We start from the raw sequence: 288358 nt of genomic DNA on the forward strand, positions 1-288358 counted from the left end.
CAACTTAAGCACAGTTTAGAAAATAGGGGCCAGGATCCAAAAGAAGCAGCAAATATGGGAAGTAATGGGTGATGGAGGGCAACTGGGAGGCCAGGGCATAAAAGGATGTTTAAATGATCATGTATCCTGGAAGCAGAAGGGCAGTTCATACTTCTCTGGTTATTATTAAACTCTGATCCTTTTGTTTCAAGAGCAAATGGCCATTACATTCCTTAACCTGAAATGCAATGGGTTGCATAACTGACCAGCCTTTGTCATTTACTTAAGTCAATCTCTTTTTGTGCTACCCTCCTATTTTAACTTCCTTTCAGACCTTTGATGATAATACCAAATTGCATTGGGCAAAAAATAGATCCTTTCAGGACACTGCTAAAAATAGGTTAGTTAGATGGCGAGCGCCGATTTGAACTTATTTATACACAATTTAATATTTTCTCCATTAACATGGTATGTTGCTAATACTTCATTATCTCTCTCTCATATGCTACTCAACATGATTGCATTTTTGTAGCACCAGTAGTTCTTACTGCTTTAACTGAGCCACATATCAGTAGCAATGAAGAGGCTATGGTATATGCTTCAACATCAGTTCACCAGTACATGTATGCTGGGTATTGGGAAGTGTTGTCTTGTGTTGTTTTGCCTTACCTACTGTCCAGTGCCTGATAAAAGTCCAGCCACACGTGTACACACAATACAATCATCAAACCTTATCAGACAGACCTGAATTTTTCTAAAGAATCCTTATCGGATTTGTTTGAAAAATCCTATTTTTCATAAAATGAATTCTCTGCAACTTCCTGGTAACTTCAAAATATATCAGTTTGTAAGCATCTCTCCACCTCAAGTTTTACAGTTTTTTTTTGACTGAGAGTTTCTTTTTGCATGTGAAAGTTGATGGAAGTTGAACCGGTGGTACTCCTTGTCCCTTGCATTTGTCAGATGAGAGTCCTGAGCTCAAGATTACAAAGGAAGGTGCATTCCTAGGGAGGGAGCTGGGAAGCCAGTTGCAGACAATTGCTTCTTATCACTTCAGATCAGCCAGATGTGGACTAGCTCCAGCAGGAAGATGTGCAATCACATTATCACAGCGCTGTGCCTGAAGGAATGATCCCTGCTGGATTCAAGTACCTGCTCTGTCTGAAGATATTTGGCTCTTTTGCCTTGCAGCTCCCCCAACCTCTCTGGGGTAGAAAGCATGCGGGAGAGAAGAGAGTGAAATGGTCATGACTAGCTGATGCATCCTTTTCCCCTTATCAGCGAGATGCCTAGGATTGTGCTTATTGCTCCATGTATTTTGGATGCAATAGTCATTGACCAAAATGCATGGGCAGCTTTAAACTTTGAAGCAAGAGCTTCCTCACTTTTTCTACCCCATAAATCTCAGGCAAGTTACCTAATCTCTATACTTTGATTTCTGAAATCTCTGATAAATCTTGCTGTTAATGTTTGTAATGTTGATCCTAAAGTAATAATACTCCCTTATAACACTGATCTTAAAGGAAAGATTAACATAAACTGCTTACATTATTCATAGTATGTTGGTTTTGTTAAGCTTGGGAAGATGAAAAGGGTATGATCACAAATATGTTAATTTGAATGTAACTGTAGTATCTTAGGATCTATTTGCTCTCTGTAAGGAGACAAAAATATATAAAAATATCGTCTTGCTCCTATCATCCAGTAAAATTAAAAAATAATAAAATAAATTTTTCATTAGAGAAGAAAAAAATACAGTAATAGTGGAAAATCACAATATACAAAGCAACACCTATGAGTGAAATTTGCAATTAGAATTTTTAATGTTTTCCTTTCCATTAATGAAACCTGCACTGATTTGTTCATATACTGGTGGGCTAAAGACTTTTTATGATATCCAAACAGAAAAGGCTTTTTAAGATGGGCATACTGCATTGTCTACAGCAACTGCCTCCTATCCCTGACCATATACAACTAAGGCCCACTGTTTAATGCTCAATAACTGCAGAAAGAACCCATTTAAAAGAACCCATTCCTTGATTTCCTTAGCTTTTTTTCCATCTAAGAAAATGATTTCCTAAGGATGTAGTTATTTAAAGGCACTTAAAAGCAGTGAAAGATTTTTATTCATTAGCAAAAGAACTGTGTATCCCTTCTATAATTTCCATAGTAATTTATAATAGTATCAGTAAAAGATGGTATCTAAATATTCATCAATTCATTTATTTTCCAGTCTCTTTGCTTTGTAGTGGAAGTGATTTCCACAGAATTACCAATGTCCTGGCAGCAAGTGGCATGACATTTTTTTTTTACCTCTGTATGTGAATATTGCACTAGTTTTACTTAATCTAATAACATTTTAAGAATACTTGTTGACTTTCTATTGTTCTTAATAAACAGAAGTATTAAATACTTAAGGTGAGACAGCGATTATTGCTTACAACTTTTTACCATGATTTAAAAGTTGTTCATAACTCTAAAGAAACATTTATCATCACCAGTCAACTGATAAAAAGGATTTTATTGTAAGCTGTTAAAAATTTTGAGAGGACTGTTTCTCTGTAAGTATTAAGTGTCAAATACTGGCCCTTTGCTGAAACAGGACACCACACCGCCTTCTGCTTTCATCTGGTGGCAAGTTGTTTTTCATTGTACATTTCTTCTTATAGAGGTAAGTACTTTGGGATTTAACAATGCAAAGGACAAGCAGCTGTTTTATAACCACTTCAAACTGTTCCAGTCACAGATGAGAACAGTGTTACCCTGATTCCTGGACAGTGTTTCTTAGCATTGAGTACCACATGGCTAGATCCAAATATTCCCATTTCAGAATCTGTGCACCTGTTTGGACCTGCCCTTTCCCAAAGAAACTTTGTCTTAAAACGCTAGGGGCTCTTCAAGGTGAGAGTAACTGTTTATAGGAGGAATTTTATGGCTTTTCACCCACACCCACACCGACCTCCTTTCAGCTACTGCTCTGCCAGATGCATTTAATTATTGCCATAAACTGTAAACACTACTGCATGACCATTTCCCCTTTAGCAAGATTGTGTGTGTGAAAAAAGTAAACAGATTGTATAACAAAGTGTTCTCTAGCTGTCAGCAAGGGCTTTGAAAATAAAACACTTCCCTCCCGACTCACAATTGGCTGACAGTCGGCACATAATGAATAATAGCTCCTGGGGACCAGCAGAAAGATGTGTGGGAAAACTTTAATTAAAAGCTTGTCAGTACAATTTTACCTGGGTGACATCACCTGACTGAAATCCTGCTGCCGGGCTTTGTTGTCTATAGGATTGCAGGTAGCGCACTTGTTTTGCTGACAGCAAACAATTCAAAAAGTACTTTAAAACACTGGGGGGAAGATGCTATGCTGCCAGTAAAATATAATCCATTTGTGGTGTTCTAATTTTCTAATTAGCAGCTGTAGAAGGCTCTTCGCCATTGTGGGAGGAGAGTGACAAACAGGTTTTTGTAGCTCGTTATCTATGATGCCCTCTTGATTATGTATTTTCTTGACATTCCATTCCAGAAAAGTGTGTTCCAAAATCAAATATATTTCCAAATGTAGACAGCTGGGCTTGAGCCAGGAGTACAGACCTAACATCAAATTCCCAGCTTGAAGCTCTCTTATATATATTAAATCAGAGCACTGAATCCAAACAGCCTAAAAGTTCACAGCAGAGGACTTTCAGGCTGTGCAAAATTCCTAAGGAATAGGATCCTTGTGATGGTCCAACACAATAAAGCACACAGTCCAGGAGAAGAGTAACGATCGATTTGATTCTGCCCAACTCAAGCTGGTGGTAACTAACGTAATGAGGTGGCACCCATGTTTTTGTATGCCTGTCACTGTAAAATGGCAATGGGAATCTGAACGCCTGAACTTGGTCCTAAAGTTGTAATTAGTAATATTCATGGAAAGAAACTCTCATCTAACACTGCTGAAATCATTAATACTAGTAAAGCTTGGCTATTTTACAAGTAATTTGTAGTAATGGAGAGTAGTTTCTCATAATTTAATGCTAATTAACTCAGTTACATCATGATCTAGTTCAAGTCCTGAGCTGACTTTGATGGGAATAGGCTGGGTCTGATCCAGAAGCCACTGAGGCCAATGGGAGCCTTTCCATTGATTTTGAGAGAATTTGGTTTGGGTGTGTAGATGGATGGAATTTATTTACCTGACAGAGGAAAGACTCTCACTGAATTCTATGTTTGCCTTCCTTATGAGCATTCTCTCAATTTCCTTAATTTTATGTAATTATGATTTGCAAAATGTTGATGAGAGTATTATATCTAATTAGTGGTGAACAAAAGTAAACAGGAGGTTTATTTTCTTATTACATGCTAAAATTAAATGCTGTTCTTGGGCATGTATATGTGCGTAATAACACACAGAGCAACTCCCAGGCAAGACTAAAGACAAGGCTTCTAAACGCAAACATTTCTAGTACAACTTTTCTGTGCCAAACACTTTGTCTGAAGATTAATGAACAAGGTTTTATTGCTTATTTTGATAGAAGAGGCTGGAGTTAGGCAAGTGGTAACTAAAACAACTGGAGCAATTACTTAAGAATTTTCCTTTATCCTTTGCTGCTCTGACACACTGTGCAATAACACTTAATTCTTTAGTAAGAGATATGCCCATCTGAGGCTTTCAGTACATGGGTGTTAAAAGAGAAGCAGGTGCTTTCATACTCCAAAGGACAAAAAAGAGTTATGCTAAAACGTAAAATAGTTGTCATTTGCTAGTCAAAATGTTCATCACTTATTCGGTGATGAGCAATATTTGTGAATTTCAATTACTGATGCATGATAGAATCCTTATCCAGAGCTAGATTCACCAAGGTCCCTCAAGAAGGAGTTTTGCAGTAGCTGAGCATTAGGACTTTCAAGGGAGGCCTGGACTCCCAGTGCTGTTCATGAGTCAGGAATTTCTGATTAGGCTGAATGATATTTGGCATTTTGAGAAAAGTCCCCAAAGCCCCATTCTACGTGAGACTCAAATCTGTATGTGGCCAGAAAGTACCCTAACAGTCAGGCCACAGAAAATTCACTGACTTCATAGTTTTCCCCCTGCAATTCTTCCATTTTGTGTGAATGAACAGGTGAATGTGTATGGAATGGTGTTCAGGGAACAAGAGGAGGGAAAGATACATGGCATATCAGGCGTGGTGTTCAGAACATCCCTGTAAGGAGGGAGTTACTACAGCTTTAGCTTTATGTATTTGATGGAGCAGTAAATGGAACTCAGTGTTCAAATTGTGAACTGGGGAGTTTTTTCCATTTCAGTCACTATTTAATTGTGACATAAAAAGTGAACAAAAAGTGAAAAAGCTCCAAAAGCAGTGTAAAGAAAAGTGCATTACACCCAGCCACTGTGGAAAAGATTTGAACTAGTTATTTAGAACATTCTCTCAGGAAATCCTACTGGCAAAGGCAGAACCCAAACCTATATTTCTTATAAACTAAGTGAGGAGATAGAGACAAGTTCACTGTGCTTTTAGAGCAGCACAGGCAAATGAAAAGCACAGGAACAAAAAGCAGGATTTTCTCACACTGCTAGCTTCACGCAACATGGAGAGTTTCAGGTGGAGGTTCTTTCATTCCTTTGTGTTTATTCTGGCTGCTGAAACATTGTCATTGTGTCAGTCTTGCCAGCCACTTATTCTTACATTATTAGTCAAGATCTCAAGCTTCAAAAAAATTACTTTGCTGGCTAACAGTAATAAATTTGAAGATCCAGGATAGAGAAATCTGGCAGGTGTGGGGAGCAGGAAGAATATGCCAGTTGTCTCATGACACTAGCATGGTGACTTCATTCCAGTTTCTGTAGTCAGGAATTCTCATCACAAACTCCACAATAATTGTAATTCTTAGCAGGGTTCATGGGAAATTTAGTGGATATTCTTGTCCCTTCAAGAAGTCATCCTTCACTGCACATATATTAGTGATACAGTACAAGGATGATTGCAGTCTTCCTTGTATATATAAATTTAATGTGATAAACCACTGTTTTGAAAAGATGTATCGGTACAAGTGAACTCTCTGGTGTTGTTTTTAGTAAGTAAATTCAGTGTCAGGTAAAGCACTAGACCAAGCACGAGAAGACAGGGTTTCAGTTAGTGGCATAGGCTTCCTATGTGATCTTGAGCAAGTCATTTATGGACTAATTCATAGTATTAAGTGATAAGGATTAGATGCGTACATTTTAGGCTGTTAGTCTGCAGAATTTGGATACCTAAGTGAAAGGGTTTTTTTAGCTTTTGGGTTTTTTGCATGGCATGTAGGATTAATTAGGAGCTGAAACAACCACATGTCAACGAGAACATTTGGATTTCTAGGTTTGGCAACAAGAAAAGGCTGCAGTGAATGTGCAGTCAGCCTGTATGAAATTCCTACATCAGTGTAGAGGAAAGAACCTTTGTCCTTCAGAATTTTGAGCTCAGAAGGAAGGTGGGTTTAGTAGCTTAGAATTTACGGTCATCAATAAAACATTAAGCCTGCGTCCTGCCTGTTGATGTCTTAGTTGCTAATTCATATTCCTTCTTGTGTTGTCTAGGATTTTTCTTTCCTCAACCCTGTATCTTCCCTAAGGCAAGAGAAGAAGAACATGTCCCATTTTCCCTTCTCCAGCCTGACCGTCTGTAAGCTTAAGTGTTAGCATGCTTCTTTGGGATCTGAAAGATACAGGTTTGAATTCCTGTGAAGAGGAGTGGTGAAGCCTGCTTTGCATGTTGTAGGTGACCATAATCCTACGGAAAACAAAGCAGCAGTACCACTAGTTCATGTCTTTCTGTTTGCAGAGACAGCAACAGTGGCTTCTGTGTTTTGCTGGGAATATGATGTTTCAAGAACAAATGCTCCAAATAACCAACAAGATCAAGGGCAGCTGAGCCTCCTCAAGGGCCCTCAACAGTGGCTAACGTCATATTAGTGGCATCATACTTCTATACATGTATGGAGTAAACAGGTAACTAGCTAACTTAAGACCTTAAGATCATACATCACAATAAATACTGGTCTCAATGGCACCTGAGAAATCTTCAGGTGGTGACAAATTCATCCACAGATGAAGACATAACAGTCTCTTGCCTAAGTCCTGCTTTAGGTATCTAGACCTTTTAGACTTTTTTTTTTCCCTTGATCTATTCATAGAAATAGGCTGTGGAATTCTTGTTAATGAGAACAAATATACTCCAAGTATTGCTCCAGTCACAGCTTACAAGCCTACTTGTGTAGGTGGGAAATATGCCTCTCTGTTGACATTTAGTTATGCCTTGAAGCAGGGCTTCAGAGTTCTGAAAACCACGCCAGTTATACGAGTTAGCAGATGATAGCTGTTTTCATCACCACAGGGTTGTTACAGAAGTTAGTAAGAAAAGTATAAGCAGACACTTTTATTTATTATTTACATATTATCAAAGTGAAGGAAGCCTCTTTTAATTTAAGAAAGCTATGAAAAAACCTATAGAAAAACAGCTTTGCTCTTGGTATTTGATGAACTGTAATCTTTGATTGTACTTGATGATAAATTAGGTGACTGGTCTCAGTGTTCAGGCTGATTTACAAGAGATTCTTCTGAAGTGATAAACGCCTATCAGCCTGCAGTGTTACACTGTAAAACAGAAGGATCTGAACATACTTGACCAAACAACATTGTGTTTTGTTTCTAATAGATAATTCAAATGATGCAATATAGAGCAGTTAAGAGTATAATATATAAATATATAGTATATAAATCAGTTAAGAGTAGAGAAGCCACTGTGTTACATATAAGAAAAGGTACTTTATTTTAAGACTGACAAGTCTGAAAACAGAAGTTAACAGAAAGTCACAAGTCATTCTTGTGACAAGTGTGTGAAATCTAAAGAACAGATTCCATATGGTATCATATTTCAAGTTGTATGTCAATGACTTCATCAGAAAGTTATACCCTTCCAGTAGGAGAAATGATACCTTTGAAAACATGTGTGGCTGCATGTAAAAAGTAAGCTCTCCCTGTCTTTGCAGAGAGCCAAGACACTTTCTGCTGAACAGGCAGACAGAAGAGAAAGAACAGATGTAATTATCAATCATACACTGTCATTAGCCCAGCTTTTAGGATCTGCAGAAGAGTGGAGTATATACTGGTCGGTTACTGGTGCAGACAGTAGCTGCCTTCATTATAGATTTCTTGTCTGCCGTTTATACTTCGACATAGTGAAGGCAGGATTAATCTAAATGTCTGACAGTTTAGGTATGAGAATGGCTGCCAAGTCCATATACATTTGTTGCCCCTTGGACATCTCATGCCAATGGCACAAGTGAGATGGGCTGAACCACAGAAATTACACGCATCAGTGTAAACACTAATCAACTTCCTATCCAAATTCTTCTGGCTTCTTCTCTTTGGCATAGTGGATAGTGGATCTGCATAGATCAGATCTGCAGAGTTCAGATCCACTCTTTCTGCAAACACAGAAGAATGGTCACCTACAGTGTGGAAATGAGGCTTCGTAATACCCTTCAAAGGAATCCAAACCTACATCTCTAAGATCCCAAAGGAGTGTGCTAACATGAGACAGAGTTACACACAGCAAATATTTAGTTCATTGTTTCTCCCCTGCGCTATTTCTACTGTAGGAAAACATTTGCATCTATGCTCAGATACTACAATCTTGTGGGTAATTATATATTGCTGAAGATAAAGATGTACCTAAAAAGACAGAGGACAAAGTGCTTTTCTGCAGAAGTGGAAAAACCAATGCCAGTATTTTAAGAGGTGCTTAAATTCAGCATCTGTATTTATTTGAGGACATCTGTATTTGCTCGAGGACATGGTTTAGTGGTGGACTTGGCAATGATAGGTTAATGGTTGGACTCGATGATCTTAAGGGTCTTTTCCAACCTTAACGATTCTATGATTCTATTCTATGATTCTATGATTTCCATTCTGGATGGCAATGAGAGAAGCTGCTAATTAGAATTACTGAGTCTGATTAGATTACTGAGCTCTTTAAATGTGGATTAAAAAATATGGGGTTATTAATCTCTAAACATGGATTAATGAGACTGAATTTTCTCATCTGTATTTGAAAATATAGTCTTGAATCACTTGCTTGAAGTCACCTTGTCTCTCTGTCTTTTTAGCCCAGGTGATTTCCTGTAGACACTGTAGCTCCTTAATATATTAACAGGGCTATTCTTATATATTTTTTATTTTAATTAGGAGCAGTATTTACTGTGCCACTTATATGTGTAGCCTTTAGAACTTGCACCTCACAGAAAGAAGGAAAGCCACCCATCTAACTTCAGTTCCTTCAAGGAAGCTTCAAGGAAGCATGGGCAATCAGGTCCAAACAGCTGCACCTGCATCCCAAGTTTTAAGGAGCAGCAAACATAAAAGACTATTACCAAAGGCAATAGCCAGTTCTCCAAGGTTAAAAACTAATAGGGGAAACACTTGCTAGAAGTTCCTCAGCCTGAATGACCTGGTGATATCCTCAGAGAAAACCCTAAATAACAGTTGTGAACATCACTAAAATTTTAGTTGTCTACTGATGAAAAATTTTATTTCTGTAACTTTGCATTGACATTTCAGAACAAATTACTTCATCTTGGGCTTTGTTCTTGTCCAGTAGTAAATGTGAGAGCAAATTGTTTTAACAAGGACAGGGATACTGTTTCTTTAGAAATAGTGAATTGACCTATTGCTAGACACCTTGCTTCAAATATATGCTGCCTGCTTAGGTCTGTGGTGGGTAACGAGCATAAAACAATAGGGAGGTATGCAAGTGGTCAGTAAAAAAAATACACATTACTTATCAAAATGCCACTTTCTTCAGAGTACACTCATAGGTCAAATGGGCCTGGATGATTATAAAGAGCTCTGAATTCTACTTTCCAGAAAAAAAGAGAATCCTTTTGGCAGTTTTGAATTCAAAGCTTTTGGAATCAAAAAGTGGAAAAAGGGATTTCAAACATATTTCTATGAGATTGTGTCCTGCACAAGCAACTAACTGTCAGATCTGCACAGACGGTTAAAATACTTGCACAACAACAGCAAAAAAGCCATAATAGTTCTGCTTAACTAGAGAACAACTTCTATATCAGTAGTAAGTAGTAAGCTCAGCTACTTATATCATTTACTAACCAGAACAATCCTGACTGCCAAAGGCCTAAATCTTATCTTGAGGGCTCTGCTTGAAGGTTGTGAGGTTCTGACTTCTTTAATCACAGAGATATTTCCAAAGTTTAAATCCGGATAAAACTAAATGGTGAACACTGGTTCTCGTTAAAACATAATTCTTCCCGGAGACTCTTTATAACTGGAACCAACAAAGATATCTAATGCAAATGAAATAGACAAGGCTCTTCATTTTATTTTAAATTGGCCTGACTTGCTTCATGTCATTCATTTCAGTGGTTTCCAAACCACAGTCTGAGAAGCCTCTTAAACTTATCAGACAGGATTACTGTTCCAGTGAAGTTTTTAATTCTTCTGTATCAAATAGACAAACTCTCAATGCCAAAAGACATCACAAACTGGACATACGGTAAATCTGGGGACTAGTGAATCTATGTTTTATTGATGAATATTAATTTCTATATATAAAGCTATACATAAATATATGTATATGTGTTCATACACAATGCATAATTTTTATATACGCATAAATAAAGACATATGATATATATATATTTATATATAGTAAACATTGGGTTAATGTTGGTATGAATCATCATGTGTTTGTAACAAGAGCTGCCTACAAAGATCATGGAAAGTTTCAAGGCATGATCTTCAGTAAAACAAAACCAAAGAAAATCTGTAATCCTAACTCTTTTCTCTACACTGTTGGGAGATTTGTGCTTTCCAGGTGTGAGATGGCTGCTGTTGAGAAATGCTTCAATACTGCAGTGCTTTGTCCTTTTCCTCCTTTCCTTTGGAGCAAACGCAGCACAAGGCGTCCAGCGTCTCAAGTGGAGTTTTACAAGAACAGAAGACAATTACCTAGAAGTTAACTTTTTGAAAGTGCAAATGCAGCCTGTCAGGTGCAAAAGGAGGTCCTGCCCACAGTGTTCCTGTGCTGCAGGTCACATCCAGCAAAAACCTCTGGCTTCTTTGGTTGGGAAAACTCCAAATATTCCCTGGGGTCTGCTGGAAAGTCATCTACTTTCTGTCACTCCTGATGCTTGGCTCCTTGCACTCCTTACAGCATGTCTCTTATTCTGCACCCTTGCTGCAGGTTTGCTGCTTGCTCTGTTTCTCCCCCATTGCCAGTTTCTCCAGGTGCTCCAAAAGCAGCGCCCAGCTGTGTGTGTTTGATGTGACTCTGGAGAAGAGCAATCTCCCCTCCAGCCACAAGCTCCCCTCAGACTCAGATTGTGGAGCCAGGACAAATCACAGATGCAGCTATGCCCTGGCTGCTTAGCTACAGCTTTTCTGAAGAATCATCATATACAGCAAACTAAAAAGAATCAAACTGCTATAATCCCTCCCACCCCCCCACCTGTTAATGTATTTGGGGGTGAACTACAGTGTAAAAAGGAAATATCTCTTTTCTAGTTATAATGCTAACAAGTAATTTTTTCACCATTTAAAAATATGTGTTCTTTCTCATTTGCACTTTCATCATTACTTGGTCAGTACTGTCTGGTTTTACATGAAACCTTATTTTAAAAACTTTTGTTTCAAATCTTATCTCCTTTCTCCTGAGAAGAGAGAAGAGAAATGATTTGTTCAACTGATTTAATGAAAATTATCTTAGTCTCTCTCTTTCCCAGCAAAAAAAAACAAGGAAAAAAGTGGGGTTTTTTATTGTTTTGTTCAAGTTTCTTCTAGAAGTTCAACATTTTATCTCATGATCACTATTCCTTCTTTATTTTAGCTGAGATTTCTCTTAACTATTTATTTTTACCATTCCTTTCATGTTTCACTGGTAGTGCTTGTGTTCGTAGTTCCAAAGTACCTATATACATGTTTAGACTGTGGAGGTCCAGCAGTTTGAATACCTGGCTGTAATAGAAACCAACAACCAAATTAAGGATGGTGTAACAATTTCCAAAATTCTCCTACTATTTTGAAATATTTCCATGAACATATTTATCTCATATTTAAAAATCTTTATTTTTTAATTTGTGAGACTACTCATTAAGGGATGATTAAATCCAAGCTCATTAGTATGGAAACTTCTGAAACATCCTCCAGTTTTGTTTGTCTGACTGGATTTTAAAGTGATCTTTCCCAAGATAGTTCAGAGGTCTTATCTATGATTCCACATGAAGAAACGTCGTTCACTCTTCCGTGTTCTTCCGTCTCCAAGGCAGAGGTTTTTCATATCTGTCCAAGAAGATGGTTAACACATGTCAGAAAAGCACAATGTTTATGGTAGGTTTTAGTAAGTAGTAGTAAAGTCAGCTCAGAAAACAAATACTGGAGTTTTTTGAAGTTTATCTACTTGTTGGGGACTTAATCAAGTGGATCTCAAGAGCAAGATATGAGAGTATTTTAAGAGTGGAATTCATTTGCTCTGCACAAGATTTCTTCCAGGATTTTTCTGGGGTGGAAGGGATCCCTGTCCATCGATTGGGTTGTCAGTGGAGTCAAGTCAAGGAAAGCTGGCTCAGCCAGGCACTTCTTGAACCATGTACTGAAGGAGTTTTGAGCACTAGAATCCCTTTTTATGATTTTGTCATTTGACATAGTGGTAAGAGTGTAGTCTAATGTGTCTGTGGTTATTCAGGTGAACCCTCTCCTTTAACAAATTTTTGTAGAAAGTAAGGGAAAGAAAGTTGTATCCAGAATTAACTGACTAGCTCAGTCCCTTTCTCATTCATGTCAGAAGATGATCTATTTAATTAAAAAATGAAAAAAAAATTCCTCCAAATTTTTCTGGTAAGAAAATAAAGGAATAAAAATGCAAATACAGTAATTCCTGTTACAAATTTAACTTTTATCAGCCTACAAGCATTTTAAATGGACTATATGCATTTAATACTTCTTCACACTGCTGGTGTGGTGTTCATCGGCCATGCATAAATAACAATTAGGCCTTGATAAAACAAAGTATTTTGTAATTGCTAAAATAATATTTTCTAACTCTGTGGGACAAAGAAAATTCAATATCCACCTTTGTACATCTGAAAATGCATTTCAGTACTTTATCCAGACCAAGGAAATTTTCCCCACCAAGAAAGAGCTAAATAATTGCCAGTTAAACTGGGAATAAATCCAAGAATTCAGAAACATGTTTTAGTTGAATCATTTATTTTATCTATGGATTGATCTAGTATTTGAAAGGAAGTTCTTTTCTTCATTTAGTTGATTGCCTTTGTGAAGTCTCAAAAGCAGTGCCCAGTGATGAATATGGTAATACTTAGCAATATCTCCTTAGAACTTTATCATAGTGTAATACAGCCCTTCTGGGATATATTCTACATTGTGTAATTTCTTCTAGAAAAATGTCTTATGTTGGATTGAAGAATAGGAGAAAACACACATAGAGAGCACATCAACCCAGTAATATACAAATGTGAAAGACCAAGCTGGTTTTACTGTCTGTTGTATTTATTATTGTATCTCATTCCCCACTAACTGAGATCTGTAACATTCCCTTTTCAAAGGAAAAAAAAAAAAAGAAAAGAAAGAAAGATAGTTACAAATCATCATACTTCAATTCTGGTCTTGATTTAACCAGAAAGTGAAATATTCTCTAGTACTTTTCCATTTAAGTTTAGATTTTCTCCCTTTTTAATCTGTTATCCGTTACATATTGCCCTTCTCACTTCTACTTTTGTAGTGGTAAGTCTCCCATTCCAGAGAAGCCAAATGTTAATGTAGTGCAGTTTAGTTATACTGGCATTTAAGAAATTACTTCTCAGAAATTTGTACTGTGCCACAGAGCCTTTGAGTGGGGTCATGGGATGCTGAAGCAATTGTAAATCATTGCCCCCATTTAAAAAGCAAATAAAAATGCAACAAAAAATTAAAACCTCCAATAAACCTCTGTCACTTAACAGGAGCTATATGGGGCCTTTTCCCCCCTCTAAACTCCAAGCCAACCAAGAGTATAAAGAATTGCTACATTTGCCAAATATTAAAAATGATGGAAGGCTTTAATATTGCAAATGCGTAGGTGTATATGTCAGCGTAAACTTAACATATAACTTATCCATGACTATTCATCTTGAGGTTCTAAGTGCAAACCAGAGGTAACTCATTGAAGATTTTGATTAGCTGGGATCTTAATTTCTGGATTGCAAGAAGAAAGCGTAAGTGCAGATGGCAGTAGCTGAATAAGGAAGAGGAATAACTAAAAATCTACAACTGTATTGACTTTTTCTTGAAAACATACAATAGATATGCTCACTGTTTAGAGTTCCAGGATTCTGTCTCTTTCTGTAAGGATACCCACATTCTTCACGCATAGAATGCAGTTTAACACAGTGAATGGGTATACTGTCTCTTTCTCCATTTTGAAATGTGATCAAAGAGGAAAAAAACATTCTTGGGAGCCTGTTTCTTAGATAGCCAACAGTTAGATCACAACTTTACCTCTGCATGAGAAACAAACTTCACAGGTGTTCTGATTTTCTTTTTAATTTCTCTTTTTAATAGGATAGCTGTTCCAGTGAAAATCTAACTGCAAATCAGTGTCACAGATGAGTGGTTAGGTCGCTTAAAGAATCATTGTCAAAGAGGTGGGGGGGAGAATACACCACCACAATCAGATAGGTTTAATAGTGAAACTATTATGTTTTGAAAAGTAGAGGCTGCATGTATCAGTAAACTAAATGCATTTCTAAGGATTCATTATTTTATGTGTCATTTTTTGTTCTACTATCTCAGTATGTTCTGTGATGATCATAGCATACTGGATTGGTCACAGAGTTATACATTAAAACACTTCTATCCTTAAATGATATGAGTATCTATATTCTCAGTTAAGACCTCTGCATATTACTTTAGAAGTGTAAAATAGCCTTAAAATGAGTTAAGTATAAGCTTCCTTTAAGTTACTAACTTTTGCTAAAAAAAAAAGGCATTTATAGTTTGAAACAATACATTCTACATTTTTATTACAAAAATTTAAAAAACCAAAACAACACCCTTTTTTAATCTTAAAAAGAGAACAGAACAATTCTGAAGAGTATATTAAAAAATCTCACAGTCGATGTTGTGGCTACTGGTGAAGGCTGGAGAGTGGTAGCTCAGCCAGACTCTTGCTGTACTACAGCATAATAGAAATCAGAGCAGTAAAAATCAAAGGAAAGAAAAAGTAGATCGTGGATGCATTAAAGTGCAGAAATTAAGTCTTTTCCCAAGGCTGAGTGACTGCTTTTGCTTTGTGATTAAGATCATGCAAAATGGTGTAAATGGAAGGGAGAGCTCTATTTCACTAAATAGTTCACTACCTGGGTAGAGTAGTTAATTAACAGATTTTTCAGAGGTGGACTCTCAGCAAAATATCCTTGACAGATAACTGTTCCTAAGAAAGTTGGCTATAAATCATTTATTCAAAACAGTAACTGGAAGTTTTGCTTGTCAGATTTTTAAAAGCAGAGAAGTGTTTCCTTGACTTTTGCCTGACTTTGGCTGCCAATATATTACTAGCACCTGGGAGAAGCCTCAGGCTCAAACAGTCAGAAACACATGAAGTTCCACTTTGTTTTAATAAGGGTCCCCTTCCTGTATTAGACTTTGTTGTATTATTTAATTTATTCTACTATTAAAACCAAAAAAACAAAAATCTGGCTTACTGTCAGAAGACACTTGAACTTAGGTTTATAGTAAAAATCGCTCTCATTAGAAAAGTAGACCAGAATTTACTAGCTTTTCTAATGCTTGTTGAGCCATTCTCAGCTCTGCAAATACTGTGAGTAAAACAAAACCCCCTGCTTTTGTTAGGAAGAACTGTATGCGTGAATGTCACTATGAGGCAAGAACATGTATGTATTTCTGATTTGTAACGGACTCAACTATTTATACATGGCTACGCAAGTGATCTTGGAGGAGAATACTTATTTTCAGTGCAAAGGAGACAGGAAGACTGATGTACCATCTCTCTACTGTGCTATATACCTGACCTGAAGGAACAATGGGGAAAGGTAGTTCATTCTTGAGGCCAACCCAGGCCATGGCCTTTTTGCTGTCCAGGTCTGATGGTGTCATAATATTCTATGTACTGATGGTTTACAAAACTGCTTTTGGACTAACACAAAAAAGGAATAATACAGGATATCTGTGGCATGAATGCATAGAAGAGCTCAGCTAACTGAATGTCCCTGTATCTAAAAACCCAGAAGTTCACTAGAACATGTTTTTTATTTGCTTCCTTTGAGGACTTCAGGAAGGAACTGAAGCGGGAGGAAATAAAGCGAAAAATATGATCTCATTACTGCAGTGCTTCTGACTTAAGGTTTGATTTAATTTCCCATTTAATCCTCTTTGTGTAGTGTGTAGCTCCTATTTTACAGGAATAATTTAGTACATATCTTCAAATCTTATGAGTTCAAATTTGAAGGCAAAATTCTTGAAGATCTCCTTTTAGAAATCATTTGAACTTTTTGGAACCCTTCCACTAGTAAATGGCTCCTGTACAAACTTTTGGTTTCTCCAAAAATCTTATAGTTACTCTCTCACTAACTTTCAAATATATATCACAAGAAATGAAATTGTGGCTATAAAATTTACTGCCTTTTGTTTATTTTTTCCAATGTTATTTCAATAACCCTTTATAAAAATGGCCACGATTTCCAACAACTCACAATGGTATTTTAGCCAATGAAGAGAATGGAAATACCTATGTTCAGACAGTTGCAGCATCAGTAGTGGTCTGACTGGCCACTGACTCTCATTTTTCCAATGACATTCAAGTTACAGGCTGCCATAGGGAAATGGCAGACCTCTTTCTTAAAATTTGCAATTATATATTTGAACTTTCAAGCCTGCCAAAATATGACACAACCACAGTGTACTCTAAATTCTCAGAATATATAACAACTATGTTTTCTTTTGTGGCAGGCCATAGCTGAAAGATTGTAAAGGCTTTTCCATTATAAAGCTTGTAAGAGAATTTTGCATCATGTGAATGTCACAAGCCTTTAAAAGAAGGAAAAAACCAGCCTGTGATACTATTGTAGGCAGCCACAAGTACCACCACTGAGGTTGCTATTAGAATGTAAACTTTCTGTACCCTACTTCAGAATGCCAACAATTGAGTTACTCTTCACCTTCATGCAGATCCAGCTGCATAAAAGGATGTTAAACATTTCATTACCCTTAAGGATCAGCAATAAAATATCATCTGGGATGTATAAATTCTCTGGCCAGCAGATAGACAATATGTGATCCAGTGGCTAATATGGATTTTTGGAAGACAAGTATCTTATTTTCTTCCTAGTTAGTACTTTGTATTCTACTGCTTGGAGTAGGAGGCAGTTGGTTTCCAAGCATCTAGGACTGCAGATCTTGGTGGGAAGGAGAAATAGGCTAGGATATAAGATACAACTTGACAGGCTGCACAGTCAAATTCAAAGACGTGTATATACTGTATGCAGAATCAACCACCGGGCTAATACAAGTCCGACATACTGGTCCAGTCTTTGTTAAGTGTTAGTTACAAAATTAAGTTTGTTTATAAAATGAGAGAATAAGGGAGAAGGGAAGGATGCCTACATGACTGACACGTATGCTAACAGGAGAACATCTACTCTCTAATGAGCAGTTTTATTGGCTGTATCTTCACTGCTTGAAACAACAATTTCACTGTTTTCTTGAGATGGCTGCCACATGAGTATATCCAGATGCACAATTCTTCTGCTTACCCGGTCAAGTCTTCACAGACTGCTTGCCCATGAGAAAAGAACAGCATTAAGACTTATCAGTGAGTAGGGTTCTGGATGTTGGAAGAAATTGTACTGAAGTACGCTCACTTGAGATAAACCACTGAAGTGTTTTACCTTGTTTTTATTCATTAAAGTACCAATGCAATAACTTTGTGGAGTACTAGATTGGAAGTCTTTTAAGTCTTTAAATCATTTTATGTTTCCTTGGGAACTTGCCCAGCCTGACACTTTAAAGGAATTATTCAGTAACCTGCCATGGTTTATGCTGGATAAAGCAATTGCTTCCATATACTGAGTTAGTGCTACATCTGAATGCCACTAAAGGACAGTCATTCACATAGTTGTGGCTATGAAACTTTGTGTAAAAAGTGCACTGCAGTTTTTGACTACAGTTTATTGATGTAGGGGCATGATAAAGCAAACTCTACAGTCACAAAACCATCAGAATGTTTTTCTGTGTCCCAACACAGTTGCAGTCAAACTCAAGAGCTGCAAGCATAAAAGTTCCAGCAGGGATTTCATTTATTCATATGACCACCTAAGTAGGCCTATTCTGCAGCATGCTTACATGTAACCATCTTAGCAAGGATTGGTACACCTTTCTGTTACACCCTTTTTTCATAGTTTCAAGCCTAGGGCCTCAGGTGTGGGTGTATTGGATAGTAACTACTACTTTTGTTGTACTATTTCATTGCCAGCTAGTCTTTGCTTTCAGAAAAATGGGAAAAGATATGTGGCTTCCTCAAACTGAAGTGGTTTCTCAGTTGGATTACTGACTTCTCATTGTAGCAAATTTTTGTTCACAATAAGAAGCAATTTTTACTAACAGTTATCCTAGTACTAGAGTCAAGCAACATAATTGGTAACATAATTTTCAAAAATTATTCAGTTAAAAAACCCTGAAATATTGAAAGTTAAAGTAAGTTCTGTGAAGAAGCTTCAAGCTTTTCTCTTAATCATAACCTCACCCTCAAGCTGACTTGTGTGTCCCTGAGGCCTCTAACTCTGTGCCCTGTAGGCCATTGCAAATTATAGCTGTATCCAACCCAGGACTGACAGATAGATGAAAGAATATTTTATCCTTAGAATGGCATAAATGAAAAGAAAAGAATCAGAGATCTAAAGCAGCCTATCAATCCCACAGCACTAACAATTGTTCACAAAGCCCCCCAGAGGCCCTTGTCTTATTGGTCAAAATGGGAGCTCACTGCAAAGGTGATGGAAAGTTTAGCTGGTTCTTCTGGTAGCCAGTCCTCCCAAGTATGAGGAGGCTCAGCCTTGAGTGTTATGTGGAAGTTTCAAACTCTTTTGTTATAAGAGGGCTAAATATTGTGCCTCTTGGGTGCTGTTGGGAGCACCTCTGGAGGTAAATCCCCTCTGATTTTTGTAAGACCAATCTGTATAGTTTTCTCTTCACAGCTTGTTGACCATGGGTCATACATCCATGTGGTCCTAGTGATTGTATCTGTTTGTGGTCATTCATGAAAAAATAGATTTGGACCTTATAACTGTGGAGAATATTTAACAATAAAAGACATCAATAATCACTAAAGAAAGGCATTTGGTAGACAGTACAAGTTGAATATAACTCCTGAAGAGTGAACCTGGAACAGCAGATGGATATTCTGCATATTCGGTCTGAGTATTCTTGGGTGAAGGGGGAAAAAAAGAAAGGAGGGAGAAGAAACAGATTTCCCAACAAGCTGTTTTGCATTAGCCTGCAGGGGAGCCTTTGGAGACCCTGCAGAAGGAATGCTATGTTATCTGTAGGATTCTTGTCTGGTAACTCTGCCTCTTGCCTTGTTCATGTATCATGGGCATGTGAGTGCAGCTTGTGTATTAGGATAACCGCTATCATGTCCATGCGATTCTGACGGCAATCCCTGTGAATTTTGAGCAAATGGCTGAAGCACAGCCAAGCAGTTTCAGAATCTGCTTCTTCACTGTCTGAACAGGGAGAAGTTTTTCCCCTAAATCCATAGCGAGGAAGGGATTATATTAGTTATTCCTTGAAAAGGAGTATTCTTTTCTGTCTGTGTGCATTGGTGACCTTTGTCACTGCTCTAGTTTGACTTTACTGAAAAGTAGTGAGGTAGCACAATGGAAAAAATGGACATCTGAGTGGCTGTCTTCAGACCCTCATAGAAGTCCCTCCCTTTAGGAACATAAATCTCTTCTCTGCTCTCTGTCAGGCCTAATGAAGCCTAGGTGTGCTTTCTGCTTGGTTCTCCTTTGCCTCCACCATCCAGGTGAAGGGACAATACAGATATGTCTGAAGTCATCGTGAAGCGTTTCTCTTGCTTCTGCCACAGAAAAATAGTGCCATGACTACCGGCAGAGGAAATGACAGAGCCCTACCTACACAAGAACCTATGCCTGGCACAAATTTCAAGATGAAGTTTCCTTTTCTAAACATATGAGTGAAGAAATTAGTACGAACTATTATATCCAACACAAAAAAGATTCAGACATTTGTGAAAATAAATTATTATAATCTTAACTTTAGAAAACCATAAAAATTTGAAGATCTGGGAACCTAACCCACATATAGATGTTTAATATGTCAAAGCATTCAAACATGGGAAGGCCTTCTGGGAAGTTTTATGAGAGAGAGATTCAGAGATATGTTCAGAGATTACCAGAGGGGCAGCAATAAGAACTAAAAGATCTGAAATGCTTTTCTTGCAGGCCTACATTATGCTCTCTGCCTTCCCCTCATCATCACACATTTTGAAACTTGTTAAACCATCCCTGCCTTACAACATGCCCCTTGGGAGAGGCAGCTGGGGGCAGTAGACAGCCATCTTTGCCTTGGGGCAGCACCTCAGACTGCTACTTTCTCTGGAACGTAGCTTGGGGTTATCTCCCTGCTCTCCAGACCTCCACCAGCACTTCCCTCTTTCCACAGCTCTGGCACTGTGCAGCAGGTACACACAGCTGGGGTGAACTAAACCTGAGGTAGACCACATAACCATGAAGAGAGCTGGCTTCAGGCAGGCAAGGTAGGAATGCTGGAGGGAATGTGACCTGAATGGCTGGCTATGCCTAGACTAATTCAGAGCTGTCTGATGTGGGTGTGTTCCTAGGCTGTATCTGGGTAAGAGCAAATAGGGGTGAGATTTTCCCCTTCCGCCTGCTCCTGTCCTCCTGCTCCTCCCTGCCTCCCTAAAAAATCTTGGTAGGAAAGAGGCAGAAGCATGTCAGCCAGGAGAAAAGCTGTATTCATTCTGTATGGGCCCCACCCCTCAGTCTGGCTATGGGGGAGCTCTTTACATGGGTAGGGGAGATGGCTCTTCTGACCCTCCATCTTGGAAAACTTGTGTTACCCACCTCCACAGTGAAGATCCAAACTTCAGAACTCTGTTGTTGAGTCTATCAAGTTCTGTAAGCCTCTCTGCATCCCATGATATGGGATGCCAGCTGTTAAGATGCCAGTAACTTTTAAGCTGACGAGGCAAACATCACTTTGCCACTAATGGTAACAGCAAGACAAGAAAGTTTAGGTGCGTCCTCTCTGGTGTAGCCTCAATGCTCCTCTGATGAGTTATAGTACTTAACAGGAAACAAGGTTTTGGGGTTTTTAAATTTCACTTAGGTTCTTAGGAAAACAATTCATGAAGTCCAGCTACCACTTCCCCGAAGGACTTTTCATTAACACCTTGCACCAAACTCTTTCGTGATAGTTTCCCTTCCAAAACAATGATTTTGTTTTGCAGAACTAATTCATGCTTCAGATGCACCCATTCTAGACCTTTAGAAATTTCTGGGTATTTTCTGAGATTCTCTGGCCTCTTTTGCTTTTTCATTAATCTTACTGTTTTTTTTTTTCTCTGTAGAACACAAATATCTTCCTAGATGCAAAGTTATCATAGACTTTGTATGATATATACAAGACAGGCCAAATGACCAGTATTTTTTGTATTTGGAAAGGTTATTTTTTCTAGAAATGTTTGAATAATACTTATTCTCAGATTGGAAAGTCCAAAGCAAAAGTCTGCCCAAGCAAAAAAAAAAAAAAAATCTGTAAGTGGTAATGAGCAAGAAATGAATAAACATTTCAAGCCACAAATTTGGTTGGGCAGCCAAGAATCTAGAGAAATGCTAAGTGTGAAAATACAATGAAGTGAAAACTTTTTCTCTTTCCTCGTTAGTTCTCTTTGTTACTATTCCTTATACAGTGCTATTAAAAGATCCTACCACCACTCATAAACCAGCACTAAGTTGCAGGACAGCTAAATGTTACTCTCTTGAAATTTCTTTCAATTTAAGAAAGAAATAAAACAATGATATATAAATATACATTGTAAGGCTGTCACACTGAGGTCTCATGCATCAGCAGCTTTTACACAACTATGTACTCTAGTATGCACTGAAACTGAGTAGTTGTCATGGTAACTGTCACATCAAATATATCTTTTCAGGGCAGACACTTAAAAATCAAGCATTTGTGCTATCATTAATATTACTTACCTTGAGACTGTGACAATAGGTTGATTTTACATTCTTTTTAATCACGATTACATATTGTAGACAGGAACATTTTTCTTTGCAGTATCATTTTGATTTTAATTCCTTCAGTATATTACAACAGCAAAAATTAGTTTTGGGATTCAAAATTGTATCAGAGTTCACTGACACTGAACTGTAGTAGTTTAGGTTTATGTGATGGAACTACAGACACAGTGAACATGAGAGAACACCTTGCTTTTAAAATGCTACAGTAAAAGTCTATATTATTTATGCCATGTGATATTTTGGAAGGACAATGATATTTCCAGTTACATGTTTGAATAATATTGTCATCTAGTTCATTCTGATTGCAAATAAAATAAGTATCATAACTAGTTATTCACACTCCAGCTCAGGTAGGAAAACTTGCCAACATTCCTGGCATGTTTAAGTATAATTTTTCCAGTTTTCAAATAGCTGACGGCATTGCTTTATTAAATTTCCTTTTTAAAAATAAGCTATTAATTTGCAACGTGTACTATCTTTACATATTTTATGTTCAGTTTGTTTTTATTTAATTCCCCTAGCTTTTGTTGGAACAAATAAACCCTACAAAGGTTTCTTCTTTTCTCTAATAACTTTTCACGTGATCATAACAAGGCACTTACTGCAAACAGAAAAAACAAATAAACGTCAAACCAAATTGAAATGAACATTAAAGAGCTTTGCTTTTTTTCCTGAGAAATCTTGCTTTCAACTGCTCTCACGTTTCCCTCCTCTCTTAACTCTAAATAAAAGTTTCAAGATTGTTAATTGTCTGTACTTGTGCTAATGAATAGTAGAGTTTGGAATAGTGCAGTTTACTAAGTTACTGCCCCATCATAAATTAATGCAAATATACGTTGAAAATATATGTTTGAAAGAAACTGTGGAATCATATTAGTTAACTTAGCATGCCATTGAGCAAAATGGCATAATTCTATTTTAACAGTTTCATAAACTCCTCCATGTGCCTAGCTAGTCTTTATTGATTTATAATTACTCCTAAGTTTTGTTGGATGTTTTCTAAACTGAAAGAAAACAGTCATATATAGGCATTTCCATTATAAACAGTATAAGAAAGTAAGAAAACATGATTAAATGCCCTTGATGAATCCAGCCCCATATTCTTTGTGTAGCTGAAGTTCCAGCTGAAGCTGTAGCAATGAAGGGACTGGACTTCTACTCAGGCAGTAGATGGCTTTCTTACTTTGTGTGGCAGTATGCCTTAGTGACCATGTGGCTATGCTACTGGTTTGTTGGGTTAATCAGTTTCTCTTTCTTGGTCTTTCCGTTTGTGAGGTGGAATAATGGCATTGAATTTTGTACTGTCCCGACATCTGCAGATGCAAATATAGAGCTAAGGCTTGTGTTATGTTTTGATTGAGTTGGGATGAGTGTTCATAGCAGCCCAAAGCTGTTTCCATAATACATGATGTTAAAGCAAGAAAGCTCTTGGAACATGCTATCAATGTGGGAAAGTGTGAAGGTACAAGGTAGAACGGTGAGTGGAGATTCTCATGGTAACAGATGTTTATGTTTGGTGCCAGTCATAGTACTGTACAAAAAAGATGTGTGCTGAAAGCTACAGATAAGTCATAATTTTTCTAGTTGAGGTGCTGTGTTATAACACAAGATATTTCATTTTTCCCTTTCCCTCCTCCCAGGCTTTCAGAATTTTTTTTTGTATGTCTTACAGGGAAAAGGAAGAAACAGAAGTATGAAAGGAGGAAAGAAAGGTAGTGGAGTTATGAAGTTCATGAAAGAAGGAAAGTCAACTTGAGAGTTAAGGCACGGGTGCAGAAAAGAATGACTGATGGGCAGAATGGAGACAAATGAAGAATGGCACTTGATGGGACAGCTGAGGAAATGGACAAAGGCAGCCAAGTAGTGGGTACTCAGCAGTGCAGCAGCATCAATGTAACACTGATTCCCTACCCAGGTCAAAGCACTGATAGCGCTGGGGTAATGATGTCTGACAACCAATTGGCAGGAAAAAGAGCAGATCTGTAGAATCACCTGGCAACAAAAATAAGAGCTGAAGACTTCCGTGAGATTACAATTGTAGCAGTGGGATGGTTTTTGTACACTTTCCTAAAGCATTTTAAAACTAGTGAATACATAGACTTCATGCACAGCATGTAATACATTATCACTATTCTCTGCTTTCACTGGTGTAGCTTTTACATTTGTGAAAAGTTGATGACTGACTTTAATACACAGTGTCAATGCTTCCAAATTAATAAGTTTTCCCTCTTTGGTAACAAAACTATGCACAGTCAGTTCACATGTCCAGTTTATGATAATTCTGTGATTAAGATGCATGTCAGAAAAGATAAATGCATTTGACTAACTGGTTTCTGGTCAGAACTCAACTCTGTGGTGTTTACAAAGCACCTAGCTGAATAATTTCAAATACCAAATATGAGCCAGTAATACACTAGGACATACTGCTTGCTGTGACTTTCTTTGCATGACAGTTTTGAGAATTTATTAATTTTTAAGGGGAAAGAAGAGATAGAAAAAGCTGCATGTGTGCCCAATGACATATGCCTGTTTGTGCCTAATTCATCGGAAAAATTGCTCAAGAACTGTTCAGCCATGTTCGAATATGCTGCCAAGGTCAATGGGACCTTTCCAAAAGTGCTGGTTATGTGAGGTAAAAGTGCTTGAGGCAACTTCAACTTAAGCATTTTTGTATATTTGCTTGTTTTATTTGGAAAGCAGATAATCTGATGGTTTTGGCAGGCCCATTTCTGAGCATTATTGACGGCATACCTTGTAAGGCTCAGAAGAGGGGTTTGGTTTGACCTAGTGTCTAGAACCCAGCACTGTAGTACAGAGCTGCATAGTACGGATCAGCTGAGGGTGCCAAAAGTGTATTCAGACACCACAGACTTTCAAGTCAAATTCCATTTTTATGATAGTGGTAATCCAGAGACAGACAAGAGGTATGTAAGTGTATTAATTTCTTGTCTTATCATCATTATTTTGTATATTCTCAGAAGGCATCTAGAAAGTTTGGAAGAGTTGATTCCAATTCTGAAATGGTCACTATGCAATATTTGAAGGCATTTTGAAAGTAAGGTGAAGAGAACAATAGTACCATGTACCAAATGCTGCTGTTTTGTGCGCCTCTGGAAACAGTAGCTAGGTAAGAAAATCTACCTAGGTAAATATGGGTTTTGTGTGTATATATGTGAGGCTAACTGAGTTAGTTTAAAAGGCTGTAGTGAGTGGGAAATGTTGCTGGATAAAACCTGGCCACATTCACCTTAATTTTTTGCTCTTCCAGCCATTCTTTCTGCAGTGTGGTTTGGGTATGGCTTCTACCTATTGCAGACAAAGAGAGACTCCTTCAGCAGAGACTGAAAGAAGGTTAGAATTGAAAGAAATCCAGCATTTGGTTAAACTTTGAAGTTTAACATAGTCCAAGAAGAGAGAAGAATTTGATCCTGCTCCCATGAGAGTGAGTGTGAACAGAACTAGTCATAAAACCCACTTTGCTTCCCATATTTCTCTTAATCATTAAGTTTGGAATAAGAAAGTCTCATATATAAGCAAGGCTGGTCTGGGTGTGGTTTGGTTTCCAACCTGGTGGTTAAAAATCACCTCCAGCAAGCTTTGCTGCCCTGGTTTTTGGGAGTCGCAATGTCAGTGCTTGGCTTAGCAGGAGTTTCCTTTGCCCACGACTTCTGGCTCCCTGAGGCTCGGACCTGGAACGGCTGATGCGCAGCCCCACCTCCGTCCTTGGCTGTTCTTGGAACTGGATGATATTCCTTTGGCAGGAATATCCCTTAGGCAAAGCAGGGTGATGATACAAGTTCACCTCGTTTACTGGAATGTCACTTGTACCATCCAGTGCTTTTTACATTGTAATTATTTCCTGGGGGTAATTGCATGCTTTTTAGACTTTCTTTTGCGCTCCCATGCTCAGCTCAAAAACTGCCAGCGGGCATTGCTGAACTGTTCCCAAGGAGAACAGTAATGTCTACTAGTCACTTTGACATTATTGTTATTTATAAATCCTAAACAAAAGAAAATAAAAGGCTAGATATTGCTAACTCAAATCCATCTGTTTGGGGTACGGAGATGGTCTTATGGTTGACAGTCCTTTTCTTGATCATGTTAGATCTAAACTAATCATGTGCTCTGATGTGAAAACTTGGGCTACTTACCTGTTCTATTCCACAAGTGAACGTGTTGGGTGTGTATCAAAGTGGTAAAACCCCCTGAGCATTGTTATGGGTCCCTCTTTACATGTGTCAGTTAGGAAAGTTATGCAAAAGGAGAATTACATACTCTATACCCCCAAAGAAGTGAGGGCATGTTTGTTTGGTCCAGAACAGGACTGGGGTTCAATGGAGGGACTTTGAATCACAATTCTTAGATGGTGCTGCTCTCTGGTGCTGAAGCTCAGTACCACCATTTCCTCCCAGCTCTCTCTAGCTGTAAACTAAAGGTTTTGTGAAACTCTTAATTATTAATTTTTTTCATTATCTCTCAGGAGTAATGTACTATGACAAAATAACTTTGGTGTGCCCAAATAGTTCTCATCTTCAAAAAAAAAGACTTAAATGCCTGCCTAAAAGAAAGAAATGCAGTACAAATACAGAACACTCAAAACTCATCTGCCCTGAAGGGGTAAAAGAAATGTCCATTTTGCAAGTACTGCAAAGCATCTTACACACTCTGCAAGAGTACATAACAGAGCATAGCTAGTTATGGCATCTAAGTACTAAACTGAATAATTGTTTTTAGTTTCAAGAAATTACCAGTTCATTTATCTCAGTTCAATTCATACTAAATAACTCAGCTGCTTACTATTTAATAAGAACTACCACAAATTACTTGGAGAATGATTCTTTTACTGTTCCTAAAAAATTAAAAGTATTAATTTAGAGTAATTTACTTGCCTTGCTAAAAGACATCACATTTAAGGGTAATCGCTACATATTAAAACCCAACAGAGTTAAACACACAGAATCAGCCACAACATTGCAAAGCTTCACTGTTGTATGCATTGCAAAACTTGCATTGTAATCTTATGAGTAAGCAATGGAAACTTCAGCTTACTTGTGTATTAGCAGTAGAAGCTTACTTCCACATTGAGAAGCCTCAATACAGCTATGTAGTATAGCTATAGTCACTCATCTTTTTTTTGCTCCTTGAGGGAATTGGTATAAATCTTCCCTAGAGTTTCAAGATGTAACTAAAGATTTCATGGGGAAGAGCTTCTTTTCCTTTTAAAAAACAGTTTTTAACCATGTATGAGGAAAGTCAGTTTTCAGTTCTGTTCAATCTGCAGTTTTACCCTTTTCAAGTTTGATACATGAAAGTACCCTGAATTCGTATGTTAATTGTATCTGAAGAATTTGTAAGTTCACTTCTGCAATCTATAGAAGCTAAGCTTAGAGCAAGCTCTGTTTATGACTTTTCTGAAAATCAGTTAAACAGGAAAGTTTCAGGGCAGTTAACTTCTGCCACTGTATTTGTATGGGATCAGGGAGGGAAGGGACTAAAAATAAAGAACCATTAAAAAAATAATTTTGAAAGCTGGGGAAATCAGAGAGAGATTTCAGAGAGAAATTTTAACAGGAGAGAAATTTTGTTCCTTGTTGAGCGAGGCAGCCTCTCTTCATTTAAGGAGCCTGTGAAATATATGTATAGACATGTGGAAACCTATCCATAAGCCTTTACTACCTGCCTGCAGCATAATGCCACCCCAAATGCTGCCATACTTGATTTAGAAACCATGGAATCTGACAGAGACCAAGCAACGCATTCTGCAGATAGGGAAAAAACACTGAGTTGAATGGGACTCAAGAACGTACCCATGCACTTTGTTTAACCGGGGCCTGGATTTTCCTCCTGGTTTCAAAATGGCTGAGAACTATAGCCTTCCCTTTGATTTATGGTGGGCCAAAGCACACATTTCAGACCTCTTGGGCAAAACTTGTGCTATTTTTTTAGCTATACAGTTTAATAAATAATGGACAAGATAGCAGAATTAGAATTGTATAAGACTGACTGAAAACAGTGAAAGAGAAACTGTAGAGAAACCCAGCCACCCATCTGACATACTGCTGTTTTAGAACAGTCCATTCACTGTATCCAAAATGGTATTATAATTTAAAGGCTGTCACATATGGAAGATGTTAGCAGTTTCCATTACCTCGTTCCACTTGGTAGACGTACCCACTGAACCTATACAAGGTCCATTCCAAAGTAGGTGATTTGTGAAAAGTTTTCATGCTTCTGGTTCTTATAAAAACTAGTATATAACCAATGTTTGAGTTTCATTTTGGTTTTGTTTCTACAGCGTGAGCATTTTATTTTAGAGAAAATCTGATTATAGCACTACTCTTAAGAAGTCCTAATGTTAGTAGGTGGAGATCTCCTGATTAAAGTCTATTTAGTCATTAGTACTATCTGCATGACAAAATGAAAGCTTATTTCTAATACAGAGTATTTACATGATCTTTATCACTTGTAACTATTACTGAAAAACGATAAATTAGGCATGCACTTTCAAAATAACACCTGGAACAGAACTCCCTCTATAAACTTGTTTAACCTTTTATTTTTTAGTGACAGATTGGAATTTATTATTTTGAAAGTCTTGGAGCACCTGGTCTGTGATTTTATCAGAGTTATAAGAAATGCCTTGGAGGCGAGGGTGGGGGAATGGTTAGAACAAGAACTGTGATTCTTTAAAAAGTGCCTTTTATCTTAAGAACAAATTTAGTTTGAAAATTCAGAGCGCTCTGGACTGCAATTCATTCTGACAAATCAGTTCTTAAGGTGTTAGTTATATTGCAGTTAAATAATCCTAACATCTCTGCTGGGTTTCTGAGTTTAACATCTCACCCTGGGAAGTCTGATTAAGAGATAAACGTAGATAGAAAAATACACCAAGTATTTGTTGCATCTCTCTCCCCTCTGGAACAGTTGTTGGTATAGCACTTCCTACATCCAAAATGTGATGATGTGTAGTTAACAGTACATTCAAAATGATGTGGACAATTTAAAGCAGTCTAATAGCGACTTATCCAAAATCTCGTTTTTTAGGCAAATACACGATGAGCTTTGTAACTTTTCTGTTATCTCAGATTCAAACTGTGCCACTTACAGATGAAATGGAGAGATAATTTAACTCCTTCCAACTCTATCACAAACACTTAATGATGTAAGTATCAGAGACTTTTCGCCGTCAAGCATTTAAAATGTCTAAGCTGATTTTTCTCAGATGTGCCGCCCGAACCATGATTGGCCCCAATTCTGCATGACACTGGTTGCAGTGTCATTGTCAGTGGGATTGCTCATATCATCCCAGGACTGGGGCCTAGGAAGCCTGCCTGTCTGCTAAATGAAACTGTTACTCTTTGACTGGCTCATTAGTTGGACTTTGACAAAGCTAAGCTTGAGTGATCGTTTCCAGTTGAAACTTTTTTACTGTTAAGAACTGCCTGTCTTCAAGTCAGACTAAAGCTGTTATTAATGCAACTGGAGACACAGTATTTTTGTGCTAGCTTAGATATTAGGCTTGCTGCTCAGCATGTCTAAAATTAGGCTGGCATGAAAGTTCAAGAATGCAAATCAGCACTAAACCCAAGGTCAGCATAAAACATTCAGATCACTCCACAAAGGAAAAAAAAGGAAGAGTTGTATAATTTAAGAACACATTTCCGTGTCTGTAAAAAACCAAGTGCACAGTCTGGGTAGCAAAGGAAATATGGATTTTTGCTCTAGCGCAGATCAACTAATTTTGTTTTCTTTTCCATCTGTCCTCCATGTGAGTCTGTCCACATGAAAAATCCCGCCTGGTGAAGCCCCACAGGGATGGCATCCATATCACAGCAAATTCTGGGACCATTCATCACTTTGGTGCCTGGGATAATTTTACAATAACCTTGGCAGGCACACTTCTGTGAAAGATGATTTTCAGCTGTAGGCCTGAAACCAGATTAGATATTATTGTTTAATCACCAGCATAGTCATATTCCCAATGCTCTTTAATGAAGTTTCTTTGTGCTATGTATTTCTTCATTTCAGTGTTACACTTTGGATGCATAAAGTGACTGCTTATAAAGTCATCCAAGACATTCCAGTATTAATCTTGGACAAAAACAAAAGGCGTAAAATTCATGTGATGTAATTAGTCAAATTGTAATTGAGTTGAGATTAGAGTTTGTCAAACTTTTAAAGTTTCTGCCTTTCATAAAAGGGATAAAGGATGAGAAGTATGGGGTTGGGGTAATCCCAGATCGAATATATGAGTAACAATGAAGCTTTCAAAAGAAAGTTCACATATGTCTGTATGACGGTGAGATTTATGATTATTCTGGGTTGTTCACTTCAAAGTATCTTTAAGAATGGTTATTGTAAAATAGAGCAAGGCAGAGTGAATTTCACATTGGGAACAAAGTAAAATTATCACCAAAACTTATGCACAAAAGCAAAGTGGAAAAATGAGCTAAAGTAATTCAAATTTGCTCCTGGTTTAAGACTAGTGGCATACAGAGATTTCTAGAGAGGAAAGTAAAGGTAAAACAGTGGAAAGTTATTCCTTTACGTTATTTGTCTCTACGTGGTTTCATAATAACATATTGCTATGAATGCCCCACAGTCCAGTGCTCCCTGAGGTCATTGAAAGCCTCTGATCAGACTCTAGTGAGAAACAGATCAGGGCCCATGTGAGTGCACTAGAAGCCCATTTCAGGTTGGTTTGGTTTTTTTTTTTTAAAATCATAGGCTTGAAAAAAATCTCTGCTGTTTTCAAAAGACATTGAAACACAAGCACGAGAGATATGTGGACTAAAAACATATGTATTTCTCAAAGAATTATTTTGGTACCACTCTGTAAAGTTTTCACTATGAAATCTATAACCATTAAAACCATGCTAGAAGCTCACTCCCTCTTTCTAGAAGCATTGAGAAAACCATGGCCTGTTCTTGCTGAATGTAGGTTGATTTATGCAAGTGAAGACAAACGGTTCTCAGTAAGCAATCATCAAATTCAAAGTGAAACTCTAGAGCTTTGAACCCACATGACCTGAAGCAGAAACCAGTGTTCACACCAAACCTTGCAAGGCAAAATTGCTGAGTTTGGAAGAAATATCAGCCAGTCATCTGAATAGTCAGGAAAACAAATAGTTTCATGAGTATTAGCAAAACAAACCCATTATTTTTAATTTATGACATTTATTGCTGCGTTGTTTGGCACCCTCCCATCCCTTGAAATAATTACATATTGTAGAATGTTTTGTGAAAAATAGAGTAATAGACTGATACCCATTTACCTAGGCAACAGGAGCAAAATTTTGAAAAGTGCATGAATGTCTGCATTTGCTTACAGGACTAAAACAAGAAGTATGAAGGAATACAAATATTCCTTCTCCTGCACATATATGGTAACAAAATGATTCATTTCCATGCATGAATTCCATGAGAAACTTTTTTCAAAACTAAGCATGAAACCACATTTCCAGTTACTGGAAACTCAGTCATGAGCAGTCTGATCTGTGGGAAGTAGGCTGGTCAAATAAAATTGGTATTACTTTTCAGTGGATTTAGAAATTTGTTTATAGAGAAGCCTCTCTAGGTATATCTGGCACAGATGTATGTAGGGCTCACCATCCTGATAAGGGGTAGGATCAATTCTTGCTTCTCTAGGTCAGATGTGTTACACCACCAGGTCTTCTGTGGAAAGTCACTATGTGCCACTTTCCTGTCTCATTGTTCCTCAGATGCTCCCATTTGTTCACATTGCTCCTTCCTTCATTCCCGAAGGCCCTCACCATCCTTGAAGCTGCATAAATGGCAGCTTCCCATTTTCCTTCTTTCCACCATTCCCTAGTTCCCATTGTTGTTCCTTTTCTCTTATTCTGGGAAAGGGCATAATTGAGCATGTCAATGTAGTAACGTCTACTGAGATGAAGAGCTCTTTTGGGCTCATAGTTTTGGTGGGTTTTTTTACAGTTGGAAGGCTCTGACACTTGTCATTTCACATAGTCAAAAGTTAGTCCTGTGTGAAATCACTGCAGAAAAGTAAATGGATTAAAAACAGACTGACTGAGTTTAAAATAGAACAGCTAAGAGGAGTCACCACTGTGTGTAGTCATTTACAAAGGAACGCAGAGATTTCTGTTAGACTCTATCCTTTGCAATGGCTTGGAAGGACTATAGAAAACCTTTGCTAATAAAATTTGTACATGGTACAAAGACTGATGGAGCTATACATATGAAGTGCTCATACGGGGAACAATCTAGACATTTTGGTAAAATGCATGCCAGAAAAAACCCAAACATTTTAAGGTGGGAGCACAGGAATGACAGAATCTTCTTAGTGACTAAATTGAGTCACACACAAGTATCTCCTGCACTCCACACAATGATCTAACTCTAGGAGGAAGTTTTAAGGCTGTGAGCGATTTATGAATTGGTTTCCAATATTTGAGTTGTTGTTTCCAGTTGAGCTGCTACCATTCGTACTGGTTGGAGTGGCAGGTATAGTGAATTGTCATTCTAGCCTGTATGGACTCTTGAGGAGACCCTGGAGTCACTGCTTCCAAATGTTGCTGGTGTTTCTCCACCTTCTTTTTGGGAAACCAAAGCACTTTCAACATTGGACCAAGAGTTATGCTGTGGCCTGACACTTTAGTCATGTGAGGGCTCTGTAGACACATTTCCTAACCAGTCATCCTTTCATCCCTTCTGCCCCTCAACACCATTGTACCAAAGTGTTAACATCTTAGCACTGTGGTCAGCCTCAGCAGTCCAAAACCAGGATGGTGGCATAAAACTCACAAAACTGTAGAAAAATAAAATTTATCTCTTTAGAGCTTGAGTGTGTATGGCCAGGAACAAGGAGGAAAAAGGTGGTTCCTTCCAGCTCTGGCAACACATCAGTGTTACGCAGAAGGCTATGGGCTGCTGAGTGAATGAAAATGCCATTCAGTCTCCCAAGAACACTGTTTATTTTCTCAAGAGAGGAGAGAATGTAAAAAAGTTGGGAGAAACTGTTTCTGTTGACATCTGTGTTACAAGAAATTTGGAACCTCTTCCTCTGAAACAAGATTTAGAAAAATTAAATATTTGGAATTTGAAGCCAGATAAAATATAGTCTGAAATAAGATGCACATTTTTACTGGCGATGATAATTAATTATAGGAGTTGCTTATCAAAGGATGTGCTAGATTTTCCACCACCTGAAATCTTTCAGCAAAGATTGGATATGTTAGTGATTATCTCTTTTTCAGCCAGAGCTTATGGGCAGTGTTATGCAGAAAATCAGATTAGAAACTCATAATGGGCCCTTCTGGCCATAAAGGTACATGAAAGTCAATGGCACAAATTTGCAACAGTCAGTGATTTCGTTCAAGGCTGAAACTCTGAAACTTCTAAATGCAGATTTCTGTTTTCCATTCTGAATGGTGAAAGGTCTAATGCATCAGGAGCTGAATTCTTGTTGCAGTTAGACTGATGCAAATCCAGTAACTTAAGTGGAACTGCAGGATTTGACACAAGGACTTTTCAAACATGTCTGTTTTGACAGAAGCATTATTGTTGCTTAATCAAAAACTTTTACCTTGAGAAGCTTGTTACCAAAAGCATTTATTGTGAGGACTGGGCATCTTTTTTCTCTAGGGAAGAAAAAAAAAGTAAAGGAGCTTTTTAAAATTATAAATGCACCTGACTGGTTTTCCTATGTCTAACAGAGGAATCTGTTTTAAAAGCTTGTAAGTAACTGATTCAGTAATCAAAAATAAGTGTCTGATTCCTAATAATCAAGCCCAAATTCACTGGCTAAGGATCCTGATAACCCATGAGAAGTGCTTTGTTTAAGAAGGAGTTAGGATACCTCACTGTCATTCTTTCAAGTTGCGCTCCACCATACTGAGCAGAATCCCACAACTTTACAGGTGGAGCCACGTTGCAGCTAGTGACACAGACAGATGACATATTTATTAGCTTGTCAAAGCTTCCTCTGTTTATGGAAGACTCACCCAGCTAAACAAAACAGTCTGCTTCCCATTGGCTAATTGAGCTGGCCCCTGTTGAGAGTCTCAGCAAAGTGCTTGATGAGGCATAAAATGATGATTAATTAATTTACTGCTCAGTTGATCATCAAACTGAGAGGTTTATGATTCTCACAGCGGTCAACACTCTCTCTTCAATGTGCAACAGCATGAGCAGCCTTCACTCTGGCCTGCTGCTGCCTTTGCTATGACCTGAGATGTGGTGGCTTAACTGAGGGGAAATGGGGAAAAAATTAAGAGAAAAGTTTCAAAAGGGATGTACTCAGCAGCCTCTTTCAGAGAGGCTTGTGAGTGCCAGAACACTTCTCACAAAGGGGCTTTTCATATCTCAGCATTAATAAAAGCTACTTTGCTGGACATTATTTTGGTTCAGTGGATTACATAAGAACCTCCCTAAAAATAACAGTTTCTTCTCTGATTACATGGTTAAAAGTCAGAATTAGAACGAAGTTATATAAAGACAGGGCTTCACAGTTACAGGTATAGATGTGTTAGAACAGATCAAAATGCCAGTACCAATACTGAGTGGGGTTCTCTCGTTTTTATTCCTTGAGATGACTTTCAGTAATTAAAAAATCCTTAAAAAAAAAAATTATGAAGATTTGAAGACATAAAACGACACATTCTGTGTAGAGTGGGCACCACATTTAAAAACATTATTCAAAAAGCACACTTTTGCATTTGTATGCATTTGCAGCTTGTGTGCAGTCACCAAGTGTTTTAAATATGTTTTTGTGTGCAAACTTTTAAATATTTGCACTTATGATAATATTCTGACTAAATTTTCTCTGAAATTTTAATGCAATGTCCAGTGTTTATTCCCAACGTGAAGACAACTAAATTCTGCTTAGTTACAGTCATTTAGTTCCAGAATAGTGCCAGGTGAATGAATATACATATAAGAAAGCAATTGAACCCCGTTGTCAGGCCAGTATGTTTTATACCAGCCATTTGGTCCAATTTTTCACATGAGCTAGGTGGTGGGACATGTACATTGGCACAAGGACATTTAGAAGTTTCTTTTCTCTCTTTTTTGTAAGACTGTACCAGAGTTACCAGATGTACTGGGAGACACCAGGAAAGGTCTTCTGCATGTCTGCATACCTGAGCATCTGAGTAGGAAATAAATGGTTTGTCTGTATAATGGGAAGAGAGGGTCAGTTTGCAAACTAAGCTTTTCTCCAAGTATGTATAACCCATTCTTAGGTAGGGTTCTGGCTAGGAAGAACCCAGGCAGAAAATGAAGCTGTTTAATATAACTTCGGTCCTTTTATTTGGCTCAAAAGAGCAATGAGAACAATAAGCAAGTGCAAAAAGGAATTGAGTTAGAACAGTCAGTAGATCCTTTGTTTATGAACTATGTTTCTTCTTTGATTCAGCCTTCAGGAAACTTAATTTAGTTTAGATAAACCAGAGGAAGAAGTCTCTTTTTCTCAGCAAAGTAATGCATAGAAACCTAAGTTTGCATATTTACACAGAATATGCTATAGTGCGGGAAAAGAGCTCAGAAAGAAACAGAGCAGAAAACCAATAAATTCTGATAGATCAATTTAATGACAAGGAAAAAAGGGAAGGAAAACAGTGTGGAAGACAGGATGAAATATCAACGTGTTCCAAGAACTTGCATCTTGGTCAAAGAATTGAAAAAAATCTCACTAAGCAATGTAAATCACTAGATTACATGGACCTATTTCAATAACACACTTTTACAAATGCAACTCATCTGTCTTTGGGAAAAGGCATATCAAAAAAAGGCATAGATGAGAAATGACTGTCAAAATATTTAGGAGCAACAATGGACAAATATTTAGTGTGAACATCTGTGACATGATGTGACAGAGTGGGCTGATGTTGACTCTCGGGTGTATAAATGGAGAGTAGTCTTTAGGTGTTGGAGGTTTTTTACCTCTAAAAATGGGACTATTGATGTTGCACAGGTTGTATAAAAAGGAGCTCTGAAAACAAATTTCAAAATCATGTTCCAGTCAATGAGATATATCTACTGTTACCTGATGAAAGCTTTATGCTGATATTTTCAGATTTGTTAAAGTGCTTCTGAAGACGTCTTAGAAGAGTGATTATGGAATTTAGTAACTTGCCCAGACAAGAATATAGGAAGCAGAAAAGGTAGACTGAACTATGCCATGGCCAGATATTGATTGTTCAATAGCTATGTTTCTTTTGGGCATCTTTTACTCTACCTATATATTGCTACTCTCAGTAAAGAGTAACTGCATAATAGAAGCTCTGCAATTCTCTCTGCAGTGGACATTTTTGCATAAAAACTTGTCCATCTCTGATCTCTCTGATTTTTCCCCACTGTTCTACGTACTATCATGGTCTGAAATTCATCATTCTGTAACCATGTCTGCTTTCTCCCATACTTCTTTTTACGATCCCCTTCTGAGGGTCTGCATAAAGATACATAGTGCTTCATTTTTATAGCTTCATAAAATGTAATGGCAAAAAAACCATTAGCTAATCTGGTTGACTACCTTTGAAACATGGGCTGTAGAATTTCACCTGGTTATCCCTGCACTGAGCTGAATAATGTGTATTTGACTAAAGCGTATCTTCCAGATGGATATCTAGTTTTGATTTGAAGACATCAAAGGCCACTTCCCTGACAGTTTTGAAAACATCAAAGAGTACTGAGCTTGTGGAAGATAAAAGAAAAATGAGCTAATTGCCTGGATGCTAAAGGGAAATTTACAGCAAATATTTTGGTCCTATTCTGGCTCTTAAAAATCTGGCTTACTGGAAAGACTGCAAGCCGTTATTACACGTGTAAGTAAAATTGGCTTTCTTCTTTTAGATCCAGGCCTCACATGGTAGACAAACAGGTCCTCAGGAAAAAAAAAAAAAGAAAAAAAAGAAAAATAATGTAGGATATACCATAGTCTACCATTGGTAGTCTTTGTAAAGGACAGTCTGAAGCAGAAGAAAATCATCAGAGTGACTTTGAATGCAGAATATATTGAACTCTCTTAGTTAAGTTGTAAACTAGGAAAAAATGAAAGGTAAATTGAAGAAAATAGAAGGAGGGGAGGGGAGTGGAGGGGAGGGGAGGGGAGGGGAGGGGAGGGGAGGGGAGGGGAGGGAGGGAAGGGAAGGGAAGGGAAGGGAAGGGAAGGGAAGGGAAGGGAAGGGAAGGGAAGGGAAGGGAAGGGAAGGGAAGGGAAGAGAAGGGAAGGGAAGGGAAGGGAAGGGAAGGGAAGGGAAGGGAAGGGAAGGGAAGGGAAGGGAAGGGAAGGGAAGGGAAGGGAAGGGAAGGGAAGGGAAGGGAAGGGAAGGGAAGGGAAGGGGGGAGGTGCAGTTGTTGTTGTCGTCGTCGTCGTCGTCATCATCATCATCATCTCCTTCTGAGAAGTGTTTTTTTCTGTAACTTTACATCTTTTTCTTTTATTTTTTATATCATGTTCTACTTTCCTACTAGTAGAAATGAATAATGTTAATAACACTTTTTCTGATGTATTTAATTACTTAGTAGCAGTGTAGGACAGACATTCTACCATGTAGAAAGATTTAAATTACAGCTAAATGAAGCCTTTGTATCTTATTTTTGGCCTTTTTTGAGAGCATTCAGTTTTGTGCTTGGGTAATCAACTAACACCTTTTTTGTGTTCTAGGACTGAAGTGTCCCTAAGAACTAACCATCTGCAGTAGTAGCTTGAGCCATCACCTGTTAGCTGGCATGGACACAAGGACCACTTGATAGCCTGGAAACATTTGATAACAACACTTTTGAGAACAGATTGATTTACACTGTTGAAAGAATTCTCAAAATTGTTGAAAGCAGAATCAAGAATATTTAAAAAATGAAGTAATGTTTCACAGAATGAAAATACATGGCACTTCAAACAGAATGAGAAGACTTTCCTAACAGCATGGATGAGAAGAGTGTAAGATACTTTTCTTACAGTTATCTCATAGATTGACTCTGATGAACTATTACTCACTGTAGCAGTTATGAAATAAATTAAAATGAATGAAGACTTTACTTGGTTTTGCCCCGGCACTTATGAGATTTTATCTTCATGCAATGTGACTGTTGCTCAGCAAAGAAAAACTCATGACACTCTAATAGTTCACCATAATGGTCTGGGGAGAGTTCACATTAATTACAAACATCCTTCGGCTAATCACATTCTTCCGGCAGTAGGTTCAGCCATGCACCCTGGACAGCTCCTGGAAGAACAAACTCCCTCCTGACCTTGCCCAGGCTACGTTCCTACAACAGACCCATGTGGGAGCAGCAAAACCATGAAATTTTATCAGATGATAGCTTTAACAACTGATGGATTTGTCATTGAACATCTTCTTCGAACGTAACAGTGCGTTGAAAAAAATTTTCCTTATTCACTGAACTGAACTACGTTTTCTTTAAGAAAGTTAACCTCTTATTAATTGATCTGTTAAAGCTGGTACTGGAAGAAGTGGCAGAGAAGAAAAGGCAGAAAACACACAGCTCAATCTGGCTTGGGAAGCACTGTAGTTAAATCCACAAGGACAGAGCTTGCATATTGTCGGGAAGGAATGAGTAGGATGGACAGAATGAGGCTAGAAGGGAAATGTATTATTACTATTATAAATAACTGATCTTACGCAGATCTGGAAAAAACATTTGGAATAAAGGTGATCCTGCCTAGCACTTACCAAACAAAGATTATTTGTCATATATTCATGAACTGACCTGCTGGATCTGGCACATTCTTTTTTATTCCTGTAGTTGCATTGAATCCGTAAGGAATCATTAAATGAAACTAAAATCAAAGTATGCAGAGTGATGTAAAATCAACTAAAAGTGTAAAAATCTATTAATTGAAATAGATTTTAGGTCATCAGCTGATATGTTTACTTGCTCAAAGCATTTCTTTCTGCATGGAGTTTCCCAACCTTATTCACTTTCAGTAAGATTATCAGAATAAGGATGACATTTGAAGACTACTACAAGACTACTTCACCAATTTATTTCCCTATTTTTGTTAAACAATATCAGTCCTTGGACCAGGACCCCACTTAGAAAAACACAATGCAGTACAAAGTTTTCCTTCAGCAGCCATAAAAACCCGATATGTTCTACGTAAAATATAACAGTAGATCTTTCCAGCCATGAATACAGAGCTGGTTTAATATGGAAATGTTTGCTTTAACTGATGAGCACCTTGCAGTGACAGATCAAGACTGCTACCCTAACAGTTAAAGTGCTTGACAGCTTTTCATTATACTGTCCTGATGATCCACGTGCAATTTCAAGCAGTTTTGTTTGTTTGTTTCTCCTGTAGTCCCATGGCTACTTAGTTACTTGGCACCTATGCTTTTTTTTTTTTTTTCCTTTATTTTGCTTTTTTTTTTGTAGGATGACAGTCCAGTTTCCCAGGTAGAAAATCAGAAATCTTTGTTTCTTATACAAACATGTTGTTGTTTTTGTCGGTGTTTGAATACATTAAGATGCATTTATTGTCAGCAACAGAAGAAAGCATCCAAAATATATATCTAATTATGTTTAGTTTCAGGAAACCAGCAAATTTCCTCACACAACCAGAATAAGAATTAGATATGTGTAGCTCTGAAAAAAACCCCACCTTTATTTTCTAACATCAGATTAAAAACCTTTCACTTGGAAGATAAGTTAGTTTCTTGTACCTTAACATGTCCTCAAGCTTAAATTTTGCTGTGGATTTTTGTTTTTCTTTGTTTCACACTTTCTTAATTTGTTTTGCTACAATTAAAACTAAATTTCTATACGTGTCATATTGTAAATGACTATAAACTTTAAACCAAATTGCTGTGAATTCAGTTAGATACTGGTTTAGATTGCTGAGTTTTTTAAAAAAGAAGACACAGAAACTATGAATCAAAGTTAAAAGATCAAAATATTACATTTAACCTTAACACTTGCATGTAATACTTTTTTCCACCATAAATGCTTATATGCTGTCGTTTGGCTTTTCTGTGATCCACTGAAATAGAAAAAAAGCCTCAATGATCCTGGTTAAAATAAATCAGGTACCAACATTCTTCTCAGCTTCGAATTCATTTTTATCTGCATATACTTTGAGCAAACAATCACCATAAGTTTCAGGAGAGTGAGTAGGGACTGAGAGTCACAACTGCATGGAGCAGAGCTTGGCTATGCTCCACTATCAGAGGCACTGATACTTTTGTAAAAATAAGTCTTAAAAGGCCTATCAAAGCCAATGAAATAAGAAAACAAATAACACTGTAAATTGAAAAGAGTAAGTGTAGTGTTTAATGAACACTTATTGACCAATAACCTGCAACTAATGTAACTATAGATTTTTACTGTAGCTATTCATAGCTCTAAAAGGCAGTCATTTGAAGCTGTACAGACAATAGGGTGAAGCGATGGTTAACAGAAATGCATTTTATTAAAAGTAAAATTAAATAAAACTAAATTGGAAGTAGATGAAAAAGTCTACTTAGTTTAATATATGCTTGGCTGTTCATATTGTTCAGTCTTGATGGTCCTTTAGCATGTAACATGGGGAGGTCAAAATATGAGGGTTTTTTTTTGCTATTGCCAGCATTTCTACCAGAAACCACAATTTTAGCTTGATACTTCTTACAAGCTACCTGCAAGCTAGCAATGCCTTGTAATGAGTAAGCATCTGACCTTTTAAAGCCATCCAATAACAAGGACCATATATTGCAAAGTGTACCTTCTTTATGTGGGACTAAATTGGACAATCTGTATTTACACTGGGTACTATCTCACCGTGGATAGGACACTTTTTGTTTTAAATGAGGTATATAGAACTCATGGTTTCCTGTTATTTATACCTGCATATAAAGAAATCTCCAGTAGCTTAATTTCTGCCAGAATTAAGGGGAGCTTAGAATCTCAAGATGTAGCCATAGGAAAGATCTATTAGACCACATAGTCCAAGCATGGCTTTTCTAATATGATGTAAACCACTGATCACAAACACAAGACATACTTCACATTTTCCAGATCAAATTGCATTGGTTTTAACTGGTAAGGGAATAAACTTGATTCAGATGTTGTAGAGCTGAATAATTCTCCATTATACATTTGTAATCTCATTTAGATGTGCAAGCCATGAAGTAAAATCAGGCATCATATGTGTTACGAAGTAGCTCAATATCAGATGTGGTATAAGAAAATAAATACCTGGAGACAGTAATACAATAGTACTCTGGTGATGGAGTCACATGTTGAAACAACTGATATTTTTAATGCACTTTACATTTAACTTATTTCAGTGAACTTTAAGTAAAATTCTTATTTCTCAGCAATAAAAGACAAAAGCTGAAGAAAGACATTTCATACATCCAGCTATTTAAATTAGTAACAAACAAATATTGTTTGGGAGTGCATCCCAGATCCAGAAAAATAATTTTGTCCCCAAAGCAAGTCTGCCCAATGAATGGAATATGCAGCCTTGAGTAACATTTTTGGGATTTCACCCTACTGAAAGAGAGGACATTTTTTTCCTCTTCTTATTTACTTTCTGTGCATATTGTTGCTGTGTGGAGCGTCTGTGTGAGCCTCCAGGTGTGTGTGGCTGACACACCAACCATCCTTGGGCCTATAGGGCTCTGGCATACTTAGAAGGGCATGGTCTGGAGGGTGTTTTCCCCCTAAACTTGCAAAACTGCAATATGGAAAACAGCTTGGGTTTCTCAGATCATATAAAGTTTGTCTTTGCTGTGTGAAAGAGGAGTTAGGCATCTCTGATGAGTTCAACAAAGCAGGAATGCAAGCATGTGTTGAATATGTAGAGGCAGAGTGCCTCAGCCTGCCAACGGGAAAGTCAAGTTATAACTTATCAGCAGCAGAAGAATTGATTTGGGCACCTTACTGGGACTTGTGGTTTGGAACTCATGGTTTGGAACTCTCTCTCGATGAATAAAAAAATCTTTCTTACTCCTCACTAACACTCTGAAGCAAAAAAAATAGGTACAGGACAGGCAAAGCCCTGCTATGAATTCCCTTGTTATTGACATTACTCTAAGGATTCAAAGATAAGTGTTAATGGGTGTTCATGTAGCACATGAGGCTATAGCAAAGAGCACTTTTTCACATCTATCATCATGTCCTCTTGAGAATATTTAAAAATATTAGAAGACTTAGGATTTCGGTACACCATCTTTCTAACAGTGAGGTTTGTTATCAGGCAGTTGTGACATCACCTTGGAGTAGGCAATGAACACCTGAACCACACCTGCTCAGGGGGGGTGCTCAGAGAATCACAGCCCAAGCCAGAATTCCTGGGGCATGTCACCACTGCAGCTGTGTTAGAAGAGATGATCACCAGTGTATCTATCCCTAATGTAACTACAGTAGCTTGTTTGCATTTTCTGAGGATGAAGAATGAGGCAGGATTTCAGAGGTACTTAAAGAGGTTGAGTCCCAGTAGCCGCTTATACCATGAAGGAGGAAAGCAGGAGTAAGTGCTTCTGAAATTCCCATAAGGCACTTGTCTGCTTTTTGGAATTTTATCCATGGAAACCGTAAACATGTAAAGAAACTGTTTTCAAACTGCAGTAAATAATTCCATTTTTAAAATACATTGATGTTTTAATGAAATTATTATTTGTCTTTTTTTTCCCTCAGCCCATACAATAGAGCACAGCTTAGCTAACAAAACAATGCAGTAATACTATATTTGTGCACTTTTAATTCAGTGCTGGTTTTCATCTAAAAGTTGCTTCGTAAAAATCCTGGGGGGGAGGAAGAAGAAGAAACAATCATCTAATCACTAAAAAATGGGCCATTCTTCATCCTTAATACAATAATGCAAAAATTAAAAATCAAAATATATTTTAAGCTATATAACCACATGAACAAAAATTAATTGACATAGTTAACCAAAGAAATGTTACATTTTGTATGAAGGCTATATTTGGTGAAGAAGCAACATGTTTTGAAGGACAAATCATCAAATGAGAATGCATCTTTCTTTGGGAAGAAAAAGAAAAGAAACAAAATAGAGGAACACAGACCAAGAGGGAATTCAGTTTAAACAATGTTCTGTGCATTCTGATTCAAAGTATTATGAAAGTTGGCAATCTTTTTCATTAAGTCTATCTATTTTCACTACTTGCTGTTTTAGGTACAGTTCCCCTAAAAAGAGGGAAAGCAGAGCCCTACCCTGATTATTCCTCCTTGCCATGCAGTCTGCCACAGGGAACAGGGCATACAGCACAACTCTAAGGACTAGCATGGCAGGTACACGGCTCTTTGTTCAGAGGGAAATGCAGAAGATCTGCAGGACTTCGGAGCCTGAGTCCCATTTAAGTGCCCCTGGGCCTGGCTAACTTCAAACTCTAGGGCACAGTATAATTCAAGATTAATTGGATCAGGAGTGAGAACTCAGGTGTCCTCTTTCTGGATAAGTGTTTTGTCCAGTAGGTTAGAGTCATGCATTTTTTCCCTCCAGCCCAACTAATGTGGATTTATCTTTGCGAACATAGCTTCCACTAGCATGATGACAGAACATTTGCCAGAGCAAAACCTCTAAGTGAATAATTATGGCGTTCACTTAGGAAATCTGTAATGTGAGCTGAAAAGTGCTCGGGCAGAGACTGGCAATAAAAACACGCCAATGAGCTGACTGTTGTTGTTCTATTGCATAGCAGGAGATGACTACCACTTCTACACCTGTAAAACCTTGTGTGAATGAACTCTCTTATATGCCTAAGTGTATAAGAAGATCCTTCGCAGTGATCTCTGATATATCAAACCCTAGAGAAGGGCCGGTTATCCCTCAGTTATTTATAGTCTGATGTCCTGTATTACAGCTTCTCTGTTAGTATCTAGCATAAGCAACTTCTGATGCAGGGGAAGGTAGAAAGAAATTTCCATGAATAACTCTCCTTCTCAGAAACCAAATTCTATTAAGGAGAGAAATAGTTTCCTGGCCCCATAGGTAAAGCAGAGAAAAAAGCCATTATAAATCTACTCAGGCCCTGAGACTGATCTTGTCCCCAAAGCATATCCTGCATTCTTCTTTGCAAATGTGTTCAGCTGTAATTTGGCCTAGTACTCCAGACTCCTCTCTTGCCTTGATGTCTGTAAGTAGCTAGTTTTAGCAGCTCCTCAGATAACATATAGCACTTGGGATCTTGTTCTTAGACACCTATTTCTCCATCTTTAACCAGATCAGGAACTCAGGGAGCTGGATTTCACAAGCCTGCCAGGTAGCTAGATATTGGGCATCCCTGGTGTCATGATACATAGACTCCTTATCGTTCTAGCCCAATGTGCCTCTCAGAGCAACTCCCAAGGTGGTGAAGCTTGGAATAGCTCCCCTCAGAGCCACATCCAGTAGACACAACTAATTTCTAAAGCAGGAAGCTGGGAGAAATGTAATAGCCTTTTAATGAAATAGTCTTTTTTTTTGCACAGACTGCTTTCTTGGGGTATTTTCCTGTAGTGTAATCTTATTTTATAATAATCTTTACACTGACAAAGGGAGCTTTCAAGAAAAAGAAAGAACAAACAACTTTTAAAATTGAATACATGAAGATATAAAAGACACAGGGAAATTAAAACTCAAGGGGAGCTTCAAGGCACTAGGCGGTGGATGTGGAGGGAAAGGAAGCAGTGAGCAACAGCAGTGATTGAAGAAGGGAAACTGAAAAGAATCACACAGGCTTCTCCATGAGGCTCTGCAAGGCAGGCGTTGGCCTGCCCCCTCCCCAGCCGCCCTCCTCAGCAATATAAAGCCATGAATGCCTTTCTATGGCTTGTCCTTTAAATGTTCAAAAGAGTAAAAATCTGACGACAGTATTTCTATATGTGCAGATGATGGAACTGTATGAAATGTAGATTTTACTAGTATTTTAAACCTACTGTGAGGCAAACATTAAACCATGTTTTCTAAAGGTTTAACTTCATTTCAAAGTAAACAGTGGAGTTATGCATAGCTGTGAATATACACCTGTTCTGTTTTGTCCATATGGTCACAAAGGAGTCAGTCCAACACCATCATCACCTGGACAAAACTTCCACAAGAGATTTATTCACAATAATTCTTAGACAATTTTGCAATACTGTTACCCAAAGTGTGCACTTAATATTCAGAATAATAAAAAGAGCAATAAAATGTGTTCAAGATAAAGTTTATTCTAATTCTTAAAATGCTGAATGACTGTTTGGTTTCTAAACATGCATCTTCTGCCTTTATTGCTTAAAAACTGCAGTCAAAAATTGCTTTCTACCACAGACTGGTGTGGTGCCAAAGCACCATGGTACCATAAACCCTAAAACCCTTCTTACTACTAAGAGTATACCTCTCTTAGAAAAGCATATGAAAAAAAAAATAATATTAGCTTTGCTGTGTACTCCGGAGATCTATAAAGACCATAATACAGCAACAGAAAAGGAAGCAAACCTGAAGATCAGGAAGACTATCCATGGAGAACACCCTAGTAATGCTTCTTTCTCGTGTTTTCCAAAGAGAATTCTACCTCAAATGCCTTCAAAGAACAAATCCAATGTAATGTAACGTACAGAGAGAGGCACTTAGATAGCCCAAACCAAGCCACTTAGGACTTCACAAATCACGTCTGTCTTAAATTCCACCAGGGGATTAGGCAACAACCTGTACAGATTTTGACACTATACTCACTGTTTGCATCTTGTTTCCAGAAAGAGAGAACAGTAATTTCATCATGTTGAATATTATGAAGGTGCAACCTTATTAAAAAAGCAATCAAAACAGGGATACTGATCACAGTTTTCTCCAAAACAAGCTTTACTCTCGGTCCCAACTGGGGAAGATTAATTTATACACCAGTCTCTTCTGCACCTCTGATGTCATAGTCTGACAATCAATATTTTACTCTTCTGAAGGGCTAGGAACATTTCATTTTTAAAACAGATATGAAGTACCTTTCTAATGTGTATATATTTTTAGTGATTTTTAGGAATATTTTGACTTTTTGAAATTGTTTTAAAAAAAATCTTGTGTATATACATGTATGTGTAGGAATATATTTAAAAAGGACAGAAGCAGAATAAGATGTATTATATTTTATGAACGAAATCCACCTTTTGGTACAAGCTAAGCCAATATAATGCATTCTGTATTGTGTATTGTGTGTGTGTATTCTGCACATTTATTACTTGTTATTTATTATGCATTTTGAAATCTGTGTTTTTTCCTTACTCTCTTAAAAATGAAAGTGTTTTTTTAACTGAGGATGATATGGAAAAAAATCGGTCTTGCTTGTGATACCAGGATTATGCATAAGAACTGAACATAGCCTTTTTTCTGCACAAATAAGTGAGTTCTGCTTCAGTTAAAGATGTGGCACCTCCCTAACAAGGGAGGTTCAGACTCTGTTTTCTGTAGGCACCACCAGGGGGAAACAATGAGATTTACTGTAGGAACTGACTGACACAACTCATAGACAGCAAAAATGCAGAGCGAGTGAAGAATTTCTCAAACATTTAAATAGCTGTAGAAGAATTAATGTGCAAAGCACCCTACATCTATTGGAATTATTGTTTTTCTGTACAATTTAAAAACATCACAAAAGTTTTGTGTATCCTTTATGTACAAATATTTACACTTATGCCTGTGCACATCTATAGAGGTATATACATATAAAAGTATAGCTCTTCATATATATGTTTGCTTCCTGCAAACACTTCAGAAGGTAAACTAACTAGTAAGAATGTTTAGTAAATCAGAAAACCCATATGAGTACTGTTGAATATGGAGACTGCGTTCTTAATTGCAGTTATGCAGCTTGACAGTCTGATTCTAACTTTTACATATGCACAATTAACTAACAGCAGGATCATCCCATCCTTCAGCCAGTCTGGTCAGCTGCCCAGAGATGCTAAATCAGAGGGGTGGTGTGCCTGGAGCACTTTCCAACACAGTTTCTCCTTCATTGGTTGTTAGTTACTCACATATAAGGCAGAGGATTGACAGCATTGTTTTCTCCCAGTAACGACCAAAACAACTTGGGACAGGGCTGGGTAACCATCCTGGCACATTGGGGTGGTTACATGTCAGATATTCAATGTTGACAAAAAACAAACTTCATATCAATGAACAACAGGCCTAAGTAATAATCAGAAAAGACAAGGAAATTGATGGAATGGTAGAAAAGGATTATTATTGCTGGGGACTGGAAATCTAATGCAGAAAGCAGCCTCAGGACGCATCACAAAAGCTAATATAGACATTCTCAGAGGTTTTATGTGGCAAAACAAAAATCATGACACAATATTTGTAGCAAAACTGAGCAGAATTCAGTTTTTCTAATAACTAATCCTGGAAACTAGTCACAAGGTTATACTTGTCATTTTGTTTTAGAGGTCTGTTAAAATATGTTGAGCTGATTACTTGAGTAGACATTGGTGCTCGTTAAGTGACTGAAAACATCGAGTCAAAGAGAAGTAGACTGACCCATTTGTGAATTATGACGAGGCTGGCATCCAAAAGACTTAGGAGGGGAATAATTACGAAATGTCTGTCATTTCATCATAACAGTCTGTCTTCAATCAAAGCATGTTGTAAATAGAAGTGTTCAGAAATTATCAAAGGAAACAAAGTTTTGTCAAAAAATGCTACTTCATCCATTCCAAAGTCTTTCATTTAAAACATCTTGGGTTCAATGAGGTTTTAGCAAACTCAAGGCAGAGTTCAAAGAGAACCCTGCTTGGATTCCTGCAGAGTTTGCCTGGGCTACGGACATTGGAAACAGCCATTACAGGTCAGATCAAAACTAAATTAAAAAGAAACTTCCAGTGAACTTGGAATCCCAGTTTTGTGCCAGCTTTCCTTATGAGGTATTTTTACTGCTATTTAAAAAAGAAAACTTTGTATCTAGCAGCTACAGCTCAGGAGGGTGTTTTTTTATAGAATAGATTTTTATCTTCAAGAAGAGTCACATAAACAATTTAAAATTAGAAGTATGTGATTAAAAATGCACATTATTCTTCTGCTATAATCTCTAAAGAGGCTCTGAAATTGAAACAAATTAACCTACAACCAACTTCTTAGGAATATATGCATTATGTATATAAATATAAAAAATAAAATAAAGTTCCTAGTGATACAGATGCCTCACAGCACTTCATTTGTTGTATTTGGTGACTTTTGAAAACAAATAACAGACATAGTGTTCATTACCAAAGTGTAAAGTGAAAAATAAAGTCATGGACACATAAAATGTGAGTAAAGTAATTTTACTTAAATATGTTCAGGGCCAGTGTCTATTCAAGACATAAATGTCTAAAGTCTCAAAAGATAATTTTTCGTTTCTCATTTCCTTTAGAATGATTTCAGGTATCTCTTACTACCATTAATAAAGTGGTCTAAGGTTGTAATATACATGGACTATGTATATAACACACATAAATATGCATATTTAAGTATCCGAATTACTAGGTAGATTTTCAGAAATACAGAGCACTTGGTGTTGATAACAATATTAAAATATGCAGAGGATACCATTGCAAATATTGTGGGGTTTTGCACCAAAGTAACTAGCAAAGATATCAAGCAAAAAGTATTTACATATTTTGTTTGCATGTTTCCTGCCTCAGATCATGATGGCATAGCACATACATGCTAGCATATAAAGAGAGATAGCAGACCAACTGAAGGGTACACACCCAGGCAAATGTTTTAGCATTATCATCTTGTCCAAGATATTTAACACAACACTGTCTTTAAAGCTTATAAAAGTTTTCAAATAAATTTTGAAATCCAGAATTGTTTCTGAGCCCTTCTGTCTGTATTAAAAATAAGAAAACTGGTGTTTTTCTTATCAACTTATTTGAAAGAAGAATCCTATTGAAAACTAAACTCATTTCAGTTACATGCTGAAGTGATTGTGCTAAAGGGTCTTACTGTATAAATGGAGCACACAAGCCAAAAACAATACAAACGTTTAGCTGCTGGCTTTAGCCAGTCTCTTTCAGTGCAAATCATAATTGCTTTAGGACTTTCTGAATCCACTTTTGAATTCAAAGCTTCAGACAAATAATTGGATTTCCTGAAAACATGCTGAGCTATATGCTCTCCCTGTCTTACTTTATGTCCTCAGGGCTCCAGTCTCTGCTTTATATCAAGCTGCACCTAGTAGGCTAATTGGAGGGATGGGTAGATCACTGTACATTAACATGTCCATCTGTATTAAATAAAATCTCCTCAACAGTCTTTATCATCTTCAACAGAATTATCACTTCAGAGTTGAAGAAACAAGAAATCAAGTAAAAATGGCTGTGTAATTTACCAATGGCTCGGGTGCCTTAGCCCTGTAGACCTATGATCCAAGCCAATTATATCCTAGCTGACTTATTTTTACAGCACTTTGACATTGTATACTCACTTCATGTGTCTCACTGACTGCAGGGCAGCTCTAAACATGCTCTGGGCTATCTGCCTAGACATTTCTTGCTCTAGGTAAAGTACAGTTGAAACACCATTTGAGTTTGATATGAAAAGCTTGTAAATATGTAATATCAAAGATTAAGCCCTTCAGTTTCCCAGTATTGTGACAGGTGTACAAAAGATATCATATTAACAAATGAATTGTTGCTTTTGTATTGTTGTTATTTAACATTAATGTCAGGTAATAAGCTGGTGACCCTTTTTTCCTCCCACATGTGTAAAAAAGGAATCAAGCTAGAGTGGCTGCTGAGACAAAAAACTGTCCATTGCTTATGAAATCTCTAGGGTCAGGTTTGCACTGAGAGTTCTTCTGGCATAGCCGTGTTTGTTCAGAGTCTGAAAATTCACACCTTCTTGCTGACCTCACTGTGTCAGAAAACACTAAAACCCAGCACTGTGAGGACACAGTATTGCTCTAAGGCAGGTTTGGATGGTTTCACTTAAGACATTCAAGAAAATGGCATAACAACACTGACAGAAATTCTTTTCTTGTGTCTCAGCACCAATTTGATGGTACTTTTCACCTTTTATCATGCTACTTGCAACCTTCTTTGCTACTGCTGCCACCTCTACCTCTTTTCTCTCTTTGCTGTCCCAAGCATAGCAGAAGATGGAGACACCTGTCTAGTCTTCATAGTAAGCAACTCTCTTCTGCAGTCTCTGGCTGTTAGCCTGATGGGGTTTGACTTACAGTTCTGGTTCTTTGAGGATTTTTTTTAAATGAGTTTTTTTAAATGGTTGCTGTGTTCTTGGATTCTATTGTACTTACTGACAGCAGAAGCCATTTTGTGTAGATGAAGTGGAAAGGTTGCCAATACTGCGAAAGAAGTATGCATTAAAATATTACTGTGCAGAAGCATACCTACCTGACCATCTTTTCCATTTTATTGCCCTTCTGATCTGCGTCTGCACGAGTTTAAAATTGTTTTTGTCTTCTATGGTTTGTACCTTTACATGATACATCAAAAGAGCCTTTCTGGATAAGACCAGAGGATTAGTGCCAGAATCCTGTCTTCTGGCAGTGGCCGGGAGGGCGAGAAGGGCTAGTGCCACCTGCTTCCCATGAGACAGCAGGCATCAGCAAACCACCAGTCACTTCAGAGCTTACCCTCTGCTCTAGGCCAATTCTGAACAGATTTATCAGTATAGTCCCAGTACTAACCCTTTTGAACTTCACAAATTACTTCTCTCGCTGTTGGAAACTGACTATATATTCTTACTTTCTCTGTCATGTCTCTTAGCTAGTTTTTAACTGTGGAAAGACTTTCTTTACTCTGCTAAGGCTTTCTTCACATCCTGCCTGATTCACAGCTTCCTCCTCTAAGAGCAGAACCTCAGCAAGCTTGTTTTCTTTTGGCACTGTGGAGGATCCTCACTCTTGGTTTGGCACAGCTGGGGTATTGTTACAGTCTCTGCCAATTATGGATGGATCTTATTACTGAGGTTAAGTTCTAACCCACTCATCCCCACTACCATTTGAAGACGTGTAATAATTTTGGCAAACCTTAATGGCCATTCCAGATGCCCATTTATTGTCAAGTGACCCACAAACTATCGCATTACAAATGGTCACAAAAACATACCCACCATCTGTGGTGACGTTTGAGTTTTCTACGCAACTCTTGACATATAAACCAGGAATTCAGTTATGTCTGGTAATAGAAAAGTTGGTCAAAGCTGGGATTAAGTCTGAATATTAAATAGAGTATAACATCTTCCATCTTTAACAGCTGATACTTTTTTTTCAGAAACCAAATTTAATCTGATGAAGAAACCCTCTGTGAACAATGTAGCTGTAACCATTATGGATCAGACTACAGTTTCATGTGTAATTATTCAATTTACATCCAGATAACAGGTATTAAGATGAAGCTGTGAAAAGCTACATCTGAGTCACAACACAGGAGGATGGTAGGCTCATAGGATAATGCAGGAAAGGACCTCAGGAGTGCTCTAGTCCAATCTCCTGCTTAAAGCAGGGTCAGCTATGAGGTCAGACTGGGTTGCTCAGGGCTTTATCTGGTCTTAAAAACCTTGAAATGCTCAAGGATTAGGCTTGCACAGCCTTTGCTTGACTGAACCTCTCCTGTTTCAATGTATGCCTTTGGCTCTCATCCTCCCACCATGCACCACTGAGAAGAGTCTGGCTTTATCTCCTCAAAAAGCTCCTCCTAGGTGCTGGAGCTGGAGCTGGTATTGGGTCCCCTCAAAGCTGTCTCTTGCCCAAACTGAACAAACGCTATTGCCTCAGCCTCTTCTTAAAGGGCAAGTGCTCCAACCTCTCACCATCTTGGTGGTTCCTGTGCTGTACCTGCTTAATTTGGTCAACATTTTTGTTTTCTGAGCCCAAAACTGGACTCAGTATTCTAGATGGTGCAAATGATTGCGGAGTAAAGAGGAAAAATAACTTCCTTTGGCCTACTGGTTATAGTTCTGTTACAATAACCCAGGATACAGATGGATAGATATGTAGATAACAGTGCAGGATAGTGGAAATGTCTGAGCTATGGCTTCAGAGGCTTGGTCCTTCATGGCATGAGCACTTTAGGACAGGGAAATCACTGCTTGGCTTTTTTCAGAAACAACAGTATGACCAGACAGTGGCTGTAAGTTTCAATCAGTAGAACAACTTCAGTCTGTAGAGATCTCCAGGTCACTCACTTTCATGAAAACCTTGTGGGCTAAAAGAAGTTCCTTGCACAAATAGAAGTTAAAGGTTGATTGTGAATAGCATCCAAAGCCAGAAGCAGTCAAACACTACCTGACTTGGAAGGGTGTGTGCTTAACTTTGAATATTGCCAGCCTGGTTAATGTGGAATTCTATTCAGAAAAGTGAATCAGTAATAAAGTCTCTCTATGCCTGTTTTCTCCTGGATCAGATTTTCCTCCCCATGGGATTTCTTTTGAAAGAAAATAGGTAAGGGCACTGTGCTAAATTCCATCTACAAATTGAGGTCCACCTGCTTAAGAAGCTGAAGTGACCTGACATACAGAACAGGTTTTGTGGGTGAGACTATGTGGCTGCTTAAAATATGACCAGACATCCTTCACAAGATGCCACTTGCGTAACTTTTTGTAACTGCTTGATTGGTATCATTCTTTATGGAAGTATTTGGTTTTACTTTGGAGTTTGGCTAGGTTAAAGCAAAAACATACCCAAGACACTACCTCCAGAATCTTGGACGATGTTTAAGTTTTCATTTTCAAAATTACTTTTAAAGCTCATATTTTGATGTTAAGGATGGAAATGCAAACATTTTCTTGAGACTGCAAACACGTTAGCAAGGCTGCAGTCAGGAAGAAACCCGCAAACCTGATGCCTGTGTTGGAACAAGTCAAGCCTAAGTGACACTTAGGGAGGAGGCTGCTTGGTTTAGGGAAGAGACTGGATTGTCCTCATTGCTGTGACATGGAAGCCCACAGGGCTCTGTTCTTCTGCTTTCTCATGACCTTGTGTAAATTACCATTTTATGACCATTCTAGGCAGAGGGCAGTTAACTGCTTTGTCAGGAGAAAGATGAGTTTCTTTTCAGAAAAAAGTTGTTGGCTTTGCATCAGAATAAACATGTTGCAGAGTCCAGATCCCTGCAGCCAGTTATTATTTAAGCAATAAAATCCTTACAGCCTTTTGGCATCAAGCCTTATAGTTTTTGTGGGAAAGGAAGAAGTTGTATTGTTTTCCTTCTTGCTATTTCATTTATATCACAGAAATGGAATGTCTTTCACAGTTGATTGTATGTACTTTTGTAATTCATAGATGTAAAGCCAAAAGGCCCCTATGATTCCTAAATGTTCTGTAGTCAAGCCTCTCTCAAGACTCTTCCAAAACTTACTAGTACACCATTCAGGCCAGAAACCAGTACTTGGATAGCTCTGCTTAAATCCTTCTGCCAGTCACCTGATAGAAAACATGCCTGTACTGCTGAAGTAAGGAGGAGCCACCTTTGTTTTCCTAAGAGGAATGTATTTTATAAACCTTTCTTTAAAGTCTTTACAAAGATTTTTTGTTACTCCAATGCCCTTTGGGTGTTGAGACTAGCCATAGGTATGTCGGCCACCACTAACTTTTTGCTTTCAACAAGAGGATAGCAAGAGGAATGTTAGAAAATGTAGTTGCCTTGCAAGGGACAGCCCCTACACCTGGAGAATGACTTGAGACCTGGGAATATTGCTTTAAATGAAGGGAGTAGTAAAATCTCAATCTGTTGTGTTCTTCCAAAGATGGAGATGGGAGGTAACCTTGGGACATGCATGCACGAAAGATTTTCAATTCTTTAAGCTATGTGAAAAATTTGTAACAAGTCACAGTCATTAGAAGTTGAAACTAGAAAAACTGAAGTTAGAAGTCCATTTTTTTTTAAATAGTGAAGGTAATTAATTGCTTGAGGAACCCTCCTGAATCTGTAGTAGTACTCAAGTACTTAAAGTCTCTAAAGCATGCTCCCAGAATCCTGGCCATGATTCAGTAATTGCAGTAGTAGATCCAACTGCATAGAAGCTCATGATCTAATAAAAGGTGATGGAAATTAATTTGTTTGTTTTTTTTTTTTTTTTTAATGGCTAAGAGACAGAACACTAGCTTTAGGGAAGCAACAATGCAGTAGGCAATGCAATATCAGGAATGATAAAGAGAGGGAGGTGGAGGACTAAGGTGTAATCAATACAATTGGAGATACTGTACAGACAGGCAAAAGCAGTCAGAGCAAGCTCTGCAGAGCACTGGCAGAGCTGTCATCACACTACCTGGTGGTGTGGAGGGGGGCACAGGAAAAATGGCAGTCCTTAGACACTGGGAGACTAGTGCAGCACTGAGACAGGGTATCCTGAGCGACTGGCTCCCTCCTAAGAAGTTTGCAAGACTTAGTTGTACACAGCTATGGCTGATCTGCTCTGTTGTTGGTTGTTAGTCACGGTTCAAGCAGGAGGCAGTGCTAGGGACTCACAGAGGCCTCTCCCCGCTGAGGTTTCTGTAGCTCTGTTATTCTGTGATTCAAACTATATCAGCAGAAACAGAGGGGTGGTGAAGATTCTGAAAACATTGTGACATCTTAAGATCTTCAGAATAATATTCCTCGTTTACTAGGCTGTTAGATGTTTTTAGCAATATTTTCCTTGTCACAATGCTAACTGTTTCACTGTTAGCACAGAGTGCAAAAAAGTTTATTATTGAAAGCCTAGTTTGAGACCTTGTGCTCCTCAGGGAGGGGAAACACACACACACACACACACACAGTTTAGACAGGAAAATTTGTGATTTTTCATATATTAACTCTTCAGCAGAGATCATAGATGATCTGTAAGATTTACTTTGCTTAACGCATATATATTAAAGCTACAGTTTAACTGGTCATCACTGCCAGGTTTAAATATTCAGTTAACAACTCTTAACAGTATATTTTTTCCTTAGTGTAGACTCCTAGCAGTACAGAGCAGGAATAAGGTAAGGATTCAGCTGGTTGAATTTTCCTAACATCTGGTTATTTTTCAGGAGTAAATATATACATTTTTTTAAGCTTAGAATACGTAATGAAATGTCTTCAAATTAACTCAAATTTTCTTTCTGTTTAAGGAGCAAATATTTATTTGAAACCTACAAAGTACTTTTGAAGAACAAAGACGTTTCAGTAACAAATAGTTGATCATGTGATCATTACAAGTATTTGAATAATATATATTTTAGATGTATCTGTTTTTAAGTATATAAACAATGTTTTATTCTTGATTTCCTGAAAAAAATAGCTTACTTGCGATACAATGAGAAAAGTACACGCATCTTTTTATGAATAGGTGTTTTACACTCATCTCTGCTTTTCCTTAAGGCTTTTTATGACTTAAGTTATGTCAAACTCAAGTTTTACTGTGGATCTTAAGTGAATCTTGACATCATAATCACTTACCACACTTTGGCACATATCTCAAAGCACATGGACTAGATGTTGGATGAAACTAAACCAAAAGTTCCACTCCAGGAGTGTACCTCATGAGCTGCAACCACTAATAGTCAATGAGTCATTCAATGACTTATCTAAATGGCTTATCTAAAGAAATGACCCCAAAATGTCCATAGGGCACAGCATGTAGGTTGTGTCTTCAGCACAGGTTCTTTTGTTCAGCAGGTCTGCACCTATAGCGCTGCACTCTTTGTTAGTGTAGGCGAGGCTTAGATAATTAGGACATATAAGGCTCTAGCTGAGATGGAAACTAGAGAATAAGTTCTTTCCCAAGCTGAGGTGTTTCCTTTGCATGCAGCTTGAAAAATAATAGTAGTGAGGTGTAAAAAGTACACAGCATTCAGTGTTGCAACAGCATTTTTAACTTTGTGATTCATTAGACTGTACAAGATTTTACACATCTTTGCTATCTCTGTACAAAGTAGACTCCTAATATGTAATCAAAACATAATCTGTGAAAAAGGCCAAATACATCTTTTCTTTCTGTATTAATGTGGAAATCTGACTTGAAGAAGTTGAATTATTCCAGGTCAGATGTTTCACTGATTTGGTTTAATACAGTGTAACAACAAAACTGTTAGTAGGAGTATAGATAAATGTCTAGTCAGATATTGGCAAGGAAACAGTTGTAGTATCTCTTCTCTCACACCCAACAGGTAACAACTACAATATATGTGATTGCACTTGTAATGCAAATTTGGTAGAATTTTCTTAATCTGTATATAGTAATATGATAGTTCATGATAGACTGCAAATGTTTATGTATGTCTCTAAATTAATCACTTCCAGATCTCATTGTCATAAGAAATCTCTTGCAAAATATTATTGGTATTAGTCTTTTGTCAAGCTAAGCAATATTATTTAATTAGGTGTTAAGTGGGTTAAAAATGGCATCTTTAGAGAGAAAAGGATGATTGGGCTAGAAGTGGCTTACTATAAAATTTTACATCATAATAGATTATTTGCATTAAATATAAGAAAATTTCAGTTTATTTTGCCTGAAGAAATTGTATATATCGAAGTTCAGTTGACAGAAAATGCACTTTACCTAAAGGAAGATATATGTGGTACAGAAATTAGTAACTCTATATTTTGTACTCATGATGTCATAATCTCAATTTGGTCCACTGTGCTTTATACAGCTGTCATTCATTGACCAAATGGAATGGGAAAAACATACCTTCACAACTAAGTGGGATTTTATCAGCTGGTGCCAAATTTATCTACATGCACAATTTCTTAATCTTGATCTTTCATCCACAGTGAAATGCTGATGCAAAACATAACTCAGTGAGTTAGCTAAGTATGGGAGTACTTTACCTCATCTTTTTTTAATTTTAAAAAAACAAAAACATCAACAATAAAAAACCCAAAAGCAAGGAAGAGGGAAAAGTAAAGGTTTTTTTTGCTCAAAGCACAGTGTGTCTATCTCTCCTACAGGAAAAGCAGTTCTGACTCATAGTGCTATTCTGGGAGAGAAAGCCAAAGCTGTTCTCCAGGCCACACGCTTATGAGGGCTGGAGTCTGAGATGAGATGATGAAAGCAGTGGTACCATCCCAGCTTTTGCCCACAAACTAAATTCTAGCTGTTTGAGATGTCACCAGTTATGGATGTTAGAAATATGATGGTATGTACTTTGCTAGGCTCCTGAGGCTTGCTGCCACCCAGCAAGTATGGTTTGGGATATGGGTGTAAGCATCTGTGTATAATACACAGATGCTTAAAGTCTCTGGGCTCAGAGCCCTGTGAAATTTGCAAAGGAGACTATTTCCAAACTCACTGTAAAGAAAAGTGATAAAAAATGATTCAGTAATGACTGCTTTTTGAGTCTGAATGTCACTTGTAAAATGCTGATCTGGGGAAAAATCATAAATGCATATATACACCAGTGAGCTCTGCAAAGTATTCCCTGTGGCTTTTCCTTCCTCTAGCTTTTTCCTAGGAATCAGGAGATGGAACAGGTGCTGACATTCTTCTGAGCATCATCCACAAGAAGAACCAGGCTGAGCACCACACATAATATGAGCCCTTCATAACACAATCTGTTCTTTTCCTTCTTTGTACTTTCAGCAGAGGCAATTTTATGATTGTAACAATGTTGGCATTTTAATCATCATAGCAAGATACTTGAAATAGTACTTCTAGACTCAAAGGAGAAGGTAAGCCAAGGTCCTAAAGCTTTTGTTTCAAGATTTCAGACTCAGACAGATACCTCTTCATTCAGTTAATTTTTTCTTCACAACCATCAGGGCCAGAGGCTGATTCTTTTAACAAATTTAAATAGAAATTGGAGAGAGAACTATGGCACCCTTAAAAATATTATCAGGTCACTGACCTAACACAGGTGGGACAATTTTGAGCCCTGAAGTTAAAGGAGGCTTCCTGAAGGACTGGCAAGATAAAACCACTTATTTAAGGGACAAAAAGATGGCAAAATGAAAGGAGAGGCACCAGACCTTTATACTGACACTGAGAAGACTTGAGATGAATTGTCTCACCACAGTAGATCCAGAGAATAAAAAGAGAAGAACCTTTGAAGCTGGAGGGAGTTTCTTTAAGCACAGATCTTATTGAATGTTTTTATTATGAAACAAAATATGTTAAAATGATAAAATACGCTAATGACATGAGGTGACGTCAACATGATGAAGGGTTAAACTGGCATACAGGAAGAACTGAAATACCTTGAGACTGGAAGCAATGGAAATAGAAAGGAATAATATTACAGAAATATTACATAAGCTTACAGAAAGCAAAGTAATGCTTTCAGAGTAATAGTATGAAGAATTTCTATAACCTTTCTATTCACCAGTTGGAAATAACAGAGGAGAAGAAATACATGACTGCAATAGTTGCTCACATTAATAACTTACAAGCATGATATGCACTTGCAAAAGGTGCCCTGCAGTGTATCTTGAGAGTTTCCCTCCACCCCCTTTTTTCACAAAAAGGCAAATATAAAAGCCCAGATAGACCCTCCCCCTGAACTCTGTGTATACTTCTGGATGGCCATGTTCAAGGGACAAAATATTGACATTAAAAGATATATAAGGATGGTCAGGAAAATGTTGGATATACAGCATAACATGAGCCAAGATAAGCTTGATATGTGTAGTCTAGCAAAGTGAAAGCAGACATGGGTTATGATTGTTTTGCATAAAAATATCAAAGGATGGAGATAAACACTGGAAAAGTAGAAAGGCCAGGTACAGTAAAGGATGATGTTCACACAGGAGCAATGAGGATATAAACTGTGCATGAACAAATATGGCTACAAACAAGAGAGAAGTTTTGTGCCAGAGTTGTCAGAAACAATCACTCTGTAGCAGAATTGTGTAGCTAAACTTATAATAATATATATTTTTAAGATAAATCTTGATCAGTGTACACAAAGTATTATACGTCATAGTTTCAGTTATAGCAGCAGGCAGAACTTGATTATGTTTATTTGCTTCAGTTTTGGAGTATGTATTAATATACTATACTGGCCAGTTAATAACATCTTAATTTTATTTTTAATGTTCTTCTTAAATATATTAAAATTAAAATAATTAAGGGAACCTACTTACACCTCCCTCACAGGATATCTGCTATATACCATGCTCCTATTTAGTAAAAATGCAATTTTATGTATTATTGCATATATGGCATCATGATTCCTAATACTGGAAGCTAATAGCTCAAATTAATTGACATCATATTTTAAGAAGTATTTGTAGTGGGTATAACCAAAAGTTTAAGTAGCAAAAATGTGTGAAATTGCTAAGCAGATATTGAATCCCTTAGTACATGAATTATGTTGATTATAAACTCAGGAAGGAACATCTCAGATATATAGCAGGGATGAGCTAGGGTAGCAGCTCTCCTGGCAGAGCTATAACCCTCTCTCTAATGAGTTTCTTTCAGCTTTGAGTAGTGTTTGGACCTATGCACATAAGTCAGCAGGTCCCTCTTTCTGCCCCAGTGTAGGTAAAAAGCGAATGCAGCTGGTAACCAGCTTCTCTGCCAAGATGATGTGGAGAGGATGGTGGGAGCCTACAGGCCATGCCACTGTGCATCATCAGCCTTGAGTGGGCACATTCTGTTTCCTGGAGAAACTCAGGCACTCCGAGTTTGCTGAGGTGGCCTCGGGGTTTTGATCCCATGGTGATGTGCCAGCTACGGATGCAGACAAAACCTGGAAGTGCAGAAGCTTCTAGTCAGGAGAAATGTCCACTGGCTTGGGTTTTTATTTTCTTCTGTGTACATTTGTTTTGTTTTGTTTTGTTTTGTTTTATAATATTCCTTATTTCTTGTATGTATTCCAGTTTAGGTGCTTTTTGTTTGTTTGTTTGGGTTTTTGTTGTTGTTTTTAAATTATTATGGTTTTTTTAGTTTCTTTCTTTATCTGTATCTGAAAGCCATTCTCAGTGTCAGACCAGAGTCAGGCACAATTTATACCCGACAAGAACATGCTAATATGGAGGGCTAGAGTGGTATAACTACCCATTGTAAATAAGCAGGCCACAACCCACACTGTAATTGTTAAGACAAATAGGGGGAACAAGTGAACACACACTCATGTCAGCTGTACCTTTACTCTTTTTTAAAAAGTGACATGGAAATGCCCCATCTTGAACACCCAGAAAAGAGCAGGTGGTGGGAAAGTTTATAAATTATACTGCTCCCACAAAAAGTATTCATGTGTGTCTGCTTCAAGCACGAAGTCATCTTAAATTCTTATTTAAGGAAGGGAATAGCAATAACACTTATGGTTTAGATTTCCTGCCTTTTCTTCTTGAATTGATACCCTGGCCTTTCTTTTTCCTCAAGCAGTTTTCATCCCTCCATTATTTTCACAGGAGGACTGATACTGGTTTTAGCACAAAACCTCCAAGGGTTAAGAAAAACCTTTTCCCCATGAAATTTTACTTGCAGTTTTTGGCAGAGGTAGGTATTGAAATTTTTCTCACTTGTGCACCTCAGGAAAATGTTGGCAGTTTGGCACAATCACTCAACATACTGAGGCTAATGCTGATACCAAAAGAGCATCTGCAGCAGTGTGTTGTACTAGGAACAGCAGAAGCTGTTTAGAACAGCTGTGGCAGAAGAAAAAGAAGAGAACTGGGCCATCTTCCTTCACTGTAACCTCCGGATCTCGCACATAGCCTCAGAGGTTTGCTCGCCTTATACTCTCCTATGATTTTTAAAGTACTACATGGCCAGGAGCTCTCCCAGTGGTACAAGATATAGTTTGGATTCTTTCAGCTGTTCTCAAAAACTAGAAAACCTCCCTGAATGAGTGCAAGAACTGGACCTGGAATTGGATCTACCTTTGTGGGAACCAGAGAGAGAGCCAAGAAGGAATAGTCTCCAGAAAGTGCATTTAGCAGGATCTTTCCATCTCTTGAGTTTCCACAATGGAAGATTCATCGTTCCACTATGAATTTTTCTTGGCACATGCGTGTTTTCAAGCTTTACAAGTTTCTTAGGTGATTTGATGTGTGCCTGTCTGCCTATTTATCTCTCCTCTATCTCCCCAAATTTTTAATTCTTCTGCTGATTTTAACCAAATGTGACTAACTTCCTCTAAGCTTCATGAGATCAGAAGACAAAGATATTGTTAAATATCAAGACAGCGAGAGAAAGTCATGTGTTAATTCCCACTTATCCAGAGACACAGGAGAGATACTCTATGAATGCCCCAAAAGCTTCAACTGAAGGTAACAACCTTACAGATACTAATGTCAATCAACCAAACTCAATCTTAAGTAGACAGCTTTCATAAGTCATAGAATCATAGAATCATAGAATCGTTAAGGTTGGAAAAGACCCTTAAGATCATAGAGTCCAACCGTTAACCTATCACTACCAAGTCCACCACTAAACCGTGTTCTCGAGCACCACTTCTTTTAAATACCTCCAGGGATGGAGACTCAACCACTTCCCTGGGTAGCCTGTTCCAATGCCTGACTACCCTTTCAGTGAAGAAGTTTCTCCTAATATCCAACCTAAACCTCCCCTGGCACAGCTTGAGGCCATTTCCTCTCATCCTATCACTTCTTGGGTTGCTCCAAGCAAACTTACTGAGACTTGAGAATGTACCTTCACATGGGTTAGACAGAATGAGGAAATTCCATTCACAGCCACTGCAATAGGGGAGAGGGACATCAGGAATAGCTTCATCTGTGAAATGTAGTAGAGAGCGCTGTCCCCATTGCATGTGATCTAAGGATGGACGATTGAGAGTAAAAGAGAACTGCATAATGGAATAGCTTCAGAAGGCACTATAATCGTACAGTTATAACAGATTTTCATTTAAATTTGGGAAATGAGTCCATTTTAAAAACATTGACCTGTGCTAATGATACAGATAGATTGTAGAGATGGATTTTTCTTCTTTTAAAGAAAAAATGGTCAGAGTCAGCATATCCATAGCAACAGTTGCTTAGGTTTAAAAGGTAGTCATATGGTACATGATGTCTCTGTTACACTCTGTTGCATGTGGTTCAAGAAAGTTTTCGTTGTTTGCTAAAATAGTCTGTAGTAGGAGAAGCTGACAAATATAGCATGTGAACATCAGCTTCAGTGACTAAACTGGAGACCAAGAATGCAAGAGGATGAGAGGAAGAAAGCTTCTTTCCCTCCAAGTACAATTCTATCCAAATCAGTAACAACAATAAACACAGTAACTATGAGTTAAGAAGAATGACTTATAGTAATACTAATTACTTATAATATGAGGTAGGTAATGTAGTTGCTACTGTTAGCTTTGGACATTGCTGTGCAGTCCCTTTCAAGCACAGGAACTTTTTGTGCTGAGCAAATAAAAGCTCTCAGGGTTTCAGGGAGATTTCAATTTAAATATGCAGGACAAGTGCTTCCCTGACATCATGCATCACTTCTGTGGCAAAATCCTCACCTTGAAAGCAATGCCTCGTATGCCAGCACGTTTTGTCCCTTACCATTTTTCCTTGAATACATACAACTTTAAAATATTTTTCCTTTTCTGATTTCTCCTGCATCTCTAAATTTTTAAGACTTGACAACAAGTTCAGACCACTGTTGCAATAATTTGGTGCCAATGCGTGACACCTACTTTTTTTTGTGAAAATGCCTTTAAAAATGGAAGGCACTGTGCCATCTGAAGTGACTAAAATCACTGGTATTTTGCTCTGAATTTTATTGCTTCAGTGTCTTTTTCTGATGTTTGTGATACCAATTTCTTAATTACTTCAGTGGCCAGCCCAACTTTTAGAAAGCACTATGATGAATTTTTGAAGCAGAATATCTGAGAGCAAGAACCCCCTTACCCTACAACGTGATCTCTCTGGTTTATGTAAGTTTTTGTACTGATTGGTAAAGTTTCATTTTGATCTTGCAATCCCTCTCACCCACACTGCACTTGGCTGCTGCCCACCAGTGGTGCATTGTAGGGAATACATGAAAAAGAGAGAGCAAAACGTTATAGCTATTTTTATTACATTAATAGAAATAGTATATATGCCAAGACTAAGATATGGTTAGCTACTGTTCTGTGTCAGAGAAAAAGAATAAGGTGAATATTATCAAGTTATATACATCAGGGAATTCTTGCTACATTTTTCTATGTTGGTTGCTAGTTTCCTCTCAGCAAAGATAAATTAATTTAATATTATTAAGTATTTGCTCCTGAATGCAAAAAGCTTATTTGTTACTTTTTCATATGTTCACCTAGCAATGATACACGTATTTCAGTGGGTTACTGAGCTACTATATTGCTTGTATAGAAAGACTGAATACCCTACTTGCTGTTTAAATGCTGGAAGTCATCATACCTTTATATTTAGGCAAATGTTTTAATACTGAGGAGGCTAATAAACCTTCTTAAACCTTACTAAACAGCTGATTTAGTAGCTCTGTATATAATTGTGTTAATCAACCACTGACAAAATAATCTGGAAAGTAAAACATTAAGTAAAACATAAAGTAAACATTAACACATAAGCTTTTTACTATACAAATTTATTAAGTCATATAGAAATAAAATCAATATTTATGTATGCAGAGAAAGAAATACAAACTTCTCTGCTATTCTTACACCTTTTCGCAGTCTTGAGATACATACAGAAAATCCAAATACCTACTGTTTTAAGGAGTAGGGCTAAGGGCCTGATGCTTTACTGTATTGCAATATAAGTAATGATTTCCATCATTCCTTCTATTGAAGAATTGGACTGGAGGCAGAAAGAAGGTATTTTATTTACATGAAATCAAAAGTATTTTGCAGTTTGCAGTGTCTTTCGTCTGAATCTATTCAACTGCTATTGTTATACTGAGAACTTTCTAGCATATGACTAATATCTATTATGTCTGGTTGGTTCCTTCTGTGACATATGGTGTGTGACATTTTCTTTTGACTCTTTTTTTTTTTTTTTGTTTCAGTTTGCTTTGGAAAGATATCCATGCCTTGGTACTTGTCATCTCCAACATAATGTAAGGGAAATGCACCTTTCATCGGGGATGAAAGATGGTGGCATTTATGCTGGTCCATACTTCTATGGAAGCCATTCTGTTGACTACAAAAAATGTTACGTACAGGTACATAATGTTTTTTTAAAAACTACCAGTAAAGATATGGTAACATGAAACTCAGCATGGACAAAGTTACAGACTGAACTGAGAAAGCGTAAATGATATATATTCAGCCAAAGGAAACTGTGTGATAGATGCCAGTTCTCAAAGTGATTTTTCCCTGACCATCAACATTATCTGCATTTCATTTAGGTTCAGCTTCAATAAGATGTTCTTCATTCATGAGCTGATTTTCTCCAAACACTAGGCCATCCTAGGCATTGAAAGGGAAGGCAAAATCTGCATCAAGTAAATACTACCTGTCTGGGACCTGTGTTGTCTGAGCATTTCTTGCTGCTGCAAGCAGATACCAAATAGATGTGGAGAAAGAATGTGGGATTGATAAATGAGGAACTGAGTCATGGAGGAGTGTTTTTGCCATAACTATTTTGGGTATGTCCTGCCAGAAAGGATGTAAATCTTTCTAATTCATTCAACTTTCCTCAGCATCTCTGCAAGGAAAGCCCCCATTATCTCCTGCTGGTGAAGCTGATCACTCCAGATGATGAGAGTGGATATCCTGCACCTATGCACCGACAGGCGGCAATCATCTAACAAAACACTAAAGCTGCTTCTACTCAGCGAGATGACCTAAGTTTGTGTAGTCTCAAATATATAGTCTCTGCATCACCCAAGTGACCTTGCAGATGTTTTTTCCTAGCTCCTCTGTAAATTTAGTGAGGAATGGAAGGGTTGATGATAAACAGTGGGTACTTCTCTCATGTATTTCTGCAACATGTGTGAAGGACAAATCTTTTGTTCTCTGAATTAAGTGCTGGCTGTTTTGGATGTGAGTGTTTATGGTCGTTCAGGACTATGTTTCATGAGCCAGAGAGGGCAGAAGTTGGATTCACAGTCTAAAGTCAACTACAGATGTCACCTAAGGTGAGACCTTTAAACCTTGGAAATATTAGTACATTATTACTTGACTGGTACAAGTGAAAGAGATCTGCATTATCTGAGAAGGCACCTTAAATATGTGCAGTGTCTGTGAAGAAGGTTGACTCAGGATGACCCTTCACAGCATTTAGTGCTGTTATTTTTGGCAGGTGGTTAGCACCCCAGCACTAACAGTGTGGATTAGCATAGCTCTGGCAGGTTAACTGGAGGCTTTTGGCTTTTTATACAGCTTCAGATTAGGATTGAATAATTTCTGAAATTTCCACTGCATCAGACTTCATTTTTTTATTACTCATGTGGATACTTTCTCTTCATCTGGTTGGTGATATTGTAACTTTTTTTTCACAATTGTAGCATTGTTTTCCATAATATCATTTTTAACTTGTGGTAATTACATTGTGGTTCATTGTCAGCCACTGTCATGCTACAATGTCTAGTAAATATCATTTTTGCATATTTGATTACAGAATTTGCAGTCATAATTTCTAATAGTGCCTTTTCTGGATAATTCAGTAAACAATATATACATTTTCCCTGTACGAGAAAATAATCCATGCATATTTATACACGTCACTAGACTCCTGTGCATTCTTTTTTCATTACATATGTTGTAACATATTTCTTTCTGTTATCTCTGTTATCTATTTATTTTAAAACGCCCACATTATTAACATTATCTGTATTATTTCACTTATAATTTTCTTTATAGCATTTGGATGCTTATTATGATTTGGATGTTCCTTTGCCACTTCTACACATCTGTTTTCTTTTTGTATGTTTTTTCTTTCCATTTCCATTTTCATGTTTCATTGTTCTTCTACAATATCCATTCTTTCACTGGAACTTTCAATCTGTTATGTTTTCATTTCAATATAGATATCCTGTTTCTGACATAATTCCAATAATTAACCTGTCAGGATTTTTTCTTTTATCTTTATATGTGGTTCATGTATACTCCTATTAGGAATTATCTTCCCAGAATGAGAGATTTTCTGTCTATGTTCTATTTCACTAGATTTTTCTCTTCAAACCATTTGCTATAGTCTCAGATCTCAAATTCATTTGTGCACCCATGTCCAATTTATATTTAATACATGTTTCATTTCTGTTTAATGTAGTATTCTAGTCAATGGACATGGTTTCTCTTGAACAGTTCCCCTAAACAAATCCTCTTCATTGATATTGTTGCTTCTTTTATTACAATAGATGAAATCCTCTCTGCTGAAATCCTCTTAATTCTGGACAATTTAGTTTCTATGGGGAACATTAGTGGTGTCATGTCCTTTGTTAAGAACATGTATGCTTTATTTCTCAATAGGTACATTTTATCATTATTGGAATGCTTTTAAAAAAGAATTTATTTCTTGGAAGTACAGTGGCCGTGTCCAAAAGCTTGTGTTTGCGTGTTGTATTTTCATGGTTTTGTAATGTCATTCTGCTTGTATTTTGAAAATTCATTGTAACATGCGCACCCAGTGATTTGAGGTTCACCTGCGCCGCACTGCCTTCTTCCTTGCTCCCAGACACAGCATCATTTCTGGTGTAGCCATTCCTGACCTTCACTTGGAGTGACGGTCCCATCCATGTCCTTCCTCTGTTGTCCTACTCCACATGGGTTGGAGAGGGATGGCAGACAGCTGCACTAGCAATTCAAGTACACTGTGTGAGGACATGCAGGAGGAAGGGCCTTGTCTCTGCCAGATGCATGAAAAAAATCTTGTTACTTTTCCCCCTGAGCCAAGATGAGGACTGCTTCAAGACACTGGATTTCACTGGAGGTGGAGATTCTGTCTGAGTTCTAATTTGCCCCATTACTGCACTAGTTCATCAGTGCTGAACGAGTGTCTCTGGGTCTGCTGCCCACCTGAAAGGACTAGTAGCAATACTGGAGTTCAGATCAGCTTTGGTTATGACCTGCGCTTCTAGGTAAGGGGCAGCTGAGTTTTTCTAGTTACCTCCTGCCCTTTCCATGGGCAAAGTATTTCTTCACCCTTCCTCCTTCCCTGTCCTTTCCTTCCCTTGTCCTTTCTCCCCGTTCTTTTCTCACTTTACTATCCTCTTGCTATCTGTGTGGACCTAACTTCCACCTTGTGCTCACTATACATGTCTGTGTGCTGACTTAGTCCACTAAAATGTTTTGTTGAGTTTGTTTTCTGGAATTTGATGTGTTAAATTGGTTAACAGATAAATCTGGCAAGCACTGTCATAAGTTATAAGGCAGAAGCTTGTATTTGGGAGCAAGGGAGATGAGAAGGAGAAATGTGAATTACCGACTTCAGCAGTGCTGAGTTGTTAAATCAACTGAAACAGCAACCTTAGAAATAACAGGTTTGAAGAAGCCTGTGTAGGACAACTATCACAATACTGTGTCATGACTGCAGTGTGGGACGAGGAATAAATGGATGGTTTGCAAGGTCACCCTGTTCACGGCACCAACTGTATCGCAGATGAAAGTACCGAGAAGGAATGGCATACTGTTATTGATCACAGTCTGTGTCCTACTGCCAGGGGACCTGCTCCCTTTATTTCAGAGAAAAAAACACATGAGATTCAAGGAGTTTGCGGCTGTTCCAAGGTGAATGATGCTGATTTAGTTCCTCTTTGCCAAAAGGCAGTGCCAGAGCTGTTTGTTGCAGTGACCAAGGCACTGGGAGATAGCTGTGAAGGTGAAACGTACATCTGGTCTCAGACGTGTACAAACCTCTGATTAGGCCAGTTTGTCACTATACCCTTCATCAACAGCAAGAGTAGCCATACATTTTTCTCCTCTTTACTAAACTACTGCATAAATGTTTAGAAAACAACATCCAGCAGCAGAATGGAGAAACTTAAATCCACTTCTTCGAAGTGGTGGGGCTTCCATTTGAGGGCTTCTACCTTGGACTGGATATTGAAAAAGCAAGCACTTGTTAAAAAAGTCAGATGCTTTGATTGCCTTGTGGATTTTCTTGGTTTTTTAGCCAGAGAATTCCTCAAGAGTTAGGCTGCTTCCTGATATAACATGCAATAATTAAGTCTGCTTCAGAAAGTGTGTTCAGAGCAGGTATCACTCTTACATTGTATCAGGAGGTAACTATGACAGAACCAGGTCAAGGGCAGCCTTTCAGCCACTTGCTAGATTTTTGCAAGGCAACTCAGCAAACAAATTCTCAGAATCCTGAAGACAGTCCAGCCTCTCTCCTTGTACTGGACAAGTTTTAATTATTTTATTGCAAAGTACCAGCAAACAGATTCCCATAAGTATTGTCAAAAATTGGTCATGATAAAAAATGATGCAGTTCTATGAACAGCAGAGAGGGGGATATCAGCTCTTTGAAAACTGAACTCATGATTGCAGTGCTCCACGATTGAATCTGATATGCCAACACATGTCATGCAATAACTGATCAAGATCAGTATAAATGAAGCAATATCAAGGCAAAGTTTAACTGATGTTGACTTGGGAACACCTTGGGACAAACTTGAAGATTTGGGTTTGTCAGTGTTGACTTTTACCTGCCTAACAGTTGCTTTTCATATCTACTTTTCTAAAGATAGTTGGAGGGTCAGTTGTGGCTGGTTGACCTTCATCTATACTGCTCACCCGTTGAGAAGTTACTATAGGCAGTATTCTTATTTTCAGTGGTTTAGAACAGGGATGGTCTGTCAGTGACCTGTGGTCTGTACATTGCCTGCCAGAATTATTCTGTGAGGCTGTGGCCTGATCCCTCCTGCTTTCTTTCCTGACAACAACTCCCCTATCAAGTCTCAGCAGTATGGGCATGTGCCCCTAGATCTTGCAACTCAGGGAAGAGTAGCTGTACCTCCAGATGTAAGATCTGATTCACACACACAGTCTCTTGTCTCATAGGACATGGACCTGAGTCAATGCTGGACACGGGATAGATGCTTGGCCACTCAGATGGAAAAGTGGCAGATAGTTCTCAAGCTTTTTCTTAAGAGATATGGTCTCCACCTGGAAAGCTGGACTTTCTGACTCACACTCTCTTCTACTCATGATCTCTTTTGCTCTTTCCTCCTTGTTTTCAGATTGTGATCTCAATGATTGGCTTCAGAAGAAGCACCGTTTTTTCCTTTTATCTTGAATAAAGAACGTGGCACTAATGCTTTTTCATATATTTCTTTATTTACTATGTGTACCTTGCATGACTTAATTCTGTTTTGTGTTTTACATGAGTTTTGGATGGTCTGAATAGTGTGAAAAGACTAATTAAAAAAAATTAAATTTAATATTTTAAGTCAACATTTTGAAACAATTTTGAAACTCTTGAGCAAGAACAATATAAAAAAAATCAGTATAAAAAGCAACCTTCATCACTAAATCATCCATACATCCTTACAATGAGGCAAAAAGAAAAAGTGGTTTAAAGTTAAAAAAAGTTTTCCAAAGATCAGTTTATGGGTGGTCTCTTCAGGCCTTTACTTAATCAATTACACAGTGGGTCTATAAAAGTTAAAGTAAGTTTTCCCTTTTTACTATTAACACTGTATTACTGCATCTGTTCAAAATAATGTTATTTAAAATCTCAAAATAAAGACTAACCATAAGATCTGAACAGCAGCTGTCAAACATATTTGAAAAAACAGACCCATTTTTCCTTTGAGTATAGCAAGGTCACTAGTTACCTTGTTTTTGTTGTCTTTCAGACTCAACTACTTGTATACTTACCCTTGTTATACTATATAAAAAATACTTTGCAATCTGTTTTGAATACTGATTCATGATAAGAAGGCAGTATTTAAAATTTTTACCATTCCTACCGATTTAAAGGGTATGTATGGAGTTTCCGGCTTTGAGTAATTATCTGTTTCAAACCGAAAGATCGGTGGCCTTATATCTGTCAGTAATCATCACCCACACAACCGGTGCAGTGCATGGCTTTGCTTCCACTGGAAAAATTACAGTGTTCTCCCACTGTTCTTCTAAATGAATTCTTCTAAGAGATTTTAGTGTATAAAAAGCCTCTCTTAAAATTTTTTTTCTATAATTTTACATGTAGTTTTGGGTTTTTTTATGATACTTAATCACATTGATGTGTCAAGATTATACTTGGTAACCAATAGCTCTAACACATGGTACACTGTGCTCCATCTCCAGCATTACCTTGTTAAATCAATGTATGTCTATTAGTAAAGGATCATTTCTTTCTGTTATAATTAATGATGGTATCAAATATCCATCCTTGTATTTTATGCATGATTCCAAATATCTTTATCTCCCCTTGATTACAATTCTTCAGTATGACGTTTCTCATAATTTAAATTTTCAAACTTTTTTTTTTGCATTAAACAGTGCATTTCTTCAGTAATTACTTGCATCACAGAATCTGCATAACTTTGTTCCCTTAGCTGCATTATTTATTTTTATATTAGCCACATATGGAACATTAGTGTTTCATTTATCTCCTACTGTAAATAGTCTTGTGGAGAGATATAAATCATAAGACATCTCGTTATGGATAGACAAAATTTTAGAAAGATCATCATAACCTAAGAGCAATGGATTAATCTGACAAGGCAACTCTGTGTTGTGATATACCAAAGTGTCCAAACTTCCCTAAGTGGATTAACTGTTTAAAAATGCAGTTTGGCAGAAATTGAAATGTTCATGATTTGCAGTCAAAATACTGAGTAGTTCTGGTTAAGAAAATAAGAGAGAAGGCAAAATATCTGAGATACTCCATTTTGACTCTTTTTAATGGATTGTGGGGGGGTTTTTCTACTTCAAGACATTTTCATTTTTTAAGTTTTCATACCAAAGAAAAGTCACATCTAAAAAGGCAAAGAATTAAAAATTTTCTAATTTGTTTGGTAGAGCTCAGCTGACCTTAAAAACCCCTGAAGTATTAATTTCATCCTGATGTGAAATTATTTCTTTTTCATTCTTTCAGTTCTTCAAACTAAATATATGAAAACAAACATGCAAAATAAAAATCCACAGTTCTCCAACTGAGGTCTTCAGTTTCAGTTTTCATCTTTTAAAAGCTTAATTTCAATTGTCATTTCTGAGCATACTCTTTGCAACAATGGAAGTCTTATGCAGGAATATATTACTGTGGTACTGTTCATTTCCACACAGCTGGTGCAGCACTCATATTAGAAGAGAACAATTACAAGCTGCATGTCCTCTCTTATCTCCATTCCTATCACTTAGGCTGTTTTTGAAAATTTGATGCCAGTTGATCAAACAACCCAGATCTCTCCACTAGATTTTGCCCTCTTTGATATACTGATTGTAATCTTTCTTGGTTGCTCCATCCTCTGCCTGATTCACAGATAGAAAAGCTCTCTTGTGTTAGACAGTTCTCTTGAGTCTCTGGATTTGAAACACTTAATATGATTACTACTGCCACTATTAGAGAGCATTATTTGTGAACAAAATATTTGTCAGCCACTCCCTTATTTCTGAATTTCTCATCCCTAATGGAAAACAATTCCTGAGAGCTTCAAGGGAGTGTTATTAAAATTCAGGTCATGGATAGCACCACCCCCACATTCAAATTCTACCTTCCTTTTGAGTTTTAAAGTGAAATTAACAGCATTTACATAACATGCTTTTAAAGAGTGCACACTACTTTTAAGTAATTCAAATAGTCCTTTCTAATCTATTGTATCCAATTATTGAGAGAAATGTGATTCTTTCAGAGTGGGAAGAGCCTTTCCCCCCATTATAGTGGGAAAATAGTGCAGACTTTTTAATGGTCATCATCAGTACTGTTGCCATAAAATTCCTTCTACAACTTTTGCATACATGATTAGTAAGTCATTCCTCCAACAGCAGAGGTAGTAAAACCCCTCTTTCACTGATTTGTGTCCCATGCTGCCTATCATGATTCCCTGAGAGGTCTCCAATTCCCTCCCACCAAACCCTGCACTGAAACCCCAGGTCTCTCTCCCTGATGATAACCACCAGCTGCAAAAGGGGCAGCATATGCCCTGCCTGGTGCCAAACTGTGGGTGTGCTGGCTGCCCAGCCTGTATATGCAACCTGGCCGCTGGCTGGCCAAAGAAGAACAAGTAATGCTGAGCTCAGGATTTAGCCTTTCCTTCAGCAGGACCTTCCATTGAGACTTTCCCCTATGTTTAGTGACAGATTTTCATGAAACTTGTCTGAACATGTATCTCTGAGATGATACCTATTTTTTTCTCAGTGGGTAAAACAGGTAACAGGGGAAGGCAGGCAGATTATAACAATCAAACATAAGTTTTACCTTCTTAAGAAGGTAAAACCTCATGTTTTTAATCTTCACCCCCTTTTTTCTACATGAGTTTTTTCTGGTTTCTGGATTTTCAGAGACCTTGTGTTTGTTGCTTTTTAACAGAACCTCTCCAGAAAAAAATCTGTGTCATGCTGATGCTGCTTTTCTTGGTTTATCTTCTAGACTCTGACAAGCCCATGAAATGCTTCATTTAGGATCAGAATGAAATAAGAAATCCCAAAAGCAGTGTCATGAATCCAAGTACCACACTGGAAAGTGTCCTGAATTTCAGGCTCTATTCATCCCACTACATCCTGTAGTGCCCATCAGTAGTGGAGCTCTGGCTGTATCTGTTTCCACATGGCAGGTCTCTGAACCATGCTTCTGAAATTGTCCCCATGTAAAAAATGCAGAAGCAACATTCAAACAACATAGCCTCCACAATAGCACTGCGTTTCAAGGCCCCCAGTAGAGATGGTTACACTCGATTTTTGTTATAGAAACCTTCCAAAGACCATGTCCAACCAAAGCACCTATAGCACTAACCTAACTTTCCTTCAACTTGGTCTGAATAAGCTGTCCTGTTAGGTACTGCAGATCTACATCTTGTTCTTTTCACTAGATCAAGAACAGAGCACAGATCTCACTGGCAGTATCTTCTTGTGTGTACTGGATTTTATTTCCTTCCTAGCACAAAAGATTTCCCAGATTGATGTCTGCAGAACAGCTCTCCACTTTGAATGCAGTATACAGAGCATGATGAGTGAGATGGATCAACATGTGGAGAGATTTAGACTCTTCTTTGGTATCTCTTTCCATCTGTCAGACCTGGAAAATAGAAAATATTGTGAATCAGTTCACATTTAACTATAATCTGCACTGTAAGGACTGCCAGAGATGAGTTTGGCACAGTCTGCCTGGGCAGGTATCCAAGACTTCTCATTGTATATATCTTGACTTAAGGAAGCCTCTAGGCATGAGCACCCCAAATGTTCTTGCTCAGAAATGAGTTCCAAAACATTTACCATTGATGTGATCCTGAATTTTGTAAATGTGTTTGTTTTTTCCCTTTTCAACAAGGTTTCCTAATGCTTTAGCTGTCTGATGATATCAAGGAAATTTTACTTGATGTGCACTGAAAAATGCTTAGAAATCCTGCTCTATCTTCCCCTCCTTTAACTCCTGCACAAGAGAAGACACTAATGAAAAAATCAGTTCTAAGGCAGAAGATAGATTAAAAGATATGTTAAAGTGACCCTCAAATGAAAGCAACATCCCTTTTCTTCAGACTTGCTTATATTTCTAACACTTAATTCTATTGCCATTTAAAGGAGAAAGAAAAACACAGCAAGATAAAAAATAGACATGAATTAATTACAAAGCACTCCTCTTAAATTACATTTCTGCTTCACCTCTCCCTTCTGCAGCTAGTGAATGACTAATCAGGAGAAGATGCAGGTTTCTTCTAGAATGACAGGGTCAAATAGGATTGAAAAGTTTGTTCCATTTCATCTCTCATTATGTAGTCTGAGTGATTTGGTAGGATTTCTTATTTGTTTTTAATATAGACCTTGTAAATTAGTACATTGCTTCTATAGTGCAAATATTTCCTTAGAGCAAGCCACTGTCACTTTACTATTAACAGGACAGATAGAAAGACCTATGGCAAAGTTTAAATACACTTATAGTGATTGAGGGAGGAGCCTGCTATTTCATATACTTACCTACATAACCAGTGTGTGCTGAAATTGGAGCATACCTTGTGAAATCTCTGTGTTCCAGAGGAAATGACAATGCACTTTTACATAAATACCAGTATTTTCCTGTTAGGTATCTATTCTTGGCAAGACTGAATGAAGTGAAAACATAAATGGAAAAAAAACCACAGAAACTTACTAAAACTCTCTATTTTTCAAGTTCTAATTATCATTTTTGGTTTGGGAATACTTCAATTAGTAGCATTTACATCAATGTTAATGCTATCAACAAAGTTGCAGTAAGTATTTCAGCTAGTTAGAAGTTCTACTTACCATAGAAAATCTGGGGAAAAGCATCAAGTTATAGCTTCTCAACATTTAAGGTACCCAAAATTTTAATCTGCATTGGAAAATGTTTGCCTGTCTATGGTTTTGGAAAAAACAAACCTGATATTAACTTTGCAAATTGACGTCTAGATCTTTAGAGGCTCTAAATGAGTATGGATTCACTGATTTACATCATTTGAGAAAGTATCCCTCAATGTATAATGTCAGGTGCTACAGTCTGTTATTGTAGAAGTGACAACAAACCATACAGATAACATTCTAGCCCTATGACATTGCTTCTTTTTTTCACACCAGTAATGCAGTGCTGCTTTAAAGCTGGATAACTTGGGTTGAAAATGTCCTCAGGCAGTGTAAGGCTACTGTAGCAAAACCTGTATCATTCCACCTGATTACCAGAGCAATGAGTATAACCAAGAAAAAGGGGGCAAGTGAACAAAATTTCCAAATTCTGCCTTCTCCAGAAGAGACATTAGATAAAGGTCAGACAGTGCAGCTGCACTTGCCCTAACTCTTGCTCCAAATTAGTTCTGAAACTAACTCACCTGCAGATGCATGCTTTCATTTATACCTTCCCAGTAATCACACTATCTACCTAAGCCCAGCTCAAGGCAACAACTCATAAACAAGAGAATTTGCTTTAACATATTAATGTATACAATAAGCTAGCTCCCTATCATGGAGAAGAAATTATTTCTTTTTCTAGGTAGTGATTTAAAATTTTGTAAATGTTCGTTTTCTTTTTATTTTTGGTAAATAGGTGAGAAAAGGTCATCCACAGTTTTGAACCATTAATTCAAATTTTCATTTAATTTCACGACTTTGAGAAATGTTTGTTTCAGCTCTCAGAAGCAAAGCAATTTTTTCGTTTTCCATTTAGTGTCTTATTTTTCCTTGTAATTTTTCCCAATGTTTCTGAGCAGAAAACTCAATATTAAACAAATGGTTACACTACTTATCAGTACATACCTGTGTTTCCCCTGCTTTCCTATTAACACCACAAAGATGAATTTAAAGATAATGCTACAAAATCTTAACTCTGTCTGCAGTTAGGATGCTTACCTTGGGTAAATTCTCACTATTTTACCACTACCTCCTCTCAGCATTGTTTTCCTGTACATAACTCTAAAAAACCTTAGTCACTCAAGTTTGGAAAAGGTGTTTCCTACAAACCACAAAGAAGTAATTCTCATATTGAAGCAAATGTACTGATACATCACTGAAACAGATTTTTTTATACAGAGGTGCGTAAGATAAAATGGGGGGGTTAATGTGAATTAAGTCGGTTTTACAGTAGTCACAGCATAACCTTAGCTAAAATGTTTATCAAACCAAGAGAATTATTAGAATTTTCTTTCCCCCTTACAAATAATGCAAAATCAATACATGAAATTAATGCACAATTATCAATCTTACATTATGTATTCAAAGAGAATGATTTTCATATGAGTTTCCCTGCACATCTTGATGGAAGTGGGTTGCAGAGGTAGAACGTGTTCAGGAATATTTAATGAAGTATGGTTCAAATACTGGTGTCATTTAAAATTAGGAAGGCAGAAGTGATCTAATGTAACTTCCTCTTACACTCATTTCAGCTATGCTCCAACTGGAACAGATGTCTCTTCTTTGTAGGAGAGTAGGAAGGTTAGGTCTTACTCTTGGCATGATTTAGTTTAAGAATATTGTGCTTTGTCAGTGGAAAGAAAGTGGCTGGATTCACCCAGAGTATCTAAGATGCAGTTTTGTATAATAAAAATAACGATATAGTATTTCTTTTTACCTGAATTGTGTTTCTTCAAGATCTGTTTCAACATAAAGGTGTGTGTGCATGTGTGTATGAGCATATATGTATATGTATAAAAAAGACCAGTTCTGATTTTTTTTTTTTTGCAAACATAGAATGCTTATTTATACTTGTCATTCATTATTTTTTACATCCCAAAGCCACTAAAACAAATGTGACCCTCGGCTGAAAGCAACAAAATTGCATGTCCATCTATAAAACACTGTTTTGCTTGGGGCAATACATCTTGAGCAAGTGTATAGCAAATCTCAATGCATTTTAATATTAAAAATTTAAGCCTGGAGAATGGTCTTATCCGGCTCCCAGGCCCCCTTTTCAGCCCTTTGGGAAACATGTTTGCTAATGTATTGAAAATAAGTAATCAGGAGGGAAATACGTATATCTATAATAATATGCATTACTAAATGGATAAAATATCTCCAAATACAGCTACGTCATATTTGATACATATGCCTGACAACAAGCAGCCTGTCACTGAAATGGTATCATGTATATTTAATCCTGTCAGAGTTAGCCAAATCCTGCCTGACCAGTGCCTCTTTCACTAAACTGCAAAATTCATAAGGAGGGGTGACTCCAGGGTCAATGTTTCCTTCTCCTGGCTCTTCTCCAGACCTGGGATCCCATTCTCAAGGTACTGAGTCACCCTCTTCTCCCCTTACCTCTTTACTTTCGTTAAAGTCAGTTACAAGTGGTGCTATGTAGCTCAGCCAGCAACCGAGCATTCCTGTGTCTGAAGGCACAGAGAGGTTTGCTTGTTTGTTGTTTATTTTCCCCCCACAGAGGGGTTGTGAATCGGAGGTTTACTGTCAACATAACCTGTTGCAGCAGCGGGACTGTGCAATAGCAGTAGTTGTATTCAGAACTATAATCTCCAATTTCTAGAGGTCCCTAAGAACATTATTATGCACTAGAAGTTTCCAAGTCTCAGCTACTCAGAGCTATCAATCTTTTTTGACCTCCCTCTGTCCATGCTCTAAGCAGACGAGAGCTCGGCTTTTGTTCCCAAGCCTTGCCAAAGCTGTATAAATATGTTAATGTCATGCTGACCTAACCACAGCTACATGCCTTCTGGCCGGTTAGGAGATCATTTAATTTGCCTGAAAAAAACCCATGTACACATAGCTTCGTGCAACATCTGTAGTCACTGTTACATATAATTGGTGAATGACCATATCTCTTCTGTTGTCCTTTCCTGTCCCCCTCTCTTTTCAGATTTTTCTTCTATTCTAGGTGACAGCTTGAGTCGTTAGGTATTGCTTTTGCAGGGAACTGTTCAGCTTCTCTATGTATTCAGCTCCCTTATTTGTTCTGGATAACTTTACTGTATGCATAAGATCTTATTAAAACCACTTATCACTTCTTAAGACTCTTCCATTAAATAGTTCACTTTCTTTTTTTAATGTTATAGCTCTTCTTTTTGATTAACCAATATAAGAAGACCCAGATTTCTGCAACTTTCTCGTCGTATCTGGAAACTCATAAATTCTTGCATGGCACTGCATATCAACATCATTACTTTTCCAGATTCCTCCCTCCCTCCACCATGTGCACACATTTTATGTCGTTCTTTTTCATTATCTGATCCTTGGAATGGCCCTGGATGGATGTCACCTCCTTCTCTACTTTGTTCTTTTAATTCAAATTATAATGAACAAATAGTCCTGTCATCATATTTGATTTCACCACACAGGATCTTTTGAGACTTGGCCTGCCCAGACCATGTTGCTCTCCTTCCTAAAATTGACTTGTAATATGTGTACGTTAAGAGTTGATGTACCTGCTTGTCACTTTTTGTGTAAATGGAAGCCAGAAAGATGAATTTTTCTGGGTTTGTTTGTTTTTTTTTTTTTTAATGAAAAAAGAGAAACCAACTGTTAAATGTGGCATTGCACATATTGTGGACCAAACCCTGTTCACTTTATTTGCATTTGTATCTTCATTCATTTCTGACAGGTCCTTTCATGTTATTTGATGAGCGGTATTTGAACTCTGTCAGTCACTACCTGTATTATTAGGTTAAGAATAGAAACAAATAATTATATTGCCATAAAGGTGTCTCTGCAGGGTTTCTTTAAGAAGCAGATTTCCTGATTAAAGCAACTCCTGGCTTCTTTCATTTTTGAAAGGCTTTAAGCAATCTGAAATGTTGCTTTGATTCAGTCATGATAAGCAAGTACATGCAGAAACACTGCAGTACAGAGCTGCTTTTTATACTGTGGCTTTTTACAAAGGTTTAAATTACTAAGCCTAAATGAGCGTCTTAGAAAAGGAAGAATGCTTCTTGCTTGTTGCAGCAACAGTCTTTTCTGCCTGCAGTAGGCAGGACATTGACCTCTACCTGAACAGCCCTAGGTAAGAGGAGTAGCCATTGGAAATTATTTATAACCTGACCAGCTCATTTAGTTTCATCCTCTGAGGCCCTCAGAGTCGAACTGACACAGCAATAATGGCCGGCAAACTTTTGATCCAATTAATTGTTAATGAGAGGTTTGATTAGCAAATAAAGGGCCTATTAGGTTAGCTGATTGTCTTTCTTTCACGCTACCAGAGGTCAACATTTTTTTTTTCGACCAAAAGAAAAGTACACTGTGTACTCTGGTTAAATTAATCACATGCTCACGGGTGTTGAGTAAAGTTGATTCAGAAAACAGTCAGCTTAGACATCTGTCTGTAACCATGAGAATGCAATAGGTATTCCTCACTTTGTTTGTGATTAGGGTTTTTTTATTTCTTGGTTAATTCAACAGCCTCCACCTTTCTGTGCCTGCAAAATACTGTGTTAACCCATCCTTCTCCTTGTCCTGCTTTTCTTCAGGCTTCCTTCACAGTCGTCTTTTATTTTAATTATGCTGCCAGAATTCTCAGTCAGTTTCAAATTAATTAATTCTTCATATGCATTTAAAATCTCCCAGTGTATATGCAAACACCATTCCAGTGTATGATATTCTATTCCTGAAAATTTCCCTCTGAGTTATGACACACTTCTATAAATTACAATGACTAAAGAGAAATGCAAGATTAAGGACAAAACTGAACTAGAAATGACACCTATGTAAATTAAGAGTATTTTGATCTCAGTGCAGCCATGCTGGATTTATATTAGTATAAATCTGTAAATCTGACATTAACAAATTGATCCCCATAGAGTAGCTTTTGTTATCTGAACATTTAATCTTCTTTCATATTATCAATAGTGCTTGAAAACAGAATACTGCTTACTGTCTCTTCCCTCCAGCCTCCACAGTGTACAGAAAGCCACAATTAGAAGAACACTAAGTTTGTTGTCAAGCTTTCAGATACTAAAAATCTAGACATGTGGTTGTCTGTTTTGCAGGGTGTGATGTAGTCTTTAATTACATGATCACATTCTATTTTTCTGTGATTCAACTCATGGAATGGATGGATGTTACCAAAAGCAGCAGTTCCTCAGTGTTTCTTTCCACCCTTGTTACTTAAAGAAGGTTCATGACATGTTTACTGAGTGTTGTCTAACCTTGCCCACATGAGAGAAATGGAAATTTTGTGATGATGTATCCTGGTCATCACTGTAATACGAAGTGCAGAATAATGTAGTGTAGATATTTCTGTTGGGTTTTTGTTTGGTTTGGTTGTTGTTTTTTTTTCTTTAACAGGAAAACCTGGGATGTAGAAACAATCCTAGAAGTGTAGGCTGACTCTTGATTCTCAGAGTCATGTTGGAAGGCAACCCAAACATTGATGTAGGGGCATGAATTTGAGCTTTGCTCTGAACTCTGCAAAAGGCAGCAGCAGGGAGCTGTGACAAAATCATCTCTTTTTACTTTGATGGCAGCTTCAGCATCTTGGTAGTCCACCTAGGCTACACCCATGCTCTGATTTTTGTTTGTTTGTCTGTTTGTATGCATATGACCTGGTTTCTATGTATGTGCTTGCTGTTCTCTAGCTCGCTATTAACTCAGAGCACGGCTCTTACGAATCTAAATGCGAGTATCTGGCATTTTAGCAAATCAGAGACCCATAAAACGATCAGCGTATAATTAGTAACCACCTACAAAAAGTTTGGTTGAAAGGACTAGACCAGCCTCATTAAGGACTGGTATGACAAGAGGCAAGGTTTAATCCAGTTCTCCAAGGCTGCTTTAACCGCAAAACTTCCTGTAATCTTCTCTGATCCACTGACTACTCTGTATCACACAAAGTGGGGTTCAGGTAAGGTTGCTCACGCATGGAGATCTTAACTTTGCATAGGTTCTACTTTTGCCTGGCTTTTCCAGGTTTCACATATTTTGGACATAATTCCTAGATCTTTGTAATGAATTAAGACTTACATCTTATGTCTGTCATTAGCTGAACTAAAACCTTTTAGACCACTGCATAAATCTCTACCGTCTCTCACATGACCACTAACTGTGATAGCAGTAGCAAGGTTTTGTCCTTTGCATAGAGACATTCTCAGAGGTAAATGAGGCCCGCAGTTTGCCAAGGGCTTTCACAGAACTGTTTTTGACCTTCGAGACATGGCTGAGGCCCTGGGAGCCCTGATTCTTTGCCAGCGTCTGATGGGAATCTTCCTTCTCTACTCCGGACAGACAGAGTTCTTCTGTCTCTAACCTACTCAGACTTTAGCAAGCCTTATGCTTTACTTCCCTGTCCTTCACTGCAGTCCTAATCCTGATTTTAGTACTTCATTTTCATTCATCCTCAGTCTTTCTCTTTGATCAGGTTCCTAGTGCCGGTCCTTATTTTCAGTCACCCTGACGGCTCTCTTTAGCTATAGATAGAAAATGTTGTTTTTCTGACTTTATATGTTAAGCTTTACCCATGTGTGTGCATGCAAAAACACAGATGTCCATGTGCAGCTGTAGACATGTACCCAATGGTTCAAATTTCTTAAAGCCGTAAATAACTAAAAGCAGCCTTTTATAATGAAAAGTAGTGCAGCCTAGGATGATGCTATCAGCTTGATGTATAATAGACACACCTTTTCTCAGGGACATGATCTTCCATCTTTATGCATTCTGCATAATATCTGTTTTTGCACATACCTCCACTGAGTATAAAAGGCAAGCCAATGGGTATGAACAATATAGTGGCCTTGCAGTACGGACAGTAATTAAAAAGAAAATTGCAGAAACTAATTTTGTTTCCATTGAAGCTAATGGCAAAATCTCCACCTGATTTGACTGGGTTGGGAAATGCTCTGTAAAAATTAGTTACTGCATATGAAGATAGATAATGAAGATGTATGTATTAAATAGTATAATATGATTACAGAAATCCATTACTAGTTGTGCAATAACACAGGAAGAGATAATTGAAAATATCTAATTGGGTCTGAAAGATGCATTTCAAGATGAGCTGTCAGGTGAAATGGAGAATCCAAGAAATAGAGAGAGAAGTCTGTTCAAAACAACAAGCTCTGAATAATCGTAGATTCTCATCTCATGAGATGTGAGATGGCAAGCAGAGCTGATGAGGAGATCAGTGTGAGAAAAGGGAGTAAAACAAGCAAAGTCAGCACAGTTGTGCTGTGTGTAGACCACCTTCGGCTCAAACCGTATGAAAGCTGCTTTAAGGAACATTTGGTAAGTGTTTTTGGATGGGTAAAGACCAGCAGCCTGGAGGACGGTATGTGACTGTGGTGATTCGAGGGTGCCTTGGAATCCAAAACCCTTCTGAAGTCACATTACTGACACAGCCTTTACTGACAGTCTTCTGATGAAATCTCTGTCACAGACTTCCCACAATAATCTCTGTGCTTCAGACCTCATTTAATTTTACTTCACATTGAGTCTCTTCTGGGCACAATCCTCCCCCTGCCCCTTTTTTTCCCCACTGTTCTTTAAAGTACTGTATACACATCTGGTATTATAGAAAATTAATATGTAACAAGAATAGAACTAGTTCAAAAAAGAGAAGGGAATCACTGTTATAAAAAGGTTTTGCTAGCAGTATAAGCAAGAATCGAATGACATAAAAATGTATGTCTGCACTACTAAAAGAAGCGTAACTAACTCTCTAGCTTTTGATTGTCATAATTCCTGGAATCTGCTTGTGGCTGTATATTGTATGGATGTGAAACATTAGCACTGTTTTCCACAGCATGGTTTTATTCTTTTTCAAATCAAAGTGAGCAATATTTTAAACTTTCTATCTCAGGTTTCATGAAAATGTTGACTGTAAGCAAAAGGATCATTAAAGTTCATATTAATTTCATAAATCAGTGTAGTAGCTTCACTGCATGAGGTTGTATTATAATTTTTTAAACCTAGCAAAAATAACACAGAAGTAAGTGCGATATATTCTGTTTAATTATTGTTTTGTTATTAGCATTTGTTTTGGCTTTTCCCTAGCCATCCTATCAAAGTGATATAATCTCACAATTAAAATGTCTAATTTATTTCCTTGTGTTCCCAATGTTATTGAAATTGGCCGGTGCTACTCTAGCATAGATACCAAAGCTCTAATAGTCTCCAAAGTAACAAAATATTTTGTCCGATTTTATTTTTCAATTTTCATTAGACTAATAGAAGAAAACATTTAACCTAAGATCAGAGAATAATCCCATTACTAAACAAATCCAGTGGGTAAATGCAAAGGTGATTTATAGGAATTACTTTTTGGAATATAGACATTTAGGGAAAAAAGAGACAGTTTCATTTATATAATGAATAGAACCTGATAATGAGTGATTTATGCTTGGACCAGTTCCAGTAAATTCTCAATCCACTGGAGAGTTTCCAACCTACCAAGAGGATGGAATGAGAGGGTTTATGAAGGGAAATGAAAGATATACAGTGTTATTTATGAGAAGAGGGGATGGAAGGACCAGTACACTTTTCACCTAGGCATTATGGTGTACAGGGTGTACACATCACAGAATGTTTTTCCTCAGTCTTTCCAAAGCCACAGATGAGCAGATTCATAGACAATTGGAGATTTGATTACACAGATTACAGTGTGAAAATGATATGGTTTGGCTGTTATCACATATGTCTAAACACGAGCTATAAGAGAATAGACTCCAGGCTGATACACTACGGTGAATTTAGCCTCTCAGTAGCCTCTTGACACCTTCATAAAAGGCGGTTATTTGCACTTTCTATGGATGAAACTTCCTGATTTAACATAATAAAGCACTCTTGACTCATTACTGTCTGAGGTTGTTAGAAAGTTGTAAACTATATGGAGAAGTGATTATTCACAAAGGCTAATCCCTCTGTGCTAAGCAGAGAAGCATCCCCGAAGGAAGCGTCAGTTAGGTCCTAAGTTTAGATGTGCAGAAACACTTCCTTGAAAAACATCTGTGTCTGCATAGACTGGAAAGCTTCCCTATGAAGAATAACCCTACTAAGCTAATGCACATCCTTGTGGATGACCCCCAAATTCACTGCACAAAAATGCAACCTAACTGATGAAACAATTATTCCCAATGCTTTCAAGGTTTATTCTTCATATTCACAAAAAATGTTTCAGATATTAAAACTTCATGTTGAACTTTATCCAATCCTTTGATTCTTACAAAACATAGTTCTGTGGACATGCTGCCAGACCCAGAAATTTGTAAAATACAAAGATGCAACATGCCTGAGAAATGAATAAACATCTTTGCACCCTATTTTTTTATCTTTCGTTGTTACCACATGAAATTTTGCATCGCAAAAAATTCTATTCCTCTCCAATTTATTGAATCTGCATTTGATACTCCTCTCCTGATGTGAGACGAGATCCATATTCATATTTATTTTGCTCTAAATTAGCTACTCGCTTATTGACCCTAAATAGTTATCATCTCAGCTGGAAATATATTAGAGTTCTAGTTGCCAAACAAATATTCAGCAAAAGATGAATAAAAGCATATGGGGAGGAAAAACCCACAAAGTTTTCACTGCCAATATAATGGAAGGCATTCTGGCGGACAGCCATCTGCACCCGCTGAACAGAGGGATCCTGGGATGACATTGATCGATTTAACAGTAGGAAGGTATTAATGATATTCAGCACTGATGGCTGAGCCACTTCACACTCATTTGCATTTCCATTCATCATCTCAGCATTTATCATTATGAGGCGAATGCCAGAACTAATTAAAGTCTGGGCTAACAGGGTGACATGGGAGTCCAGCCGCTACTTATACTGAGGAAATATGGGAAACTTTCCAGCAGGAAGTACACCAACCTTACACCAAACCCAATTAACTTAATTCCTAACTAAACCATTTGAGGGTCCTTCATTTGAATAAACTAAAAAGCTGGAATTGAAGTAACACCATGTTTTTTTCTCCTTGTGTTCTAGTAGTTTCATGACTCATTAACATTGTCTTATGTGGACATTTGGGAGATTTCCTTAATGTGATCCCACTCTTCCTCAGCTATTCCCTCTCAATTTTGTCATAGCAAGCAGAGATAAAATTTCAAATTCTGCAATAAAAGTTAAATTTTAAATATAAATTCTAACACAATTTGATCTTGAAGTGACCTAAAAGGTATTGTGAATACCCTAGTGAAAAAAGACAGTCAAAAGCTGGAACACACTGAAATCTATTGTTTATGTTTATGTAAGAGGGCTAGTAAACTAACTCTTCAGATAGACATAAAAAGCATTTTTATTTGTTTTCTAGCACAGAAATATGAATTTTTTCTTCTCTGCAGGCCAAGACTTGCTTGGCATACTCTCACAAGCTGTCCCATTAGCTGCACTGAGACAATCTCTGTGAGCAAAGCGACCAGGATTCGATCCTGGATATGTCTTGGTAAGTCTTTTCATTTCAAGAATCCTCTTGCTGAGAGCTGGAATAGTCATAGGGGTATTGGCTGTCAAACTACACTTAGGTCAGGTCTCTAGCACCTTTAGGCTCCTATGAAATTTCCAGACAGAAAGAACAAATGTGATAGAAGAAAGGTGTAGTAGTACAGAAAACTATAGAAAAGCTTTGCAAGTAAATTATTACTTTCACATTTTCAAATTTTTGCAAGGTATGTCTATAAGTACAAAAGTAGTCTTTTCAAAAGCAGTTTTAATAAACATTATCCTTACCAATGGTTCCAAATCCTGTTTTATATTTTAAAGCAATATTTCATTTTTATTTCTACAAATATAAAGAGACATTAGATCTAGGCTCCGGGTAACATTGTATCATTTCATTGCCCAAGGAATTTCTCTCCCTTAGTAAAATAAATACATACCACCAGGTGAAATATCTAGTTCCCATGCCTACAATGAAACTTCTGCTGTTTTCTGTATGCCACACATTTAGGAGAAAATATGACCTTTATACTCTTTTACAAAGGCCTTAATGGTTTTAAAAGAGATGCAACATCTTTATCTGTCTAGTGACATCCCCCCACACATATCCACAGATATGAGACAAGGCAGTGCGTCTGTGGGAAATGCTGGATCTCTCCAACGTTGGGTCAAAACAGTTGAGAGATTCATAGACTAAAATCAAATCTTCATAAGCCCCTTTCAAACTTAGTGAGAGAAATAGTGAGCTTGTAGTATTGGTGTGAAGCTCCTTTTAAGACGAAACAGCCTTTATTCATTTGAAGTTTTCAGTGATTTCATTGCATAGCTCCAGCTGGAATGCATATAAATTAGAAAGGCATGGATGAACCGGTCAGGCTTTTTTTTACCAGGCATTGATAAAAATATAGGCATTTTATTAAAGCAGAATGAAGAGATGCAGCAGGTAATTTTAATTTTCCTTTCAGGCTGGCCAATTTTAATTTAGTCCTCCTTTGTGGTAACAGCTTTATCCTCTTCCTGATATATATTTCTGACCCATTCACATGGCCAGGCCGTGTGTAGCCTGTAAAAAAGATCAATGAACAACGAAGGGTTAGATTATATTGACTTAATGTTGATTAGTTTACACTGGGTTGTCTGCTGCAAAAGATGTCAGAGCTTTTGTAGTTCATTAGCTCTCATCAATTGAACACTGGCTTAAATTAGTACATGAGACTCTTCCTTTCTGTAATGCAATTTCAACTTGCATTTCATGCTTAGCTTTCCTATCTGTACTTCTATGTGATTGCTGTTACAACATTTTTCTCCATGAGAGAAAGGGAAAAGAAACAGACTAAAAAAAATCAGAACGCTTGTTAGGAGAGTTCCTGCTCATTTCACCTAGGGAAGTTATCCCACTTGTTATGATCAGTATGATCTCTGACACCGGTTATATCAGAAGTGTTATTTGACTGCAACATATCTTGTAATCACCCCAGGAAATGGCAGCTTATAATTAAAAAAAAGTATGTCTTTACTAGATGGTGCAGTTACTGTCAAAAAATCAATTGCATCTTTTGGAATTTATGATCACAGATCTGAACAAATCAGGATTTCATAAAAATGTTTGCTGTTATCAAAACACTGTCAGAAATTTAGTTCTGAAACAGCTCTAATAGATAGCAGAAATAATAGCATTTTATTATCTTTAAGGAGAGAGAAAGAGCACAGATTTAGAATCACGGCATGGCTGGGGTGGGAAGGGACCACTGGAGATCATCTAGTCCAACCTCCTTGCTTAAGCAGGGCCACCTACAGCCAGTTGCCCAGGACCATGTCCAGGCAGCTTTTGAATATCTCTAAAGATGGAGACTCCACAACATCCCTGGGCAACCTGTGCCAGTGCTCAGTCCCCCTCATTGTAAAAAACTTTTTCCTATTGTTAAGGAACAAACAGGACAGAACAAGAACAGATTTTTATACTTAATTCTGTCAAGCAGCAGTATCTTTGCCACATGCTGGCCAATATTGCAGCTGTGCTCTATGACAGTCCCATTCCACCACCAATACTAAAGACTCTAAAATACATTAGAAAAGGATAGAGGTTACTGCCAGAAATAAGAAATGGGTATTGCACAAGACTGATTTTGGCATGATTGATCCAAATAAAAGAGCTGGCAGAGGAACAACTGCTGAAAAGAGGGCCTGTAGGAGGTGAAATATGGCCAAGATTAAAGTTTGCACTTGAAAGTAGAGCTATTCATAAGAGATTTCAAACTTTACATGTATAAGGTCCGATTCATAACTTGAGTGTTATTAATTCTCCATTTTCAGAAAATAATTTTAGACTGCTTGGAACGTCTTTGTCAAAATATTGTTGACATCTTTGGATTTGGGTTTTCATTGAATATTTTGATTTCAACATAACTTAGTTTCACTGTGAAAAAAGACCTAACATTTTATTTCTTCTAAAATGTCAAAATCCTAATTGGCAAGGATAAAAAGAAGACTCCTTATGTTACTAGATCTCTGGTGATTTTGAGAATTATGTCAAAACTAGGATTATTTCCAAATTTCTATTATCTAAAGTAATTATTTGTACTTTAGAAAATCTTCATGTTGCTTTCAAATGAGATGGCATAGAATATTGTAACATTCAGATTTTCAGTTTCCATCAATTGGCTCTACACAACATATACCATCATGTGCTCTGTTCTTGGAAAGTATTTTTTTCTGGTGAAAATTCTAGGAAGAAAGCAATGAAAAAATGAATTGTAATTAGGAACAATTTATTTCTCATGTAGAAAAGGATAGAAAAAATACAGAAAAATCTGGAGTGATCATAACAAGATGTCTGTTAAACCTTCTTTTCCTCTCCAATAATATGATCTAATCAAGACACATGTTCACTTTCAAAGTTATTGGATTAGGAAAATTCTTATCCTATGCACCTGCATCACCTCATTATCATTCTTTTTGTTCTCTTCCCCTCCGTTCTTCTGACGGCTAAACTCATGTGCTCATTCATGGTAAAACTGCATATGTATACAATGTAGGGCAGAAATTCATTCCTACTATTTTTCAGACAGGCCAAAAGACACCAAACCCAGAAATAAAAACATATTGCCATCTAGAAGCCACTTCAATTTTAACTTCTTAACTCAGTGAGATGCATCAAGTAAGATGGTGCAACATGAATTCTGTACATCCTGAGTATGATATATAATAGTTATAGATAAGGCTGATCCTTATTCTGATCCTGTTTGTGTATGAAAAAACAGTGAAGAACTGTAACTTGGACATTTAAACCAAACTTGAAAAGAAAAACAAATTCCTAAACCAGGATATCAGGGATATTAGTCTCAAAAGCTGGCAACAAAATTTGAAATTAGGATTAAACTTTGAAGAAAGTAGGATTTTTATTTTCTTTTAACAGAAAGGGCTACTGCTAATGCTATTTTAATACAAGCTTTACTAGGCAGTAAAGGTGCAATTTTTTGATGATTGATGTTTCTTGTAAACCACCTTGCAAGGTACTGCCTTCAAATGTCCAGTAAGCATCTGACTCATTCAGAATAAAACTGGTGGACAGTCTGATGCTAACTATATCTGTGGCTGCTGTTCACAGTTATATTCTACCTAAAAGAACTGATGTAAGGAAGTACAAACTGTAGAAGTACATCAGTTAATCTCAAGCTAAGCATACACTGTCTTGTATCCTAGAAAAACATAATGATCATGTCAGTAGCTTTATTATGAGTTATAATTTTTTAAGCAAGTATTTAAACCCCCAAGTCTCGGGTTGGTGGGTTTTTTTTAGTTACTTAATTGTGGCACACAGCTATAGGAAATAGAGATATAGATAAATACATTATTATAGATAATGCAATACAACTTTTAAAAAAAATATCAGATGGCATTATCATACTGGTTTCATTTACATACTTGTATTTAACTTCTTAACCAATGAAACATAATAAAATAAAAAAGTTAATTTTGTTAAAGGAGGCTTTTATACAACACAGTCTAAATCTTTCTGTGTCTCTTCGAAAATTAAACTCATAGAACAAAGGACTAAAAAATGTTTGAGAATTGTAAGGCTTTTTTTAGGCTAGTCATGAAAATAGTCAAATATACTAGCACACCTGAACTTGTCTTTTCTTTAAGCCACAGAGATTATTCATGAAGTGAATTTTTGTAGGTGTTTTCAGGATCTGGCCATTAGAAAGGTTTCCATGGAGAAGTAATCAGAACTGTTCTGTATGATGATATTTATTATTCATGGTCCTACTCTAGCAGTAAAATAGCTAATAAAACAATCTTAGAGAAAGAAACACTGCAGCAAGCATTCTGTGGCTCTCTTGTAATGGTTAAGGACTTCAGATTCACTTGTGAAAGACTTGCTCATTGTGTTCATGTTTATGTATTTACAGGAACACATAATAAAGATTATTTTTTATCTCATTTTCATGATCTTTTACAGAGAATAAACAGCATAACATAAATATGAAAAATAAGACTTCTGGAAAAGGAAAGTATAGTCCAACCCCAGTAAAAGTAAGGATAGCAATCATTATCATTGCGAAACTGAACTACCCAGATTGGCTGATAATTGGCATGTCTTCTCAAGATACGAAGCTAAAAATAATCCTGGAAGCTACTGCATACAAGTGCTTGTGCAGTCATTAACTGTAGTAAGCCGAGGAAATAATAACAAAAAAAGTACAAAGTCAGACCCTTGGGGAAAAAAAAAAAAAAAAGAAAGAAAGAAACAACTTTAAACAACTTGTTTTCCCTGGCTCCTTTTTGTGATAAGGGAATAGTTTCGTGAACACTGTCAGCCTTATGCCATATGTTCCAGGAAACTAGGGACCCTTGAAGAAGAAGAGTCTTTTGAATTATTGATCAATGATTAGCAAATGCAATCGAAATTGTAGACTTGATGTTGTGCAGGGATTCATAATTTATGAGTGGACAAAATAGTAGGTAGCAGAGGTAGTGGTAGGTGATTTCAGCCCCCATATTGATTACTTAAAACAACAGGAGGTAAGTGTAGTGTGACAGACAGAACAAAAACTGACAGCTCACTGCCTGTCCATCACTACAGACTGAGCGCTGGGGGAATAAAGCTTACTGTAGAAGCAAATACATTTCTATTGTGTGCCTTTGATCATTATGCTGTTCCACTAGACTAAAGGACATATTTGTTTATAATTTATGTATTCTCTTACTATAAAAGATTGATAGCATCCTATTAGATACCGTAGTATCTAAATATCCAGATAGTTTGTACCTGTAACAGCTTGAGAAGCAATATTGTGAAATATTTGCACATCTATCAGCAAAGCTAAAAACCCAGGAATGGAAAGGAGACAAGGTGTGTCAGACACCAGCCTAAAAGTCAGCTCTGTTTTCCACCCTTTGCTGCCGTCTGCCAGCTCTTCTTGGGCTACTGGAATTCTTCTTTACAGAACAGCCCTTGAGAGCACTAGCTCAGAAACAGACTCCTCCTATCAAGAAAAAAGCAGCTTCCACTTGTAATTTTATTGGTTGATGAAAGAGGAGTAAGCAGGGTGGATAGACATCCAGTCTCGAGGTCACAACTGGATGATCATTTCTGTATCTGAATAAGCAATCTCTATGCATATCAACAGAGGTAGACTTCATCATCCTTGAACCCTTGAAAGCAGTCTGAGACTGCACTGAGTGATTTGATGACTTCAGTGACACTGGAGGGGGTTCTGGGACTTTTTGCTGGCAAGCGATAGCCTGTTCGGTTGGAATTGTGCTGCTACAGAACCAATGCAAAGGCAAATGGCCTGCTGGTGGTCCTTTGATGCATCACAACAGGGAGGTGTGTGTGCACGTGTGTGTCTGAACAAGTATTTTCTCTTTTCTGTCCTCACTATAAGTCAGCATGACCCCAAAAATTATACAACAGTCTTACTGAAGAAAAATTATATTTAAAAAAATAAAAAGAGAAAAACTAAGGACTGACACGAAGATATGGCCTTGTGACTTTGAGGTCAACTATATTCTGAGTTAAATTTGGAGCATGCAGTGCTGTAAGTGTCCTTAACAGCAGAAAAGTGATTTGAAAAACAAGAAGGCAAGCGACAGAACAGCAGAAGTTTCCAGCACTAAGACAGAAGCTGGAGAAAAAAGATGTCTTTGAAGAACAGGGATGTGGACACAAGACGAACATGACTGCCCACCAACAGAAACATATGTAGGAAACAGGACATTGTGAGTTGATTAGTCAAGTCATAGAAAACCGGAGGACAATTCAAAGAAGGTTGAGTGCTGAGTGTTGCCTGGGATCTGTATCTAAACACAGCATTCACCAACTGTTGGTCTTAAGATTTGCAGTAACCTGGCGACATTTAAAATTTATTTTGGCAAATGTGCTCTGTAGAAAGATTTTGAGAAAAATGAGCCCTATTTCTCAGCTGCAGCAAATTAAGACAGGGCACAAGGATTCATGTAAATAGATAATTTGCCTGATGAATTCCCTTCAGATACCATGGAAGTCTGATGCTTTTATTGCAAACAGCACCATATAGTGTAACCTCCTAGTCCGAATAATTGTCAGAGTAATGCCCTTAAAAAATGGACTCTATACAAGAGAAACCACCTAGTTCTGCTGGCAAATACTATTGCCTTTAGTGACAACAATGTTTTCAACCAGAGGAGGAGCTAGATAAGAGGGAAAGAATGAGCAGATTACTCGAGCAGCAAAAGTGACCCTAGAAAGACTTCGGGGAGAAAAGGCATAACTTTCTCTGCGTGCTCATAGAAGAAAGTGCTAGCAGGAAAGATACATTCTGTGAACGTAGCAGCTGTATTTTTTACAGCAGCTAGCAGAACAATATCCTCCTGTGTCACTGCATCTAGTAGGTCTTTGGAAGTTCCACTTCACTTTGACGATGCACAGCTGGTGACACTGCTAATGCCTTTTGGAAGACAGAGCTTTCACGTTTTTGTCTTCATCACACATCTTCCAAGGAAAAGCTAGCATAATTAGAGGAGTCTGGGACTACAGATTTAGATGAGTACAAATTCATATGGAATAAATTTTTAAGAAGAATTCATTTTTTTATAAAATAGAATAAATTTTATAAAAATAACATTTTTAAGATAACTGAGATTTCTTGCTTAAATTCTATGTTATGTTAATCTTACAGCATATGATTCAGGGGTGCAAGTGAACAAGAAAAGTAGCAGATAGTATTAAAATTAATATATCTGAAAATCTGTTGGAGTGGGCATGATTCACTTATAATAAGATTCTAGTACAAATTAGAATTTTACATTTAAAATATTCCTACTTTAAGTGTAAAGCTATATTTTGCATAGAATGGCCTTGTTTTTACTGGAGAAAGGGTCTGCATATGAGTTAAAGATGCATGAAATGTTGCTTTTTCTTTATTTATAAAGAAAAGCAAATAGGAAAGTTTGTCTTTCATAAGTCATGACACGATCTGCTTAACGCCTTCATAGCTTCATGTTTAATTAGTGGTGCATTCATCCCAAACTCATGTTATTTAAATCCTATAGAGCAACACAACATCATACATACCTACCTAGTGTGCACATACACACTAACAGTGATGCTGCACCAGGATTTCTATATCTTCATACAGGTAATTAACTTCCCTATAAGCTATATTGCATGAGTTTGGCAGTGGATTCAAAATAGTTATTATTTGTAGAGTAAATGAGTTTTCACGTTTTTGTTGGTTTTTGTTTTTCCATAGGAAACTGAGGACAAACAAAACAAAGTATTACAAGGATAATCTGAGATGATTTATAACTATTTCTGATAAACACTGAATACTGGATATGTGTGAAATTCCTTCTGCCTCTCCTCTCTTGGCTGATTATTGTCTGCCCACTGGCCTGTAGTGTCAAAGAGTATCACCTGGCCTCTTGCCTTTCATAGGTCTCCACCCTGTTTTACATGTTGGTGGCCATTTGCTCCCTTTATTGAGTCTGCAACAGTGATACTTCAGGCATCTGTCCAATTTCCCCCAAAGTGTGGGAAAAAGTGCCCTAAAGCATGAGAGCAGGTGTTTTACATTGTGCTAGTCACCAAAGAAAGTGCTACAGTCAAGCAGAAGTTTACAGTCATTTTGGTGAGATGTTTTTTTTCATGGGTCTTCTAACAGTAAATGAATAAAGAACAAAAAATTGACAATAAGTAAATGTAATAGTAACATCTTTCCAAAACTAATAGACAGGTAAAGCTCAATTAACATCTTAATATCATAATATTATTAGACTTGAATGGATAATTTACAGGAAATAATTTTTTAAAAAAAATCAGCCTTTTACTTTTTTTCTTTTTTTCCCTCTTCTTTGTGGAGTGTCTATGAGAAGATCAGTTTCCCTGAATGTTTATATGCTATTTAAAAATAGTAATGAAACTTCTAATTTATGGGATGGATACAGATAATTCTTTATGCCTGCTTAACATTCCATGTTCATTCTCTGGAAGTGATGAGGGGCTGTGATTGGTTAAATGGTATTTTTGCATGTCACATGATAGAGTCTCATAGATGAGGCACATGTTACTGTTTCTGCTTCCCGATTTACTGAGTGGAAAGTGCATTTAACAGAAATGCTAGTATGAGTGAGTTTGAGCCTAATGTTTTATGGCTATGAGAACACATAACTGTGACCTTCGCTTCTTGCAAACACTTATATGTGTATGTGTCAACCAGAAACCAAACAGAAGGGAGCACAGGAACTGGAAGACCAAATTCCTTTCTCCAGAAGTTGTGTCAGACTTACTGCTTTGCTCATTTTGCACTGGGGAGAGGGGATTGGGAGAGGAGAAAAAGTCGTAGAGGTGCAGCAAGGAGGGATGAAAGTAAAGAGAGACAAATGTAATTTTTTCTGCCAAAAGGTCATCTCATCCTGGATGCAGGAACAGCATAGACTGTGTGGTACAAAGGAATCTCAGAAGAAATTACTATCCTTGTTTAAAGGCATGGCTATATAATAGTTGTCTGGGGCTGCTTTTCATTGAAATATTTTAGCACAATATGACCTCCCACAGACCCTTTCCATCTCAGCTGTTCCATGATTCCAAGCTGTGAGAAGGATTTTAAGGTTAACTTTGTGCTTCAGCTTCTAGGTGTGGTTTGACAAAAGCAATAGGGCAGAAGCAGTTGTAGGAGATTCTCTTGCACTGGTTTATTCCTGTCTGGAGCACATATAAATGATATTGCAGACATATTTTAAACCACGTGTACATATAAGAATATGTTAATCTGGCAGTATCTGATGAGCTACACTGACATAATTTCTAGACTATAAAAAAAAAATCAAAGTATGGACCACATTTCTATCAATCCAATTGCATAAAGAGGTGAATTGCATTCCTTGTTGGTAATTTCCTTCAGGATCTCTTGAAATGAAAGTATTTTACTTGTCCTTTCCTCTTGTTTTGGTAAAACCACATTATTCCTGAAGTGCATGTAAAAAATGGGCGTGCTAAAGATAATGTGCATGTTCACAAACGTGAGCTTATATAACCTGTATAAACCCATTGTCTCTATAAAGTCCTAGGAGATGTTTTTGAAAAGAGTTCAGCTAATTTAGCCGGGGTAAAAAGAGTTAATCTTGGAAACGTGGCCATTGTGCCTGTGAAAATTCTAATGCTTGGAGTGAATGGTAAACAACCTAAAGGTATACAGATGAAGGAACTGACTAGTTGTCAAGAAATTGTCTCACTCACTAACTAAAAGGGGGAAAATTATTTTCAGATGTACAAATTGCTATAAGATTTCAAGTCTGGAGCAGACCTGACCATCACATCTTATACAGTGAAAAAAGGAGCAATCGCTTTCCTCCACAAGTGAAGAAAAGACCTTCAGTTTCTTTGGCGAGAAGCTAAATACACATATTCAGAAAAGCAGGACCAAGCATCTTGACAGAAGCATCAGCCTCAGGAAGAGAGACTGGCTTGTGATTTGCATAAAGTATTTTTAATGGGTTTGTAAGGGTTTTGATAGCAGGAAGATATCATCCGTATTTTGATGTTATCTAAAATTTCTGTTGAAGAATGTACTTAATGCATCTCAGTATATTAACATGAAATCCTGTGTTTGTACAAATTCACTTTTTTCCCAAGAATGAAGAAAAATTATCTTCAAGTTCTGCTTGATGTGTAGAAACCAATACAGTAACTTTATCAGAACTGATCAGAAAACAATTCTATTGTGGAAGTAGTCACAAAAATTTTACTTCATTTAATATTGTATTTCTTTATTTATAGAAATGTTCTGATATTCTAAAATAAGTTGAGTGAAAGTATTGATTTTGAAATTGTTTATTATTTAGGACAAAAACTGTAATGAACTTGTACACCAATATTTACTGTGTTCACAAGAGAAGGCTGATAGCCGATGCAGAACAAAATAACACCTATGGGAAATAAAAAGTATGGTAAAAGGAAGAAACATTAGTTGGGGATAAGACTCCCCTTATTTGGGGGAAGCTTTCCAGGGTAATTAACATTAGAAAAATTATACTTTTATTGAAGGAAGTTTCCCAGGGACCTTAAAGTGATTTCAACCCTTGTGAGATAGGACACTAGTCCAGGTGATGTGCTTAGATCCCACATGATGTAACCATGCTTTTTTTTTTTTAATTTTCCTGAAAGTAGCAAGACTTTCACACTGCCTTATTTTGACTCTTGAACATCCTTCCTGGCCAATACCCTTTAGATACCAATCTAGAATTGGACCTTTTCTTTGAAAGGCCTGTGCTGGGTTGCTCACTTGTATATTGGAGTGCAGGCAGTTTAGCCCCTAATAACACGAGGCAGAAACAAACGAAGAGCTTGCTAAGACGTATTACATCAATCCTACCATCCCAAACCCTTATAGTTTGAGAATGAGAACTAAATGACCCTGCTGGATCATGGCTTTAAGTAGTCTTTATTTCTTTTTATTAGGAGGGCTGAACCCTCATCTTTCTAATTCTATTCTGCACAGTACAAACTGCAAGCAAGAGTCTAAACCCAAACACTTGAGAAACATCCCATTATTGCAGTGGTTGTTTTGAGAGAGGGGCTTTATATAAAACACCCTCCGTTTCTGGGCAGAATTGAAGAAATAAACATTTTATATTTTTCTTAATCATGACAGTAAGAGTAATTGCAAAATTGAATACAAAGGAGGGATGCAGAGAAAAAAAAAAAGGAGGAATAAATACTGAAAGTAGTTTTTCAAAGACAGTTATCTGTGATTCATAAACTGAGCTTTAAGGAAAAAAAAGGAAAAAAATGAATAAATTATTAGCATACTCCAAAATCTCACATGGCAAACTTTCCTGGATAATATTGTTAACAGCGCTGATCTCTCTTTTCCACTGGGAATGAGAACAGGCATGACCCACCCTAGAGTAATTTTAACTAAAGGGCACCACTTGAGAATTCGCTTAATAATCTCAGTCTCAAGTCCTTCAGCCAGCGCCAGTCACCTTGTAATGAGTATTCGCTTCACAATAATCTCCCTTTTCCCGAAAAATGGTATAAATGGAATTACAACACAATTGCCTCCTTTTATCTGATGAATGTGAAGCAGCAATATTGTGTTAGCGGGCCTTTTTGGAAGATATATTGGACTTTAATAAAATTTGATCAATGCATTTAAGTCAAATTGAATTATATGTAAGTGGATAGGGTTGACATATGTTTCAATATCTGCGAGTGATACATTATTCTCCAGTGAGCATAAAATTTAATGAAATATAAATACCCATTAATCCTCATGTTTCAACCAATCAGTCACCGTTGCTCCTGCCTGCTGTTAGCAGAAGCAGGCCCAGAAAGTCATCTGTTTTATCTAAGCAGGAGCTCCAAACTGGAAAGACATCAGAAAGCTTGGGGAAGTGAGAAGGCACAGAATAGGGAAAAATGTGCCAGCATTTTTGTTGTTCCATGCTCCCTAAAATGAAACAATGTAGTGCTCAATTCTCTCTTTTAATTGAAATCTAAAGAAGAAAGTACTAATCATTACCTTTGAAACTGGAATTCTGTGAGGAAACATATTCAGAGGAGTTTAGGGTTTGGGATTTTGTTTTTTAATAAAAGCCCTCTGCATTCCTTCATTCCATTTTTGATAGGTGACTTGTTATGGCATATTTTGCATCTTTTGCAAAGCTAATGTGGGAGAAAAAGAAATGCAACAGACCAAGAACACCCCCCCTGGAATTATCTCTAGTACCGGCAATCCAATCAAGTTGAACTTTGAAAACTGTACTACAGAAAGCATTAGATAATATGCTGTAGTCTAATTTCTAAACAACAAACGGCTCTGACACTAAAATTCCACATTTTATAGAATATTTCCATTTATAAAGTTATAGTTCAGAATAGTTTATAACTGTAGAATTAAGACTTAAATAGAGCTGTACCAGTGAAGAATTGGAAAAAAAAAAAATCACGTAGGACATTACTGTAAGAAAAGAAATATCTTAAACAGTTTGAAGCCAGGTTAATTTCTCCTTTAGGAAAAACTAAGCCACACAGTTTGTCCAAATGTGCAGTGTATGGGGTTCTCTTATAACGAATAACATTCTCTGTAGTGTGTCATCTTCATTTTTGTTATCAAGCTGATAGTAATTTAGTTTTTACTATTGCATTATATATTTAATCTGAAAAGAACCTGTCTTATATAGAGACATATGGTGTGTTATTGCTTTGTATTACTTTTGTAATCAATGTACCGCTCTTTTAAGCTATCTGCTATTCAGAGATTTCTATCATCCAGAGATCAGCATGCTTAGGCCATTTCCCCTTCCTCCTACTTTGAAAGCCTGCATGCGACTAGAAAAAGTCTGTCATTTGTGCAGCTCTGCGTAGGAATGTTCCTGCCACAGGGAATTGTCAAAATGGCTTTGAGACTATGATGTTCTGCCAGAAAACCACAAAGCATTCAGAAGCTTGAAGAATCAATTTGCCATCTTGCTGTAATGTGTTGCCTGCATATGATCTATGGTAGGGATGCAAAAAGTGAAACAGGGCAACACTAAAAGGAGTCAAAGATTTAGGTAAATAACACCTTGGCATTTCTAGTTTGCTCTCTTATCTGAGGTAAATGTACCACATAATGCAGGAGTAAGAGTGTCTTTCATAGCATGGAGAGGAGGAATATGTTGCAAATACTGCTGATAAGATTTCGTTGTGTCATCGTGATAGTAGATCATTTTGAGAGACAGGTTGGGGGTGTTCAAATTTTTGTACTTCCAGTAGAACATCCTACTACGTCCTAGTACTTGAATGACTGATATTTTCAGTGACCCAATTGTTTCAGTACTTATTTACCATCCATAAACCAAAGTACAAGAAATGTATGACACCAGTTTGCATCAAATTGCACGAGTTAGTACTTAGGAAAACAAGTCAAAAGACTGTTTCTCTACTGCAGAGATCCAAAAGGAGTGATTAACTATACTTCTTGTCAAGTTTGGAGACCTTTCACTTCAGCATTTTGCATCCTACAGGATTCAGATATCAAATGTGAGACTGAGGGTATACTCGTAAGACAGTTTTTTCAGAAGTATATAGACAAAAAACAAAGATTGAGGTTGACATTTTTCAAATGAATATGTTTCAAAATACAGCTAATATAACTATAGAATAGCTATAAGGATAGCTAAGGACAAGTCAGCTGTTTTGGAAATCCCCTGTATCTTCCAGTACAAGATGGTTATAAGCTGAGGCCCACAGCTGGTAAGTTTTTCCAAACCCACTAATGGCTTTGCATGGCCTTGAGCACTGGGTGCTCAGTTCAGCACAGCACAGCTTCAAACACAGCTGTGCCACAAAGCAGCCACCTGGTCATATTTGTCATTGTCCTCCTTTTCCCTTGCCCATGAAGCTGCACCTGACTGTAAGGTGGCTGAGTTGTGACGGTCTTGAACACCTACTTTCTGATAAGCTTGTCTCTTTCAGGCTTCTGCAATTTTAGCTTTTTGACACATGTATCCGTTGTCTCTATCTTTTTCTGAGCACTTTATACCTTACATTTGATTAGGACCTTGATGAGCTGTCCTCAGAGCAAGCTAGGCAATTTGGGGGTACAATTGCAAAGGTTCTATGATTTTGGTAGGCCCTTGATGTGTGCATTTGTGTTGCAGTTTGTGTTGTTAATAAATCAAGGCCTTAGGGGGGAAAAGATATGGAGACTTATTATTATTCCTTTTAAACCTTCACCACCTTGAGGTACAAAATTGCAAAAGATAACCTGGATATAATCGTCACGGAGAGAATACTCCGGATAATACAAAACACATTGCTGGGATGAATGCTGACATTTGATTAATGTTATTCCTTTCATTTCCGTGCCAGAGATCACAAGAACCCTATACAAAGTGTTTGCTGCTGACTGTAGTGTAATTGTTAATATGTACTTTCTGATATGTCAGTGAAACAGTTCAACATATCTATGAAATTCTGTGTTTTAGAGATTTCATTTTAGTTCTCAGTCTGTTTTATATGAAAGTTATGCTGTCATTTGTGCAGTGAGAAATGCGTATGAACAGAAGTTAGTTTAATGGCAATTCTTTCTAGTAAAAAGGCATAAGCACAGGGATTAAAAAGCTGTCTTAAGATGTGGTCTGCTTAACTGCAAAGCATGTTATAGTTAAAACCAGTACCGCTTTAAGCTTTAATTCAGAAGCAGCCAAAGTTCTCTGATGAAGTATTAAAGACTATTATACAATGTTCTTTTTTCAAAAAGTTCTTTTGCATACTGCAAAAAAGGACTTGAAATGCCACTAGACTTCGCTCTAGAAAGGGCAAAAAACTGCACGTGAAAATATTTAGAGACATGTAATTATGAGGATAATTTTAATGAGCAACAAAACTTTCTAGGCACAGCAATGGTCAGCAAAGAGGTCTGAAAAATGAAGTTTTAACATACTGATGAAGTAAAATGCAATAAAGAAAAATTAAATTACCATGGTAGACCAGATCACCTCCCCGAAGACAATAAGTATTTTTCTACTGTTATGAAGCCCCTTTAAATCAGAGCCAGAGAAAGAAAATATACACAAAACAGAATCATTGTATGAATAATGTTGTTAATTACAGAAATTTTATGAAATTGAAATTAAGGGAACTTTTAAGACAAGGAGTGAGGTGGAAGATTGCTCTGTTAAACTTAGATTCCTCTGAGCTGGAAGTGGATTCAGAAAGTGTTTTCATTTGAACTTGTCTTTATCCATGAGCTAACTCTTCTACTATATTCTAGAAGATGCGGAGTCCATCTTTCATTATGTGTTTTTACATTTGCTTGAAATATGTCTCTGTAGACAGCATCCCAATGGTAGAACTCATAATAATGAATGATTACATTACAGTAGATGTGTGGCGTAGCTCACTCCACCAGTGACCACACTAGGTTATCAGGGTAAAAATAGCCAAGCTTTTGTAGGCTTACTGGCCCAGTGTATTCTCTCTTTCTACAGATTCACAGTTGCACACTACAGGTTGTAGTCTAAATTAAGTTACAAGATACTGTGTTCAGTTTTGGGCCCCTCAGTACAAGACAGACATTGAGGTACTGAGAATGACCAAAGAAGGGCAACAAAGCTGGTGAAGGGTCTAGAGCAGAAGTCTTATGAGGAGTGTCTGAGGGAACTGGGGTTGTTTAGCCTGGAGAAAAGGAGGCTGAGGGGAGGCCTTATCACTCTCTACAACTACCTGAAAGGAGGTTGTAGCGACGTGGGGGTTGGTCTCTTCTGCCAAGTAGCAAGTGATAGGACAAGAGGACAAGAGGAAATGGCCTCAAGCTGCTCCAGGGGAAGTTTACATTGGATATTAGGAAAAACTTCTTCACTGAAAGGGTAGTCAGGCACTGGAACAGGCTGCCCAGGGGAGTGGTTGAGTCCCCATCCCTGGAGGTATTTAAAAGATGGGTAGACGTGGTGCTTGAGGACATGGTTTAGTGGTGGACTTGGCAGTGATAGGTTAATGGTTGGACTTGATGATCTCAAAGGTCTTTTCCAACCTAAATGATTCTATGATTCTAAGATAAATAGGCATCACTGGATAAACTGTCAGCTGCAATAGGACACAAATGGAAGGTCAAGCAGAAACACATTACAAGCTCTTAACATGTACGCATTTGTCTGCGCAGTGTGACAGACTTCTAAAAGTGACTTGAGTTTTGGGCAGATGGTTAAAACATGACAAGTTACTGTCATTCCAAACATATAGAAAACATATTTCTCATGATCTCCTCACAGCTATAATCACTATTTTTTTATGAAAGCAAGAGCATCATCACTACTTCCACCAGTGTTGAAATAAACCCAGTTCTGCCAGCTTATGGATCCTTTTACCAACACCTTGCTCTACTTGACGTGCTCAGATCTTGGGGACTGCACCCCACAGGTGAGGTCACTGCCCTGCCTGCACTAGTGTCATCTCAGCTCCTGGCTCATTTACTCCTGGACAAATCCCACTCCTGTTACTCCCTGACAAATTCATCTAGACAATGGCTACCAAATAGATTTTGGTGGTAATCTCTTGCAAAACAGTGGGAAGCTCTCTGTGGGAACAGAATTGTTCTGTCAAAAAAGTTTCCTCATGCTGAGGTGAATTTTGGGGGTGGGGAGGGTTTGTATGTCAAAATCAGAGAGTAACTTCCATCACTGGCCTAAGCCACCCTGAGACCATGGTCCTTTGTGTGGTGGGTGTCACTGTTCTCAGAGGCAACTGGTATGGTAGGCATCCATAGATGCAGGTAAAAGAGATGACCGCATTTACTAAAGGCAGTGTTGATTTGTTTAAAAAAAATATGAATTGTCATGTACAGAGTAAACCTAACCCCAGAATGATGAACTCTCTAGTGTTTAGGGTACTTACCTGCTATGAAAGAAGATGAATTTCACAGCTCTAGACTCATTCAAGGAAAGCAGTGATTGAAGCTTTGGATATGGATGAGATGTTGGCTGTATGATTGGATGGAGATAAGACCTTGGGTTTCTTCTTTGTTTTTTTTTACACAAAAATGCAAAGGTCATGAGCTCAATTTGTTGAACTTAATTATGTTGTAATCCTGAAGACTTCAGTGGAGCATAAAAGCTTTCTTGCCCAACTTTAAGTCCTAAATTACCTTAGCCTTGAAGTGATGGGTGTGGCAACATCTAATTAGTCTTAAAAATCAGTGCCTGTATACTACCTCTATAGATACTAATCATACATTGCAAAATCATAAGCCTGCATTTTCTTCTACAATAGAAATAATTCAGGCTCAACTAATTGAACAGAGACTGAGGGTTTGTTTTTTTCTTATACATGCTGACAGTAAGCATCTCACAACAAACCTTACCCACTAAGAGCAGCAAATAATTTCTTTCCCCAGTAAAATATGAAGAGTGAGGTCACAATTAGGTTTAGGATACAAGAACTGTCTTTTCGATCACCCAGTATTGAGAACTTCTGTACTTATTTTCATTTATTATAAAAAAGACCTAGAATATAGCCATAGGGTATGCAAATACATCTTTCTTCAATCCCCAGTCCTGTTTTCCCATCCTTCCTTAGATCCCCATGCTAGTATCTTTCTGCATTTCTTCTGAAATTGATAAGGGTAGTTATGGCTGGAATAGTCTTTTTAAAAATGAAATAAGGGTTGGTTTAATTTGATATTCAGTATTAATGTTAAAGCAAAAAAAGTCAAAGTAATATGTAAAAAGAAAATGAAATAATAGAATGAAAAGTAAAGTGATTTTTTAAAGTAAATGTTTTAGTGCATTTCTGTCTCTCTCTCTTATACACACATGGTATTTCTTTCTGTATTGTTTACCCTGAAAACAATGTTAGTGATGTAAATCTTTACAGTAGCTGGCTTTCTCCACATATTTTCAACTGCCAGGGCAATAAATTTTAAGCAAAGAAATGTACTGATGAATTGGAAGATAAAGGGACTTTGATTTATACTGTCAAACGGTTTAGTGTTATGGCTTGGCAGTATTACCACATTGATAAATTTAAGAAAAATCTGGCTTTGTAATAAGAATGAGTTGGTTTAATAACACCTAGAATATACATCTATGTTAGTTCATACATTATTATTGAGAATGGACAAATAAAAAGAACTCCCATAGAAATACTATTTTAGGACACCAAACTCATCAATAAATTATAACATACTAATTATTTTTTATATTGCATCACAAGCACATATTAAAAGAACTGGAAATTTGTAGCAGAACTGTAGGAGAGAAACGGTATCAACAAAGGGGAAATGCCTGCTCAGTTCAGATGCAGGGGAATAGACTGCTTAAGAACTACCTCGTTCCATACAGATACTGCAGAGTGGTTAATGTTACCTTCCTCTGTTCTGTATTTCTACCTTTTATTGGGCACTGCCAAATGCTTTATACTGTTAAAATATAAGTTTACTGTAAAAATACAATTGAATTTATTTGATTTTTCATGCGAGTAATTAATTGGACAAATATGATCTTGTGAGAACTTGAGTGACCTTCTATAGCTTATGAATAGGACTTATGAATGTATGATTTCAGGTAGGTGTGTTGTAATTTTAACAGGAGTAACAATTTTGGTTGATAAAAGATGACCACTAAGATGGAATGTATGTGGAATTAGGAACAGTTTTTGAATTAGTACCACATGATATTCTGAAAAAAGTTAGCATGATATAACTCCAATAAAGCAAACATAAAATGGTGTAACATGATGGAATAAAGGATTCAAAAAATTACTTGTCATCAGGGAAGTCAAAGTGGGCTTTTTCAGCTGGGGCTTCTCAGGGAGTACTCCTCACCAATATTTTATTTTAGCATCTGCAATTAAATATTAATTAAAAATGTGGATAAACATTACATATGACATGAACTGGTGGAGTGTAGATCATAGGCAGTCATTCAAAGAGATTCAGCTTACTGGATGATAAATGGACATATTCAGCTTACTGGTCCATTCATACAAAAATGTGTTTTAATGCAGCCAAAAATAGGGTCAGACATCTATGACACTGAAAAAAGAATTTGCTGCCAGAACATGGGTTTTCATCCAGGAGAACAGGTTAAAAAAGATTTAGGGTCCATAACAGAAAAACAGCCCATTGTGAACACCATCAGTGTGTTGCTGTATCAAAAAAGGGTAAACTGATATTTAGATATCCAGGCAGAGTAGCAGTAATACAAAATAATAACTGCTCTGAGTAAGGTACTCATGATATTGATAGTGAATCACCAGAATATATAGATGGAATCCACATTTCTATAGGAGGCTGAAGGATTAGAGACCCTTGAAAATAAAAAAAACCACTGTTAAAGAAAACTTTATAAGATTTAAGATTTCAAACTGTTTATCATGTTAAAAGAAGGGTGACTAGATAGCAGTATAAAATCTGAATTCAGCCTACAAAGCAATGTAAGGCCACAAGCAAGACTTAAAATGAACAATATGAGAATAAAATGTAGTTTTTTTGTTTTAAACCCTTGTTAACTAGCAGTGAATTCTGCATGTCCTAAGCTCCACAACACGTAAAACTTTTAACCTGAAAATATCTCTAAATGCCTTCATGTATTCTCTTAGCAATCACACATTGCCCAGATTTGACACACTCATAGGTAGGTACCAACATTCCATTTCCTTTTCAAATTGAAACTGGATGTTTATTAGAAGGAATTGTTTACTGAAGCCCTGGTTCTTGGAAAATCAAATTATTGGGTAGTTCCTTCCCCTGTAAAATCTGTAATCTCTGCTGCTTTAAAGTATAAGAAAGCAAGTTATGATTAAGTTCTGCTCCTTCCAAACATGTTATTATTCCAAACGATTTACAGCTTAGCCAAAAAGAACAGAAACTGTGGAACTATCGTTGGAATAGTCTTGCCATGAGCAATTCTTCTGCATCTTTGCAATGAATAAAAAAACAATGATGAAGGCAAATGCTAAGATGAAAATCTTGAAAACAGAATGAAGATGTTTCTTGGAAAACTTCCTTCAGTTAAGTACTAATGTTTACTAATAAAATATTAATTAAATTGTCGTGGTTTAACCCCAACTAGCAACTAAGCACCACACAGCTGCTTGCTCACTCCCCCCTAGTAGGATGGGGGAGAGAATCGGAAGAGTAAAAGTGAGAAAACTCGTGGGTCGAGATAAAGACAGTTTAATAGGCAAAGCAAAAGCCGTGCACAAGCAAAGCAAAACAAGGAATTCATTCACTACTTCTCACTGGCAGGCAGGTGTTTAGCCATCTCCAGGAAAGCAGGACTCCATCACACCTAACGGTTACTTGGGAAGACAAACTCTTTCACTCCGAATGTCCCCCCCCTTCCTTCTTCTTCCCCCAGGTTTTTATGCTGAGCATGATGTTACATGGTGTGGAATAACCCTTTGGCCAGTCTGGGTCAGCTGTCCTGGCTGTGCTCCCTCCCAGCTTCTTGTGCACCTTGCAGAGCATGGGAAGCTGAAAAGCCCTTTACCAGTATGAACACGTCTTAGCAACAACTAGAACATCAATGTGTTATCAACATTATTCTCATGCTAGAACCAAAACACAGCACTATACCAGCTACTAAGAAGAAAATTTACTCTATCCTAGCTGAAACCAGGACATAAATATACATCTTAGTAAAATTAGGTACATCCAAGACATACCCTAAAAAAAAGATTCTGCCATTTCAATATTTTGTGTATCTCCCAGATGAAATTCTTTCCCTTGTGGAATGGATATTTTGCAAGTTTGAAGGATCTCACATGGCAGTTTTGACTTTTCTTTGAAACAAATGAAGGTATTTATTATCAGTTTAAATTTCCTTAAAAGGTCTTTTTTGAAGGCCCGGAACAAATTAAAACTGTTCTTTCACAGACCTCACATCAACATCAAAATTCACTTTTTGATTATGATGCCTTGTATCTTGAGATCTATGGCTTAAATATGAGATAATTATTGGATAAAGTAATTCATTATTAGAGAAATGTGCTTCCATTCAATAGGCTCTTATCCTCACAAAATAGGTCCTTGGTATCTTGTTATACACCAAGATATATACCTGGTATACATGGACCTTTGCATATATACCAATAGACCTTGGCAAGATACCTTCAAATTATTGATATGTTGCAAATGATTTTGAGAATTAGAGAGTTACCACGTTTTTCTGAAGACCATTTGTTTATCCCTCAGGCAGGAGATTTTTGCAGGTGGGTTTCATACTGTTGTCCTGACTGTGTCAGCTCATTTCATCTTCTCTCTGGAATCTCCAGAGTAGTTCAATATTCCTCATTTTTCATTTTTCACTTTGTTTTTGTTGGGTAGCCTGGCATGCTTTATGACTAGATTAAATCTTATCTTTGCATTAAGAAGGAAGTAGGAGACTGGCTGAGCAGTTACCTGAGGTGTCATACATCTGTATGTAATCTAGAGTGAGTGAATACTTGGGTTACATTTTCTGCTAAAAAGTTCTGCAAAACAGTCTGCCCTGACATTGCAAAACATGAATGTTCCCCCAGAAGTTCTCAAGAGAAACTTATATATTATAATGTGTAATTTAGCCTTCCATGTGGTGGCTTTTGACTTTTAATTACCCTTTAAACTGTAAGCCCAGTTAGAGCTCATTCTTTCCTGAATTAATCTCTTTATTCATAGACATTCTAGGGAAACTCTTCATTTCAAGATGCCCAGAGATCAGTTGGACACTAAAGTCCACATTCTACCCTCGCACCAGTTTAACAAACTGATTAAGGGGATTTTAATCTCTCCAATAGCCAAGGCTAACATGGCATGTGCTCTGCATCATCTTACAACCATGGCTGTATGGGCCATTAGATAAGAACTGCATGAGCCCTGCTATTACAGAGCCAGTTCTAGAAAGATCAGAGAGAGATAATATTACTTGTTCCACGTGCAATGAATAACTGATGACTTGCATTGAAGTCACAAAGTATTTTGCTTATGAACTGATTCTTATCTGGTCATTTCACTTATAAAATAGTTGGAAGAAATTCCAGTACTCTCATCCTACTTTTAAATTTTTTTTTAAGTATTTAATTAATTTAGATTAGGACTATGAATAATTTCTTATGTTACAGTCTTTTTGAAGGAATTGTTTAGTGACAACTCATACTGATTCTACACAATTTTTTCCACTTGGCCAAACTGCAAAAATAACTCTTGTGTGAAGATGTGTTTTCATACCTCAAAGCTAATCAGATCCTTTGCTATATTTCCTAACATGTTCAAAATTACAGAGAAGACACAAAACGAATCTGAGCACAGATGTAGATTTTACCTATTACATATTGTATAGTTTTCTTCAAATGTATTAATTTAAAATGGCTGACATAATGATTGTCTATTCTTAATTGCTGTCAGTACCCTCCTGCACATTAACTTGTGCTGTCAGCACAAACATTTGAAACATATCATCCTAGTGTTTCGCACCTGACCTGTTCCTTGAATACTAAAAGAATTCCCTGTATATAATAGCATTAGCTCAGTTGAGGTGTTCTTTACCTCAGTGATAAAAATGAATATCCCTTTTGAGTTTGGATTAATACTGAAACACAGGAAATCTCACTAGGTGTTTTTCAGTAGGAAAAAAAAAAGGGGAGAAATTTTGTTGAGACAAAGCAAGGTGCTTTTGCTTGCTGATGTAATATTAGCTTGCTGAGTTTTACAGAAAGCTTCAGTTATATGAAAAGAAACTTTATTTCATTAGAGGATATTAGGACCAAGGCTTGCAGTACTATGTTCCCATCTTCATGTAAGTGAGCATTTCAGTATTTAACGTTAAGGATCCATTAGCACAGGGGATTCTAGGCTTTGCAACTCCCAATACGCTAACTCTTGTAGAGTCATGCCTACTAGTAAGTCTGATGAGTACTGAGGTATCCCATGCAAAACAGAAGAGCATCAAAGGATGGAGAATGTTTAAACATCCTCTACTACCCACATATTTAAATGCTGACTCTTGGAATATAATGCCTTGAAGTGAGTAAAGGGGAGTGTGTGTAAATTTAGATTCATGTGCCCTCAGAAAAGTAATAATTGGATTTTTGCTCTTCTGGTTTTTTCAATGAGTTCATTAGGCTGTGAATGAAATGCAGAGAACTCCTACTTCATCTCTCTTTAATAGCAAACTTGACCTTGACCCAAGGAAGGTGTACTGAGAATGCAGACTGGATTTGTCTTGCTGGGTACAATACAAGCAATAAATTCAGGTTCGTGAAGCCAAGACTCAGGTCTTGTAATGACCTTGGGGCATTCATAGTAACAGACACCTGAGAATGTTGGTGGAAATAATTCTGGAGATGATGGCATCTCCACAAATTTTTGAAGATTTGAATTTTGGATTTGGGCAACAATGTAGGATCAATGCAGGACCTGCACATCCATCCCACTGAAACTGTTTTTCTTAAGTTGTATATCACTGGTCATTTACTTTGTGTGTCTTGACAGAAGGAAAGCCAAGTCTTCACCCAAACCAAAATGCTCCCATTTGACATTTGTATATGCCAAAAGACTTTATTAAACTATATAAACTAAACTGTTTAGATAAACACACTTCTGTCCTTGAATCAAACACTGACAACTTTTTTGCACTTTACTGGCTCTGAAGCAACAATTAGCTAGCAGATTCTGTGCCCACATGTGACTGCAAAGTACAATCATCTTAAAAGCTAACTAACTGAATGATTTGCATTTAGCTTTGAAGAAGATCATAAGCCACAGTCAAAAATTTAATTATAGCAAATTTAATGTTGTACTTTCAAGAGTTTTGTTTGAATTTTTTTTTCTAATATGCATTTTTCCATGGAATTTCAACAGATACATTATATGTCAATAATGTTATCTTTAAGCTTATATATCCTTTCTTTATATACATGATTTATATAGGACTTCATTCTTCCTCACTTAATGAAGTAGAGTAATAACTTTACAAATAGTCCCATTGTAACAGACCATTGTGCATTACAGCCCTTTTTAAATTGAGTAATGACTACACTTAGTATGTAATTAACAAAATATTATATTATCTTATATTTTAACATTTATCTTTTAATATCATCATTAATTAATTGTTTTAATGGGACACTTAAATTAATATTTTTATCTTCCTCATGTTTCTTTTGGCAGGGATTAGGCTGATAATTTTTATTTGGTGTGTGTTTACAAACTTCAGGCTAAATTTTGCAATCCTTTGTTCATGACCGTGAGCACTTACTCAAGTAGGCTCATCAGTGGTAATTTTCCTGCGACCAAGTGCCTTGATCACCCACTTATCCATTCTTGCTTCAAGCAAATTGGTGCTATGGGCTAACGCCCACAATTTTCTCCTCATTTAAATTCCTCCTTAAAAGCTACCGCTTTTGTAATGACTACAAATCACTCTAGTCTTGCCCTGGTTACTCAAGTGGCAAGTAGATTTCTGCCTTTCTGCTAAACTCTATTTGTTTGGTTGCTTCATTCTCCAACTTACCCAGCTTAGTATGCAGGGAAAGCCCAGAGATGCTATACATCTTGGACAGGGCATGCTCAGGGTGTTCCCTTGTTTGAAGAAAGGATATACATTGGCTTGCATACTTTTAATTTGACTGAACTAAAGTGAACTTCTGAGGATACAAAAAGGGATACACTACTTAATGGGTGCAGGTCTAAAACTAAGCTATAATATGCTGAAAGTCTCTCAGTGAAAGGAATGTTGGCATTTTCTTATATCAGTAGAACAGTGCTGTTAATCTTTTTTGTTGAAAGAGTTGAGCTTTTCTGAAAAGGTATCTGAAGTCAGGTACCTACCATAGAAAATGCAAACCAAACAGCTAAAGTTTGATGTCTTAAAAGCAACTGAAGAGCACTTTACAATGGAAAATGGTAGGCCACTCTAAACAGTAGGATTCACTACCAGAAAAACAACAGCCAGAAAAAAACAGGATTTTCATAACCATTTCAAGGTAGAAATACAATGTGAAACAAGTTGTATGTCAGCTAACCTTGGATTCTACTGCAAAAAATGTGCACAAGCTTATTTTTCACAAGTGCCTGCAGAAACTTTGATCAAACATTTAAGTGCATTCAGCTTTCATGGTATCAGGAGAAAGGAAGCAAAATAAAATCCAAGGAAGCTGGCTGATTTAAGCATCTGATTACTGCTGTGATGGCATAAATACAAGGTACATAATGGCATTTCAGAAATTTGCAAGTTCTCTATATTCAATGGGAAGCTAAGAGGAAACTGAGAAAATATGAAACACAAACCAAAGGTTTGTTATCTGATTCAGAATACAATATTATAACCATATCTCCCCTGTTAAAGCTGTCTGGAGAGTTTTGTGCAGTGGATCCATGGCTCTCTGGATATAAAAAAGGTCTATCAAAGGATCTGACAATATGAAGGTATTTTGTTGAACTTATTTTGTTTGAGAATACTTGGCTTGAAAATACAGAGTAAATTCTATAAGTGTTTACTTTTATCTTAAAAACATTTCTAAGATGTGAGGTTACATAAGCTAATGGGTAATTTTCCTCTTTTATGAATGGAAATTGGCTTTATCGTTATGACCTATATTGCTAGTTATTTTGAATTTGAGTGATGGAAGTAAAATGACCAATTTCTCTGTCATCTTTATTAGCAACATTATAGATTAATTAGGTCCACTGTGACCTGATTAATCCACAAAACCTATAACATAAAAGGCTTGTTCATTTTTCTTGAGACAGGCAGTATGATATTTACAATTCTGCTAAAATGTTGCATAAACTTTGCTTTCAAGTTTCTGATTAAATCTTAAATTAGTGGCAATTTTTGAAGGAAAGAAATACATTTACCTGTGCCATTGAAGATTCAGTTTGATTAATTACGACCAAACTAAAATGTGCTGTAAGAAAATTTTTTCTCCCTTTGGTGCAGCAGCACAGGATTTCAACTATATGTTTCATTCCATCAGTCAAGAGAAGCTGTTATTACAACAAGCTACATTTCAGAGACAAACTGGCAAATAGCATTAAACATATACAGTGTCGGATAAGTCATGGTGGAAAAGCAGATTAACTCAAGTATCTTGCATTAATAATGATGTTTTGGTTGTAGCTGAGATGAAATTTTGTCTATAGTCACAAGAATAGACATTTTCCCTTTTAAATGTTATAATTAGTTGTAAAATCAGAGCATGTAGCCTTCATCAGGGCTTATCTTGTTCCATATCTGTTCTAGGGTAATAATAACAGGTGAAGTATTTTGTAATCAATATGCCAGTGTTAATAACATATCGTTTTATAGGTGTTCCCAGAACTCAGAATAAGCTCTGCAAAGTGGAATGATAGCTATTCCACTCAGTAAACAAAATAATGCAAGATTACCCTGTTTTTAAAACCTACTTGTGTGGCTTTAGTTTGCTTATTCAGCAATGTCTTTATTAATACATGTAGTGGTCACTGTGTATCTATTTATATAATCAGCTTTAAGACTTCTGTAAAATGTCTCTAAACTTAAAATCTGGTGACACCTTCATTCAGGTCTTCTCCTTACAGAGCAACTTCTTGACAAACAGTGAACCACAGTTAAAAACACTGAAACATGCACTCTTCCCTTCCTGGTTCCTCTCACATGCAGCCATTTGTTTGTTAGGTTTAATAGTTAAATTTGTTAATTTTGGTATAACAAATTGGCTCAGAAGGTTAAAGGTATTAACATGATTGCTTTATACTAAAGAGTTAAATGAGTTACGAGGGCTTCAAAGTTCTACAACTAACCTAGCTCATTTTCATTGCAAATATCGACTCTTAAGTTTCTTGGGCCTTTCACTAAACATACAGAAGGGAAAAAAAGTAAATTAGTTAAAATGCTAACAAAATAAAATTACCGAGTCCTACATTTTCTTATCAATCTTTATTCCTGTTCCTATAAACTGCAGAGAGTGTTTATAAAGACATTTTTTTCTTCTAATAGATTTTTAGATTGTATTAAAAAATGGTACCTTTTGGAGGAGAGGAGCAAGAGCTGAAGAAGAAATTATTAGCTGAAATGGCTTAGAACGTCTTATTTCCGTTTCTTTTAAAACACAACAAGAAAATTCACAGAAAAGGTGAGTGAAAATGATAGCAAAGATTTTAAATTCTGACTCTGGTATTTTCTCACACCTTTGTGCCTGGAGAAAGGAAGAGAACAGGATCTTAGCAGCCACTCCAAAATCTGGTGAACTCTTTGAGGCATCTCTTTTTGCTTTTTTTCTCACTGAAAAAAAACCCAAACCAAAACCCTACACTAAAATGCTTTTCTTAAGACAAACAAACAGAAGAGCAACCTTCTGGAAAAGAAGTCAAAGACAAGAAATAAATCAAAAAAGACAAAAAGTTCACAACTGAAGGAAGGACAGGAACATCAGTTTTGTTTAGTAAAGGAACATCATTTTTGTTTAGTAAAGGTTTGACATCTGGTTAGATCAGATGATGATGTTTTCTAAGTCCCTCTCTCTTTCCCTGTTCTGCTCAGTACATTTTCAGGATTCAAGCCTCTGGTTCTTGTAAACTCCCTCCACCCCTTCTGTCAGCTCCAAGAGCCTGAAGGTACACCTTCTCTTCCTTCATTTTCAACAATATGTTCTGCAGTGCTGGGACTTGTTTTGGCTTCTCATTTTATAGCCCATCCTCCCTACTTTGCCATATTCAAACAAGGCTGTAGACCCCTTGCTTTGGAAAGGCTGAATGTTTTTGCCAATTTTTCTGAACCCTTGTATATAAGGAGATGACCTGCACTTTTGTTCCCTAGGATATCTTGAGAACATAATTGTCTGCTAACAAGGTAGGTTTCCATATGGATCATCTTCTGCTGGCTGTCCTGTCACTCTGTCCTCCATGCCTTGATATGTCTTTTGCTCCTGTAAGCCCCACTATCATGCTGTAGTATTTGACTACCTCAGTGTTTCTCATGCATGGGCTAGGACTCTGGTCCTTACTGCCAGGTCTCTTCTTCTGCCTAGGCTCTCAGCCTATGCAGATTTGGCTCCACTGCAGAGCTTGCATAGTCATCTACCCTTGTATCACTGAAGCAGCTAACTAAGCTTTCTAGTGTGGATAGTTGTGTAAGAACTGGGTCTGCACGCAATGCCTTGAAAACTTTACTATGGCTTCTTATTAAAACTACGGGCTTTTATTACTACCACAAACACATATGGAAGTAAGGAGTGGAAGTTTTCGCCAGGACAAATCTGTTTTTCCCTGTGGACTAACAATGTTCATTTCTTTCAGTCTTTGCAGGATCCAGTTCTAAGTAGTCTGTCAGGATAAAAGAAAAAATTTCCACCAGATTTATCACTGGCAAAGATTTAAAAAGAAAAAAAGAAGGGAAAAAAAAAAAAGAATTCTAATCTTACCCCTAATATTGCTTCTCACTACAGAAACTCCTTTTTCTTATTTTTTAAGTGGAAGGCGTAACAAAGTTACAGGAATGGTGGGACATAAAAATTGACAGTACTTTTAAATTTCTGTTTCAGTTCTATACTACAAGGCAAAGAAGTTAATTGCAAACAATTTCCTTTCTTTTCCTAATAACATTTGCATGTTCAGACAACTGGCATCTGTAGAGGACAACATACATGAAAAGTCTAATGAAGCCTACAGACACATCCTACAGACACATCTTTATCCTTGTCTTCTGCTCCCCACCATAACATTAGCTTCTCCTTCACTATGTTCTCTGTTGTATCCCGAATGGGGAGCACTATGTACTGGTGGTAGTCCAGAGCTATCAGTCTCAGCACTACTGCAAATATTATGCCCATCTTTATGAAAATCCAGATTGATGATTGAAGAGCCAATGACAGTCTCCATTTTAAAAGAAAGCTTTTGCTTAGTCTGTACAGTTATACAAATTATTTTCCAATCCAGATAATTGCCACTGATTAAAAAAATACACACAAATGATGAGGAAATAACCCATTTATCCTTAATATTTTTGTGTAGCTGCCTCAAACAAAAAAGCAAACTGCAGTGTGACAACAAGATACCTATATTTACATCAAGCATGTAACAGTTTGAAACCTATTTAAACTCCTTTTGTTAACCGTTTGTAGTAAAATGCTTGGGTCATTTTATTTATTTATTTATTAATGAAATAAAGTAGCCAAGAAAATTAATTTGGAGGAGCCAGATCCCAGAACTATTTTATATACAAATCCTGGATTAAGTTCTATTTGTGTACTCTGCAAAACATCATTCAGAAAGATTTGTAATGTGCATAAAACACATCGTATGAGCTTTTCAAAATCATTCAGATGATGTTGTGGGATTTCAAGCACCCAAAAAATAATGACGATCATAGGCTGAGGTTCAATAATTAGACATATTTCTTTTACTGCTTTAGAAAAGATGTTGTTACTTATGTCACTGCAACTTGACATAAAATTCATAAATTAATGGGTGATACTTTTTGCTGCCTTGTTCAGGTTCTCACAGTGCTGGGCTTTTGAAAATTCACCTGATTTTTTTTTTCAATAACACAAACTTGGCTAGTACCATGTCTCAAATCAGAGCAAAACTGATGCATTATTTATAAAAAATTACTGGGAATGTTTTAAAAGAAGCAGATGTATAACATACTTTTTTAATCTTGCAAAATGCAAGATTCCCTCCCTTTTGGCCTCTGCCAAAGCTTCTCCCTGCTATATTATGAGCAATGCCCCACGCTAGCTAACGCCAAAGTCAGGCATAGTCTTCACTGTGTTTTATCTTTACAAAAAGCTCAGTTTCACTTCTGAAATAGCCTTGCCCACATGCAGCTCATCAATATATCATCAGTCAAGGACATAACCTTACTTTCATGTCATTTTAAAAATAATAGCAAACCTAGGTTTTCCTCTTTTAATTACAGATGCCAGAAGGCATTGCTCATGTAAATTCAGCCTTCAGAAGACCATGAGCACTTGAGTGGTTTGGCCTGTGGCCCTAGTGCTAAGTGGGTGGATTACCAGGGTGAGGGAAAGTCTTACTTGGGCTTTAGCCTCCAGCACTGCATGAGTCAAGCAGCTCAAGCTGAAAATGCCCCTAATTGTGCTTTTCAATAGAAAGGGGGATAGCTACATTTAGGAGCCTGACCAAGGGGCTCCCTAAAGCTGTTGTGGCTTTAGAGGGTGGTGGGAAATCCCTGGCACCTTAGGTGTCTGCTGTATGAGGTATTAGTGACCTTGGGAGTCCTGCGAGCACCTTGGTACTCAGTAGTACCTGCTCTGGTGGGCTCCTGCCAGGCATCCTGCCTCCCTGAGAGCTGCTCTCCTGAGCCAGGTAGGGGTGTGGGAGTGGCAAAGGAGGAGGATGATCATGCACAAGAGACTGAGATTATGTTATGTGGAAGCTCTTGTAAGTGGATAGTCTTGTTTTGGGTTTGTTTGTTGATTGACTATCTAATGTGTTTGTTGAAAAAAATAAGGCATATTTTGTCACATATGAATGGAACTTACTGGAAAATGAAAGTCCTGTCTTCTAAAACTCTCAATGTTTTCTCATTCTTCTGCATTAGAAGGAAAATAAAACTTCCAAAAGGCTACAGTTCTCTGTGAAAATAACTCAGCTGTACTCCCCATAGAGGCCTGGGAGGAGCTGCTAAGGGTGTGATAGTGCCACTGCCGCCTGCTCCTTTGGCTATGTGACAGAACCTTTCCTGCAGGAGAGGGATCCAGGGGGTACAGAGTGACCTCTTGCAAGCCTGGGTAGGGATTCTTCCCTACTGACATGGTTGCTTACTGGTTAGGTCTATGCATGCTGTTTGGCAGATTTTGTCCCTTTTGGCAGGCAGTCTGCTGACTGCATAGGATGCCATGTGTAGGAACCCAGCAATCTGCAATAGCACTGTGGGATGGTCTTGGGTTTCTCTCAGCCCTACCTCCTTGAGGCTTCAGCCTTTTATTTTTGGCTTTGGATCTGCACCTGAATACCTGGCTTGATCAAAGCTTACACAATAAGTTTAATGATAAAATTAGAAATAGATTGATGTGCTCTGAGTTCAAGTGCATAGTGGTATGCTGACGTTCTCTGTCTCCTAACACTTGATAGTCTGCAAAATAGCAACAGACCTGATGCACTCTGTGTGCATATTATAAGGTAAAGAAGGAAGCTTAGTATATGAGGAAAATCCCATTGGGCATACTGAAGAAGTTTTCATTTTCTTGAGATGAAAAAGTTGTCCAAACAGTAAATGAAACCTCAGCTAACACTAGTTTTGGCTAAATATTCACAAACACATTAAAATTATTACAACAGCAAAACCAATAATGCCTAACTATTTTTTGTGTTATTTTACTGATTCCTTCAGTGATTACATTTCAAAATTAACTAAAGAATGACAAATAACAGCAGCATGATCACTTTTTGTCTTGTGTTTGTGTGTGGGTACATGGAAAATTAGGTTAAAAATCACCTAGATGAGAACTGAGTTCAGACTTTCTAACCTTCAGCATTGCAGAATTACTAGACCTTGACTGCTACCACAAATCTGAAATTACCACCTTGCAGGTATGCACGTTTGGTTAACACTTTAAATTAAGTGCCTCAAATAGGGATTTAATTTAGTTTTAAGAGGAGAGCTATTGTATGCTAATTAAACACCAAATCATTTCTAAAAAGGTATTTACTGAGGTTTAACAACTATGTAATAGAAATAGAACATCTATGTAGTTGCTCACCTTACATAAACAGGCTTTTAATAATCAATGGAAATTTAATTAACATAAAAGAGATCCTATGGAAGGTCAGTAATTATATATATAAATCATCATTTAAGGCCCTCTATTTAAAGTGCTACTAGCAGTTTAATATTTTGTTATATATATTCAGATTGTACAATATTACCATTTTTTCTCTCTCCTCCTTTCCTTCCCAGTTACATAACTTCTCATTCCCTCACATCTGCACAGCTTTCATTTTTCCTCTTATGTCTTGACAGATTGGTGAACAATATTCTTCTAAAACTACTCTGTTTCCTTTTTGATGACTTTGTTACTCTTTTATTTATACACCTTTAAATGACTATTTAACTTGAATCTAATGTTTTTTTTTTTCTGTTTACAAAGCAGGTTAGATAATGGCTGCATTATTATGCGTAACTCCAAAGCTCAAGTTCTAATTCCATGCATCCATCAGGATTTCAAAAACTGAACAATAAGACCACTGTCTGTGCATATATTTAACAACGTATCACATGTTGGCAATTAGAATCCATCAGTACATTGCAGATCAAGGTACTAGAAACATCAACTGTGGTCCGCAAGAAAGGAAATTTTCATTTTCTGTTTCAAGATTAAATATATATATGGAATCAAACACTGAAAAGTATAAAAATCTGGATTTTCATTTTGTTTTAAAACAGGAAGCAAAAATGAGGAAGTCAAGAGCAGAAGTCTGTTCCTTTGCGTTAGAAATGTATGCGACAGTGCTTGAGCATTTCTGAATTATTAGGTGGAATTTAACGTGAATGTGAGGTAGAATTAAGATTTTTAGTGAAATAAAATAACCATCACCACACTTTTGAAGAGCTTTCTTTCTTTATATCCTTAATAAACTACAGGAATTATTAATTCACTGCGCTGGGTTGGAATATGGAGGTTTTGTTCTGTAGGGAATTCCTGACATGTGGAACTTCGGTTTCATTCTGAAGTTAATGAAAATTCTGCAAATTTGAAATGTTGTTTTTGTTTTTGTTTTTTTTTTTATGCTACTCCTACAAATCGGAGGTGTTAGGGCTGTCCTAATAGGTCGGTCACTCTTAACTTCAAAGAGGTGAACAGGGACTGAAATGTTAAAGAAGCCTGACTGTCAGTTAGAGACCCCTCTTCAAAATGTACCTGAGAGTTGACTTGGGGATTGGGGAAAGGAAAAGCATGTCATAGCTCTGTGCTGTGCTCTGTTGTTACTATCACTTGTAGGGCATCCCTTGTCCTACTGCCAAACCTGCCATATCCCTTCATGTATCTGAATATCTTTTCAGACTGTATTTGTTGTTCCTCATTTCTGCCATCCCCTTTGCTTCCTCCTGCCTCATCCCCAGCACAACATAGGCTGCACTTCCTTCATATCACACGTGGTCTGTGCCTGCATCCTGTAGGGCGATGAAGAATGCCCATCTACCCTGTGGCTATCACCCTTTGGTCCAGGAGCTCCTGGGGAGGCCAACGTGGGCAATGTAGCGATTCCTGTATGCTGAGAGAGTATTGGCTCTGGTCCCACTCACCTGCTGTCATGCAGAGAGCCGCTCCAAAGGCGTTAGCATCCCCTTGACTCAGGGTCAGTATAAGCAGTATCGTTTGAGTTGTCCTTTCTAGTGTCAAGTATCTAACTGTAGCATGGAGTGAGGTTTCTCTTTTTCTGATCCTTGCAGAGAGGAGTGATCATTTCCAGTAAGGTACGTAAACAGCTCTTTCTCAGAAAGAAGACGACGTTCCTATTGTGCTATATTTTTGTGAAAGGAGTTGTAGGAGACCCAGACTCAGAATCCATTTTTCTCATGGGGGACTTGAGCCCCCATAAGCAGTATGCTAAGTTTATCTCTCATCACAAACAAAAATAAGGAAATAGAGAGGCTACCAGTCCTTCCCATCACCATCATTCTATGTTGATTGAAGCGTTTGTGCTGTATTTTAACAGCTTTGAAGAGGAAAACAAAAATATATTTCGTACGCTTTTCAGTAATGCATCCAACACTGGGGGCTACCTTCATGACTTGCACAGAGAATAGTTTTCATCATCATAGAAGACTATAGGAAAGAACAATGTTCTGCTCTGTACAGCTGGCTTTTAAGTGCTGTGTGATATTTAAATAAAAAATAATTGTTGAAATGTGAGCGTCAAAAGAGTGAGTAGGAAGACTAATTAATTGTTGCTAGTAGACAGCCTTTTATGTTGCATGCTGGATGGAAGTTTGTGTTGAACAAGTGAACAACTTTAGTGAAATGCAATGTCTTTGTAAACTTTTCATCCAGTTCAAGAATGGAGCCCTTATAATGGCAGAGCGTTTTCAAGGAGTTCATAGTCTATATTAAAATACTGAATGATTTCTCAGTGAGGTTGCTCTTTACTGATAAATCTGCAAACAAGAATTAAAGAAAAAAATGAACATTAAAAATTTAGTTAGAAAAGTAAACCAAAATATAATTTCAATTGGAATAGTGAGAATTTAAATGTGAGTTCTTTTTTTGACAATGTAGCAGCTACTTTGATGTAGATTAAGATTTCATGAAGCATTTCTCTGTAGAAATGAAGTCATGCAACCTCCTGAGCAATTTAACAAAAAAATCAATACAGAACAAACAGGCAGTATATAATTTAGTGAGGGCCCACACAACATACACAAACCCAAAAAAAGGAAATGAGCCAGCATTTAACTGTATATAACTGCCAATCCTCCAGCTGAGAAGAACTCAGCCAATGACTGTGCCCCAATAGTCTGGTCAGCCCTAAAATGCTGAAATCAGTTTCCTTTAGAACTTTCTGTGAAAGGACAAAAATTACTGCCTCTGTGTTAGCATTAAGGCCGGAAGACAGAATTAAACTAGAGTGAAAAAAATAATTTTGGAAAACATAACTCCTTTCTCTCTGGTAGCATTGATTTCTAGAACTGCCTCTGAATTATACGATTTTTAAAGCTCTAAAACATCTTCTCCACTTCTGGTTTGTGTCTGGAGGTGGAATTCAAAGAGTCAAATCCCACAAGAAAGACTCTATTTGAAGCACTTCCAAACCAATCTGGAAGAAAACATAACTTCAGAGGGTTCAGGATAGCTTTTCATAAACATCAAACATTTTTGTTCTGTTTACTGACAACGTACTGCAAGTGATTTGAGGTTAAGTCTTCAACAGTAGTATCTTAGGGAAATACCAGCATTAGACTGTGTGCAATATCTTGGGCGCCATGCATGAGGAAACAAGAATAAGCCCACAGAGGTATATTTCCATCTCATGCAATCTGTAACCTCAGTCTGTGGTCAATTAAAACAAATATGTATCTGTTGAATTAATTATTTGTAAGATTCATCTTATGTACGTATTTCTGGTTTATATTAAAATCGTTTGGTCCTAAGCTTAGTTGGGGGGTTAATATAAAATGCTAAAAATCAAATAATTACAAAAGTAAACACAGAAAATATATCTAGACTTAGGAAAAACACCCATTTGATTGTTCATCAGAATTTTGCAAATGGAGTGTGCATGACATTTTTTTTCCTAAAGACATGAAAGTTGAATACTGCTAGATTTACAAAGTATGTCTACATTATCCGTATATGAACATCTTAGCAACTTTTAAAACAAAATCATTCTAGAACCAACCTGTACACGTATAGTTTTGTACAAGAATTTCTTGCAATTTAAGCAGCTGTTAAGTCCTTTAAAACCTTTGTTTTAAGTTGTATAAGACCTTTTTTTCTGCTACTACCCTGTCTTGCTGTTATTTGTCTTCTAAACACAACACTGAATTTAAGGCTTTGTTGTTCTCTGTGCTGCCAATTTCCTGTTCCTCCTCTTCTCTGCATCACGTGGAACACATGTCTCTGGGTTAATCCTTAAACTCTTGACTTCATACTTATTTAAAATGAAGGGACATGAGTCTGCTCATACTTCTAATCCACCTTAGGATTGTGCAGACCTGAGGGCACATGAATTGCCCTTAAAACAAAGTTTGATTATCATTTATAGACTTTTTTTTTTCAGAGCCCTGAAAATTTAACATAGTTATTTCAAGTCTGCTGGAGTATGTAATCTCTTTCCTCCTTTCCCTTTTTTTGGATCATTGAATGTAAGTTTGTTGATAAATTTAGGTTCTGTCTTATTCATATGGATGGATAGATGTTTGTGTGTATATATATGTAAAATCAGGCAAAAGATCAGGTTTTAAACTGATGTAAATTGTTGTAACTCCCTTTCACTACAGATTCACCAAACAACGCAGGGTCGCAGCATCTAAACATATGATGTCCCACTCTTTTCAGTACCTGTTTCTATGGCTGTAGTACAAAGTCCTACTTAAAGTACAACTGAAAAAAATCATGAAAGCAAGAGATAATTACTGAAACAATTGTAGAAGGGCCATATCTTTGCTCCACTAAAATCAATAAAACATTTTTCATTATCATGCTTAAGCCTAAACTTTTAAAACTTCTGCATGAAGAAAAATTGTGTCAAACGTGGAAAAGACAAGTTGTTATGTTTAAGTACTTCAATATAACGTAAGTAGATATAGGAAATAGGACATTTTAATCCATTCCTCTTTTTAATCTATTGGACATAATTTTATAATCAAATCCTCAAATGCTTTCAGCATATCATCTCCTGAAGTGCATTTGTTTCTTCCCTTTGAAAGTTTTTGGAACATTATTACAAACCCAGAGTTTTGTGGTAATGAGTAGAAGTATTGCCGTCTCCTTTTTTTTTTTTTTTACTTTCTCAATGAATGTGCCACTCAGGTCAATAAAAATGAGGTAAGATGTGCCCTTACTGACTTACCAAGAAACAACTTCTCAATCTTAAGTGCCCACAGTTGCTCTCTAGAACCCTTATTTAAGCACCTGAATTATTGCTCTTTCAAAAGGATGAGGCACCTGTGTCCCTGAGACCTCAGCAACATTTGGCTTCTGCCAAGCCCTCTCTTTGGTTTTACCACTGGCAAGAGAATCTCTCTGTTGTGTCCGTCTTCACCATGTGCGCATGATAATTAGAAAAGGACCTTAAATACAATTTTTGGCCACACATTCAAATGTATCACTATACTTCTGTCAAAAGCCAAATTAAATGATAATGTCCATAACTTTCAGGTTCATATATCCAAGCTTCCAACTTTGCATTGAGGTAACTTAAGAAAAATAACATGACAGAAGTGTTATTTCAAAAACAGTGGGAGCTTCCGTTCTACATATACTTTGAAATCAAGCCAGTATTACATAGGTGCCTAAATGTGGATTTAGAACTCTACCTTTAGGCATCTGAAATCTGTGGCCACATCTCTTTTAAAATATCCGTTAACATCAGGAGGAGTAATTCATGCTTATTTGAGGTCTGAATTTAAATTTCTCAACTTTGGGTTTCCCCTTTTCTTCCCCATCTCCCACAACTGTGTTTAATATTTCAATCCACCTACCTCAGCCCATTTTTAAATAGCACATGAATTAACAAATAATAGGCAAATTAATGTTAATATCCACTTTTATCTAAATTCTGTTTCTGGGACTAAATATTGTTTCCTCTGACTTTTAAGGATTGAGGCTAGGTATAAATAATTACAAAAAAGATGGATGCTATATATTTTTTTCTTTTTTAGGAAGTAGCTGGAAAGGGGTATTCACTTCATCTTTTGTTCAACTTTTGTAACTGGAACTTTCCCTTGGTTGGTGGGGTATTCAGGTTCAAATCAATCTTATATTTTCCAATGAGTTAAACACTTATTTCCTCTCTTCTGGACAGCAGCCGAGAGGGGTGAGAGTGGGAAGAAAGACCAAAGTGTGGGTTAGTTTTTGTATGTGTATGTATATGAAGGCTGTAGTCCACTTCCAACATATTTAAGGCTTTCCACAGTAAAAAAAGGAATACATGGATTTTTTTTTTTCTCCTGAATGTGTGTGAAAGAAAAAGAATAAATCCAGTGGCATTAGACTCTGCATTTTAATGTTTAGAGCATTCACTGTGGGTTGGGAGGCTTCAATTCCAGTCATTGCTCCTGGTATGTTTTTTGTGTACTCTTTTTGTACACCCTTTTCAGTATAAAATGTGCCAGAACACAGTGAAGTACATGTTGAAAGAGAAAAAGATGAGCTTGGCTGCTTAGCTGAGAGAAAAGATTCTAGGATTTGGCTCACAAATGAGTTAAGGCATCTCCCTGAAGCCTTGAGTGAGATGAAGTGCTATCATTAAAATATTCTTGCTAGTAAGAGATTTTATTCCAGAATTTTAGTTAATGAAACTCGCTTTAAGAATCTGAAGTTCCCAAATTACTTTGTAATCAAAATCCCCATTTACCTTGTGAAAAAGACTCCCTTTTGTATGTGAATCTTGAGGCAGTCCACCTAAATGAACAATATTTCCTTCAAGAATGTCCAGAAAGTATCAGTTTATAGAATAGCACAGTAATTGCTACTTTTCTTTTGATGGCCCACATTTCTCCAAAATGTCTGTGATCTCAACATGATTAAGAATCACTGACATTTTTTTCAGCACTCCCCCTCCCTCAAAAACTATTCTACAGAGTTATTTCATCATATTCTAGGATCAACAATAAAATAGTGATCTGACAGCTAATTTTGCTGATAAAGTTATTATATCTTTAATTATTATGACATGTTCAAACAAGATGTCATTAAAATGAACATTTAAATACACTCTTCCTTTCACATGAGTACTGCCAAATAAAATTGTGTTGAATTGCATGGTTTCAGTCTTGGCAAAATTATACAAATGTAATCCAATGTATAGCTTTTTACATCATGTGTTAATTTTTTAAAATGACAGTTAAATAATTAAATTGGAATGTTAACAGCAGAGGTTCTTTCTTCTGAGAAAATTACATTGCCATTAATCTCGCTTCTTGCTGATGTTTTACCTACAGTGCTATCAGAGTCCTAAAATCCAAAGCTGAGTATGGAGTTTTAATTTGAACTTTGCAAATCTTAGAGCAATAAAAATTCAGGATGGTACTCCAAACTTCATCATAATTATGTCACATAACATTGAGATTTTAATAATGCAATTTATTTAACGGCTCAGTGAATTCTGTACCAGTGTGGAATAGAGTCATATATGCTGAAGAATACTCAGTACAAACTTTTGCATAGTTCTGTCTGATCTTAAGATATTTGCAACTCTGAGGACCTAGAAAGCTTTGTTTTGTTTTTAATTTTAGTTCACTGTAAAGGAAAATATTCTCCATCTGCCCAAATTTACACAATGATGATAAATTTTACCTAAGTGATGAATTAGTAAGGAGATGAAAACATAAGACAATCCTTTTAATTTTAATTTTTGTTCACAAAAAGAACTTGGCCTAGCTAAAACATATGACATATTCTGAGAAACAAGTTGTATAGCAGTAAAAATGCTCTGTATAAATATTTACTTGTACAAGATGCTTTTCACTGTGACTGTGTTTTATAGGCCATGCAGGAATTAGTTCAACCAGCAGTGAAATGTCATCACCTCTAGAGTAAAATGTGGCAGTTGTTTAACAATGTACATAAATGATACAAAACAGTATACAGCAAATTAAAAGTATTTAAATACTTTATTCGGTTGCAACTGTAGAGAATATTTAAGTTGGCATAATGTATTTACTCAGTTTGGACTTTGTCCAGGATGCTGCAGTTAACAATTTTAGCTCGTATGAAATGTGTCAGGGGATATCTAATTAGCCCACTTGGTCAGCATCTTAGATTTATGTATCATGCACAGATAATACCTCCAGCAGCATCCTAGTATGGCATTGATTCAGTACGGAGCCAGAATGAAGAATACCACCTACTGAGTGACCAACACCACTTCCTACAACAGCTGGGTTTTCCTTGGAGGTCTTCCATCCCAATTACACAGCAGGCCCAATCTTGCTTAGTTTATGAGATCTGACAAGATCAAAGCCCAAGGTGGTATAGCTACAGACTTACACTGTCTTGTGTATTTGGCTTGCTAGCAAATTTATGTCAAATATATGTATCAAATGATTTCTAGTCAGATGCATTGTTGTTGTGTGTGTGTGGATGTATGAAAGAAAGAGAAGAAAGAAGAATTATTCCAAAACTAAAGAAAAAAATTGCAACAGTCATAAAACTTCCCTTTGTCTTCACCCTACAAGACTGTTCAGCACTATTCTCTCCTCTGTCAGCAGTGAGGAAATTGGAAGAGAGACCATCTCTCTTAAATGTTAGTAGAATTATTTTAATACACATGTGAAGTTCCTTTTGACCAGTATGCTTTTCCACTCATTTTAAAATAACTGTTTAAAGAATCAAGACAGTCAGAAATACAAACCAGCTCGGCAACCTTAATGTATATCCTTTTATACATTTGTTTCCTGCTGGAATTAATACAGATTGTATTAGTCTTCTAATACACTGCCAAAAGAACAGAAGGAAACATTATTCATTTTCCCTTATAATATCCATCCGAAGGTTGTGCTGTAAGCAAAGCCCACCCATGCTCTTCCAGGGTGTTTTAGTTTAAAAGGACCAATGTGGTTGAGGACATTGTAACAAGTGCACTCACGATCTACTGCATTCACAGATGGTGAACATGCCCAAGCCCCACTGGTACGCCAACCAGCACTCCACACTAGTGCATTGTATTAGTCACTAGTAAGACAGTGTGAAGCCTAGTGTAAGAGCACCCCGAAATCTTACATCTTCTGGGAGTTGTAATCGGGAACAGAATAAGGGTTGTGCAATACCCGAATTTTACATGTCACCTTACCTATAGGAGAGGTATGCCCTAATGTCAGCCAGCTGCTCGAAATCACCCCTCTCAAAAGGCAAGCTCTGAGGTAAGAGGAAAGGAAGAGTTTATTTACTACAGTCCAAGTCCTAAAGACATGGTTACCAGATTCCTCTCAGTTTTAAGCCCTTGGCTCCACGTCCTCTCTTGGCCTCCAAGGAATCCAGCGATCCATTATTTATCAAAACATTATTTGTGGTGCTAGAGAATTATTTACCACCCCCTGACACCATCCCAATGTTTTTGCTAATAGCCTTGGTGGAGCAATCTTCTGTCCAGGTAAATAGAAGGAACTAAAAATCCCACCATAATTAAGTAATCATGTACCAATTATTAACCCATTTACTTTGATAAAATATTGCCCTGTGCCCAGGGAGGTAAACCTTGGCCTTCAGTGTGCAGCTACAGCATGTCGAACTCTTCTAACAAGAACGTATTGACGCAGGTACTCTGCAAATATATCTGTGAGAGCAACACATGCAACTCATAGAGTCTGGACACAATGGTAACCTATCATTTCAGGAGGACAGTAGATTTTTGTTAAACAGCCTTTCATGAGGTTGTGATGGTTACCAAAACAGACTGAAGCCAACTGCTGGATATAGGAACAATGATGATTTTAGAGGACTATTGGGTAAAGAGATTTTATTTCCATGACTGGTGTTTTCCTAATGATAATGAAATGAATATAAATCATGATTAGAACCTCACACCCCAGCCACAGTCAACGCATATGGAGCCTATATTTACAGCACTGATTTTTTTATTTTCCAATCTCCTCTTCCATGTACTTGAATCTTCTGTAAGAGTCAAAGTCAGAATTATTTCCATCTGACATCTCCCAGGCTGTCCTCATCAAAGAAAGCAATCAGCTAACAAAATGACTTGGTAATACACTTATCATTTCATGTTGGCTGCTTTCCTTATATATCAATATATGTTTTCACTTTCCCCTGTAGGATTTGCAGATGACAGTTTCAGTACCCTGATTTATATAATTTTTATCTTGGTAATTACCTGCCTACTCCCAAAGTCTGCTTATACTTCTAAATTGTTTACAAGTGACTATAATGAACTAGTGATGAAGTTTCTCTGTTCATTGTTTATTCCTTGTGGCAATGAAGACTGACTGAGAAACACTGCTTTGGTATTTCTTTTCAACCTTGGACAGCATACTAATAGGTAGGTGGATTGACAGGTAGACTGATATTGGCAGGGGTAGGGGAAGGGAAAGATTGCTTGACAGAGCCTGTCTTTATGGCATATGCACAGTGATCTCCAAAGTAAAGTATGTGTAAGTACCAATTCCTTTAGTTTAAGTCTCATTATCTTCTGACCTGTGCATCAGTACTTATAGCTGACAAAATATATATACAGTGCAGAATTTCAGTTTTCATTCCTAATGGGGAAAGTATCAGTCCACTTCCAAATCACCTGCTACTCTTATTAGCACCCGTCCTTGTGTTTCAGGGGCTTTTAAAAATGTGTATCAGCTATTATAACAGTTGGTTTGGTTTTAGATCCAAAACTCAGCTATGTTTAGAATGATAGCTTTACTTTTATTGTATACTAATAAGTCACTGTCACTTTTTGTTGCCACTGTGTGGCAGATATGCATTTGTTCATGTTATGGGATCTGTGGATAATATGTTTCAGATTAGCATTATATACCTAGTTTAAAAAGCTGCTCTTCAAAAGGTAATTTTTTTAGTTTTTAAGATGTTTATTCAGAAAACTCAAATATCACAATATTACTAAGCACTGGAAAATTATTCTTCAGCTCAGATTTCTGCTTCTCTCTCATTCTGTCTGCATATTCACTTTAAAAAGACATCTCTTTTTTCTGCTTCAGAAAGCTGAGATGTGAGAATAAGGGGTGATTGAGAATCTGAATGCTCAACAGCGTAGGCCATAAAGTATCTTTGTTGGCACTTGTGAACTGAACTGGGACAGCACAGCTGGATCTGAACATTAATTCCTCAATAATTGATGATTAATCTATTAAAGTTTAATGGAGAGTTGATAAGTAATGGTCTGGCTGCCATGTCACTTGATTGTAAATATAGCAAGTTGCCTGGAAATAAATTTTTTCTTTTGTCCATCAGAACTAAACATAGAGGAAGGAGAAAGAAGAAAAGAGAAAGCTTGATGAAGGGAGAAAATATGTCTGTGAGAAAAGTTTGGGTTAAGGAACCTCTCTGCATCATGGCAAGTACAAAGCACTGGTGGCAGTCTTAGGGAATTGCTCACACAGGTAGACTTCTCATGTGAACATGCCACATGTGCACCTGCTTCATTGCAATTCTGTGCGACACAAATCAGTCCTAGCGCATAGCAGCACTCCACAGGCTTCTGGAGAATATCAGGCTGAGCATGATAAGCCCTTTTTATGAGTATATTTTCAAGGCAGTAGATGGGATTTTAGACAGAAAAAAAAAAAAAAAACACAACCCCAAACCACTAACAAAAACAAACTACTTGCAATGAAGTTTGGTTCTGTATTTCTTTGAGAAGCTGTTGGAGGTGGAGGATTGCACATGTCATTGTGAAGTGGCAGTGTCTCAGCGAGCTATCCAAGAGCTGCACTTGATGATCAAAGCACAGTTTTAAGGAAATCTAGGGAACACATAGCATGGGCACCACTTTTTGCACGAATACCTAATCCTGTCTTCGTAGTTATCACAGTGGTGTTACATGTGCACTATGCTATGTTGTGGCCTTGAGTCTCTTTCCAGCCTGCAGAACTAGGCTTGCACATGGCTGAAATTCACCAGTGTGGACAAGATCAGTATCTTCCATCACTTTTGATTTTGTCTCCTACCAATCACATAACATTAGGAAATGGGAACTAGTGTACCTGTTTCCATGGCAAAGCACTGACAAATATATTTGTTGCATTTGAGTATTTGTCTCTTTGGTTGTTATAAGATGATTTACAATGTATTGATCTTTCTATCACAGTTTGAGTGGATAAGAGAATTTAAAATCAAGTTGTTTCATCCTGCTCACCTGATGTTTCTCTGTATTATGCTGCCAAGTAGGGCAGGATGCCTGGTATCCAAAACAGTTGGGGTAACCTACACTATGCTTAAGAGCTCACCACCTCTTAGAGTGTGTAACTAACTGAATGATTCATATTTGAGGTGGTGCATTATTTGAATATTTCTGTTTAGAACAGATAATTTCTAGTTGCATACTTTTTAACTACGAATCAAGTGTTTGTCATCCATCTTCTTCACTCTTCACTTTCATTCATCACTGTGAGGGAAAATGCCTTCTAGTCAAAGCACAGTACTGGTTTGAAGCTATATTCTGGATCCTGATGGAAAGCTGCTTGAACTCAAATAAGTTGTTTAACTTAACTGTGCTTCATTTTCCTCTTTTGTAAAATAATGGCAACCCTGATCCATTGCAAAGTTTAATTCGTTAATGCCTGCAAAAAAACTTAAGCTATAAAGATCATGGAGAGTTAAAACAGCATTCCCAACAGTGATAGAATGACCTAGAGTTGTTGGGCGGGTAGACGTGTTCACCTCATTACTTCCCAATATATTTAAAAACACACAGTGGTAAGTTTTAGACCAAGCAAATGAATAAGAAAACAATTGCATTCTCCTTCATTTCAAAATTAAGAATGGTTCAGCTGAGTTCTCAGACACTTGGATATAACAGTCAATAGAGACCACATAATCTTTGGCTTACTGAAGGAATTTTATAATCTGTATGACAATTATACGTAGAATTAATGTGTGATACTGCCACAAATATTTAAAATGAACACTTCAGCATGAAAAATATTATCAATGGTGCTTTATTTCAGTTTTTCTAAATGCTGGAAGGACAATGGAGAAGGCTGAATGACAAGCAAAACCAGCTGAAATATGACAGATTAGGTTATGATGAAAGCATGAGCCTAAGTAAACATCATAAGAACAGAAAAAAGAAATGTGATTTAAAAGATTATATTTTAATAAAAACAAATATTTTTAAAGATACTTATAATTCAAAAAGGAAGAAAGGATTATTAATGTATATTTATATCCAAATACATAGGAGAAGAATTTTTAAAGTAAATTTATTTTAAAGTCTAGACGACATGATTGCAATTTCTATATGGAAAGAGACTTGTGCTCATCTCAGTGTTGCTGCTGTAACTGATAGAAATCATGTGCCAAGGTCTGTTTTATGGATGCCTGGAGAGGTAAAGAATTTCTTTTTCTATTAATCATATACCTCGGAGAATCTTAAGGTAGAAAGAACAAAAGATGTCTGACTGTTGTACTTGTAAAAGTATAAGAACAATAAATGGAGTTACTAATACATGTTTAGGCAATGATTCAAAGAAATACTACTTCACTTAAACAAAAACAGAGCTCTAGAATAAAACCTCACCCTGGTAATGTAGAAAAATGTATGTACATTTACCCCGGCTTTAGATATATCAAAGCATTTACCTTGTAAAAAAACCCCACAAAAACAGCTCTGTGGTAGTAACTGTAAGCTGGTGAAAGCATTCCAGGCTCTCTTTAATAATGCACAGTTGGATGTAGCCATACCATTAATTAAATGCTGGACGTTTTGTGAGCCCTTCCTCCAGCACACGTTTAGGAAGCATAACACTTATAGTACCAGGCATATAGTTACTTGTTTTGATCAGCCTTTGTCACTCAGGCAGTGCCAGCAATGCTTCAAGCATCCTCTTTGGGCTAACCAGTAACATTCAGTCTCAGGGGGACCAATGGTCTATCCAGGAGACTGAATCCTAGCCATACTTAGGCTTACTTGGGAATTTCATGCAGTCGTATAAAATCTGTATTCAGGCCTTCCCTTCAAGTGTCTTTATTTCTCATATTGGCTCAAGTAGTCATAAAGGCTTTATTCATGAATTGGAGAGCTGGAGGAGTTTGTCTTCAGCTTGCAGAAATATTACATCAAGATGGTGGTTATGTGAGTGGAACAATGACATGAACAAAACTGACAGACTTATATAACACAGAGAGGAGGCAAAGGACTGATTCATGGAAGGAAAGCTCATTATTTCATTAATACACTTGGGTTTGGGGATATTTTTTTTACCTCAAATCTATTAAAGGAACACCAAAACCGATAGATTACATTGGATAGGCAGACGTTGGTATGATACAAGGCATCAAACATGTCTTATTTCCACCTGAGCAATAATCATCTATTCTTTTAATGATTGTATTTTATGTTACTTAGTTTGTATGCAATGGTTCCCATCTTCCACTTATCAACAAAGCAATAGCTACATGTTACATAACATTAATCATATTTAAAAAGTATATGAATTCTTCATAATTAGAAATGGCTCTGAAGGAACTTGTTCCAGAAGGACAAGGTACCCCTGTAACAAACCAGCTACATAGCAGCTTGACAAAGTCTGCAATAAAAATTGGTCAAAGGCCATCCAGACTCAGATGCCACTGCTGGAAAAGTAAAATCTTTAAACTGGCATCTGGGTTCTTCATCTGCCAAGCTTGTCCCCTGAGTGGTTAAATTGTCTGGCTCTTGTGCATGAACTGACAGGAAAAACAAACCAGAGGGGCCTATGTTTGACATCACCAGTAACACAGTATTGTCAGATGCATCTTCAGTGGAGTATGAAGACTTCTCAACTCTCACTGATCACCTGTGAGACTGAAAAAATTTTTGGACTCAACATATGTCTGATTTTTGACCTCCCATAGTCTAAAATTGTTCTTGTAATGAAACTGTTGAGCCTTTATACGGATTTCACTAACTTTTTTTTTTAAGAGTTGCTGTTGTTGTATTTTGTGTGCCAAAGGCAATGGAAAAGTATATTGTTCTTTATAAAACTCTGCGCTTCTGCAGAACTGTAATTTGAATGCCTGAAATCTCCACATTCGAATTTCAGCAGGGTCATCAAACTTTCAGTCTTCTCAAGTACTGAAGGTAGATAAAATTTCTGAGACCTACTGTCACAGAAGGTTTAGATGAGACAAGAAAAAATAGGTCTAATTTCTTTGTAATGGGATTGAATTTCTTGTAGCATCATATATGAGTAGTGACATGCTCCCATAACTTTGGCTGAAAGTTCCCCATGCCATGGTACAGCCATAGAGTTGGACTTCCCTGTGGGAAACATCTGTATTAGAAGCAGTTTTGCAAAAGCAGGACATTAATTTTTCATACAGGTAGTTTTAATAACTTTTGTCATACAAGTTAAAACTTTGAGACAGAAAAATATGCCTTTCAATTCCTAATGTCACAGAAGGTAGGAGAAAGCTTTCTTCTAACATGGTTAAAGCAGTAGTGTAAAAAGTTACAGTCTGCAGGGCTTACAGCTGGCCAGGGTTTGTTTATGCCTTCTTTATCATCGGAAGACTTTTTCAGAACCTCACTTCTCTGACTGCAAAGCACCATCTGACAATTTCAGCCCACACTTTTTTCCTGAAAAGTTCTTCCCTTTGGTAATTTTTTTTCCTGTCAGTCTTTCCCTGCCTAAATTTCTACTACTTGGTATTAGTCCTCTGAACTATGTCCTTGTCTGTTCAGCCCTTCCTTTGCTAGGACAATGGCCCCAGCTCTCTTGGTTTCCTTCATGAACAGATAACAGCATTTCAGATGAGTTCTCCACAGTGTCATGTACAAAGATGTTAATGTCCACCTGTTCCAGAATACACCTACTTTTTTTCCTTTTTTTCCCCCTACAGTACTGTGGTAGATCAGAGTCATGTTGTGATGCGTAAACAAGCACTGGTCGCCTTCTTCCTCACTTACTTAGAACTTGATAGTTCCTTTGTCTGTAGCACAATATTCTTATTAGGCCTTAAGGGTGAGGTTCATGCCCTAGGAGCATTTGAATTTCATCCTTTTTCCATTAGCCTTCAATCTTCTGCGTTTTCCAGGCAGGGTAACAAATCAGTGCAAGTGCTAGACTAACAGACAGATCATCCTCTATGTAGACAATGTTTTATCAATTTGTATCATCAGCTGTTTCAGCAACAAACCAATACTTTTACCAAAATCGTTTACAGGATATCCGAGCAGCACAACCAAAAGGCTAGCCTTTGCTTTGTCACCATTCAATCCAATAATTTCCCTGTCATCAAAATCTACTGCTGTCTGCCTTGCAGCTCTTACCCTATTTTACCATCTCTCAACTTCTCTAGATCCTTAGTAATTTCTGATATAACAGTAAATTACATATTTAACTAAATTCTTATTTAAATCCTATTATGAAGACCTGGGGTAAAGGGAAGTGGTTTAAAGTTATTTTCTTGACTGACTGCAAAGGCATGAGACAAATTCTTTTTCTTTCCAAGAGGAAAATGAGTACAGTAACAAAGATATGTTATTTAATTTGCTTGTCACATTTTACACTCTTTTCTGACTAGACGCTTAAGGTCTGTATTCTGGTGTCTGCATCAAGCACTGGTTTATTGCATTCATCTTTGCTGCAATTATTTTGTGAGGCTGCATGCAATAAGGGTCCTCTTCAGCATCCTGTGTTTTTCAATAGAGGGAGGGAGTACAAGTGTCTGTTATGTGTCAAGAGCCCTTCAGAAGATTTAAGATGGAAGTAACTTAAGAGTGGGAGTTACATGCTTTCCCTCATTTTAAGGAAAAATAGTGACATTTAGATATTTGAAAAGAAGTAAATGAGGTACGTAAATTAAATTTAAGTAAATTTCAGTAAACTGCATTCAATCAAAATTCTTCTTTTCCCCTTGGAAAAAAAAAGCTGGTTAAAGCAAGCAGTATAATTGTTTGCATTCGGAAAGAAATTTTCAGTGCCACTTACGACAGGTTTTGCAGTACAGGCTTTTGTAGGAAGTACAGCGCTGACTGGAATATGCTCTCAATTTTTTTCAGTTCAAATTTTCTTTTTAAAGTTTTAACAAAAATAGCAGATAGGGAAAGAAAAAACATGTATAAAATATATCTGAGAATTATCATGGATGTGATTTCAGTACTTCAGCACATTATATTAATTTCATGCTGGATATTCAATACCATTCGCGTAACCACTCTGTAGTGAACTGTGCAAGTTCTCCTAACACAATACATTGAACCGGCCTTAAAATGTGGTTCTTTAAAGTGGGCTGTTAGGAAGGAGGAGTGATACAGATGGAGTTATGTTATGGCAGGATGTGTTTCAGCATGTTTTCATGGATATGTAAACTCTTATCGTTAGCTGTGAACTCTCCGAGGCAAGGACCTATGCTCAACACTTTATGAAGGCCCAGGTACATTTATGGAACTATATAAATGCATCAGGATAAAATAGGGTTGGTTGGGGTTTTTTTTCTTCATGTTTCATCTTGGATTGATTAGCTTAAATTATTTTCTTGCTAAAGCATTTGAATTACTTTTCTCACTTATCAGAAAAAAAGGGTAAATTAACAGATTGAAATTGCAGAGGGGTTTGCCTGTGGCATTGCAGAGACAACTGTTTTTCCCTTTAAGATTTATTTCTCCTCCTGCTTACCTTATTTAAGAGTTCCAGTATTAGCATTTATATACTATTAAAATCAAGGGCTCTACTAATCTACCCTGTGAAATACCTAATTTGTTTAGCTTCAGTGCACAGAAGCACAGGAGAGTTAACACAGGGCTCTCATATAAGTCTTACATCTTGTGACAACACAAAGCACCTCTTGGATGTTAATACACTGTGGGGCTTTAAACCTCATGCATTTTGCAAATATGACCTGAAAACAAAATTCTGCTTCTTATAGGTTTAAACACTCCATTTCTTTGAAATTTGTAAGTTAAAAATGGCTAGAATTTTATTTCAAATGTTAATGAAAAACACTTGCCCAAAAGTTCTTGGAAATCACTTTTTTTCCCTGTAAAATGTTTAAACTACCTTCTAAAGTTAATGTTCACGTTTTATTTTATTTTGTTAAAAAAGTTAAGATGCCAGAATTTTCGTACTTTACACAGACAAAGCTTCCTCCCAATTTCAGGTTAAATATTTCTATTCTGAAGTCTTGTTTTTTATCAAGTTATTTTTGTCATAAATTGTAAAACTAGGGCCATAAGGAATAGATAAAGAGTCTAAATGAGCAAATTAATAGCTGCCTCAGATACCTTATTTTGAGTATCTTGTAAAAAAAAATAAGGGTTAAAAATATTAAAGGCTCTTTTAATCCAAACTATTAAAAAATAAAAAGGTAAAAAAAAATAATGAGGTTTAATTTTCAGATGGTTTAGTATGTGATTTAGGTAAAGACCAAAAAGCATTTATTTAATGCATTAGCTTATTTCATATAAGTAATGATGAGGCCATGAAATATTTCTCTGGGCTTATTCCAGGAAATTATTCAGCTGTATATAAAAAATGTGCAGCAGTTTCACCACCCATTTTCCCTATGGTTTCTATCTCCAAAGAAGGCAGAAAAATTTATTGTCTTAGATCTGAAAGTTGCCAAGCAGATCTTCCTTTGGGAATCATCTTCATTACTGTCATTCTTAGAAGCTCAAGTCATGGGCCAATACTCTGGTGCTAGTCACCATACAAACTGTGCTGTGTTTTTTCTATAATGCCAGCCGAGACCAAATTAATGAAAATAAACAACCGTAGCTTTATCTGCTGTAGACTAAAAGCTATAGTACTAACATCATTAGTCTTCTGCAGGAATTACTGCATGAAATAAGTAAAATGATACAGTGAATTGAGTAGTGTGGAAGTTCTAGTTTCTCAACAATAGAGCAAAGTGATGATTTCTACTTCTTAACCTTGGCATACGCTGCCTTGAATTTTATTGTTTCTATTAATGTTGCTCTTTCAGCTTTTTTTGAACGACTGTGACTTTCAGGGTAGTTTGATAGATGAATGCAGGCTAATTTTCTGTGACTGTCCTGGCAGCTTTAGGGAGGAACCACTTAAGTATCTGAAGCCACTATCCTGCCCTGCTCCCTGGTGGAGGGAGTAGAGAAGGTGTCCCCAGGAAGTCAGCTTTAGCTAGTCCATGCATAGTGGTTTATGGCTCATACATTTTGTGATGAAGCAGAAGATGACATCTGATGTCATCTTTAAAATACAGTTTAAGTTTATTTGAAAGAAAGTTGTACAGCACAATTTAAGAAACGCTCTGTGTTCTCCCTGAGTTTATAATGATGAAAAGAAATCAGAACAAAAGCATAAAAAGATTGAATTATAGCAGGTAATTCAAACAAAATGCTTACTATGCTAATTCGGTCTGCCACTCCTACTCAGTCTGAATGACAGTTTATTTAATAAGCAGCCTTATTGAAGTGAGTTGGTTAGCCATTCAGTAAGTGCTATTCTGTAGGAGGAAGAGTTGCAGAATCCAGCAGGTGATGAGTACAATGTAATATTTAATCCCTACAGCTTGCTAACAACTGAGCCTTTGGCTACATCCAAAGATGCTCAAATATATTTTGGAAGGAATATGTATTTTCTACTAATTTAATGGTCTTTTCCTCCTTCCTGCTAAAACAGTTGACTTACATAGTCTACAAAAGTTATTTACTCAGACTTTTGCACATAATGATTACATAGTTTCCTTTCTGCTTTTTCCATTTGGCAGATATGAGAAGCTACGAATCCAAAGGTAGATTTAACACACTCTTTGAAAGATTTGTAAGTATGAAATACTTGAAGTTGTCATCCCTCAACAGACATATAGGTAAGTACACAAGCAGTACTTTCAGGTATAGATACACATTTAGAAGCAAAGACCCTGCCCAATGGGTTCCTGCAGATAAATTCTTCAGGGCACAAAGATGTCTAATAGGTTCTTGTAGATAGATAAAAGCAAACACATTTATTGTGAACTAAGTGCTTACTCTCTTATCTAATGTTATCTCCGAGATGCTTGTGCTGTTTTACTTGTTTGTCTTCTCACCACCGATGTATTTGTTTAGTGTAAAAGCACACCTCCCATGATGATAATTGAGAAAATAAAGAAATTATGATGAATTTCATGCACAGACTCCATCATGTCTCCTGGTAACTATGTCAGAATCAACAATGTCATGTTCCGTAACAGCGGACAGAAAACATCTTTCCAAGTCATTAGTAAGCTAAATGCCATTGTGTTTCCTCTAAGACATAGCTGTACCAGCATGCCAAAGAAAAGGGAAGTTTTGATGGCTAAGGAATATTTTGAAAGTTTGCACAGAAAAATAGATTTTATTTCCAAATGAACCTCAAGAGCATTTAATGCAGGGGACAAGAGTTTTGAAAAATAGAAGCTCCTATTAGGTAAATTTATGACAAAACTGTGAAAAGTTATAACAATACTATGTACCCTTCAATACATTCTGCTCAGTGAATATGTAAGTGCCTTTAAATCATTTATGCCTACATGCAGGAAACTGATAAATTTTGAACAAATTTAATTGAAATCACCCCTGGAGTGCGTCTGAAGGAAGGATTAAATTTAATGGTCTTACAGAGTGTTGTACTGTAGCACTACACTTCTAGCTCTGAAGTCTATATTTTTTCCCAATAAAAGATTCTAAACCTCAATCAGCACATGAATGTGAATTTAATCACATCTCAGAAATGAAAATCACTTTACTTTGCCCTGTAATGAGACTTAAGGAAGATATTCAGGCAGACAAATCACAAAGTTTACTTTCATTTTAACGGTGTGATACAAAGATACAGGATTTTTGCCTGTATGATTTTAAGTGGGTTACTGTTTCGTATCTCAAGTAATATGCCACGGCATTAGTTAAAAAATGTGAATGAGACGAACAACATAGGCCTTTTTTGGCATTTCATTGAACTTGCATTACTGTCAGTGGAATGTCATGATTGTATTTGGGTGCAAATAGGTTTTAAAAAATGTTATTGATCCTTATCATTGTAGTCTTCAAGATCTAAAGATGCATGGTCTCATTCTATATTCCCCATTGTGTAGTCTTTTATTTCTGGCAGCAGGTTTTGATGGCTTGTAGCAGAATACTGTAATAGAGTATTGTGCCTCACTTCTATTGGAACATAGCAGAATCCAACACTGTATGAACACTTTAGTGTTAGAGGGAAATATGTTCTTTTATTTCATTATTATTTTTTCTAACTCTGTTGTGTTTCTGAAGTGGTTCCTGTGTGATGGTCCTTTAAAGTAAATTTTTCACAGCTAATAACTAACTGTATTCCTGTCTCTGGTGTCCAATACGAAACCCTGCAATCTTGTTCACAAAGGCACTATGGAAGCATAGGGGAAGCTGATGTCTCTGGGAAGCGTGCTTTGACCATTTAGCTAGTCTATACTCTGAGCTCTGTATTTTACGCAACAACTAACTACTTTATTAAATTAGTTTGCAGTTGTTGGGAGCCCCCAAAAGTGCAATTTTTGCTCTCTAATCTAACTATACCTTAACTTCTCTTGTGTGAAATCAAAATAGCAAATCCAGTTCTTTTACAAAAGTATTGTGAAGATAAATTAATTAATCTATGCCAAATTAAGATAAATTAATTTATGTGGTGAGGAATGCCATGGAAAATGCTCATGAGGAAAGTAATAATTCTATATTCAAGAAGGGCTTGAGTTAAAGCTGTGTGAAGAATTGATTTTTCACTTCATTGGCTGACCTGAAAAATTGTGGAAAAAATCAATTTTGGACCAACCTGAAATGATTTTCTCTCATTTTTCTCATGGGAACATAAAGATGGGAAGTAATCTATATGTTTTGGCTCAAACAAAACATGTAATTTGTCTAGAAATGAAATATTTCATTGTCATCTTAATTATTCCTATCTTTTTAACAAACTGCAGGTAGGTATTGTTAAGGAAATTATCCCTTCAAGTTTAATTATTGGGCAGTTTATTTTGAAAATAAAGTGGCAAGTGTTGGGGTTGTTTGTTTGCTTGTTTGCTTGTTTGTTTGCTTATTTGTTTGTTTTAAAGCCCCCTCCCCCACTTCATTGCTGAAATGCAATTGCAGGTGAAAAAAAATGGATAAACTGGATTCTGGATCATAATCGTGATGAATCAGGGTTGGTGAGCATGCAGATGGCTGTACTGGCTTAAGCACGAAAATCATCTTTTTTGCAGACACAACACCATCAGTACTTCAGCATCTTCTGCTTTAGCCTTCACCATTTTGAATATTCACACTTCACCTTTTCACAGTCTATTTCAATGTCTAAGTGTTGCTTACGTAGTTGTATATTCTCTTTCTGAACCACGTCTGATCAGTGCATCTGTCACTTCAGTATAAACATTTCAATGGTCATTAGTGACAGGTGCCAATGCTGTGATCAGTTCCCAGTGTGATGATAGTAAAGTGATTCTATATATTATAAAATAACACCAAAATTCTTAGTTGCTGGCACACAGCAATTGCACTATCCAACCATGCAAACAGTCTTGTGTACAACCTTGTGAGGTTGCTGGTCAACCAATGACTCTGTCAGGGAGAATTTGGTGTGCCACACACTTTTAGATGATGCATGCACTTTCTGTATGTCCTCTATATCACACCCATTTAGCAGTATGGATAAGCAAAAGAACTCAGGGTGACCTCAGTCTGGAAAAGTTCAACCCCAGGCTGATGTTACTCTCTCTCACTGGTAAAAGACTCTAGTTTCAATTAAATACTGTAAATATGATGAGAAGTATGCCTTAAACAATGGATGGGCAAAACAAAACACTGAATAGCTGCTATTAAACAAGCACTATTTTAAAATTTTAAAATTTTGCCAGTGACTATGTAAGATATACTATCAAAATACATACCAGGGAGATGAAACGAAGCAGCACAGGCAACAGGGTGCAAGAACTCAGAAAATACATGTTTCAAAAAATACCTCTATGTCTACTATGGCTATTTCTGTGGCTGGTTATTAGAACTTTTATTGGGTCTTGTTAGCGCTTGTTCAAATTATGTGCCAGCATCACAGACTTTCAGCTTCTCTGTTTTTTGGTATAAGAGAATTTTTTTCTAATACTTGGAAAAATAGTGGCCTCAGTATGAAGTTCTCCACCGGAGGAAAGGGGACATATTTTAAGGACTTCTATAAAAACTTTGTTGCACTGGTACTAGTGTTTATAGATATCATACATAAAATACATAAACATGAGCTGTTCTTACAAGTGTGTGTATATATGTTCATTTTTGGTCAGTACTGTCACCATTCATTGCAGTATTTTGCAACAGACAAATTAGTAGCTTGTTTGGATTTTCTCCTTCAGCCTTAGTTGTAAAAGGAGCGCCGGATTTAAATAATTACTTCAATACATGTATTTTTTCTTGAGAACTGCCTCTTACTTGATATTATTCTCTGCCTCATTGGTCAATTAGAGTGCTGGTATTTATAGATGTGGATTGGGTTTAACTCATCAACTGGAGATGAAGAACTGTGAAAAAGACTAAGTTAAGCACCTCCACTCTTGGGTTTTTGATACACAAGAATCCTCACAACAAGAAATTGCATTCACTTTGAGTAGCAGAATCGGTATGGCTGTGCTTTGATCTTTAAGTCTACCAAACTACCATACCTGTTATTCCTATAGCCAGGGCTACACAATGTCCACTCTCTGCCTTCACCAGCTCCCTCCCTCCCCCAATGCCAGAGACAGACTTCTAGTTAGTACCAGTGTGTTGTGTAATCTGTGTGGTCTTCACGTGTTGAAGAGCCACAGTTAAACTGCAAGTCTTAACTGTTATTTTCTTTGCAAGTGCTTGTCTGCAGAGAGCTCACTTGAGGTGAAACTAATTTCACAAATCTAAATATTTACATTTTAAACTGAATGTAGGCTGCATGGTATAGTCTGAATCAGATTCATGCTGTTTTTTACAGTTCTAGGATATGTACGAGAACAGATGATCCTCTGTGTAATGATATGGAAGAATTAATGCGAAAAATATGTTTCCACTGATCTGGAATCCAGTAATATAGGGAGGAATTGCAAGGATTATGCTTGTACCAGTATTCACTTGACTTTACTGCCCTTAAGGCCTGTTGAACTGAAGAGGCAGAAAATCACCTGGACTGAGCTCTAACTTTCTTTAGGACAATAAGACTACAGCATAAAAGTTAAGTAAGTCATCTTCATTGACATTCACTAAGATGGAGTTCAGGGAATTTCCTATATCCATGTCTTTTTTTTTTTTTTTCCAGGAGATGAACTGGAGAAATCTCAGAATGAAGAGCTGGTGAAAGCGTTTTTAGAGCAAACTGGTTATATGAATAATAAAATATTACTAGGATAAGTGGAATTAATAAGAGTTCAAAAGGAACTTGGATTTTAAACATAAAAGCTACTGATGTGAGCTGTCTATTTCTTAGATTGAACTGACTATTACAAGAAAAGAAGGTGTCAAGGTTGAAGCCAGTCCTTAAATATAACTCCAACAGAGAATTCAGGGATCTTCTGATCATTCTGCAGAAGGATAAGTATGGACATCTGATTTCCATATAGGCAAACTGGCAATCAGCAAAAATGTCCCTAAACCACAGATTATGGGATACTGGGTGGGTGAACCAAGTCAAGTATCTCTGTTGTGTGGTTTATCACTGTCAGAGACAGGATATGGGGCAAAACATGTAAAGGTCCATACCTCTGTTGGGAGGTCATTCCTCCGTATCTCTGGTATCAGAACTGATTTGTCTCTATAAAGCTTTAGACCAACTGAGATGAAAAGCTAAATTATTTCCTAGACTGAACTATAACTTGTTATTGGCATTCTCTCCAAATCAGTCAGCCGTCCTAATGAAGATGAATAACAAGCAATGTTTGATGTCTAATGAAGAAGAGGTGTGAATATATAGATGGGCTAAGGGAAAGTGTTCTCTGCTGATAATGCAAAACCTTTAAAAAGTCCAGAGGAACCTCCCATAGACCATGTAAATACAAAGGAGAAAACAAATGTCATGAAACTTAGAACTGTGAATCTATCCAGCTGATGCACAGAAGGAATTGTGATTACTAGGGAGAACACGAAGATGTGAAACGGATAAATATATTTTAGTGCTGAAACTGTAACAAAGCATCCCCAACTTTGCAGACCAATGCAATTATTTAATTTCAAAGACTGCAAATAAGTTTTCAGTATAATCAGATTTACCGCTAGCTCCAATCTCAAGCCACTAAAAATCACAAGCCAGACATGTTCTTTTCAAAACTAGCTAGTTGGGATTTTATGGTTTGCTGAATTGATTCAGAAAACCATACTGTTTAAAGTTCATTTATTCCTAAAGCCATTTAACTTTTATGCAAGCTTTTCTACAAAGCCAATCCAGTATTTCATGTGAGTTCCTACAGAGAACACTAATTGTCTATGAGCTAGCATTTACACAAATAATTATAATAAAAAAATTAGGTGGTGGTTTACTGAAAGTTATAATGGGATAAGTTGAAAGAACCTCAAAATTGTCTATAATTGAGTTCAGGAATAACCATCTTAGCAGACTCACTTCTCTTTATTTGACTCACTGGCTTAACAGTCGGAAAAACTGACTTGCACTGGCAAGCTGACCTTGACTGTCAATATAAATAGTTTTGGCCTTTTCTTTTGATTACCTGGACTTTCTTTCCTTTCCTAACACTTTCAAATGACAGATGCTAATCAGACTGAGGAACAGACTTAACACTTACCCTGGCATATGGTTTATTTCTAAACTGTTCAGGAAACAAATTCTATTTCTTGGATCTTTCAGTATCAACGTTCTATCAATTCCTACATTTTTTAAAGCATACAGTCATAAGCTCTTATTCACACTTAGTGTATATTAGACTGACTTGTTATGACTTTAGCTTCTTTTCCATTAGAATTTTTAAGAGTTTCGTTCTGGTGGCCTTCATATACTTAACACTAAGTTTTAATTAACATCATACCTTATGAAACCACAATTCTAGTAATTTCCATGCAAGACAACAATAATACATAAATTATGTCTTGGAGCATGGTAGCATTTTATGTGTATATTTTGAAGAGAAACAGCTGTAGGACTTTTAACTTAGTATTGTAACAAAATAGAATTATTACACTTCAATTTTTTTTCAAACTTCATAGGAAAAATCCTGAGAGAAGCTGACAAGTAAAAAAATATTGCATGATCTTGTATCCTTCCATCTAACAGAGATATAGAACTTTTGGAAAAAAATGGAATAACTCCATTCATCAAGAGCTATTAAAATTTTTGTTCGGGCCTCATAGTCTGTTTTCTTTGACAAGCTAATTTCAGCTTGAAAAGGACCTTAAGACCTCATCAAATAAATAAACAAACAAAGAGAACTATAGCTTTCTTGTTGTTTTTAAAGTCTAATCACAGTTATGGGATGCTTGAGCTTTTTTACTGAAAAAGGCATCTGTCATGAAGTGTGAGGGCAGAAGGATCTCTCATTGAAACAGGAAAGGAAATGTCTCAAGTCTACAGAGGAGAGATTTCTTTCAGGTAGAAGGTCATGGGATCAGTATTGCTCTTCTAAATCTGTACTCTGTCCAGTAGCATTCCTCCTTAATTTCTCTTCATCCTGTAACACTTTAAGAGACTGAAGGTCTAGGCTACTTTCAACATCTAGAGGACCACTGAAAAGTTATTTTGAAAACTGACACTACAACAAGTGGTACACTGGTATTCAAACCTAGATTAAGCTAAATAATTTTGTTCACAACTCTGTTTGCATATGTTTTATATAGGTGTGAATAACATTTTTTTATTCTTTTTCTAGTATCTAAACACCTTTTCTCTTGCATTGTGCTCTTTTACATTTCCTTCTCTGTGGTCCCAACCTTAATCAGTTTATAATAAAAAGCTGTTGTTTTTCTTCCTTCTTATGGGATCTTTTAAAGTTTGTTTATTCCCTTCTCGCTCTGCTTGGCATTATACTGGTTTGTGTGCACACTCGCCACATAATATGACTGTCCTCTTGCATAGTCCTCCCCACTCAACCAAATCAAAGCTAAGTCCCTCTTTAACCCTACAACGTCAATTCCCAGTACCTGCAGTGTAGTTGAAAGGAAATACACCAAGTTTACATCTTTCCTAGGAAAAGTCTAACTCTAGATTATACATTTTCTAAAAATGAAAGCCTTCAGTCTCTAGAAATTAAATTACTCCAAAATCGCAGTAGCAATTTTCCCCCCACCCATGCCCTTGCACAATTACCAACCATATCCAACATGAAAGGGTGGGTGGGGTTAGAACAGATTATTGCAAAATTCCCATGAAGAATAATTCATATGAAACTATCCAGTCCTGAAGCAGCAGACGAAAAGTATTCACTCTGGATAGGTCCTTTAGGTTTTTTTCTTGGTTTGTTTTTTTTTTGTTTTTTTTTGTTTTTCTCCTTAAATTGCCCTTTGTGGTCATGGCTTGGGGCTTGTGTTAAAAAACTGAGAACTTAACTTTTGCAGTTTCATTTTTACATTACAGTAGCAGATATTGTTATAAATGCAATCACCCTCTAACTGAGGGGTTAGTGAGCCCAGTAGAAAAAGTGCAGCTAGTACAGAAACACAATACATTCCAAACGCATTACTTCTTCCCTTCTCCTTTCCAAATACAAAACATTCAACTGCATCGGATTCTTTGATTTTTGATAACAGGGCTCAGTTTCTAAATGTAATGTGCCCCAGGTTACTTTGTAAGTTTTCTTGGCCTGTGATCAGGAGCACACCTGACAGATGCAGACTACCTCTCCTGTCACCTTTATGTAATCCTTCATGTTTTGTATCAAAGAATTCCTCCAGCAGTTGAAAGCAAATTTATCCTCAAAGGTATTTATGACAAATACAATAATTCCTTTTAATGCAAGGACTGTTTAATCCACCAACCTATTAAGTACAGTATACCTCCAGCAAACAACCATTACTTCTCATTACCATATTGCACTTAAAAATACAATTAATCCTTTAATAGGAATCTAAAATACATAGTTTCCTCTATGCAGCACCACTGCCGATAGTAATCTGCAGAAAGTGGTATCCAAAAGTTAATTAAGAGCAAAGTGTTCTTACATACTAGGCTTCCTGTTCAGACACACAATGGCTTGATGTTATTGGTGCTTTCCCTGATTAAAAGGATTTACAATACATAGTTTTGGGAAAGAAGCTCTATAATTGCTGCTAATTGCCTTCATTTTTTGACGGTTGGATATATTTCACATGGATCTTGTTTAACTGTGCTAGATATTTTCCAAGAATATATATTAAACTTTTCCTTTTATTAATTCAGAAACTAACTACAAGTTTCTTTTCTTCCTTACTGATTACTCCCCAAACTATTTTGGTAAAGTGTTTTTCCATAGCCAATGATAATTATACTTAAATAGAGAATAAAAATATCTTTTTGATTAAACTTGCAAGCTTATGGCTCAGAAAATATGGTCTCTATTCTCACTTGCACAACTGATTTGCTCTTTCATTGAGCAAGCCAGGGAAGATTACAGCTGCTTTTTTCCCTGTCTTTCACTGGAGAGTGTTTGCTTTTTAAAATATATCTTTTTCTGTCTACCTAATTAAAGCTAATAAAGAATAATGACAAAAGTGTTGTTAGAAAATGAATATTTCAAATAATACAAATATCGAAACAATCATATGACTTATCTGATTACAAATTCTAAGTAGGATATTTTGTTTTGTTGAAGTAACCTCAGTCAACATATTCTGGCTTCTTGAAGTAGACAACACCATTTTGTCCCAGCTCAGTTTCCATTTACAGCCGAGCTGCCTCATGCTGTTTTTGTCTGTGTTTTTTACTGGACTAGAACAAATATAACAGTTGATACTGAAGAAATTGCTTGTGGGTTGTCCTAAAAGTTAAATCTAAGTACTGGAAGACCTACTTTTTAACCATCTCTCTCCCTGATTTGAAACAGGAACCTAAACCAAGGTTTTTTTGCATACAAGTAGAGTATACTACGCACCAAATAAGCGGCTATTGGAGATTAAGTTCTCTTCTGGAGAAGCTGTTTTACTGTGAACATAATGAAGACGTGGCATCAGGACTTCGTGGGTTTGTATATGTCCACCTCCGGGAACAAAGTCACCAGCAATATGAGTCTCAAAGGCTTCAGTTGCACAGGGGAGCTACACTAATAAGGATCTCTGTGGTGTCTTGAACTCAGTAGTTGGATTTCAAAATCCCATAGCCTAAAGTAGTTTTGCCAATTATGATAGATGACTCTATATATTATCAAGCAGTGCACCACAAAAGAAATGGACCTGTGGTATGAAACAGTTAGTGCCAAGAACCCAGGGTCCATGTTATATAGATGTTTTTGGGAGAGGAGGTTTCCTTCAGACTGGCTTTAATCTGTCTCCTGGACTGGAAGCCTATTGGCAGCTGGAGGAGATTAGGTGTGTTCTTGGAGTGAATATTCCAAATTAGTTTAATTTGAAATAAGTCTAGTTTGTGTGCTCTGAGCCTGCTCTGCGCAGTAAGGGGTGGCAGCAGGGACACTGACTCTGAAGCATATTTTTGACCCTAGCTAGAAAAAGAGAAAATGTGCTTAATTTCAATGTACACTTTTTCTTTCATTGTTATTGTTTTCCTAGCAAAATTCTAGAATCCCTTCAGGGTACTTACTCTCTGCTGTCTGTAATAGAAAAAGAAATAGCAAAACATGCACAAAGTTATCAATTAATGTTGTTCATAATAATCTTGAGAATCCAAGGTAGATGGAACCATAGAAAGGTTATTTCTGCTGTCTATGATTCATAACACCACAGTACTGATCTGGCTTTATTTTTGTTACTTTTGAGCCTGAGAAACCAGCAACATTCAAATGCATCACTTCCTTTAGGAATACATCATTTATTATGAAAACAGTCTGTTAGCAACAAACATCCTAAACTCTGGAATTTTTTTTATGGTAAGAGCCAGGTCCATATGAAACATGCATGGCTGGTTCATTTGGCTTTTATGTTTTAAAAAGCTGCCCTGAAAACCTTCAATATTTGGCATGATCTTCCACCATTTACCAGTTTTCAAGACATGTTTATTAAAACATGTTTTCACCTGTTTTGTCAATGCTTTTCATTTTTTAACCTGCGTACTACATCTCTGCAGAGACATAGCTTGTACAATTAATTTTAATTCCATTACTAAAACGATCAGGAAGTAAAACTTAGATTTTCAAAATGTGTCAAGTAACTGTGTCTAAGTACAGTTTTTAACATATGATTCGTAGCTGATGTCCAGCAGTTTCTCAGAATATGAAGGGATATATATTCAAAATAGTGAGTTGTAGACTTTAGCTGAAGTGAATCTTTTTTAACTAAGAATTGGCACAAACAGGCTTTGTAGTATTATAGGTTTTTTTATCCTCAACATTAAAAAGTCCTCATGTTTAACAAATTTGTTTCCACCTATGCAATGTAATAATCCTACATCACTTTTGATTTTATAGAATGAACACACAGATACTAATTCATATCTGATTTAAATGAACATGTTCATGCTAGTTGAGGTATTCAGTTAGATTTCAGTCTTTCCAGCTGAGTTATCTGAGTGAGAATACTTTTCCTAAAGTTGTTGATGTGGGAGGTTTTCCCTTTAGCAACTTCACATACAAATTAGATACATGTGTGTCTTATGAAAAAATAATAAAAACATCAGGAATTAACCTTATAAATGATTTTGGAACTAAAATTCTCAGGCAATTATTGTTAAGTATGAATCTATACTATCCAGTAGGAACTACTGACAGGCAAAATATCTATACTTTTCATTAGTTTGCAGTGAACCAAAAATATGAATGGAAGAAATGCACAATGTAATCACTTCTTTATATTTATGACCTGTAGAATATCAGTATTTGTTAATGTTGTCATTAAAATCACTAATCCTGCAACCTTTACTTGAACAAATCTTGTGTTATGTGTATTTTTATATTTTTGTATTGTATTTTCAATTTTATTTAACTTCTTAACTCAGCTAAGTCCTTGTGATTTGACTCATACATGAATTTTACTTTCAGTGTGAAAATAAAAGGTAGGGAATAAGATCAGGCTCAGGGACTGTCATGCCCTGTGCTAGCATTAGCACTGTCTTGACTTTGTGAGAAATTGCTTATAGATTTCTTAATGTGACACTCCCTTTTAATCAAAGAGGTTGCATATTCATTCCCCTACTACAGTATTAAGCGAGATTTATACTCTCACCTTTATAATCAATAGTGCAGGATACATAGATGATTTTCTCTCTTTTTCTGACAGAAGAGGAAATATGTACAATGAGAAGGGAAAGGGCATAATTTCTTTATTTTTGGTTGTGAAGAAATAGGGCTAAAAACTATTTGTGAGATTAAAAATGTTCTTTCGTAATCATATTTGGCCTCAGGTGCTCTCAAAAAGTACCCTAAAATGAGTCACAGAGGCATCTAAACTTCTCATTTACCAGCAGATAATCAAGTAGAGTTTGTTTTAAATATGGCTGTTTAACTTCTATTTATTTTTAAGTTATTGTGTAGTGCTTCGAAATTGTGCCAGATGAGTCTAGTGGTGAGGAGGAAGAGATGTTATTTATACATTTCTCAGTCAAAACTGAGATTTGTTCCCCCAGAAATCTACATAACAAGTGTTTAGAATGATCTGGAACAATAAGAAACAGTAAAAGTGTTTCATGATAGGAAGCCTGCTCTATAGGACCCAAGTTCTACAGTGATATTGCAATACAGTAAGGCTTACGAATGCACGAAGACTTGCCTTTTAGAGTTGATTTGTCTTGGTATGTGTTGGTTGTGAAGGTTCAGGAGCTAATGCATGAGCAGATGCTGATATTGACAGAAAGTCACAAAATAAAAGAGAAAAATACTTCCTCAATCTTCACTTCTTTAGAAAGAACAACTTCACTCTTGTATCATCCTACACATTTCTTAACACTCTGATCATTCTCCTTGCTTCCCTTTGGATTCCCTCTTGATCCACAACTTCTTTAAGGTTTTGTGCATATTTTATTGAGAAAGACTGTTATTTTTGCATCTCACTAAAGCTTTTTTACATTTTTTTGTTACAAAATGAAACTGATGGCACATTTTCAGCTTTTCAGTCCTACATCCTTGGTGCTTAACTGCACCTTTGGCAGTCAGCCCTTCTCCTGTATTTCTTTAATTCATCTTGTTTGTTGTTGCAGACCCTTATCCGGACTCAGCAGCCTTATGACTAATGACTGACCCAAATGGGTCAGTCATTATGTTCTGGGGACATGATTAGTGGGAGCAGAATGGTCTGTGGATTTATGATGGTTAGCTGATGGAAAAATGATGGATGGGTAAGGTTTTTCTTGCCAAACCTAGGACTTAAGACACTATTTAAACTGGTCGGCATAACTGAATAGAAGTCAAGTGTTCCACGTAGTGGAAGAGATGGATTGGAGCTGAGTGGCTGATGGGAAATCCAGATTGTGCCTGTGGGTTATCTGGAACTTAGGAGTTACGGGTCTTTAAAATCACTTTCTACTTTCCTCTGGATCTTGCTATCAAAACACACAGCTGTTCCAATTATATGCCTTCAACAAACATCTGAAGAACTGAGTGCTTGCTCTGAGGTACTGAAGACCACGAGAATATATCAGGGTTTGGCTTTCTGGTTGGGAAACAAGCTACTTATTAAGATGAATACTAGATTCTAGTTATTTAATACAAACCACAATCTTTCAGTTGAAAATTTCTAGGTATGACTTTGGGGTGTCCCTCTTTTTTTTAGAATGCATGGGTCTTTGACTAATGCAAGATCAGGAGCAAGAAAGATCTACATGGTGCACAACTAATTCATGTGTATGCTCACCAAGATAAATGGAGAAACCAGAGACAAGGGGGAGAGAACTGGGAAAAGAAAAGATTAAAAGGAAGAACAAATACTTTGCAGAAGGGCTATTTATATTTCCTAGAAGCTCATGAGAAGTAGGAGGTGAAAGATGAGAATATCAGTGTACTGAATGGAGAAGAGTGTCAAAGACTGTAGGAACAAGGGAATATTTTATGAATATTCAGAGGCAGTCTTGTTTGGTAAGGTGTATAGCACACGAGACAAAAGAAGAAATGAGAAAATCTCTGGGTCATGGAACTTGTTCCAAAGCACTTTGCAACAAAGATAAGGAAATGAACAGTGGATGTTCAGGTCAAGCCAGATTGGTCTCATTGGGTAGATACTGAAGTGGGAAAGAGCAGCAGCACTTAGACAAAGGCAGTTTTCCTGTTTAAACAGAAAAAGGTCTAGCAGAGACAATACTGCTGTTCACCCAGATATTTCCCATTATGGATTTGTGGAGTTTATTGTTCTAAGTATAGAGTTTTGCATTTGCCCTTATTGGTTTACATGTGGCTCGTTTTCTCCAACTTGACAAGACCATTTCAAATTCTAATCCTGTCCTCTAATGTCTTTGCATCTGTCCCAGTTTGGTGTCATCTGTAGATTTAATAGGCTTACTATCTGTGCTATCATCCAACATTGTAATGAAAATATTGAATCATATTAAATTAAAGACAGGCTCCTGAAGAGCCCAATTTGATAAATCTCTCCAGTTTGACAGTGAGACACTGATAATTATTTGTGTGGTTTTCCAACCAGTTATGCTCACCAAAGAGCAGTATCATCTAGTTTATATTTCCACGGCTTACTTATGAAAATGTCATGTGCAACAATGTCAAAAGCCTTCCTCAAGTCAGCATGTGTGACATCTCCTCATCCACAAGTCCTGTTAAGTTTTCATACAAAGAAATTAGATTGGTTTGACATGATGTGTTCTTGATGAATCTGTGTAGGCTGCTTCTCATCTTATTCTTATTTTTAAAGCACTTAGAAGTGTTTTGTTATTTCTTCTTGCTGTTTTCCAGAAATCATAGTTTTACATCACCTTTGTATATTTAATTTTAACAAGTCTGTTGACAAAGTTTATGTTAATATGGCTGAGAACAAGGCTTGCCTTTCTCTAGTGGTACTCAAAATAGAAATAAGACCTTTATCCAGAAGAGACTTCTCACGCATATGCCTCTGTACTTGTAGATCCATCTATGCTGGTTTTGGCTGGGATAGAGTTAATTTTCTTCATAGTAGCTAGTATGGGGCTATGTTTTGGATTTGTGCTGGAAACAGTGTTGATAATATAGGGGTGTTTCCATTATTACGAGCAGTGCTTACACAGAGTCAAGGCCTTTTCTGCTTCTCACACCACCCCACCAGTGAGTAGGCTGGGGGTGCACAAGAAGTTGGGAGGGGACACAGCTGGGACAGCTGACCCCAACTGACCAAAGAGCCATTCCATACCATATGACGTCATGCTCAGCAAAAAAAGCTGGGGGAAGTAGAAGGAAGGGGAGGATGTTCAGAGTGATGGTGTTTTGTCTTCCCAAGTAACCATTAGGCGTGATGGAGCCCTGCTTTCCTGGAGATAGCTGAACATGTGTCTGCCAATGGGAAGTAGTGAATGAATTCCTTGTTTTGCTTTGCTTGCATGCGTGGCTTTTGCTGTACCTATTGAACTGTCTTTATCTCAAATCATGAGTTTTCTTGCTTTAACTCTTCTGATTCTCTCCCCCATTCCACCAGGGGGTGAGTGAGTGAGTGGCTGTGCGGTGCTTAGTTGCTGGCTGGGGTTAAACCAATGCCATCTCACTATTTTCATATTTCCCACCATCTAGTTTCTTCTCTATTATGTCTTTCTGAAAGTTCAAGGTTATCAGAATGAAAGCATATTTCTCTGTCCACCTTGCAAAAGTTCTTGCATGCTTTTGATGATTTTCACACCCTTTATTTTCACAGATGGGACCATTATCAGAACAAAAAGAAAGCTATGTCCCTCCTTGCTTTTCTAGGTTGTTTTCTCTCTCTCTCTCTCTTTTTTTTTTCCCTTCAGAAAACAGATGCTTTGGACAGGTTGGTGCATTTCATTTCAAACATTTTTTTTGTTTGTCTTATCTGGGGACAAGGTGGTTTATAGGACAGAATCAATATTACCACTAGAGCAAAATGTGTAAATTGCACACTCCTTTCCTCTTAGCTTGTGTGGCATTAGAATCCATTATCTGCACCGGGTTTTCAACAGCCCACCTAAGTGGTCCCATTAAAGAGCAAAAGAGTGGTAACCTCTCTCCCCTGGAATCCTTCAAAAACATTAATTTACCAGTACTTGGTATTAGTTATCTAGAGAAAATAGATGGTGTACATAGCTACGAAACTTGTATGACTATGCTTTAACTTTGCTTTTCTCATGCTGCTAAAATATCTGATTCCTGGCAAGGGCAACTACAGTTTTGAAAACAAGCTATTACAAAGGAGACACAGTTTATGTCTTATCATAAAACTCAACTTCTATTCTTGCTAGATTCATTTTAGAAAACAAAAGTTGGAATTCTGGAAAAATATAGTTGACATTAACGTTAATATTAATAAATATTAACATATTCTATTGTATAGAGAATAGAAACAATTGCAGCATATGCTTAAAGTATTTAGTAGGTATTTTGTTAAAAAAGACTGCCAAAGACAGAAGCAAGAAATTGGTTTTCTTACTATTGGTGGAGGCTGCACAATTTAGAGTATATACGTGGTGAACAATTATCAAGTTAAGAGAGAAATAAACCACCTCCCAACATCTTAGCAGCTGTATCTAAGTTTCAGTGATGTTTTAACAACAATATTGCAATTTGCAGTTGGGATAGTTAAGTTTATGCATTTGGACAGTCAGGCAGTCATGTGGCAGAAACTTAAGAGATCTCACCATAATTGGGTTGTGATTAATCCTGTGACCACTTGCAAATAATCCTTTATAATGTGAGTAGTGCATACCACTGGGAAATATGGTAACACAGCCTAGCATAGGTTTATCTTTGCCTTGTGAAGTGGATAGGATGACATAAGAAAATTTATTTCTTATATATACAGCACAACATAAAAAAAAAGCCTACAGACTGTAAGATGCATTTTTCCCAAGAAATCAGTGAAATTCATGGTCCATTTCAGAGACAGTTAAATTTATGTTGCTTATCGATAGGCACACTGCCATGGTATACATCATAATAGTATGAAAATTTAATTTTATGTTGATAATTTTACGATTAACTCTTAAAAACTTGTTTTGTTTTTAGATCTGCTAGGCTGGGTGAAATCCATTCGTGTTTCTACGTGTTGATATTCTAATTACCAGAAGTTGCACATTAAGAGACTTACATTGTACAAAGACAATATATTACATTGTCATATTAGTGCAGTCTGAACTATTAACTGAGATGCCAAAAGATATCTTTGCTCATGTTATTTCACATTCAGTTATGAATACTTTGAACAAGCAGCTACATGCTTTGTTCATTTCTCATTCCATGTCTTCCCCCAAAATGTAAAAAATACTCACTGTGGTCATAGATTTATTCCAAATCTCCCTGTATTCAGCCAACAAATAAATAAATAAATTTTAAAACCACAACACCCCTCTCCCCCTGAAAATCAACAGCCAACAGCAAAGAGACAAACACACACTTGCTTACAACCTTCAAGAAATAAAAAATCCCAACACTATGGTCAATGAACAATTAGAATAATTTTAAAAGCTACTGTTACAGGTATATTGCATTTTCTTATATGACAGCATCCATCTACTGTTTCTTTCATTTTGGAAATTCTGATGATATTGGTGCTGCTTTCTGGGAATAGGAATGGCTGGAGATCATGGCCATCTCTGTTAACAACAAATATTCATCACTAAACTCACATCAGATATAAAGTTTCTTGTGAAGGTGTAAATATTTTTGTTATATTTTGGTTCATGACCATGTAGAACTCTATCTGGAATCTGCAGTCAGTGTGAGCATTATCAGTAGTTTTCATGGATGAGAATATTATTAAAGCCCATCAGTCTCAATCACAGCTGGCTAACTTTATTGGAACTCCTGACTTCTCAGTCATCACCTATATCTGCACTGGATCCAAGAAAGGAGCCAATAAGAGGTACATCTAAACAGAGAAACTGGTGAGACTTTGGAGACCATAACACTACTCATCTTTTTCCATTTAGTTCTAACTTTCAACAGAGAGTGGCATTTCAATGTAAAATAATTTCAGGTAACACTGTGAATTGCTAGTGTGTTTGTGCTCACCTGCACTCATTCTTTGCCCATTTCTAAAGACAAATCTCGGTTGCTATATTCATTCGTTATGTAAATGGTGTCTTTATTGTGCATTGGCAGAGCATATTTTTCTTACAAAAAATGATATGAACTGTCAGCAGCACAGGAATACGTGATGGGTATCAGAAACAATAGTTCGCAAACCAGAATCTCATGTCTGTGCAAACATGAAGAATGGCAGTCCTCCCTAAGGAGAAACCATGGAATCCACCAGAGGTATGGCATTAAGCAACAGGTAAGAGGTTTCCTAAACTTTATTATTTTTCTGTGGATGTGTGCTCCACAGCAACCTGTAGAACTCAGGAGAAAAGTATCTACAGTGGTACCGACAACTGGAGTTCAATAAATTCCGTTGTCAAACTGAGTCATCATCCCTTGTGCTGGGCCCGGAGACTGACAAAAAAAGTTCATTGTAAGCACAGATGCATGTAATGCCTGGACATTGATGCTGTTTATGAATATCACATAATAATGTAGGATTTCTTGTTTATTTACCTGAAAGCAGACAAAACACTTGAAGAGCCTGAAAGGGAGAATATATAGTTTTTTAAAGCAGGTAAAATCAATGAGTATTTAGGAAAACATTTGAACTGAAAACTCACATGGCAAATTGCTTTCATAATGTACTACAGGTTTTTCAATCCAAAATTAGGTTTGTGCCAGGACACATTAGACCTTACTATGGTGACAGGGCCAATGTCACATCAAATTGCCTCAGCAGAGCCCAAATAGCTCTTCAAAGTAGAACGAGAAAGACTTCCTAGCTGCAATTGCGATCTTCACGGGATCTTGTGAACACATACGTTTGTTCCTCAAGGCATGTTCTTGATTTCATTATAAAACTCAGTGTACTTGTAGAAATTCTCCGTCCCAAATTCATGCAGAATATTCTGTGACCTTTTTATGACTTTAGGAGAAGACAGGCAGGCAATATAGATATATTTAAGACCATGCTGCAGATTTCTAAGGACCTTATATTTCACATTAGGATGCTTCTAGGAACAAAATGAAAGTATTTATCTGCAGAGATATCAGATTCATATAATGGCACATAAATCTTCATCTCCTTTTTATTTTAATTGTAATAGTGGAAAATCTGAGTATCTTTGAAACAGTGAATGAAATGTGTACTGAGGGAGAAATAAGAGCTGGTTTTTAAGGTCCTGCTTCAGAAGGCAATAATGATTCTTGGTGACTTAAAATTTGAATGCCTTGAAGCCAGTTTTCTGTTCCTCTATAAAGGAGCAGGAATATAACCGTTTTGCTCCAATATTTTGTGCTCAGAAGTATACTCATCCAGGAAACTAAATGAGAATCACAAAATGGTTAAGACCAGTCACTCATGCAACTTATGATCAAGCAATTTCAGTAAAAGAAAACAGAAGATGTCTACATTTTTTCACCTCCTTATATGCATGCTTAGAATCGCTTGATGTATTAAAAATTACATTTCATACTTGTTATATATTGGTGACGATATATTTTTTCAGAGGCATGTATTGTTAATAAATTATTTTAGCTCTGAATTAATATTTGCCAAAGGAAGAAAATTACCGAAACTTTAAACCATATTTTATCTCTGCTAGAATTTTTTTTGCAGTATATTTGAGGTTTTTAAAACATCCATGGCAGTAGGTGTTTCTATAGACACTTGTGGGCCAGCAGTCCCTCACCTAAGTCTTTGGAGGCAACAAGTCGGGTGTAAAAGGGGAAGTATTACTATGTGAGAAACAATGGGAAGCTTAATTGGGACTTTTTAAAAGAGTTCTTAGGCTACGAAAATAAAAATTGTTGCTATCATTATTAGTATTATTACTGCTGTGAAATAAACAATGTGATAATATAATCTTTTGTGTAGAAGATAATAGGTATTTGAAACTCTGTGAACTTAGTCTCTGTTTTACTCCATTTTATTCTGATGCACCATTAGTTTTGGTTTTCCCATAAAATTATTCTGGAAATAGGTGTTGCAAAAAGTGAGATAAACAATGCATAAATGAAAAGGTAAAATACTGGTTTGAGATTACTAAGAAGGCTGTTCAATATCAGAAATAGAAAGTATGTATTAGAAGTAGACTGATTTTGTTTTTAATTCAGTTTTTTAAGCTACTGGTTTTTAAGGTGGGAATAGAAATGGAAGAAGTTAGGATAAAGAGAAAATATTATTGAATGTAGAAAATAAGTAAGCTTGAAAGGGTCATGGAAATCAGTGGCACACAAAGTACACCTTAGAAATACTGTGCACCCTCAGGCTTCATTTTCTGTGACTTGGAGAGCCTCACCTGGGACCAGAATTTCCTATATCACAGCCCAGCTAAAAGAGCTTTTTTGACCTGCTGTGTTTGAAAATGGGAGCTCAGATGAGATGCTGGTTGTTAATCACTGTCTTTGCCCTTGGAATATTAAATAAAAGACAATGGAGGGAAGAGTAGGAGGGAGAGAGAGAGGAAGCAAGCAATGGAGAACATCTGTGCATTATAGTCTAACAAAAAAAGGAAAAATTATTTAACAGATTTCTCACAAAAAGTACTGGAAACAGAAATGCAACTGATTTAGTCTAGCAACTGAACCTTATTTTAGCTGAAAACAAACAACCCCGGAAATCTAAAATATGTGTGTATTTCATATGAGAACAAATGAAGAGCAATCTTAGTTCCCAAATAGTTCAATGATCTATATTTAAGCATTGAGGTTACAAAGTCAAAACCCAGAATGTCCACATATACCAAATTAAGATTCTTTCTTGAATCCTAGATTCAATTAGCTAGTTTTACAAGAAAAAATGTGGAGTGACTAACAATATTTTCATGTGTAAAAATTAAAAATATTTCTCTTTCATTCATTTTCAAAATAGATTGTTTTTGTAGTGCATATATATGTTATAATTTAAAAAAAAAAATCCCTGAAGGATCACTTACAAAAAAATACTTTTTTCCAAATTCTAAATTCAGAAGTTAATAATGAAAGAAATCTTATCATGATATTTTACTAGAAAAGAAGAAAATATACAGAAAATCCAAGAACATAAATAAACCACTATATTCTAACATTTGCTAGCTATTTTGGTGCATTAAATAACCTCATTCTGTCTGCACTGGCCAGGTGAATCTGTTCTCCCATAGAACTTGAGCAACACTGCAAAGAATAACAAGGAGAGAATTGATGATGTAATATAATTTGACAAGGAATATACAAAAAGGAACAAAAAACCAACAGACATAATTTGTCACCTGTAATTTTAGTCAGGAGTTTAGAAAAAAATTTTATGCACCTTCAATAACTTATGAACTTTTTATAACTGACCTGTTTGTCTATTTGCTACTGTAGTTCCAGTCTTTCTGTAACTGTTGTACCAAAGCTGTAAACAGTAATTTTGAATGCAGGTTTTATCCATCATTTGTCATGCTTTCTTTTCATTCTAGAAGAACCCCCATATAATGGTCTCTGCTCATCAGAAGGTTTATTCTGGGCACAGGCAGCTTCAACAGCCTGAACAACTGTAGGTTTCACTCTTGTTTGACTTCTTTGAATATAGGATCAAATCTTAAGGGAACTCTAAATTTGTTATATTCCTTCACATACAGCATTTCTATATATAGTACTTTCGTATGAGTTTTCATCAACATTTCAGTGCGCAGAAGAGGAAAGAATTTCAGTTGAAGCATGATAGACATTAAAATATTTCCACAAATACTAACATTTTAGGGAGTAAGAAAAATCAAAGTTAATGTCATATTACGTACTGATGCACTGAGATCACAGAAAGGTACAAAGAAAAATCATTGAAAAAATTAAGCAGGTGTTTTAATCTGCCTTTTGAAGTACCACCATTTACACACTTCTCTGAACTGCATAACTGTCTAACTGCAAGTTTGTTCATCTCTGAAGGCAAACTGTAACAGTCAGACTTCTTTGGGAAGAAAAAGGGAATAGAAAATGTAAAGGACATGCTTAACGTTTAGCCAGAGATAGAGAAGCGGAAATCATTTTAGTACTAGTACTTTTATATTCTGGATGGGAGACAATCACTGAATCTACCTAAGTTCCTCACCTTCAAGTAAGAGCTCCTTGAGTATACATTAACATTTTAGTTTGAATCAGAAAAGTGCTTTAGAGGAAAGTTTCGCAGCTCTCCCCAGTTAACATGTATTGATTCAGACCTCATAGCTGTCTCAGAGTATACAACCTGGTTTGCTTTCAGATGAAACAAAACAGGAACATTTACCCTGTGAATACCCCAAATGCACTCCAGCTGCTGATGGGGGTTCAGTCCATGGCAACAAACTAGAGCTAGTCTGAAGTGACACCCCCCCCAAATGTGCATGGTGCGGACGCTGCCTCTTCATGAGCTCTACAGACCTGATCCTGTTGTGGTGTACTACTCCCAGATGTAATAAACACAGTCTCCCTCTCTCTCACACGAGCTCCAGCTACAGTCCTAGGCAATGAAGTGACACTCATGTGCAACTCTTTCCACTTGTCTTCTCTGGCAGCCTTTTTTCATCTCCTCAGTTCCTGTGTTAAAAGCCAGCTTCTCTATGGGATGTTCTCTCTGCTCAGTTTCTCATGTCTTAGTGAAACTGGTTGACAGCTGTTTGCCTCTCTTGTGATTTTTACTTTAAAAAAAACACATAACCTTTGTATTAATATCAGCCATACAAACTGAAAACATAAATAACAAATTAATAATTATGACTTTGAAAATAAGAAAAAGTCCTGCTCTCACTCGAGTTTTAGTAATTCCTCCTTATTTTTCCCCCGCTTTGGGAAAACTGAAGTGGAAGAGAAAAAAAAAAAAGAAATAATGTGGACAGAAAAAACACTTTCAGTCTTTATGTATGTGTAGATCACTTTTCTACCACGAAAATAAAAAGAAATGTTAAAAAAGGGAAAGTGGTTAAAATACGTTCTTTCTTTTAATGTTTACCTAAAAGTAAGAAAGACATAGTAATGTTTGGATAAAGACCTGAAAATAATAATAATTAAAAAAAGCCATTTCAAAATAATTAGCTTTTGGGTCTTTTTTTATTTATTTATCTTTAAGTTAAATATAAACAAAAAGAATGTGTTCTCTTCATATATTCAACAGATCCTTTATTCAGTGAACAAAATGAACTTGAAAGAAATGTGAACTGGTTTTTTGGTTTTTTTTTTCCTCTTTTTGTCTTTCGTTTTTCTCTTTGGTAACTGGGTTCAGTAGATGAATTACCAGTGATTCAGGTTCTCAGTGCATAATGCACAAGATATAACTGGATTCAAGTTATCAGTTAACCTTTTCTCAGATGGATTTTGATACCTGTAAACTTTTCCATCAGAAAACAAAAGGTAATATTGTGCTATTCTGTGCTCCAGCTGTTGAAAATGCTTGATAGTTTGAAAGATCAACAAGTTTGCACAAATCCAAATACAGAGCTTGTAAATGCTTCTGCAGACTGTGGTGAAAGTCAGAGCCCTTTGTTTGGCCTTGAATTGAAGCCAAACCCACAAGCTCTTTATACATTTCAAATTCTGTTGTTATTCTAGAAAGGAGGGGGAAAAAAAAAAAAAAGCATTTGAGCTGTAAATGCGCAATCAATAGTTTTGTCTGTCACTGGGGAGAACTGGAGTGATATTTCTGCTATGTCCTTGAACTCGAATGCTATGTCATCGGGTGCATCTGTTACTCTTCTTTGGATAGTCATTTGGCTTAAGCTCAAATTGGCATACTTCAGGACACCTTTTAAGTCGTGTAGCACCCATGTCTGGTTTTACAAATCCCCATATGTGCAGAAAAAGCCTTCATGTTTTTGCTACCTTCATGTTTTGAATGAATTTTAGGTCTTACCTGTTTCTTTGCCTCCATTTAGGCTTGATCATTGGCCTTTTGAATGGCTTCTTTTTGATGATATTTGAAAAACAAGAAGAAATGTACATTTCTAATGGACATATTCCTGTTCCCTGAGAAAGCTGAAATACTTAGCATCTCTGTGATTTTGCTTCATGTTGATTTTTCACAATATTTACCTCAAATATCTGATATCACCTTTTAAAATAAAAGATTTTTCCATATAGCCCCTGAAAAATGAGACATGCCTGAGTTCTGCCATGCTTAATGTATAAATACAAAGTAGTATGGATGGGAGTAGATGAGTTCTATTGACTACATAGGATTTGAGGATATCAAATGGAAACCAAGTGGGTTTCCCTTTGAAAATGAGCGTACTTAAGCAAACCTGTAAATGAAACAGCAGCAGACAGAGAAAAAGAGCCAATAAGAAAACCATAGAAGATATTAAAACCAGCAACAAATGAAAGTATGTTTCCTACCTTTTGCAATGTTGTTGGCTCAGAGAGATGAATGAATGAACAAATAAATATATCTTGATCTTTGCCTGTTCTCTATATTCTGACCTCAGTTTTCCAGGTGCAAGTATAAAGGAGACAAAACACTCAGTTCCACCTTCTGAAACAGCAACCCCAAGGGATATTGTTTCAACAGTACCCGCAAGCAAAGAGCTATGATCTCTTTATCTTCTCATGAAAGAGCCTCTGACTGGACAGCATGCACAGACTCAGGTTCTGGATTGCATTCAAGCCTGATATTTTAAAAGTTATTATATAGACTTATTAGATTAGTGAAAGAATCAAATGAAGGTCTGAAAAGCAAAGTTCTCAAAGTGGGAATCCCCAGCACCCAGAGTCAGTATTCCTCCTTTGGCTGTGGCTACCCATGCAGGTAATAGTTTCAGTGGTACTTGCAACAGTGTGGACCCTGATCTCAAAAAAATGAAAATAACCAAAAATTTTACACTGGGCATTAAATAAATGTCATATTGATACCACCTTCTATCTCTCAGCTACCTTTCACTATCTTAATACCATCATTTAAAAAAATAAAAGTACAAATTTACAGCCGAAGCACAGTTTGTAGTAGTATATTCTGCTAGGACAGCTAAAAAATCCATGAAGCTGAACCATTTGAGTATTCCATGTAACAATTTTCAGAAAAGTAGAAAAATGTCATTAACTGGAACAGCTAATGATCCTCATTTCATACAGACTGGATAATCAAAGTTGTCTTTCAAGAGCAGGAACAATACTTTTTTTTCTTTAAACTTCTGTTGATGAGAGAATTTTTATTAATTGTTTTAAACCTGGGGACTTCTAAAAGAATTATTTCCCCCCCCCCCCCCCCGTATACACACATTGGCATCATTTTATAGCTGTGTCCACTAAAATGCCTGGAGAGATCTAGTCATGTACACTTATAAATTAAAATACCTATTATTATGAATGGAAATAACTATTACTGGGTGAAAACAATCAAGTATCTTTGTAGGCTTTCAAAATTCAGGTGTGTTTTTTCTTTTTTACTTCAAAAATTCAAGAACTGATACTAGCCTTTTGATCAAAAATAACAAGCAATGTCTCTTCCCTAGCCTATGCTGAGCACAAACTCCAAAAAAGTACTTTCAGTAATCTGGGTATTTGGACTATGACTCAAGATACAATCACTGTGGCCTTAGCGCAAACTTAAACAATGAGAGTATGGCAATGACAATAATCATAGAATCATAGAATCATAGAAACGTTAAGGTTGGAAAAGACCCTTAAGATCATCGAGTCCAACCGTTAACCTATCACTGCCAAGTCCACCACTAAACCATGTCCTCAAGCACCACGTCTACCCTCCTTTTAAATACCTCCAGGGATGGAGACTCAACCACTTCCCTGGGAAGCCTGTTCTAATGCTTGACTACCCTTTCGGTGAAGAAGTTTTTCCTAATATCCAACCTAAACTTCCCCTGGCGCAGCTTGAGGCCGTTTCTTCTCATCCTGTTGCTTGTTACTAGGAAGAAGAGACCGACACCCTCCTTTCAGGTAGTTGCAGAGACCAATAAGGTCTCCCCTCAGCCTCCTCTTCTCCAGGCTAAACAACCCCAGCTCCCTCAGCTGCTCCTCGTAAGACTTGTTCTCTAGACCCTTCACCAGCTTCGTTGCCCTTCTTTGGACATGCTCCAGCACCTCGATGTCCTTCTTGTAGTGAGGGGCCCAAAACTGAACACCGTACTCGAGGTGCAGCCTCACCAGTGCCGAGTACAGGGGCACTATCACCTCCCTGGTCCTGCTGGCCACACTGTTTCTGATACAAGCCAGGATGCCATTGGCCTTCTTGGCCACCTGAGCACACTGCTGGCTCATGTTCAGGCAGCTGTCAACCAACGCCCCCAGGTCCTTTTCTGCCACGCAGCTCTCCAGCTACTCCTCCCCAAGCCTGTAGCATTGCATGGGGTTGTTGTGACCCAAGTGCAGGACCCGGCACTTTGCCTTGTTGAATCTTATACAGTTGGCCCTGGCCCAGTGATCCAGCCTGTCCAGGTCCCTCTGCAGGGCCTTCCTATCCTCCAGCAGATCAACACTTCCACCCAACTTGGTGTCATCTGCAAACTTACTGAGGGTGCACTCAATACTTTTTGATAATTGGTAACACAGACCAATTAAAGTAATCTGCATTTCTTTCTTTGTTATTATATATTCCTTTAAAAATTACATAAATGCATGTTAGCTTTTTTCTTGTAACTGCCTTGTCAAATAATTTTATTTCTTCCCAGTGGGAAGATTTGGAAATGGTTATCCGTACTTTAACCTTCATGTGACCCCGGCTAGTGGAGTTTGAATGTCCCGATCTGTGCTATCTTCAAGACAGTAATCCTACCTGTCTTTTCATGTGGAGGTGGTCCTGGTGCTAGGATCAGTGACAACTTGGTGACCTAGGTCACTGATTTCTCCTGCAATAAAACTATGGCTACCGGTAAAGAAAATCTATCCCCCTCTTTTTATTTAGTAGTTCCATTGGTAATAAAAATTGCACAACGATTAAAAGCAATGATTATATCTGCTGTGCTCTGCATGGGTACCTCTTCATGCATTAGTAATACAGGTATTCAATAAAACCCTCATCTGCTTTCAGCTGACAATTGTTTAACTTTTCTTTACACAGAGGCTCATGTTCTTTTTGCAGTATGACAAAGCTTAATGGAGGTGTTGTGAAACGCTTTCATTGAAGATCTTCTTTAATTATAGATGTCCTGCATGACAAGTTCTTTAGCATATGTTTCTTCACTCCAAGAACATCAGTTTAAGTCAATGATCAAAGTGTAGTTGAGAGAAATTCAGTATATTAATAAATCCAAACTTGCTCTCCATGAACTTCCCCCCTTCCCCTGAAATTCAGCCCCAGCTCACCTGAATCAATCAGCGTATTTAAAAGTGACATTCATACCAGGTACAGCCTGGTGAATCACCACAGAAATCAAAACTAAGTTCAAATCACTTTCTTACTACTTACTAGGTGCTACAAGAGTAGCTTGGCTACTCTTTCAGCGTATCTCTTGTGACTCTTCCCTTTCCTGCAGTATACAACATTGTCTTCTGTGGAGAAAAAGTGAACCTTGTGTAACTGAACACTTTGAAATTTAAAAATTTCAGTTCAAATATTTTGCAATGCATCTGTATCTGTTTGGCTCTTTGCAACCCAGTTTTCTTTCAGAGATTCAGAATATGTTTTTAAAAACAGGTCAAATCTGAAAATCTTTTCTACATTTTTCATACAGCTATATTTAAATGAATTTAAAGTCAGCATAGTTGTTTTTACAGTGTTTAGAAAGTTAAATCTCAAGTGTAGACACACTGAATAATACGTCAACCATGCTTATTCCAAGTGAAAAAGGTTTATTCACTTACCATTCAGCTAGGTAAAGTGACATGAATGGATTGCACAAATCTGCATTTTTGCCCTACACTGGTATAACATTGGTGCATTATGTGGAAATGAGGGAATGCTGCCTTAATGAATATTCACATAACCTGAGTGAGAAAATGGTTCTGAGAGACTATTAAATTGCCTCTGCCTGTTTGTATCAACAAGGTATCAATTCTAAAGTGAAAAGGAAGAAGCATCCTCTTAAATACGGGTATGACCAGTTCACATGTTAGAAAGGCTGTGTAGGGAATGATGGGAAATAATTACAGATACAAAGTACATGCTGGATCACTTTATCAGATAACATGGCTGAGCTTACATATGGTTAGAAACTGATCTGGGTTTGGGAGTTGTTTTGGGTTTTGTTTCCATTACTATGCAGCTTGTAGTGCTGACAGTAAGCTTTGCAGAATGTCAGAAAAGGTCAGTGGTGGAGTTAGCCCTCAGCCATACCTGTATCTTAACTACTGTATCTTATCTACTTCTTTAGAGGTTACAGAAACATGTAAATACAATTTTTAATGAAAATATAATTTTATTACCTCTCAGGCTATATTACCTCTCTCCTGTATTAGGAGTCAAATGTATTACCTACAGATGTTTATACTTCGCACCATAGAAGTTATATGTAATGCGTTCACTAAATATACTGTTTTGAAAGTTCTTGGGTGCTTATTACATGCCTCAAACTCAGAGATATATTATACTCCTCCAAGAGTTTGAAGTCCTCACATCAGTCCAGTTAAAGACTTAAGTTTTGAAGCCCCAACCCAGATTATGCCAAATCCTTGAATAATGAGACAGAATTCTCTATATACTGCATCTATAGGATATACATTCTGTTCTGAGCAGTGTCAGCTAGACAGTAAAAAACCCAACAAAATGAACTTTCAATGCAAATTTATTTTTTATTTAATTTATATGCTTAATTTTCAACACAATTGTGTTTAAGTGCTTGCCAACAAAGCACTTGAATAGTAAAAGTTGCAAAGCAGTTACAAAGCAGACTATTTCTCATTTAACCAGTTAAGTTCTTACAGGAAGTATTGTGAAGTCACAGGTGTAAAAAGTCCTCATATTTATTGATCACATTTGCATAAATTAATCACAGACTTATGTGAAAATAAAGTATTAGGAAGTTTAATATAATTGTATAACAGCTGAAATTCATTTCAGCAGAGAATATCCTTACTTGGTATAAATTGGTATTGCTCAACTGACTTCAGCAGAGATATACAGATTTAAAAAACTGATGCTGCGGACTAACATGTTGAAAGGCAAGATACCTTTAACAAACATTTGATATATTTTAACATAAAGCTATTTTAACTGTAACAGGATGTATTCCAACTTGCCATTAAGAGACAGCTTGAAGACAGCTTTACTGTCCAATGAAAATTCCACTAACTAAACATTTTTAATAACGTTTCTCACAAAATAAAATAGCAAACTGAAAAAAAAAAATCAAGCTTTTTGACAGATTAAAAGGCTATGAGAAAATTCAAATCAGAAATGCTGAGATGTTTGTTCATAATATTTTTTATTTACACAGCATTTTTCTTCGTGGTTGAGCTGTAACACTTTCAAAAAACAGACGTAATATCCTAAGGAACAAGTATATGTGGTCAAGGGCAACTGTTCAATTTTGAGTGGGAATATGGGTAAACTGGAGAAGGCCCAAAGGGCAATTTTTTTTTTTACAAGATCCTAAACAGACTTCAGCACTCATAAGGGTTTTTTTCTCTTTTGTTTTTTTAAACTCAGGTTATTCCCCTTTTCTAAGTGAAACATAGTTTGTAAACTTAAGCTCGGGCCTTAGGTCTTAAGAACTTTATCACTTCTTTGGCCATTCATTCCCTTTTATGCATATCTTATGTCTGAAACCTTTACATTTTGCTCCTCCTCACCAGCAACTTTAGGAAAGGATTATTACATTTTGCCTAAATTTTTTTAAACTCTTGTAAGAAGAGGTGAAGATGCACACAAGGGCAGAATTGTCATTGTAATGACAAAAGATACATAGTCATGAGTCCCTGGTTCATGTGAAAGGCTCACAGGAGAAAAAGACAGCCAGGTTCAGCTCATTTTCTTTGTTAGCCCTTCCTCAAGATAGTTTAGTGTAGTCAGTTAGAGAAAGAACATGCCAGGTTTATGTAATTTTGAAGTGAAGTCAGTAGAGGGGTTACCAAATGGGGTGTAAATGGGGGGTTGTAGACAATATAGTTTATCAGGCCTCTTGATCCATTCTTTCCTATTGATTAAAATCTCATGCCTTTTCCATAGATAGTTGTGTTCTGTCCTGTACTGACAACAGCCCTCGGTTTGATCATGGGGTCTGGTTGAGTCCGCCCTGTTTAACCAGATAAAATTTAAATATTTGATCTAATCAAATTTTCTAGACTCTATCTGTAATAAGGAAGGAAGAGAGAGATATCTCCAGAGTTGAAATCATACCAAATCTAGGTGGAATGTCTAAAACTAAGGTTAGATGCTTTTTAGTTGAATTAACAACAGTAAAGGACATTTCTAACTTTCATAAAGCTACAGTTGAGCTGATAAGCACCTATACTGATTGTATACATGAATCACCAGGTAATGCTGTAAAATAATTGAAACATTCTTTGATTGTTTTGAAGAGAAAACGTCCTGTGTTAACTTCTCCAGATGCCATGCTTCTCTCTTGTTCTTCTTTGTCCCAAATAAGGAGACAGGAGAATGCTAACATTTCATATTTCCCATGAAATATACATAATATATATGAAATTTTATGTTGTGTTTTGCATTTGAAAAAACAAGATTAATTAAAGTAATTAATTATAGTTAACTTTTAGCGACATACTTCACAGAATTATGGTTAGTCATCATAATGCTTATTTTTCTCTGAGTAGACAATTTTTTCTAAGACAAATCCAGTTGAGTCATATTTTTATTCTTCTGGTGGATTAGCAAGGCTAAGATAGTTTGATTAGCTTAACTACATATTTTGAACATTGGAATGGGTTTCAGCAGTAACTTTCGTAATGAAAAATTGTAGAACTCTACCCTTTTCATTCTTGATGTGAATTTAGTTTGATAGTTTCATTTTTCACTTCTGTGTGTATTATGCCAATATATTTGCTTTAAAAAAAAAAGCCCTCTGTGTCTCTCCTCAGTTTTACATCAGTATAGACCCAGTTAACATAGGAGAGAGATATTTTGGCTCTGAAGAAGTAAAAAAAAACGTTTCTTCATGTGTTGACTCCGGAATTTAAATCTTTGAAATTCATTTAATGTGTTGCACTAGGAAGTCAGAATTCTCTTTGTCCCCTGTATTTCTAGTGTTTTGTTGTAAACAGCAGCATCCTGATATGCCCTGACTTCAGCACAAAGTCCAATCATCTGAAAGAATAAGTACTTTATATTGTGAATATGTTTTTGTTGTTTGTGTTTTTCACATTTCACATGTCTGATAGTTATATTAATACTAATGTGTTAACTTCAAAGGAAAAAAATGCTATTTTAATAATATTTAATATGGATAATTAGCTTCCTTAGCACCACAATATTAGGAAATTTGGCGAGTGATTTGTTTGTATGCGTTGATTACAAATTTAAATATTTTTCCTTGCAGCTCAAATACTTTATTAAAGCTGCTCTACATTTTTTCCAAGTTTCATTTTATTTTGTTTGATGAGCAATTATTACTTCTGATGCACTTGCAAAATGTTGTCATGAAATACATGATGAAAATATTGTATCTGCTTTGATGTAACATTTGATTCCGCAGCTGAAGAATCACCGTCTAAATGTGTTAAACTATATGTACTTAATGCAAGAGAAAAATGTAAATATAGACAAGAAAGAAGGACTGGCTGTCTAAAATGGAATAAAAAACATGCTTACTTATTTTACATGTAAAAGCATTAGCACAGATTAGTATTTAAATAGTTTGGGTCTGACTTACAGGGAATTGTGTGCAAGGAAGCTTTAATGATTTAATGATACATCTTTCCCATGAACAACTTTTTTTCCTTGACAACTGTGTTCTGTACATGCATGACAAACTCCAGTGCATGTATTCATGATAAATTGCTTATACACATAAAAACCTAAAGCCTCCTGAAAATTAGGTCAGTGTGAACAAACAAATACTGCATGTTATAGAGAGTGAACCCTCTGACATATTTCTCTGAAGAAGAATGTCTTAATATGGGAAAAGCTGCAACTGTCTTCAGTTCCATCTTTATTTATATCCTTACTCTTTTCCAGTTTTAAAAAGATGGCTAATAGTTTTTTTGTTTTCCACAGAAGATGCTGATAAAGACAGTGTTCTTTTAAATCTAAAAATAGAGGTCTCCTATGCACAGTCAGTTTCTTTTTACACTCTCTTGCAGCCTCCATTTCTTATGCTCGCCTTCCTTTCCTTCACAATTGTGAAAAGTCTCAGAGAGAATGCTTTCAGTATTTTTGTTTTTTCTCAATACAATCAATATTTTTCAGAAAGTTGATCCCTCTTGTCTCTTGATTTTTCTTGTACCTTTTTCTGCCTCTATTTTGTTTCCTTCAGCCAAGAGCAGAATATCTTTCCCCTTATGTTCAGTCAGCTCACTGCAGAGCAGTAGCAGTGGCCCACCAACACCACTGATCATCTGAAGACACTGTAAGAACAAGTTGCTCTCTCATGGACTTTTCAGCAGAATGAAATTGCTCTACCCCTAAAAAGACCAAAAAGGCTTTTGAAGTGCAAAAACAATCTTTTATATGAAGAAGAATGACAGTAGGACTGTTTTAAAAATTGAGAAAACTCAGCAGAAAGCAAAAGGTTTGCGAAGAAATCTTGCCCCTGTGTCCTTGCAGGGCAGGTTCTTGCTCCCAGGTCTGCTTTCACTCAACTCAGTGGCTTTCTGAGCTGTGGCAAATTCAGCATAATCCCTTCTGTCCCTAGGAAGCTTCTTTTTCCGTCACTCTTGGGAATGTGTTTGCTCCCTTTTGCTTTCAGTCTTTTCCTGAGCTGCACACTCTAAGGTTCTCATAATTCTCTCAGCCTTTTCCTCTTCCAGGAGTATAAGTTGCTCCAAGGATAAGCAGGATCAATGCCTGCTGTCAAATGCCATCTGACCTAGTTGTTTCCTTTTTTAAGGAGGTGCAACATACAAACTAAGAATAAATTCATCAAACAGATGCTCTTCCTCACACATAACTTACAATAATACTAAGTATGTTAATTATTAGTGGAGGAATAACTTTAAAATACAGTATTCAACCCATGGTGATTGCCTTCCATGTGATCTGCCTTGCCATTTGTGTCTTCAGTACTAACAGTGAAGGAAGGTTTCAGGAATAGCTTGAATAAAAAGGGATCAGCAGTTTAGAAGAAAGGAAGAAATCTTTTAAATAGTTTTTATTTGTTCTTGAGTCAATGAATATTCCTTACTGCTTCAACTGGTTAAAATACTTCTAATAAATTATTTGCATTTGCTGGAATTATTTTTTGCTCTTTGTATTCTACAGTAGAAGGCTTTTGCTAGTAGTTTGTTTCAACAAATTACAACCTACAGGACAAAGTACTTCAGTTACTGGGTGTGATGGGCTATCTAAATCACATGACATTGTTTATCCTCCGTGACAGACAAAATGTAAAGCCTGACAAGCAGAAAATCTTAGATACTAAAAAGCAAACTTCTGTACATTCCTCTTCAGTGTGTGAGCGTGGTTGCTGTGAAGGGGTCCAGAGCCTGGAAGTGGAAGTGCCCTGCCTTTGTCTTTGAAGTAAGTGTATCAGAAAAAACAAAGTCCTGTTTCTCTTGAGCTAGGTTTTATTATAGTATAGTCACGCTGTCTGGAGTCTGCTACCATAATGGATGGCTCCTTCCTCCACTCTTGCTTCAGTACAGCAGCTTCAGGGCTTTCCCAGATTCAACCAACTCCACAATCTTCCATTGTGCTCTCCCAAATTTAGCTCTTCTGCCTGCTTTTTTTCTGACCTATTCTTTCAAGTCTTCCAGCTCCAACAGTGTGGCAGACCCTGTGCCAGGCTGTGTCTCTCCACCTTGCTTCTTCCACCCAGAAACTCCTTCCCCATGGACACACTGAGTTTTTCCCATGGAAGAAGCAATCTGCCTCCCCTCCAGAGTGTCACCCCTGCCACAGGCCACTGTAGCCACTGCTAGGAAGTCATCTTCTTGCTGCCCAGACACAGCATATTTAACAAAATATATCATCTATGATATTTACAGAGTAAACATAAGCCGAACAGTCCTGTCTTTCATTAGAGATGCATTTATGTAAGGTAGTAGAAAGAATATTAATTGTAACTGTAAAATCTGTTTTTTTTCCCCCCTGTATTTCTGCTTAGCTCTTTTCTGAAGTACAGGCCAGAGTTTTCTCTTTTCAGGACATTTTGGAAAGGATTCAAAATTAAGCCTCAAGATTAGCATATATAAAACCACACAAAGTGGATGTTGCTGATTCCCAGGCATATCGTACACAGACTATATTAAGAATAGTAATCAAAGGGGTATACAGCACTGTAATTAATATAGGACATTGTGAACAGTGTAAGATACATTATGGATATATTTTAAATAAAAGCTATCAAGCTACGCATGTTCTTCATGCACTGCTGATGTTAAATATTTTAAAGGGCAGAATTTCAATGTAAAAGCCTGTGGAAGAAACCACAGGTATGATAAAAGGGGCAAGTTCTAAAATCATAGGGAGCTGCTGAGAAGCAGTTCTGTAAAATTCAGACGGCAAGAATAAAATCTAAAAATCTGATACAGAAGACACGGGCATGACATGAGATATGCAACAAAGGCTCTCATATTACAGTTCCTAAAAGAACTCAACACGGTGTTCATTTGATTCTGTATATTAACTGAGTAGTAACTACAGTCCTTTCTAATGTAGATAAAAGGGGCACAACAAGAGCAGTCATATCTGAAAATTCAGTATATGCCTGTTGTTTCCCATGATTTCCGTGTTCTTTTCAGATTAATGTCTTTCTTTCCTCTATATATGAATGGAACTTACTCTTTGTTCCTAGACCAATGGCACTGTCAAAACACCAATTGCTTGAGTGTGATACTCAGATTACTCTTTACAAGGGTATGACTGTGAAGCACAGTGGAGATGTGTTGGTGTCGTGACACGACATGTTCCTGCTAACTCTCAGGAGTAAAGACATACATATGCAAGTTTTAGTGGTTACTGAATCTTCTGCAGAAGTCTTGTAGTGACCCATGATATGTAACATGAATGCTAACGTATGCTAACAGTTTGTGCCACTGTTTTACCAGTGTTGTTTTCCACATCAGCTGCCAGTATGTTACACATCAACAGTGTTATATCTGCATCACATAGTTAATCACAACTAGCCTAAGAGAAGTGGAGAGTCATTCTTGTGATCAGTCAAGTAGCTTCACCCACAGCTGTCCTTCACTAGGCTATTTATGGGTTCCTTTCAGTGTGTTAAAATGGATGGGTTCACAGGTTTCTCTTCCTGATTTCACACAGAGCTGCTGTCAGTGATAGTGGTATGAGGAAAATATTTTTTAAAAATAACATCTAAATGGAACAATTGCTATTAATGCAGACAGTTTTGAAGGTGAATGAAAGCTGCATCTGGCAGCAAGAGCATTGTTAGATCTGAAAACTATGAGAAGATTTCTAACAAATTCACTGTTTTTTCTCCTTTTTCATCTCTTCATTAGCTATTAAACATGCTATTTTCCCAGGATGTATGTCTGGCTGGTCTCACTTCATAGCCTGTACCTGAAGGCTGGTGTCACATGGTCTAAATCAATTCAGAAGAAGGAAAGTCTCAGACAGGAAAATACAGTGCAGGAATTTGTTGTTGGATGCTTGGGAGGATTATCAGCTGCCAGGCAAAATAGTCTGAGTTCTACAAGCAAAGTAGGCAAGCTGCCAACTCATCCCAAAGTGAAAACCAAGCTCCAGCCTATTCTCTTGCTCTCTCTCCACCACTGATAATAGAGTACAATTGAGCACTGGCTAAAGGCTTTGCTGTAAGCAACCACTAAACGATACATCATTGCAGATATGATCTAGCTGAATTGATTTGTTCATGATTTATTAATTCATAATAAGTAAATCTCTTAATCATTCTAACCTACAGTGTTCCAGTTTGCATTATGGGCAGTTTTAAAGTACATTAACTAGATTCCTTTTCACTGAAATTAGACTGGGAAACACACTGCAGGAGCTCACCTAGTATTTTCCAGCTGGTAAAAGGCATTTATTCCATTAAATTGAACTAGAACCAGCCCAAAGTAAGAGCTTAAAATACATAGAGCGTGGATTTTCGATCCTGACTCCAGCTGTTTGCTTGAAAGATCTGCTCCTTTTGCACCACAGGACTGCCTAATGGAGGCATTTCAAGTTCATTTTCATTAGAACAAATTGAATTTCGATCCTTGAAAATTTTATGGATAACATTGCACATCAGATGTTCTAATATTTCTTCCAAGGCATTGTGTCAGGCCCTCTGGTCTGTAATTATTTGGGCTATTTTTACCCCTTTAGAACATCAACACAGTATTGGTTCTGTTCCTGCTCACCATTTAAGGCTACACTAAACATGGAAAGAGTATTCTTCAGTCAACCTTCTGAAGCTCTTGTCTAAGCTGCTTTCCTCTGCTTCTGTTGCAGCTGGATCACTGAATCCTCAGTCTGGACCAGGCACACGTTGTTCAGCTATTTTACAAATACGGAAGAGCTCTGGACTAAACAGAGCTAGTCCAAGAGCTAGCTGAAGACAGAGCTCTGCCTTTTGGTTAGCCAGAAGCCAAAAAGTAGCCAGAAGACATGAAACAATCTGAAAGTATCGTATGTTTATTTAGGGTACAATATGGGTGGCTCGGAATGACCTGGGTGTACTCTGTTATAAGAGGGCATATAAAGACAATGGTTCCAAGCAGAAAGGGAAAGGGAACATAAGACACAAATCTGTGTGAAGCCGGGGTTCACTAGTTTCACAAGCTCACAGAATAGCTGTTTTAATAGACATTAATATTTTCTGCTCCTCAGGTTTCTAATACAAGTATACTCCTTTTACATTCCAATAACTTTGAATTTAAACCTCATCTCTGAGTTTTTCTGCCTCTTCTGGTATTAGATTAAAGCAGTTCACTCCAAATAATCTGTCATCCTTAGGCTTGACCCCTTCTGTTGAACTAATGCCCCTACCATGAATGTTTCAGGATTTCAAAAGTTTTACCCCATTGGTCTACAAAAATTGCTTACTGTTAGTGTTTCTTGAGTAGTGGAGTCTAATTTCTCCATTACCAGTATATTTCCAGATGTGTTAGATTACAATGAAGGTTCATCATCTGCTTTCATTTGGCATTTGCTTCTATTTGTTTGGGTTTTTTTCCCCCCCAAATTAATCTCTGGATATTTTCTAAACACACCCTACCAAGAACCAGGAAACTGATGGCATTGCATTGCCTTCTTTTTAATTTATAGAATTTAATCCTTCTTTAGATTTCTCTGTCTCTGGTGTTTCCAGCTTGTGCAACTAACAGTCAAAAGTTTCATAGTCAATCTTGTCTGCACTTTGTACACTCAGTTGCTAAACCTGGTTATCAATTGATGCAGAAAGTAACGTAAATGTCTTGAGTAGCTGGTTTCTAATAAACCTTGGTACAACAAAGCAGTACAGAGAAGGATGACATTTGACCATATACTCTCTGCTAAGAAGTCACATAATTTTTCAGCTGCTGTCCAGCTTCCTGGTTGGAGAAAAGGAATGCCAGAAAGGTTTGTCAGGAACAAGAAGGTAGAGTAATTGGAAGAAAATCTGCTGTACTGACTTACGTAATAGTTTGTTCTCTCATTAGAAGTGGTATAGCTTGTAATAATCTCCAAAATGTTCAGACTATTCTTTGGATGAATAGTGAGTCAGGGAACTGAAAACTGGAGCTTTCTTCTGCTGCATCCAATGAAAACTACATCGTGTGCCTAAAACCTTGTGGATTCTGGACATGGAGATACATATACACATGTGTATATATCTGTAGAGGGTACACACAGAGAATGTAATAGTGATGTTTTTAAAGTTCTGGATCTTCATAAGGTCATCTTAAACATTCAGGCATTGGATTACATTAAACTCTGGGACAATGCAGCCTGACAGTACCTCAGCTGCACCACTGACATTTTTTAGTGGTTGTTTTTACTGTCTGGTCTAATCTTATTTGATACTTTCAACAACACTTTAAAGACTCCTTTGTAGAAGTTTCAAATCTTGCATCTGGGTAACTTACGGAAAATGTAATCTGACAGTGGAGTGGAATCTGTCTTAGCTTCTTTTCGTAAAGGGATCAATAACACTTTACACCTAATCTTTATTTCAGCTTTTAGGCTTTTAATGCATCATTTGCTTCCTTTTGACACATAGGGAGAAAAAAGTGCTACAAAACAACAATATAATTTTTCCTTCAATATAATTGACAGGAAACTTTTTCTTTAGTTCTGTGGAAAGAAAAATCTAAAAGTTAGGGTCACAGAAAACATTTATTTTGTTTTTCAGAAGACTGGGCAAAGGAAATGACTTTTCAATCAATATAAAGCTAGTCAGTCAGAGAAAAAGACAAAAAATGAAAAACAGTACAGAGGAAATTGAAGGGCCTTTTGCACTCTATGCACAAGGGTGAAGAAAGCATTTTCCCTAGACTATGCATGAGCAACTGCTCTGCTAGTTGGCTTCCCCCATCTGAATCAGCAGGAGCCAACATGGGGAGAAAGGGAGACAAAAGATGCTGTGGGTCATTGAGTTAACCAGGCTTGTCATCATTAAAGACTTCTGTTTAGGGTCTCCCTCTGTTCCTGCATGCCACCCTGACCACAGTGGAAGGGATGCTTGACATTTGAACTATGAAAGGAAGTCATGGTCTGGGAATTTTTGTCAAATAAAGGAGTCATAGTGAATATTTTATTCAAACATGTTCTAGCTTTCCACTAGGCCTGTTAGAGAGAGGACTTTTTTTTTTTTTAATTTTGTGAATGTATATGAGGATAGGAATGTCTCTAATTATTCACATTACAAACATACCTAGATGGGCCTCTCAGTTACTTAGCACACTTTGGCAGTTTGCAACACAATGAAACACTGTTAAATTTGTGACTGGGGAAGTCAGAGGCTTACTCATAATTAGGAACAACCTTGAAGGCAAGTATCGTTTCTGCAGGAGACAGCTAGCTGAGCATATTATCAGGTGCAGCTAAAACTGTCCAACCCCTCAACTATGTAATGTTTCTTAATTTCATTTAGGTTTTAGTTTTTTATTTTCAAATACAAGAAAGTCAAAGCGTTAAATCAAAGAATACAGACAAGAAATAACACAGCATCACAGCAGCTATGTGACAAAATGAATGGTGCTAGAGACAAAAGAGAGAATCCCTATCACTGACGAAACAATGTAACTAGCATTTTTTGGATGCTTGTTTGAATTTTTATGGGATTATTATTTTACTCACATGGTAATAAGAATCCAAGGCATTGAAATTTATAGGCCCCGTTTTGTACCTTTCACGTACTTCTCTGTGATAAAAATGGTTTTCAGCCATCATTCGTGGAGGGCTGGTTCATTTTCCCAGTAGTCAGATTTGGCATGCTTAATGACATGGGTTTGGAATTAGAGGGTTTTGGATAAAGTGGATGGATCTTAACTATGACAGACTTGTTTTCCTCACAGCTTCTGAGAGTAATCTGACAGTCCTTAAGTATCAGCTTCATCTCTACCTTGCAGATATCAGCCAATTTTCATCTTTCTTAATCAAGTATTGAGGAGATGGGCTAAACCACCAGTTCAGTCCAGGGCAGCTATACCTTTCCCTCACTGACATATTTATGGCAGTGTACCCGTTCAGATGGACTGTGCTTCTGGACCATTCCACCACAGCTTCCACTTTCACACTTCCTAGTCTACAGGTGTTTTGTCAGCTATGTATCTGGAGTATGTAGGCTTTTCACTGGTACAATTCAACAGGGGGATCCACGCCAGCCCTGCATCTCCTTTAATGACAGCTTCTCAGGCCTTATGGCACCATCCATCAATGCACAGAGTGTGGAAAGAGAGCTTTTATAAAATGCTTCTGCATAACAATGCCTTTTCCTCTGCAGAGAAGAAATTTGTTTCTTTTTACGGCTCACAGACTAACAGGAAGGTGATTGTGAGCAGCCAGGTAAGAGTTACCACTGAAGTCCATCTCAGCCGGTGCTTCTCGTACACAGTAAGCAATGATTTAAACTTTCTTATTTTAGTTAGAGTCTTTATAAATATGCATGGCTGCTTAAAGCGACTTTGCTAACAGGGAAAGGAAACACTGTACACCACAAAATGTGTGGGTTTTTTCAGTTACCTCAGGTAATTGGAAAACTTAGGAAAGTTCAGGAAAAGGTTATGCAAACACTGATTAACCCTCTATCCACTCGCAGGACATTGTGTCCTGGATTAATTTGTTGAGAAGAAAAGACTGAATGAAACCTCAGAGAATTTACCCAATTTTATTTAATCTATGAAGTAGAATTGAAGAATGCCAGATAAGATACAAGTAAGAACATGAACTAATATAGATTTTAAAATAGGAATGGGGAATATGACCCAGAAAGGGCAAAGTTAAGAATATTTATGCCAGTATTTCAGCATAAATGCTTACCATTAGGCAGACTTTCTAGCCTAATGCAAAATCAGATAAAAGGTGTAATTTGAAATACATTACTAAGGAAGAGGTGAGAGGTTAAACAGTGCAGTTAATAAATGTAAGTAAGCAAACCAAGGAGACTGAAGTTCAGTTCATGAATCCTGATTTAAGCCAATACTTTCAAAGATGCCTACTGGGGACACTTTGTAGTCATGACCATTTCTTTGAAGCTGATCATCTCAGCTTCACTTAAAACTCTTAATAACAGACACCTAAACAAACAGGTCAATGCCAGAAGTACAAGAACCTGTTGCTTACCCTTACAGTAAATCTAAGCTATTAGGTGCTCAAATCCTTTAAAACTCGGGTGTTTAATGCAAGAATCTAATCCAAGATTGCTGGCACACAAGAAATGTTACAGGATTGTCATGAATGATCTACACCACTTGCATCTCCCTATTCTTTACAAGGGACTGAGACTATCATGAGAGGGAGAAAGTAGATCAGAAAATAAATGTTCTACCCGAATCCATAAAAACTGCAACTGTTACAATCTGCCTAAAGCAGTGCTTTCCAGCCTGGAAAGTAAAGGTGGGGCAGAGGGCACATAGTGCATAGCCTTTTTGTTCATATGTTTCAGTTCTTCCCCAAAAGAGTAAGATTTGGAAGTATAGATATTAGATCAGTCATTAGGTTGTCTGGTTCTCTGTCTAGATTACCAAGAAAAGTCCTGCTATGAGTTATGAAGATGAGAAGGTCATTATACAAACCTGCAAAGCACCAGGGCATTGAAAATCCAGCATTACTGGGAACTAGTATTGTTTGCATTAGCCCTATTTGGTGAACGATCAGAGACCTTCAGCCTGTTTCTGAGCCAGTACTTCTTCACAGTTCCTCCTTGCCTCTTCCCTGGCTATGGGATTTGGTGAAGAGGACAGAACACTGCAGCTGCCTGGGAGGACCTTGTCCAGGCTGCACAGGAAAGAGTATTCCAGCCATCAAGTACTTGTGCATTATTTCTGCACATTAACATACATTTTTTTTCCACTGCCATTTTCCATGCATCATAGTAGATAATATGTCATCAGTCTGAAAGATTTTTTAAAGGGCTGCAGTCCAAACTTCTATGTATACACAAACTACAGCACTAACTACAGGAGAAGAGTATACAAAACTGAGAAGTAATTTCCACAGAAAGAAACAATTTCTCCATATGGCTTTTGATAAATAACATTTTATTTCCTGCAAGTATAGGTCCTAGAATTCATTTTGTCTATGTCCAGGTACTTGAAAATTGCATGCACAGATGTTTCTGTGTACACAAAAAGAGGCCCTTTTAAGAAAATGCATCTTTATATTTCTACAGTCTCTATAACTGATACTGTTCAGGCTCCTTTAAGAGTACTAAACATTTTGTGTATCGTTGAGTGATTTATAGGCTTTACCACTGTTGATAAAGATGTTTGTGAATTAAAATCCTTGCTTCGATGTTTGTAGACAGAGTAGGTCCTGAACTTCACTGTTTATATAATTATATTTTAAAGCATTATCTTTTGAAGCCATGGGTTATTTCTTCAAATAAACTGATCAAAAAAGAAACAAACTCTTCCAGGACAGGAGGTATAGAAAATAGATAGATTAGCAATCTTAAAACAAAAGCTATTTTTTTTCCAACTCCAAACAACTAAAATTGCTGTAATAACTTGTCATTAAGTAGAATATACATTAAAAGGAGTGTCAGATTCTCAGTGGTAAACAGCATTCTTTCTACCATGAAGTCATATGAGACACTGATTGTTGTCATCTAGTTGATCCCATACCTTACTTCCTTAAATACTTTCTGTGTTTGAAAATTATAATTTATTAAAAGTTGTATAACTAGATTAAAATATCATTTTTATGCATCATTTTACATGTTTCATAGATAATGACTGATTTTGAAAAATGAAGAGTAGATAGGTAGACTCTAGAACTTCCCAGTACTCGAGTTATGTAGTAAGTCAGTGTATTAGTCTGCAAAATTATAATTTAAATAATAAATGAAAATCAGAAACACTGTCCTGAGAATCAGCAGAAGTTTAGTCATTCATTAAGTGGGAGCACGATCAGGCCAAAAATTAGAGCAAAATTTAGCAACACCATTGCCATGGGAAGTCTGGGAAGTAATAGGGAATTGCAGGAGCTGATTTTCAAATGGATGCTGGAGCATCAGTGAACCAAAATAGACTCTACATGTCCATGCAAGAAAAAGACAATCTATTTCTAGATCAGCTCTCTTCAATAGAGAAGTTTTGTTATATAATTCAGTGGCAGCTGTTTACCTTACCAGTCCAAGGTGGGAATAACCTAGAGAAAGTAGGAAAGAAGAATGCTAGAAGAGGCAGCTACAGAATAGGGAGATATGCCTTAGTCTCTGCTGGAGCCAGCAGATAGTCATGGAAGTGTTGAATAATCTGGATGTCTTTTTACTTTCCTATATTGAATTTCCTACATGCTAGGTTTCTAGGAGCAGACTTCTGAATACAATAGTTGCATATGTATTCCAGTTATCCTGCAGAAGTCAACGTATTTAGTTTCTCATGTGCTTTGATGGGGCACAGGTTTAAGTAGCTGGCTGAGCTAGATATAGACCAAGATTTTTCATTTGTATTATTAAATGAAAAATTATCAAGCCCTTTTAAAAAGATCAATCACAGCATCTGAAGGTGTGCGTTTCTGTGGCAGTAGATTCCTTGGGATAGCTATTTTTAGGAACAAAAGAATTTAGCATACTAAAAACCAGCACTACTACACAAATGGTGTAGCATTAATTCATGTTAGTGTGAATGTATTAGCATGTATAAGCCACTGTACAGTTCTTCCTCCTCAAAATCCCATAGAAAGTTCTTTTGATTTCAGTGTATTTAAGTAAGTGTTTCATTTTCTACTTCACTCATTTTATGTCAGTCCTGAAATATCTGGGCTGAACTGTGAAGCTGTAATGAGATGTACATACATTATAGAGTACTGCTGGTGTAGAAAGGATTTTGTTGGTTTGGTTTTTTTGTTGTTTTTTTTTTTTTTCACTTGGCCTACTGAATTTTATAAAATGTTTACTGAGAGATGCCCAGCACTCTCACTTCAAATAAAACAATCGGTTCTAAACAGCATTGACTCAGAGGGTAGCCCTCAGCGATAAGCACTAGTCTATTTAGAGTGTTCTCTATTCTGTTTAGGCATTTCTTCATTTCAGACTACATGGGGTAAGGGCAGGAGCGAGCACAATGATGTGGCCTCAGTGCTAGGCCTCAGAGCATACCCTGTGACATGGCCCCAGGCTCTTTTCTATTAAGCTGACCTTATGTCTCAAAGCCTTATGACCTGTGACACCACTCAATTGTTATTTAATCAATTCAGTCAAAATTAAAAAGGTGTATTTTTATTTGCCTTAACACCTTTTCTTTCTGGTATTTGTTTTGGTGACCTTTGAGTATTGGATTTCAGCTGTCAATAACACACCGCATGTCAGATTGCTTTTTCTGATAAATAATGAAGCAACTTCTGAGGATTATTTGGATTGCATTGATGTGGGCTAGAAATAGTCTGCAAACGTAGCCCAAAAAGAACAATGCAGCCACATATTCTGAGACCATCTCACAGGAAATGTAGCAGGAGAAAAGGGCCGTAGACACTGACTAAAACCAAAACTTCTCAAATTTTCATACAATTACTTGTACAGTATCTTCACCTTGAGCTTGAATTAAAAAGAAAGGGCTCTCTTGTTAAAAAACAAAGATGAGAGAGGTATAGACACCAAAACCGATTAATTTAATCTTTTGGCACATTTTGTAAAAAGGCTAAAAAATCTGTTGTCTCTACCATAGATGAATATTCATTGTTTATACAAATATTTGGGGACAGAACCATAACTTTCTTTCCTTTGTACTTTAGTGTATTACATTTTAAAAAATATATCATTTTTTCAGTTATATCATATACTTAGGTCCTGGTTTGGAGAAGTATTTATGGCTGTTGTTATACACATGTGCTAGACACTACAAATGTGTGATAATTTCCTGCTTCAGAAATGTACAGTCTTACAATAATAAATGAAATAAAAATGCATCACAATTCTTAGAAATTTAGTAGCAATGACCACAAAACAGATGAAGTTCCAAAGAACATTTGCATAGTGCTGCATCTTGTTGACTTTCCCCATACATACACAAGTCAGGCTCAAGACCAAGCCAGACAACATCAGTGGCTACTTTTGAAATTTCATTTGGTGATACTTCCCCTTTTTAGGCATTTCTGTGCCATTTTACCCTCTTGCCCCAAGTTGCAATGTGGAATTAAATTCATGCATTAACTCCAATTAACTGTAATTTAAGTGACAGATAATCTTCATTTCATTGATCTGGTAACTGTGACTCTGAATTTAAAACCTTTCCATCTTGCAGCTCCCCACATGCAGAAACACATATTTATTGTCTGTATGACAGAGCTCCAGGCTTTGCAAAGGCATCAGGAATATGGTTTGACAGAGAAATTTTGATTCTGATGTACCTGAACCTTTTTGCTTTCCTTATTTAGAGAAAACCTCAATTTTTATAACAGTGGCAGCAAAGAGTGAGTTCCAGAGCTACTCTTTTCTGAGCTTAGACTGTATTGCACTGTGCACAGTAAGTAATAGTTGCATGTCCTGGGATTTGGCACGAGCAAGTTTTAATCTCTTTGAGCATCCCCAGGAACTACAAATGGGAGTGGGAAGAGAGAGGATTGCACCCCTGTTGCCCTTTCTCCTTCACAGTCTGTGCTCCCCAGGGTAGCACAAGTGTTTATAAATTAGTGACATTTATTTATAAAATGCCCGAGATGTGCAGCACTTTAATGTATTAAAAAATTACATTAATGTAAACTCAGCTTCATACATCACTGAACATTATTAATTGGGTGTGGGGATGTGTGAAGGGGGATGGGATAATTAGGACTGACTGTCTTTTGAATACCTGCAGTGTAAGCAGAGGAAATAACACAGACTGAGCTTCTACAAATGTTTCTTGGTAAAAAGGAAAGAATTGAAGCAATAGAACAAGTAGTGTGATCTTCTGTGTTTAGCTCCGGAGGTGTCTGTGTATCTTTTACTCAGAGAAAGACCAGAGCCTGAGGATTAACTGGGTCAAGGATTTTTCTATAGTCTATGTAGAAAACAAAATGCTTAGAGTCATAACATGGCACAAACATGATCAAAAATATTTTTAGTATAACACAGCTTAAATATGAGGTTGGGGAATTTGTAGTAAGTGAAGTAAAATGTGACCCAATGTGGATATGACCCATTCTTTGCGCTACAAATGACTGACATACAAACTCTTCAGGGCAAATCTTCCTGCCCTGACTATTCAGTCTGTACAACTCTGGGTTATGAAAAACTATATGAAATGATAACAGCTTTTGACCTAAAAATATTAATTCTATTCTGTGCTTTTGACAGGAGGTTGGCATATTGGTATGCCTGATAGCTTAAAATTTGAAAGGAATGCACTGTTTTTTCCACATATTTGAGTCATTTGTTCAGCTTCACTTCAGTGCCTGTTTTCTTTCACTGCTGTGTCTCAGACAATACAAAGATGCAGCTCCACCAGGTAATCTGTCCCATTCCTTTTCTCTCCTCCCAGGACAGTTTCATAAAGGTCCAGATCCATATTCTTAGAAAGAGCCAGATATCTGAGGCATTTTTGTAAGAGTGATTTGGAAATCAGGTGTCAAGGAACAGCTACAAAAGAACACAAGAATCCACCCTTGCATCCCTAGCATCATACAAACAGAATATATTCAGATATCAAACTTCAAAACCATGGTGAAAATAAGAAGACCAGTAAAACTGGTAAAGCTGGAGAAGCTGAAGATTGTCAGAAGAGATATATAATGTGGGTAAAAGGCTGACTGAAGAGAGTGGTGACTAGAATGTATAAAAAGTGGACTATCAGTCTGGAGTATGGCAGTAGTTTCCCCTGGTCCAGTTTTGAGACATTTCAGTAAGGCAGTGGTTGTATTTTTATTAGGGATCTTACTAGTGCACAGAAGTATTGATAACATCAGTGTCAGGACACATCATCAGTACCGAGGAGGATCGGGATATCGCAATGAAAGAATCAGATAGCCTTGAGATCGACAGGAATAGAAGTAAGATGAAACTCAATAGCACAAAGTACAAGGTCAGTCACTCAGGGACTAATAACACAAATACTCTGCCATAAGCTGAGAGCTCATCTGTCAGAAATCACCAAGAGGAGAGTGACCTAAACTCTCTAGCTGATCACAGTATGACCGTGAACTGCCAATATGCTGTAGCTGTGAAAAAAATCAAATGTGTTTCTGAGGTGCAGTGTGGAGATATTTCCAGAAAGGATAGGAAAGCATTAGTAGCACCATGCAACACCCTAATAAAACCTAATCTTGAGGACCATGTACATATTAAAAGAAAGGTGAACAGTTACTGGAAACATAGAGAAGCACTAATAAGATGATTTGGTACATGAATATCAAAAAGACACCAAAGTAATTTGGCATGTTTAACCTAACAAACCAGAGCCTAAAGGAGATTTGATTGTTGTCTATAAATACGTATAAAGATAAACACAAGGGAGAGAGGGGAACTATTTAAGCTGAATGCCAATTTTGGCATGAAACGAAATAGGTAAGTATATTTATGCTGGAAATTAGAAAAAAGGATCTTATCTAGCACAGCAATCATTCCCTGGAAGAGCTTCCCAAGCATAGTAAGGGTGTAGATGATGAGGAACAAAAAACTAATTGCTTTTAAGGTCGAGTTTGATAAGTGTAAAAAGATTGTATGATATGGTTGCTTGCAAGAGCATGGAATTGGACTTGGTCCCCACATTCCCTTCCAGCCCTAGATTCCAAACGTATGCCACAAATCCTCAGATCACTAAACAGAAGGTTTATACCAGTAAGAAAGGCAGATTCCCAGAGTCATATAGACTTCTAGGAGTGAGAAGAAAATTACGAAAATCTTCTTTGTAATGAAATGTCCTGGATTCATTCCTGTTATGTGGCTGAATAGCAGCGTCAGATATACCTCAAGGGAAAAAAAACAAACACCAGCTTGCCTTAAAAAATTCTCTTGATAGAAAAATCAGTATGACCTCTGGTTAGTTATTCAGTTAGTTAATTGCTGTCACTGTTTAAAAAGATTTGTAAAGCTCCTATGTCTAGTTCAAATGCTTCAGGCTTCCAGAGACCTGTATTTACAACACTTCACTAGAATGAATCCTCTTGTAAAAAGTGTCTGTATACTTTTATTCACATTTCTGTTTGTTTCTTTTAGCATTAATTGCACAAAAATATCCTGCTTATTTCTCAGGCTAACAGGATGAAAAACCCAACACTTTCTTCAAACATGGTGTTCAGTATTTGTTCTTTTCTTTTAATGATGAAGGCTTAATTGCTACTGGGAGTTGATGCAACAAGCGTGCAAGAACAGCATTACTCATATATTACACTGGATGGTATTAGACATTGGTAATCATTACTTAGCTGTTCTTCCAGTTATAGGATTGTTGACATGCAAGGCAACAGTAGCGATAAACTTGTCTGAGTATGAGGTATGGCTAAAACTCTGTAGATGCAGCAACTACCAATCACTGCTGCTTGTTGAGGGCAATTCCACAGAAACCTGCTTATTGCTAAGATTTTCATAACCAGTGGAAAAAAACAGGTTTTGTTTGTTGGAGATAAACGACTAGCCAGAATTAAGAAAAAACAACATTCCTGCTGAATGCCAGAAGGGACTCTAGTGCTGTCATAGGTGTGGAACAAGAATAGTAAGTGTGAATGTAAGTGCAGGTAAATAAACTAATGCTTCATTCTTATCTTTGTCATCGATATTCTGCAGGCAAGAAGGAGGACAATTGTAGTTTCAGTGTCTGCAGTTCCTTCTTTTCTCCATGTGTCCGTGTCTGCCTTACTGTGTCCCTGTGCTCTGTCGGTTACTTGGGATCTGAGCCACAATGGAGACCACATTGTCCACTTCAGGAACTTCTTGTCCTCAGTAAGTTCTCAAGTGGTGACCATCCACCACTACACACATGCACTTAATGCAATCAGTAATTCTTCTTCAAAACTCATTTATTTTAGTTAACACTTACAAATTTCAGAGGCACCTGTCTTGACAACCAACACCTTAGCCCATAACAACAAGGGATAGATGACTATATCTCATAAGCACATGCAGCAGGCTGACTTCATACACTGGGTTTTACAAAGCCCTATGTATGATGTTTTTCATCAGAATTACCTTAATTCTGTGTGTGAAATTTCCTGAAAAGATTAGATGGCAGTGGTCCAGAGCAGCACTGCATAACTATTCCCTAAGCATCAGCAAAGCTTCTCTTTGCGCAGATGCCTCAGAACAAAATTCAAAAATCCCCTAGAAAACATGGTTTACGTGATTTTATTGCACTCAAGAAATTTCCATTCTTAAATGTCTAAAGACTTTTTTTTTTCACAATGAAGAAAACACTTAAGGGTGCTAGTATTGCCTATCATGTTTTAGGAGAGGCTAAATAACCTGTTTTAATGATCAGGAATTTTAAGCAAACACTGACTTTCTAGAGACTAAAAAGTACAAGTGTAGAAATTGGCTTGTGTTAGGAATAAATTTGTTACTGCCCTGACTAGATTAACCATGGTAATTGGCACTGTTTTTTTTTAACATATTGTGCAGTGCTTTGCAGGCGGTAGTAATAAATAATGTGCACTTAGCTGCACTATTGGTCATTCGCAGTCCTATCACAGCAACCTCCCCCCATTCAGGGAAGATAAATGTGATTTAAATTAATAGCCAGTCCTAAATAACTCCTCAGCTGGTAAACGATGCATTTATCAGGCCCAGACAGGCAGTGTCCTTTGATTCATGGTCCCCCCCTTACAATGTGAAGGGTGCGTACAAAAATTGTTATTACTTTTTAATAAAGTGTAGCAGTCAGTCTTCAGTCATTTATCAGAAATGGAGGCATTCTGACAAACAGAAATATCTTAGCAATGGATGAATGAGAGGGATAAAGGACACATTTCTCAACAAAAATAATCACTGCCTAAATAATCTCATAAAAGTCAGCTTCTAAGTACCTTGAAATAAATGTATCCAGCTGAAAGATACAGACTCCATGTGCTGTTAAACTAAAGCCCAAACCAACAATTACAATATTCACCTGAACACAGAAGGGAAAAAAAAAATATTTTCATCATCATTCTCTGTGGCAGCAATTCAAATACAAATAGCGGTCAGCTAAATAGCAAATTTCCCAGTATATTTTCCTTTTGGTTTCTTAGCTAGCTCGACTTTTTTCCCCATTTATAATTTTTAAATTAATTTTGCTCAGAAATAAATAAAGTAAGTTTGGAGATGAAAAAAAGAGTTATGTGAATGAACTAACTTAGAAGCAAATGCAATTGAAAATGTTTTATAGCTTACGCATTTTTTTATATACTGTTAGTATTTAAAACTTTATTGTTCTTACAGTTTAGGCACCTGCTCAGGATACGGCAGTGCAAGGCCTTCCCGTGCAGGAAGGATGCCTGAGGAGACTTAGAGGAGTCAGTGCTTTGCAGGTGAGCATCCATATTCCACATGCGTGAACTGAGGGCAGGGCGTTGAACCTGCCATTCGTCCTTATGCATTGCCCATGCATGGATTTCAACTCACAGGGTTACTCAGATAATAGGGGGAAGGCCAGATTTCACACTTTTAACACAAACCTTTCTAGAATTGCTCTCTTAACATGGGACTTGGTTCTTCTAAGCACTACAATGTTTGGTGTGGTATTACTGCTGTAAACTGAGGCAGAACTTAACCTGTTAGAGACGCAACACAAGGAGTGCTTAACTGAAATGGTCTGAGTATAATCAGCTTCTAACAGTATGCCTATGGTAAGGTTTTCTAATCATTGCTTAGTGTTGTTCAGTGACCTCTTTGCTGCTGAGCTCTGGACATGCAGCACTACCCCTGCAGAAGATGAACCACAAGGTATCGCTAACACTGTCATCTCACTGTGCTCACCTCACCTCCACCTGTCCCTCCCCACCCCAGCACCCCATCCATCTTCTGACTAATCCTGCAGGGGAGTGACAGAATGAGTTTGCTGGCATGGAAGAACGGGAGAGATGCCTGTAGCTTCACACCAGATCTTCTCTACCTTTGATCTCTGCGAATTGCAAGCCATGTCATGGTCCAGATTCCCCAGTGATCAACCATCACTCCTGTACATACATCGGAAGTGGCTGGAGGGGCGTCCTGATGGAGGGTCACGCTTGCCATAACATCAACTGGCTCAACATTTTTCTGAGCCTGCCTTTGGGGTACTGTACTCTGTCACTGTTTATAGGCACAACTGTGCTACAGGTAAAGTGCTATGGACTATCTTGGAACTACATAGCGTTCTTGCGTTTTGCGGGATGGGTGCAATTTTTCTGTGTGCGTAGAAATGGCATCTGTAGTTGTTCTCCGTGGGAATTACAGTCATTAATTTTATCTCATAAACACAACAAAGAACTGCTTTGGAAAACAGTGTTTAAAAGTAATTGGTCTTTCCTCCCCTCCCTGCTTGTAGCCCTGCTGGGGACATTTTGGATCCAGGATAGCTGCCGCAGGCGAAGGTGGCTGGGAGAGGCCTCTGGCTGCCTCTGCTTCTCTTTGGCACCATGCAGGTGGCGAGGAGGTGGGCTGGGACAGAGGGTGGCGCTGGGGGGCTGAGGGGCTGGGGGAGGATGAAGGACGCTGGTAGGTGGGAGAGTGGCTCAGGTGAGGCTAGAAGAAGGAGGCAGAGGAGAGGGAGGAGGAAAGAGAGGAGTGGCAGGACAAGAAGCAGGAGGAAGCAGGGGTGGAGGAGGTCGAGGAGGAGCTGGAGGAGGAGGACTTGCGAAGGACCAGTCTTGGAAGTCTCCTTCCCATGGCCGTCCTATCTCAGCCCAGTCAGAGCTGAGTCAGGATCATGTGAAGATGCAGCTTTGTCCTTTAGCTTTCATGCCGTAGTCTGCTGGTTATTGTTGCTTGATTCCAGCCATTTCCCTCTACCTTGGAGCAGCAGGGCTACAGAGAAGTCCATGTAACAGTCTTCAGCAGTTGCAGGCTTCCTAGCAGCTAATGTAAGCAAACTTTTGTTAAACCCTGTTCAGGCAGGGCCTCTTCTGGTGCATCAAGTGAAGACTTTTGTTCCTCTTTCCCTGCTTAACTTTTAACATTATTCTGGCTGATGTGACCCTTTAGAAAAGAGTTGAATGCAAAATCATCTGGTAGTACCCTTCAAAATTGGAGGCCTGGTCATTGGTGCATCTGTTCATATCACAGTGAAAGAAGACCACTGTTTGTACCTGGTCATAAATACAGAGCAGTCTCCCCTCCTCTTCATGATCTGTTCCTTTGTTAGAGGGAAGGAATTGCATCTACTGAGTGGAGACAGTTTTGGGAATGACCCATAAACCATGTATTTCGCTTGGATGAAAACATCCCTGTCATGCCTGGTGCTGACATCAGCATCATCAGGCAGGTTGTGTGCCCATATGAAGTGCTGTTTTTCAGAAATCCTGTGTTATCTTCAAAATTTCATTTCATGTTTGGAGCATCCAAAACTGTGCTGCTCTGTGACCAAAAGAGCCCTTTGGAAAGAGTTCCTTCACAGGAATCCTGAAGGCCACAGGAAGAGTCACAGATTGCATAAACAAGTTCCAAAAATACAAAAATAAATTTGTTTATAAATAACAAAAAGTAGTCTGAGGAAGTGATAATTAAGACTCATGTTGGGTATAAATAAGGATTAAAGTCTTCTGGTGGGAACAATTGCTCATAATGCAATCTTACTGGCTGCAGCTGATATAAATGTGTGAGGATACAACCCAGTCTTTGTGCTGAAAAATCATTTGAAATAATAGACAGGGTATAAGAATGAGTATTGGGAAAGAAGTTCTGGACAGTAGAATATATTAAGCTTCAGAATAGTCTCCCATGAGAAATGCTGGAAGTCACCTAAGAAATAAAAATAAAATAAAATAAAATTGGGCAAAATACCCAAAAATAAATGGCAGGGAATGATTCAACATTGGCAAGGAAGCAGAATGACAGGTCATATTTTAAAGAAGGTATTAATAAGCCATTTTTAAAATGTCAGTTGTTTGAAAGCTGATATTCCAATATACTAACATGTTGCTGATTACTCTTGGTAATCCAGTAATTATGATTTGGAATTCTGTTATGTATTTCTTTTGATGATCCTCCCTCCCAAAATTACAAGCAAGCAAGAAAAGGATGTAAATTTTAGGTGACAGTTCCTGAATATTTGGCCGATTTGCCTCTTTCTCTGCTTCTAGCTTTCATGTTGATATTATGTGTTTAGTTTTTCCCTGATTTAATCAAGTGGAAGCTGGCGTTTAAGAAAAAGTCTAGATAATGAAATTGATCATGATGAAACAGCCTCTACAAAGTTCAAAATCCACAGATGGCCTAAACCTGATATTAGTTGTTTTCCTTTCATTTTAAATGCATTTGTCTTCTGTGACTGTTTCTTCTATGGACAAGATTTTACTTAAATTCACTCAAAGGGAGAAGATAATACTATAGTTCTATTCCATAATATTTTGCCTGTATTGGTGACAGTAATGCAAACATAAATACTAAATATTTTTGCATGTTCAGGATGGCATAGCTGAAAAAAAGTAGCATTGAATATATCGGCCTCTTTTGTTTTTCTCATGGAATTAGTAGAGATAATCTGCTCTTACTGTACAGACATTAACTTGACTGAGTAATTTACAAATGAGAAACTCCTTTCTCACTTTATGTTAACTCTTTACAGACCAGTTATATGCCAATGTGCTTGTTTGAAACTCTTCTAATAGTTTGCAGACACTGAGGTCTAATATCTATTTTATAAATAATACAGAAAGGAATTTTAAATATGAAAAACAGAGATCTGGAGGAAATATTGAATCATTTTTCTCTTCTGCTCTTCAGAAAATTTCACTCTGTTTCTATTTAAGGTGTACCCTTTTTAAACCAAACTTTCTGCATTTACAATGTGATATAACTATTAAACTATTACTCTAAACTTTGTCTAGTTTCCTGGACCAACATTAAAATTCTTCCATTTAAGATTTCTGTGAGTATCTTCAGCCAAATATGCCATTTTCTGCTCTTCCTTTCACAAGCATTATCACCTTATAGCACACTGTGCTGGAAATAAACAGTAAACATTTTGAATTGAAAATGTGTCCTTGTGTATTAAAACAACAACAACAAAAACAGCAGCATCTCACTTTTTTATGCTGGAATAAATTAGCCCTTTAATTTAGTTTCATGAAAAAAATACAACCTAGAAGCAATTCTCTTGTGTATAGACCAACATTAAGCCTCATACACAGGTAACAGTCAATCCATTAACCTTTGCTTTGAGCTTAACCTGTGTGTCCCTCGCATCACAGTTGTTCCTCCTTTTAATACCTTTTCCTTAATAGTTGCTCACCCACAACTGAAAAGGGCAGAGCAGCTTCTCATGACATTGACTGTGCCACTGCAATAATAAGCTTCTCTTTTCTTTTTTTTCCCACCTCCTGCCTCACTATGGTGTCAGCAACCATTTTTGGGGGGGGGAAGGTAATCTAAAAAGAGCTGTAGAGGCAGAGGTCATGTTAAACTGTAACGCAAATGTTATTCCTCGATTATCTGGCTGGGGTAAATGTCAACTGCTTCGGGCTAAAGCAATTGGAAAAGCAGAGTGTGTGAATCTAACAAAGGGAGAGAGAGAGAGACAAGGAGAGCAAGCTGGGGGAGGGGGAATTAAAACTGGGCCTAGCCTGATGGCTGGTATGTTAAACCATCACTTCTCTGTATTTCTTTTCTCCAGTGGACAGTGATGCCATATCAGCTGCATGTGGTCTGAGCAGAGTTCTGCTCATCCATTCTTTTGTAATCAGTGTGTCTGTAACAGAAACTGTTGTGTGCTGAGGCAGCTGCTTAAATGGCATTTAAACACTTGAGGGATCAGTGCTCGTCCCACTTACTGAAGAAATAAGTAATAAATAATGTGGGAATAAAGATACAGTTAATCCTGTAGAACAATAGGACATTTTGAAATTATTTAATATATTTTGCACTTTGAAGAAGTAAAGTATGATATGGTATTAGTTATAGTTATCATTATATTTACTACAACTTGAAAAAAAATACATGTTCAAGTGAACAATGTTCTTGATATGACTAAAGAGCAAGCATGTTTGATTATTATTCTTGTATAACAATATATTTATTAGCCATCAATGAATACATTCAGTACTGAACATCCCAGATTCTTCTCTCAGTTTTCTGTCATTGTGTATCGTTATTACTTGTGCCACTGATTCCTACAGCTGATTACAAAATAGTCACTTAAATAAAAATACTGTAAGTTAATGCAAAATGAATATTGAAACAATAAATACCATGAGTCAGCAATTCTGACATAGTTTCTGGAAATGCATCAAAAAACCCACCAGATCCTGCCTTACTCTCTCACACCCTTTCCCCACCCTGGATGTGGTGATTTCAAGTCGTCTGTAAAGAAGGGGTTACATTTGATACACCGAAGTCCAGTGAGCAGTCTGATGGCATTGCTGATCAGTTTTGGCAAGTTTAAGGAGTTTCTGCATATCAGTTGAGATGCAAAAACCACTAGTATGATTGGTCATCACCTATTTCAATACAAAGTTAAGTAGAGGGATTTAAAATGCCACTGGAAATTTACTGTTTTAATAGCCAGCTAAAGTCAATCATTCTTAAATTACCCAAACACAGTCCTCAAAGTGTGGTCACTACACTTTTGTGTCCCAAGGCCTGAGTTCCACCAGCAGCTGGATGGAGGGGCAGGCTCACAGGTAACTGGCTCCCTTAACATTACCAGTGTCCTTATTTTGGACTGAAAAGCTAGTCCCAACACCTGGAACTGCTCCCAACAATGAAGAAGATCATACTGTAGCTTATGTTCAGTTGTATCACATATTTGTGTAGCACTGATCAAACCAGGTCTATGCTATGAAAGTGCTCTACCAGTATAGTTGTCATCACAAAACCTCCAAGCCAATGCTGCTTCACTCACCAAGAGCTACTGTTGATTTAGTAGCCAGCAGATCCAGGAAAGTGATTATTTCCTTTTGCATGGCACCTGTTAGACTGCCTCTGTCTTCCCTACATAAGAAAGTTATTGATAAACTGGAGTAAGTTCAGCAGAGGTCCACCAAGATGCCTAGGGCTCTGGAATACTTGACCTGTGTGAAAAGACTGAGGGAAAAATGGTTGTTCAGCCTGGAGAGGAGAGGGCTTTGGGGGGCAACTTAATAGCGGCTTTTCAATGCCCAAAATGAGGTTATTAAGAAGAGGGAGCCAGGCTTTTGACTGAGTTGTATGGTGGGATAACAAATGACAATGGTGATAAATTGAAACAGGGGGGTTCCAACTTAAAGGCAACATATTTTCAACCAGAGGACATTCAAGCACTGGAAGAGGTTGCCTAGAAGTTACCCTGAGAGTCTGTGCAGTCTCCCTCCTTGGAAGTTTAGAAGATTGGATAAACCCCTGGGCAACCTGGTCTGATTTCATAGCTGACCCTGCTTTGGACAGGCAGTTGAACTGGAAACCTCTGGAGGTCTCTTCCAACCTCATAATTTTACTTTGTGATTCTAGTTTGGGTTTTTGGAAAGGAGCTTTAAAAAAAAAAAACAAACCAAAAAAATTCTGCTTTACATTTGTGTAACCTCCTCTTGACCCATGAAAGAATGAGAAAATCATATCAACAGAATGTGTGGCATTTACAATATGTTAACAACAATTATAGTTTTCAATCATTTCACAAAAATGACTTTTCAGTCATTTCACAGAAATGCTCTCAGCTTTTCAATAGTCTTCTAGAGCTGTGTTTTATCTTTAACACATCAAAACACGCTGGGAGACAGGAGACCTTGAGTGATGTTGACTTGGTGTGAATGCTTGACTCACTGTGACACAGACAGCATATCTGAATATAACCAACTATTTTGTACAGCTGGAGGGAGAAGCAGCCTGGGATGGTGTCATGGCTGCCATGGAGACCAAGAAACCACTGGCAAACGGTCAAGTAGTATTTTTAGCAAATGTTAAATCTGTCTAACAGTTTCTTCTGAAAAATGATGTTGGGATCCCACTCCATTCCTGTGGAATGGAGAGCGATAGGAAGAAGCAGGTAAGTGATAAATTCACTCTTTAACTTAGGTCTGGCGGTGTGGCTTTTTAAAGTCAAAAATTAACCATGGCCTCAGCTTTAAAATCTACTTTTATGCCATTGTTTTCTTTCTCAGATTATTGTGATCAAATGAGTTGTATTATCACTTGCCTACATGAAACATGCCTGAAAGTTGCTTTTGGGTTTCCAGATTAAGTGATAAACTCATTTCCTGGTGGTGACAGGAGCTAACAAAACAAACATACAGAAATCCATTAGAACTAATTCACCCAAACAACTTGAGTGAATCACTCAATGCCCTTCCCTCACTGGGGAAAGAAATCAATGACTTGATGATAAAATTAAAGATTTTTTTAAAACAAAGGAATGTTTTTTTGATGATCATAATAGTATGATGAAAAATGCGCAGTAGTATCTATCAGCCTCCTAATCTGTTTCCGGTAAGTACATATGTGCATCATTAACTTCGCTCATCTAAGGTCATCCCTATGAAAATTAATGGGTATTTTCATATGCTTTAAGGAAGAATCACACTTGTAACAAGTACTACCTTAGAAGATTTAAGAAATTCAGAAAGTAAATCAGCAACAATTGTTGGAACTTATTTAATCTTTACAGTCAGAAACTTTGGATGGAAAAATAAATGTAGTTTTAAAATGTCTGGCACTACTTTCTTTGTATAGTAATTTGTTGTTAATTATTTTAAAAATTATTGTGATTTAGGAAAGCATAGCTGTTGCAAACACAAGTTAGTGTGTAATGAGCTGGCTAGCATTATTAGGTCTTCCAGATTTAATGCATTTTAATTCAGGAACTAATCAAAAAGTGAAAGATTAAGTCTGACTTGTGAAAAAAAGATTTTGGAACTTTAAAGCTTGGGAAAAACATTGTATGGTAGTAGGAGAATGTGAAGAGGTGACTAAGTTCCTGGCAATAAGTATCTGCATCACTAGAAGATACCTGATATTTCATGACTCCTTAATTTAGAAGCAGAAGATGATAAGATGGAAAAACTGGAAGCTAAAGTTTGATGAATATTAGTGAGAAATAAAGTACACTTTTGTTATCTAATAAATATATTCTAATCCAGCTAAGAGACTGGGACCTGATGTAGGAATCGCGTGGTAAAATTCTATAATCTGAACAAATTAGAAATTCTGACAAAGTAACTATAAAATCTATTGAATCTGTGAATCAGAGGCATGAGTAGTTGTACTTCCACTGAGTGCAATGCAGCAAACCTGCTTTACAAAACCTAGGGGCTGAGCCTTGACATGTTTTGATGTAATACTATGACTGAATTCTTCAGTACAGTAATTGGCATGAAAAAGCTTGTGTGCCGTAAAATGTTGTCATTAATATTGTGGACTTCACAAACAGGACACTAGAAATATTTATGAAACTCAGACATCGAAGTAGTTTCTTTTTATCTCTCCCTTCACCCAGCCCTAGTAAAGCCTAATTGAAATACAATAATTATAAATGAGCTTAGCTTCTCAATTTAATTTCCTTGTGAGTAGTTTCATTTATTTTTCTTAGGCTTTGTTAACATGTTTTAATTAAAAGATTTAACAAAGCTCAAGATACAACGTGCCATTAGGTATAGGAACATAATGGGACATATTTACAGAGAACTGGTAAACCTCTTTTTATGAGCTTGCCTGTTTGTGCAGTTGAGAGAGTAAATTTACTCATGAATCTGAGCAATATTGTCATGTAGGAAGCCAGGTCCCAGAAACAGGCTTTTCCAAGTCCAGTTCAAGCAAAACTTGATAAAAAGAATTCTGCATCCCTGTCACTAGATTTCACTTTATTTAAACATAAATTTCACTCATAGAGAGACAACCTTAAACCATATTGGCCATGAAAGTCATACTAAAACGTATTTTTTCAGCAGTCACATAATGACCTCTGCAAGAAGGCTAACCCCAGATTAACCAAATACCCACCAAGATTCACTTATGGTGAAAACAACATAAAAAGTCAACTACTTAGGCACTAAGAGGCACTAAGGGGGAGATAAATCATTTCAAACATCAACATCTGTGCCCTACAGCTGTCTCAGTCTTTTCAACCCATTGTTGGAAAATATTAAAATGAAGCACAGGTATGACTTTACTGGGAAACTATTTATGGTGTAAAGACAGAGGCAGTACTGGAAGTCTTGGTTTGGGGGACCAGTTGAATATATCGATATCACAATACTGGGAGAGCCAGTCTGAGAACAAACCAAAGCAGGGTCTCAGACTGCCTTTTGGAATTTTCGTGTAATTATCATGGGTGAAATTGTTTTAGCCAAATAAATGCTCTTACTCTGGAAGACACAATGAAAACTTTACTACATAATCTGTCGTTACAGTTTGAACATACAGTAGAAACAGGCTTAGTACAAACCCTTATAACTGCTATAGCTTTTATATTGATAAGATTATTTTGGGATTAAATTTCTTAAGAGTATGCACCCAATGAAGGAATATGTGGTCTAAGAATAAAGAGTTAAGTTTCTCCAATTCTTCTAGCAATAACTATCCAACACGTTCAATTTTCTGTTGTATCTAGACCAAAATAATAATTTAGATAGTGAACCATGAAAGAAAAACTTATGATGATAAAAATGTGGATTATTTATTTATGAAAAACATAATAGTAAATTTCCAGAGGGTCACATACTTGTGAACATTTTCTGATTTTGATGATCCATTGAAGAGTCTTGAATGTGTAAAAATATCCAAACATTTCTCATGTTTAATGCATGCTTTGTGTGAACTTGGATTGTATAAAAAGAATCAGGGTAGTGTCATGCATGACTCGTTCAAAATGTGCAGAAATACTAATCTTTCCATTTGTTAAGCATCTTTATTTATTTGAAATTGTACATACATTCCAAGGAAAAGAACAACTGCCCTTTGCTCTCATCAATCTTTTAAAAAGACTTTATTCAAAAATATGACTGAACAAGGAGACCAAAGGAATCTCCCTTTAGTCCCGATGCTCAGCATAATTTTTTTTAAATCCTGCTTTGCCCCATCTCCAATTTCAACTAAAATAGAAACAATCATCTACTTGACATTTTTGCCAGAGTGAGTTATTTCCCTGTGAAACCTTGTGCTTATGCCACAGAATGCTTTCCAGGTGCATGTAAGCAGAAATTCAGGTAGATTTCGATTTTTGAGGTTTTTCTAATTTGCTTTGGTTTTAAATTCTCCAGAATGTTTGGGCCTCAATATTTCAGTTTCATCATGGTAGGCATGGTGCTATCACTGATTCATCAGCTGCATAGATAGAAGAAAGGTATTACTCAGAGAAAGTCTGCAGTGAAGCAAACAAAGTGAATACAGAGGGAATACATTTTGTGTTACACAGTAGATCTCTCTGTCTCCTTTAAGCCTTATCTGATGTAGTACAAACTAGAAGGAGTCTGCACAGTCCATACATGCACGGCCAAACAGATGAAAATCTGATAAAACTCCTTTGCCTGAGAAAATGCAAAGGAAGAAGGCTGTACGTACAGCTGGGACAGAACCTGGGGAAGCCTAGTAAAAAGTTTGTGTAAACTGCAGAACCTCCTCTAAATAGATGGCAGGTGCAGTCCTGAGGAGCACTACTTGATGTTGAAATTCTTTCTTGCTATTACATCTTATGACTCCTGCAAAGTCTTACCCTTTTCCAAAGCTGTTTTCTTTGTTTAAAAAAAGGAAAAATGGAAAGAGAAATAAACAAATCATAAGGCCCAGGGGCCTTCTCTGAGAGCTCATAATCACAAAATACATTTTTTTCTTTATAGTCTCCAGTGAGAGCAATAAAACAAACAAACAAACCGCAGAATTATTATTCTCTGTTTACCAAGTCTGGGGCAGAGTCCCTGTGGCTGGTCCAAAGAAACCCTTCCCACCTATTTGCAACTTGGATAAAGCAGAGATGGCGCTTAATCTCCCTGCATGCTGCCATTTGCTGCGCCTGAACTTCTGCTCCTGGCATACGCTCCTCAGTCTGCAGCGTGCCCAGAACCTTCCTTCTCTCCATGCAGAGTCATGTTTGGGAGGAGCAAGTCAGAATTGGTCCTACTGCTTGTCTCCTGAAGAGCTTAATGTGATAATCAGTCAGCCTCTGCACAAAGGCTCCCTTCCAAATTGTGGCAAAAGTAGAAACCCCTATAAAGCAAGAAAATCTTTATGTAATTAGTCAGTGGCTAGAGAAAATGGCATGGCTAGATGTAGTTCTCAGCTGGAAGCAGTTCCAAACCATGTCTCTCCTCTCCCAGAAGCACTCTGTAAACACTGCTAGGCAGGAAAAGGAAAACTTTTTTCTCACACTGAAATTTCTACTTTATATAATACATTTAAAAACAGATTGGTTGGAAGGAAGCTAGTTTTGAAAGTGATTCACTAGCCTTGTTGCTTGTACTTTCACTCAAGAAAGCAGGGAAAGGGGAGAAAAGAGCTGGCCTCCAGGTTCTGCTAGAGGACCTCCTCATGGGTTTTAGGCAAGACCTTTGTAACAGCAAGCACAAAACTATTTGGAACAGGAGTCTGAAGTGAGCTCTCTTAACTGTCAAGAACCTCTGAACTTCCAGCATCAAGAAAATATCAACAGGGTGAACACAGTGGGATGGTTAGAGTGCACAGGCTGAGTTGAAGTTTTATGGTGGACTCCAGGTATTTATTTATCCAGATAAACACAGTTTTAACTTTATATTTCTAGACTTGTCACATACCAGGAGTGTTTGCTTGTATTGCTTTTGAAAAGAAAACATGATTTATATATTCATGTAGTCATATTTGATTCAGATTAATGATCTTTCCAGAAAGGGCCAGGTGCCTATTACATTATGAGGGGAGAGTTTGTGTACTAGCAGTCAAACCCTTGCTACCATCGCTGAAGGTAAACTTTAAAAAAAAAAAAAGTAAGAAAAAAAGTAGCAAAAGAATTCTTTACAGAAAGTAACATAGCGCTGTGAAGTCCTGAGCAACTAATTAGCAGGACTGTTGAAAAGGAGCACACAGTGAAACATAAATGCTTGTACCTTTAAATAAACATACAAATAATTCAGCTACCTCAGTGCTGGGTCAATCAATGTTATGAAAGAGAAGCCTATAAGAAGACAACAACCCCATGTCACGGTGCATAGGAATGTGTTTTTCCCCCTGACTATAACATACAACTTTCTTACTAATACTCTGCCTGGGCTTCTGAGACAACAAACTGAATTTTACTGAGTAAGAATATGTCATATAGCCAGATTTTCAGTAATGCTCCCTGAGCATGAAATCAATGAGATTGCAATCTGCCAGCATCATTGGTTTTTAAGTCCCTTGGTGCTAAGGATGACAGTGCCAGTCAGAGCAAGTCAAGCTCAGTGAGTTTCCAGACAGATCTACTGGCCTGTAGCACTATTCACAGCACTATTCAAAGTGAGAACTAGTCTGTAGTTGCACCAACTGCTTTACCTTGAGTCTTTTTTCCATTGGTTGCTCTGAAGGAAAGATTTGTGCTTTTTTTTCCTGGGTGCTTTATTGCTGCCTCTTTGCATCTAAGTGCTCAAAAGAGAGAGCTGGTAATTTGCATTGAGTAAGAGTGCCTGTAGCATGTCCCAGGAGGTTTTTTCTGGGGAACAATATTTTCTTTTCCTGGTCATCCTCTTCATTCAAAACAAAAATTGCCTGGGCAATTGTTCGCTGACTACCTGAATCTCATATCTGGAAGATGGGGAATTTCATCTGTGGAAAATGGAAGTGTATCAGGTGAAAATGTCTCACCTATGGAGACATTTTCTGTTTTGAAACAACCCCATGATGAATAGCAGCACTAGGTGAAGGTTGATAAAGATCTAGCCCACCTCTTCCCCTTTTTAGTTATTGTCAAATAAGCTATTTGCACTGTTTTATGTTGTCCTGTCAGCTACCTTGGTATAAAGTACACAGTAAGATTTTGGTTTGGATGGTGCAAGAGTTATTTGCTAGCTCATGAGCTATCCTGACAGTTGGAGGTAGGCCATATGGTAACATTTGCGGGCTAGTGACTGTGAAGTGACTGCGTAGTGGTGGCTGCTGCCAAGCAAGGTCTTTAAGCACTGCAAGATCCTTTAGCTACTTCTGCAACCAGTTTCAGTTTAAACATGAGCGTGAAGAAAAAATAATTATGGACAAAGCAGCATGTGGAAGGGAATCTACAAATCCATCAACAGAATTGTCATTTGGGAGTTGACTTGCCTAGAATGATTTTTGCACAGGTTTGCTAACAGGGATACATAAGTAAGTCTCTCATGTCTAGAAGGTAATGTAGCCTACAACATGATTAGTATGCACAGAGTCTAGTTCTCCAGCTGAGTAAAAGTGCACAAAGCTGTTGTGCTTTTCACAGTGGTGGGCAGTCTGAGATTGGAAGCTTCACAGAGCATTAGTAAAAACTCCTGTACATGTAGCAGTCTGAATATGATTGCTTTTATAACTATAAAAAAATCCATGTTCATATTTATCTATCAGATGTTAAGAATATTCACTTTCTGAAATATTATATATAAGGTATTTTTGTTTACAGATGAAAAATCAAACAAGAAGATGCAGTGATGCAAAGGGTGCTTAATTCTGCAGTTCAATGTTGGAATTAAGAATAAGAAAGTATTACACTTACAAATAGAGGTTTTACCACAAAGTGAATATACATACAGGAATGTACCTATTGAAAAAACTAAATGCAAGATACTAATATTCAGAAGAGACTCATTCAGTTTGCACTGGGACAAGAACTTCCTGAACACACTTACATATCCTGTAATAAAGGAGTTTTGGATGTGTTCATAATAGCAAGCTTCACCAAAAACTACAAACCATAGATGCCTATGATTGCTCCACACTACCATTTTCATTCTTGGAGTGTAAAAAAGAAAAGATGCATAAAATAATCAGGAAACAAGATTAACAGATTAGGTCAAAATAAAGAAGAAAAACTAATAAATCCATTCTGAACTACTTGGTATATATTTCTTGCATCTCAGTTTGCTTTGGTTATATTACTTACACTTTTGCTAATGCTGTGTTTATCTTATTTTCTGTTGTAAAACTTTCTTTTACTTATCTGAAAAGGACATGGTGTGTGCCTGTTTCAGGTGGTTGGCAGAGCTCTGATCCATTTCAAGACTTTCCTGGATTCATAGTTCATTGGTCCCACAAGGACTACTTTGGTTATCTGATCTGCGCTCTTTGAGTAGAGGACACACAACTTCATCCGGAATATTTGAATGAATTCCCTAAACATGGTGCAGGACCATTCATAGTGTGAAAAGTTAGTGAATCATGTCATACATGTGCTATTTTGAAAACATGTTTTGTAGAACGTTTCCGGATAACATATGAAGAGAATCATAGAGAATTGCAGTTGTTGGTTTTAAAAATAACCTAGGTTATTTTTCACGTAACTTTTCAAAAATGAGAACAAGCTATTACCATATTTTGAACTTGTATAGGCTGACAATACAGTTACATACAGAAATATAACCCACATTAGATAGAGACAAAGTGTTAGATAGGGACAAATCCCATGAGTTGCATCACGGTGCAAGCACAAATGACAACTCCTCAGTTATTTTATTGCAATACAATTCTAAACATTTTTGAACTATGAACCAGAATAAAAAATACAAGTAAAAATGTAATGACAGGTTCTTTTTCCCAAAAGAAGAAATATTTATAAATAAAAATTTGTGAATCTTCTCAGTAAAAAAATTCAAGACTGTATGAGATCTCAGAATACTGAAGTTGGCTTTGCACACCCAGCTGCTTTTGAATGAACAGTCATGGTATTTGATGCATTCAGATATGCACCAGGACAAAGTATATTTCCTGTTTTTTCAACTTTCAAAAGGATAGGCACTCTGGTTGTTTATCAGTGAGAGTAAATATAGAGAGGATTAAAGTGCACACATACTTTTTTTAATAGTAGTATGAAGTTGCAATGTTTTGCCTTGAACTAGCCTTCATAGGATGGGGTACAGTGTATTTAATGAAAAGGGTTGACTTGAATGACAGCTGAATACCACAAAGAAAAGGGCAGCCCTGCATGGGTCATGACTGAAATTGGCTGCTGCTGTGATTTAGTAAGAGCTTTTCAGTTGGGAAGTAGATATTGTAACTCACAAAAGGTAACTTACAGCAACAAATTGAGCTGAATAGAGCTCTGAACTAATTCATGGTTTATTGAGTTCCCCTCTTGTCAGTGATAGCCAACAGTTAACTGAAGTGATTAGTTCAATATTCAGTCACAATGATGTACAGCCAACTTTCCAGCTTACAGAAATCCTGAAAGGTTTTTTAAAAATCCTGGTAAGTAACATAATGAAAAACAAAGAAAAGAAAAGAAAAAACACCCAAAAGCAGCATGGGAGAGGTGAGTTTACCACAAACCAGAGGATAATGGTGTTCTTGAAATGTATCATACAACACAAAGCAGCAATTTCAGTGTTTACCTCTATAAAAGGAGTTTTAGATAGTTCTTGTTACTGCCCAGTGTTACTGGGTACACCAAGGAAACTTCTGTATTGCTGATGATGTTACCTGCAAACTTATGAAAATAAATAATAATTAATATCCCTTAGCTAGTATGTGCACTAACCCTGAAATCAGAGAGAGCTAGAACTTTCCATTTTCCTGGCATAGAGGGAAGCCAACAGTGAGTTAAAATATCAGTAGCTCTTTGTAACATTATTGTGATGGATAAAAAGTAAACATGAGTTCATATCAGAGGGTAGATTTGCAACAACAGAATTTGTAAACAGAGGCTTAAAGACCAGACCTCATGCAATAAGAGACCTCATTGTCATCACAAGCTGCAATGAAGTTCAGCTCTGTTTTCCCCTCACCATTTCCAGGTATGGCTGTATCCTGGTCCTGGAGCCAAATAGTTGGCTAATTCGTGTGCTCAGCAGAAGGAAGGTATATTTGTGTGTGTTTTTCAAGGCCTACTTACCATTGCTTATCCAGATTGTGTAATGAAGTATGTAAAGTCACACTGTAAACCACAGAAGACCCCTAAAAGCACTTAGTAATATCATAAAAATGTCTGCTTCATAAAAAGCTTCAGTTGGCAAGAATTTAAACCAGAAGTCTTGACAGAAAATGTATGCTTTCCTTACAGAGTGTGAAGAAGGTTTGAAGCAAAGTTACCTTTTGATCCTGCTTTTCGAAAACTTTTATGTGGTGTTATTGGGCCAACCTGAAGGAACTGGTTCCCTGCTTTTGGCTAGAGGCATGATATGCCTTTTCAAAGGCATACACAGCATCTACTGTTATTAAGAAGGCTACCTTGTAACCATTTAACTGTAACCTTAAAGGGTCTTAAAGGGGGATATTCCATGAAAAAGACCTCAAGGCAAAGCAAGTGGACAGTCAGGAGATTGAAAAAAAAGAATTTTCAACTTGTGGGTTAAAAAAAAAAAAAAAAAGCTTAGGAGTAATATTACCAGGATGACTGGAGTTACATCAGGAGGTTAGAGAAACGTATTAAGGAACAAATGTCAAAAGTCATTGAACTGTTCAAGTACGTAGGTATTTAAATCGTAGGAAATCAAAAGCATATTATCTCTTTTTGCCTTACTTATTTTAAAATATATAACAAGGAAAGGGCAGATAAGCCTCAAATGTAGCTGCTGGTTTATCTGTGATCCCTGGCATTATTCATAAGTGCTGGGGATCAAATTTCTCCTTGCTGTAGCACCCCTGATTTTAATGGAGTCTGACCAATGAGAAGTTTGGTCTTTGTGTAGAGCAGATTGCACCTGCACATATATGTGCAGATTGCACCTGCACATATAAAAGCATCTTTTTCATAATGACAGCAGTTTATCTAGCACTATCACAGGTGCAACAGATTGTCATCCTGTTTCTCCTGGTAACAATAGCAGGAGAGCCATGAAAATAAAGATAAATAAATAGCTGTTCCTGTAAAACTGTAAATGTTCATATAAATCTAATTGGCTGTATGCATATCCACTTGCAATTATAGGATACAAAATCAATATTCAGAGACTCAATTTATTTTAATATATCAAATTACTAATACTCATAAAGAGAACTGCTTATGGTTGGTCCACTAAGTTAAAGAACATCCAGCAAATCAGGTGAAATAATGAATAAATTCAGAGAAATCATGACTAGCTCACTGATGTTCTGCAAACAGTAGAACACATTACATTTGTGGAATAAGTTATTAATTCAGAGTTATTTATTAAATTTTATAAAGCAGCATGTCTGCCACAATCCAGCTGAACTCTCAAGCAAGTGATTAACTTGAAGAATATGACTGGCCTGACTAAACCCAAAGGATTACACATACTTTTAAAATTCAGAATCTTCTTAGGTATTTTGTATTGGAAACAGGAGACTTCTAAATGCACCCAGTGGAAATTTTGCCCTTCATTTCCACAGGAGCAGTAATAACATCCTAAAGGAGGGTTGTTCTTTCTTGTTTTTTTGACTCTGTTTAATTCTTTCTTTTTTTCCTAATGACACATAATTAACATTCACTGCCATATGTCTTCAACTGTTTATCTGTCTGTACATCTCAGGATATCTGAATCATCACATGTCACATCCCACAGGTGGGAAAAACAGGTCTTCACTAGGAGTTCAAGGTTCACCTTAAACTTGCCATGAGTTGCCTTGTCATGATTCCAAGGCAGACGATGTACAATTGAGATATTACTGGTGACTGTCCAAAGAACTGTGTAAAACTTACTTCTGAGCTATATGTAATGTAAGAATGTAGAATGTAAACTAGCAGGGAATTTCAAAAAGGTAACTCAAGGCTGATTTAACAGACATCCTAACCTCCAATGTTATACAGAATTATTTTTCAGAATCATGCAGGAGGCGTTCTCTAGAGCTGTATGAGATGTATCTACGCTGTCGGTGTAGTTTGGATCAGGAGTGTTTTTTGAAGTGCATCCTTCTAATTGCATCTTTTATGGTGCTTTGGGTCACACTGAAGAGTGTCCAGAAGCACAAACAGTGTTAGTTCCAGATGTAACTCAACAAGAAGGAATGCTTCAAAAGTGAACCTCACTGTGCTTTAGCTGCTGATGGGTGTCCAGTTCACAGGACCACATTAGACCTAGTCCGTAGGAGTGCCCCACGCATAGAGTTCATATTGGCATCTGATAGACCTGCTTCTAGTGTACAGCACTATTTCTTAGTTTGATATAGCTCAGTCAGTCTAAATTGCTTCAGTGCTATCAGTGGATCTGTTCCAGCTCATAATATATGATAATCTGAACTATTCTGTTTCTTTAGTCTAAACTGTTGGCAGAAGGGTCTTTTTAATGAAAGATAAATGTATGAATAATGTTCTAAAACTTTACAGAAACATTTCAGTCATAAAAATCAACTTTCTACCATTTCCAAAGTCATATAATGGGCAAAGATTTGTTGAATTTTTTGTAGTGTTGTTTAATTGTAGTCCCCTATTAAGTTAGTGTTTATATCTTTTTAAAAACTCAGAAGCTTCTTAACCAGATTCTCTTATTTTTGATAGTCATGAAACCAACTCTATAAAAGGAAGAGGAATGTGTAATCATTTCAATGTTATCTGTTAGGTACAAAGAATGGGTTTAATCATTTCATTAATCAGCCATCTTTATAGATCAAACTATATTCAGTCTTCCCTGAAGATTTTATTCTGTGATCACTGTATGAAAAACTAAACTAGTGAACAGGAAATTGAAACTGTTATTATACAGGAAATAACAGTACTCTGTCAAAATCTACAGAAGAAACATATGTTCAAAGTTACTGTCAACATCTAACATATCAGATCAGATAGAGAGAAAGACCAAAATTACAAGAATCATTATAATATCAATTCAGGGCAAAGTTCTGTGTGAAAATAAATCCTTTCCAGCTTCACAAAAAGGAGCTGAACACAGAGTATCTGATGGAGCAAAGATCCTGTCATAATTTCATATACCAGTGGATCATATGGCAGAAATTTCACTTCCCTCTCCCATCCCTCCAGACTTCATACAGTCACAACTGTAATATCTAATATGTGTAATGAACTCTGTGCCTTCGTTATCTATACCTAGCTTGCAAGAACTGCTGTGGTGTTCATTAGCAGCCAGGAATTAGGTGTTTAAGTGTTATTGTCTCTAGTACAGTCCTGCTACAATGTATTTGGATTTATTAGTAAATTTAAATATTGTTTGATTAAAGCTGTTAGAAAGTGTCGGGATGGAACAGAAAGTCAGGTGAAATACACCAAGTTCTGGGAACTGCTGACAAGGTTTGTGAACTTTTGTAAATGAACTGAGAAAAATGTAATCTGTGATAATTGTTACTGCCTCAATACTTAACTGCTATGTTATCAGTATTTGTTTAAGCTATCTACTATTCATATAGTAACTCATCACATGGAAAAATATTTTGTATTCTGAGGGCAACCTTTGTATGGCAACAGGTGGAATAAGAAACCTGTCCATCTAGGTGGCATGCAGCATTTAACCACCAACTGTAATATGTGTCTTCCACCTTCATTTCACCTCAAACTCAAAGGTAAATTAGGAACAACAAAACACCTGGGATTTACCAGCCACAGAGCTTCCAGGCAGTTTATATCCTCTCCTTTCTTAGCACTTACTAATTACAGCTGCTAGAACTAAGTTTTTTAGTCAGAGTAATCTGCAAGATGCTCAGCATAGCACAGCCAGAGTAGCAATGCACATTTCTGCTGGTGAACACTATTCAGACATGACTCAGTTTGGTAGAGTCCTCAGCTATGTGCTCAGTATGGCCTCAAATGTGCTCATCATAAGAAATCTTCTGATCAGCAATATTTGAGTAGCTTCTTGTTAAGCGCTTCTTCTGAGACCAGGTGCTCTTCTCTCCCCCAAGATCTGTGAAACATAAGCTCCAGAAGTTCTCAAGTTGTCTCGTACAGATGAACTATGCAACATGAAAGCAGTAAGCAATCCCCAAAACAAACAAGATATTGCGCAAAATTTCAAAGCTAGTCAGGAAAACCTGTGTGCTAACAGAAACAGGAGAGGGCTTCTAGTAGCTTCTGACTCCTCTGGTAAGGACCCATCACCAACAGTCTTGAACAACAAGTTATAACTATAAGCTAACTTTTCTCTCTCATCTTTTAAAATCAGATTTTCTACTATAGTGAACACAACTGTGTTCTCTGTATCATATTAAAAACAAATTCCTTCCTTTTTCTTCAGTCTCTAGGCCTGAATTTGTCTCCAACAGCCTTGTCTAGACATCCAGGTGTCTAGTTGTCATGATAACAGCTAATTTCTAATGTCTGATGCATTCTAAAAATTGAGTATAGGCCTAGAACATTGCTTTCTTCCACGAATTCTGGTCTAGTGTGTGTTTTAGCATATTACAGTTATACTATTATCAAACTGAAAAGCTGAGTACCTCTTGCTTCCCACTATGTGAAGCAGGCAGTTTTGAAAAGTAATGCTGGGTTTTAAATTGTATGAATGTTAGAATTAATGTGCAAAAAGTATATTCAAATATGATTGTTATAGACATAGGCAGATCAGATTTTTGAAATTGTAAGGACAGTTTATCAGAGCTGTTGCAAAATCTACTTTTCCTACTCATACCGTGGAAGGTGAAATGCTAGACAAATGTTGGGGAAAAAAAAGAAAAGAAGGAAAAAAAGATAAAACATGCTGTGACTTCTGTGAGACGCTCTTAGCCCTTCCCTCTTCTAAATCTGTAGGATCTCCAAAGACCTCAGATCACAAAGTAACTGTAAACTATTTGGGTCAATCCCAACTTGATGATTTGATGGCCCACTTGGACTCCATCAGGAGGCAGTGCCTGTACTCTTTTCCTGATGCTAGAGTAAGACTATTCTGATCTTGTCTGGCATCTGGATTAATAACATCAGTCATTGTCTTTATTACTTACTTCAGGTAAAAGTAATGGAAAATACATATTCCATTTCTACTATTACCAGTCTCTATCTGCAGGATGAATATGGTGGCTAGCGTTACAGGCTAGAGAGTGTTACAGAGGCATGGAAAGGCAATGGGAAAAATAATGTGGAGTAAGTAGAAGCCCTTCCACGCAAAAGAAGAGATATTTAGGTTCACAGTCCTATATGGTTGGATTTACAGCCACAGCATGGACCCAGTGTTATTTAACAAACCATGTTATTCCACCATTCAGAATAATTTTATTAAAAATTGCACAAATATTCACTATATTTGCAGCAATAATGTTGCTGCAAGTAATTGACTTGCACATGTTGATAAAACACTTGGTGAGTCAAATTTTGCTTTGCTGGACAAGGCTACAGTGACTTGCAATAACTTACATTGAGAAAAGTAAAATGTGGCACTGATTTCACCTTGAACACAACATCCGCAGGAGAGATGTCTGCTGTTACGCACTGGACTGCAGAAAATTACAATATTATCAATACCATGTTTCTTTTGGTTCACTTCTGGAATACCTCTCTAATTCTGACATGTGCTATACTATGTCACCTCCATGTGTGGTAGACTTACTCCTTTCATCTAGCTTTCAAGGTAGAGGACCTGAACTTAATTTCTTTTTTTTTCAGTCTGGTAAAGGCATTCTTCAGTTGAGCCATAATACAAAGCAGTGCTTTACACACCACTTAAATAAGCTGTCATAAAAAGAAGACTGGAATTCACAAAATCTGCTGGAATTGATGTTCATTCTTTCTTGACTGCAGTCTGTGCAAAAATGAAATTCACTATCTTTAGATTGATTGTTGTGATATACACCAAGCTCCAGTCCTTCAGAGTCTGACCACCTTGAGTGATATATGTTAATGACTTGCTTTAGCAATACACATAATATAAATCTTGCTGTCATTGATGAAAGAAATAAAAGTTTTATTTGTTAATGAAATATGATGTAGTCTTTCTGGTGCTCTATTTAAACATCACCTAGGAGTAGATCATGTTTTTAGAAGTCAGGAGTAGCCCCAGGCCCTCCATAATTCTAATTGATGTAAATGAAGAAAATAATGAAAGCTTGTGTGTGCTGACCCTGTTATACAGGGTGGTTTCACCTCAATTAATCAAAGAACCTTTAGAGATGTTGCAAGCATCTGGCCTGAATAGGGAGTTCTTCAGACTGATACTAAACTGGCTGCACTCAGTTGAGATACTGTGCCCAGATTTTTTGTGAAACTGCTTAGTTTCTAAATGCTGACATGTTTAAAGGAACTACCATCTTAAAAACAAAACTAAACTCCTCTCCCCAGAAAACATTGTCTTTGATGTTGGATAAATATGAGATGGATGGATAAATCTGAGAACCAACAGCTCCTTTTGGGAAGTTTCTGTTCTTGCTATGAAGCTGAAAGCACAGAGAAAATTCTCATCTTGTATTTGAAATGTCAAATACCAGGTTTGACAAAATTAATAGTATATAAAACAAAACCTAGGAATAATGCTTGCTTTTCAGTCACTATCTTCATAAAACTGACATTTGCAAAAGCTAATGCAGTTCAGAATTATTATTTATTTTTACTCTGTAGTAGCTTATTCTAGCATTTTTCTGGAAACACAGATACTCTAGTAGCATGTTACCTTTGTCACATCTGATATGTGTACTTTCCATAAAATGACCTTCATGCCATGCAGCCAATAATTTTTGCAAGTAACACCCAAAGACAAATGAAGGTCTGTAATAACACACTGGAAGGTTATGTTTATTGATTACAAGACTGAATATTTTTACAGTGATATTCCTTTCTCATAAAAATGAAACATGCACAGTTTTTTTTTTTTTTTTTTTTACAACTAGAAGTATTTACAATTGTTTTACAGATGTGGTTATTTAATTTTTTAGTGAGTTCATAGAGTGTTCAGTATCAAAGCAGTAATTCTAAACACTTATTATGTGCAGAAAGAATTAAAAAAAAAAAACCAAACGTTGGGGATAAGGTCCACCCATGTGCTGTTCATACAAATTTAAAGGCTGCCTAGCTTCTTGAATTGTAAACACTGGTTAATGAAATTTCTATAAGTTTAATGTCTTTCAAATGTGTAAACATAGACTTGTTTTTGCAAATTATGAAAGGTGTTTTTAGACAAAAAAGGAAGAGACAGGACAAGAAAAGTATAAGGGTGTGGTGAAGGTTAATGATAAGAAAAAGAAAAGGACAGCAAGATAATGTTCTGATTAAAAAGCAAAGGACCAGATGAGTTGTTTAGTACTCCTTGCAAATGTTTTGGCTTCTCAGGCACAACTGCTTCTTAATATCACCAAAACTGTACAAAAAGTATCTTAGTTTCTCTGAGCCTTCCTTCTTTTTAGGAAGAAAAGAAAAATCTGTTTTCATACTTATTTACTGGAACTTTTGTCAGGTTTTTTATTTGTCTGTCTTTTTGAAGAGATTCCTGCAAATACAAGTCTGAAACAACCTGAAGGCTGTTTGAGGTGAAAAAGCCAGATAAGCAGAAAGTAGTACTTTCGTGTGCTTTCCCAGGCCTGTCAAAAGGGTGCCTGCATTAGCCTGAAGGTAACACTACAAATCCTCATACATCAGCAAAGATCAAAATATGAGGAGAGCCATCCTTTTCTATTGAAACTAAAATAAAATGCGAAGTTGAGTAGGGAACCCAAGCAAGATTTGCAGGAAAGCCCTGCTGGGCTGAACATGCCTCTGTGCATCTCTTTCTGACAGTTGCTTGTGCCATTCTGGAAGAGAAATTAGAAGACCAAACCTAATTGACTCTTATAATTCCCGTTCTCTCCCTGAATGGAGATTGCCTTCATAAAGCTATAAGGCATTTTCTGAATAAGAGAAAGAAGTGAACTTAAGCAGCAAGAGAAAGGCCTTTTCTTTATCAAAAGGAAGCCATGAGCCCAGAACAAGGAAGAATTACACATTTTGCCATGAAAAACAAAGCTTATGAATATATCCTATTTCTCCAAGGAATTTAAGCTTCCCTTGGGTCACTTACCTGAGATATTATTACAATTGGTTTCACTATGGTCAATTTTACCACAGTGAAGTGAAGAAAAGAAAGTCATCACTTGCACAATACTGAGGCTTTTAGACTATATTATAGGCTGAACACACTAAGGAACAAACTAAAAATGATCAGTAACGGCCTTCTTGCTTCCACCTCTTAAATCAAATGCAAAAATTGAAGTATTTTTCTGACACAGTTTTTTAAAAATTTTATCTGCAAGGGACTTCTCATTATGTAGAAGCTGTGGGATGAAGGGATGTCTCTGTGGGAAGTGCAGGTTATAAATACAGCCCATGTGCAACAACGATGCCACAAGAGAAAAGTTGGCTGGGTTTCTGATTTATCCGCTGACCTTTGAATGCAATTGCCATATTAATACATGACATTAATATTGACGAAGGTCCTGGGAGGCATTTTTGACCCTAAGTGAAAGAAAGGACCGTTCCCTGAGGAGAAAAGAGAACAGCAGCTTGAGAAGGCGCAGGGCCCAGAGGTGTTGGAATTGGAGTGACGAGTCAGGAAGTGCCTGCAGAGGGTCTGAGTCCTGACTTCTCCCTCTGCCAAAGATGAGGCATAAGGAGTGGGGCAGCTTGTGCCCTATACAGTGACTTGTCCACACAACTCTCTTTTGCTTAGTGTGGACATCTTATGACACTTCTTGTTCAGACTAAGCAAGTCACAGCAGTTAATAATTTATAACAGTAGTAGATGACATAGTAAAAGACTCCTTGGGCTTACAGTAGCAGGCTTCCCTCACCAGCAAATTTTTCTCCTATGCAAGGAAATTTGATGTTTGCTGTGAGGGCCAAAACTGACCTCTTCGTACTTTCTGGGTAGTGCGTACCAGTTGTTATCAGGTACTCCACTACACTAAGTACATTGGTTGCTGCATTTTTCTGTTTTTTTACAGATAACCCACACAAATAAGAAGCATCTGGCTCCTCTCTTCAAAGGGTTAAGCTTAATTCCTAGCCACATGCACTGTCACAGTGGCACATTATAATTAAGATAAGAGCATTATGCTATTCAAAGAAAAAAGACTTAAAACTTAAAATTTTAAAACAGGAAGAAAGCTTTAACCTAAGCCTCTGAAGTACTCCAGATCATTTCTGTCTTACAAGATGAATCACAGTTTAAACAAGATCATAATTTACTACTCCAAAGTCTTCCTTAAACAGAACTATGATTTGCATCATACTACATGAAACACCCACCTTTTGCTTTTTAATATAATGGAGCTGTCACATGAGACATGTTTGTTTTGGACAGAAGCATGCTTCTACTTGATTTCAGCAATTTATTCTGATTCAGTCTAGTATATTTGCTGCATTATTTTTTTCCAATGAAGATTGCACAAATCTTCTTGCACCTAGTGCTGCTGCATATTTATTATCAGGATGACTGTATGGTTCTTTATGCCTAGATGGGAAGTACAAAGAAGAGGACATATGACACTGAGGGAATCTCCCTCCTTTGTTGGATGCAGAAGGTAACCTTGCCACGAAGGATGAGAAGAAGGCAGAGGTACTTAATGCCTTCTTTGCCTCAGTCTTTAATAGTCAAGCTAGTCATCCTCGGGTTTTTCAGGCCTCTGAGCTGGAAGATGGAGATAGGATGCAGAATGAAGTCCCAGTTGTCGAAGAGGTGGCAGTCACCGACCTGCTCCTCCACCTGGATGCGCACAAGTCCATGGGGCCAGATGGGATCCACCCGAGGATACTGAGGGAGCTGGCAGAGGAGCTGGCCAAGCCACTCTCCATCATTTAGCAGCAGTCCTGGTCAACCGCGGAGGTCCCAGATGACTGGAAGCTAGCAAACGTGATGCCCCTCTACAAGAAGGGTCGGAAAGAGGATCCGGGGAACTACAGGCCTGTCAGCCTGACCTCAGTGCCGGGGAAGGTCATGGAACAAATCATCTTGAGTGCCATTATGCAGCACGTGCGGGACAACCGGGGGATCAGGCTCAGCCAGCATGGGTTTATGAAAGGGAAATCCTGTTTCACTAACCTGGTCTCCTTCTATGACAAGGTGACCCTCTTAGTGGATGAGGGGAAGGCTGTGGACGTTGTCTACTTGGACTTTAGTAAGGCCTTTCACACTGTCTCCCACAGCATTCTCCTGGAGAAGCTGGCTGCTCAAGGCTTGGATGGGTGCACTCTACGCTGGGTTAAAAACTGGCTGGACGGCCAAGCCCAGAGGGTGGTGGTAAATGGAGTCAAATCCAGTTGGCGGTCGGTCATGAGTGGTGTTCCCCAGGGCTCAGTGTTGGGGCCGGTCCTGTTCAACATCTTTATTGATGATCCTGATGAGGAGATTGAGTGCACCCTCAGTAAGTTTGCAGATGACACCAAGTTGGGTGGAAGTGTCGATCTGCTGGAGGATAGGAAGGCCCTGCAGAGGGACCTGGACAGGCTGGATCACTGGGCTGGGGCCAACTGTATGAGATTCAACAAGGCAAAGTGCCGGGTCCTGCACTTGGGTCACAACAACCCCATGCAATGCTACAGGCTTGGGGAGGAGTGGCTGGAGAGCTGCCTGGTGGAAAAGGACCTGGGGGTGTTGGCTGACAACCGCCTGAACATGAGCCAGCAGTGTGCTCAGGTGGCCAAGAAAGCCAATGGCTTCCTGGCTTGTATCAGAAATAGTGTGGCCAGCAGGACCAGGGAGGTGATAGTGTCCCTGTACTCAGCACTGGTGAGGCCGCACCTCGAGTACGGTGTTCAGTTTTGGGCCCCTCACTACAAGAAGGACATCGAGGTGCTGGAGTATGTCCAAAGAAGGGCAACAAAGCCAGTGAAGAGCACAAGTCTTACGAGGAGCAGCTGAGGGAGCTGGGGTTGTTTAGTCTGGAGAAGAGGAGGCTGAGGGGAGACCTTATTGCTCTCTGCAACTACCTGAAAGGAGGTTGTAGCGAGGTGGGGGTTAGCCTCTTCTCCCTAGTAACGAGTGATAAAACGAGAGGAAACAGCCTCAAGCTGCACCAGGGGAGGTTTAGGTTGGATATTAGGAAAAACTTCTTCACCGAAAGGGTAGTCAAGCATTAGAACAGGCTTCCCAGGGAAGTGGTTGAGTCTCCATCCCTGGAGGTATTTAAAAGGAGGGTAGACATGGTGCTTGAGGACATGGTATAGTGATGGACTTGGCAGTGATAGGTTGACGGTTGGACTCGATGATCTTAAGGGTCTTTTCCAACCTTAATGATCCTATGATTCTATGAAACTAAACTGGAAGAAGAAAGTAGACAAATTATAAACAATATTCATATACATTTATAAAACATGCTGATATTTTGCATTAACTGAATATCTGCTAACTAATACTTATGACACTTCATTTTATATAAGTAAAATGATGTTATTTTGCAAAGCATCTGTTTTTTCCAAAGAACTGAGCTTTCTTGTCTTTTAAATAAGTCTGAACTTAAAGATCTATCATATTCCTTTCCACACCCCCAAGGACCACTTTAAAATACTACCTTGTTTTCTTAACATAAATTTGTGAGTAGAAAAGAAACCAATGCAAAGGAATAACATAATAAGAGAGTCTGTTTAATTTGTGCCTATATCAATGATTACCGTGCCATGTTATTGAAGACCCATAGACTTCTGTGTTGCCATGAGAATACCTTAGGAGTTCCTGTTTTCCCACCCTCTACAGAAACCGGCTCACAAATATTTTCAAAGGTGAATACACTAAATTCACAGCCTAATTTATGTGTGCTTTTTATTATCCTTGTTTTCCTGTTATCTGAGTCAAAACACACCTCCCTTGTATCCTTACTGCACTTCCCTGGAGAAGTAGACTGAGAGATAGACAGGACTTTGGTAGATGATATAGGTGTTAAACTGGCTGGACAGCAAGTGTGCAGGACCTGTTGTGATTATACTTGACTAGATTTGTTGACCTTTTTGTACAGAGACAACTTAATCCTTCCATCACAGCATCTGTAATACTTCTACGCACAAAAACTTTGGGGTAAGTTAATGGCCAGCTTAGACTGATTTGCTTTTTCTTGGGTAATAAACACAACACACTATTTTGCAGGAAGTTTCCAGTCTCTTTCTTTATAAGAGCAATACAATTGTGATTTAACTATTTACCACTGTGATAGCCAAACATTTTGCAGACCAGGTATGCCAACTGATTTTTTTCCCAAAGACTACTTAAATATCAGGAGGTGCTAAAACTTACTTAGTGTTGACCCTACCCAGGTAAGTTCATTATAGAATTAGGAACAGAAACAGTAGGAATTAAAGGCTCTGCTCTTATATATCCTGAGCAGCCTAACCACTAAATGACAGCATAGGAATGAACAAAGCCATCTAAATTTTTCACGATAACAAAAACATATCATGGTACTACCATGTGTAATGATACTATTAAATCAAATATGATAGGCTAATACGTGGATAGCAGGGAGAAGGGAGGTCAGAGTATCATGTAACTTCTGATTTTAGCACATTCTTGCTGATTGCAAGGGGTTTGGCAAAGTCCAAAGGCAGCTTTTAAGCAGAAGCCCAGCTGGCAAGAAGAGATGAGGGGCAACAAGAGCCTGTGAAGACATGGGTATAGACTGACGCCAGAGTCATTTAGATACACTGCTGCCTTACCAAGTATGCTGCCCATCACTATTACAGAGCCATGTTCCTCTTCCCTTGCTGTCTTTCCAGCTCATGAATCTTTCATTCCTTTGTGCACAGTGAGCTGAGCTTTAATAGGAGCATTAAGGGGGTGAGAGGAGGACAAGCTATTTTATACAAAATGCTCATCATATCATTGTAGCTGTTTAATTAAAATGTTCATGACATTTATGATTATCCCAATTGATGTAGGTTAGATGTCCTCTCAACCCAACCCCAGGATCAGGACTCTCAGAGGGCTGAAGGACTTCATTGACCAGCCTGCCCCTTCTCCTTCCATACATTTGTTAAAGGGTAATGGCAAACAGAATCTCATCCAAAGTTTGCCACATAATCACGTTCTGTACTAATGACAGAGAGGCTATATCATTATCATAGTCAGGGTATATAACTGAGAATAAAGTTTTCCTGATTTACAGTTCCTAATGCATGCCTTTCCTATTTTATAATACACTTAATTTTTGTCCCAGTAACTGTCACAGCATTTAAGTTCAGAAATAAAGGTGATGTGATCCACACAGAATAAAATAGCTGTAGTTGATAATATCAAGGTCCTGTTAAGTTTAATATCCTTTCTCCTATACTTGCCAGAAGCCTGAAAGGTAGCAAAAGTTCACCAAAATAGGCCTCCCTCTGCTAATTCTTAGGAATTATTTCTTTCTCGCTCCCACTGATTAGTAGATATACTGAAATATTAGTCTTTTACTTCATCATGATTTTGATGTGAGGATGTCTATCATTTTGCTTTTTTTCATCAGCAATTGAAATGAGGTTTTTTTCACTAAGCCATGTCTCAATGCCATTTTTTTTTTCTCCACACAGATCACTGGAGCAGCTCATTAACTCTGAAAGTGAGTTTTGCATCTCTGGTGTAAGACATTTCCTCACACTTTGGTCCTTAACATCTCTGAAGCATGGCTGTACAGTAAAGACATTATCAATTAGTATTTACTTTTCAGTTAAAGTTAGGATGATTTTTCCACAAGCTGTTGCTATGTTCATATATTTCGTCTATCTGTCTATTGATGGGAATGACAACGTATCAAAACACTATGCATTTAGCAAAGAAATGAAAGCTTTCTGTATCTGTATTAAATTTTATCCTTCAGCTCCTCCTTTTAACCTCTCCTGAAATTCCATTAAAAATCGCAAATGCTAAAGCAAACAGTTTAATTAAATGGCTATCAGCTGAACACTAATTTTCAAGAAATCATTGGTTTATTCTTTGCACAGAAATTGCCTAATCCCCTACTGACTCTTTTATATGAACTAGCAATTGACACTTCTACTGCTGTTCAGAAGTTTGCTAATGTTTTCTTTTGATCATGCATTTTAGGATTTGTTTTCTGGTTGCATGGCTAGTGTACACTTTCTATATTTTTGGTGCCAAAAATTAAAAAAAAAAAAAAAACTTCCATTCAAGATCTCTGTGTTATTTTACAGAACTTTACAAATCTATCTCAATAGAATTTAACCCAAATAAATCTAATTTCATAGAATGAGGAATCAGGTCCATAAGAATCCGCTGCTGCAGAACAGGCAGAAAAAAATATACTAGATAGAAATTATAAATTCTGATGAAAATAATATACTCCAAATCAAATTCAAATCCAGAATATCAGAATAGCAGAGAACAGAGTGAGGAGAGAAGTGAGAGTGAGGGAAAGAGAGGGGGAGGGAGGATGAGGGAGGAAGGTTTGTCGCTGGCTTGAGTTAAAAAGGAGTATAGAGTTACTCCAGGGTGTCTTTGCTAATAATGACAAGATCGTTTGCTTCTCACATCTGTAGCAAAAAATGAGAGGATAAGGTGGAAAAGAGGTCCTGGGATGTACCAGCTGTTGATGTTGGTCCTCCCTGCTGAGCCCAGAGCCTTGTGCCCCTACTGGAAGGCATCACAATCTGTTGACATCTCCAGCTCTCTGCAACTTCGGGACACTCAGCTGAATCTAAGACGACGATCATCTGGCTGAGTGAACAAAAATCAGTGCCTACAGTGAAAAAGCGGGACTAACACACAAAGCAGATGGCTGGAGGCCTGCTCATTCCTGTTTCTGGAGCTGTTTACACTCTTCAGTGACTAATTTTGACATGTTATACTACTAATGAAGTTTTTTGGTGTGACCCAGTAAACTGCATATAGTGCAGTCTGGGACCACTCTAATTTGACTTCTGCAGCCCAGTGCTATTTCTGATCTACAGACAGTCAATTAAAATTGTCCATGCCTGACTAATAATGGTCAGTGAGCAATCAAAGCCAAATTTCAAAATGACAACTTTCTCACATATATACTACTTAAAACCTGCAGTTTTGTATTCTCTTAGCTAAAATACCTTGAAAATGTGTAACATCAGTGTTTAATATTTGTCCTTGTGGGACTGTGATCATAGCCATGGCATAGAAGATCATAGAATCATAGAATCATAGAATCATCAAGGTTGGAAAAGACCTTTAAGATCATCGAGTCCAACCGTCAGCCTATCACTGCCATGTTCATCTATACCATGTCTTCAAGCACCGTATCTATCCATTCTTTAAATACCTCCAGGGATGGAGACTCAACCACTTCCCTGGGCAGCCTGTTCCAATGCTTGACCACGCTCTCGGTGAAGAAGTTTTTCCTTTGCATGTTGCAATGGCCTCCAAGACCTTCACTGACATAACTGTCCAGAAATCTGAAGTTTTATCCATGCTTTCCTATATCAAAGCATGCAGACCTGGAAATGGCAAGAGAACATTCTCTGATGCAAATGCTAGTATTTCAAAAGCGAAGTTCAAAAAATTTTGGTTAGGTTACCGTCTAACTCTTGCTCCCAGACATAGAGGCTACTGGGATTATGTTGACTGACATACAAAATCTAGAACTGAAACATAGAGTCAATACTTTAAATATTCCAAGACAACTTAAAGTGGAATTTAGTTGAGTATCATGGAGAGGTTTGAATGAAAACTTATTTCATCCCATCCGTAGTTTTTAGTTTTTTTCTCAGAAGGCAATGAAGGATATTAAACAGGAGAATCTCAGACATCCTACAGTTATCCAACTTGAAAAAAAAACCACTTGGCCTAGTCTGTAAATATCTCTTTTGCCTGTGTCTTAAACTCATTCACAGTTTCATAACGATGGTTCCATGGGCACTGAGGATCAGTAAATGATTATCCAGCTAAGCAGTCGAAACTAAAAATAAAACATATAAACAAACAGTTTAAGGTTATTCTGGGGCTCTTAAAGGCAAGCAATCTAACAATAGTAATGGGTGAATGACATTCTTTGTTTAGTCAAAAACTAAAGAGCCTATCTAGTCTGGAAGCATTTTGCAAAGGGCTTGAATTAATATGAACAAAGAGGAAACAGCAGTTATTTTCCAGAGTCTGGGTTGCGGACTTTTGTACCACCAGCTCCAATGGCCAATTCCTTGACATTCCTCAGCTTTGTGGCTACTCAGGATTTTCCATCTTAATCAGGGCTACACCAGTTCAGCCATGTCCCAGTGGCTAAGGCAGTCATTCAGGGTGCAGTTTTGGGGTTTTTGTTTGCCTTGTGCTATTCACTATCATTTCAGATTTGGATTATCAAAATTGTCTATTATTATAGCCCCTCCACCTAATAGGAGCAGGGTCCCTATTGAGGTCTATATTTGTCCTATCTTTAGGAAAAATTCCTAGTTTATGGAAGCGATCTCATGAACGGTGACCTGTGAACAGTCTCAATATCAGTACAAAATGTTGGGCTGCTAAAATGGCACAAACCATAACACAGCAACTGATCATTCGCATACTTTTTGCATGGAGAATACTACTGACTTTTGCCATAATGAATCCAAGCAATGTCACTTTTTAGCCCAGCATAATGTTGCCCAACAGCCTAGAAAAGAGGTACCAGTAATTTGGTAACTGTCCATCTACACATTCGTTGTGCACTCAAAACCTCTATGACATCCACCAGTTGTGTCAGGCATCGTGAAAACCTACCTACAAGGCACTTTTTCTATGTAACCTTTCTATATTGCTTATTATTGACAAAAATCTTTTGTGCTGATATTTACCATACAGACACTATTTAACGTGTTAATTACAGATGAACCCAATATTAGCCTTTTAGTGACATGTCATCTAATCGTCCTATTGGGACAAGGTCTAGCTGGAATCACTATGAAGAATCAGATATTTTTGACGGAAGGGAACTAAGCCAGTATGCATAAAATAAAGTGGATGACTCCCCCAAAAGTCTTAATGCAATCATCAGTAAAATTTATAGTGCTCACAGAGACATTTGTCTTGTGTTATGAAATGTACTGAAGACAGAAAACAAAGTGTTTATCTGTCCATGTTTGCATGAAACTTTTCATTTCATTTGGTTTGCTTTAATCCTCTCATTTTTTCCCTTTCTCTCAGTCAGCTAAAAAAAAATACTTTTGTTGTGTAGTGCTCACCAGTATATAATTATCCAAACATTACTTTATATGGGGATTTTAGGATCTCCTCACTTAAACCAATGCATATTTTGATTCTTCACATCCTACCTTTGATCACAGGAAGGCAATTCTGCAGAAACTCTGTTTTCTCATTTTAGACCCCCAAAGAACAGAGCGAGAGAAAAAAAAAAAAAAAAACCCACAACACAACCCTCCCAAATACCATTTTTAATTTATTATTTCTGGGGCTCAGAGGAAGGCAGTGGCTGCCTTCTGTTCTGCTACCACTCAGACATTTCTTAGTTTCTGACTTCCGAGCAATGTTTTTTCACAGTAGCTGTTGATTCATGCATTTGATCCATCTTCCCTCCACTGTTTTAATCTGCCTTGTCCTGGTACTCCCCACCCATCTGCAGAACTTGACTGTAACACTCAAAAAGCTTTACTTATCCATAAGCTGGAGATAGTCTTGAATTTCCATTGTCTCATGTAAGGAGTTCCACTACTCTAGCAAGAAACTTTTTCATCTGAGGACATTTTGCAGTGACTTTGCAATCATTCATCACAGCTGTAAAAGGCTCCAACAGACCACAGGGGAGCAGGACTTTTTGCATCAGAAGTTTAAAATACCAGATCTTCTCCTGGCACTATTTGTATACTAACAGAGCACAAGCAGTGGAGTAAAGAAGGGATTACAGTTAACAGTGATACCATCTGAGGACAATGTTGGTGCCACAGCTCTTTGCAAAGTAGCAGCAATATAAATGTGTCAATGTCCTCCTAAAGAAGAAACTAAAATTTCTCTTGCATTTTCCAGAAACAGTGCCTAATGCTGGAAGAGGTTTTAGCTCAAGTTAACTAAATGGGATAAAATTCCCAGACCTGATAAGATAGATAGTAACTTTCTGATGAGCTGCCAGGTATATATGAAGAATGAAGTTCCCACCCCCTCCACACACATAAGTTTATCACAACCTATTAATTCATATGAAAACTTCAAAGTGCCTCATCTTCTGTAGGACTTTACCTCCAATTATCCAGCTCCAGGTAATAACTCAACCTTATTTTATTTCTCACTGTGAAGAGAAGGGCAAAGATACAGAAGAGGAACTCCTGAAGTATATGAACTGAGAACAGTGGCAGGAGTGACGTTTGCTGGGCTCCTGCAATCCTTTGTGAGCTTAACAGCTTTTAGAGGACTTTTCAGCTTTAGGGTTTATCTAACTTCCTCTGGAGACAGAGCTGGCCATGAACTGTTCCCAAAGAGGAGAATAGGGACATTTGTTCTTTAAATATGCTTCATAATTGTGTTTGATGTTGTCCAATGCTTGATACCATGTAGATGTTAATTAAGTACAAAAAACTATTTTCTCTACTTTGTTCAGGCAAAAAAAATCAACCCTGGTAGGTTTCACAATCAAAACTATAATCTTTCTCAAGCATGCAAATTAACAATTAGAACATCTCAACAATGGAATTCTGCTAATCCCTCCACAGGAGAAAATTGGTTATCTGCCTACGGCACCAATTAACCAAACAAAAGCTGTTTAAAGCAGAAAAATAAACAGAAAATTTACTAGGGTTGAATTGTTTTACACTCCAGATAGACAGATCCTCCCACCGTGGTGCTGGATTTAGTTTATTTTTGTGAGAGCAAGCTGCTGCAAAAGGTGTTGGGTTGAGACCAGTGGGAAATGAAGTTCATTGTTTGAGGAGGTAGAGCATGGCCATTGCAAACTAGATTCCCACATCTCAGGCTGAAGCCTGTGAACTTCAGCACAAGATGATAATAAAGTTACAGTCCTCTGCAGCATTTCTTGCACTTTCTTTTTCAATGACTCATCATCCAGTGCTAGAGACAAGATAATGAACTAGCTCGACTACTGGGCTCATTCAGCTTTCCATTTCCTTAGTCCAAATGTTTTTGTTTACCATCTAATTGGATCTTATGCTATGGTTCTGGAAATCTCTATATAATAGCATTAGCTACCCCTGTCATGCAGTAACAAACACAGTTATGCAAAGTTCAAAAAATAACTAACATAGATCACTATGTCATATTTGGCTGACACAACCGTTGTCAAAAAAAAGAGTGTATTATCTCTGGGTGTGGCCAATCTGAGTACCAACATGTTTTAAATTGTGACCTACCTGAGGGGAACACCCAAATCATTGAAGCAGGTGGTGCTGGGAAGAGGCGTGTGAAAAAACTCCGCACCTACAGAAACACTGTACAACTTGGCAGTCTTCCAGTTTCATAAAATAAGGGAAACATCATTCGTGCAGGTGCAATATAACTCATTTTGGTTGTGTGTGAAAATAAAACTTTCATTCAGAAAGCATTACTTGCTCTAACATGATTTTGTTTGGGGTTGGAGTGTAGCTGAGAGAGAAGATATTAGCATTCTGGAGCAAGCCTACAAGAACAAAAAAAGCTGAAACAATTCTTAAAAAGAAAAGATTGAAATAATTAAAAGCACCTTTTAAAATTCTTTTTAATTGAACACAAAATAAGTTAAAAAAATAAAATATAAACTGACAGTTCTGGAAATCGAAACATTCTGTCTGTGGAATTAATATAAAGCAAAGAATGACTATACATCTCCCTATTCCTCCTTATTGTCCCCTCAGTGTGCCTCCAACTGTTCTAGCTGAGCTGTCCTTACTATACCCCTCATCAAAGTAAAACAGTAATATTCTTCGTTGGATTAGACACTTTGACTCCATTCTTTTGCAAGAGAATATTGTTGTGGCAGTACCTGTGGCATTTACGTGCAATGTATCTGTTGGCTTTACTGTGAATTTACATCTAGTACCTCCATAGTATATGATTGCTTTTGCAGAAGAATTTATTTAATGTAACTAGAGTCTTCTAGGTACACTACCTATCTCCCAGGGAATATGATTTGAAGTCATGCAAATTGAACAGTAACATTGCAAGTTCTGGGTAATAGTTATGTTTCTGTAATTCAGAGGATCGTTTTGTTTTCATATCCAGATGCTCAGTTTTGAAAGTGCCAAAGTTCATCAATAGATCCTAGTTATAAGAATATCTTACATCGAGTGGACAGGCAGGCTTGCTGGAATGGAATGTTTATTTACCAACATGTTTTAAAAGAACAGGCTATTGTTGATTGTGAATGGCACAAACTAAGCTGTGCTTGAAAGAAAGGCCTTGAAGGCTGAAGCCCAGTTCTACCTTCCCAGATCTCGGAGATGACCCACCCACCATTGCTTCTCTTGAAATACTGTTAATTTGTTTATTCCTCCTTGTGATCTGGAAGTAAAAAAATGTTTTGGGTTTTTTCCTCCCTCTGTAATCCACTTGGTGTGTTTTGAAGTTGTGGGTGCATCGTTACGTATTTCTAAAGGAAGTCCAGCTGAAATGCCTACAACTAAATCTTACAGTTAGAATTCCATTAAACAATGAGGTGCATTTAGGAAGCCAGAGAGAGAAAACACATTTAATAACCTAGAGGCTGGGTGCAACTTCATGTTGCTTCAAAGTAGTTCCTATTTTAAATCCTAGTATTGCTTGAGGCCAAAAACTGACTTTATTACATTTCAAAATGAAAAAAAAGCCCCATGCACCTGCTTTTGTAACAGACTTATAAAAAAAAATTACTGACACTTATAGAAGGAATACATTGTGTAGATCATATATGTCATCAGTTTAACAACAAAAACATGATAATTCATTCTCTGAGCAAAAGAAAGCATGGAGGTTCAACCTATGTTGGTTCACTGAAACAATAGTACATTAAAAGTGGCTACGACTCTACACTGTAAAGTGGAACATCTGGGTTATCTTTCTAGCTCTGTGTCTGACCTGCTTTTGTCACTTTAGGACAGATCTGCAGAAAGACTTTATTGCAAAAATGCAAACCATAGTGAATGTTAAAGATCTAGGGCCAGGTCTGAAAGTAATGCACTCAAATACATAAAGTCACATTCATGTGAGATTTAGACTCTTAACTGCAAGACCTTTAAAACTATTCCAACCTGAACCCACTTTATTTGCAGGTAATTTCATGATGAAAATAATCTGAAAGGTGTGTGGCATTAGTAGGACTATACACTGTTGTCCCATGAAAGATGGCAAAGCTGGGCCAGAGGAGAAGGAAAACTGCACAAGAGGATACTCATTTAGGATATCCTTTAGGATAGAATGATTTATATGTGCAGAGAAGAAAAGAAGGTTTTCCATCTTTTCTATGGTACATAACCTGAGGGCTGGCAGAAATGTCTTTTCTATTTGCTAAAAGAATGGGAACAATTGAGGTTTTATATAACAGTGAAACTCTGGTAAAAGATACCTAAATATTCTCATTCCGAATTTTCTTTTCCCTTATTTATAACTTAGACTGTAGTTTCCATATGTTTGTTTCAAACTGAAGATAACTTAAAAAACTTTGAGCAATCAGGCTCAAACTTTTCTAGGAGGCAGAATGTGATATACATGCACTCGCACACACACACACACACACTCACACACAGACACACATGTTATATTCATACACATTGTTACTTTGAGACAGCAATATAGTATATAGTGCTGGAGCATTCCAACAATACAGACATGTCTTCTCATGATTCAGTGAAAACCATTTATATCTGGCTAAGGTGCAAAGATTTCAGTGCAAAGATTTATCAGTCAAATGTAAACTTTTTTTATATTCCATTAACACTCCTGGTTGGAATTCCCATGTGCACAATGTTTAATATACAAGGGGAAAGAAAATTCTGATTCTGAGATTTATTCATTTCAAAGAGGTGTACATAAGAAATCCAAGGAATTTTTAATTGAAGACTCCTGTGAAATGTGATGTGCGAGGATCAGATAAGATAGCTAGATTATATGACATGTACATGTTTAAATATACACATCCTTTAAACAGAAATCACATTTCTGTTACTACAGAAACACAAATCATGGAATATTAAGCAGAAATCACAGTTCTCTTAGGATACTAATCCTTTCAGTTAAAAAGTAGGCACAATGCACCTAAATACTTCCAGGATACACTTACAATCTGTGAACAAAATCCATGTGTTTCTAGACTATTTTTTGCCCCCTTTTGCATGGCTAGAGCAACCAGCAACAGCCATACTTCAACTTATACATTTGATAAAGATACTGTGAGAAGACAGGCAAAGGGGAAAATAATGGAAGCAAAGTTGTGACCTGCTGTGAGCTGGCACAGGCTCTGGGCTCAGTTTCTGTGCAGAGCAACCACTCCACAGTACTGTATAATCTCCCAGGCTCAAAGATACTAGCAGTGGTTGTGGTCACGTAGGAGATGCAAAGATTCTGAGGTGAAGGATGCTATTAAATTTTTAAATTTAATCTGACAGTTTGTTTTAGCTGGAGAAACTATTGATCACTTTGAACACTTCTTTCTTTTTTTTGTAATTTTTAATGTTACTCTTCCAGCAAGCACACAGTTAAATTGACAGGACTTCATTTGTAATCCACAGAACAATAGATGACCTGAGTAAAACTGTGCGCTATCCTCCAGATGTTGTGTTCACTGAAACACCTGGAAGAGCCACAGGAGAGAAGCAAGAATGACCGCTGCATTTGCTAAAGTAGCAGCTGTATGTTCAGCAGGCAGAACACATTGCCCTGCCTTCAGCACCTATCAGTTCCATGCTTTCTGAATTTATTAAACCCTTAAATTAGCCCATCATATAGCTACTGGCATGTTCCATTTCCCATGGAAAAAATCCTAGTGGTTCTTCCTTCCCTCAAGGTAAAATACTGTGAAACCACACTTGTAGCTTTTAGTGCTTGACTTAGTTCTTATCCGACTTCAGGTGTGGACCTAACTGCTTTGCTGGGTTCACACTTTCTCTTGCCTCAATGCTGTGCTTCTATCAACCTCCAGTTTTATCTGGGGACGTGGGAAAAGTAACAGCCATAGTCCACCAAGAATTATTTGAAAAGAGCCATGTTCTATACCACAACACTAGTAAAGGGGCTTGAATTAGAGGTACATACATTCCTAGCATGCAACTCAACAGCAAGAACTTAAAGCTTTTCATGAGATTTTCATTAAATTGAATAAATATGTGGTACCAACAGGAGCAAGAGATTGGACTTCATGACCCAGTGCCATTCCCCTATGTTTTATGTACATTACACAACATCCCTATGTTCAACTACTGCCATATTGAAAGGGTTTATTTTAAATAGGAAAGTTTTTAATGCACTGAAACATACTAAATAGATACTTTAGAGAGGCTAAGTATAACAAGTCTCAAAAGTAAAGATATAATTTTGCTTCATTTTTCCCCTTTAGTAATTTCAATTTTAATAAAGTCTTAAACATACAAGGTCTATGCAAAGCTGAAGTTAATTCCTTGGCTTCTATGGAGTCCCTCAGGTCTTATACAGTTTTCTCAAAGATTCTGTCTACAAGAATTTTCCTAAAATCTCATGGTTTATTTGTTAAACCTTTTTACAGTGACATGGTCCTACAATTTCACCTTGAAATTGCTTCCTTTAGTGATCTCTGGTTTCACTCTTCTTTTTTTTTGCTTACTTTTAAAAAGCTGGATGTCAGTATGCATACTTTTTTGTAACTAGTATATAATCAATTTTCTCATCTCTTTTCCCTTTTTCCTAGAAACCACTCACATAATTCTGAGTTGTGCTGGATACTCCAGCTCTCAGGAAACAAACCTGTTTCTTGGTTCCCAAATGTTCCATCTTGTAAAAAAGAATCGTAGAAAAGAGGCCCTGAGCATAGGAAAAACTCCAAGTCAGTTGTAACTAAGTAATACTGAGTGAATCATTATGTATGGTCATCTTCTCCACTGACACCCATGGCCATTAGGATTCCTTCTGTTTACAAATGGATGTGAGAAGGAAAATGAACCTGTTGAAATTTAAAAGTAGATAAGTGCCAGCCATGTAGTCTATTCCCAGTGCAATTACCACTCCAGTTTTTGCCCTATTCAAGCATCTTCAAAGACTACACTCTATTCAAATAGTTTCATTGAAATTAGTACTTTTCAATATAAGGCTGTTAGAATTCAGTCTTCATTTAGTGGTTTTATTCTGTCCTGTTGAACAAGTTGCCACTAAAACAACAAAAACACCGCAAAGACACTAACTACTGGGCTGGGCACTTCATTCTTCAAAACTCAAAGAAAAAAAATATCAATTTAGGAGTTTGTTTGAATCCAAACTGTTCCGAGTCAAGGTAAAATTCTGCAAGCAAACTGGGGGAAAACTTTGGGGAGGATGCAACTTTCATTTTATCTTTCAGAACAAATTCTTTCGACTTTTTTTCTATAAACGTCATTTATTTTGACATTGATATAAATTAAAAAAATAAAGGAAGGTGTTCCCTGAAAACCAGAACTAAAGTGACGTGATTCCCAATAGAGTTGTGTACTTTGTTCCCTATACCCTCTAGTGTCAGCTTGCCTTCATTTCTTTTGCCACTTTTAGCTGGAAAGAACAGCATGCTGTGGCTAGTCTGCAGTCATACATGTGCACTTTGATCTTCTCACACATGCAGCCTGACGGGAATCCTGGCTACCAAGCAAAACAGATAATGGGTGAGATCTGCTCACTTGTCTTCAGCAGTAGCCCTAATTTGGGTCTCCTTTCTCTACCTGGATAACAGTTTTCAGAGAGCTTGTAGGAGCTTCATTGCTTCTGAAATGTGTATCCTTCTTTCAGACTTGCTTAGTATAGGCAAATGAATTATTGCCATAGCAGGTAAGCAAGAACAGAAATACAGAGGATGGATAACCTGATCTTGTATTCTTTGTTTCTGTATCTTTTAAATACACTTATTTTTTTTAAATACAAATGTATTCACACTTTTTCAGCTTGACTGAGAAACCAATATATGTATAAATATATGTTGGAACACCTTCTGGCATCCCATCAGAGGCATTCTTTGGAATCCACTGCAGCTTCATCCAGAAGGCCAGTAACTGAACAAAAGCTGGGAATGAACTGATTTCCTAAGAATCGTTACCCTCCAGGTGTTTTTTGGAGTGTTAATAGAACATGGTAAAAAACCTTCTGCTCATGTCCTACAGCTCTTGTCCAGGCTAAACCTAACCTGTAGCTAAAAGGAAAACTTCCCTCTGATGGGTTATCAGTCAGTTATCTTTGGCAAGCTGCAAATAAAGTTATAAATATGTGAAAAGAAAAAAATACCTAAATGCAGTTGGCTAAGAAATCTTTAAATTTTGGTGTTTCTGTTTCTTCTTTCTTTTTAATGAACTAGATATTTTAAGAGTATAAAATAGCATAAAGACATTTACATGCGCTTGAGAAATGTTTCTACGTGATAACACTGCTAAGGTTTTAAGTGACTTTAGAAGTGTTTCTAGCATTTCCCTGAAAAAACTTAGCATCCTTTTCATTTACAGAGCAGTTTGTAGAAATATCCCCAGCAGAGGGAGTGTCTCATCTGTTTGAGATGAAGCCTGAAAGATTAGCAAAAGCAAATTTTTACTTTTGTTCTACAAATGAAAAACAGTGTTAAATATAGTAATTTACCTAAGTTCCTATTTAAAAAACATTTTTACTCTCTCTTATCATTATGCGAGAAGAGCATGGTGGTGTGTCTGCAAGAAGCAAGTAGAGAGCCATAAAAAAGTCTTACTGTAGTATGAGCCATAAAAAAACTTACTGTAGTGAGTTCCAGAAAAGAGTCTTATATTTTCCCTGCTTTGTACCTCGCTTTTTCATTGCATTTCACTGCATACAAAGTAGGCATAAAATCCTGAATATCAGAATTTTTAGTTCACTTATCCTGATAGCATGTAATAATTTAGACCTAGTTTTGAAACAAACACATAAGCAGACAAATTGAAAATTATTGGAATATTAAGCCTCTAGGTCCAACCTTTCTGGATATAAATCAGTATTGACAGATGAGCTTTAGTGGACTTATTTTGATTTATAACTGATGAGTATTTAAGCTAGGAACATTAAATAAGATGCATCATTTAAGTGAAAAAATAAGTTTGAAGGACAAAGTGAATTTTAGTTGGTTTTTGATCCATTGCTTTCAGCAGTATTAAAACTGGTGTCAATAGCACAGCACAAGAAAACTTAGTTCTCTAAAAGGCCAGGGTGCAACTACAACAGTTGTTCTGTTTAAGCCAAAGAGCAACCAACCCCCAGTAGTTTTCATTCCCCAATTTCATGGCCAAAATTTTCCACTCTAGTTTTAACAGCATGAGAGGGGCTTACTATTCCTTCTGATGCTAGAAAAGCCACTTGGTAAATCAACACCTCAGTATTTAATAACAGCAGTCTGCTGCACCCCTCTGTGATCATGCAGGTCCCATTCCGATTGTTGGGAGTTAATGAGACAGGGTCCACTAGCTGGGGAGTTAGCCCACAGGGGAAGCCAGAGATCTTGCCAGTGTAAAATACCGCTTGGGTGATGATTCAGGAGTCCCCTTCTATGGCCCATTTGCCTCAGGGAAGCGAGAAGTACCATACAGTTGCATTATAATTGGAGAAAGCGCATTGTGCTCAGTTTGCACAGTGTCTGGTTGCAGCTAATTAACATTCAGCATCCTAAAGTCATTTTAGGATAGGGATATAGCTCAGGGCTCAGGTCGCCAGTTTCAAGGGCCCCAAATGCCCATCCATCGGTCAGTAACATGGTTTTCATGGCAACCAGCTGCTTTTCCAAACACTCAACTCTTTGGGCATCTGGAAAAATAGGTAAATTCTTACATAAATCATCCCCATGCCCACTACATCTAATGTTGTTCAGTTAATCTGCACAATGCATTGTGTTTACTACATATGTGCAGAGTGACATTATATCCCATGTGCTGTTAGACTGAGCTGGGAGTTTGATCTATCCATGTGGGACTATAAGGGCTCCCTGGTAGTATTGCCGCAAAAAAACCCTGAGATCAATTGTTCCATTTAGTCATTAAACCTTAACTTGTCACAGCAAGGTTTCAAACCACAGCCCATACACTGACAAGGCACATAAGGCATAGAAAGAATGTTAGTAAACACAGAGAATCTTTATGCAACCATAATGGAAACCGGTTTGGATCTCCAAACCTGGTCATTTCCTCAGTCCACTGTACTAGAAATATAATATTTACTCAAAAGTCTTCTGATGGGTCCATCCTTCATTTTTCTAATTTAAGTAATTCCTTTCCTCTGTGGAGGAATAAATTTTGTGGGTGTGGCTTGACACAATTTCTTAAAATTATATTTTCTGTTGTTTATTTTTTTAAAAAAAACCCACTTCTTCCTAAAGCAGCAGGAATAGGATTGTAGTACATTTACCCATGATGGATAAATATAATCTATACTTTTAAGAGTTTTGAAAGTTTGATCCACTTAACTAATTAAAAATATTCCTATTGGGGAAACCACTCGTGATAATGTTAGCTGCTTGTTCTTAATATCCCTATGAGATTACTGTGGCTACAATAGGACCCTTATGTACATCAGGAAGTATGTAAAGCGCACTGTGGTTGGAAAGAAAAACATTGACATGGAAACACTGAAGATATTAAGAGTCAATGCCTGGGCTATAGCTGAGGAACATGAGATCAAACATGAGGAAACTCTCAACAATAACATTTGTGTTTCCACAGACCTGGAGCCACTCTTCATGCCTCGCTTTCTGGCAGACAGTAGTAGATGTTTATAGCACTTGCAAAAAGACTTTCTAGCCCACCACTAATCTTGTACACATGTGGACTATGGAGAAATCTGGGCCATGCCCGTCTTCCTCTCTTCACCGTGCTCATCTCCCCCTCTTCACCCAGACAGTAGGGACAGGGTGCAAGAACCTCTGTGCCCTAAAGAGCGTTGCAGGGCAGAACCTCTGAAGAGGGACTCTGCCATGCTTATGGTTTGTGAAATAGGAAAAAAAAGTAAAATTCTGTCTCTGACACATTAGATAACTTATGTTCTCAACAGGTACTCTGGTGCATAGGACAAGAATGTGAGCTTTATCAGCTAGCATATAAAGAAAGATGCAAATAACATATAAAAGACATGTATATGCACCTTTCCAAATTTGAGACATTAAGAAAAATTCTACTAAAACCCACCTACAAACTCAGTGTATGTGTTTTTCATTCTAAAACCTGAGCTGATTCTTCAACTCCCGTCCCCTAGAGATACATCTTTTCCTTTCAAACCTCTCAAGATCCATGTTTCTTCTCCCAGCTTCATAGGGTTACTCTCATTCCTCTTGACCATAATATAAGAGGGACTGAACTATCTTTGCTTGATACTTGCCATTTTGAGTTATAGAAGAGAGAAGGTGGAAGGGCATCAGTCTCTTCATTACACAATTTATGCACAAAAGCCAATTTTTTCAAATATGTAAAAAATGTCTGCAGAAGTGAGAAGACAGCATTTTGAAGTAGCTAAATTTTGGGGGAGTTTCCATAGTTTGTCAAGTTTTTTTTTTAAAAAAAGGGCAATACAGAATTTGACTATCTTAGCAGTAATTTTGTACTACTATGAGCACTGAAGTTCATAGCTTGCTCTGGGAGCAGCTATAAATACAGCTCTGAGCAGGTGCCACTGATATACCACAGACAACCATCTTTTAAGGCAAAGACTTAATAAAGAAAAAGGTTCCGAGATTTTCGTCTTGGGTAACAGCACTGGATATCAGAAGATCTGTTTTATAATAAAGAGTCGTGATAGCTTCTGGCAAGAATGTGTCTGTGGCCCCAAATATTCAAGTTGGACATACCAATCAGACAGAGAAGGCATTTCAGCAGGAGACAGGCAGGTGAGCAGTCCTTTATCACCCAACCTGCTCAACATCCATCACCATCCTATGAATCACCCATTGCTTTCTGTCAATACAGTTGTGTTCTTAAGGGAACATTAGGGAAAAGGCAAACGTTTTCAAACAGGCTTTCAAAATCCCCAGCAGGCATACATGCTGGGTAACTACGTCAGTATAGTAGGTCTGCATTGGCAATAGGGATGAAAATCCTATGAAAGGCAACCTTAAGGAACAATAATATTGATGACATTGAGTGATAACAGTATTGACATCGATGCTTATCATTGATTTTGGTCAGCCAGGGATACAATATTTAGGAAGAGGGCTTGCAAAGTTCCCACTGCTTAATGCGTATACTAAAATGCAACCACTGAAACACAACTAGTACTCCCAGCAGCTAGAGGATTTGACAACCATTTGCTTGAGTTGTTGAGAGAGACCATTGTGGACAGTGAGGAGTGCATCAGTAATCACAGCCTAATACGTTGGCAAGTTTCCCAAGGACTCCAGGAGATGGATATACTCCTCTCAAGAGCTTCTCCTGTGGGACTCCAAATTTGCAAGCACCATATTTTTTTCATTCCCCCCAAACTCACTGCTCTTCCCTACCAGCACTACCTGTCTTTTCAGGAATACTTCCAAAAGCCTACAGGGCTTCCTGTGTGGCCTCTTGTAGACAGCCCACTAAGCAGTCATTCAGGCAGAAGGCTTATGAAGGATACAGAATTTAAGACCCTTAAAACGTTCACTGTTTCTGAGTGTTGTAGATATACAGACACCACCTGTTCTCTTGCTCTCAATTGGGAGCTCTTGAACCATGTTGTTAAGGATTTTGGAACCAAAGGACAGAGAGAGAGTTGTCAGCTTGCTTCTCTCCTGCAGTTTGTGGCTTAGGCCTGGATCTACAGCTGCCAGAGCCATGGAAGCATTTTGACAACTTCCTAAAAACTACAACAGGTCCTCTTAGTCCTTAAGCAAAACTCCAAACTACATTTTGGTTAATTTTATCTCCAGCCCATCAGAGTATTTTGACTCAATTACCAGACTCTTGCTGAACAAGCTCATGTAACCAGCAGAGTTAAATTTTGACTTAATGTACAAAAACAGCTGTTTTCACCAGCTTTAAACATTCTGATGTCCAAACATGAAACTTTTTTTGCTATATTAAGGAAGAAGAGATGCATGGAACTTTCCTCCATGGTGAGTTCTTTAAGTTCTGTGAAGACATTCCCAAGAACAGCAACATAAACTCAAATTTCACAGTCAAAAAAAGGGCAGGCTAAACCTCATTACCAATTACAATACCTTTGATGACTCCATAGTAGTCACAGATAAAATCAGGTTAGGGAAAACAAGTTCACGTCTTTTGAACTGGAAAGCGCATAACAATTACTTACTAAACAATTAAAAATTATTAATTATACCACTGGATGTAGGCCTTGCAGGGCCTAAAGAATATGCATTGCTTGCACTTGTATATGCTCATTAATCACAGTCTGTTACTGTAATTTTAATGAATGTTTATCTTATTTTCTTTGTGTAATCCAATTACTTTTGTTTTTTTAACCATCGTCAGGGATCTCTTTGTCTCCGGCATCCTGCCAATCAGCCCCCTTTAGATGTGAACAATTCAATTCATTATCATTAAGTTTCTACTTTTAATCCCACTTCTGGGGGAACCATTGAAAGAAAATCCAGGAACAGAAGCCCTTGCACAGCAGGGGGAATGAAATGTGTTCTGAACACCTGAGTAATTACGTGCAACAGTTCTCCAGAATGGTACTCTAATGTCTTTCTAAACTTGTACCACATTAACAATTAGATCATCTGTCATTTCTGCTTTAGTATTAAATTAATTGCAAATTGACTTTAGGATTGAGGAAAAAAAATAAACTACTGGAGTGAATCTAAGCATTTTGTGTTTGTTTACGTTTTAATTGGCGCATTGCACCTGTCCAAATTATTTCTGTGATACAGATGCCATTACTACAATCCCAGTTGATTATGACAGCCCCTCATACTAAAGACAGCAAAAATCAACCCACCAGATTACCAGATTTAGTGAACAACATATTTCTAACACCTGCAGACATTTTCATGAGACATAGATATAATTATGTACTTAGACTAGTAGACCAGTAAACAAACAGCATGTTACTTTTGGCAAAAGATCTGGGATGGTAAGGACTTAATTATAAAGGCAAGTATTTAAAAGCATAAATCAAAATAAAAAATGAGTTTATTTTAGTAAATCAGAGACTAGAAGGCAGCCACGATTCCCCAGAACTGTCAGAGTAAACGAGGCAATTGAGAAACTTAAAAATATGACCAAGGATTCTTTGTTTACAGAGACAAAGGAAGAAAAGACAAGCAGCACCACCAGCGTTGTAGGCTCAGGTCCTGGAATCAAAACAGCAGCACTAATGTGGTGCTAGACTCAGACTAAATCTGCTGCCCTGCCTTGCTGGTATGGCCACACTAGTTCAGTTGCTGTCACCTGACAGCAGCTTAGGGATCTCAGCATTGAGCAGCATGGCTTAGGTGCCAGAGTGCTTGTTCATACAACCAAGAAGGGAGTAAGCGAGTGTCTATCACGCAGTGAAACAGCAAAGGCCTGACAAACAGAACAAGGAAGGCTACAGCTGGCTGAAAAGCCAGGCTGACTTTTTCCCCAGGCTGACTCATGCTTTCTTTCAGGGCATTCTCTTTTCAAATTTTCAGCATGTTGTCCACTTAAAATAAAGTCAAATTATATTAAAAGTTTTATGGGACAAAAATATTGGAATACCAGGAATTCTCTGCAACACTGCAAGACAAAATATTTGAGCCTGACAACCAGAGAGTGTTGAATTGGAACTCTTATTTTAATCTTTGCTTTAGGCTTAGGCATTTTTCTGTCTACCACTGGCCAGCCTTCTAACTGCTAGCATGCTACTTGATAAGCCTCAGGTTGCTGCAATGCTCCACCCGACAAATGGAGAAATATGGGGGTTTTATTGCTCTGTCTTGTAGTCAACATCTTCTGATAGAGCAAAGGGGGTAGGTTTGGAAATAATATGATCACATTGCCTGACAAAAACAGTGAGCACTTATCCATCTGGACTGGAAGGTTGTAGAAGCCTTATTCATCTCAGTTTGCTTGACTTCGCTGACCACTCAGAGACACCAAATCCATTGCTACAGTGATAAATCTAGATAGCAGGTAGCTAAGCAGGAAGAAAGTGAAGCAATCTGTCTTCTAAAACCTTATTGGGGGGACACACAAGTCCGGTAACAAGATCTTGGCAGCTTGGTGTTCAGTCTTGGGAACCAGAAGGTAGTCTACTGGACAAGTTCTGGTGGATTCAGCTTTCATGTTCAGCATGTTCATAAGCCTGTAGAGTTCATGAGTTCCTTGGTTTTGTCATTCCTTGTATTTTTTCCAGTTCTTTATTTAAGTCTGGTAATACATACACTTGCCTAGGCAGTGGTTTTCCTACTTTACTTGCAATACGCTCTTCTTTGTCTTTCTAAATATACTTTACTCAACTTTCCTTCTCTCTATCCAGTCTCAGGGAGCCTCAAATCAAACAGTGGTACCACTCATTACTTTTTTAATTCAGTCAGAGGTAGCTTATGCCAATGGTCTTTCATGCCAGCTATAGGTTATTTGGTCTACAGCTGATGGGATGAGAAAGAGGCAGATGGGTCCCTTGACATCCTCCAAAGTACTGTTGATGATACATAATTTGACAACATTTCTGTGTAGTAGCAAGCCATCAACTTATGCCTTCCTACCTCCTATGTGGTAATAGAGACTCTTCGGTACATCATGGGAGAGACCATACACCTGAACCAAAAGGTGCCAGGGAATAATGCAGGATTCCCTCTGTCTCTGTCAGCCTTGTTTCTGATTCCTCATCACTTGGTGCTTTGCTGCCTATCTGAGGAATCAAGGGTAAACTGACTGTCCCTATGGGTAGCAGGTTAGCAAAGGTACTCTTTGACATGAACTCTGGAAAGCAGCAAAGACAGTCTGAAGTCCCTGCTGAAAGATCAGAAGCAGCGATTGCAGCATGAGAATGGGAGACAGGGCAAGAGAAGACAAGAAGAAGTTCCTAACCTGATGGGTTGGTTTACGGGCCAGGCTTTGGACTCATGTTTCTTAGTCCATCTGACCAAATTTCACTTTCTATGGAGTATAACAGCATCAGTGTTTACCAGTTAGTTATCTGTACAAGTTGTTAACTCCACCACTGTGTTGTCACACACAGGCAAGGCCCCTTCCACCTCTCATGTCACTGGCTCCATCTGCAAGTAACACTTGCCAATATGTGCTAGCCATGGGCACTTTCCATGGTAAATGTACCCTGCTTGACCTTTCCACCTCTTCCTTCTTCTCTGGGGATTGAGGAAGGGCACTTTGTTGTTTTTTCCTAAAAACAAGCAGAGAATCTGATGAAGTTAGCAGTTTCTCGTTGCCAACAAATACTTCATTTATTTAAGGACCTATTTTTCAAAACAATGCATGGGCCATGACTATTTTTTAATCCAAGCCTGCCATTCTTTCTTGTTGCAGAGTACACACTTTTTTGTATTTCACTGAGTATAAAAGTAATTCAGTGGGAGATTCCTCATCAGGATGGGTTGTGCATGACAGGCAAGTCAAAGGTCAGTGAGCAGATAGAAAAAAAATGAATTGTTGCCCCTAACTGGTTAAGAAACAAGCGTTTGTAAAATACACCTGTTTCAGCAACAAAGCCAGGTAGACATTTTGGTGAGCTATAACTTCTACTGATTATGGGAAAGGTTTTAGGAAAAGAGATCTTTTAAGATCCACACAAACAGTTCCTGAAACCCACCACACCCATCAACGCAAAGATTTCCATATATAGACTACAGTCAGGCCAGATGAGAAAGAAATTATAAACAGGCTACTCAGGGAATTGTCTGTGAGCATGACACTTCCATAACGACAAACAAGCCAAGGCAGAACAAGGTTGATTGTTTTCTCCTCAGATGCAGCTATGTGAATCTGGGGAAAAAAAAGTTGTCCCAACCATAGTGCAACAAATGGTAAGTAGCAGCTTAAAAAGACTTTGTTTTTGTCACAGTTTTTCTGATGGAGAAACAAAAGGGGGAAAAAAAAGAAAGGAGATGTGGTTTTTTTGCACAGCTCCTCTCAGATTCCTGGGCTACCTGGTGGCAACCTCCTTCTCTTCTCAGATCTGTGACTTCTAAAAGGTGACTTTTAAGCTTCTTTTTAACTTTTGAAGATAGGTTTATCTTTCCCTTTCTCTGTGAGAGTAAAAGCCTCTCAGTTTAGAAACATATCTTGTCCATTTCCTCTAAGTATATCTTCCAAGGATATATATTGCTTGAAAAAACAAATCACCTCTCCCCTACAAACCTGAAGCTTACTGCTACAGGATGTTTTACATTTCAAAAGTCTATGTGAGTTAAAATGCAATTAGACAACTTCATGGGAAAAGAGGTTCATCAAGGGCTATTAAATGCAGCAGCTTGGCTTTCCTCTGGAAGTTGGAAATAGAAATGGGCAACAGTTACTGTATATTTTGTTCTCTTTTTCTCTCTTCTTAAGTGCTCCTCCCAGATAATATCAGATGGGAGCTAGTGATGCTAGTGGAGAACTGAGCTGATCCAAATGAACTGCTATAATACTAGAGTCTCCAAAAAAATCAGTTGTTGTAAATACTGATTTGATGTTGTCAGTAGATGTAATGCGTTTTTCCTATTAGTGAAAGATTCTGAAACATAATGTACTTTTTCTCTAAATTCTTAGAAACATATTCAGTATGGTCTTTCTGTTTCTGATATTGCAAGTCAAATTGGTTTAACTCCCACCGGAAATAATAAGAATTTTTCTGAGTGACTCCTCTGGTTTCGTTCTGGTGAGAGGCCCATGCAAAAAATAGGAAAAAAAAAGGAAAATCATCTGGTATGTCTTTAAAATTAACAACTTTATGACCTCACTAAAAGACAGAGTTACAGTAGTCTCAGTGTCCAAATTGCATATTTATATTCTTGAAGATTTTAGTTAATTCTCTTGAAGTTTATCCTTAAATATTTTAAGCCCGGAAAATTCATAATGGGTTTTGTAAGTTGTCAAAAAGTCTTGATTATTGTAATATTTTACTCCAAGCTGTGTTTTCAAAAATCATGCTATTTCAGTGTATTTGTGAGTGAAGGAATATAAAAAAGAAGTCAAGTTGTGGAAAAAAGAAGTTTGACGTTCATGAACCTTTGCAAATGCTTGTATCTTAGCCCATGTGCTCTTTAGCTTTTCCAGACTCCTTAATATACAAGATTTTCTGTTGTGCTTTACAGAAACAGCCGGTCATGCAGTATTTGAAGACAGCAGCTAGCCCAATACTGATGGCCAGATGTGGTGTAATCTTGGCTGGGATTAATGGGATTTCAGAACAGCTCTTGACCTCACTGAGATCAGGTCAGGGAAGGCCAGGTGAAAACAAAAGAGGAGCCCTGCATAAAGAGAGTTGAAACGGTCTATTTGTGAAGGTAATTGCATGAAACCAGGGTTAGGAAGTAGCTGAGTGAAGTAAGGCATGACTTAATATAGAACATGTGTGTATGAGGAGAGGTACAAGCAGGGGTACAAAAATGCATTAAGATTGCTTGAAAGTATTGACAAAGTAGCGGATAAAGGAGAACCGCTTGACACAGCGTGTGAGAACCTTCACAAAGTCTTTGGGAAAGGTCCTCTTGCTAAAGACAGTATTGCAGAAAATAGCACCACTGACAAGGAGAGGGGGAATAAACAATAAGTTTCATGGTGGGAAAAGAGTGAAATCAAGGTGCCCCAATGTCCTGCCTGAAGATCAGCACTGCTTGTTTGTATTCTAATGATCTGGAAAAAGAGAAAAGCATGATACCACAAAGTTATTTCAGGTTTATCCTCACAATGATCTCTGAACTTGAATATTTGGAACAAGTTAATCTGGTAAAGTGATCAGGAACAACGAACTAGAAAATGAAAATCAGCCTTAATGAGTACAATATAATATACATTGCAGAAAAAAGTAACTACTCTTATGTTAATGCATTCTTAATTAATTGTATCAGGACAAGAAAAGATGCGTTTTAGTTTGAGTAGCTCAAGAGGATCTTAGCTCAGAGTTCAGTAATGGCTAAGTTACTCAACAAAATGCTTGCATGTGAATGGAATAGGAAAATACTGAAAATTTACAGTTTCACTATACTCTGAAGAGATAGTTTTCACCAATAGCTGTATGTTCAACCTTATCACACATGAAAGTAAAGATGTAGCAGAGTTAGAGGGTTAAAGAGCTTCATGCTGTTTCTTCAGATGTAGTTTGCTTGAACTGGAAGAAAAAAAAGGCCAGTGGGAATTTAAAGGCCTTAATCCGCAAGACAAGAATAGTAGTATTTAATCCGCAGGAAAAGTGGAAGGAAAAAGAAACATGCTGAAAATTAAAACAGACACAGAATGAAAACTCCAGTAAAGGTGAAGTATTGACAGCAAACGCTGAGCACCCAGGAAGGGGCGGCATGAAATACCATTGGCTGACTTACAGGAAATAGCATTGTTTTTTAACACAAATATCTTTTATTGAACAAATTTAGCTTTCATTAAAAAAATATATAATCTTAGTAAGTATGAAAGGAGTGAATACACTTGAATATTGTAATGGATACAGAGCCATCTACAGCCAGCTATCAGAGTGGGAAACAGCATATACTACAGAAAAGATGAGAAACTTAGTTGAATTAATCTCTAAAGAAATAATATTTCATCAAATTTAAGTCTACTTAGATGAACTTAGCACAGAGAAAAATATGACTAAAACCAAGCAAGCAGCAGCAGATTTGTGTTTTAAATTAAAGATGTGAGGGTGGAAGGATACAACTGGAAAATTCTGAGAAAATGAAGGGTATGATCATGAAAAACAAAGAAAAATGCTCTCAGATCCTGAAGAGTTAATGTGTCTATAAACCTTTGAATCCTTTCTACAAATAGAACCACAAATAAGAAACTACATTTGAGAGCAGATGGGGACAAATGTTTCATGATCTGTCGTAGCTTGCTTTAGGGTAGAGAAGGAAATGGATGATATTAAGGACTTTCTTAAAGCAGGAAATACAAACTGACTTCTTAAATGTAAAGAAGAAACAAAACAGGACAAATATCAGAAAAGTAATCCAAAGTACAAGCTGAGTCACTAAGACACAGTAGCAGAATGTAAAATAAGAAATCAAAAGACCCCAAGGAAAGAAGATACCAAAGGAAAAGAAAACTATGGGTCTGGGAAATTTCCCAGGTTCTCTGACAAACACAGTACTGTGTCACAGCTTCACCCAGCTCACTATTTGGATAAGCATCAGCTAAAGAATTTCTTTTTCAAAGGGATGGGGTGAATTTCCACATATTATGGAAAGCAGTAAATGCAAAGAATATAAAATTAAGGATTGTTTCAAATTCAGGATGAATAATAATGGAGGCGAGGGAAAACGAGGGAAATAATTTCAGATTGGTTTGGCATCAAATACTAAAGCTAGAGGGTTAGGATGCATGGGAGGCTATACAAGAATGACAATAATATGAAAAATACCAAAAAGAAACCTGGATTTTAGTTACATTTTATACTGTAAAGAAGCATCATCATCTTTATTCAAGGCACTTAGTATTACAGCTTGTAATTCTAAACAAGTTAGAAAAATATCATGAGGTTCGTAGTGTCAGAGGCAGAATTATGCCCTGAAAACCAGAAGAATAACAAAGTAATACATGATAGGACTGGTGACCCAATGCACAGCTTTGTTACAGTCATTAAAGGATTCAAGGACCCCACGGGAGGAAGGACGGTTTCATAAGCAAGAGAAAGATAGAACTGTTCTGTTACAAAAAAAACACTGTGTACTTAAGAAAAATGCCAAACACAGACATATTGGTCTTCAGACCATATAAATAGGAAAGGACTAGCTAATAAATTGACTAGCACTATCTGTTTTGTCTTAAAAGACATAATGCTGGATGTAGAATACACTGTGATTACAGTCAAGGCAGAAGTTATTTAGCAGGAAAACTAACACTAGCTACTCTGCTTGTCCCCAGGCAAGGTCACCTCTCTCTTTTTCCTGATCTTTCAGGATTCTTTATAAATTTTGTGAGGGAGATCAGAAACCTAACTCACGATTCATCTGAATATTCAAGAGCTGCACAAGACAAAACAGTTGTACGTAAATGTAACAATGTTTTTAGAAGAAACAGATCTGAATATTGAGCCTAGGTAAGATACTTGTGTTTTTCTACCAACCATGCATAGTCTGATATGTTCCTGTGGCAGGACTTTGTAATGGCTGAAATATTGAGGTGGAGGTACATACATCACCTCTGAAAAGGAGCTCCAAAAAGAGAGCAAAAGGCTTCCCTATCTTCTATTAGTGATACTATTAATAGTAATATTCATAACAATTGTAAGAAACATTCTTTGAGTGAACTCAAAGCAAGCAGAGAAGACAGAAAGGAAATGAAAATTATTTCTTCAATCAGCTGTCTGCCTGCCCACTGTGCCTTTCTTCTAGGCAAGCCATACAGAGGCTTTCTGAGTTGCAGCCAGCTCTGCCTTTGTCCCCTCTGGGCCGTGCTACGTTATTTTCGTCCCCTCAGAAGCCTGCCTGTTTGATCCTTGCTCTTTCCTGTGGTCTCTCAATCTCTCTGCAGGAGCTGCACACTCCCAGGTTTATGCTATTTCCACCACACCCTGAGGTCTTCAAACCTTTCTGCCCCAACATGCTCATTTGCTCTCTAAGGGAAGAAGCAGTCTCTCCCTCCCTCCTGGGGTTGCGCTTGACCCAGTCATTTAAAGGAGCATAACAGAAATGGGAAATAAAATCTGCAGAAAGACTGATCATCACAGAATGATGGTAAAACCTCTCTGTGGTTACTTCAACATCCATCGTTGTGATCACTGGTCTAACTACTTAGTGGTCTAGTTGGCATTCAGAGCCAAGAAATCAAAAATAAACAATATTTGTGGAGACTGGATAGACCACTGCTATGTTAGCCTTAAGGGTAAAAGGATTGTGCATATATTTTGTAAAATAAGTAAGAGAAAGTGATGAAAATCAAACAGAAAATAAAATACAATTATGTACTACCAGGTCAATGGTAGGAGGTAGACCAGAATAAAGTTTCTCACCCTTAGGAAAAAAAGAAAAAGAAAAAGAAAGTAAGCAAGAAAAGCAAAAGAGAACAGAAAATCTTACACAAACAAATTGGCTCTGAAAACTTACATTTCTGGCTTGTATAAGGAGTTTCTGTACTAGTGAATGGAGCTTCTCCTTATAGATATAAGTTAACCAGAAAAACTAGGCAGGGCTGGCTTCCTTTGTTTCTGCTGCTTACTCCAGCGAGGCAGGTTTTTAATTTAAAAAAACCCAACAAACAAACAAACAAACAAAGAATGGATTAATGCAAATAATATAATAAAGCATGATCTTAAAGAATGGCTAGGGCTGGACATTTGTTGGAGGAGCACAATAGCTGTTATTAAAATACACTTACTCCCCAAACTTTTTTAAAAATTTATTTCTATAGACACTTACATGTATATTAACCACCATCTTAAAGGTTTGCCACACTCTTCTCAGAAACTTCCTCTAGAAAGATAAGAAGCGTAGTATCACTGAATTCATGCTGTGCAATGTTCTGTATTTGGTTGTTTTGGGATTCCCTTTTCAATGACGCATATCCCATAGCTCTTCTGACAAATGTTGAAAATTGCAGTGTGAAACCTTATCCAAAGGTATAAACTGAAAGAGGCTGAAAGTTGTCTGAGGACATAGTTTTCTCAGTTGTGTGTTGGGAAAGAAATAAATGCAGTCTAAGAAAAATTAATGTTAGCCTTTTTTAAATTAAAGAATTACTCTATACCATTATGGTTGTTGCAAATTTGCCGATCAGACTTCATGCCGTTCACAAAAAGAAAACAGATAAATGAATAATATTTTCCTAGCACCCCAAAATCTATGTTGACTGTTTCTCTAGAAATATTCTATGAGGATTTTTGAATACACTTATCTGGAGCAAGGAAGGGAGACATAAGAAGGAAATTCTTTCCACCCTCCACAAAAAAAAGCTTTTATAAAATATTTCACAGACAATACCCCAGTGATCTTCAGCTACACTCTCCAAAATATTCTTTGCTGGTGGTGCGGGGGAGAGGGGTTTCAGCTTGGGTTAAGTGCTTGGATTTCCACCTCTCTTGGATGTTAGTGACTAGAATAGTAGCCACGATGGTGCTTGTTAAAATAATCTTTACATACATACGAACACACCACTTAAGAAAGTTCACTTTGTGCAGAATGATAAACTGGCATCCTCATTATTAGCAATGCAGATCATGCATTGCTCTGCTATGTGAGAAAGTGTCCTCTAGTTTGACAGAAGTATTGCATGCAAAAGAGACAGATACGGATAATGAAGAAGCTACTCCATCAAAGACTACAGAAAGGAGGCAGAAGAGGGACAGCTGCAGTTTGGATTCCCCAGTGCCAGATACTAAACCGTCCTAAAACAGGTATCTGGCCCTTGCTTGATTTACTGAGCCTAATTACAGAATAAAGTGCCTAAGTAATGGATAGAATCTGTTCCATAATTATTTTAATAAAACACGCATATATTATAATGTCTCACATGTTCTTTTGGCGTATTCTTTTTATACCAGACAAACACTCATTTCATTTCATTTCATTTTGTTAATTAGTACTGTTTTCAGGAATAAGGGTGGACAGTTAAAATAGTTTCTTCCTCTGCAGGCTTTCCTACCCTCAGTAATAATTAAAATCCAAAGGCCAGGTTTTGAAACTCTTCCAAGAGATGCTATTTCATTGCCACCCTGGAAATGTCACGGGTGCACAAGGGTAATTCTTCAAAGAACATCAGAAAAAATGCAGGCTCAGGACCATGTCAATAAGAATCTAAATTACTTATTTATTCAAATAACCACTATGTTTACTTACAAATCCAAGAGAAAACTAGAACTTTTAAGTATCTATGGCTTTAAAAAAATAACAAAACAGAAAAAAAAACAAACAAAAAACCGATGGGCGATAAAAAGGGGCATAATACAGGCAGAATTGTCATATTTTGGATATCTTTTCTTTCAAGCAATAATAAAAATTAATCAGATGAACAAAAACATTTGAGTTCAACAATATGATTTCTACCTCTACCTTGACTTCTACCATCAAAATTGAAAGACATTAAGAAATTATTTCTTCTCATTATTAAACTAAGTAGCAATTGTTTCACTATAGAAAGCTAATATGTAGCGTCTTCCTGATGAATTTGATTCTGCCTCCCATGAAAGCTAATTCTCGCTTCATGACTTGCCTTAAGCACAATACACTCCTACAGATCCACAAGGACAGGTCACAAAAAGAATAGAAGGGCCTCTTACAGCCTTGTGCCAGGAGACACAGAGTAGGACTATAATGAAGATTTGTTTTTACATTTCTGTCAATCAGCAACAATAACAAACACAAGAAAACATATGCTATAACTTGTTGCAGTAGACAAAAGTAATGTGACTTTCAACTGCTGTTTATTAGTGGTCTAAGTAGGTATCTCTTCTCAGGTTTCCATTCCCAATGCCACTTGGTATTTCAAGAGAACATTGAAAACCTACTTATGCAAGGGAGAGCACATTCCACTTCTGACTTTGGAAGGCAGATAAAAAATGGTTTCTCAAACCATTTCCAGGATGGGGATTAAAGATGGGGCACAGAATTTTTCTAAAAAGAAAATTTCAGTGGTCCCAGACCTTTAGAGAGTCAGGAAAGTGGGACAGAACTTGTGTCCCCTTTTTCCTTCTGCATCACTGGGATGCTTTGGGTTGTTCTCTGCAGGTTTAAAAGTGTAGATGAAGATGTTTTCACTAGCATGAAAGCCAAAGTGCAAGGAAGTATTTTCCTTATATTGAACTTTTATCTCACTTTCTACAGTAATAGTTAATGTTTTGCTCTCATTTCCTCAAAATATCCCTCGATTGTGACTTTGCTTTTCTGATCTTTGCCTGCCAGTAATTCACAGTTGTTTCTGTGAGTCTGTTAATGTTCTCACTGAAGCCAATACAGGAAATAAATGCAAAACCCTAAAAAATTCTATTGCAATAAAGACATGAAGCTTCTGACATGTAAATTTGCCCTGCAAAGCAGCCACTTCTATCTACCAGTTGATATTTTTTTTGCAATCCTTTGAACTACCTCCAATTTCTCATTCTATTTCTAATGATGAATTGATCAGAAAATGATGTAATGTTACAGAATAAGTCACCTGAAATGGATAGACAACAAAGGCCTCTAAGCAGACAATTCAAAATTGCTCTAAACTGTTTTTGTTTCCTTATTGCATGTTTTTAATGTTTCTGCTTTCTACCAGCTATATATTTATATAAACTTTGGATTATTTTTTGATCAGGTGGAATGGCACTTTTTAACTCATGAGTGTATCGATGATGTAAAGGTGATGTAAGGTGTTTTTACCTCACCTTGTCTCTGGTTTTACTGATAGTATCTGAGTTTTTTTTCAGTTTGCTTCGTCATATGTACCATCAATGTGCTTTTCAGCCCTTTTGCATAGACAATTCAAGACAGCATTAAATACAATTGAGTCTAACAGTAAGTTAGTGTTTGCAAAATTTGGAAAATTTTTACTAGAAAAATTCTTCATGTGAACCACTATTATTTTCATATTTAAATAACTCATATTTTGGGCATTGTGAATTTACAGTTCTTCTCTATAAGCATAGTGAATTTTAACTTACAGGAATTTATTTATGGCAGTACAAAGCACCTCTGTTATGGGAAGATCTGACTGGCTTTTATTAGTCATTACAGACAACAGTGCGCCTGCAGTGCAGATAGAGCACTAAATGGCTCACTTTGTGATGGTGAGGAGTTCAGTTTGAGCTGCTAATTTCCAGAATTCTTCTAAGGACTCCTTGCCATGCTGTAAAACTGAAAGCTCAGAATATATGTTCCATGGATTTGGGGGGAGAAAAAAAAGAGAGAGGGAAAAAAGAAAAGAAAAGAAAAGAAAAGAAAAGAAAAGAAAAGAAAAGAAAAGAAAAGAAAAGAAAAGAAAAGAAAAGAAAAGAAAAGGAAAGAAAAGAAAAGAAAAGAAAAGAAAAGAAAAGAAAAGAAAAGAAAAGAAAAGAAAAGAAAAGAAAAGAAAAGAAAAGAAAAGAAAAGAAAAGGAAAGAAAAGAAAAGAAAAGAAAAGAAAAGAAAAGAAAAGAAAAGAAAAGAAAACAAAAGAAAAGAAAAGAAAAGAAAAGAAAAGAAAAGAAAAGGAACCTTTGATGCATATTTTCTCCACCTTCAATGATTTTTTCCCTTTAATTTTCAATTTAGGGATTTTAAATATTTTTTTTCCAGTATCTCTGGAAATTAGTTGACATTTTCGTTAAATTTCGAAAAGGCCATTAGTCTGTTTTGCTGATTACTTAGGTGCTTACTTCATTCCAAGTTCTCATGCATTTAACTTCTGTACGATGTGTCTCTATCTCTCAGCATTCAAAAATATTTCTCCACTGTGACCAAAAGGAGTAACAGTAATGTTCAAAAGTCATTTGATGAAAATTCTATATCCAAAAATAAAATCTTACTGTTATCCCACATTCCTAACTCACCAATATAAATTCTAGTGGCTCCTGGCTGATCAGACAATGAATTAATTGCTGATAACATTTTTGTTAAATATTGAAGGTATTTATGGTAATAGTTACACAGAGTTTTGGAAGATTTAACATTTTTGCCACAATAAAAATGAAAATATTTAGTATTTTAAAACTCAAAGATGTATATACACATATATATGTATGGTTTTATATATATTATATGCAAGTATAATTACATTTGTACTGGACTGGAGTTAAAAAGAGTGCTTGTGACTCAGAAGAATTTTGACTTTTTCATTTTAGACGTGACCTTGTCTTGTGACTTTTTTTTTAATTATTATTTTTCCCAGGCTTTACCTAGGTTTGTAATTCTACCAAATACCATTACAAACAACAGTAATAAGACAACTGTTCAACGACGAGTCCAGCTCTAGTGAGCAAAAGAGGCGAACAATCTCTAGCAAAGTAGTAAGATATTACTTACTGTTGACTGAACTTTCCCTAATTGTGTATGTTTTACAAATAAACCACAGCGACAAGGGAGGTAGGAAGGCCTCTCTTCTGCATCCTTACAAAATGAGTTTCTTTTTAAAGTGAAACAGCATTATTGATCAAAGCAAAGGGTAACACCATATGTAAAGAAGAAACAGCTGGCAGTCACCTTTGTGTCACTCACTTATACACTTGCACACAGACCCACACTTATTAAAAACAGGTCAGATTGGATTCCAGGTTCACCCTGCAAAATTAATGACAACCTTGCAATAAAGTAACAGCATGAATTTGAGCCTTGTAATACAACGTGATTACTAGCGTTTTTATTAGCTGGGTTTGAGCAGCAGGCAAGGCCGGCTGGTATTTGACACACAAACAGGGATGTTACCAGGTGCGCTGCTCTGAAGTGTCACATCAAAGTCGCAGCCCTGCTGGCTTGGTTTACACCTGAGCCAATTAGCCTGGGAGATCAGAAGAGGCTGAAAAATAATATGTCTTCTTATTTTTGTGCTGGAGAGAATCACTTGATCCCAAGTAAGATGATACAAGGAGAACAATAGTAGATTATGGCAGAGGAAAAAGAGGGCACAAGGCGAGGGAATCGGCGAGAGGCTGAAATAAGAGGGCTATCATCAAATAAAAAGCAAAGTGGAAAGCAAAAGTGCCATATGCCTGTCCCTCTCTCAGTTTGTTTGTCAGTCTTTTGTTGGCAACAAAGGGGCTAATTGAAATGAAACAATCTCCAGTCTGTTTGCTGGCACATCAAATATGCTGCAAGATCTGTTGGTTCTTGCTCACCCTGAATTATTGAAGAAGCATGGCTTCTAGAGAAAAAAAAATGTGGAGGGATCTTCAAAACACACCGCTTTTTTCTGGGATGGGTTTTGGTTTTTTAAGTGCTCTCTTCTGGCTTCCATGGATTTCATTTAGAGTAACCTAACAGCAGGCCTGTACAAAAGATGCAAGAATTTAAACTGCACTACTTAACTGGGGTACCCCCATTCCAAGTTAAGTGTCTGAGCATCAGCATTCAGATACTTTGAAATGTCTTTAGCATGACTAACTCCTTTTACCACAGGAAAGAAGGTTTTCAGCTGTGAGTTTTGCCTTCTTTTCACTTTCTTTTACATATGAAAACAGCTTAAGAAAACAGAAACAAAAACTGTTTCAAGGTTGCAAAATCAAAAGTATTATTTTTTTTAACCAGTTTATTTGGCAGTGACATTCTCATTACATAAACATGAAAAGCAAATGCTGCTGTATATTAAGGCAGACTTAAAAAGATTCAGCATTTAAATAAAAACTGACCTGCTTAAAGTTGAAATGCTGACATAATTGAAACAGGTGTTTGCAAATGCTGTGTTTTAGTGTTCATCAAGCTATATTTTAAATTTTCTCCAAATTACTCAGAAATTAGATGAAAAAAACAGAGATTACCAGAACTCTTTTACATGGAAAAGAATTAGGAAACTGTTAATTCAGTGAAAATTGATCTTTTTAGGGTATGAATTGCAGGTAAATAACTTCACTTTCCCAAGAGACATCTACCTGAGTAGATCATCACATTTATTCCCAAAATGTCTTCTTTTCAGCATACACTTTCAACTTTTAATTATAGCTATTATTGAGACTGATTGACGTCGAAATTCCAGGTCAAGTGATTCTGTAAGGCAGGGTAGGGAAAGAAGCAAAGCAACTTCTTCTTACCCCATGGTTAGAGGGGCAAATGAAGGTCTCCCATGAAGGGGCAGTGTTTCTGGTTGGACATTGTCACGCAGTGGGAGATGACTTCAAAGAGCTGAGTCCCAGAGCAGCCATGTGGCAAGGGGATGCACTAGCCACAGAGATTGATAGTGTTCTCAATAGACACTCTCAGCTCTCCCTCAGCAATGATGGGCCACTGTGCCCTCAACAGTCGATGGCCAAAAAGAAGCAGCCTAGTTGCTGCTGGGCCAGCAAAGCTGTGGGATCTGACCACTGATCCCCAAACTGTTTGTGGTTTCCAGACAAATATTTGATAACCTTCTCTCTATTCTTCCCCAAGTCACTTGAAGAACAGCAACAGCTCTTCAGGACTCCCTGAGTAGGGTGGTGCCTAAAGCCCATGTCTGAGATTTAGGCTCTCAAGCTGTCTGTCTGCTGGAAAGCTCTATAAAAGTTGGGTGCTCTTGCCATAGCCAGGACACAGTGTGAGTGAATTACTGTGACTATGATCATATCTCACAAGTGCCTAATTTTCTGTACCCTGCATTGCTTTTGCTAGGGATATGTGGAACAGAAAACTCCAGAAAGTCAGTCTCGGCCACCAGAAAAAATTCTTGTCAATATGCCATGTACCTAAAGCAACACAGGTAAGTCTTTTCTTTCTCAGTCCTTGTGGGTGTGGACTCCTCCACTATAGCTATATACATGGAAGTTTAGGTACCTCAGAGATTTGGTGACCCACTGGCAATGTAAATGAGGAGGTTTTATGTTGTGCATAGGAGCTGTTCCCTCTGCTTTGACACAGACAACTGTCCCTCATCTTAACAGACTTGGAGCCTTCTCAGGAAGGGTTCTAGTTCTTTCATGATTATGTTCTTCCTTTAGGATCTCTGTCAGAAGCATGGATATGTTCTCAATTGATGTATTATGCAAGGCTAAATCTAAGGCACGTTCTCCGGGTGCCCAAATTACTGCCATTACACAAAACACATCGTGTAAGAAATCTGAACTCACAGTCATTTCATTAACTGCATCCAAATGATATCAGTTTAATAGTTTAATCAATTCCTCTAGTATACAGAACTGATTACATATAGGTGTGAAACCATTTTGCTTTTTTTTTTTTTTACTGTTTGCAGTCTGGAAAGAGAATTATGTATTTGCAAGGTCTTGCATAGAAGTCTTTGAAAATAATTTATTATGATCTTGGCTTGAAGGACCTGAAAATACAGTAAAAAATTACCTGGATAAATTTTTCTTCAAGGAATTTTTAAGTATATTTATTTTTCAAAATTTAGATTTTGGAAATATTCCGGTATTTCACTTCTCTCCCAACAAAATCTTACTATCACACAAGAATATGCATGCTTGTCTCTCCTCCAGTAATTTTTCATTCATTGGCCAGAGTCATCCAAATATGAGAGAGGAGTAGAGTTGTTGGGGAGAATAACTCCTACAAGCCTTGTCAAAATAGACATTGGTAGACATTTATTACTGTCCTCACTGAAGAAAAGGCTCACGTGGAGAGAATCCACACAGAAGGGAACCCAGTAAAAGCTCCCACTGTGGGAAAACTTCAATCACATTTTCCATCAGAGACTGCACCTTCTTAAATGCCAACTTCATCAATCTTTGGTATGAATCCATAAAAACGAGTGTCCATGCTTTTTATGCACAGAGAACTACTTCCATACTTTTTTTTCCTCCAGGCTGTTACTGAATTTCCCTTTGTTCTTTTAGCTTTTTTCATGGCATATAAAAGAGAAGGGTGAGAGGAGACAGGAACCACGAGGAAAAACAAATTATAAAATGAAGGAGCATGTCCTCCAAGTATACTTTAGAATCTGAACTGCAAAAATTTCATTGGTAAATGTAGAAGTTTTCAACAATTTTAACAGTTTGTAATTTTTAATTCATCATCCAACAAACACCCAGGCAACTCCAGAAATATTTTTTCTCATTTGTTTCAAGATTATCCTCGTAACACTACATTTCCATAGCATGTAATTCTCCTTTCTGCAAGCAGCCTGCTCCGTGCTACTGAAACAGTTTAATTTCATAGTGCTAAAGACTAGTTTTTCCAGAGTTATTACTCTTACGCTAAAACTGAATAGTTGCTGATTAGTGAAACTTGTGATGTTTTAAAACCACTTCACTTTAGTCACTTCATTGATAAAGACATGTAGCTATGTACTATATATGTGTCAACATCTGCTGTAGGATTTTTTTTTAATTAAAGACAAAATACAATATGTATTGTACTACTGCTCAAGTAGTTTTTTTCAATATAGTCTAAATGAAGAGAGAGTGTAAACAGCAAGATCAGGTTGGCTGGAGTCAGAACCCTCCCAACAAATCAATTAATGCTCCTCTACTCCCCTTAATGCTTTTAAATTAGATTAACAGAATGCTGACCCTCCTTTAATAAAGCCTAGTTTCGCCCTGTGGTATGCATCTAGATACTAATATCAAAGAAACAAGCCTGACAAAGGGAGGATAAAACTTACCAGTAGGCCTTGGTTCCCTGCTATTAGGATAATTGCTCAGGCTGTAGAGATGTTAAATTATGTTAAATATGCAGACTTTCTTTCTTTTTTTTTTTTTTTTAACTGACTGTGTATGGAAAGAACTCAGTGGCAGAAACTTTTGTGTATTCTCTGACTGTGCCATTTTAAAGAACTCAAAGTTGGAACTAAATAACAAACAGTATGTTTTTAATATGAAGTAGTAGGAAAAAAACACTGTATGCAGCCAGTTCTCTATTGTCATGTTTCAAATGACATCAAAAAACCTCAGAATTTGGAATAACATAAAGAAGGCCCAACAAACAGCTGAAAATAAACAGCTGCATCATGTATGTGTGTGACTACAACATTTATAGTATGTACGACAAAAAGTATAATGGATTTGATTTCTGAAAACAGTGTGCTGAGATTTGGAAAAAGACAAAATAGAAGTGAAGTGCCAAGTCCAGGAACTCAAGAATTGCAGTATTGCTAACACTGTTTTGTCATTTCCACAACCGTGCAAATAAAACAGTAATTTCTTTACCTGCTCTGTGATTGCATATTACAAAAGCTTTTCCCTAGAAACATTCTTTCAGCACGAAGTAAGATTTTGTTCATTACACTGAACTTGTTACCATGGCATACCAGAGTCCCTGCCACTATCTTTCTATGGAGGTTTTTTTTTTCCTTGGTATAAACATTTTCTCTAATATTGACTCATTTATGATGGTCAGAAGGTTGTGGTGAAAAATCCATCCTCTCCTCGCCTATCTGCAGAAAGGAATAGGGAGTATACAAAAATTCTACCCACAAGCTTCTTCTCATATTTTCAAAAATCTGGTAAAAGAGCTAAGTGATATTTTTCATTGGTAACTTAGAGTGAAATGTGATTACCACCTGTGCAGTCCAGACTTATGTACACAGAAAGCTTAGTTTTCTTCTCAGTGTTCTTTTCTTCATTGGAGATCTATTTTATATGGACAAATGAGTTTTACAAGTGAAAAATCAAGAAATGGAAAAAAATGTATTCATGAAAATGTAGTTATGCATGTTCAGCTTAAACTAGGTTGGTGGGTTTTTTACGTCATTGAAAAGATAGTTCAAAATGGTGGCTTTGAACAGATGTTTCTAGCCACTTCCACACACCTCAGGCAGCCTCAAGCTATTTGTCATCCTAAAGAGGCTGATGAAAGGGACCACGAAGCAGTAGAGCTCCCCAGAATTCCTCTAATGGCTTTCAGAGAGTTCCCACTATTAACACTAGTACTGGCTGCCTGCTGAGATAAAGATATAGGACCATTAACCCCATATACTCCCAGCCTGGATTCATCTCGCCAAACTTTGAATGTTTAATGATGGGGCCTCTGTTAGGAATCTCATCAACCGTGTTTCCCCTACAGTCAATAGGTAGACATGCTTACCCTTCGGAAAATTAATCACATCTTAAGTGGGCTCAAACACTGCTGGAAGAATCAATCCCTTCTCCCTGAGCTGGGGGAGCCAAGGACCCAAGCTGTGTTCATTACTGATTGCCTAAAGAGAAGACTTTGCCTCCTCCTGCCACCTTGGGAGTGCATCAGACTGTAGCCTCTCTGGTGCAGTGTACTGCCTTCCTTTTCTTTTTCTCCACTGACTTCAAACTGATTTTTTCTCCTCCCTGAAACTTCATACTTTCTCCCATGCTAGAAGTTTCTCTCCCTGACCATACTATCACCTGTTCTTCGCAGAGCTCCCTTTTATTGCCGTTTTAGTCCACCTTTATTTTCCACTTTGGTAGCATTTTCAGTCACACACTGATCCCTTCAGGTCAGCATTGACTGTTCCCTGCTGGGTGCTGCTATCAGCTCCCCAGTGAGTACCTTGCTTGGACCTTCTACATTGTTCTTTGGTGGCTCCAGGCTATCTCCACTGACTAGGTTTGAGGACTTCCAGGGAAGTTTAATTGTTGAGTGTGACGTGCTGGGCTGTTGTATTCATTATCTGGCTCCCTTCCTCTCTGTGCAGTGGTTAGAGGAACATGCTGTCCGTTTCTAAATTCACGACCACATAATTTAAGACTGCTGCCTTATATTCCCTGTGGCATATCTGTATTGGCACACCCTGACTAGAAGTCTGTTAGCTCCTTGTACTGTTAATTATGACCCACTAAGTTAACTTAATGATGATGGTTGATGCTGTTCGTAAAAAGTGTATGACGAGAATTATTCAAGCGGAATATGTCAGATAGCGTCCCAATAAGCATTCTGCATTTCTTCCTTAAACAATCTATGAAAGATGGTATGATGAAATGTTAATAGTTGGATACATTTTAAATAGTCATACATAAACTTATTTACATCAGGCTCCAAAACCAACCATGGACAGATTTTAATTCTTTTTTTTAAATTGCTTTGAGCAGTTGGAGTAACCTAGGAAAAACAAAGCTGAAAAGGAAATAAATCATTTATTTCTACAGTGAAACCAAACACTACATGAGAGGAAGGCAAAAGGACTAAGGAGAGGAAGCTTACCAGCTCTCCCTCACTCAGAGCCAAGAGTAAAATAATCTTCACTTAGAAAATGGCATCATGCTATATCAGTAATTGTTTAGGATCTCTCAGAAGACAAATGGCATACATTCAGGTGTACAATATTTCCAATATATACTCTGATACAATATTTTAGCTCTATTTTAAAAATTCTTGGGAAACGAACCCTACACAAAAGATTTAGCTAAACCACTTCCTTAGCTACAAAGACTAAAAATTAAGGTGAATTTTAACATTCTACTGATGTCCTTGAATCCTGGTCTTCCCTTTAGGGTTTTCTATGTTACAGAGTGAAACGTGGTTAACACAGGCACTAATGCACTTGACTTCCTTATTCCCCTCTGGAACATATTTTACTTCAACAGATGTTTTCAAAATAATTAAATGGTGGTGAGCATGCATTATTGACAATGTCTGATGCCACACTAATGCACTCCACATTTAAACATTTGTCACCAGCAGGACTGTGTGTTCAGGAATGTTGTGCTCTTTATAAATAACTTTTGTAAAGGATCTGGATTGTAAATGTGAAAAAAAATAGGGAAATTCTGATATCTGCTAAATATTAATAAACCATGAATACAGCCTCCATTCTGTAGCCATGGTACGTGAAGTTTGGCTGTTATCGTTTGTATGTTGCTCTTTAAAGTAGAAGGTAATGCACCTCAAAGATCCTGTCTTAAGCCACTATGAATGAAGGTATTTAGCCTCTGAATTGTGAAAGAACAATTATATTTTTGTGAAAAATTATGCAATGGCTGCTAAAATTTTCTGGTAAAGGGAAGTACTAAATATTAATGGGAAATCTATGGCTGACATTAATTAAACGTTATTAGATCTTGTCCACATACCTATACACTGTGAAGAGGTTTTCTTTTTTTCCTTTTTACTTATACTTAAAAGAAAAAAATGGAAAGGAAAATTAAAATTATCCATCCTTGCTGTTACATTATTAGTTTCTCTAAAAAATCAGAAAATATCACTACTGTACTGCAGAAAAATTATATTAGGTGTCCAAGGTAAAATAAAGTAAAGTGAGACTTTTTCTGTTATTAGGATTTAATGATATTATTATAATTAAGCTTCTCATTAATTTTTTTCATGCTTTATATTGAGTTACTGTCCCCTGCAGATTTGAAATGAAATGATCATATAATTACAGTAGTCCATTTTTAAATGAGGATATTTGGAATGTAGGTTTGCACCTAGGGTTTTCTGAAATTATAAATCATGAGTAAAATTACAAGACTGCTCATTTCTGTTGAACCTCATAATTAGAAAGGAGTGCAGAAAGAATGTTATACTTAAAATTCATGGATAAAAGTGTCTGATGTCCAAGTAGAGGCATAATGACAGTGAATATATATTTGTAGATATGTACATGAACATTAAGCAGAACTAGTACTGATACTTGCTGCATTTAATATTGCAAAAGCTAAATACTCAAAATTATCAAGTCTCCCATCCCTGTCATGTCTCTAAATGAAATTCTGAAACTGAAGCTATAATATACTTGGGATCTCTTAATTTTTCTTGTGGCCTTTGCATCGTTGTGATTCTGCTGAGGTAAATATGTGAGAACAGAACCGTGATTTAGAAGTAAGATTCCAAAGAAAGAAATTAATAATATTTGTCACTAATTATTATGAAAGACTAATAGATTAGAGACAATGCACTTATCTGTTGGACATATGTATTCAAGTACTGTATCCTTGTATCTACATGCTATGAATTACTCAGAAACAGAAGAAGTTAATAATGAAGCACTTGGACAAAGTAAATGAACGATATATTCTGCCTCAGATTACAGTAATAGAAAGAAAAAAAAAATTCAAATAAAAATCTTCCTGAACAACTGCAAAACAAAAGGCAAATGTCAATTCTCAAGACTAAAAACAATGCCTTTGCATGACATTCCTGAAGAAAAAATTCAGTGTTGGAAGAAAGTGTTCAAAGCATCATCATAGTAACAACTAACAGAGTAGATTAACGTTCCCTAATTAAAAAGTAGGCTGTATTAAATTCACACAGTCCCTATTAGACTTCAATCAGTACCTAATACATATAGTAACCGATGGCAAAATGATAATTAGTATCGGCTGATAGAGAAAAGATCTTTAAAGTGACAGGAGTACAAGTCACAACTTTCTTTTCCAATCACCTCTGAAAACATTAGCAGTGTTCATGCATGAAAAAAATTCAAAGAAGATTCTTCCCCTAAGAGACAGATTAAGTCAGCTCAAGTTCATTGCTAAAATGAAAAATGGTAAAAACAATGAGGAAGTAGGGAATGTACAGGAACAACTTGAAACAGTCATGGAGGAATTAGGACAAAACACCACTGCAGTCTCTGCAAAGAAATGAAAATAACACTATTACAGCATACAAGAAAAGAAAACCCTTTAAACAAAACAAGAGAGTAACTCTCATTAGGTCTTTGAGGAAGAACTGGAAGCAGATATACAACTTACAGACACAGAAAAAAATAGTAAATGTGAAGTAATGAAAAAAAAAAATTAAAGAAAACCAAAGCAGAATAGGACAATCATTTTAAGAGGTAAGAGACAATACTTCTACAGTAAAATATACAAAAATTCTTAGGGAAGCTAATGAAAATTTCTAACAGCTCTCAATAGCATCTTAGTTAAAACTGGCATGCGAAGTCTTCATTACAGTGTGCTCTTCTGTACATACTATGTTCAGGAAAATGCAACACCACTTTCAGTCAAAATACAAACTGTACAACACATGAATATTGCCAGCAATAGTTTGATATTAGCACACAATTTAGTCCAGTTAGTAAAAAACCCAGTGGCTTTCCCTTTGTGGCCATATCTTTTCTCCAGGGAGCAAAAACTTTCTTCCTAAACAGGAAAAGTCAAAAAGACACTGTGGAATCCTTTTGAGACTTCACATGGCATCTGGAAAGACAGGTGGAAACCAGAAAAATGACTTTCTTGAGAATCCAGAAGATATAAAGATCATAATAAAAAAATGCACACTACTTGTTCAGTAAGTGTATGTTTGCAGAGATATCAGCTCATGAACAGAGACTGGAAACAGTGTGGAAACTATAGATTAAAGCAATGCCAATTGCTACAGATTCTCAAGGACCACTGGCCAAGGCCCCATGAAAAGCACCTTCACAGATAGGTGAACATTTCCATCAATATCCAACTCTTGCTTAAAAATGTTAATTAAAAAAAATAATTTTCCATGTTTCAATAATGTCCTGAATGAGCACTCTGGTACCAAGCTTCATACAAAATATTGCCAGACACAGCCCATATCAATCCATGAGATTGTGTGCATCTGCTCGGAGTTTCCCAGGAGGCGACTCTTGAAAATGGTGATCATCCCTTACAGACTTGCTTTCTCCTCTCCTTTGCAGATTGCAATGTATCTGCGGAGAAGGAAAGGTTGTGGCAGAAGCATGCATTGTCTTGTGACTGTTCCTCACATCTTCTAGATGAGCAAAAATTAAGAGTATTTGTGGTTTTCTTTCATTTCAATGAGTGATAGGACCAGAGAGTCAGAGGTGTATGATGCAACCTGCTAGTGTACAACCAACTTAAACACATTTCAGGTTTTAAAGTTTAGAAACCTTAGCCCATCAGTAGCATGTCAAACATTTGAAAATTCATGGTAAAGTTTGGAAATGCAGAGAATAGGATACAGAAAAAAAATAAATTTAAAAAAGGGCACAAAGTATTTTCCAACTGTCTCTTTTTCATCAAAAAGTCCCTTCTTCAGACAGAAGACTTCAGGTCAATTTTCTGTGTCAAGCTATCCTTCTTAGTGGGAGGAAAAGGTTATTTCTGTCATTCAGTTCTAAATGTGACAAAATACACAAAGTCCCAAAAGGGAAAAAGGAGAGTAGAGATGGGGAATATGTGTTTTTGTTGACATTCTCTGAATACAGGGTAGCTGGGCAGTCAAAGACAGATGCCTTTCACCAAGCAGGTCAGAAATACAGCTGGTGTGCCATACCCTGGCTCACTTCACTGGGCTAGGTTATTGTCTATTCAGGCTCAGGCAGAACAGATTTAGGCAGTGTCAGTGAGCTGGTGTCCTTTGACACAGCAGGTCTCTAGATTAGGTGACAAGATAAGAATCAGATGGAGAAGCCATTGAAAACATTACATGGAAAGAAAAGGTGTGCAGAAAGGAGTCTTAAGAGTTTTTCAGGCTAGTTCAGAGATGATGGTGATACTTTAACAACATATTGAGCAACCAGTCTCATAAACAAAAGGCAGAGTGCCATAATGAAGCAGAAACCCACTGATTTTTCCCTTTTATTGCAAATTCTTTGATTTTTACCTTCTTCTGAACATTCTTAAGCAACAATAATACACAAAACAAACAAACAAAAAGAGATGACAATATATTGCCCATTCATCTTACCACAACAAGATATTTTTCATTTGCACTTTCTGGTCCTGGTTTTATGAGAGACAATCTCAATACAGCAGTAAGGTTACACACGTAATAGGCTTCCTGAATTTTTTTTTCCTTTACTAATCTTTGATTTCTGTTCATGCCTTTCCCATGGCTTTATTTACAACTGAGATAGGACTTATAAGCACCTGTTATAATATAAACAGAGGATAGAAGGAAGAATTTCAAGTGTGTATTAGACGCTCCACTCTTCAAGTAGGTAAATGAAGATAAATTGCTGAACTGATACAAAAAGGTTGGTGTCGCATTCCAGCTCTATGGCAGATTGGCAAAGAGACAGTACTGAGGTGGAGATGGAAAGGTGTCAAATCCTATGTAACAGTATAGAATTCCTTCTGTCCCACTAGAGTAAAACAGGAATGGTTTCCAGGGAGAGATACACTTCTTCCGGAGGCTATATACTGACTGACTGTGATTTTATTTGCTTCTTCTCTGGGTCAAAAGTAAAGGATGTACTTATTTGCATATTACAATATATTTTCTCCTCTTTTTTTTAATTTTATTTACTTTAGGCTTTCTTTGCAATGTTACTTTAAAATAGTAATAGCTCCACTTCCAAATGTATCTTACATCTTTTTTCAACAAAGAGCAGGAGGTCTTCTTATAAAGACGACCTCAAACATTTTCACAAGAAAAAGGCTAAAAGATAGGCCAGTCAATAAAAATGCTTTCTGTGTTTGCTCTCAAATTCTTTGCTCTTATATTTTAATCATATCGAGCATAGCACACAGTTTTTCTCCTACTGGTTTGTAAAGCAGGCTTATAGTTAATTTATAAGCACTTCTAATTAGTAGAGACAAGCAAGCATTGAAAACCCCACATGATGAGGAAGCTCCCCTTTAAAAAACTCCAAGTTTGTCAGGAGCGTACTGCTCTAGCATAAGCAAATTAAAAATCACAGCCCACTTGAAAGTTGGGGATAAAAATAAAACAGTGACAAATGATAGAAATAAAACTGTGAGGTAACTAGCCCTCTGATTTCAGCCTGAGCTTAGATCAGTCCAGATATTTCTAATGTATTGCAAAGGATCTGGAAAAAGCTTGGGTCTTACCCCTGCTCCTGCCGACCTCGGTGGAATTCCTCTCCATTGCCAGCTACAGGATGTGACTGGGCTGGACCCATCCTGAATGCTGAACTGGTTTCCACAACGAAGGGGGCTGCAGGCCAGGAGCACATCCACCTGCTAAAAGCAGCACAACTGTTGATGTGTTACAGACCTGCAGACCAAACCTGCACTATGCAACCCCTTCACCTCTGTGCGTGTGGATGCCATAACCATGTACATGTCACTAACACCAACTGCAGGTGGCATTTGTTAGTGAGGGAAGTCAAAGGTAAGTGTTAAAGAGCTGTTCATGTTGAAGTGAAAACATCCCAACATTTACACTGATGGCTAAAATGCTAATCACCTGTTACATGACTGAAGGAAGGCTTTCTCAACAATGTTGAATAGTTAGAAATGGTGCAAGAGGAGGTCAAGAAGCTGCTAAAAAGGAAAAATAAAATGACTGCTGTGAATATGAACACCATGGAGTGGAAGCAAGGGGCAGCAATAGCAATGAGGGATCCTGAGATAACTGACAATGGAAAATGTTGTGCCACCCCATCCAACTCACAGGTGCTAAGACTCAAAGTATCCTAAATTCTAAGGGTAGTTAATATAAGGTTTAAATAGGTATATTTATATCACACCATTCTTCAGTTTGCCTTTCTGTATTTGTTTGAAACTCTTTGATGCCTTCCTGTGACATGTTCAGGTGGGATTTTTTCCTTCATGAGAACAAATCTTTTAATGTTTGCATTTTTATGAATGGATGCTGAGATTCTGACACTATCAACAGGGTCTAGGAGATGGGACTTTTAGCAAACACTTGTGAAAATCTTACAAGAATTGACAGCCTTTACACACAAAATACAACTTTAATTTTTACCTAACTTCTTGTTACTATTTCACATTCCTGAGACATTTTTAATGCTTTAATGGCATCTAATGTTCTCAGTCTCACCGGTAGAAACACAGTTTATGTTTCAACTCCTCCATCGAATCCAAGAAAAATACCAGATCTAGGATTGTTCTTTGCATACATCCAGACTTTTGGCCCAGTTTGGCAAAATACTGATGCATGTCAGAATATAGAAGGAGAAAGAGAATATAGTAAAAGGAAGGAAGGCAGAATTATGAGGATCATACCAAGAAACAAAAGAATGTAAGAGGTAAAGAAAAAAAAAACCAACCCAAAGAAAACCAAAAACTGACAGATGGTCAGGCATGAGAGAACATTTATTTTTGCATTCACACGATGATATGATTAATGCTTGTATTTCCACATACAAGTTTGGAAGTATGCTCCAAACTTCATAAGCAGAGTATTAGTTACTGGAGTGTCTGTGTGGAAATACAGGCTTCCTTCATGTTAATTATTTTCAGTGATATCACACTGTTGTCACCATCATTAAAATTCTCCATCGCAGAGGTAACAGTCAAACTTCAAATCTTGGACCATGGCATCATTCAAATAACTGGAACAATATGTGCAGCAGAAAAAGATTGCTATTCGCAACGCATAATTTCTTTATATGAAAGCTTGATGAAAAAGTAACAGAAAAAGAATCAACAAAGAACAGAAGTTTCTTACAATTGCACACAATACTTGGTTGATCTTTCAAAGTCTTAACACTTGGAAAGGTTTGTAATGCTAATTTTCTAAATGTCACTTTTTTTTCCCCTTTTTTTTTTTCTACTTTTGTTTGAAATTTAGTTATACCTACATATGATGTTTGTACCTGATGTGGTGCTTTTGAAGCAAGTTAAAGCGAGGCCCTGGCAAAAATTCTCAGATACCTTCCTCATGAAAAGTAAATGTTTTGCAGGTTTACTTGACTTTTTCCTTGATTCTGTAGGAATAAGAACGCTAGTGCCGCTACAGCATAAAAAGTTTAGACTTTGTTTTCAGAGTAGCACACTCTCTCTTTCAAGTTAGCATAAGACTGTAATAAAGTAAAGGTTTATTTTCAGAACACATATATTTTAGATGTAGATTAATACTTATTGCACTGAATCTAATAATAATACCAAAGTTCTTTAGAGACATGCTTAAAGTAAAGGAATAAGATCTCTGGGAAGTGTTTTGTTTTGATATCCAGCAGCTTTAACGACCTGGCTATAGTTGGGGTTTAGGTATTCATGTAAGGATAAGAGATTTCCTTTCCCCTCAATATTACTAGTCAAGCCAGTCGACTTCTCACACTGTGGGCTTACCATTCTCACAAAGTAGTTTCAGAGGTTTGACGACCGTATGAAACATCATTATAACAAACCCAAATGCACACTGGATCAATGTTTGTTCCATCTGGGTACTCACAGCATAGACTTTGGCAATGTGCTGCATCAAAATATCCAGTTTGGGCAGAAATCCGTAAACAGCATGTTAATAAAGATTATGTTCTATGGATCAACATGCATTAAAGAAAGTAGAGGAAAAAAGTAAAAAGTACACTTATACCTAAAATGCACAGAAAAATAGCAAAAACAGGAGAGTTAGATTTGCATAGTCTTACATCAGGGTAAGTACTTGCTACATAGTGCTAAAATCCCATCAAAACGCTGGTCCTGCTGTTGGGATTGTTATTCTCATGTTAGGCAACTGGTAGACACAGTTCATTCAGTGGACCGCCTTAGGTCTACACTCCACCTACATGGCTCTACCTTGTATTTCTTATTATTCATTTGCCTTTGAGACCCTGGAAGCATCCCACAGCAAATGGAAGTTGTAAGGACTTTAAATCTAGATGACTGATCCCCCTGTCTGACTAAATGATCTCTGTCCCCTTCTCCTCAGACAAAGGAAGCTAAGGAAGCAGAGCTCTGCATCAGTCCACACTGCCTTCTTAGTGGCTACTTTAAAACATGGTACTGTTTCCTTTATTCTAAATAATTAAGAAAATGGGACTAATGCCTTAAAATTTCAGTGTAGGGAAGCATCGTGACTGCTGACACATACTTTGGATATTGTCCAAATATATGTCAGCTTCTCTGTTAATATTTATGCTAATTATTTGCCTTAATCTGAGTTCTTTTTTTCCTTAGGCTAAATTAGAGAAGTACTTTTTCTGTATGAGAGAAAATAACAGGGGCAAACAACGTGAGAGATAAGCCCTCAGGAAATTCATGTTTTACCTCTAGAACTAACAGAACTTGCCGAAAATTTTCAAGGCATGATTTTTATTGATACCACCATCAAGATAATTTTCTTTATAAAACATTGGATCATAGTAGGAGGTGTATGTGACATCACGATAACCAGGGCGTTTCTTTAATGTATGACAGTTGCCTTAGATCTTTCACAGATTCTTTATTTTCTGAGTGTAACAATGCCACCAGGTTGTGAAAAGCGGCTTCTTTATTAAGCTCTTTGGTGTTCCATATGCAGGGAGGAAAATGTTTCATTTACGTTTGGTTGACAGCTAGAAGTTTTGTTGGTTCAAAAGGTGATTCAGCTAAACCAACACAAAAGACCACATGGATGTTCTCACTCATTTTAAATAAGACATATTTGATTTCAAGTCATTTATTAAACAACCATATCAAAACTAAAAAAAAACCCATAACTGATTTAAACAGAAGTAAAGCATTGGTACTGTCTTTGTATTAGTCACCCATCTATAGATAAAATCACACTTTGTGGATGGAGTCTTAGAAGACTCCTATTTATACAATCACTCTGCACTAGTAAAGAAAGATGCCAAAAAGATGTCCTCTCTGATTTCAGAGCAGAAAATTGCTGTGGTATAGCAAACTAGATGACTTTCATTGTGGCAGATTCTTTATTCTGTTTTGGAAATCTAATCTCCTGAGATAGTCTTCTCAAGACTCTCATCCTTTGACTGTCATCCTCCCTAGCACAAACCAGTGCAACTCTGCTGAAATCAAGTTAAAGATTTTTTTCTTCCCTGTGAACTAATAAATGTATTGGTTTACCATACCTCTTACAATGATCATCTTAAAATGGAAACACTTTCATTGACACTACTTATTTTTAAAAGCAAGATGTAAACATGTTTTTTGCTTCTTTTCTGAAAATGAGAATGGTAAACTATTCGTGCAAGCCTTCAGTCTTTATCTAACCATCTTACTAAACTAACCACTCTATTTTTAATCTATGAAAATGTTTAAAGTAAGTTATTTTTACACAGTCTATTAAAAAAGAAAGATCTCATTCCACTATCTTAGTTCTTACTCTAAGAGGTTGTTCACCCACTACACACACAAAAATCTTACTATATATCACTACTGAAACATCTACAGTGTTAAAACCAAAGCACAGACTTCAATTTTTAAAACATTAAAAGAGTTAGGGAAAATATCTAGTTAATTCATGTGATATTTTCTATGCAGAAAATATTTTCTGCATATTTTCTATACAGAAAATAGATAGGACCTTCACCACTAGCCTCAGGAGAAAGGAGACCAACCCTGCAGTTAATAAGGAAATGATTTTTGATCACAGTTAAAGCTACAAAATATCTTTCTTAATTCAACTAAATGTTAGCAGTGCCTTTTGTAGTTGCTTGACAACATTGCACAGCACTCCTAAAGCTGCATATCTCTGTCATCCATGGGGAAATCAAAGCTTCAGCAGAAAAATAAATACATTTCCTCTTCTCCCTCCACTTTAGAGAAGAAGAAATGATGAGACAATGTGAGAAATGTAGGAAGCAATATGTAATATGCCTCCTAGAGAACTGCAGCAAAGAAGCCCAGACTGAACATCTCTGGATTTGCTGTGGTTGCTGTACTAGTAAAGAGGTGCTGATTGAGTGAATTTGGCTAGCTGTCTCTGCCATTTTAACAGCAAAACTTCCTACAGTTCAATTATCCACAACAGCTTTCTGTAATATCACTGAGACATAAATTACCAGCATTCCTGCAAAACAGCTGCTTTTTCTGTAAACTGGTGGAAAGATTCTTTAATGAACATTTATGAGCCCGTCAGCTGGAGCGATCCCTTTCCCCTGAGCAGCATGGCTGCTGGGGCAGGCGCCCCGAGAGGCGTTCTACCTGAGTGCACTTTGCCAGATTGATGAGCATCCTTCCGACAGTTGACTTTTTATGTAGAGAATTTGTTTGGCATGCGCAAGCTGCTTACATCAATATATTATTAAAAGGGGAGGAGGGAAGGGGCCGCAGACACTAACTTGTAGCCATACTGCAGCTTTTCTATCTGTGTTTGCGTATAGATATATACATCTTCTAATCTTGCATTTCTTCTTTCTTTTTTTCCCCCCAGAGAAGCCAGTTACCCATGCAATGGCGTCTTTCCAATTCCCAAATATGCATCTCTCTGCCTATTTGTTCCTCCCTGTCTGCCTCTCCCCTCTCGTTCTAAGCAGCCTTTTTTTCCCCCTAAATTCTCAATGGTCCTTAGTACAAACATGCATAGAAAGGTTACTCAGCGGGTTTGCATAGTAAACACAAATGGATATTGTTCTTGACATCTTGTGAACTTGTCTCTCTCCCTTGTATCTTGAGAGAACATAGGACCTTCTGGGCCTGTACGAGCCTTGCTGCATTTTTAATGATAGTCCCTGAAATGCAGGGGAGCAAGATGTTGTCACCTCGGCATATTTTATCCCTGATCAAACATTAGTTGGCAGCTGTTCTAAACTTGTAACACTGTCTCATCTACGCCGGCTGCTGGCTTGGTGGCAAGAGTGCAAAATCTCACCCAGCTTCTTCTTTTTCACATCTCTCTCTTGCTCCCTTACTTACACCTTGGAGGCCTGCTCTCCTCTTTAGCATCACAAAATCTTTTCCAGCAAGCTTCAATACACAGGGGGGAGAGTTAGCAAGGAGACCATCCACCTTGTGAAGTCGTATTTACCAAAATCAGGGAAAATATGTCAAGACATTAAAACATTTATAATCACTTAATGTAATTTCATATGCACAGATAACAGCAGACATGAAGGCATGTTCTGTGTATTACGTGTGGAGTTCTTTTTTTTTTTTTTTTTCCTGACTGGTCGGTTTGGTTTAAAAGCTGTTATCTTTGCTCTGGGTTTTTTTTTAAGATTTTTTTATTAAGAGCATAATAGTTGTTTCTGAGAGAGTATTCACTGCTAAGAAACCACCAATATGCAGGATTCTGACACATTTATAATCTTCCATTAAAAAATAATTGCTTAAGCCATCACCACCCCTGCAGACTGACTTAAAGTTATTTTGATGGTTTTGAAAAAGTGTGATTTCTGTTTTGCCAGTGATTTTTCATGATCTGAGAGTCTTCATTATTAAGCTGTAGCCAGGTAATTTGAAAGTGTTGCTTGTTAATATTTGAGCGTCATTCAGGAATTCTGCACTTGCAGGGAGAAGATGAATGCTTTTTTAAATGGTATTTTTCAAGTCAGTGTAAGAAGTAGGATTTATGGAAGCAATCTTTAATCCTCTCGTTACTATTCTAGATTAGAAAAAGGAGTATAAAACCTCGGAAATTACATTTAATATATCTGGCATTCACAAAGCATTATATAACACAGCTTCTCCATTTGAAGCCCCTTTACTACATAATTATGTATTTTTTTCTTGATCCCAAACAAGCAACACTCATTCTGCTGTCAGAGGCCTTGCTTCAGTATCATCTTTGGAAATACCCAAATGACTTCTGAGTGTTACACCTACATCATCTACAACTTGGTACTCGTGACCAGTAACTACAATTAGTAAATGTCTGATTTTACAATTTTACAAATTAACTGCACTTGTTTGTGTATGTGGCCACTGGACATAAAGTTAGTTTTATGCAAGAACCTTCAAGACAGATAAGATTGCTGGAGACACCATAAAGATCTTGACACAATTGTCATCTTCTTTCTAACAATGTCAAGATATTGTAGAAAAAGCATTCTCCTGCATAGGCCAATGAAACGTTAGGCAAGTTCAGAAATCCAGAGAGGATGTGCTGAGATTATGAATTGCTTTGGCCAAAATTTAAATCATTTTGACTATTATGTTCTTTTCTCCTTACTGCATTGGGGGAAGGTGGGGGGGAGACTTTGCAGTACTTGAAAAGGTAAAGAAGGGCAACAAGGCTAATCCAGGATTAAAGAAAATGAGCTCTGAGGACAGTCAGAGATATCTTTAAACCATATGGCCCAGAGGGAAGATATTTAAAGTGGGAATCTCTTGGAAGTGTACACACTGCCAACTCAGGTTATTTTTTTCTGGATTTGTACACAGGCAAGACATATATAAATGCAAATAGGAAAAATGTAGTTAAGGGGATCACAAAAATGTAGTACGCCTGGGATCACAAAGACTTCACTGTAAAATAAACTGAAGTACAATGCTCAAAAGACGTCTTTGCTAAAGAAAGCTGGGCCAGAGTTATAAAAGCTTGACAACCAACTAACTCTCCCTCTGACTTGTTTCTCAAATACTGTGAAATCATCACAATTTTATTTACAAAATGATTGCAAAATCATCTTGTGAGACACTGTTGACAGAAAACCAATTTTCTCTCTGAAAAGAATGCCGTTATAATTCAATTTCAAGTAATGTCTAACTTGACTGAACTAGTAAATGCATTATGAAAATATTTTTCTCCCACTGTATTTTTGTTTTCTAACAAGCATTCACTGGTTTTTCCATACTCTGTTTCATCTATTCTCTCTTTCACTAAAACAATAATGTCTGCTTCAAGGAGATCTTGCATGAATGCTTTTTTTCCCAAGCTTTCGAAGTAGATATTGCCAGAGAAATGTCAATGAAAGTGCAGTTCTGAGTATACAGCTGCAAAAGTCCTTTTCAGGGAAAGGGAATAAAAATCAGAGGCGACTGTGGGCAAAGCTCCTTTCACATGCTGTATGATTACTTGCAGTGGAGCAGCAAGAAAAGAAAAAGAAGCCTTCTCTATATAGTGTCAGGGAATAAAGGGAGTCTAAGATGAGCTAACAGACTGTTTTGTCACAGAATTTCTGAATAACATGAAGTCATGTGAATTTGAACAGTTAACAGATAGATTAGAGACCCAATTATCTGTGGTACTGTATATGAACTCCAACAAAGTTACTGTGAAAGAGGCAGCCTGTGCCCTAGCAGATCTGCCTTGAGCCTGACAAAATGGGCCACTGGTCTTTATTTGAGCCCTGGAACACAAATGGTATAGTACTTGTTGCACTAGTAGTAATGCTGGTGATAATAAAACGAGCTTTTGAAAGGCTCTTCAAAAGACTGTGTTTCCCTTTGACTGACTGATCTCTTAGACTGGTTACAGCAGAAACATTTCACAGAGGAGGTTTGAATTAGATGAGGTTACAACCCATTTCGGTCAGGTCTCATGCCTGCTCATCCATTTGACTCCTCAGAAGCCTGAGTGGCAGTCTGATGGGGGATCTGCAGCCTAAATTCCCAGGGTCTTCAGCTCCTGCACAGTTTGGCAAACGTTTTCTTGTCACGATATACTCAAATATTTCCAGGACTGCCAAGCACATTGCACTGGGGCTCTCAAAACAGTCTCTCCCTCTTCTTAGTCACTAGTAGCTTTGCAAGTCATGTAAAACATTTTGCAAATTGATTACAGGTTTGGAAAGGTAGTTCTGCACATGAACAGTGGGTGAAAGTCCATTCATACATAAGAACCTGTTTTATGTAAACCTGCCTAGAAGAAATTTTAGAAAAAAAAAAACCAAAACTACTTTGTTTGAAAACTACTGAAATGTTCCACTTTAATGTTTTGGAACAATTAGGCAGCTGAGGACAATAAATGAACCGCTATATTTAAACAAGGGTGGGAATTCAGGCTGAAATAGAAATGTCAGTACTAAACAAAATCACAAACCTCTTAGTTATTTTTGGTTATAATTTAAGTGACTTCATGAAAATTATCAGGTATTTAGACAAGTAATTGTTAAAAGTTTCACATGTACACATCCTCAGCTAGCTAATATCCCATGAATGAACAAACCACATTTCCAGTGGTCCAGGCAGAGATGCTGGACAAATTTTGCTACAAGGCTTTGGTAGTGCTGGAGGTCAGACAAACTCTGTATGTGAAAGCAATGCACCTGATGGCTTGCCAGCACAGGATGAAGTTCAGCAACCTGAGAACTCCCTTCCTCGATTGTGTCCTATCTGCCAATAAACGCTATGGTCCTTCTAAAAAATATACAGGCCCTTGTTCTGACGAAGGACAAGGGCATATTTCATGGGTTGTTGTTACCTCTTTTGCAGTGAAATCCAAAGCCAGGCCACACAAATGAAGGCAGGCATAGGTGTTTGTAAACACTGCCAGTGAACAGTCACTTGATTAACAGAATTATTAACTTCCTATTTCTTCATACCTTCAAATCAAGGCTGTCTGTTTTGCTGGAAACTATGGATTCAGTATGGGGCAGCTGTGTCAGATGTAACACTCTGCAATAAAAGCAGAGCAGACTAGAAACACCAGTGGCTCTGGCTTCAAACTCAGTGAGTTTGAAGAGAAAGAAGAGAAGCAGATTAAGGGGAGCTTGGATGTTAGAAAGTTACACTGTAAATATTACAGAGGAGTCCAATCTCATTAGTCACTGCAGGAGAATAAATTTGGCATTCAGAGTGTCTGAGAAAAGCTTGGCCCATCCTCGATTTACAGCTGAGGAGACTGAAGAGGAGTCAGGGGAGACTATCTCTCTAGAATGACATGATGGCTGACTCTGATAATTTGATGGCTACTCCCAGGTCTAGGAATCATGGCAGCTGATCCAGATACATCATAAAATGTGCAATACATAGCACAACAAATCAAGATAAAAGCTTTCTCCAGTGGACAAAATACTCAGGCTATCACTACACTGGTGTCAGGTTAAAGTGTGTGTCAAACATGAAACATTGTTCAATGCAGCACATCGCAGCTGAGCAGAAGAAAGTCTTTATCATAGCCTTCCTTTTCCTTTCTTTTTATAACTGGTTCCATAACATAATAAAAGCTCAGATATTTTTTCCACCTTGACCAGAAAACACCTGCAAATTCCAGACCACACCACAAATCTCCCAGTTTGTTGCTTTAATCAAATAAGCTGGGTTATACATGCCCATTCTTGGTTGCTTTTTGGATTGATAAACCTTGAATTCTTTTCTCCCAGTTGACACATCTTCAACAGAGAGGTACCATGTCTGACCATAACATCTATCTTTTCTCCAGTCCTTCTGCAAAGCCAAAAACTTTGGCAATGAGAGATGTGGGAAGGGGAGTGGAAACTGGTTCTTTCGCTATATGAGGTCTTAGTCACCAGGCTCTGGTAGGCTTCTTCCCCAGCTATGATTTAAAGGTCTAAAGGACAACAGTTAACTTCACATCCTGTAAACAGTTTGATCCTTTCAGTATGACCAATTTCCTTTGACAGTATCTACCCAACAGCGCGCCTTGCAGATGGTAATCCTTCCTGATCCTTATCGGAGCAGTGATTTTATCCCAGACAGACCTCTCTCCTTGCAGCAGTGTGCCCTATAGAATCATAGAATCGTTTAGGTTGGAAAAGACCTTTAAGATCATCAAGTCCAACCGTTAAGCTAGCATTGCCAAATCCGCCACTAAATGACGTCCCTATCCTACAAGACACCTAAATATTCAGTGAAAGAGAAGAAGAATGAAAACAACACTAGATACGAGCAGGTAGGATGCTTGGCCTGGTTCCACTGAAGTTTTATGGGGTTTGAGTCTCAACATTTCCTGCTGCTGCTGAGTGTGAGTGACTCTTGTCCTAGCTTGCCAGCTCCTCTGAACCCACGTTCTCACAGAACTTTCCCCACACGTTGTATAGAAATGTAATGCAGCCACCCGTGAACTGTGGTGCTGCTAGGCAGCAGGACACACCAGAGTTAGGCATTGCATTGCTCCCACCTACCTTGTGCATGCCCCACCTTGCACATTAAAATGGCCTCTGATAATGAGGTCCTTGTTAATGAGTGATACATCTTATCCTGTGTTAATTTATGTCAGCATTATGTGTTTATAAAAAATGCAAGTACACTTCCCTTTGGGTCTTCTTAAAGAATTTTTTTAACTCTTCTCTCAATTTATGGGATTAATTAATGTTAATGGGATTAATTTGCTCCATCTATCACTCCTCTTACTTCATTGCGTGGGCCTTAATCTATACGTACACACTGCAAAATAAGATAGAAAGAATCATTTACTGTAATCTCAATTCAAAGTAGCTGATTTGACAAGTTATGCAGTGGGACTCATCATCATAGCAGTCAGGAGGAAGAATTTTCTGTCCCTTTCTTTAAAAAGCCATAAGAATGCTAATTCCTATTCTTGCTTTTTCTCTCTTTTTTTTGTCTTTTTGGTAAGGGTTGGGGAGGAAAGGATCTTATGCATAATTTAATTGCTTTGTCTTTCTCCCTCAGGTCAGTATATTATATTATATTGAAAAGTAATTATGCAGCGAAAGTAAAATGTCAAACTGCAGATGTCTGGTAACAAGTAGTACAGATGTGAACGATTCTATTATGTGCCATCTTGCAGACATCTTTATACCTTTCCTCTGAAGCTTCACCCTATGCGCTTATACATTTGAGTATTTATGCGCCCTGGATGAGATTTGCTTTTTTTCCCCCCTTTGCAGCATCTAAATCCCAAGCTGGGTTGCCTTGTTGGCAATGATTGATTACCCAATATCTAATTAAACCTGATCCAATCACTTATTATGCAGAGTGGAACAAACAAACTGAAGTCGACTGTCAGACCCGTGATTGATGATACTGCCAATCCAGCTTTTGTTGCGTCTAATGTCCTGACGCTTGTTACAACCAGCCAAAGCTGCGCTGGACAAAGCGTTCTGTCACTCTTCACACAAATTCACTCCCCTCCCCCCCCCACTCCTCTCTTTCTTTTTTTTTTTTTTAAAAGAAAAAATTATTGAGAACAGCAGAGGTTCTGTTTGGGTTAGTGTGTACAATGAGATCAAAGTCCCCTAGAGATCCAGAGTCCTTAAGTGGCAGGGAGTGGAAGAAAAAGAGTATGTGTGTGTGGAGGGGGGGTTGGCAGGAGGTGCACTTGGTATGGTAATGAACCTACCTTAGGGAGAGTGACAGATATGACATTAAAGCAAACCTAGCAGGGTAATAATTTCTTTTCTATTGTCTGCCAAGCAGGATTCTCTTCGCAGCTCTCATTTATAAATTTTTCAGTTTTAATGTTTTAATTATTTAAAATGCAAATAGGTTCCTGAAGAAAGAAGCAGAAAATACAAATTCTCTAAACAAATTCAACTTTTGAAGTTGCATTCACACATTGTAAAACCTTTCGCTTATGCCTTGCATTTAACTTAGGTTAGTTAAGTTTTGAGCTTTTTTCTTTTGTGAGCCAAGAATTAGTCAAACTTTTTGTGGTTTTTCATTTTCATATTTTTGGTAGTTCAAGACATTTTTTTGTTTTGTTTTGAAAGCAAGTGAAATAAAATGTCAGATTCCCTTGAGATTCAGAGAACTAGTCAGAAAAATGCAAAGGCTTTTATATGATGGTTTATTTCCTGATGTTGCCTGTGTCTCAGGTGCTCAAATTGTACTTAGATATTAGAGAAATTCACATAAAGTGATGATTTATATCCCTTCACAAGTTTAAAATATCTGTTTAATGGATCCATCCTCATATAAATTGTTTGTACTGAATGAGGACAAGTCTCTGTGTGTATGATTCCCATGTGATAATTGGAAGAACTAGTAAATGCATTTTTCAAATCCTTATGCAATTAATCTTATGTTTACAATTTCATCACCTGCTTAACAATCTGTCTTATAATTCTAAGATTCCTGACTCCCATACAGCTTCAAACAGCTGATATTGAAAACAAAACTAAAATAAAAGAAACAAAATCCAATAATATTTTAGAAGATTTTACTCTTAAGCCAGAATTTCCTTGCAACAGTTATTTTTTTCTGCAATAAAAGGAATAACAATATCCAGTTTGGAACTTTTTTTTTCTAGACAGGTAATACAATTCTAAAGTTTATTTGTTTCCCTTCCCTGCCAGGCTAGACACAAGAGCTCTGCACATTTGGCCAAAAGCTGTGAAGGTGCCTAGGTCAACACATTTTAGTTCGATACTTCTTCATGTCTAGCAAAAAACATGTAGATTATTTATGGGTATGTTTTAAATATTTCACTCCTCCATCCTACCCCTTAGATCTAAAGTGAGTTCATGAAATAGCCCCAGCATCACTAATGAAAACTCTTAAATCATGCCAAAAATATGGCTCTGTAATAAGTTAGGAACACAGAAGTTAGGTTATAGCAATAGTTCACAGATTGGTTCACAGAATGGTTGAGGTGGGAAGGAACCTCTGGAGATCATCTGGTCCAAGCCCCTTGCTCAAGCAGGGCCAGGTAGAGCCAGTTGCCCAGGACCATGTCTAGACAGTTTTTGAGTATCTCCAAGGATGGAGACTTCACAACCTTCCTGGGCAACTTGTGCCAGTACTTGATCACCCTCACTGTAAAAACGTGTTTCCTTATGTTCACACAGAGTCTGTTGTGTTTCAGTTTGTGCCCATGGCCTCTGGTCCTGTCACTGGGCACCACTGAAAAGAGCCTGGCTCTGTCCTCTTTGCGCCCTCCCTTCAGGTATTTATATACATTGAAGAGGTCTCCCCTGAGCCTTCTCTGCTCCACGCTGAACAGTCCCAGCACTCCCAGCCTCTCCTCATATGAGAGGTGATCCAGTCCCTTCATCATCTTAATGGCCCTTTCTTGAATTCTCTCCTGTATGTCCACGTCTCTCTAGTACTGAGGAGCCCAGAACTGGGCACAGCACTCCAGGTGTGTCCTCACCAGTGCTGGGTAGAGGGGAAGGAAGTTTCACCGCTGGCACTATGTGATAGGCCATAATTGTACATCATAAATGTACAGCTGCTGGCCAAACATGCCTAACTAGCCCAAAATTGTTATGTTTTAGACAAATATACTCACAAGAATCTCTGCATGTACCTATATTTTTATGAGAGAAAAATCTGATAAAATGTGTTAACATTTAAACAACTTCATCTTCAAAGGATGTAATGCACACAAACACTTGCAGAATTTTAAAGAGAAGTAAAATAGACAGGAAGGTAGAATACAGCCCTTATTTACTAGCAAAAGAAGACAGTAATGGAAGTAAATTAAAGACTTGGAAAGACCAACATAAGAAAAAATGTTTTGGAGGGTGCTGACCTACAGAGAAAACAATCATATGAACATCCAGCACCATACACTGCGTGGTGCCCTTTATCTTAGTGCTCACAGCAGTCACAACAGTATCAGGTCCTCTGTCTTGATGGGAGTCTTTCTTCAAAACTAACTACATTGCACTGATGGATTTGGGGGAAGGAGGAGAAATTGGATTTGTGAAGCATACGACTTGCATGTAGAGCATTGCTCTTTTAATTTCATACTCACACAACTTTAAGGAGAAGTATAACATCTGTTTTTCTTTCATATGCCACGATTTCAACCTACACAGATATATTCTTCAAACTGAGAGCGAGATTAAACAAGAAATGTGTAGCTGTGTAAAGACACTAGAAGAATTTCCCCAAACATCTAGGTATTTCAGTGAAAACCTCATCTTACACAAAACATCTGGTGAATACAGGAGTGATGTTTATCTAATTCACACTAATATATGTAATCAGCAAACCTGATGAGGCTACTTGAATTACCTCGGCACAAACAGCAAGAGAAACAAGTTTCTAGCATTCAGACTTACTCTACTGCAGAGCTAGAGCTAACACAATCTGCAGGTAGTGCTGATACCTAGCTTACCTAGTTCTAATTTTATGGCTCGACTCTAGCTACCCATCCCCTTCTGTAATAAACTAATAAACATTATATTGGTCTCCATGGAAGCTGCAGAATTATAGTGGGGTAAATGGGAAGAAAGTCAAGCCGTAAATATTTTAATCATGCTGACATACATGGAGTTAAGAAAAAAAGGAAAAAAAATCCAAAGAAACAAAACAGGTTTCTCACAGCATTAAAAATAAATGTTTTACACCAGGGCAATAGGAGGCTAACATTACCAAAGGAAGCTAAATTTAGCCTGTGAAAGGTTATCTTGGGCAAGCACTTATGGTGCATTTCTCTAAATTTTCACTTCAATTAATCTCTAGAAATTCTGTGTCTGATCTCAGTGACAGTAGCCTCTGGCTTCTTCAGAGCGACTGCCAAGGAAAAATTATCTGACACATATCAAACAAGCAAGAAATGACACTGGACAACATTAATCAAAACTTTCTCATTTCCTGAAGAATTAAGCATTAAATAATTAATTCCAGCACTACAGGCAGCTGTAAAAGAGGCCTCGTGCCTCCCCGCTGGTAAGAATTTGTCCTTGTCTAAAAGACTAGATTGATATATTTATTATTTATCAGATTAATCATGGCCAAGAACATTATAGATCGGCAGCCAAGCCCAGCCAGTTATATTGTAGTGGCCTGTTATTGGAGCTTGGAAAGAACCTGGTACATCAGCAACATTCAAAAGGGGAAGGGGTAGAAGAGTTTGCCCTCAAGCATTATTTAAAAAAAAAAAAAAAAAGGAAAAAAAAAAGCTCAAATGCTTTTTTTTTTTTTTAAAAAAAAGGGAATTGGACAAAGAAGATGTCATTGATTCAGCACCTCAGTGGAGGCTGCTAGCTCCTGGGGTCACTTTTATTTCTGTTTGCTAAGGACTGAAGGAGGCCCTTAGGATGTGGGTCAGAATATCAACTATTCTACGTGAAGCCACAATCATTAGTTTTAAAACAGAGTTTCCGTGGCAGACAGATATAAATCAATTTAACCAGCACGTACAAGAAAAACCACTTCCAACCCTTCATTTTCCTTGTGTTTATCCAAGTACTGGAGCTGTGAGACTGATCTATGGTTTAGGTTTTCTTTCATTTTTGCTAGCTGGCCATAGTATCAAGTAGCAGAGTAACTAGGAAGTTACACCCTAGGGGATCAGTATGCCAAGTTCCTGTAGATTAATAGGTGTTAGACAAAAATAAACTTTATATAATTTCATATAATTTTATCACATAGTCCTTTTTTTTTCTCTTTTTCAATTTTCCTCTCTATTTCTTCCGTTCTGCCACTCAAGGTAGTAATATCTTATATGGAATTTTACTTTTTCATTTTGAATAGAGGATTTCTCACTTCTTTTCAATAAGCATGCACACACAGTCAAAGGAAATCATAACTGTGGAATTCACAATTTAAGGATTGTTCCAAATGCCAACCTCTCCTCTACATCCTCTTTTCTTGTTTCTATGGCGGGGGAAGGATAAGTGAAATTTCTCATGCCCCACAAGAAGTTTATTTCTGTGTGTGCCTCCCCGCTTTGCTCCTTTCGTGTCACCTACGTGTTATCTGGCAACAGCAAAACAGAAGAAGAGCTGCTATATACTTGATGAGTGAGAAGTGATGAAGTATTCTTTAAGGGCAACTTTGTTTCTGCACAGACCAGGAGTCCCCTGCTAGTCTACGAGAGAGGAAATTTCAGGATGGCTGAACACAATAAGCATTTTATTTTGAAAAGATAAGTAAGAAAAAATATAGTAACAGCAAAATCTTGCCCTGAAAAAGCAGAAGGAAGAGTCAACACCAGTTGTGCTCCTTTGACCTGGGATAGATAATGAAATGTTTGATAAACATTCTATTAAGGTCATAAGAATGTCCACACTAGGACACATGGAAAACCCATTCAGCCCAGTCATCCCCAACAAAATCAAATTCTGCATTCCTAGGTAAGACTATAAGGCCTCCAGCCTTTGGGGAAACAAACAAGGGGTTCATGTAGCTATGGGCTTCCAGTGGTCTTGGGATCTGGGGGTTGAGGGTTTCCTAAGCTGGAAGAATGAACCTTCTATATGATTAATCTGGATGGACTTTTCTACCATGAGTTTTTCTACCTGTTTCTTGATTTCACATGTGAATAGCATTAGTAGTGTCCTGCAGCAATCAGTTCCACATTTAACTATGCATTGCAAAAGAAACACCTTCTCTTGTCTGTTTTGAACCAGTTACCTGCTTGTATGATGCCCTCCAAATCTTCAACAGGAGACAGTGAACATTTCCACCTTCCCCTGTTCCATGTGGTTTGTGAGGTTACCACCACTGAGCATACTTGATTTTGTACTCTACTATCAACAGTGTTTCTTCGCTTATCATAATTATCTGTAATTTTGTGCTTTGGAGCACAATCAGGTCAGATGCTTCATGCACAACTACTTCCTCTCATCTTTCTTAAATATTCTGTTTCAGTGTGGGAAAGGAGATCTTTTTCTTATCAGATACTTGTGGAGAATGCTTAGAGAAACATGGAAAGAAATGTAGAGAAAAAGAAAATGTTTGTTTATATGAATCTTTTAGTCTTTCCAAACCCTCTGCCACTCATGACAGTGAGCCTATGCAGGCTCAGCATAGTCCAGAGGAAAAAGAAAGCTTCAGTTTTGCTGTTTCTTGATATCCCATTATATTTAGTATCCCATAGTTAAGGGATACTATATGGGATACCAGGATATTCTAGTTATGAGATGATGAGACAAAGCACAGCTTTGGTATAGGGGAAAAAAAAAAAAGATAGATGGAAAAGAAGGTTAAAAAAGCTCAAAAATTCAAACACACAGAAAACTGAAAAATGAAATGTAAAAAAATCATTAGAAATCATTATTCTTGAAATAATCTTGCAATTGTTGCAGATCCAACTGATGTTTTTCATCATTTTAAACACAAAAAAAGAGGAAAAAAATACCTTGCCTTCTGCAACATAACTAATACAAAGACAGTCTTGGTCATTAACCTGAGGATATGTTGAGCACTTTGAAAATCAGATCATTTACTGTGGCACATATTAAGGGTAAAAAAGCATGTGAGAGAGTCATTAAACAAAACCCAAAAAACTCAGCCCTTGTTTTCCACAGAAGCTATATGTGTCTGATTAAATTAGCTGGATAAAGTTTCACAAATATGTATAATTCTCAACGACAGCAGTATGGACAGCATCCTTCTTAATGGGATACGAGCCATTCCTGAAAGAAAGAGAAAGAGAGGAGGCTGGTCCCTGGTGGTTACAAGCCCTGTTTACATCCCTCCTTGTCTTCTGATGCACAGGAACAAACCCATGGCTACTCCAGCCAGAAGCGTGACAAATGAACAGTTCTAGCCTTTGGGGGGTTGTGTGATGCTCCCCCTATGCACGTCTGCTGTGAGCTAACATGCAGCTCTCCTGGAGGATCACCTGGGAGCAATTAGCACCCTTGACCACAACATCCTTCCCTTCTGGTCTTAGCATTTTAAGTGGCTGCCTGCATCCTTTTGGCCATGTCCACTCTAAAAGAGCCTGTTCCTCCCGGAGTCTGGCGAAGGGGCTCAGGGCCAGTTCAGCCCCAGTGCAACCACAGGCTGTTGATGATGGGCAGAGGTGCCCAGGCAGCACTGCAGGCCAGGGCCAACACCCAGCCCCAAGAGCTTCTTTTCAACACTCTGCCAGCAATACCATGCAGGTGAATTTCCCTGCATCCTACCCCACACCTGAGTATTGTGGAACGATAGCTGCAAAGAACTCTTTTGCTCTGAAAGAACTTCTGTGCAAGCAAAGCAACTATTTTATATAGTTGCTGTTTCTTGCAGTAGAGAAATATCTTCATGAATGAATACAGCCAGTCATCCCTAAATCCAAAGCCTTTGTGGCTATACCAAACCGTATAGTTAAATTCAGGCAGCATGATGCTTAAATCCTTTTGTATCACTGTGGCATCTCTCCAATGAGGGATGCACCTCCTCTCTGTCTTTTTTCCCCTTCCTCCAGATGTGTAGATTGTCTTCTTTGTAAAGGATAATTAAAATTCCTGCTTCTCCAAATCTATATAGACAAGTTCAAACTTGAAATTAGGAAATAAATAAGAAAAAATAGCATAGATTCAATTCTGCTGGACTCAGCGAGCCAAAGATAGTTAGATATTTTCAATGGCTGCACACAGCTAAAGTATTTAATATTTTTCAGGGGGAAAATGCTTGATAGACACAAACAAAACTTCACAGATTAAGATGCCCACAGTGAAGCAAAGAACACAGTCTTAGGTATGAGAAACCATGTTTTTTCTGCTGATTATGGTTTTACATTTTAATTGCAAAGGTTAAAACCAAAGTATAGCAGGCCATTGTTTTCTGATCTGGCTCCAAAAGGAAGCTGTGCAGACTTGCTCAGAAGTTGGGGGTTTTTGTGCTTCCTGGTGAACCCAAAGAGCTATGTTTGAAGCAGTTTATTTTAACTCTGGTTTACATCATCCCAAGAATCCAAGTTCTAAACTGATAGAATAATTTCTAAAAAAAAGTAAGCAATCTTTCACAAAGACCATATAAAGAAAAGCTTACAGTTGATTCTAAGCAAAAGTGTCAAAAGTGTCACATCTGCATATTAGGCTGCTGCTCTGTAGAAACAAGTTTATTACCTGACATCACATACTTCTCACATTTCTCCTCAGAGAGAAAAAAAATCTAAAAGGTCAGCATAAAATACAGTGCTGTGGATCTATGAATTGTTCACAAACATCTGAAAATATAACTGTGTGGTTTTGTATAAAATAGGAACTAGTGGAAATACTGAAACTGAGCAGAATTCTCTCTTGACGTATGTGTTCTTTTATTTAGTCCTACTCATATTTTGATGAATTAAATGCACAATCAGCTTTTGAACATTGCATTATTTCTCACATAACATATCTTTCATATGAAGTTGACTGCTTATCTGAGTATTTGCCAAGGCTTTATAATTCATCTTTAAAACATACAGTTATTTAGTTATTTTATACTTTATTTTAGCAGAAATAACAAAAACCTTTCCATATTCAGTCATCAAATGTTAAAAAAGAACCTGAAAGCTAAGCTCTGTCTTGTTTTTCATAAACTCTAGTTCAGGAGAAGTCCCTGGCTGTAATTCTGGAAATTTTTTCTTAAAATGGCAAGCCTTGCAAACGAGACAAAACTTTTAATATGCATCTGCTAGAGAAGAGAGAAAAAGTCCTAAAATAAAACTTTAGGAAATTGATTGAAAATATTGATCCTATACAATTAAACACAGAACCACATGGAAAATCTGAATGTGACTGAGCTTCCAAATCTACCCCAACAACCTGGCCATGAAGGAGGTGGCTCAGACTCTGGTAGCACCAAGCTTAGGACCAGTTGTTTCTCAGCTGGCTTTTGCTGTTTGTGGTGAGCTCTGTGGCATCAGAGCATCTGTCTGGTCCATGGGAAGCAGAAGCAGGTCTAGGGCCAACTAACACTTCTAGTTCTGCTAGAAAAGGGCAAACAGGACAGAACACTTTGGTCTTACACTTCTTTTTCTCCTGTGCTGACTGATAAACAAGAGAAGAGATTCAGAGAACCAGATCCCAGTAAATCAGGTTAGGCTGAAAAAGAGTAGTAATCGGACCTGTGGCCAAACTGCATGCTGGGGAAAAAGTAGTTTTACCTTCTGAAAAGATACTGACTGCAATAGCAAAAGAAATCAGAAGCAACAATGAGACAGGGTAACTGGTTATTTATTTGCTGCTCACTACGTGTTCCCTTCAGCAACTTTGAAAGGCCATGGCTGTGCTGAAGAGGGGAAAGCTGCCTATTTGCAGTATTCTGGGTAAGAGGAAACATCTGAAAGTGTAAGTAAAAGGAATTTTAAAGAGGTTAAGGGAGACATACAGAGGGAAAGCATCTGATGCATACCTAGACCTTGGAGGGGATGGTGGGATAGGGAAGACTTTTCATAAGGACTAGAGAAAACTGCACAGAATTCATTGCAAGTTAGGACTCCATTGAAATGCTGCCAGAATCAGATCAAACAGTAACGAGAGATGTCCTGGCAAGATATGGTAGGCAGAGGGAGAAATTTCTTTGTAACTCTCTTGTAGTTCCTTACTCTTTTTTTGCCCATCTAGTCTACATTCCTATATGTCATTACTGTCAAATTTTCGTTGTCCTACTTTCTATTCTGACAAAAACTAGTTCTAGCTCTTGCAAATCCTATTGCTTACTTTACTTTGTGCTATGGTCAAATCTAAACAAACCTCTGGATTATGTAAGATCCTGACATAAATGGTGATATTTGAGTGAATGTGTAGAGTGGAGGCATTTTGCTGTTACACATCCACTCATAATGAAAGCATTATATGTCAGTGATTGAACTAGGAGTTAGAACCGTGTTATCTGCAGTATCCACTGCTCTGTAGAATTACACCCAATAAGGATTTATTACTTTATGCAAAGTCGAACAGATGGGAAATATTAAAATAAACAAATTGAACCTCTAGAGTACCTCCTACAGGGTAGTTAAATCATTCATATGAGAGCTGGAACAAGTAGGCTCAAATGCTTTCAAGACTGAATTGACTCCCTGTCTTTCACACACTGGGTGACAGCTTTCACCACTGGTCAGTTGATTGGCAGTCTCTGACTACCACCTCCATTTCCAGCTGTGACTCAAACTGTGGAGATGGGTTCAAACTCAGAAGACACCACAATAATAACACATAGCGGCTTCAGCCCTACAGGCAAGACAAGTTGGGGAATGCATAGTTTTCACTGGAGCTGAAAGACAAGATCCAAAAGTTAGATAAGGGATTAGATGCTCTTGATATCACTTCCCCAAACTTCAAAACTTCTGGCCCTGGGAGGTGCGTACTGGGGGGTTGTCTCTGATGCTCAGCCATAACCCAAGAGTCCTGCTGTGTTAGTTTTACAACTGAAAGTAATAGACTCAGTGCTGTCCTGCCACAGCTGTATTAATTAATTTCCTGGTGTGAGCTCAGCCAGTTACTGGCCTCTCCACCACAAAGATCCTGTTCATCCCTAACACCACATACCTACTTGAGAGGAAGACAAACTTCCTCATGTTGTCAAGATTAGCTTTTGCTACAGAATAAATGCTGTCTTCACATTCAGCATTCATGAATTCTCGCAGTCCCCTGCAAGGAGATCCCATGCTGATCACAGTGGAGAGGTGCGATCTGCCCCCTGCTCTCCCTGCGATGGGTGTACAACAAGCCTCCAAATCTTGAGCCTATCAGCAAAGAAAAACAGAACAAGGTGATACGTCTAACAGGGAACATTCAGATCTGCTGGGAAAAAGCCAAACAGGTGAAACGAATGTTAGGAAAATAAGCCTGTGCACAATCTTTTTGAGAACTGACTTTTCCCTCTGGTCTTCTTGTTGGCTTCTTCAGCTATGACGGTCCCACAGAGTCCCTAAAGAAGCCTCTTGCCATCCGTCACCTTTAAGCCTTTGAGCTGGGAGTTTGGTCTTCACTGCAGCCAGGACTCCTGTTCCTTTTAGAAGCCTCCCTATTGGTTTTCATGCTGCAAGCACCCTGTTTGCTGTCCGTCTCAGGACATGAGTACAAGATATATTGACTCTGGCAGCACAGCCAAATTAAAAGGCTCTTTTTCCCAGGCAGTTGTTCTCATACACTAGTTCACTGCCCATTCAGCAGTGCCCGGACAACAGTTTTGGATGCCACACTGTAAATCAGCTCTCTGAAATGATCTGAGCTACAAATAATCTTTTTAAAGGTTATTTTTAACTTGCATCAGTTTAGTATGCATTGATTTGCAACACAAAAAAAAAATGGAACAGAGCCATCGTATACAGCATGGCCACAGGGTAGCAGCTAAGGAAGTGCGTGCTCTGAAGCTGGCTTGCTCAGTAACAAAACCAAGTATCCCATGATGCCACCCTCTCACCTTGCCCCACACTGCATTCCCAAAGCATCCCTGACAGAGCAGGCTGTTTCTTGTCATGACAGAGCAGTCCTTCCTCCTCCTGTGAAGACTTGGGCAGAGGTGAAGCACACCAGCTAGGATAAACAAGCAGCCAGCCTCCCTTTTGCCCACCACACCACTTTGAAAGAACAGGTGCTTTTAAAGCAAACTGGAAGCAGACAAATTACAGAGCTTTCCTCTCTGTCATAAATTCAGAAATGTAAGTACATTCCAGCAGTAAGACTGACTTTTTAAAAATACTAGAAACAAAAGGCAAATATTTGTGTCTGCTGCACAAATAATTTGCTATGATTTCAACTGTTGAGAATGTAGCGGTGTCTTTTAAAGTTGATATCAAGCACTGGCTGTTGAGCAATAATGAAATTAAAAGAGATGATAAATATGGGTTTTGGTAACCAAACAGGTGGCTTCTGTTTCCTAAAAAACAACCAAAACTACAAAACTGAGGCAGGCAGGGAGGCTGGAGGGGACACAGAAAGAACTTTTAAAGATGCTTTTCCCTTTTTAACATCTTAACAACAGCTGATACCATTCCTCAACCACCTATTTGGCCAGTGGAAAAAAAGCTGTTAATTAAATCTCAAAGTCAGAGGAAAACTAGGAATACCTTAGCAAGAATTTAAGATTTTTGATCATATGAATCTTCAATACAGGAATCACGTTGTTAATGTTACTGTGTTTATCAAGTACTCACGTACACATGGTAGGATAATTTACCTCGCTTTGGCCTTATTATTATTCTTTTCCCCTTTTACTCCCTCCAGTACTTGTCTTCATCTCTCTAAGAGCTTTCTATCCCCCACAAGACTTCTGTGTTCTTCTACTTGCACATGAAATATATGGCTGCCATTTTTGAAATTAAACCGAGTCTAGGGATTATCCTGACCTGAAACACCAATAACAGCTCTCACAGTCACAGTCCATTGAACATTATTAATTTATGATCACATCTTGCTGTGCCTTAGCCACTTTCGCTCTTTCTCTGAATTAACCTACCACAGCAAGCCTGCCTGCTGCACAAAATACTACAAAGTAGGATAACATCCTGCTGAGACACTCAGTATGTCAGCTAATGGGAAAGTATGCCACATCTGAAGGACAGCAAAGTTTTCTCCTTTCTATTTTGACTCTTGTTTTTGTGCTAAGTGAAAGTAGAGCAGGAACACAGATCATTTAGTTTAGCATTTAGATGTTCAAATGCTATCATTTCCCTTTGAAACAATTTTGGCTTTATCATGCTCCAACATAATCAGCGTCTGGTCTTCAAATAAAAGAATACCAACACAAAAGGCATTTGCAAAGCTACCTCTTCTACTTATTGTACCTGAAGTAGAAAGTAATATTCAGGCTTTCACTAGCCAAATCAGTGATTTTCCAATGCATTTGAAAGTGTAAGCCTACACAACTATATGGTATTTTCAGCATTGCTTTTCAAATTTTCAACCCCCTTAAATAAGAAGCAACACAGGGAAAGGGCTACTTGATCATTTGTTAAACAAATATCAAAGATATGCATACTAATGCCAGAAGGAGTGCTTTCGGGTGTTCTATTTACAGAATTGTAATTACATTTGCTGTTTGAATTGGCCCTCCAAAGAATTAAAAATAAGCAGCCATGGCTTTTTATTGCTATACAGTGTTCCCTGGTGGCTTCTCTCTGAGTGTTCTGACTGGCAATTGTTCCAGGCTCACTTGTGCCAGTAATGCATTTGTTAATTAGGCTAAGAGTACTACAAAAACCACAACACAAGCCTCCTGTCAGCATATGCTGATCTAACCTCTTGAAAGGACGGTTATTTAAATAGATGCCTTTTGAGTTTTTGCTATTTTGTTTTTTCTAATGTAAATATTCCCCTAAATATTAGTTATGCTGGTTTAAATTTTTATGGGATCAAATATTTGTTTAATTCTTGTTTTCCATTTTCACTTTTCTGTTTCAATGGGATTTCCTCCCCCAGTCTCCTACATATACAAGAGAGAAGTCTTGAAAACAAACTTTTTTGACACTAGTCAAAACAGCTTCCTCCACCTATAGTTATATCTAATGTCAGACCGGAGTTCTGCAAAGACTGGGCTGGACGGACATGGAGATTTTGCTCTTTTCTGCACCAGTACTAAGAACACAAGAACAACGTCAAAGACATGACAGAGAATAAAAAGATGATCCACAGTGGAGGGTCGCTTTCTAAAAAAAACCTGCATGTCAAGCTGCTCTGATTCTGTGATCCAGCCGTTCAGGTGGAAAGAAAAGGGATGAACTTAATTAGGCTGTAACTTCATTACTAGTTTGAGACTAGCAACAAAAACTCACCGTGCAGTTAATCAGTCCTTTTTAATAATGTTTACCTGTTCAAAGCTGCCACCAACTCTCTAATCTACAAAGCTGTTTTCACACCATTCTCCACAGCCCTTTATGTATAAAATCTGTAAGTCATGGGACATCACTTGTCAAGACAAAAATAGGGAACTCAGGCTAAGAGGAAATCTGCAGATACTTGAAGCACCATTGACTTTCACCTTTGAGACTGGACACAAATATGATTTACATTTTAAAGAAAAATGCATTAAAGGAATGCCTTTCATGTTCATATTAGAAGATAAAATACTAAAATTGTAGTAAAGGGGAAGGAAATTTAGAGCGATTGTGATTCTTACCTATATTCTATACGGATTTCTTAAAATGAAAGAAGCTTTCTCTTTTCACTTCATGCAGTATAGTACTCAGCATTTTATAAAAAGATTTGCTTAAATATTTTCTATCTATGTCAGACAATAGTCCTCACTACTATACACAGAGAGAAAAGTTACCCATCTCAATTCAGTATACAGCAAAATATTTAAAAAAATGGGTTGGTCTTCCCAACAGAAATAGCATGATTCACTTGGAAGTCAAGCAACTGTGTTTGGAAGGTTCTCTGTTTTGGTTATCTGCCCAAGTATGAACTCAGGGCTGGGGCTGAAGCTTGATTTTTTGCAACTGCCTGCTTTTACACTGAAAAGATTTGCTTTTTTTCCCCTCTGGAAAAAAAAGGTAAATAGCTGGAAAAAAAATGTTTTGGCTAAGATGGAGGAAAATGAACAGAAATGTACTCTAAACCTTCTTTTTTTTCCTATATAGTGGGGTCCCCATATGTACCTTTTTTCCAGTGATGTACCAGTCTCACCAGATGCATCACAAAAAATACATTTCTGATAAGAAGCAGCCAGTTGCTGAGAAGGAATACTAGAGCCATTCAACCTGTAACATTCATGAGGCAATGGAGGCAGAATTTCTGAATGTAAATTTCCAAGTATCCAGTTTTCATATTAAAAAATAATAAAATTTCAGAATGCTTACCTTGAGAAGAGTAGGGAAGAACTGTCCAGCTGTATTCTGGTGGGATACACTGCTGACAGAGTAAGAGTAAACCTGAGGAGTCTTATGTGACAAAATGAATTTCATATCACAAAGACTAGTACTTCAGACTAAAGAATTTGTGGACAGTAGATTTAAATGTATAAATGGGACTAAGCAGGACCAACAGGCCTGCAAAATCTACTGGTAGAAAGCTCTAGGAGGAATTTAAGAAAGCAAGAAAAACATGTTTAGAATACATTACCATCTTCATAACATTGCAGTACTGCTCATCTAGCATTAGACACAGCAGAAGAATATGACCGTCTGTGACTCTCTGTCACCCTCATCACTCAGTATCCCATCAGAAGTGAATTCATTTTAGGACAGGACAGAGGGAGTCTGGCTGCACTGCAGATGAAGGCATGACTAGAGGATTGCTCTTACTTCCAAGTGAGCTGGGAAGGAGCGAGCTCGGGTACCAGCATCAGTCCTCCAGCCCTGGCACAGCTCAGCACTCCCTCCTCAGTGCAGTAACTGAACCCACATTGTACCTGGGATCACTAGGCCTAATTTAAGTTAGCTTAGGTGTTGCAACACTTCACTGCAACTGCAGTGTAGACACCCTAAAACATGCTGGGGGAGGGAAAGGAGTGTGGGGAGGAAGCCTATGAGCAGGCCTCACGAGACATGTCTTTTGATAAATTCTCAAAATGACGTGAATGAGCAGGGACTGAGATTCTGAACTACAGTGAAGCCTAACACATTGAACATCAAAGTGCCAGCCAACTCATTAACTTGTGCTGTGAAACACGAAGCAGGAGTACAGAAGATATTTGCCTTTGCTGAACATATTTGATGAGCATTTCACTCCAGAAAGAAGTGTTATAAATGCTTACACAATTCACTTGCATGTATAATTGCCTTTATGAGCAAGCAAGCACTGTGCAACATTGCTAACTCTCCAAATTCTGGGTTTTGTTGTTTTTCTTAAGGTTGAATTTTAGTATGGACTAAGTTTCCAGATTATGACTTTTTCGCCACTTTAGACTGCTGTCAAACAAGAAGGTTAGGGAAAGAAAAGGATGGGGAAAGGAACTCATGGGACATACTTTTAACTTTTGAAAATGGAATTAAGGCTGCCACAAGTAAAATTCTGGCTCAAGCGTGGCCAAATCCAGAATGCTCTTAGAGCTCCCAGGGAGTTCCTCAGTCATAGGTGAGGATAGGGAGGAAAGGTGCTAGACTTCTGAAGTGCGGGAGATGAAATGACCCTGTGTAGGCAGTAAGGAGAGGGAGGAGATAGGAGGCAAGGAAAAGAAGTTTAAAGTTACTGAGTATTGCAAATTTCACATAAAGATAGCCTACATGCAGGTCTTTTATGTCTGCTTATAGCCTAGCACAGTGTGTCACTCATTTGGGTTAACTATTTGCAAAAGCTGGAGTTTCCCTTACGGCTTGTAGCTATATTAGTATAGAGCCCAACTTCAGTTATCCCAGGTTGAAGATTGCTAATTGCCAGCCTAGACCTAGGCAGGAAGGAGCACTGATATAGACCAGGAAAGGCAAAGATGGTGGTTGCTTCCCAGGTTGCTGCAAACCATGGCAAGTGACCCTGACGCTCCCAGAGTGTGTTTAAATGAACACACCTAACATTAACAATCAGGCCTCTTCTACTGCTCATTAATGTCCAGGTTGCAGTTTTACTGAGTAGTTGCATCTGTTCCAGCGGTCTGAAGCACTCTACTACCATCCTATGCACCCTGGTATACCTGTTCTCTCCAGTATATATGGCTATGTAACGTAAGGTTTGGTACAGCTTCCCTGTCCTGCCCCCACCATGGCTCAGGAAGGTTTTATTGACTATGACCCTTATGTCTACAGTTGCACAGCCCTTGGCAGGTGTCATCAACAGAAAAGATCTAGAGTCACTAGACTGTAGAAGTTAGGAAGTTAAAGGAAATAAAATCAGAGAAGCAGTAAAAACTCTTCATTTCTGTCGTTCTGTGTAGAGGGCTGACACTGACAGCTTCTCTCACTCCTGGAACAAAAGAGAATAACCAAAGTCCTCCAGCATCCAGAGATCAATGAGGTACAATACTTTATACCTGTATTTAGGGCTGAGTTTTGAACACGAAATAATCACATAGGTTCAAAAATATCCAGAAGCTGAGTAAAAGAAAAGAAACAGACAGTTCATAGCACTTGAAGCGATTTCAGATTCTCAGGTGTCATACTTAATTTCTGAATATGTGGTGTCAGCAATATATGAGAAACCCTCAGCTACCTGAAATCTTACAGCAGAAGTACAAAACCAGGGATGCATTAGAATGGCTAACACAATATTTTTCTGATACTATGCCTATCAATTTCTCTATAAAACTTCTGCCTCAGATGGTCTCAGAAAACTCTTTTTCTGCTCCAGTCTCTTTAAAACAGTACATATCTTTTCACTGGATCCTATATAAGGATACAGCTTTTCAAACTCTGAGCTGGGACTCAGCAAGTCGACAGCTATTCACAGTATAATAGCATGCTTCCTTCCCTCTTCCTCCTTGCAACTCTTTGCTCCCTCTGAGAGGTACTGGGTGGTGTATCCTAATATATTTCTAGAAGAACTGGTGAATGATGCAAGATACAGCCAGTTGTGTAATATATTCTATGGTCACCCCAGTGTATGTACCTGTGAATACTATGCCACTGACAGTAGCCAAAGGTCAATTTCTACTCCAGAGAAGGGCAGACACCATAACCAGAAAATTTTTTCAGGTGCCCATGAAATATTTTTGTCATCCAGATTTCAAAGTGAGTCTGCCATAGTCATTTCACCAGTCCATCAGATTCATCCTTACTTCCTGGAAAATTCACCTCTGCTTGCTGGTAAATTCTTGCATTGATTTCTGGCTCCTTCATGGAGCATTATTTTTTCTTCCAGGGAAAGAAGCAAGATTTAGCATGAGCAAGATTTAGCTATGGAAGCAAGAAATGCTTTTATTATTTATTTTTTCCCCACTGCATAATTTTTTTCTAAAAATAATCTTGCAACGACATATGGACCTCGTGAGTAGGAAGAAGTGGAAAATCACCTATGAGAGCCTCAGAAAGGCTGAGTAAGGGCCAATATAACATGAACGGACACTTGCAAATGATAACATGGTAGATTTGTGAGAGGCATTTACCATGACCTTCTGATGGTATTTTCAACATGTATCTCTGTATTTACCACATTTTACAGCATCGGTTTCCTTCTATCCTTCCTGAATCCTATAGAAATTCTTTCAATAGCCTCAAAAATGAAGTAAAAATTTTACTAGTAACACAGTACTATTCAGGATACTCAAAACTATCGTTGGTTGAGGATCTGGAGAAAGTGTTAGCAATACCAAGTAACGAAGAATGAAAATGGCAGATGAAAATTAGTCTTGATAAATGTAAAATATATAGTGAAGAGTATGACTACCTGTATGCAGCTCTCTATATATACAGCTGTGGTAGTTCAATGCAGAAAAGTAATCTTGGAATTTTTGTGGATCATTCTCTGGAAATATCAACTCGGTGTTCAGTGGCACTAAAAAGACAAGCAGAATGTAAGAAATTATTTGGAAAAGAATAGAGAACAAAACAGCAAACATTACACTACTGCATTATGCATAAAACCACAAAGAACCTGTATCTTTGACATTGACCACAATGTTGGCCACTCAGTCTGAATAATTATGTAGCATAACAAGGGCCAGTACAGATAAGGATGATCAGAGATCCAGAATTACCTCCATATGGGATGGGATTGAATATTCTTGGATTCTACAGTATGGAAAAAAGATAAAAAAACAGACAGAAGGTGAGTGGATATATAAAATATTCAGAGATGCCAATAATATGAGTGGAGAAAAGATGTCTACTGTTTCTAATAAAACAGAAGAACTAGGGAGCTCCCAATACAAGAGTCAGAGAGAAGCCTTAAAAGCAAAAAAAAAAGAACATTCATTTCAAAACCTGTATAGTTATTTTGTATAGAATAACATGCAGAATAATGCACGGAATTCACTACCGTTGCATGTTGCAGATGCCAAAGGTATGTATTGCTTCAAAAACAAAAGGACGCATCATTGTTGCAAATTCTGTCTCAGGAAGCCCCTGACCCACTGATCCTCACAAGTAAAGGGGCCATTCTGAATGAAAGAGCAAGCTGTACTTGCTTTGGTTTCTTATACATTTCCTCAGAATCTGCTACTGTTACTGCCAGGAACAGAACAATGAGAGTGGCTTTTGACGCCTTTCTGGGTTTTGCAAATGTGAGTGTTAATCCTTTAATCTTTTTGGTTCACTTTGTCCTCCTTAAGCATATTTCATTTTATATTTATGCGCCTAAATCAAGGTTGGTGAATGAAGTCTAGTTTCTTTTGAAGTTGGTAGGAATAGTAGACTCACTTTTTCCCCTTGACGTTGCAGAAAGCAATTCTCTTTCTCAGATCTAAGTTTATACCACATGAAGTGATGTGAACAACTCAGATTCCTAAATGCTTCTTACATTACATGCAACCCCCTGATGATGCTTCTGTCAGGGAGGATCTCCATTCCTCATGGCCTTGTTTGAAGCAGAACCAAATGACACCGAGTGCCCTAAGACCCAAGGGTTCATCTTCGCAGAGGTCTTTTCCAGCTTCATCACTTAAGAGGAGACCCCAGACAAGCTTATCTCTACAGGGACTGCGCCAGGATATTTGAGATATATGAATTATGATGCCTTTGAACTGGAGTGTAGCAATCAGGAGTTTGGGGTTCAAGTTGGAATAGTCTGAAGAGCACTCTTGATTTTCTGGATTTGCAGAGCTGCCTATTGAAAAAATTGAATGGCTTCCTCACAAAACAGGATGTTACTTACTTTTATATATTAAATTATACTAATAACCAGTTCAGTAAAAACTCGGCCAAAGATGTTGTTACTATTAGAGATGACAGATATCTGCTGGGCAATTTTTTTTAATTTGAACTTCCTAAGTTCTATCTGCTTTCAGTTAAAAATAACTTTCAGGTTTTGCTAAACTATTAAATGCATGGTT

The sequence above is a fragment of the Nipponia nippon genome, unplaced genomic scaffold (genome assembly GCF_047370975.1).
Source record: "Nipponia nippon isolate SJK-2023a ecotype South Korea unplaced genomic scaffold, ASM4737097v1 scaffold_1, whole genome shotgun sequence".
NCBI lineage: Eukaryota > Metazoa > Chordata > Aves > Pelecaniformes > Threskiornithidae > Nipponia > Nipponia nippon.